Source organism: Rhineura floridana, chromosome 6, assembly GCF_030035675.1.
Source record: "Rhineura floridana isolate rRhiFlo1 chromosome 6, rRhiFlo1.hap2, whole genome shotgun sequence".
Lineage (NCBI taxonomy): Eukaryota > Metazoa > Chordata > Lepidosauria > Squamata > Rhineuridae > Rhineura > Rhineura floridana.
The window spans coordinates 49843327-50131684 of NC_084485.1; the positions used below are offsets into that span (position 1 = coordinate 49843327).

The window sequence follows — 288358 nt, forward strand, 5'->3', positions numbered from 1 at the left end:
CTCTCAGGTAAGTGTGTTATTCACTAGTCTTAGAATCCCTCACTTTACTCATAAATGGCTTCAAGATAAATTTATCTTTTATTGCTTGAATGGCCCTAATTCTTAGAACCAATACACACACACATGGTCTTAAATGTGTTGAACATACAGATTTGTGACTCTTCTATCAATAGGTGACAAACCAGGATTAATCCAGGTTCTGAGAAATATTGTTAGCATTTTGATTGTAGAAATAAAAACCTAATAGAACAGGTTAAAAGTGATGATTGTGCCACACCTTAGGAGATTGCATAAAAGCCTGAGCATTTTTTGGAAATAGGCTAAGGACTAAAACTTTATACCTACACATAATCTCAGTATATAAAATTACATAACTGCATCAATACCAAATATATTTTCCAATAAATATATATCCAATAGCCATTGCACATGAAAGTCCCCAATCTCTGACTGTACAACAAAGTCAAATCTTGTGACAAGCTTTGAATATGTCTACATGCTACATCAAGGTCTTTTTTTTTTAATATACTGTGGTAGGAAAAGTGTAATGAGACTTCTGAGAGGACCAAATACTGACTCCATGTAGGAAACAGGCAAATCAGAATCTTTCACCTTCTATTTGAGTTGAGCTTCAGAGGCTTCTGCTGAAATTGCATTTGTTAAAAGGTTTTTAATCTGCATCTACTAGGTTTATTTTTAGAGTTTATATTAGTGCTTTGAATTTAAATAAAGATCTAATAGGGCAATTAAAATGAAAATAATGTGTTTGGGCATAATTTTCTTCAAAGTGGCATGTTTAGAAATTAAAGTTACTTTCAACAGATTTTAACACTTTTGCATCTTTTTCAGTCAGGATGTGTATCTTCTCATGGCAGTGCTTCCATTGTGGGGATATCACCTCTTCGGAGACCTGAAACTTAGAAATCTAGCCATTGACTGGAAAAAAAAAAGTGGTTTCTGCCACAGTGAACATACTGTTTACTCACAAGAATGCTACGTGAATAGGGTAGTAAGAATACCATTGTTCCAACTGTATAGTGCTTGTAACATTCCTAGAAACAAGCACTACATATATCATCCTTCTTAAAAATTAAATTATGGGATGGGGGGACTCCCCTGCTCCTCAATATATGGCACATATATTGGCCATATATTACATTATTATACTGAAACCAGGATTTTTTCACAAGTGCTAAAAAGCAGCTGGGACGTGATTTAAGAATCTGCATAAGCTGCAACTTCGATTTAAATGGAAACCAGAAATGCCCACTTTCGAGAATGTGCCTTAAGCCTCACTTCAGTTTATAAAAGAGCATCATACTGAGGCTAATATTAAATAGTAGCAGAAAACCTTTTGTTATGTGTTTCTGCTTCTTTAACTGGATGTAGTCAAATATCATAAAAAGTTGCTTACAGGAGAAAATTACATTTTCCATCTCTTGCAAAATTAAGTGACAATTTTAAGTATGTTTTTTTAAAAAATAGAAAACCATGAAATCACAGGACTCAAAACATTGTTTTGGAAAAGCATATCAAAGTACTCACAGCTATTATATATATTATGGATTACATAAAGTAGAGAATGCCATCTCATGATTAGAAATAAAAGGTTGAAAATGTGAAAATATATGGCTTAAATCCAAACACGTTGTTCTTAAATTAAGCCATTCTAACCTGATAAGTGGGCTTTATTTTCTACCATAAACATTCCACAATATCTAATCTTTTAGATGCATTTCAATTAGTTTGGAAAACTTAAAGTAGTTTTGTACAGAAAACCAGAATAAAATCCTGGCATTTAGATAACTTTCATAAGGGTGCTAGAACTGCCACTAGGGAGTGTTTGGACCTATTGCAAGTAATCCTATTTATGCAATGTTTGCTTTGGCCATCCGCCTGGGCTTGTCCAGGCCCTACAGGAGATGCATAATCAGTGTATCAAAGTAGGTAAAATGTATATACACACACAAATTCACTGCCTATCTAACAGATGTCCCTACCCACTGTGACAACAAACGTGATGTATTCATAATCGAGCCTGATGTTCTCCAGCCATAGCATTATTCTTTCCTCCCACAATCCCCCCCAATATACATGTTGGGGTTCATCCCCCACTCCCACCTCCGAGCATCCTTATTTATTTATTTATTTATTTATTTTATTAAGCTTATATACCGCCCGACTAGCAACAGCTCTCTGGGCGGTGAACATTAAAAATACAATAAAAATAACACAATACAGTAAATCACAATACAAAACTGTACAAAAAACTGTACAGTCTAAAATCAAAATATAATAATTTAGAATTAACAGGAATTAAAATGCCTCAGAGGAGAGAAAGGTTTTAACCTGGCGCCGAAAAGATGATAGTGTCGGCGCCAGGCGCACCTCCTCGGGGAGACCATTCCATAGTTCAGGGGCCACCACTGAGAAGGCCCTAGATCTTGTCACCACTCTCCGGGCTTCCCTATGAGTCAGAACCCGGAGGAGGGCCTTCGTAGTAGACCGTAGTGTACGGGCCGGTTCATATCGGGAGAGGTGTTCCGACAGATATCGTGGTCCCGCGCCGTATAAGGCTTTATAGGTAAGTACCAACACTTGCCCTCATATACCAATGTTGTATATTATAATAAAATTGAGGCCTATTGATTTCCAATCCATGTGTCAGCTCTCATTCTCCCCTTTCTCCTAAGTTGGGCACAATGCCCTTTTAACCCACATGCCACATTCCAAAGTTTAGTAACACCAAATACATTTAGTAATCACAATTTTGCATTCACACAAATAATCAAAGCAATGAAAAATTACTTATCAATGTAACTCTGACTTCCGGGAAGGGTGACTTCGCTTGTGCCTGCTTTTGGGACGGGCTCCCGCCTCAAAAGAAGCTTATTCAGATATAAATCAGTCAGAACATTTTTTTTTTGACTGATGAAATTTCTCCCAGGCAGGGAGAAACGTAGAGATCAACCTCAAAAGCCTGTTTTTGTTGGGAGGACTGGATTTCATTAATTTATGAGATAAGGTCCAGCCAACAATGCCGGACGGACTTTCTAACAAGCTCTATCTGCTTAAGCGATACGTTTATCTTTTCTTTAAAGAGAGAACGGACTAACAGGCAAGCACCCTTCTTTCTATTATTTTTTTTTACTTGGTTTAAATTGTTACAGCAAAAGGAGATTTGTCAGATTGATCGGCTTTGGACAACTTCTGGGTGAGATATAACTCTTTTTTGTTATTCACGAAATTAACAGCTTATCTTTGTTTCTGTCGCAAAAAGCTGTCCTGCAAGTGCATTCTAAAGATAATAAACAGAAGAGGGATTTCTATTCCTGATTTCTACTCCGAGGAATATTATATTGTCTGGGACTATTCTCTTTTTGGTCTATTTTATTTTGACGAATCTGCTTCTTCACGACGCCACTAACTGTTTTGATGCTGGGAACTAAATTTGTTTTGCATTCTTGAACATAGAGAGATAAGGCAGGTTGCTCTGTTTATACTGTGATGTCATCAAGCCTGGAATATTAACCCAATTGTTGCTGAAATAAGAAGTGGTTCTTCTTTATTTTTGTTTTGCTTTGTTTTCGCGGTTTTAAAAATGGCAATCAAGAAAGTGGCTGAGAATCTGGAAGTAACTATGTTTCAGAAAATAATGGATGAGATTGAGATAACGAAACAAACCCTGCGACAGGGTAGTAAGGAGCTGAAAATTGAACTGAGCAAAATGACGCAGGAGCTTAAAGAAATAGGGGATCCTGTGAGAGAGGAGAATGAGATAAGAGATGAGAAAAGAAAATATAAAGGGAAGATACAAGCCCTGGAGATTGGAACAAATGTGGAATTGGAAAAAGATCTGGAGTTTATGGATTTTAGAAATAAAATCTACTGTTTGGAATTTAACGTTATCTCTGAAGAAATTAATGAAGATATTAGAGATAAAGTTATCAATGGCTTGGATAATCTTCTGGACTGGAATGATGTGATGGAGCTTGATATAGAGAAAATCTATGGAATTAACTGCAGCCATGTGACAATGGAAAAACTCTCAAGAGATGAGCCAGTGCATTTTGTAAAAAAGAAGAACACAGATATGACTTTACAACAGTATTTCAGCAACTTATTCAGAATGGATGGCAAGAAAATATTTGGGATAGAGGAAATTCCCATCAGACTCTTATTATATGACTATGGTTACAACAGCAAGATTATTAGGGAATACTGATAATGGAAGATTGGACACTGAAATTACTGGACTTAACAGCACTATTGAACATGGAAGATGGAACTAATAGGGATAATGGAATAATGGCTATTGAAATTATTGGACCTAACAGATTCTGATGAGATGGATTAATCGAAATGTTTATTTGGACTATGGTTATGACAATAAGATTATTATAATTATTAACGAGATGGATTAATTGACATGTTTATTTGGAGAAAAATTGATAGATATATTTCTTAAAGAATTGAAACCTCTCTTTGACTTTTTGTGGAAAGAATAAAGTAATGTTTATGAAATTTGATGATTAATTAAGATAACTACTGGAGGAAAGTGATTTTATAATATGATTTAAGAGACAGGATTGTTATATATTGTAGACCTATAACTGATTTGATATGTGACAAATGGGAAGTCAACATTTTATTTTTTTTGTTTAATCATTTTTGTTTTGTTTTGTTTTTTGTCTTTGAATGTTTTATGATTTTGTTTTCTATGTTTTATGAAAATTTGAATAAAAATTATTGTTAAAAAAAAAGAAACTTGCATACTACTTTATCAGCAGAAGTGATCTGATAAAGGATATCATCTCATGTTCTCTCTGACACCAACATGTTAACAGTTTGAACCTACAGATCAAATGAGAGACCAGTGAGCTATACTCATGTGGAAATGTAATTCTTTTTCTCACTCTCACTGTAAATTCACGTGTAACTGAGTGTATCAGGGAATATTTCTCCAATCTAACATACATGTGCATGCCTGTTACTAAAACCTGAACTGACATTTTGATTCAACCTTGAAACATGTTTTTAGTTAACTGAACAGTCTGTTTTATTCAGATACATTTTTGTTTTAAAAAGCAGCACAATGAGAGTACAGAAGCAGCCAGAAAGGTAAGTCAGCAGTTCAACTGAAACCTTTTTTTGGAAATGTTGAAGTTGCTATTGAAACATGTATTTTTTAAGTCTGGCAGACAAACAAGGAGACAACTTATTTGATCAATTTCTATGTGAATGTTTCAAGCTGTACTTAGAACTTAACTGTGCAAAATATCAGGCATTACTGTTCCCTAATTAAAAGTAGAATATGTCAAGGGCTTTTGAGAGTGCCCCACGTTCCAATATACATTTACATTTCTTTGCCACTGTACTTTTTAGGAAGTATATTCGACCTTTAAACTCTAGACAGACACTGTGAAAGGGATAACTCCTCAATGTTTTGAAGTGAGCCTTTGGCAACATCAGCTTAGGTGATGGCAAAGAAAGAACATCTATGGGTTGGCAAATATATGCTGGGTACACCTTGTCAACAGATGTCCCATGTAGTGACTTGTTACACAGCTGGAGAAGCAGAACACAGTTTTGGCTGCTCTACTATATTCATCATTGCCTGAAACCATCCTGAGCAGGCACTGAATCTCTTTGGTTTTTAGATCTCAGTCTCCTGATTAAAAGGAATTGTGGCAGGCAGTATATGCTGTGATAAAACCATCTTGCGGTGGTTTAAATCTGATCTCTTCAATGACAAAGAATCAAAGAGGCATTAATAATAATAAGTAAGGAAATATCTGCATAATCAGGCTTCATTATTAGTAGTCCCAAAATGCCTGGAGACTTTCATATCATCTCCTCTCCTCTGTGCATCCCTGACATAAGATTCAGGTTCAAATCTATCTCTCCCACATTCAGTGGCTTCCATGCTTTGAGGACAGTTTCACCAGATCAACATGGAATGGTAACAAAGGTTAGACAGACACTGATGGTACATGTGAGAAAAGTGCTCTCTCTTGAAGACAAAGTGCATGATGTAGAATACAGGAAATCTTAAATATCTGAGCCAAGTTCAGCACATTGCTTGTCTGATATGTGATTTGCTAATGATTCTATGATGTCAAGTAGGAGAGGCTGACTGAGGGACCGAAGATTTGGCAGCTTTGAAACCTGCAAGGAGGAAAAAGAGAAAATTACCACTGTAGCTCCATCAATGTGTGAAACACAAAATAATAAAATCCAAATTTCTTTATTTTGCAGGCACTGTTATAATAGTATAAGCTATATTGTGAAGTTTTTAAAAAGAATCAGAATTGCACAATCCATTTAAAAAGCAATACAATGCTTTTGGAATAATAAAAAACTCTGATGTCCCAATTCCAAAGGAACCTTGTGATAAACATCCACAGTGATTCAAGGAATATCTAGTTAATATTTGAAGCAAAAAATACAATAGCTGTTTAAAATTATGGCTAAGGGCACATGAACAAGTTTTGCAATGCCTGCCTTCAGCTCGTTGAACCCCAATTGTGAAAGGAAATTGTTTTTTGCTAGGTTCAATCTAAGAACCATATTTTAAGACAATACATTCAATTTCCTAAACAACGTACATCTAAGAACACTGCATTGTGTACCAATACTTCTAAAACACATTCAAGGTTTATGTTTTCAAAAGTCACAAAATTCTGTCTTGGGACCATGCTAGAGGGTTAGACTGACGCCCTCCGTGCTGTCCTTCTATCTGCAAGTGAAGATTTTTCTGTTCCCAGAGGCTTTTGGGAACTGACTACAAGGGCTACTAAACAGGGTGCTGTTTTACTGATCTGTATTTTTTTGCTTTTTAAAATCCCTGTGTTTTGAATGGTTTTAATATTATAGCTACTTTGTTGTTATATGCCTTCAAGTCGATTATGACTTATGGCGACCCTAAGAATCAGTGACCTCCAATAGCATCTGTTATAAACCACTCTGTTCAGATCTTGTAAGTTCAGGTCTGTGGCTTCCTTTATCAAATTGATCCATCTCTTCTTTGGTCTTCCTCTTTTTCTACTTCCTTCTGGTTTTCCCCAGTATTGTGTTTTCTAGTGAATCACGTCTTCTCATTATGTGTCCAAAGTATGATAACCTCAGTTTCATCATTTTAGCTTCTAGTGAGAGTTCTGGTTTAATTTATTCTAACACCCAATTATTTGTCTTTTTCGTGGTACATGGTATGCACAAAGCTCTCCTCCAACACCACATTTCAAATGAGTTGATAGTTTAATTACATTTTAATTATAACTTCTGTATGTTATGCGTAATCGACTTGAAGGCACATAACAACAACAACAAAGCTACCTTGAGTCCCAGGTCTGGGAAAAAGGAAGGTAATAATATTTAAAAAGATTCTATTAAAAAAGCAATCATACATCCCTGTATTTTAAACCTTGATATCCCTTACCCCCACCTTTAAGAAGCCCTTAATTTGTCATTTGCAACCAGTTTCATTGCAGGAAAAAGATACTAGACACGGAGCAAGTATTTTAATTCTTAATTACTCTTTTTATTCCCATGTTATTATCTTGTGGTTTCTTTTTGTAAAATGTAATTTCTGTATGGTATTTATATAAACTTGGCTGGTCTATGACCGAAATAAATTTTCATTCATTCATTCAACCAGTTTCAAAAGAGCACTGGCACTTGCAATAGAAGAGAACATTAAAATCGTCTGAAACCCTGACTCAATTTTAAAATGACTCCTTTTAAATTCTGAGCAACAGCCATACTTTTCCTACTGAATCAGAAAGAAGCCCAAATGTCCTTATATGCATCAAAAACATGCTTCCTTTTTATTATGCGTCATTGCCTAATGTTTCTTAGTAAAAGAGTGCGTGAGAAGGTGTAAAGTAGCAACACATTCTGCAGTTCTAGCTGCAAACACAAGAAATTTATAATAGTCTCTTGACCATTACGTTTTTCACTAAGGCTACAATACATTGGCTTACTCATATATAAAATTTCTATTTCAGGAATCTATGATACCCTTAAAACACGTATTTTACTGTATAGGTCCCTGAAAAGGGGACAGTTGCATTATCAAGGGATAAAGGAGAATGGTGCTGTTAACACAGTGGAAATCTGCCATACACCGAGGATGAAAAAGGTATTGCGATGCTCTGGCAGGTTCGGTCTCCAACACATAGAAATATCAGAACATAAACTCCAGGGGAAAAAACAAACATTATTTAATACCTATTAAATTTTGAACAAGTTTTCCTAAAGATCCATAAAGTTTCATAAAAATCAACATTCTGTTTCTTTAGCTACACAAAATTGCTCTAAGATGGAAACATGCTTTATTTGTCACACAAGCAGGTTTAGTGGAGGTGAACCCCCCCCCAAAATGGACCATTGGTCTCACCTGAAGGGTGATTTTCATAGGAGGACTGCCATCAAGCGGGTAACATAGCTCCACCTATCGTCCAAAGGCAAGAATGTTTTGAAGTCAGGACTAGGGGCATCAGGCCCCTCCCACTCTCCAGTTCATTCTTGCCTTTCGTCCGTGCAAGTTGGAGTATAAGATAGCATAGATAAGTTTTGTGTATCTCTGTTATTTAATTTAGTGTGTGTGGGACTGATTTTCCTTTTTCTGTCTTTGTTTTTTATTGTCCTGGGGAATTTCTTTGGGGGGTTGCTCTTCGCCCTTGTTTCCTCAGTCCCTGCCTGAACGGCGACTTACTGGGAAACTAGGGGCATCAGGCCCCTCCCACTCTCCCGTTCATTCGCAGTGAGTCCAAAGAGAGATATCTAAAAATGCAGGGAAAAAGGCCAACGGGCCTACCAGCAAGAACACAACACAATAGCAATATTCATAATAATATGACTCTAACATAGCGATATAACAGTAATAGCAGTCTTGACTTCACTAGTAAATCTAAATATAATAGCGTAACAGGAATATATAAAAAACCCCAGAAAAATATCTAGGTATCCTCCAACTGGGAGGGTCGTGATGGCAGTCCTCCTATGAAAATCACCCTTCAGGTGAGACCAATGGTCCATTTTCCACAGGAGGACTGCCATCAAGCGGGATGTACCAAAGCAGCCCATAACAGGGAGGGACCACCCACATCCTAATCATCATTAAGAACCTGTTGCAAAACTCACCTGCCAAAAGAGGCATCGGCAGAGGCATAACGATCTATTTTGTAATGCCTTATAAACGAATGTGGGGTAGACCAAACAGCAGCTCTGCAAATATCAGCAACAGGAGCGTTGGTAGCAAAAGCAGCCGTAGTGGCCGCTGATCTAGTGGAATGAGCTGTTATTTTAGATGGAACAGGAAGCTTAAGGGACTCATAATCTAAGGTAATACATGCGCGCAACCAGTGGGATAAGGTGGAATTAGCTACTTTATGCCCCATAGAACGTGGATGAAAGGATACAACAAAGACTCAGTTCGTCGTATATCCTGGGTCCGAGACAGGTAGGTCTTGAGAGCCCTCCGAACATCCAACAAATGCCAAGCCTTCTCTAGAGGATGGGTAGGATTCGGACAAAAGGAAGGAAGAACAATGTCCTGGTTGCAATGGAAAACTGAATTGACCTTGGGACGGAAGGAAGGATCAGTCTTCAGCACAACAGAGTCCTTGTGAAAAACACAGAGATGGCGGGCAGAAGACAATGCGCCCAGTTCCGAAACTCGTCTCGCAGAGGTGATCGCGATCAGGAACAGGACCTTGAATGACGATGTAAAGGCACAGTCCTAAGGGGTTCGAATGGAGGGCGTTGTAAAGCCTGCAGAACCTTCGACAAACTCCATGAGGGAAAGCGGTGGAATACAGCCGGTGAGCGTAGAGCGGTTCCCCTCAGAAAACGTTTGATGAATGGATGCGAGGCAATAGTAGCACCAGTGGAGGACACTGAGAGAATGGACGACAGAGTGGACGCATGTCGACGTAAGGTGTTGGGTCTAAGCCCCATCATGAGGCCCCTATGAAGGAATTGCAGCACCCGTGTATTGTGGCCTGGGAAGGATCGAGGTTCTGGGACTGACACCACCTGGAGAATGCCACCCTAGTATGTTGATATATACGAGTGGTAGATGGTCGTCTCGAGGCCAACATAATGTCAATAACAGTGTCAGACAGGCCAGCAGACCTCAAATGTCCCCATTCAAAAGCCACGCTGTTAGGTTGAGCCAATTGGGGTCCTGATGCCATATTGGGCCCTGGGATAAGAGGTCTGGCCTGACTGGGAGCGTCCAAGGGTCCGTCACTGACATGGCAAGGAGATCCGAGAACCACGGTCGATGGGGCCAAAATGGTGCTATCAGAACCAGCTTGGCCCTCTCGCGTCGTGCCTTCCTCAAGTTTCTGGCTAACAGTGGTATTGGAGGGAAGGCGTACAATAGGCCATCCGGCCACGGTAGCGACAGAGCATCCACCGCTTCTGCTGTCGTGTCCAGGTATCGTGCGAAGTACCTGGGTAGCTGGCAATTGCGACTGGAGGCAAACAGATTGACTGAGAAGACGCCAAACCGATGCTGGAGAAGATGGAAAATGGTCAGATGAAGTTTCCATTCTCCCGGAAAAACCTGTTGTCTGCTGAGCCAGTCTGCTGTCACATTCCAAATTCCTCTGAGATGTTCTGCTTTCAAGGATTGTAGATGTTGTTCTGCCCAGTCGAATATGAGGTAAGCTAGGTTCTGCAGAGAACGGGACCTGGTTCCCCCTTGTCTGTTTAAATGAGATTTCGCACACGTGTTGTCCGTTCGAATGAGAACATGGTCCAAGGGGAACAGAGACTGAAAATGGAGCAGAGCTAAGTGGACAGCCTTCAGTTCCAGCCAATTGATGCTCTGAGTCTGCTCTGCTTCAGTCCAAACCCCCTGAACGAACTGGGAGTTGCAGTGGGCTCCCCAGCTGAGGAGACTGGCATCTGTGGTGATAACAGTCCTGCGGGGTTCTCTGAACGGAGTGCCCTGGGTGAGATGTTGGACCCTCGTCCACCAGCGGAATGAAAGACACAGTGCGGGGTTCAAGGGGATTGTTTGATGATTGGACCTGGCAATGTCCTGCTGAAATGGTAACAAAGCCCACTGAAGTTGGCGAGTATGAGCTCCAGCCCATGGCACAATATGGATGGTGGACACCAACATTCCGAGAGCCCTTGCTAGAAGCATGACGTCTGCGGTTGCGTGGTGCATCAGAGACCGTGTGATGTCTATGATACCAGTTATGCGGTCTGGAGACAGGAACACCGTCGCCTGCAGGGTGTCTAACATCGCCCCTAGATCTTGTAGGCGTTGGGTTGGTTGGAGATGGCTTTTGTCAAAATTGACTAGCCAGCCATAGGTCTGCAAGACATGGAGCGTGAGCTTCAGATGGCGATGAGCCAGCTCCCTGGAACTCACCCGTATTAAAAGATCATCCACGTAGGAGTAGATATGCACCCCTTGAAGCCGGAGGTAAGCCACTAGGATGAGTAGCACCTTGGTAAATACTCTCAGGGCAGACGAGAGACCGAACGGCATCGCTCAATATTGAAAATGCTGGGGGCTGAAGGCAAACCGAAGGAATTTTCTGTGGGCTATGCAAATAGGCACATGGAGATACGCTTCCTTTAGGTCAATAGAAGCCAGGAAGTCTCCTTCGTGAAGGCTTTCTGTAATGGAGTGGAGGGATTCCATTTTGAATCTGCGATACTTTACGAAACGGTTGATGAACTTGAGGTCCAACACCGCCCTCCATGACAGATCTCGTCTGGGCACAGTAAATAGGAGGGAGTACACCCCTTCCGACCTCTCTGCTGTAGGGACTGGCTCTATTGCTGCTGTGTCCAAGAGGTGATGTATGGCTGTCTGCATGATGCAGTGCCTGGATGGTGCCTTGGGACAAGAAGAGGGATGAAATCTGTCCAGAGGGATTGCCCAAAACTCTAGTGTATAGCCATAACAAAAAAGATCTCTGATCCAGGCGACCAGAGTCAGACGCAGCCAATGGTCTCCAAACAGAAGCAGTCTGCCTCCGACCGGTATTGCGTCAGTACTGTCTGTGCTGGCGAGACCCTCCCCGATATGAGGACGTTGAGGTACCTCTGTGTCCCTGGTACTGACCTCTGCCTGGGAAACGTCTGTTCCAGGCTCCCCTGGAGGAACGGAAATCATTGGTTTGGAAATCGCGGCCTCGTCCCCCGGGCTGCGCTCCTCGAAAGGGCTGGAATGTGCGGTATGAGGTGAAACGTCTGAAGGGCCTGCGATCAACGTTCCTGACAGTGGCCAAGACAGGCTTCCGAGCATCCTTGGGGTCAACAAGTACTGCCTTTAGGGCTTCGTCGCCAAAGAGTAATGAGCCGGAATAAGGTGCCCTTGATAAGTTAACCCTGGCTGTAGAGTCCGCTTGCCAGTGACGAAGCCAGAGGGTCCACCGAGCGACTACCTGAGCTGCCATAGCTCTTGCTCCCAGCTGATTTGCGTCCAAGGTGGCATCAGCCACAAACGCTGCCGTCTTGCATAATTTCACCAGTGACCTCCTTGGAGAGACAGGATCGGGATTAGGATCATCTAAGAGGTCATCCAACCACATCATCGCTGCCCTGGAAAAGATGGAGGCTGATGCCGAGGCTCGCATGGAGAAAGCGGAGGCCTCATGGTTTTTGCGTAAGGCAAAGTCCAGCCTCCGCTCAGTGGCGTCCTTTAAATGTGAGTCCCCTTCCCTCGGCAAAAGGGATCTAGAGACTAGACTGGAAATTGGCTCGTCTATGCCGGGGACGGCCAGTCTACTTGTAAAATCCGGAGCCAATGAGTAAAGCTTGTCTGCAAGGGCATTAAAACGGTGTGTTTGTAATGGGTGAGACCATTCGTCCTTGGCCAGTTTGGCAATAGGATCTGGCACAGGAAGCTAGTGCTCTGCTAGTGTGGGGGATTTCAGGACCCTGGCCCCTTTAATAGCGGGAATGGTAGCTGCAGGTTGTGTAGATTGGAGACCAAGGGTGTTCAATAATCTGCGAGCAAGGGGCTGATAATCGGAGGCATCAAACAGGCGATAAGATGTATCCTCCTCTTGTTCCGACTGATCACTCCACTCGTCTCCTTCAGCTTGCATAGCAAATGATGGATCCTCCCCACAAGAAACGTCATCAACAAACCTGCCCCTGGCAATGTCAAAAGGGTTTGGAGAGCATGAAGGATCTGCCTCATTGCGTGCATAGTGGCTCATATCATCGGGTTGTCTGCAAATACTCCGCTGAGGCATGGCAGTGACCTGTGACTGTGACTGTGTTTGAGAGAAGAACGACAGCATGTCTTGTAGTTGCGATATGAACTCCTGAGACAGCTGCAGCCCCGGTGTGGGAGATGGTTGCACTTGTAGAGGCAAAGATATGGGCGGTTCAGCAGGCTGAGAAGATGAATGAGTCCTAGGTAGTAATATGAATGTATTCCGCCAGGCCTTGAAGACCTGGCTTTTCAGACAGGCCTTCGGGACTTCCGGGGAGGGTTAATCTTTTTGACTAATTGCCTGCTACTCTGAACTGTCACTGTTTTACTGTTTTATTGTTGTACTGTATTTATTATGATGTATTTTAATTCAGTTGTACGTCGCCTAGAGTGGCCATTGGCCAGATAGGCGACTTATAAATTAAAATTATTATTATTATTATTATTATTATTATTATTATATGGGAGGAGGATTGCTGGCTGGTCAGGAAACCCTGCAAAGTCCTCCTCAGAGGATGCGGCCGGAGTATTAAAGAGATTTGTTAATGGTTCTTGGCCCACCTCCTCAGAAACTGGGACAGAGACGTAGCGTGCCCGCTTGGTTGTGCTGTGGCTGGATATATGCTTGGTTTTGGCAACTGCTTTGGTGTGCTTGTGCTTGGTTGCCTTAGATTGTTGAGGCTTGGTTGCCTGAGCTGTCACTGGCTGTTCTGCCATCATATATTTTCGAGGGGGTTCAGTACACGGCCACGGATGGGGCAGAATGTACAGACCCAACAGGCTCAGTACACGGCCACGGATGGGGCAGAATGCACTGGCTCAGATGGCTAAGTATACGCCCGCGGATGGGGGAGAATATACATTTCCAAACAGCCTTAGTACACGGCCACGGATGGGGCAGAATGTATAATTTTGAACAGCCTTGGTACACGGCCACGGACGGGGCAGAATGTACAGTTCCAAACAGCCTTGGTACACGGCCACGGATGGGGCAGAATAATTAGCGATAATTAGGAAAGGTATTGAAAATAAAACAGCCGATATCATAATGCCATTGTATAAATCTATGGTGCGGCCGCATTTGGAATACTGTGTACATTTCTGGTTGCCTTATCTCAAAAAGGATATTATAGAGTTGGAAAAGGTTCAGAAGAGGGCAACCAGAATGATCAAGGGGATGGAGCGACTCCCTTACGAGGAAAGGTTGCAGCATTTGGGGCTTTTTAGTTTAGAGAAAAGGCGGGTCAGAGGAGACATGATAGAAGTGTATAAAATTATGCATGGCATTGAGAAAGTGGATAGAGAAAAGTTCTTCTCCCTCTCTCATAATACTAGAACTCGTGGACATTCAAAGAAGCTGAATGTTGGAAGATTCAGGACAGACAAAAGGAAGTACTTCTTTACTCAACGCATAGTTAAACTATGGAATTTGCTCCCACAAGATGCAGTAATGGCCACCAGCTTGGACGGCTTTAAAAGAAGATTAGACAAATTCATGGAGGACAGGGCTATCAATGGCTACTAGCCATGATGGCTGTGCTCTGCCACCCTAGTCAGAGGCAGCATGCTTCTGAAAACCAGTTGCCGGAAGCCTCAGGAGGGGAGAGTGTTCTTGCACTCGGGTCCTGCTTGCGGGCTTCCCCCAGGCACCTGGTTGGCCACTGTGAGAACAGGATGCTGGACTAGATGGGCCACTGGCCTGATCCAGCAGGCTCTTCTTATGTTCTTATGTTAATGTACAGTTCCAAACAGGCTTGGTACACGGCCACGGATGGGGCAGAATGTACAGTTCCAAACAGCTTCAGTAGTCAGCCTCAGTCAGCAGTTTGAGTTGAGAGACCTGTGTTCTACTCTGCAGCACACACACAGAAACTGACAAAAAAAGGCCTTGAAAAGAATCCTCTATTATTGTACTCTGCAGCACACACACAGAAACTGACAAAAAAGGCCTTGAAAAGAATCCTTTACTGTTGTAAGGGTTAAACAGAAAGGGCGGGAAAAGGGGGAACGAATAAAATGGCACCCGCTAAAAGAGCGGGAAAATAAGCCAATCAGAAAAGCGTAGGGACGAGGAAGAAGCAATGGCAGTCACTGAAGAACACCAGTGAGCTGAAACAGGGCCGACCGAAAACGCTGCTGCAGCAGAGCAGCGTCAAAATAAGCTCTACAGCCGTAGGGCTGAAGGACGCAATCGCAGCTTTAAGGGCCAGCCGTGAAAATCACTGCCGAGGAGGCAGAATGGCCTGCGAAATCCCTACAGTCGTTGAGACAGTCGCAGCTAGCGGGGGGGGGGGCAATTGGCAAAGAAAGCTGCAAAACGGGAAGGAGCCGCAGCCGCAGGCTCCTGTCGCAGCAAGATTTAAAATGCCACGGAACGAGCCAGGGAGGGAGGGAGACGGAGCAGCCCAACTAAATAAAGGGCCACTGGAAAGGCAAAAAGAGCCGCAGCTGCAGGCTCCTGGGGAGGAAAGACCAAGGGAGCCGCTGCGAAAGTAGGCGGCAATCTATAAAATACACGAGACAGTGGAGGCGCAGAGCAGGAAGCTGCAGCCGCAAGCTCCTGGATTAAGGCTGCGTCCGCCGCCTGAGGAAGGGAGAGCCGCAGCCGCGGTCTCCCAGTAAGTCGCCGTTCAGGCAGGGACTGAGGAAATAAGGGCGAAGAGCAACCCCCCAAAGAAATTCCCCAGGACAATAAAAAACAAAGTCAGAAAAAGAACAATCAGTCCCACACACACTAAATTAAATAACAGAGATACACAAAACTTATCTATGCTATCTTATACTCCAACTTGCACGGATGAAAGGCAAGAATGAACTGGAGAGTGGGAGGGGCCTGATGCCCCTAGTCTTGACTTCAAAACATTCTTGCCTTTGGACGATAGGTGGAGCTATGTTACCCGCTTGATGGCAGTCCTCCTGTGGAAAATCTCCCATTCATTGCTCATGAAGTTCTCGTCTCTTTGTGACTAAATAAAGTATGTTTCTGAAAGTCATTTTATGAGATTCTTCAGAAGTAAATAAAAAAAGCAGACTTAAAATTATGGCTTTAAAACAGATGAGAATTTTAAAAATATTTGCACTCATTTATAACAATTTTATAACTCTGTAAAAATGTAAACAAAGAAAATTGCCAAGATTCCAAAAGCTATAGGTTTTGTTTGTTTTGTTTTAAAAGAAGAATTCACAGAGGGTCTAAGCCACAGTGCAATCTTGGATACTTCCTGGCTTTGCAACTGAAATGACAGATGTACACACAGAGCAAACTGAATGCTGTCTGCCCCCCGCCACCTGTTTCAAACAGGTTGCCTGTCCACTGAAAGTGGGCCAACTATATTTCTGCATTCATCTTTAATTTAAAGAAAGAAGACGGACTTTTTAAAAATATAAAACTGGCCTGGGGTTGGAAAGGCAGTTCCTTAATGACATCACAGACACTAGGCAACCAGCACAATGCATAACAGCTTCTACTACAGTTCTGCAGACTGCCCCAGCTCAGCTAAACCCGGGGAAGGAAAGTACGTTTGGAATGAACACAGCAAATGCACTTATCACCACTGCTCTTAATTTTTTTAAAATTACATTTATATCCCAACCTTCCTCCCAAAAGGAGCCCAGGGCAGTCATGTCCTTCTTCACCCTTACTGGGCTCATAAAATGGGCTTGAGATAAAACTATGGAATTTTTGTTTTTTTTCACTGAGCAAGTGACCCTTCTATGCCATATCACAATCCCCTACATTTCAAGAGCAGTTTGCCATGAAGGGTGTGTGTGTGTGTGTGTGTGTGTGTTGGGCATGGGGGGACAAAGATGGGCAAGTGGCAAGGCTGCTGCTTGTGAAACACATCTAAAGCTTTCATGGATTCTCAGAATAGTTTCAAAGCTCTTTGAATCTTGGCCAATGTTATTTATTTAACAAAATGTATATACTGGTTGATTGTAACCTCTAAGGCAGAGGTTACCAGACTGTGGTCCGTGAGCTTAATTCAGGTGGTCGGCATGTCCACATTAAGTAATACAATATAAGAAAGGAAAGCAACAATAAAAATACAATTTTAAAAATCATACAGTGCCTAGTATTGCAATTGCTACAACAGGCAGAAAAACCATTAAGTGGTCTTACATGCTACATGACCAAATGCAACACACAGAAACAAGGTACACAGAACAGGCAATGTTTTAAGAAAGACAATAAGGGGCAATGAGGAAACTGCACAAGACAGACACAGATTTATAAAAAATGTATGTCAACAACTGTGTATCTGTCAATACTAAAGGCAGGTTATAAAAGCATAGCACAGTCCAAAGGGAGGAACAAGAATGAAATGGAGGACTACCTTAAGCTGTTTTCAACCATGGCAGTGAAAGGGGACAGCAGATGCCCAGAACCCCAGAAAACATCCAACCAACCTTGGTGAACTGGTGAACAATGATATACAGGCAGTGTCTCTTCATGTCCAGAGCCTGGGTCTTGTCAGCTGCCTCTAAAATCTGAAACAAAGTTTCTGTACTTTTACTATGTAAAAAACAACAACAGAGTAAGATGGCCTTCTTGGGTTTGAGGTAGAAAACTGCATAGAACTGAATACTGATTATGTACCCTCTATTTTTAAATCTTATGGCCAGTGTCAGAAAATTATTGGGGCAATTCCTAGCCTCATGGCATGACATCAACTCTAGTCTGTTGTAGAAATATATTAAGGATTTAGCCATTTTGTCAGGCCTCTTCAAAACATGGTTTGGCACTATAATAATGCCAATCATGCTTCCCTTTGTTCCTCCCCTTGCGTGCTAAGATGAGAAGCTTCCAATTATCGTCTGCTGTTTCACCTGAATGTGGCAAACTATGGTTTGCAATCCTAATTTGTGGGATTTAGATGAAACAAATTATGGTCCGCCACAAATCACAATTGGAGTTTCAAATCCTGGCATGTGAAGAGAAGGGAAGTGATCTGGATGTTTCTGCCTGTTCATTCTTTATCTGTTTTTTAGAAGTACACCTAAGAATGTAGTGAATGGTTCAAACGTAACACTACACAATGGTCAGGCATTCTGGATTTTTCCAAAAATTTATTTCAATAATTTATATGCTGCTTAATTAAAATACTCTGTAGCAGTCCACAGTAAGCTTAACAAATACAATGGAAATAATCAGTTAAAAACTATGAAGTTAGAAATGAGTCTTGAGCTCATGTGCTTCCCCTTCTCCCCTTTTGTACAAGAGGGAAAGAGCCTGAAAGCATTCACTTTCAGGTTAGATTAATTCTGGAACTCTGGAAAGTGGTTTATTAACTCTGAAAAGTTGTTTATTCTATGATTAGTTCAAGTAAATCTGGTTCTCAAACCATGGTTTGATTCTGATTTATTTCAACTTACTAGGTAGAATAAATCAGTCTTCTGACTTTAGACGCAATTGTAAAATGTGGTTTACCTAAAATAAGAAGTTATCAATCACTTCTCCTTGCATATGAGCATGAGGCATGCCATGATTCATTCTGGTACAGCTAAACAACAGTTTAGCATGAGGTCTAAACTGGGCCAATATAACAAAACAGTCAAAACGTATCATAATAAGGTGCACTTGCTAAGCAGCTAGGATTATCTTCAGTTCTCTGTTGACATTTTAGTCAGTAGCAATTGCAGGGATGCCCTGCAAAATGATCCTCAGGTTGGCCAAAATGCTATGCCTTCCTTGCTTGTACAAACCACATTTGCAATAATTTACATGCTTGTAGGATCATCATATTATAAATGTCATGCTTAGAGTAAATCAATTGAAATCAACTGGATTTTAGTTATATCTAAATAGATTTCAGTAGGTCAACTGTAAGCACAAGTAAATCTGGATCTAACCCATAGCACATTGCACAATTTCCTACATAGACGTGATTTGCCTTCCTCATAGGAAATTAGTAAAGACATCTAGTCGGCAAGTTAGCCTCAGAAACAGTATTGGAAACAGTTTGTCAGCAAACAATTATTATTTTGCTTATTTTCCAAACAATGAAAAATAGGTATGAATAATAATTCTTTTTGATTTAGATTTTAGAGCAAGCCAGGTGAACTTAATGATTTCACTTGCATGCACAGTTTTCTATAAGAAGTAGTGCATTTAACTTTCTTAAGGTGGTGGTCATAATGTTTCTTTGGGAATGTGAATTACTCTTACAAACCTTCCAGGCAAAAAATTATGGATCTCTTAACTGACAAGTTGCTACAGAAATAAATGTACATTAGGGACTATTTACAATTGGTTTGTAACTGACTAGGTTGTAACAATTACCTGAAGGACATTTTCCACAGTAACGTTCATTTCCAGGTTCTGCTTACAATATGCTTGGAGCCGGTTATTGTAGAATCCATAATAATAAGGGGCAGCAAAGAGGTAGCTAAAAAGAGCCAGTTAAAGAGAATTCACATTTTAAGTTGCAACGAACAGAGGTACCATAAACCTAAATGGAATGGCAATAAGGATGAACACAGACTTGACCTCTGTCTGCTGCATTCTCATGTGATTGTTAAAATTGCTGCTGGCTGCCTCCTTGAACATTGTCTTTGGCTCTGGGCCATGCATAGCACTGCCACATCACCTATGCTATATATGCAGCAGCTGTTTCCAGATTTTCTGTGAACTCAAACATTATGGAGACAGAATAAGCAAAAAACAGAATTAAAAAAACCCAGAATTGATATCCCTGAAGAGGATCAGCTTTTATTGTAAACTACCAACAATCTGGATTCCCAAACAGAAAATCTGTTTTTCCAAGGACCTGGGCCAAGAACAGAGCAAAGGAAAATCAGAAACTATACAAAAGGTCAGGGGAAGGTACCTTGGGAAAGCTGTCCCCCTCTCCCCACATTGTTTCTGCTAAAATATGCTAGTCCTTTCCCAAAAATCCTTTCCCCCAAGTCAAGACTCATTAAAGCCTTAGCCTTGATGTACAATATATTAGTTGACAAATAATTACTGCACCTAAGTATTGTTTTGTATATTTATAGTTGAGAAAAATAGTATCAAAGGAAGAATCAAATCCAACATGTAAAATTAGATAAAGGATACAGAGAATCTTCAGGAGGCATGTTCACTTCACCATAATAAATATATCTTAGCATAGACTCAAAGGCTTGTTTACTTGGAACCATCTCTCCAATTGAAATATTAACTTGCCCATCTTCTGGCATAAAAGAACGAAACATAGCTTCAAAGTAACTGGAAAAAATACAAGTGTTGTGATGTAAGAAAAAACAGGGTCAGACAAAATAGCTCCAGAATCTTTTATCCAGCAAGTAAAAAGTGGACTGGCGGGGAGGGGAGGAGGAGGAACTGGAGCATTTTCAAATGCTTCTTTTACAAATTAACTTTCCTAAAAGTCAACTTATCAAAACGTAGCATTTAAGCAATCATGTTCAGAAACATATCCCATGTCATGTCTTGAACAATAATTAGCGAGCACTAACATTTCTTTATTTATTTAATAGTCTATTTCCCTAATTACATGAATTGTAATAAAAAAATAACTTTGTATCTATGAAGCGGACTCTGCTCTACAAAGGCTTATATCATAGTACAATTTTTCAGGAAATTCAATTCTATCCCTTGTGGCTTGACTTGAAATTATGGATTTTTATCACATTACAATATGCTGATTATCTTACCAGTGCCAGGATGATTGTGTTATTGCGAACACTGCCTTGTCAATTACCATTCTATCTATTTTGCTTTTACATAATTATCACTGTTCTTTTTGCATTTAGTCTCCCTCCAACTTCACTCTTCTCAATTCCCACTCCCTCAACTATGCGTGTATGTAAGGCGGCCAATTTAGAATTACACTTCAAGCACCTAATGAAGTGGATTCTGGGCCAAAAAAGCTTTCGCCATAATAAATGTGTTTATCTTTTAAGGTGTCACAAGACTCTTCATTGTTGTTTCTGCTGCAACAAGACTAAGTTGGCTATACCAGGAAAAGTTTACTTTGTATTTCTCATGTTCCAATAATTTCTATAACCTCTTTTATCAACATGTTCCATCAAAAGGTGGTAATGTAAGTGTGGTAATGGCACAGATGTTTCTTTTATTTGCCACTGATACTTCAGTCAAATTTACAATCAGTTATCTAGGTTTTCCAAAGTGGTAGCCATCTCAGCCTGTTGCAGCAAAAGCAAGTAAGTAAGTAAGTAAGTAAAATTTAATTTTTGTGTCCCCTATCTGGCCGAAGCCACTCTAGGCGACGTACACATTGAAATTTGATAAAATACAATATAATACAATATAAATACAGAGTAAAATACAATGCAGTCAACAATAACCATTCTAAATAGCAGCAGTATAGAACAATATAGGGCAATCAATAATAATTTTAAAATCATGAAAAAATTAGCCCACCCCGGAGATCCCAAAGGCCTGTCCAAAGAGCCAGGTTTTTAAGGCTCGGCGGAATGTATCCAGGGAAGGGGCATGGCGAAGATCAAACGGGAGGGAGTTCCAGAGAGTGGGGGCCGCCACTGAGAATGCCCTCTCTCTAGTCCCCACCAACCTAGCTGTTTTCGTTGGTGGGACTGAGAGAAGGCCTTGCGTGGCTGATCTAGTCGGGCGGCTTAATTGGTGGTACTGGAGGTGCTCCTTCAGGTAGACTGGGGCGAGACCGTATAGGGATTTAAAGGTTAACACCAACACCTTGAATTGGGCCCGGAAGACACCTGGAAGCCAATGTAGATGAAATAACACTGGCGTGATGTGTTCACGGCGGCGGCTGTTTGTAAGTAAACGAGCTGCCGCATTCTGCACCAGTTGTAGTTTCCGGACCGTTTTCAAGGGTAACCCCACGTAGAGCACATTACAGTAGTCTAATCGAGAGGTGACCACGGCATGTACCACCAGTGGGAGCTGGTGAATAGGGAGGTAGGGTTGCAGCCTCCGTATGAGGTGGCACCTTAAAGACTATAGAAAGGTATCTTTTTTCTTAGGGACTGTTTGACATTACTCCTGATTGTGAGACCAGGATCAGATTTTGGGCTCTTATACTTTCCCCCTCAACCCCTTTGCTGCATATAAAAGCAAGCATCGAATCTAGGAGGAGCCTCTATTATTTTAACATGGATCTCCCATGATCCTGGATATTAAATTCATTTTGCATCATGTCTTCAGTATCCAGAATACATCAAGAGAGATCTTCATTCAAATAGCAGACAGGTCCCTCCATTCAGGTCTTCACTTCTATATGCAATAAAAGAAATGGGGAGAGCAGGGAGGAAGCACACCAACCAAAGCCCCATGTTTGATATCACCGTGGAAAGAAATGAAAGGAGGAAATAAAGCCCCAACAGCCAGAAGTAGAATTCTGTACCAGAGAATGACTGATCTGAGCAGACATACCTGGAGCGGGCTGCAAGAATAGCTTTATGAGCTGGCCTTGGGTGACCATCTAAGAGAAGAATTATATCACAGAATTCTAGTCCAGCTCCTTCCAGATAGGCCTTCATATCCTGAATCAATGAGGTTCCTGAACAAGAAGATACAGAGAACAAATGTAACACACTGGTATGGATCATTATATAGTTCACATGAACATCAATCACAGCGGTATCTTGGTTTTATGTTTGGGGGAGGAAGGAAGTTTGTCAATAAGCGAACTATCAGATTATCTCTCTTAAAGAAAATGCTTCTAATCCAAATAATTATGAACTGCTTTCTATGAAACATCTCAAAAAGTGATTTCACAATACAACTGAAAATGTATATAAAGCAATTACATATAGAAAAACAATTTCAAATGTAATACAGATACTGACTGAGATAAAAATCTCCATGTGGAAAGCCTGCTGAAAGTGGAAAGTTTTCAACAGGTGATGAAAAAACAATTGAGATGGTGCCTGTCCAATACACAATGGGAGAGAATATAAATGGTAGGTGCCACCACACTAAAGGCCTGATTTTGATATTATGCAGAAAGGGCCTCCTGATAACATGGTATCTCCAGGATGCCCTCTCTTGCAGACCACAGTGATCAGTTGGGTATAAAAGGGATGAGACACTCTTTTAAGGTATCCTGGTCCCCAAAACGTATAAGGCTTTGTACATCAGCACTTTGAACTTGGCTTGGTAGCAGTGTAATAGGATGGCAATATTCTGCCCCAGGGAGCAGTCAAGCTGTCATATTTTGTTCTAGTTGCAGCTTTTAAGTCAGCCTCCACAAAGAATGCATTGCAGTAATCCAATTTGGAGGTTACCAGTGCATGGAAAACAGTGCTCATGCTATCCCAGAAACAGCCATAGCTGTCTTGCCAGCTGAAGCTGGTAGAAGGCACTCCTAGCCACCAAGGTCACCTGGGCCTCTAGTGACAGAAATGGACTGAAAAACACTCTCAACGCTATAAACCTGGTCCTTCAAGGGAGTACAACCCCATCCAAAGCTGACCAATTATCCGGATACAGGAATTGACAAGTTATTTGGACTCGGGAACCACTCACCCACAGTGCCTCCATCTTGCCAGGATTCAAACTCAGTTTGTTGGCCCTTATCAAGCCTACTACTCAGTCCAGGGACTAGTGCAGGGCTTGCACGGCATCTTCAGATTCAGATATTACAGACAAATAGAGCTAAGTATTATCAGTGTACTAATGACACCTCACCCCAAACCTCCTAATGACCAGTCCCAATAGCTTCATGATGATAGCATCTTGTAGCACTCCACAACCCAACTGCCAGGGGGGGTTAAGAGATAATCACCCAAAATGAATTGTTCACCATCAGTAATCTAAGAGATTTGCACAGTTTGAAAATAGAATTTGCAATCAGAAAAATGCTACCTGAGTGTTTCACTCTGTCCTATCCTATATTTTGGTCAAAGGATTCTCCCTGGCAAGCCACTGAATTTACTATTAAAGAGGACAGCCTACCAGCATTATGCAATGAAAGGCCATGGGACTAACTATGCATGCTGATCCACATACTGATGGATAAGTCAGTTCACAATCTGTATAATAGTTATACTATCATTCAATCCACCTATTAAGAACAAAAATATAGTCTCTTCATGGCCCTCTAGTGGAATGTAACCCCCTGGCAGACCAAATTTCTCTTCCCCTTCCTGTAATTTTCTCCCCCCACCCCAAAAAAGCTAAACAGTGGCATTATGCTTCTGATTTTAGATACTTTTTATTTAAAAACAACTTTTTTTCTGGATTTTATTCTATATCCTTCTCTAGACTCTTAAAAGAATTAAAGCCGTCATGCAATCAGAACTAAATGGGAGCAACAATCGGAAAGAGTCATGTTTGGGATTTGGGTCCTTATGAGACCCTCATGCATGTGTCTCAAGCAATCTTTCATTCAGGAAGATATATTACCAATATCAAGAGGCTGATCGGAATGTGTTCGAAGAGGAGGTTGCTGCTTTCTTCGTACTATCTCCACTATCAAAGATGAAGAAAGGTGTTCAAATTCTTTCATCATTATTACTTGATTAAAGTGTGATTCCTTGACAACAAAATTCAGGCAGTGTTCCTAAAGGAAACAAAAAACGGCTTGTCATCAGAGGAAGCACCACTACTTCAAGAAAATTAGAAGTCTGGAATATTTCTCTGCCAGCCTCTTCTCCCTTCAGAAGATCCTAGAATGGAATTAAAACTACCACTGTGAAAACTACCACTGTGAAAACTACCTACAATAATACAGTTTAGATAGGCCAGTTTTGGATATCCTGATGAACATCAGCTTTTAACAATTACTACACTGACAGTTTCCTCAGAAGACACACAGAGAAGCCTGCTCCCTGCACCAGGGCTTTGGGTGCCTCTCTACAAGCCTGATGCAAAAGCATGATCTATTGGACTGTTAATGCTTTGAACTCCTCCTTCTTAAGCTCAGGTGGTGAATGTGTGTAAATAAACCATATACCATAAAGACACCACAGTCTCTGTTGACATTCTTTCCAAGGAAATTAAACCTTGGATAAGCGCAGAAACCCCTGGAAGTCTCATACCGCTTGGAAATTGGGGTGGCATGCAACTCTTGTCATTGGCTGTATATTTAGGGGAACACTTTAACTTGCAAAGAGTTTTGGTTGCTGCATTAGGTTGCTATTTTATCCATCATAGTCACAGGTGTTTGAACTGCTAGGCCAGATCCAATACCACTTAGTCCTACTGCCCCCCATCCCCAATGCTCTCATTCCCAACAGTAACCTTCCCTAAACACATACTGCTCAACATAACTGTTGTATAGCTGTTTTCTGCACTTTGTAAACGGTTTAGTAGTTTATTTACCATTAAGTGGTATATAAATTAACAACAACCACCACCTCCTAGCACCTATACGGCTGGAGCAAGCTAAAACACTTTTGGGGATAGGATTAACTCTGATGGCTTCTAATGGACAGAAGTAGTTTAATTCAGCCAAAGGAATCACATCTGAAAATTGTGAGCATGGGGTTAGCACAAGGGGAAACACTATGGGATTCCCCCCTCCTCTCCCGCACCATCCCCAAATCTGCTCTGGTGTGTTTGGGGAACTAGAAGTTCAAATGATGAAACTGAGGTTATCATACTTTGGACACATCATGAGAAGACATGATTCACTAGAAAAGACAATAATGCTGGGGAAAACAGAAGGGAGTAGAAAAAGAGGAAGACCAAAAAGAGATGGATTGATTCCATAAAGGAAGCCACAGACCTGAACTTACAAGATCTGAACAGGGTGGTTTATAACAGATGCTATTGGAGGTCGTTGATTCATAGGGTCGCCATAAGTCATAATTGACTTGAAGGCACATAACAACAGTTCAGATTTAAGGGAGGGAGGAGAGGGAGAGGGTGTTCCGTTGCATAAGGATATATTCTTATGCTGATGGACAAATTTGCTTAGTGCTACACTGAATACAGCCCGTGCAGTCAGAGTTTTCAGCGATACTTAAGCAGCAATCTATTTTACATATAATAGATGAGTACCTAGACAAGAATTGGACCATTGGTCTCATCTGAAGGGTGATTTTCATATGAGGACGGCCATCACTGCGGGTGTTAGCTCCACCTATCGTGCGAAGGCAAGAATGTTTTTTGAAGTCAAGACTAGGGGCGTCAGGCCCCTCCCACTCTCCAGTTCATTTGCAGCGAGTCTATAGAAAAATATCTAAAAATAGAAAAACGGGGCCGACAGGCCTGCCAACAGGAAAACAACATGCATAGTAACATGACTCTAACATAGCGATATAACAGAACTAGCAGTCTTGACTTCACTAGTAACTTTAAATGCAATAGCGAAACAGTAATATATAACGGTTCAATAAAATATTTATACATCCTCCAACTGGGAGGGCCATGATGGCCGTCCTCATATGAAAATCACCCTTCAGGTGAGACCAATGGTCCATTTTCCATATGAGGCCGGCCATCACTGCGGGATGTACCAAAGCAGCCCATAATAGGGAGGGATCACCCACATGCTAATTATCATTAAGAACCTGTTGCAACACTCGTCTGCCAAAAGAAGCATTGGCAGAGGCATAACGATCTATTTTATAATGCCTTATAAACGAGTGTGGAGTAGACCAAACAGCTGCTCTGCAAATATCAGCAACAGGGGCGTTGGTAGCAAAGGCAGCAGAAGTAGCCGCTGACCTGGTGGAATGAGCCGTGATACTATCAGGAACTGGGAGCTGAAGAGCTTCATAAGCTAAAGCAACACAGGCTCGCAACCAGCGGGATAATGTAGAATTAGTTACTTTACGCCCCATAGACCTTGGATTAAAGGATACAAATAGAGACTCCGTTCGTCGAATCTCCTGGGTCCTAGCCAGGTAGGTCTTGAGAGCCCTCCGAACATCCAACAAATGCCAAGCCTTCTCTAGAGGATGAGTAGGGTTTGGGCAAAATGAAGGGAGTACAATGTCCTGATTGCAATGGAAAACTGAATTGACCTTGGGACGGAAGGAAGGGTCAGTTTTCAGCACAACAGAGTCCTTGTGAAAAACACAGAGATGGCAAGCATAAGACAATGTGCCCAGTTCCGAAACTCATCTGGCAGAAGTGATGGCGACCAGGAACAAGACCTTGAAAGACAGTAGACATAAAGGCACAGTCCTAAGGGGTTCAAACAGAGGGCGTTGTAAAGCTTGTAGGACCTTGGACAGACTCCATGAAGGAAAACGATGTACTACAGCTGGTGAACGTAAAGCAGTGCCTCTGAGGAAGCGTTTAATGAACGGATGTGAGGAAATAGGGGCACCAGTGGAGGAGACTGAAAGGATGGACGACAAAGTGGACGCATGTCGACGTAGAGTGTTGGGTCTGAGTCCCATCATAAAACCGCTATGGAGATATTGCAGCACCTGATGCACAGTGGCCTGGGATGGGTCGCAGTGGTGAGACTGGCACCACTTGGAGAAAGCCACCCAAGTATGTTGATAAATACGGGTGGTAGATGGTCGTCTCGAGGCTAAGATAATATCAATAACAGCGTCAGACAGTCCAGCCGACCTCAAATGTCCCCGTTCAAAAGCCACGCTGTTAGATTGAGCCAAGTGGGGTCCTGATGCCATACTGGACCCTGGGATAGAAGATCTGGCCTGACTGGAAGTGTCCAAGGATCCATCACCGACACTGCAAGAAGATCCGAGAACCACGGTCGGCGTGGCCAATATGGTGCTATCAGAACCAACTGTGCCCTCTCGCTCCGCGCCTTCCGCAATGTTTTGGCTAACAGCGGTATAGGAGGGAAGGCGTACAAAAGACCGTCTGGCCACAGTATGGACAGAGCATCCACTGCTTCCGCTGCTGTGTCCAGGTATCTGGGAAAGTATCTGGGAAGCTGGTAATTGCGACTGGAAGCAAACAGGTCGATCGAGAAGACACCGAACCGATGCTGGAGACGCTGGAATATGGTCGGATGAAGTTTCCATTCTCCCGGAATGACCTGTTGTCTGCTGAGCCAGTCTGCTGTCACATTCCAAATCCCTCTGAGATGCTCCGCTTTTAGGGATTGTAGATGTTGTTCTGCCCAGACGAAGATGAGGAAAGCTAGGTCCTGCAGAGGACGGGACCTGGTGCCCCCTTGTCTGTTCAAATGTGATTTTACACACGTGTTGTCTGTTCGAATGAGGACATGGTCCAAAGGGAACAGAGACTGAAAATGAAGCAGAACTAAGTGGACCGCCTTGAGCTCCAGCCAATTGATGTTCTGAGCCTGCTCTGCTGTGGACCAACCCCCCTGAACATACTGGGAGTTGCAGTGTGCTCCCCAGCCGATGAGACTGGCATCCGTGGTGACAACAGTCCTGCAAGGTTCTCTGAACAGAGTGCCTCTGGAAAGATGTTGGACCCTCGTCCACCAGCGGAATGAAAGGCGCAGTGCGGGGCTCAGAGGAACTGTGCGATGATTGGAGTTGGCAATGTCCTGTTGAAAGGGCAACAAAGCCCACTGAAGGTGGCGAGAGTGGGCTCGAGCCCATGGCACAATGTGGATGGTAGAGATGAACATTCCGAGCGCCCTGGCTGGAAGCATGACGTCTGCGGTAGTTTGTCGCATCAAGGACCTCGCAATGTTTGTGATGGCAGTTATGCGATCTGGAGACAGAAACACCATCGCCTGCAGGGTGTCCAACATTGCCCCTACATGTAGTAGGCATTGGGTTGGTTGAAGATGGCTTTTGTCGAAGTTGACAAGCCAGCCGTAGGCCTGCAAAACATTGAGGGTGAGCGTTAAATGACGATGAGCCAGCTTCTCAGAGCTTGCCCGTATTAAAATATCGTCCAGATATGGGTAGAGATAGACCCCTTGAATCCGGAGGTAAGCCACTAAGGTGAGAAACACTTTTGTAAATACTCGCGGAGCAGAGGAGAGGCCGAACGGCATCGCTCTATATTGAAAATGCTGGGGGCCAAAAGCAAACCGAAGAAACTTTCTGTGGGCTATGCAAATGGGCACATGGAGATACGCTTCCTTTAGGTCGATAGAAACCAGGAAGTCTCCTTCTTGCAGGCTTTCAGTGATGGAGTGGAGGGATTCCATTTTGAATCTGCGGTATGTTACAAAACGGTTGATGAACTTGAGGTCCAATACCGCCCTCCATGAGAAATCTCGTTTGGGCACAGCAAATAGGAGGGAGTACACCCCTTCCGACCTCTCTGTTGTAGGGACTGGCTCTATCGCCGCTATGTCCAAGAGGTGTTGTATAGCTGTCTGCATGATAATGTGCCTGGTCGGCGCCCTGGGGCAAGGGGATGGCTGGAATTTGTCTGGTGGAGTCGCCCAAAACTCTACTGCATAGCCTGAACAAAAAAGGTCCCTGATCCAGGCGACCTTAGTTAGACGCAGCCACTGGTCTCCAAACATAAGTAGTCTGCCACCAACAGGAAGTGCATTAATACTGTTTGCGCTGGCGAGACCCTCCCCTATATGAGGACGATGAGGTACCTCTGCGCCCTTGGTACTGACCTCTGCCCTGGAAACGTCGGTTCCAGGTTCCCCTGAATGAATTGGAGTCATAGGATCGGGAGCCGCGGCCTTGTCCTCCTGGCAGTGTTCCTCGAAAGGGCTGGTTAGTGCGGAAGGAGGGAAATCGCCTGAAAGGCCTATGATCGATGTTCTTGACAGTGGCCAACACTGGTTTGTGAGCGTCTTTGGGGTCAACCAGCACTGCCTTTAGAGCTTCCTCGCCGAAGAGCAAAGAGCCGGAGTAAGGAGCCCTAGAAAGATTCACTCTGGCCATAGAGTCAGCTTGCCAGTGGCGCAGCCAGAGGGTCTGTCAAGCGACTATCTGAGCCGTCATGGCTCATGCCCCCAGTTGAGTGGCATCCAAAGTGGCATCAGCTACAAATGCCGCCGTCTTGCGCAACTTTATCAATGACCTTCTGAGAGAAACAGGATCAGGGGTACGGTCCTCTAGAAGATCATCTATCCACATCATTGCTGCCCTGGAGAAGATGGAAGCTGATGCAGAGGCTCGCATGGAGAAAGCGGTGGCCTCATGATTTTTGCGGAGACCGAAGTCTAATCTTCGCTCAGTAGCATCCTTTAGTTGGGATTCTCCTTCCCTAGGCAAAAGAGATCACGAAACTAGGCTAGCGATTGGCTCGTCTATGCCAGGGACGGCCAGCTTGTTGGCAAAGTCAGGAGCTAGGGAGTAAAGTTTGTCAGCCAGGTTCTTGAAGCGGCGAGTTTGGAATGGATGAGACCATTCTTCGGTGGCCAGTTTAGCAATGGGATCCGGCACCGGGATGTAATGCTCAGTTGGTGCAGGGGATTTGAGAACCCTGGCCCCTTTAAGAGCTGGAGCAGTAGCCGTTGAGGGCGCAGCTTGGAGACCAAGGGTGTTAACGACCCTGTGAGCTAGGGGCTGATAATCTGCGGTATTAAACAAGCGATACGATGTATCCTCCTCGTGTTCCAAATAGTCGCTCCATTCATCTCCTTCAGCCTGATCAGCAAAGGTTGAGCCCTCCCCATACGAAGCGTCCTCAATACATCTGCCTCTAGCTACATCAAAGGGATTTGGGGAGCAGGAAGGATTTGCCTCATGACATACATGTGGGTCCACAGTGCGTTGAGGTATGGCGGGGACTTGTGGTGGTGACTGCATTTGAAAGAAAATCATGAGACAGCTGCAGCCCCGTTGAAACAGATGGTTGTGCCTGAGTAGATGGCTCAGTGGGCTGAGTCGGAGGGTAAGCCCTGGGCGGCAACACGGGAGGAGGATGGCTAAGTGTTGGCTGAGTAGGAAAACCAGCAAAGTCCTCCTCGTCAGAAGACGCAGCGGGGGAATGAAAGATATTCGTTAGCTGTTCCTGGGCTGCTGCGGTGGGATTCGGAACAGAGGCATAGTGTGGACGCTTGGGCTTGCTGTGGCTGGAAAGATGTTTAGTCTTAGCCAGTGCTTTGGCATGCTTAGGTTTAGTTGCCTTAGCTGGTTGTGGCTTGGCTGTCTGAGACATGTCTGGTTGTTCCGACATCTTATATTCACTATGGGTGCAGTACACGGCCACAGTGGGGGCAGTATGTAGAGACCCGAACAGGCACAGTACACGACCACAGAGGGGGTAGAATGCACTGGCAGATGGCTAAGTACACGGCCACAGAGGGGGCAGAATGTACGATGGTAACAGCGTCAATGTAATGCAGACTAGACTTCAGGCTTGGTACACGGCCACAGAGGGGGCAGAATGTATGAAAGTAACAGCGTCAATATAATGCAGACTAGACTTCAGGCTTGGTACACGGCCACAGAGGGGGCAGGATGTACAGTATAGACCGCCCTGGTACACGGCCACGGAGGGGGCAGAATGTACAGTTCAAATAAGTTGTTTTTAGTGCAGTAGGAACCGGCTGGGCGATGGCCACGAGTTGAGGTACGATCAGAGGCTGCAGAGGGCCAGTGTTGCAATAGGCAGCAGTATGAGTTAGTGAGAGGGGAACTCTTGTAGGGCTAACTAGTCCTATCTGAAAACTCACATACAAGCAAGCCTGCTCAAGGTAAGAAGCCCCCTTTATTTAGTTCAGGACAGATGAAACAAAAAGGGCGGGGAAAAACGGGACAAACAAAATGGCGCCCGTAAAGGGGACGGAAAAAAGAACACTAAAAATGGCGGAGGGAGAGGCAGTAATGGTGGGCGCTGAGACAACAGCTAACTGACCGAAAAAAATAATAATAAAATAAAATAAACTGCCTAACACAGTGTCAAGAAACGTGCGATGGCTGTTCTGAAGGGCGCAATCGCGGCTCGTAATAGCGAGCACCGTAGCAGCTAAGGGAGCTGTAGTGTCAGCAGCTGCCACCGCCGACTACGGAGGCTTTCGCGGTGAGAACTTAAGGCCACTAGTCTGGCACCGTAGCAGCTAAGGGGGCTGTAGCATCTAAGGGAGCTGTGGCTCCATGCCTTTTCCCTGCCCGGCTATAGCGATCTAGCTCGCTGTCTAGCCTCGATCGCTCTTCTCAGAGCTCTTTGGAGGCAGGGCAGTCCAAACAAAGGAGCACTGAATTAGAAAGAGCCGCAGCCGCAGGCTCTGGAGCTGCCGTGAAAAAGGCGAGAGGCGGCTCGAGGAAGAGAGCTGCAGCCGCAAACTCTCGGGTTAAATCTGCGGCCGCCTGCAAAGGAAGGAGAGCCGCAGCCGCGGTCTCCCGGCAGCGGGAAGGGAGCAACCCCAAACAGCCAGGGACAAAACAAGCGAGTCATGAACTCGGAAAGGCACGAAAGAAGTGGCGAGTAAAGCAGGGAGCTGCAGCCGCAAGCTCCCGCCAGAGAAGAGAGAGAACCGCAGCCGTGGTCTCTACAAGAGCCGTTGGGCTCAGAAGCTGGGAAAAAGAACGGGCAGGGCCAGGAAGGATCCCCTCAAAATTTCCCAGGAAGCACGAGAGAAACGATTAAATACCAGACAGAGGGAAGGGAGAACATGGAATACACATAAAACAACCTCCACCCCTGTCAGACAAACACAGAAAAGACACACAAAACTTAGCTAAAAACTACGCTATCTGCAATATCAAACTTGTTCGCTACGAAGGCAAGAATGAACTGGAGAGTAGGAGGGGCCTGACGCCCCTAGTCTTGACTTCAAAAAACATTGTTGCCTTCGCACGATAGGTGGAGCTAACACCCGCAGTGATGGCCAGCCTCATATGGAAAATAAACAGATTAGTGTCATGGCCCCTTCGGAGGACTCGTCAGACAAGGACGACTCAGGAGTAACAGCCACAGACCCAGAAGGGGAAACAGAGGAAACTCCTGAAAATGCAGCTTCTACTCCCCCTCAGCTGGAGAGCGTCCAAGATACAGCTGAAGCTCTTCAGCCCAAATCAGGCAGTGACTAGGAGACTCCCCTCCCACCTGCAGAGCGGAGGTGACAGAAAGTCAGGCAGCAGAGGGGCCGCCTGTCTGTTTAAGGCCGGCACGCTTGCAGAAGCCAGAGGGGTGAGTGTTCCCACCTGTCTGCAGAGGTGTTCTTTAAAAGACAGACCCTGGCTTCAGCGTGTTGCTGACTACAACGTCGGGCATGACCTCCACTTGAAACGTAGTTCGCAGACTCCAGACCCTTCGGACTGAACCCCTGGCTTTCTGAACCTAGCTTCCCCACCTCGATGACGCTTACGGACACTGCTACTGGTACAGTTGCTAGAAGCATTCCTTTCTCCAGCCAGCTCCTGTTATCTGCTGGCCTTGGCAGATTTATGACCTAGCTAGCTGCCAGCTGCTTAGTTACAGCCCAGCTTCCAGCCCCAAAGCTGACAATTAGGTTGGTTCTACCTGGACTAGGGTTTTTCAATGAACTTTTATTCATTATCTTGTACAAACCCACCTTTAGCTGATCCAGCTGAAGTTTGTTTGCATTTTCACATACAACAAGTACATTTTGCAGATCTACTGAGGCCTCAATGTACTGGACACACAGCTGTTCCAATCGTGAGAGTTTGAAATTAAGGGCCAATTTGTAGACATCCATGATTAGCAGTACATCCTGGACATGCCCTGTACAACACAAAAATCAATTCATTCCATATACTGAAGAAAAAGCAAAAGGTGTCACAGCAAGCAGAGAAGTTAGTTAAGGCCCCACTCCCAATACTAAGAATGTTCCAATGAGGCTCTCCTAGCTGAGTATTAAAATGCCCTTGAAGCACTACATAAAGTAACGCAATGTAGACAAGTGACATGTTGTACTATATGGTGGACCTCTTAACCCAGAGGCTGCCAACCTTATTGGACCAGAGGGTACATTTTGAATTTTGAGAGACTATTGGTGGCACTAGTCACAAAATGGCTGCCATGGGGACATGGCATAACACCAAATTAGACAGTAATCATGGTGAAGCTTTTCCCATAATTGTATTTCCATAGTAGAAAAGGCTTGACCTGTTGAATTTCAGCCCGCCATACAGCTGTTAAAGGCGCAAGAACCCTGTTTTTCCCCAATGTCAACCCTAAACCAAAGTCTATCCTGTACCCACTTACCTGGAAATAAGCCTCATTAAACACAAAGAGACTTACTTCTGAGTAGATACGTATATGGTTCCTATACATTGAATTCTTAATGAGTCCTTGGTCTTTAGCTCTTGCAAAGCAGGAGACATGCCAAAGCCTCTCTGCAAAATTTTCACATTTGCTTTTTGGGGGTAGGGGGATTCTTTAACATTCACCCACACTTATAGTGTAGTAGTATTTTCAGAAAACAACTTCTAGGCACTACCTGATCGCAGGCGAACCCACAACAGGAAAATGCATTCTGGCTGCTAGGGAAAAAGGAAGTGCTCCTATCTAGGCCTTTCCATTGGTGCCACAGTGCCTGTAGGTGACAAGCTGATGATCCCTGTCTTAACCTGTGGCTCTCCAGAAGTTGTTGGCCTTCAACTCCCATCAGCCCTACCCAGCATGGCTAATAGTCAGAGACAACAGGAGCTGTAGCCTAGAAACATATGGAGGGCCAAAGATTATCCACTCCTATGCTAAATGCTAAAAACTAAAGCCCCTTGTAGTCATGAGGTGATTATTTTTAAAAGCAGGGCTGCACACCTGGAGAAGTAAGCAGAGAGAACAACAACGTTATAACCTCTAAAAACCTTGGGGCCAGATAATCTTTAGGACTGCCTTACCTTATACCTGCCACTTAGTCATGCTGTTCTTTGGGAAAGACATTCTTAGTAATGCCATATGTAAGAAGTTTGCCTTAGGCTTTCAAAAAACAGGGCTTTTGGTGTTGCAGCGCCTGCCTTTGTAATGCTCTCAGTAAACAGCAGGCAGGTGCTTCCTGTATTGGCATTTGGGTGCCTGCTTAACACACATTTGTTTACCTGGGCTTCCCTGAGGGGTGAGCCACTTGTTGAGTTATTAATCTAGTTCACTGATGTGTTATTTGTAATTTGTTTTTATTGGTGATGTTATGTTATTCACTGCAGTATAGAAATATTTGCAAATAAAAATAAAGATCAGGGTGCTGCTAGGCTAGTTCTCTTCTGAAAGGGTTTCCTTCCCCCCTCCTTCCCCTAGTCATTTGTTCCTCCCACTGGAGTTCCCTCATCCCCTGAGTACAAATGCAAAAAGTGCTTAGTGCACACCAATCTTAAGCAGGAAAAACAATGCTAAGGGCTCCTGGACAAAGTGCAGTGACTATGCAATGCTAAAAGCAATGGTGAAAGCAGTAGTTCTATCTATTCTGTCCAAATGTTTTAAAACAAACTTAATTGCTGAAAATGTGCTGCTAATTCATATCAGCCAGAGTCTGCTGCTAGAAGTGGCTACCTTGTGGTTTTTGGAGGAATCCTGTACACTTGCTACAAAGGCTTTCTATGACATTAGAGCAGAACACCTCTTAGTGAACAAGTGAGCAACTATAACAGCCATTTGCTCAGGATCCCTAAAGCAATATCCATTTTGCTTAATGTTCCAAGAATGTTGGGGACAATATCATGCAAAAACAATCTGGCCACAGTTAACATAAAACAATTAAGTCTTTTGAGTTAAGATTTTCATTGTGATCATCATCATATATTCAAAGCAAGTTTTGGAGTAAAAAATGTTGGGGACAAAAGTGAGCTTAATATGCTGGTATATTACTCGGAGTACAGGGATATATTAATTGGATTGCATTGGGCTTTAGAATTATAAGCATCTGGGATGTTAGACCTAAGTTTTAGTTGTTTTTGGCTGTTCTGTGTTAACAGGAAAACCAAACAGATAAACGACAATGTGTTTATGGATTGGAAATACATAGCTGTTATGTGAAAAAACTCTGAAAGAGACATGAAATATACACCTCCTCCTAGGAGGCAATTCCGCTATCCTACCTCTGCGTGGGTATTTGATCTTGTCAGTGTAGAGGAACTGCATGAGGACCTCAAAGGGCTGGGCTTCAGCTTCCCGGATAGTCACCTCCAGCAGTGGCTGTAAGCGGCATGGCTTGACATTGTTGCCTGCTGTCTCCTTCTGGGGTGTCCCTTGTCCTTCTTCATCAGTCTCTTGCTTAGATTTCTAATAGCACAATGGGGAAAAGTCAAGTCTGCACCACATGGGCAATCCTACAGCCTAACACTTTCCAAAATCTATTCATACATCCAATCATGTACAGATAATACTAAGCAAATAAATTTTTGTTTTCACCTAGTATTATTACTAAAAACTTAGAACATGTGTAGCCAATGTGGTGACCTCCAGATGTTGTTAGGCTAGAACTTCTATCAGCCCCAGCCAGTATGGTCAATGGGCAGGGATAATGGGAGTTGTAGTCCAACACACATCTAGAGGTCATCATGCTGGCTACTCCTTCCCTAGAACATCCCATTTCTAGAACTAAAGAAATAATGCCAAAGTAAGTGCTTATCCAAGTTAATTAAATCCAGTCACAGCCTCACTTTTTCAATTAACCAAGACACCTGGATAAGCGTCCAATCATCTGACACTTTTTTCAACAGATGTAGCTATGCCATGTGAATGAAACTGCAAATCTGGAAGTCATGAGATTAACCACAGAACCAATTCTTCAAAAATGTTTCTCAAAATGCATGTCATGACAAATGACGGCTATAACAGCAACTGTCCCACAAGGAAACCTTTTCTCAGTAAACCATACCTGCTTCAGTCTCTCTCTTGCCTGTGTAATTTTCTTCCTGAGCCACTTACACCGAGCTGTGACAATAGCTGTATGCCCTCGAACCCTTTCTTCCTTCTGTTAAAACAGTGGAGAGAAAGAATTGCATTCTTTGACCATTATAGGATCTGACAGACAGCTTTTCTTGAAAATACCAGTGTTACCTACCAAAAATAGTAACCTCTCACTGGCTGTTACTATGGCAAGTTAAAACATTTTAAAATTCAGTGATGAGATCACTGCATATGTACAATTGCCAGTATAAAGTTAACAACCTTAATATTTTCCACCATTAATATTACACCATCCATGTTTATGTTATGCAAACTTAACACATGTTCTTGACAGCAAGTTTAGAATCCTGAAACTAGATGTATGAATGCCCAAATGCTTTGTATTTTCAATGTTTGTTGCAAGCCGCTTTGGGCACAGGTCACTGTGAAAACATGGCATATAAATGCACTCGATCAATCAAGAGCAGAGATGGCAAATGATAATGGGCAATATCTAAATCATACAAAGAATGCAGTGGAACTTTTCCCTATCAATGGTGCTCCTAACATCTCCTAATATAAAGCTGCAAATGATAAGAACAGGGGTGGGCAGGCTTCAAGCTTGCAGAATCTATTTTGTTTTACAAGCACCCCAAAAATCACAAACTAAAGCCTGGTGCAAAAGACAAACATCTAGAATTAATTCCGAGACCAGGAATTGGTTTTGAGTATCAAAACTAAACACAGCTTATTCCTTCCACAGAAACAATCAACTCCTGGTTACCCCAAGTTTTCTTCATTTCAGCAGTATAATGTAGGGAATGTGTGGGAGGGGAAGAGTCATTTTATGGCTACTATTGTTAAATAATTGGGAGTCAGAAATCCTTGCAGATGTACTGCAAATCACCTAGAGATCTATCAGAAGATCCAGGTCTACGTTCTTCCCATACCCAATTAAAAATAATTCCAATCATGTTGTTTGGTCTATAACACAAATAAGAATATAAGCCAACTAAATAGCCAGTTGGTAAGTTCTATTTCTCTACACTTCCATCAAAGCTGGCAAGCCTTTTGCAGTAGTATATAATAAAAAGTATTTGATATAACAACTATATTTCTTTAGCCAGGAATGACACAACTTCTATTTAACATTTTAATTAGAACTTGCTCACCTCTCCAAGAACAAACTCCAGATCACTGAATTGCCTGTTTTCCCACAGTCTTCCATAGTCATCATGTAAAGTGCATTTGGGATAACAAGAAAACTGAAAATGAGAGTTGAACTTCTGTTAAGAGTCTGAAAGGTTCGAATTCCCATGAAGCTCACCGGGTGACCTTGGGCTAGTCACTGCCTCTCAGCCTCAGAGGAAGGCAATGGTAAACCCCTTCTGAATACCGCTTACCATGAAAACTCTATTCATAGGGTCGCCCATAAGTCGGAATCGACTTGAAGGCAGTCCATTTCATTTTCATGTTGCAGAACTGCAATTATTAAAGTTGCCATTGGATCCAACACATTGCTCCACTATATAGCAGTCAGCTATAGAAGGACTCACTGTGCTATACAACATTTGAACAGGAGTAGTTCAATTCACAGGCCGATTCACAGGAGCTAATAATGATGTAGATGGCTCTTTGAAATATAACCAAGTAGAGGCAATGCTACATGGAAAGGTGTGTGAAATATATGCAGTATTAGTGATTCTCAACACAAACTACACACAAAAAAAGAAATATATGAATAGCTAAAATAAATAGGTATTTTACATAAAGAGGTTGTTGCACTGAGCCAGAACAGCTATGTTTAAGCAGCCACCCACATCATTCTTATACTTGTGAATCGGGTCTCAGCTAGCTAGGGAGAGGATGACACACTTCCATGACACACTTGGGATTCTATGATGAGATACCCAGGCTCAGGTAGAAAGATAAATGTACTGGCAGCAAAAGTCAGACATGCTAGCCAGGTGCAGCAGGGATAAATATGAAACTCGTGTTTCACAGATAACAAAGATGCTTAAATGTAAGATCTATTCAAATTGGTGCAAACAGGGCAAACATACTGGGTTCAAAATAGGTTTTTTCAGACCTGCCTAAGGGTTTTCATATGGATATGAATGGTGACAGATGTGGCATGCTTCAAGATGACAGTTCTTTGAACAAAATTGTTTGAAATGTTTACGAAATGGTTGAACTTATATTGATTAAGGTTTCCCTCCATAATTTAGCAGGAAGTGAAGCATAAAAACTTTTAAAAGAAATTGCTCTTTGCTGTTAAACTTGATTAACGTTAAAGTAACCATTTATTATGGATTGTATCCAACTAAGTTTTACTCAGAGCAGACCCACTGAAATTAATGGACCTACATTAGTCATGTTCATTATTTTCAATGAGTCTACTCGTGAGTTGAAATGGGATTGGACACAACCCCATCATCTTAAATGAATTGAACCCCAATGCTTTTAGCATGTTACCTGGAATCTATACATTTCTCCACTCCTAATGTTGTTATCCACTGTCCCACCAAAGATGTACATTGCATCACAGATGACTGCTGCAGCATGAAAAAGTCTTCCAGTCGGCAGCTACAAAGTTAAGAGGGAAAAACATGCACAGATATTGTATCCATCAAACATATAGAACAGGGATGGGGAACCTTTTTCAGCCCAAGGGCCGCAATCCTTTAGCAGCAGCCTTCTGGAGGCTGCACACCAGTGGTGGATGGAGCAATGGGTGCAACTCCTACCTTTGTACCATAGGCTACACTGCAGCCATGCAGACGTCAGAGGTTTCTACACATACGCCTTTCCACCCAGACAGTTCAAGAATACATTCCAGCTAGGCAAAAGCATTCAAGAAGGGTGCAGAGGAGGGCCAGTGAGGGGTGTAGCCAGGGGAGAATTCCAAGGGCTGGGAAAAGGCCTGGAAGGAAGCATTCAGCCCCTGGGCCTGAGATTTTTCACCGAATATAAAATAATGGTGATATCTAGCATCACCTTCTTTCACCCAATTCTTGCTACTCTGTGAGCAACTCTTTGTCAAGGAGAGTTGCTTCTCTCCCTTCATTTCTACAAGAAGTGTTTTCTTGAAAACTGTCTTTCTTGGCACCACTGAGCAGACAGTCACACGACTTTAGAATTCCTCTCATAATCCTTCTTTATTGCATTGTTAAAGACTAAATCTCGTCCCCTCTTTTCATCACCAGCCATTACTAATTTAATCATGTTGATTTTTCAAAAGTCTAGTTTTTCTGGCATAAGGAAGAAACCTATTTACCAGATAGAGATGGAGGATTCCTAGATAGGCATGACGACTCCTACTGGACTGACAGGCAGGGTCTTTCAAGCCTTTCACCTCTTCTCCAGAGGGAGGAGTTGTCCTGTCCTACAGACAGACCCTGTCTTTGGTCTGTGAAGGTTGCGTCTTTCTGTCTCTGTTCTCTTCAGATTCTTGTGGCTATTCTAGTTGTAATGCCTCCTCTCCCCGTTTGTTTGTGTCATTCCTCCTTCCGTGAACTTTTGTCTTTGTTGGTTCTCTTCAGGTCTTTCCCCTTGCCTCACACCAGTTCCTGCCTTTTCTTAACTGTATCTCTTTCTCCCCTGTGGCCTTCTTAGTCCCCCCCCCTCTCCACAGCCTATCCCATTGGGGTGTTAAGTATTTTCACTAATTGACACTACCATGGGCTCTGGGGAAAAATAGTTTTCCTGAGTGGTTGCCACTGCAACCCAGAGGCAGCAGAGTTTGGCACATCCCAATTCCCGATACAGAAGGAGGACCACCGTTTGTGCCATAGCGTTATCCCGGCACAACTTTGCCAGACAGCTGCAGGGTTGTCACTCACACTTCTCTCCAGCCCCATGCAGGTTAGTGGTTACCCAGTGTCTCCCCTCCTCCATTTCTGGCTTATCAGTGTGGGAATTCAACTGATATTCTGCAGGGGAGGGGGTTCTGTGGTGCCTGCTGGTTATGTTCAGCGCCTTTTGGACAGGCTTCCATACTTTTACTCAGTACCCAGTGCACTGCATTGTTCTGCTCATGGCTTCTCCCATTGCTTCCCTGTTGCCTGCCAAGGCTCTAGTCAAGCAGGGGAGCTATCTGAACGATCCAGAATGAACATAGGAGATAGCTCACTCTTGCCAAGTGTTGCTGGGGTGGGGAGAAGAAGGGCTCTTTTTGCCAGCTGGCCAGGGCATTTTTCCTTTTCAAACTGAGTTCTGCTTCTAGACATGCTTTGTGCTCTGAGAAATACAGGGGAAAGCGATGGGCACTCTGCCCCTCAGGTGGCCTCTTCTATCACTCAGCCATTATACAGTCAGTCCTCCATTGGTGAACTTGGAACTGCACACACCACAGTAGTTCAAGGGGTGAACTTGTGAAGGCAGAGATGGTTTCGGTTGCTCCCTTTTGGCCCAGATGCCTGTGGTTTCCGGACCTGATAAACATGTCAGTGGGGACCCTTTGTGGCTCCCACCACAGCAAAACAGGTGATATTTGAAATTTTAAAAACACAGACTTGATCTAAGCCTTACACCTTTTTTACCTCACTGTCTGGACTTGGTTGGATAACTTCCCAGGTCTGAGAATCGACATCATAGCAATGAAGTTCATTAGGCAATGTGTTGTCTGCAGCACCACCAAACACATAGAGATGGCGATCAAAGGCAACCATAGTGTGGCCGTATCTCCGTTGTGGAGGAGGAGGAGACCCCCGTAGTAAATGCTCAGTAGGAATTCTTGTCCAACTGATACAGAAAACAAAAGGTAGTTATAAAATGAGCACTTACCTAGGAATAAGCTCTACAGAACACACAGAGGATTTTATATCTGAGTAAACATGCACACAGCTTCAGAATCTCCAGGAATTTTACATTTCTAACTTAGAAGCTTTTGGGTGTGGATTATAGTGACACACAGCATATATACTGAACACAGTGTCTAAGAATTCAAGCAAGTGCTCCACACAGGCTTTAGATTCATGGAGCTCTTCTTTTCTGATCCATCTGATAACAGATATAGACAGCCAACTGACAACTGGCTATAGCCTCTATCTCCTCTCTTTACATTTTTATTAGTATTTTCATAATTTTCTCCATAGAACAAACTTTTTTCCCTACAACTGACAATTATTTTTGTGCACAAATTATAGAAATCACATTAAATATCTCAAATCTATTTTACAAAATTGTTTTTTATTTAGCAACAATGTAGTTCTGGCTGGTTATTTTGATACACACATTTTTTCCTTGAATTCAAACTGAAAAAGATTATTGGTGATCTTTGCTCCACTCTGGCCAGAAAAGACAAACATCTTCTCTTTGCAAACAGCTACAGGAAAATTGCAACATGAAGGAGGAATCTCACCAGTTTGTTTAATCTGAAAAGCAGCAACACAAAATAAATCAACAATATTTCATTTTGAATTTATGCGGAACTGTGCATGGTAAAGTCACTGTCAATATAAAGTGTAGACTACTTACATCCTTCTCACTCAAAATATATATAAACACTATGGTCTTAAAAAACCATTTCATTCGTAGCTTGTCCAAAATGTATCAAAATTTCAAATCGTATTAGTATCTTGCAGCACAATCTTATACATAATCACTCAGAAATATGACTGAGTTCAATGAGGCGTATTCCCACATAAGTGAGTACAGCATTTCTTAAGGTACTATCCATCAGAAAATATATAGCTGGAATCCAAAGAACTGTACACAACTAGTTCTGTACGTTGGCTCTTCAATATCTATGTCACATGATAAACTGGCTTTGAAACTTTGGAGGCTTCAAAAAGTAGTTTGTGATTTGGCATGCTATTCAATGAAGAAAAAATCCAATTGGATACGCCCAAGCCCTTGAACATGCCTAAATAATTCTTTGGACCCTGGAGTCTATGTGCAAACACTGCTGAAATAATAGTATCTAAACAGAAGCAGCCTAAGATCTTGTCAATAACAGTTTTAGCATTCAGTGTTGTGGGTGATAAGCTTTATTGTAAAATGAAGCACATGTCAAGAATATGGTTGGCAAATTCAACTATTATTTTCTTATTACTACATCAAAACATGTGAAATTGAATCAATATTTCACCTAAACTACTGGTGAAATAGTAAAGATATAAACTGAGAAGGATAGCAACATAGCTGTTGATGTCTGGCTATATGAAAAGTTAAGAGTTTAGGTCCCCTGAACTACTCAGGAGCAGAATTCAAAATCTTGAAAAAGTTTTCAGCTTTAAAATGTTCAGCTTTAATGAGTTTCTTATCTTTACAGTTGTGAAGAAATGTATGCAGGCTATATCTATGGATGGCTCAAACTCTTTGAATACATTTCCCCTTCTATCAAATCTACAAAGTGTCTCACTCTTTATTTTCCCAAATTGGGAATGATCCAGACAGGCTTACGTGTCCATAGCTCTCTAGCAAGGGCCCTTGCTCAGTGCCAAGACACCTTTATTTCTCCCAGAGGAGGCAGGAGAAGTGAAAGCTTTTTCATGGCGTGCTACAAAGCTCTGAACATGGCAAACTCCTTCTTCCCAAATTATCTCACAAGTACAGAGAATGTGGAAGAGAAGGATCTGTGCCAAACCCAAGCTAATCCATAATTTATGGACCCTTGGATCCAATAAAATATGTGTGTGGGACCTTTGGCTCTCCAAATGTTGCTGAACTACAATTCCCATCAGCCCCAACAAGCATGGCCAAAGACTAGGGATGACAGGATTTGTAGTTCAGCAATGTCTGGAGGGCCAAAGGTTCCCTACATCTGCAGTAAAGAATGTGTGGCAAACAAAGCCATCGGGTTTTTTTTGGAAATTTTTACATTTTTAATCTTACCCTCTTTTTTTTGGTGAATAATTTTTCCAGTGCATTGAAGCTGGAGACAGGGAATATTCTTTCAATGAGTTAACCATTTTTGAGACAGATATTGTGTCCCATGGGGCACACACATTTCTCCTGTCCCACTTTTACATATGGTCAAACAGATATGGCAGATTTGTGAAACAATACAAATACCTATTTAACAGAGGTGAAAGTGAGGTGAGTGCACATATGATAAGGAACCATTTCACTCACCAGAAAGGCTTTTCTCTGTGGGCACCAGGGCACCGCCAAGTGGGTACTGTCTTCCTTTGCTAGAGCTTGAGGCAGGAAAAAGTTAACACTTCAACAGACAGTCACCACAGCCTCTCCCATGGAGTGCTAGGTCGCTGTCTGGTCAAGCTTAAAAATATAATTTTATAACACAAATAGAAACACTAACAACATTAAATCAACCATAACTAACATGAAACTAAGAAGTTGCACACTGCTTGCTAGGTCTGTTCACTGACCCTTTAGTCTCCACCCATTTTCTTTATAATGTTTACACCATTTGCATCCCAGGGTGGGCTGGGGGTCTCCTGGTGCCCACAGAAAAACACCTTTCTGGTGAGTAAAATGGTTCCTTCTCCAGTGGACACCAGGACACCCCCAAGTGGGATGTTCCAGAGCTGACCTATTGTATGGGCGGGTACAACTCTTCAATGAATTTTTAGCACTTGCTGGATAACTTGCCTACTGAAGGCTGCTTCTGCAGATGCATAAATGTCTATCTTATAATGTCTAGTGAAAGTATTTGGGTTTGCCCAGGTGGCTGCCTGACAAATCTCTTGTAGAGGTGCATTTGTCGAATATGCTGCAGTAGCAGCTGCTGCTCTCGTTGAGTGTGCCACAATACCTGGTGTCAATGAGATGTGTAGCGAACTATACACTAAGGCAATGCAACCCTTAATCCATCTTGCAAGAGTAGAAGATGACACCTTTTTACCCAGAGTAGTTGAGTGGTAAGAAACGAATAACGAATCTATCTGCCTTATTGATCTTGACCTATTCATATTAACCTTAAGGGCTCTCTGCACATCTAAGGAATGCCAAGCACACTCTAGAACATGTTGTGGTGATGGGCAAAATGTTGGCAATACTAACTTCTGCTGATTGTGAAAGACTGTATTAACCTTTGGAATGAAAGCAGAATCTGTTCGGAGTATGACTGTGGAAAATACAGAGATGTTCTGCTACTGAGAGTGCTCTCAGTTCGGACACCCGTCTAGCTGATGTTATTGTCACCAGGAATAGCACCTTGAAAGACATTATTCGCAGAGTGGAAGTTTTCAGTGGTTCAAATGGAGGTTTCTGGAGAGCTGACAACACCTTGTAAAGGTCCCACATAAGAAACTGATGGTGAACAGGCACCGAAGTCAGAGAAGCCCCTCTTAAGAACTGTTTCAGATATGGATGCATACCCAGTGACTCAGATGAAGACTTACAAAGCACTGTTGCCAATGCTGACGCTTGTCTCCGCAAGGTGCTGGGTTTCAACCCATGCTTACATCCATCATTTAAATCGGGGTACCGTAGAGGCACCTGTAGCACCAAATCCAGACAAAGAGGCAGAGACCATGGGGGCTCGTCAGATAGGTTGACTAGAATGACATTGGCCTTCTCTAGCCTTCCTTTCTTCAGCCCTTGAGCCAACAATGGGAATGGGGAAAAGATGTAAAGTGTTCCTGTTGGCCAAGGAGAGTTCAGGGCATCTACACTTTCCGCTACCAAAGACGGGTATCAAGTGTAGTACCTCCTCAGTTGATGATTGACATCTGATCAAAAAGGTCCACATCTATCCTTCCAAACCTTTTGCGGATCTGTTTGAATACCTCTTTGTGAAGTTGCCACTCTCCCGGCAACAGACATCCTGTCTGCTTAACCAGTCCGCTTGTACATTGTCCACTCCCCTTAGGTATTCTGCTGTCAACAAGTGCAGGCCCCGCTCTGCCCAGGATAGCAATCATGATGCATCCAGATGAAGCATCCGTGATTTTGTCCCTCCTTGACAGTTTATTAATGCTTTCACAGAATTGTTGTATTCCTCAACATCACATGCTTGAGATGGAATAATGGCACAAAATGCTGTAGCACCAGTTGTGCTGCCCAAAGCTCCAATAAGTTGATACCTTGTTTTGCTTCCTGTGGAGACCACGATCCCTGTAGAATCTGGCCTCTGCAGTGAGCACCCCACCTCAGTAGACTTGCATCTGTTGTAACAATATCTCGTGGTGGGTCCTTTAGTGGGACACCTCTGCGTAAGTTGCAATCCTTTGTCCACCACCGTACAGCTGCCCTCAGTTGTGCTGTTATTGGACCTGGAAGTGCATGGAATGTGCTATCTGCCACTGGTAAGGTAACAATGTCCACTGTAGAGGCCAAACATGAAATCTGGCCCATGATGTAACTAGCATCCCCAAAAGCTTTGCTAAGACCATTAGATCCTCTGTGGCTCTCCTCAGCAATGGTTGAACAGCCAACTTTATTTTCTCCACTCTCTCTTCCGAAAGAGATATTGGTTCCCATTCTGTGTCTATCATTGCACCCAGATGCTGCAAATGTTGCTCTGGAAACAAATGGCTCTTCGCTACGTTCACCAGGAACCCATGATCCTTGAGAGCTGCTAGGGTGACGTGAATATCCTGATAAGCTGACTGTATTGTCTGTGACTAAATCAAAATGTTGTTTAAGTATGGGTGCAGATGCACCTCTTGACAGAGACAAGCCACAAGGGTCACCATTATCTTTGTGAAGATCCTTGGAGCTGATGCCAATCCAAAAGGCCAAGCCTGTACTGATAGTGTTGATTGCCGTAAGTGAAGCGGAGGTACTTGCAATGCTGTGGATGGATTGGCACATGGAGATACACCTCGGTTAGATCTATGGAGGCTAAGAAGTCTTGTGGCTGAAGCACTTCCTGTATTGAAACCAATGTTTCCATGCAAAATTTTCAGTATCTTACGATTCTGTTCAGGAATTTTAGGTCAAGCACAGCTCTCCAGGTGTTCCCTTTCTTCAGCACGATAAAGAGCAGAGAATAAACACCACAAAATCTCTGGTCCTGCTGAACTGGTTCTATGGCCATTATCTGCGAGAGATGGTCTATTGCCTCCTGTACTAGTCTGCACTTCTCTGGATCCGACAAAATTGATGATGGGATAAATCTGCTTGGAGGCGTAGCCTGAAACTCTATTTGATACCAGTGCCGCACCGCATTCTTGACCTAGCAGTCTGATGTTGTGGCCTCCCACCGCAATAGGAAATGAGTCAGAATGGTCTTTGTTGTCTTCCACCCTGTTGGAAGCTGCACCTGCATTTTGCGCTCCTGCTTGCTGTTGGTTGTGCAACTGGAATATAGGACGGACCCAAGCTTGTCTGTTGTAACGATAATCTCGCCCTCTTCCTGCAAATCTAGATGGACAAAATGCCTGATATGGTCGATAGCGCCAAAAGGAATGCCAGTAATCCTTTCTTTGGCTTGTTACTGGCATTACCTTTTTCTTTTGTTTTGTTTCTACTAATACATCCTTCAAAACATCCTCACCAAACAATTTCTTGTCTGCATTCGGTTCTATAGCCAGCACCAGATGGAAAGTAGCATCTGTCTCCCAATAGTGAAGCCACAAGATGAGCCTAGCCACCACTGTGGCTGCCATAGCCCTGGCTGTGAACTGAGTTGCATCCCTTGTAGGATCCGTTCTCGAGACCTTCAGAATGGTTTTCCTAAGTCTCTCTGGCTCCTGATTTGGATTGTCCAAAACATTTCTAACCACAATAATGCTGCCATTAAAAACACAGATGCTGCACTAGAAGCATGTATAATTAATGCTGTCGCCTCATGTACTTTTTTAAGTGCCATGTCCAACTTTCGCTCTGTAAGATCCTTCAGCTGAGCATCCCCATCCCTTGAAAGGAAATTTCTAGAAACTAAAGCAGAGATTGAGGCATCAATGGCTGGGGTTCTCAGCTGCTCCATGAACTCTGGCTCAAATAAGTATAATTTATAAATATATGACACTGATCTTTTAGACTGAACTGGTGAATCCCATTCAGATTTCACTATTTTCCTGAGAAGTGATGGCACTTTAACCACCTTGTCACTAGGCTTTGTTTCTGGAAGAACAGTTGCTCCCCTTGAAGTGAAAGGTTCCTGTTCCACAGCTTAATCCTTTAAATCTAAAGCTAGCCTTGCATAACAAAGGCATATAGTAAGTGCTATGGAACAGTCTGGTGGACTGCTGCTCATCTACCTGTGAACCATCACTCCGTTCATCTGTATCCTTTTAATCTTTTAATTTTCTTAATCTTTCTACTTTTAATATGTATCCTTCTTAATTTGTGTTGTATTTCGTTTTTGTTGTGCTTTCTGTTGTTTGTTTGTACATGTTTTTGTGATTTTTTACTATGATGTATTGTATTTTACCTTGTTTGTTCACCGCTCTGAGAGCTATTCTGCTAAGGGCGGTATATAAATTGAAATAATAAATAAATAAAATAAATCCTCCTTCAGAGTAATAACTGAATCATCATGCACAAACTGTTGCATAGCAGCGGTTGGCCTGTCAGGTCTGTGTGCTGCAAACCCCCATGTTCTACCTCTGCCCACATCATATGGATCTGGTGAGTCATTTGCATGTTCTCTCTGTAGCCCCTGTTGCTCATCATCGGGCATACTTGCTTGACCCATCTGAGCACTGCACTAGAGCATATTGGGTGGCAACTGACTATCCCCTGTTGCTTGACATGATTGTGTGAACTGTGGTATTTGTACAGGAGCTACTTGAAAAGACTGGTGAAAAGCAGCTAGTTCTGCTAAAATGTCATCCATCAGAGCTCTTCTAATATGATTTAATTCAGCAGGGCTTAAATCAAAATATTCCACCTGCTGAAGTTCTTGATTGGAACAGGAGGTGGCAGCAGAGACCACATTAATTGACTGTGCTGAATTCGTATTGTGTTGCTGATGCTTATTTGTATTTAGTAAGACTCTATGCTTTTTGACCAGAGGTGGCAGTATTACACAAAGGCACCGTGGCTAAACGGAAAGTTGGACTTACCGTGAAGTGTCCTTCTGGTCAGCAGAGAGTGGAGCAGACAGGAATGGGTTAACTCTCCTGGAGGCAGGGTCAGCACTGTAACACAAATGTTTAGCTGGTGGCCAGCCGCAAGGGGAGGAACCTTCTCCTGTTCTCCAGTTTGTGACACAGCTGTAAAAAACCAAGTACTGAGCAGCCGGCCACTCCACCTACATGAACTTGAAACTTGAACAGGGGATAGAACAAGAAGAAGCGTTAACAAATCAGCACACAGTGCCAGGAAGGGATGAAGGGAGCCCTTACTGCTCTATGCAGGGGGTGAGTGACCGGCAGTCGCCAGAGGGTTTCCGGAAGGGTGCCCTCCCCACCCCACGGCCTAGGTTTTGCTGCAGGGTGGGGCTGTCTGCTCCACTCTCCGCTGACCAGAAGGACACTTCATGGCAAGTGCAACTTTCCGTTCTCGGTCAGCGGAGGAGCGGAGCAGACAGGAATGGGATGTACCTGAGCAGTGACCCCCTCAAACATCCTTGGGTGGGAGCGAACCTAGGCCACCACCCTGTGAAGAACCCTTCTGCCGAAGGCAGCTTTGACAGCAGCAAATTTATCCACCTTGTAGTGTTAGATGAAGGTGGATGTGTGAGCCCAGGTGGTGGCTTTGCAGATTCCCTCCAGTGGGGCATCCTTGTGGAGCACCGCCATGATGGCAGCCCCTCTAACTGAGTGTGCAGTGATCCCTGGAGGAAGAGCTCTCCCTTTTGCCTGATGGGCCTTAACTATGCAATCCCTCACCCGGCGGCTAATGGTGGACGTGAACACCTTTAATCCCTGCGCCCCTTGTTTAAAAGACACAAACATGGCCTCAGACCTCCTGAACGGTTCTGTACTGTCCAGGTAGAACCGAAGTGCCCGCCTGACATAGAGATTGTGCTACTTCTCCCTGCAATGAACCAGGTTGGGGCAGAAGTTGGGGAGAAAAATGTCCTGTCCCCTGTGTAAAGAGGAATTGACCTGGGGTAGAAAAACTGGGATCAGGACAAAGAACCACCTTGTCTGGGTGAAAAATGCACAGCTCCTCCTGGATGGAGAGGGCCCCCAGTTCCCACACCCTCCTAGCTGAGATTATTGCCACAAGAAAAACTGTCTTAAGGGTGAGGTCCTTGATTGTGACGGTTGAATTGATTGAATGTGACGGTTCAAATGGATGTTGTGAGAGAGCTCCAAGGACTAACGAAAGAGCCCAGGAGGGAAACCTGTGCTGCATTGGAGGTGACAGCAGGGTTGCCCCTCGGAGAAAGCATTTGACTCAAGGGTGAGAGGAAATGGAATGGCTCTCCAATGCTGGAAACACACTGCCTAGGGCCACCACCTGTCTCTTGAGCGTATTGGGGGCTAGCCCCTGGTCCAGACCGTCTTGCAGGAAGTTGAGAATGGTGTGAATGTGGCATTCCGCAATAGGTAACTGTTTGCGTGTACACCACCTGTTGAATGCCTTCCATGTGAGGTCATAAATTCTCTGGGTGGATTGTTTGCGAGATGCCAGAATGGTGGAAACAACCCTCTCAGACAGCCCCTCTTCACTTAGCCACTGTTGCTTAGCCTCCAAGCGTGAAGCCAGAGCCACTCTGGGTCTGGGTGAAGGATGAGTCCTTGTGAGAGATCTGGTCTGGAGGGAAAACACCACGGCAGACTGGAGCTGAGGTCCATTATGTCGGAAAACCACGGTCTCCGTGGCCAGTGTGGAGCCACCACTATCACCTGGGCCTGGAGAACTCTGATTCTGCACAGCAGCCTGGACAGAAGAGGTAGAGCCGGGAAGGTGTAGATGAGTCCCTGAGGCCAGGGGGCTGCCAGGGTGTCTATGTCCTGGGCGCGTGGATCCCAGCCTTGTGCCATGAACTGGTCCAGCTGGGCATTCACCGATGAGGCAAACAGGTCCATGACCGGGAGCCCCCACTTCCGAGTGATCTCTAGGAATGCATCCCGGTGAAGGGCCCACTCTCCCTGGTGGACTTGTTCCCGGCTCAGTCAGTCAGCTTGTGTGTTCAGGGTCCCCTTTACATGTATGGCCAAAATGGAAGTCAGGTGCCTTTCTGTCCACTGGAACAGCAGGTTGGTCTTCCTCTGAAGAGGGCCTGATTTTGTGCCTCCGTGTTTGCAGACATGTGATTTGGCTGTGACGTAGCCGGTGCGTACTAGCACATGAGTCTGATAAATAAGAGGTAGGAACTCCTGCAGTGTTAGTCAGAGTGCTCTGAGCTCCCACCAGTTGATTGACTGGCACCACTCCTGCACTGACCACTTCTCCTGTGCGATGTTGGAGCAACAGGTCACTCTCCAGCCATATAGGCTCACGTCTGTGGTGGCTATTGAGACTGTTGGAGCTCTGAGGGAGAGGCCGTTCTCCAGATGAGCCCCCCCCCCACTGGAAGGACTCCTGCACATGCCTCAGGAGGGTGATGAGCCAGTTCTGGCACAAGGTGATCTGGTCCTGATATGGAAGCAGCAGCCACTGCAGGGCTCTAGAGTGGAAGCGTGTCCATGGCACTGAGTCTATGGCCGCTATCATGGAGCCCTGCAGCTGAGCCAGTTCCATCAGAGAAGCCGAGCTGCCTTGCAGGCATGGGCGCAGCTGGTGCAGGAGCTTGTCCGTGCGATCGGTGGGCAGGAACAGCTTGCTTTGAGCAGTGTCGATGACCACTCCCAGATGTTGAAGGTGCTGGGTGGGTATCAGATGGCTCTTGTCCCTGTTGATGATGAAGCTGTGGTTCTCCAGACACTGGATGGTAGTCTGGAGATCCCGCTGCACCACTGTCGCTGAAGAGGCCCTCACTACTTGGACTCCCTGAGTACGAAGATGTGCCACTACTGCTACCATTATTTTGGTGAATACCTGCGGGGCCAAGGAGAGGTCGAAGAGCATGGCTGTGTATTGAAACTGGTGGTGGCCGTGCGCAAAGCAGAGGAAGTGTCTGTGCTGCTGGAGAATGGGGACATGCAGGTACTCCTCTGTGAGATCTATAGATCCCAGGAAGTTCCCAGGTTGAATGGCTTCCGCAATAGACCTGAGCATCTCCATCTTGAATTTCTTTGTCCGCAGGGAGCGGTTCAGAAAATTTAAATTCAAGATGTCGTGTTAACTGCCATTGAGTTTGGGGACTGTCAAGATTCCTGAGGACCGCTGATGCTCTGGCACAGGTTCTATGGTGCCTATCTCGAGGAGGTGAGAAATGGCATCCAGGGTTCTCTGCAGCTTCTCCAGCTGACGAGATGGAGGAGCTGTCCATCTGTCCTATGGGATGGTGGCAAACTCTAGGGAGTAGCCAGACTGGATGATGCTCAGTATCCATTTGTCTGAGGTGGAGGCTGCCCAGGCATGTGCATAAAAAATTGAAGTCTGTCCCCCACCTGGGCTGTCCTGGCATCATGGATGGCTTTGCTTGATGCTGGGCTTGGGGTTTTGACAACGTTTGTTGCCTCCTCCACCACTGGAGGGTGTGGAACAGGAGCGCTGGCAGGAGGGATTCCAGGAAGAGTTCCAGGACCCCAGAAGTGACATGTAGTCCTGTAGATAGCTGGATAGCCCTTGGGATGAAAGGAATGTGAAGCCTTCTTATGGGATTTGTCATCCTTCCAAGGAGCGGAAGGAAGAGCCTTCTTTTTATCCTTGGTCTCCACTAGGTGGTGCTCTAGAAACTTGCCCAAAAGGTGCCCACCTGAGTAGGACAGAGCTGCAAGACTGGCTTTGGAATGACGGTCCACTTCCCAGTTTCAGCCATATATTGCGTCTTATTACCACTCCATATCCAAAAGCTCTTGCTGAGTACTGTAGGCCGTCTAAGGAGGAATCTGCTAGGAATTCAGCTGTTTTAGCCAATTTGTGCAGCCCCTCCCTGACGTGTCTAGCATCAGGAGGCACCGCTTTAGCCCACTTTACCGCAGCCCATGCGAGGAAGGAGTTGGCTGCCGAAGCTCTCATGGCGTTATAAGATAGCCTCACTGAATCTGTCACTTTGGTCTGAAAGAGTATCTGCTCCTTCTCTGGGAATAGCTTCTTGGACAGAGCATGTGGAACTTTGGATTTGGCTGGATGAACCCATTCTTCCTTAACAATGTCCTGGAAGAACTTTGGAAAGGGAATGACCACCTTCTGATCCCCTGACCTGGAGAAGATGTCTGAAGATCCCTATTCCCCTTCCTTTAGTTTCCCCCCCCCCCGAGCAGTTTCCTTAGGAGGGTCTACCTGAAGGCAGGCCATAGCCGTAGAAATCAAAATAGGATAGGAGACAGGAGAATACAGCCTCTTATGCACCGGGGATATCATAGGGGAATCCTCCCGAGAGTTCCCCTTCTTCCTTTTCTGAGTCTGATGCAGCAGATGATGGGGGGCACCTTCCGCCCAGGAGCCTGAGCTGAGGGAAAGATGGTCAGGTGGGAACCCAGAGCTGGAGCATCTTTCGCATTTATCCTTATGTGGTTTAGGCTTCTGTAAGGGGCCCCTTCTTTTATTCTTCCCCTTTTTCTAACTGGGCTGGCCTCCCAGGAGGAGGAGGAGGAGGAAAATGATTAGAAATCATAGCAGCGTGCCCTGGAGTGGTTGGAGCCTTTTTTCCCTATGTGCACGGGTCCAACACTTGGCTAAGGAAGTCCCTGCCTCCATCATGGCCTTGTTAAGCCAGGCCAGCATGGCCGAAGAGGTAGAGGGCTTATCTAGATGGTGAGATTTGGCTTTTTTCCCTGCAGGAGGCACATATGCATCTTCCCCTCCCCCCGGCTGATAAGAAGGGAGGTGAGGAAACGAAACTATTTCACATGGAGAGTCTAGCATGCTTCCCGCCACTAAGGCGAGGGTGACTAATGGATTGCTTAATTGAGATGTAGTCCCCCCCCCCACTCAGGGACATCTTCCTCTGCAGAGGCATGAGAAGGGCTGTCTCTTCCCTCAGGCATAGTTAAAATCCCAGCTGAAGAGGGAAAAAGGTCAGGGCTGGAGCTCCCCCCCCCATTAGAAAAAGAAAGCTTAGCGGCTTTACCTGAGAACAATGCGGCAAGGAGGCCAACCATGCTTAGTGGAGGCCCGTTGCCCCAGGGGTTTTTTGAATCAACAAAATGCCTTGGATAGCAAAAGACCAATCTCTGCTCCTCCAAGGTCTTAAAATGCTCCTGAAAGCTTCCCTCTCCTTGGGACATGAAAGAGCATTCGATAAGGACCAGCAGGGGGAGGCGCAAGACAGATCCTAGCCTCCGCGGCTTCCAGGAGTTGGATAAGGGACAGCAGGAGGAGGCATGAGACAGATCCCAGCCTCCACAGTTAACAGGCTCTGCAGGTAGAAGTCTGTATGCTTCAACTGCAGTTGAGGATGATAAGCTCTCTGAGAAGAGCAAAGAAAATAGCTAAACTGTTCCTGAATCCCTTATGGGGACCCAGGAGGAATAGGCTGACTCTGTTGCTCGCTGAAGGTAGAGTAAAAAACTGGAGAACGGGAGGAGGTTCCTCCCCTTTGGCTGGCCACCAGCTAAACTTTTGTGTTATAGTGCTGACCCTGCCTCCAGGAGAGTTAACCCATTCCTGTCAGCTCCCCTCCTCTGCTGACTGAGAACTGTTGCACAAATTCAGGCTGCTGTAAATTAAATCCCGTAAATTTCTCTTCCTCCTCATCTGAATCTGAGCAAAAACGGACTGAGGGATCTGGAGCCCTTTCCTCCTCTGAGAGCATTTCCTCATTTACTTCCAGCCACTGCTGGCTTAGCTCTCCCACATAAGCTGCCCTTCTGCACTGTAATGATGTTGGTAAGGCTGCATCGTTGTCACTCCGTTTTCCTCAGTGTGAGATCCTTCCCTGCTTGCTCTGCTACCGCATTGCCTACAGGGGTCACTTTACTCTTGGTTTTAGCCACGTTTCCCCCCGATTGCTCTGCTACAGCATTAATTAACAGAGTTAACAGCACTTTGCTGCAGATTACTGGCCACTCTCTGTGCTACCACAAGAGTGAATGGGCCATGCGCTGACTGTGAGGCTGCTTGTTGTTGCTTAAAATAGCAGCTGCCTCTGTGTGCACTGCTGCAGCTTGTCTTTTTAATCGTCAGTTTGTCTAAGTGGGCTGTAGGTGCTACCGCACCAACTGCTCCTGCTGCTTTGTGCCCTGATTTTACTGTTTTAGAGTGCTCTGTGGAGACCTTGTTATGATCCTTATGCATTTCGCCATTAGCAGGAGAGGTTTGTTTGGTTCAGGTTTGTTTTTGTTTTTTAAACGGAATATACTGCTCTTTAAAAATGGAGGAATCAACCCAGCAAATTCATTACCTAAAAATCCTCAGCAAATCACCAAGATAATTAATTTAGGGGTTCAAATATTTAGAATAATTGTACTATAACTTAATTAATCAACAGACCAACGGTCAGTCAACAGTTGCTCAGCCACTCACACCAATTCATTAAAAAAACTGTCTGAAACCTTCTATACACATTCACACACAATTAATTTTCAACACTGAATAATAACGTAAAACTTAAATAAGGATATACGCTTGCCAGACTGAACAGCAAGGTGAAAATCAGCACTGCTCAAGCGAGGCAGGGAAAACGAACTAGCATGCCATGGGAGGGGCTGTGGTGACAGTCCGTTGGAGTGTTAACTCCTTCCTGCCTGAAATGCTAGCAAAGGAAGACAGTACCCACTTGGGGGTGTCCTGGTACCCACTGGAGAAACAATGATCTCTTTTTAAAACAATCTATCATCTTTTTCCAACCTAAATGAGTGAAGGGCTACAATCATATATACACTTACCTGGGGTTAAGTCCCACTGAATGTAACGATACTTACTGCTGAGTCAACCTGCACAGGACCATGCTGCATGACTTTCGTAATATATCATGTTGGTAAGAAACCTCTTTCTGAACTTTTAAAAATGTTATCCAAGGTTCCTCATCTCATCATAAAATTTGTTAACCTTCACTATCACCAAGGAACTACATTTTGACAAGACTAAGTTTTTATAGATTAGATAAGTATAAACTATATCACCTACTATGTTACATTTCCCCCCAATGTTCAATCCACTTACCTCTTCCCAACAAGTCAAATCCCTGTCTTGCAAACTAATAGTCCACATGTCATTTAATCTGTATTGGGGAAGAAAAATCAAATTTAAAATACTATTTTAAGAAAATTGATAATAACCAGGCTTGAACATCCTTCCAATCCCTTCATTTATGCAAAAAGACTCCTTTTCAATTTGGAGATTGACCAAAGGCCAAACTAGAAACTACAGATACATGCATGCATGCAACAAACCTCTCAGGTTTTGTTTTCCTACCCACAAAAAGTAGCCCTTGGAAGGGGGCAATGTGAAGTAGAGAAGCAGTATGGAAATCAGCCACTCCCTTCCTGCTGCTCCAAATCACCTGTCCCATCCAGAGCTGGAACTACGAGGCTAAGATGTGGGTGCAATGAAATCTCGTTTTATTAAAGTAATGGATACATCAAAGGTATTGCGCTTCATAGAAAAACCTGCACTAACTCACTAAAATCCCTAACTACACTCTAGACATGCTCTGTGGCGTATGAAGGAAGTTGACACAGCAGCTCCCCACTGTAAGCGGTAAGCTTAAGTAGGGAACACTTTCGATCGTCATCTCTGACTCCTTCGCAAGTCCTGTCTCTGCCCTGTCTGTTTCTCGCAGCGGCGGGAGCAAGGTGACGGGGGGCGTGTCTCTAATGGCTCATCGGAAGACACCTGCTCCTGAGTAACGGATTCGAGGTCAGGGGGCTGCATCATGCTGGTGGCATCCTGGGAACTGTTTGGTAAGGGAGGAGTTGGCACTTTTGCTGGAGCTTCCCCCAAGAGGTCCTCAGCAGCAACTGGGGGTGGCGCGCTCTCCTCCTCAGAGATCACGCCTTCCGTGGGAACTGACTGGAATTCAGGCTTGCTTCTCCCCCTGCAAGGTCTCGCGCAGACTCAACAACTCCCAAGTCTTCTGTGTCTCCTGGCAGCGGAGGCGCCTGAAACTCATGCCTCCCCCCTTCCTGTCCCTTGTGGGAGAGCTGAGGCTCAACATCACCCCACAAGGAGCTCCCCAGTACAGAGCTCCAAACACATGATCCTGGAGCCTACTCCAAGAAACCAGCTGAGTAAAGTCATCACACCTGTCTTCCACACTAGCAAGTCAAGCTGAAGGTGAAACACAAGCAGCTTGTTTGAGATAAATACCTTCAGATGGACTGGAACTTCACATTCCCCTGAGAGTTTTTCCAGTAGAATTAGAGAATCTATGTCCCTTTAGAACTTCAATGAACTTCTTCCCGGTCTTGATGGGAGAGGATTAATTGGGTAATCAAGTACTAGAAGGCAGTGAAGTGCTTAAAGGCCCTTCCAGACATCCTTTTTACTATGCATTCATGGTGATTTGTGCTCATGAAGCCTTCAGAGCAGTCATTCACAATCCCACTTTCAATACTATTTGCACCTGCAAATTGGGTGGTCTGGGGTACTTCACTTCTGAACAGTGCCTATCCTGCAACTTTTTGCTGAACTCCTGTAACTTTTCAGATCACAAATGTTTTGTAGGGTTAATTTAAAACCCCACTTTTGTTGTCCTATTGCCCACTTGGACAGTAATAATGTGGAAGCAATAGCGAAGTATCATAGAACTAATAAAGCAAAATAAATCTACTACTAATGCATTATTATTGTGTAAAGAATATGTTGCAAAATACATCCACAATAAAATGCTATTTTGGAGGAGCCATATATGTATTTGGAAAGGCATTTGGAACAAAGTATATTACTTCCTGTTAGTTCTCTTCTCACGAGGCTCTAAAGGATAGGAAATACCATTTTCCGACACTGAACACATTCAGAACTGCTTTAAACATGTTATTTTATGTTTCTTCACATCAATTTCAGTTGCTCAATAAGCTACAAAGATGTCAGACTGGGTCTTATTAACTGTGAATTTCTGGATGCCATCATAGTTCGACACAAACCTTAAAATACCAATGAGGAAAAAGGTAGGACCCAGCACAGATGTCCTGAGAGAGAGTTTTTATTACAGCTCAGAAAGACAAAGAACTTGTCTCATATTTAGAAATACTGAAACTTGAATTACTGTGTGCAAACAATTAGGGAAAAGACCAGAAAAATGGTACCTACCGTGCATTCCCATCATATCCTGCAAAAATCCAGAGTTTGTCACTATAGACTGTTGCCCCATGAGCTGACCGGGCAACAGGCAATCTGAAACAAAAACAGACCAATCATCTTACTTGACAGTGTGACAACACATTATCATCATTATCATCATCTATTACCCACCCTTCACCCAAAGACCCCAGGGCAGGTTACAACAATTTTAAAATATGACATTAAAACAATTTAAAAAACAACCTAAAAATACATGTCCCAGATGTCAAAAGAAAGGGTAAATGGACCATTGGTCACATCTGAAGTGTGATTTTCACAGGAGGCCTACCATCAAGTGGGTATCATAGCTCCAACTATCGTCCGAAGGCAAGAATGTTCTGAAGTCAAGACTACGGGCATTAGGCCCCTCCCACTCTCCAGTTCATTCGCAACGAGTCCAGAGAGAGATATCTAAAGGTGCATGAAAAAAGGCCAAGAGGCCTACCAGCAAGGACATAATAGCAATTGCATAACAATACGATTCTAACATTACAATATAACATAATTAGAAGTCTTGACTTCACTAGTAAACCTAAACCTAATAGCCTAACAGAAATATATAGAAACAGGAGAAAAATATGTAGGTATCCCTCAACTGGGAGGGTCATGATGGCAGGCCTCCTGTGAAAATCACCCTTCAGGTGAGACCAATGGTCCATTTTCCACAGGAGTCCTACCATCAAGCGGGATGTACCAAAGCAGCCCATATCAGGGAGGGACCACCCACATCCTAATCCTTATTAAGAACCTGTTGCAACACCCGCCTGCCAAAAGAGGCATCAGCAGAGGCATACCGATCTATTTTGTAATGCCGTATAAACGAATGTGGGGTAGACCAAACAGCAGCTCTGCAAATATCAGCAAGAGGAGCATTGGTAGCAAAAGCAGCCATAGCGGCTGCTGATCTAGTGGAATGAGCTGTTCTTTTAGAGGGAATAGGAAGCTTAAGGGACTCATAAGCTAAGGTAATACATGCACGCAACCAGCGGGATAAGGTGGAATTAGCTACTTTATTCCCCATAGAATGTGGATGAAAGGATACAAACAAAGACTCAGTTCATTGTATATCCTGGGTCCGAGACAAGTAGGTCTTGAGAGCCCTCTGAATATCCAACAAATGCCAAGCCTTCTCCAGAGAATGGATGGGATTCGGACAAAATGAAGGAAGAACAATGTCCTGGTTGCAATGAAAAATTGAATTGACCTTGGGACGGAAGGATCTGTCTTTAGTACAACAGAGTCCTTGTGAAAAACACAGAGATGGCAGGCGGAAGACAATGCGCCCAATTCCGAGACTAGTCTCGCAGAGGTGATCGCGATCAGGAACAGGACCTTGAACGACAACAGACGTAATGACACAGTCCTGAGGGGTTCGAATGGAGGGCGTTGCAGAGCCTGCAGGACCTTCGACAAACTCCATGAAGGGAAGCGGTGGGATACAGCCGGCGAATGTAGAGCGGCTCCCCTCAGAAAACGTTTGATGAGAGGGGGTGAGGCAATACAAGCACCAGTGGAGGAAACTGAGAGAATATAATGTCAATAACAGCTTCAGATAGGCCTACAGACCGCAGATGTCCCCGTTCAAAAGCCACGCTGTTAGCTTGAGCCAATTGGGGTCTTGATGCCTGACTGGGAGTGTCCACGGGTCCGTCACTGACATGGCAAGGAGATCCGAGAACCACGGTCGACGGGGCCAATATGGGGCTATCAGAACCAGCTTGGCCCTCTCGCGTCGCGCCTTCTTCAAGGTTCTGGCTAGAAGTGGTATTGGAGGGAAGGTGTACAATAGGCCATCCGGCCACGGTAGCGACAGAGCATCCACCGCTTCCGCTGTTGTGTCCAGGTATCGTGCGAAGTACCTGGGTAACTGGTAATTGAGACTGGAGGCAAACAGATCCACTGAGAAAACGCCGAACCGACGTTGTAGAAGATGAAATATGGTTGGATGAAGTTTTCATTCTCCTGGGAAGACCTGTTGTCTGCTGAGCCAGTCGGCTGTTACATTCCTCTGAGATGTTCCGCTTTCAAGGATTTTAGACGTTTTTCTGCCCAGTCGAATATTAGGTAAGCTAGGTCTGCGCTCAGTGGCATCCATCAAATGAGAGTCCCCTTCCCTCGGGAGGAGAGATCGAGAAACTAGACTAGAAATTGGCTCGTCTATGCTGGAGACAGTCAGCCGATTTGTAAATTCCGGAGCCAAGGTATAAAGCTTGTCAGCAAGGGCAGTAAAGCGGTGTGTTTGTAACGGATGAGACCATTCATCCTTGGCCAGCTTAGTGGTAGGATCTGGCACAAGGAGGTAGTGTTCCACTGATTTGGGGGATTTCAGGACCCTGGCCCCTTAATAGTGGGAGTGGCAGCAGCAGGCTGTGGAGATTGGAGACCCAGGGTGTTCAAGACTCTGCGAGCCAGGGGGTAATAATCGGCTGCATCAAACAGGCAATAGGATGCATCCTCCTCTTGTTCCGACTGATCACTCCACTCGTCACCTTTGGCTTGCAGAGAATATGAGGTTTCCTCCACACCAGGAACCTCATCAACAAACCTACCCCTGGCAATGTCAAAAGGATTTGGAGAGCATGATGGATTTGCCTCATTGCATACATAATGGCCCAAAGTGTCGGATTGTCTGTGAACACTCCGCTGAGGAAGGGCAGTGACCTATGGCTGTGCTTGAGAAAGGAATGATAGCATGTCTTGTAGCTGTGATATAAACTCCTGAGACAGCTGCAGCCCCGGTGTGGGGGATGGTTGTGCTTGTAGAGGCAAAGTTATGGGCGGCTCAGCAGGCTGAGAGGATGAATGAGCCCTAGGTGGTAATATGGGGGGAGGGCAGCTGGCTGCTGGCTAGTCAGGAAACCCTTCGAAGTCCTTCTTAGAGGATGCGGCCGGAGAATGAAAAAGAGTCGTTAACTGTTCCTGGCCCGCCTCCTCAGAAACCAGAACAGAGACGTAATGTGCCTGCTTGGTCGTGCTGTGGCTGGATAGATGCTTAGTTTTAGCAACCGCTTTGACGTGCTTGTGCTTGGCTGACTGAGATTGTTTAGGCTTGGTCGCCTGAGCTGCCACTGGCTGTTCTGCCATCATATATTTTCAAAGGGGGGTTCAGTACACGGCCACGGATGGGGCAGAATGTACAGACCCAAAGGCTTTAGCACACGCCCACGGATTGGGGAGAATGTACAGTTCCAAACAGCCTCAGTACACGGCCACGGATGGGGCAGAATATACCGACTCAAAGGTTTTAGTATACGCCCACGGATGGGGGAGAATATACTGTTCCAAACAGCCTTAGTACACGGCCACGAATGGGGCAGAATGTACAATTCCAAACAGCCTTGGTACACGGCCATGGATGGGGCAGAATGTACAGTTCTAAACAGCCTCAATAACCAGCCTCAGTAACCAGCTTGAGTGTACGTTGAAACAAGAATGCTGAGGAACCTGTGCAGGATTATAGGTTGTTCTACCCTGTAGCACACACACAGTAACTGACTAAAAGGCCTTGAACAGGATCCTTTGCTATTGTAATGGCTAAACAGAAAGGGCGGGCAAAAGGGGAATGAACAAAATGGTGCCCGCTAAAAGAGCAGGAAAAATTAGCCAATCAGAAAAGCGTTTGAACGAAGAAGAAGCAATGGTGGTCACCTAAGAACACCAGTGACCTCAAACAGGGCTAACCGGGAACGCTGCCGAAGCAGAGCGGCCTCAAAATGCTCCCTACAGCCGCAGGGCTGAGGAAAGCAATCGCGGATTTAAGGGCCAGCCAGGAAACTCACTGTCGAGGAGGCAGGAAGGTCTGCGTGATTCCTACAGTCGCAGGGACACAGTCGCAGCTAGTGGGGGGGGGGCGGATCAGCCCATCGACAAACTAACACTGCAAAAAGAGAAGGAGCCGCAGCCACAGGCTCCTGAAGGCAGTCACGGCTAGGTTTAAAGCGCCGCGGAACGCGCCAGAGGGGGAGGGCGGAGCAGCCCAACTAAAATAAGGGCTGCCGGAGAAACCATAGGAGCCACAGCCGCAGGCTCCTGGTGAGAAACTAAGGGAGTCGCCACGAAAACAGGCGGCAAGGTTTTGAAAATGTAGGAAGAAATGGTGGTGCAGAGCAGGAAGCTGTAGCCACAAGCTCCTGAATTACAAGCTGTGTCCGCCGCCTGAGGGAGGGAGAACTGCAGCCGCGGTCTCCCAGTAAAAGAAGGACAGCGGCAAGCGCCGTCCAGCTAGGGACTGGGAGAACAAGGGCAAAGACCAACCCCCCTCAAAAAACCCAGCAAAATAAAAAACGAATACAGAGAAAAAACAATCAGTACCACACACTCTAAAGCAAAAGACAGAGGGAAGGAAACAACAAGGAAATACACACAGAAATCTCCACACTCTGTCACACAGATATCACACAAAACTTATCTAGAAGCTACGCTATTGACTACTTTCCAACTTGCACGGACGAAGGCAAGAATGAACTGGAGAGTGGGAGGGGCCTGATGCCCCTAGTCTTGACTTCAGAACATTCTTGCCTTCGGACGATAGGTGGAGCTATGATACCCACTTGATGGTAGGACTCCTGTGGAAAAAAGGTGAGTCTTCAGCATTTGTCTAAAACTGTACAGCAAAGTTGCCACACACACCTTAGTGAGAAGGAAGTTCCACAACTTAGGGTATCCAGAGGATGCCCTCTCTTGGGCCACCACCACCCCAAACTTCTGAGGGTGGTGGAGCTACCAAGAGCTCCCTCTGTTGATCTCAACACCTGAGAGGATCTGTAGAGAAGGAGGCAGTCTTTCAGATATTTGGGATCCAAATCATTTGGGGCTTTGAACACAAGTGTGAGCACCTTAAATTAGGCCATGAAACGAACTGGCAAACATCTATAATATATAAGGAAGGGGATGAGTGAAAGGTAACTTCTTGTCCCCTCCTCACACCCTGGCAACCTGCCGAAAAGACCTTGCTGAATGGATTAGGTTGCCACACAAAGGGATTGGGGGGGGAGGGTATTGCTAAATATGGGGCAGTGGCATAATTTATGAGTGGAATTTAATGAGTTCAAAAAAGTGCAAATATTCCTACTGCTTATACTGGCTGACCTAGCACTCATGTTTTTAAAAGCCAAGGACAGGAAATGGCAAAAGAGAATATAGTATTATTAGTATTATGCCTATATTTCTATAAAGAAACCATCTTTATAGTCATTACAATCATATTCACAATTAGTATGTATTGTTTAGGTTTCTATTAACTGATAGTTTTTAACTGATAATGTATTGATGAATTTTAGGTCTTACTTATTGTGCTTGTTTTAACTAGTTTTAATGTAAGTCGCTTTGGGTCAATTATGTGAGAAAAGCAACTAAAATTTATTATTATTATTACTACTACTACTACTACTACTACTAATAATAATAATAATACCACCAGATAACAATTGTTGTATGATTCATCTCTTTTTAAAAAGTTTTACTCTAACAAACAGGCTTTTACCTTCCTTCAATCTTCCACTCAGTCCACTGACCAGTTGCAAGCTTATATTCAAAAAGATCATTTTTGTTCTTCAAATTAGAATTGGAATAGATGTCGCCGGTATATCCACCTAGATGATAACATTATTACAGTAAAAGAGATATCAGGCACTATTTCAGAGTGAAAATACGGTTCTCCGATACATAGCAACAAGGAACAATTAAGAAAGGCAAACCACCTGGAGTTCAGATTGCTCTATAGCTATTAATAGAAAATGCAGCCCACAATACATGGGATTCCGAAATTTATTTATTTATTAATTGTGCTTTTACACCGCCCTTTAGCAATAAGGTCTCAGGGCGGTGTACAACAATAAAAACAGGTTAAAATACAAGTGAGTATAAATAAAATGCACTATAAAACATATGCGAAAACAAGAGTGCAACAAAAAAATTAAAATTAACATTTGAAATTTAAAATTTAAATTTAAAAAGCCTGGGCAAAGAGGTAGGTCTTTACCTGGCGCCGAAAAGATAACAAAGAAGGTGCCAGGCGTATCTCGTCAGGGAGGTCGTTCCATAATTTGGGGGCCACTACTGAGAAGGCCCTAGTTCTAGTTATTGCTCTCCGGGCCTCGCTATGCGTTGGAACCCGGAGAAGGGCCTTCGACGTCAAGCACAGCGAGCGGGTAGATACATAGCGGGAGAGGCGTTCCACCAGGTATTGCGGTCCGATGCCGTTAAGGGCTTTATAGGTAAGAACCAACACTTTGAATCTGGCCCGGAAACATATTGGTAGCCAGTGCAGTTGGGCCAGAATAGGTGTTATATGGTCAAATTTCTTTGTCCCAGTAAGAACTCTGGCCGCAGCATTCTGCACCAGCTGAAGTTTCTGAACCGTCTTCAAAGGTAGCCCTACGTAGAGTGCATTACAGTAATCCAATCTAGAGGTTACCAGAGCATGGATAACTGTGGCGAGGTTCTCCCTGTCCAGGTAGGGTCGTAGTTGGGTCACCAGCCGAAGCTGGTAGAACGCATTCCGTGCCACCGAGGCTACCTGAGCCTCCAGTGACAGGAGCGGATCTAATAAGACCCCCAAACTACGGACCTGCTCCTTTAGGGGGAGTGTAACCCCGTCTAGGGCAGGTCGGTCATCAACCATCTGGGCAGAGAGCCCCTCCACCAACAGCATCTCAGTCTTGTCAGGATTGAGTCTCAGTTTGTTAGCTCTCATCCAGTCCATTATCGCAGCCAGGCAGCGGTTTAGTACATCAACAGCCTCACCTGAAGAAGATGAAAAGGAGAAGTAGAGTTGCGTATCATCAGCATATTGCTGGAAACGCACTCCAAATCTCCTTATGACCTCACCCAGCGGCTTCATATAGATATTAAAGAGCATGGAAAATGAAAAATATCCCTAGCTAATTCCAGGAAAAGTAAATCATAGATGTTTGGAAGAACTTTTATTTGCCAAGGTGCACGTACCATGCACTCCTGGAGAAATTTCTTGTACAATCTGAAGGAAACCAGAGCATTTTCATGTATGTGCAAACAGGATGTTGGGTAAGAACTAGATGCCAAGGCAGTTAAAGAGAAAGCAATGGATTCATCCTTACCTTCACCTCATAACAGGTGACCATTAAGGCACTGTTGGAGCTGGGAAAAGATACTGGAAGCTGACATGATGAGGTGAAGGGCTGACAAGTAACCTGTGGAAGCTGGAAGTCCTCTGGGCCCCTCCAGACATCCTTTTTAGTGTGTATTCATAACCAGCCGTAGTCAGTGGAGCTGTGCAGGCATGCCTGGCTTCCCAACACTTAGCGTTGCTGCTGCTTACTGAGAGGGTATAGGTGCAGGGAACTCAGTGTGGTGCAGGCAGAGACAATTTGACACTGTTGCCACTCCATTCTTTTCTTGTTACTCTCACCTCCTCCTCTCAGTAAGCAGCAGCTCCAACAGTGCCTGAATGGCCACCTGTTACGCATGGCATTGGAAAGCCAGGCACATAATATTTCCTTCCCTGCCCACACTGCCTCACCCACCACTGCTATTCATGACCATTTGTGCTCATGATGGTACTGAGGCAGTTATATGTGATCTGGGTTTCAATACCGTTTGCACCTGCAGAGGCTTTGGGGCAAACATTCTGCTTCATTTCCAATCAGTGCATATCCCATAACTTCCTGCTGAAATCCTGTAACTTTTTATAGCACAAATGTTTGGAGAGGGGATTTGTCCCACTTTTGCAAGAATGTCCCTGCAGATGGCAATAATATGATGAACAGCAGGGAAGCATCATAGAACTAATAAACCAGAATGATGTGTGGGCTATTATTGCATCAATGAAATGTTGCAGATTATACCTGGAGAGGTCCTATGCTGTTTTGCCACATGAGATGAAACAGGGAAAAGAGGCGATAACCAAGCTCTGGGGTAGGCTCAACTGATACTTCTAGCTGATTTTTTACAAGGTATTTGGCATGTTTATCTGACTGAACATTAAGTTGAGGCTTTTAAAAAAAAACCAGTTTTGGTCTACTGAAACCTTGTTTTGGGTGTGGATGCCTTAAGGCAGCCTTTCCCAACCAGTGTGCCTCCAGATGTTGTTGGACCACAACTCCTATCAGCCTCAGCCAGCATTGCCAATGGTCAGGAAAGATGGGAATTGTAGTCCAGTAACATCTGGAGGCACACTGGTTGGGAAAGGCTGCCTTAAGGACTTTCACTGAGCCCAGTTGAACATCCCACTGCAGAGCTAATTCGGAAGGGGGAGAAGTGGTTTCACAACTGTCACAAGAGCCACTTGGATAGTTAAGTGTGCAGCCAGCTTTCACTAAAAACTAGAGATAGAAGGCCCAGGGAGGAAAAGATGGAAAAATTGGGGGAAATGTTTTTTCCCCAGTTTTTTTGAAGATTTTCCAGAAAAACTCAGAAATTTTTTCCGAGCCTTCACCTCTGCTGGATACAAGAAGAATGGGTTGCTCCTGATCTTGATTCTCTGAGGAAAACTGTACATGATTCAAGAAGGGTGCAATGCACAGCAGGCTTACCATTCAGTTTGAATGCACCCTAAATTCATACTCAAGTCTGAATTAATTTAGTGTGCCAAACATCTTTGGTTCTTACATTAATGGATTATTATATAGATGGCTTTAACAAGTGACACTTTCCCACCCACCCCCATTGCCAACTGGCGCTTTTTAACAACAAAACATTCTTTGTATTTCTCCATTGCTCAGTCTGGGAATGGTTAACACATTAATAGAAGATAATGTCTGTAGCTTCCATAGCTGAATATAACACTGATCTTTAACCACTTTCATAGATTTTAGTATACTGAATACATAAATTACTTATCAAAAAATTAAACAGCTATTCCTATGGATACCCACATTGATGCTACCAATTTGAATTAAGCTGTGTTCTCCCTCTACCAAGTTGTCAAAATTTGCAGATATCTGCTTTAGGTATGATGCCATAAGCACTTTTATGATTGCACTTGTCATTTCTTGCACTGGTGTTTATTGTGGACCTCGTTCACAAATCCAGCAAAACCTCATACCTTTATTTACTTAGACTTACTTACAGAAACGGATGTAGCTTCCTAATAACTTACCAAAGACAAACATACTGCTCCCATAGACTACAGCGGAATGGTGATACCTGGGTGCTGGAGGGGTCCCTGTGGTAAAAGCTCTGTGCAGTGCAACACAAAGCAGGCCATAATAATAGACAAAAGCAATAGTTCTCATTAATTTGGTAATATTTTATTTGCAAGGCTATTTAAATATTCATATTCTGATATATATATTAAGTGCATTTTCTATTACTCTATTGGCTCTAATCTGATTATCTAATTTGTCAATACTGCACTACATCAGAAGCACATAATCTATACATTTTGAGTATTTCGTTAGAACATATTTCACAGTACTAGAACTGTACTAGTACAGTGTTATAATACATTTTGTTTCACTACATGAAAATATATTTATTGAGAAGTAAATACTGATTTTAAATAAATGTCCAAGGAAACATGCTTTGCATTATAGCCTAATTTTATGAACAGAGGACCATGGCCTTGAACAAGTTTCAAAATTGTCCTTCTTTCCCTATCAACAAAGCTTCAACCTAATTTGATTACAAACCCACAGTAGACAGTTATCAAGTACACAAGAATCATTAAAAAAAGAGACAGCATGCCAAAAATATCTAATTTTGTCAGCCATTTAGAAGGTCTAATCCATTAGGCTTTAAAGTGGCTGACAAAATAATATATGAAATGCTTACAATAAATATAGTTGTACCTGCACCAAGAGCAGTCCTTCACATCAAATCTCAACAGGTCATTCAACATGGTTTTTCTTCAGAATAAGGGAAAGAAAATATATACAGTCAAATTCAGACACATGAAATATATTAAGAATCTCTACAGCTTTAATCAATGCAGATCTACACATTATTTGGCTTCTGGTCCCCAACTTTACTAAACAGCCAATAGTACAAAAGAGATGTTTTGAAATCCACATAAATGATTGCAAAACCAGTAACTCACATTGGCCTGGTTCACACATAATGCTAAGTCTTGTTTTGTTTAGCCAAAGTGTTGTTTGTCTGGACATTTGAGCAAGCCCAGACACTAACCACAATTTGTTTTCTGGCAACAAGTGACAATATGAAATCATTGCTTGTTGGTGGCTTACAAACCATGACTTGCTTTAACTATGGCCTGGTATTATGGCAAAATACAAAAATATTGATTAACAATGGTTTGTTTGCCCACTCAGTCCCAGACAGACGAATTCCTTTGTTCACAAACCATATTTCCTAGTTACCTCTGAAGTCTTAACCATCTCCTTATTACAGTGACAAGAGGGACAGCTGCTCACAAGAGATAATGAAGAAATTCAGGATTTTATTGTTGCAGTGATTTGTAAGCATTGTCCCCAATCCTTGGGCATTCCATAATCAAGGTGCCAACCCAGAAAAGGCCCTTTCTCAGCTTGTTGCATAGCACATCTCTACTGGCCTCCACCAATGATCTTAACACATGGACAAGTCAGTATGAGAGAACACGTTCCTTTAAATACCTAGATTCCAAATTATATAGGGCTTTATGAGTCATTACTGATAGCTTGAATTTGGCTCAATAGCAAATTGGCAGTCAGTGTAATTCTGTCAAAACTGGTGCACTGTAATACTAGTAGGCTGAACCACTTAACAGCCTAACCACTGCATTTTATACAAGCTGTAGCTTCCAAATAGTCTTCAAGGGCAGCCTCACACAAAACTCATTACAGTAATCCAACTGGGAAGTTATGTTATTTTTTAAGTGCAGCTTTTTTTACTTTTTAAAACTTACAAATTGCCTTGCTAACAGTTCCTGTTCTAGAAGAGGAGAAATTAACTGTACAATATTATTTTATACCCATATCGTGAGTAAAGATGGCAAATATTATGCCCATATTGCTGGGGGTCAGATGGGCTGAGAGAAAGCAGATTATGACTAATGTAGTCCAATGTAATTTTCTCCATAAAAATTGGGAATGATGTGGGAGAGGAGACAATCCTCAGTCTTTATTGTTATGAATAAAACACTGTAAACATAGCCTACTGCTAATATTCTCACATTGTAGATTTGAACAGTGGGAGAAGAGGTGCAGTTTACAACAATGCTGTCCAGTGTTATTATCCCCATATTACCTCCATGGGGATGCTCTCATCACTAACAGAGATTTGTAGATATCATATATCAGGAAACAAAAGATGGAGATTTTGTTTGTTTTTTGTTGCCTCAATGGAGTTTCAGTCAGAACCTCTTCATATTTAAGCAAAAAGCAAAACTTCAGGTTGATATCTATTCATCATAATTTGTGACAACTATTTTTTAAAAAATCAAACAAGTATCTCCACAGCAGCCTTACACTGCTTATATTAATAGATTTTCTCAAGCCACAGCTTGCTGTTAGATATGCACAGGCCAGAATTCAAAAAGCAGGGCAACAAAGTAGCTTTATGGGCTTTTTTTTCTCAAATAGCTTATGAGGAAGAAAAATTCGGCCTTCCCTCAGGGATCACTTGGGAATACTTTAATCAATAATCAGTATGCTTATGAAGCTAAATGGCTTTCTTTATTTTCATATATTAAGCTGCAGTAGCAAAGCTCCAAAGGAAATGGGATAATAGTACACTGAGACAGCAAATTAGGAAAAAAGCAGAAGTTGTGGCTAAGAGAAAGATTTCACATCTGGCAGGAATATTTAAACTGGAATTAACTAGAGTCATGAAAGTGTGTACATGGCATTCAAAAGGTACTCTTCACATGCGCTGGAAACCCCTCCTCTCATTAATATGGTAATGAAAATGCTTGCTTGCCATGGGTATATAACTGTGTGTAACTATGTCATAGGGAGAGAGACTTTCTTACTCTATTCTGATGTACATCAGTATTTTCAATAAATTGTAATTGCAATAAACTTGTCCAATTGACTGCTTCTCTTAAATTTTATTGTGAAGAGAATTTCCTTCCACATCTACATGCCTCATGATAAACTGCTTAGGAAACTGAAGAGTGCGGTCGCCTCCAGATCCCTGTCAGAATGCTGCAGGAGGGATTCAAGTGCATACCAGAAATGTAGGTTTGCAAGTTTAAAGTAGATTAAAGGGCTCCATCACCCTAGCACAAGAAATCCCCTTTTAAAAAAGAATCTTTTTGCTGTTTGGAAAGTGACAGGGAAATGAGAATTGTGGGATGAATGAATGAAGAACAGGAAGATGTATAAACACCCCATAAACAAATCAGCATGTATGGAGGACAAGGGCTCATTGAAATAACTGTGCCACATACAAATCAGAATGAATCCTCAATAAAGACCAGATATAATCTAACTTCCACGTAAGCTTTGTACAAGCGAATCATGATGAATCAGTTCAAAAAAAAGAAAAAAAAATCCCACAGGACAAATGCAAGCACCTTCAATGAGACTCTACAGCTCTTTGCATCCCAGTCACATTCCTTCAGCACACCCCCAGCTTACAAGACATTCAAGAATGATCTAGCGAATTTCTATTGTTGTTGTTGTTATGTGCCTTCAAGCTGATTACGACTTATGGCGACCGTATCAATCAGCGACCTCCAATAATGTCTATTATAAACCACCCTGTTCAGATCTTCTAAGTTCAGGTCTGTGACTTCCTTTATGGAATCAATCCATCTCTTGTTTGGTCTTCCTCTTTTTCTTCTCCCTTCTGTTTTTCCCAGCATTGTTGTCTTTTCTAGTGAATCATGTCTTCTCATGATGTGTCCAAATATGATAACCTCAGTTTCATCATTTTAGCTTCTAAGGATGGTTCTGGTTTAATTTGTTCGAACACCCATTTAGTTGTCTTTTTCGCAGTCCTCCTCCAACGGCACATTTCCCCTCCTCCTCTCCTCTTGATTTTTCTCATCTGCTTTTTTCACTGTTCAACTTTCACATCAGATCGGGAATACCATGGTCTGAATGATCCTGCTTTAGTATTCCGTGATACATCTTTGCATTTGAGGACCTAGTTCTCTCATAGCTGCCCTCCCCAGTCCTAGCCTTCTTGTAATTTCTTGACTATTGTCTCCATTTTGGTTAATGACTGTGCCAAGGTATTGATCATCCTTGACAAGTTCAATGTCCTCATTGTCAACGTTAAAGTTACATAAATCTTCTGTTGTCATTACTTTAGTCTTCTTGACGTTCAGCTGTAGTCTTGCTTTTGTCATTGCTCAGCTGCTACATCTGTTCATGTGGTAAGTTCAGAGAAGTAAATATATATATATTTCAAATACATTCCTTTTAAAGGACTCTCTTTCTCCTTTGCTATCTATTATTTATTGTTCATTTATTTCCTTGTACCTATATCCTACCATTCCTCCCAATGGGAGCACAGGCTGGCTAACAAGAATCTTAGGTACAATCACAAACAATTAAATAATCCATACAATAACATCATCATATAAAACACAGCAGTCAGGAAAGTTATCAGTTACATCCCATATACCTGAACAAATACAAGACTTTTCTCATTGGGCCTGAATCTGGGCAGTATGGAGGACAGCCTGACCCCATTCAAGAGGAAGCCCCATAACCTATTGCATCTGCAATCAAAACAGCAAAGAACTTACTTCTGAGTGACATTTAAAAGCAACAACTGAAACAGCTCACCTTTGTTGCCGCCTATTTTTTCTTTATCTATTAACATTTGATTTGCATTTTTCTATACCTATTAACATTTCTCAGGCAACGCTTTCTTCATCACTGCACGCATTTCAGCTTTAAGGTTGCTACTCTGTCTCTGCCTAGCAGGCTCCTGCACATATTAGTAGCTGCATGACAGGCAGAATTTCCACAAAGAAGCTTTTCTGCCCCGACGATTCAGTGATGAGGTTGGGCGCGTAAAGAGCTTCAGTCGTTTTGGAAACTATCGCACTGTTAACAGGCACAACAAGAATTCTGGTAGGGGACACAGGGAAAGAGGTAGCAACATGACCTCGGCCTGCGAAAAGACAGCCTGGGAACAATTGCTCAGAAAAAGCTATTTCCCACAGCGGGTATCAATAGGAGCAACGCGATTATCAGGACTCACCCATTATCGCCACCAAACACGTAGATAGCATCTCGATAGGCAACGACGGTGTGCTTACTGCGGCTGGGAGGGGGGAAAAAGAAAAGAAAGCGGCCTTATTTAACTCCTCCCCTCGTGGGACCCACAAGTCTCCTCCGACAATCCGTCCGCCGTCACCCCTCTGGGGCTTCCCCTCCGAAACCCCACCTGAGCCCCCTCACCGAGCCCCGACGAACTCATCGCAGGGCGGGAGGCGGCGCCACCGGTGTACCGTCTCGAAGGGCCCGAAGTTCAAAGTCAGGTATTCGACGCTGTCGGAACAACTGTGGTCGAAATCCACACTGGGCGCCACTTTAGAGCGGCCGCCCGAATTGGCCACAGCCGCCATGACCCAGGCTTGAGATGAGGCGGGGGAAATACGGCCGGTAGCCGCCAGAATCAAACATTAACTACATTTCCCAGCATTCCCGCCCCGCCTCCTAGGAACTGACGCGACTGGGATCACTTTTTTGCCCTGAAATCAAACTACAATTCCCAGCATGCCAGGCGAGTTCTGAGGAAGGAAACCCTAACACGAAACGAAATTGCTTAGTACGTCGTTTGAAAATGTCTTTTGTCTCTTTGCAATCTACTTCGGATTTCATAGATGCCCCAAAATAGGCACAGCAAAGGCTCCACCACAAACGCAAGCTGTTCAGATATTTGGATCACACAGCAGCAGTCCTACTGGGCCAGATACGTGGGTCATTCAACCCAGCATGCCAGACAAGATCTGGATAGAGTACTGTATTTGATTCATATTGGCATAAGAGTACTCTGCTGGAGATGTCAGGAAGAAAAGTAACAGAGTGAAACTATAGAATTTGCTACCACACGATATTTTGATGGCCACCACCTTGCATGGCTTTAAAAAGGGATTAGCCAGATTCATGGAGAATAGGGCTTTCAGTGGCTATATGCTTCCAGTAGTGGAGGTGGTACACCACCAGTTAATGGGAAACTCAAGCAAGGACAATGCTGCTGCACTCAGGTCCTGCTTGTGGCTTCCCATAAACTTCTGTTTGGCTGGACCAGGTGGGCCTTTGGTCTAATCCAGGAAGCAAACAAAAAGGGAAAGAATTAAGCATCTTAACATAAGAAGAGCCTGCTGGATCAGACCAGTGGCCCATCTAGTTCAGCTCCTGTTCTCACAGTGGCCAGCTAGGATGCCTATAGGAAGCTTGCAAGCAGGACCTGAGCACAACAGCACTCTCACTCTCCTAGTTTCCAGGAACTGGTACTGTATTCAGAAGCATGCTGCCTGCAACAGTGGAGATAGAACATAGCCTTATTCTCCATGTATTTGTCTAATCCTCTTTTAAAGCTATCCAAGTTGGGAGTGAATTCCAAAGTTTTGTTATCTGCTGTGTGAAGAAGTACTTTCTTTTGTCTGTCCTGATTCTTCCAATATTCAGCTTCATTAGATACCCCCGAGTTCTGGCGTTATGAAAAGGACAAAAACTTTTCTTTATCCACTTACTCTATACCATGCATAATTTTATACACTTCTGTCATGTCACCTCTTTCACTGAACCAAAAACCCAAATGTTGTAACCTTGGGTGGTTTTCAGCGAAATAATTGCATGAGTGGAAGGATTTCCACTTGCGTGACAGGACTCCCCCCCCTTCCTTCCATGCACATGCTGCACTATATTCCCAAATCTGTTTAAGGGTTGGGGGGAACCCCAGAACAGATTAGGGGGCACATGAAGGGAGAGGAAAATGTTCTGTTGTACAAGGAGAAGTCTTTGTGCTGATGGAACCTTTGCATTACCACTAGGTTGAATACAGCCTCTTTCTGCATAGGGGAATCGCTTCAGCCCCTTGAACATTTTGGTTGCCCTTTTTGAGGTGTGTTGATCAGACCTTTATACAGCATTCCAAGTCTGGTCACACCACGTAGTTGTATAACAGCATTATATCAGCAGTTTTATTTTCAATTCCTTTCCTAATGATTCCTAGTATGGAGTTTGCCTTTTTCACAGCCTCCGCCTGCCACACAGAGTTGACTTCATCAAGCTATCTACTATGACTACAAGGTCTTGTTCCTGGTCAGTCAGCACCAGTTCAGACCCAATGAGTGTACATGTGAAATTAAGGCTTTTTGGCCAGGTGTGCATAACTTTACACTTGTTTACACTGAATAGTATTTACCTTTTTACTGCCCATTCACACAGTTTGGAGAAATCCTTTTGGAGCTCTTTGCAATCCCTTTTTGTTTTAACCATCTTAACCAAACAGCAAATGTTCCTCTGTTCTATAAACCCCAAGGAACAAGTCTGATTTCCAAACTTTTACTAGAAGGATGGAATGCTGAGCCCTTAATATACGTATAGAGGAGCACCAGTCTTATATGAACTTTTTATCTAGGATTCCAGGCAATGCTCAGCTGATGGACTTTACCATGCTTGCCTAGGTCTAGTCAAACAAAAACATCATGAGAGGCACTGAGAGCTGTGAAAATGCAAGGTATTAAGTTCTTGTGAAAAGAGAGGAGATACAACTTAAGAGAATATGAAGAATGTATGCACCCTGTTGCTTTTTCACATGCCAGAATACACACAACCAGAGAATGTACGTAACTAGTTATATAATTTGTGGAACTTTCAAGAGCACCAGTTAAGACTATGCAAAATCTTGACAATGCAGCACATTCAAGGCTAGAATTTAGAGTCAAAGATTGGCAAGAACTTGTCCTACCTAAGAGCAGTAGAGCAATAGTTCATCAGTCGTTTCCAACAGAGGTCAGGCAGATGACCTAGAAATGCTTAGAGTATGATACAGAGATGGGGTTCAGTGTTCATCAGATACTGTGGGCAATGTGTACCCACAAATAGACTTAATTTTTAGGCATTAGTGCCAAGACATTTTTTAATTCTTTTACGCATCAAGCTAGTTAATCATGTTAAGCTAGGGTTGATGAACTGGTGGCCTTCCAGATGTTGCTAGGCCCCCAACTCTAGCTCCTATCATCGTGAACCATTGGCCTTACAGTCTGGGGCTGATGGGAGCTGTAATCTAACAATATCTGAAGGCCCATAGGGTTCCCATTTTTGTATTAAACCATTTTATGGAATTTAATTCCCTATTTGTGCATTGTATGAAGACATTGTATACTTCCAATCATTATTTGAGAGCTCTTAGGTAGCTTTGATTGCATTAGAACAGTCTTTTCCAACTTTTGGGTCCCCAGATGTTGGTGGCCTACAGTTCCAATCATACCTGACCATTGGGCATGTTGGCTGGGGCTGGTGGGAGTTGTAGTTCAGCAACATCTGGGGATACAAAGGTTGGGAAAGGCTGCATTAGAAATATCCCTGTTACGACTAAAGCACCTCAGGAACTAAGAATGCAGTCCTATGTACTTGGGAGTAAGATCCGTTGAACTAAAAAATACTTCTGAGTAAACATGCACAGAATTCTACTTAAATTGTTGTAATTGTGGTACTTTACTTGCTATATTGATAAGGTGGTACATACAAGCATAGACATTGCCCAGACAAGAAACCAAGTTAACAAAATTATAATCCTTGCCATAAAAGTATGTATACAGTATATCCAAGATTAGTCTAGAAGTCTAGAAGCAGCAGTTCCTGCATCATTTAAGTGAACGTATGTATGCACATGTACACAGGATGGCTTTTGCATGTAGAATAAATCAAGGCTTTTACATTTATAGAATTTATTACGTTTTATAAACACAGAATCAAGACACAAACAATATTTATGGATATCTATAGCTCAGATTCTAGAACTGCCTTTGACCTAATCCCTGTTCAATTTATATTAGAGTTCCTTAGCAAGATAAATACATATAAAATGACAAAAGTTGCTTGCATTTTCCTTCATCAAAGAGTCTGGCATAGATGTACGAGTCAGGCATTCATTTTAAGTAGCAAAAAAACCATGAGGTACTCTAAGTCCATTCTTTAGTGTGCAAAGATAGTTTAAGATTACAATAAGAATTACTGAAAAAAGGACAATGAATATATATGAGACAAAAACTGTTTCTAGTATCCTAAATAATAGTTTAATATGCTATCCTGAGCTATTAACTCCTGAGTTTACACTTTAGCTTTATGTACTTCAAACACAGGATGTTATTTTTACAGTTCTCTTAATGTAAAACACATTTTATAGACAAACTATAAAAAAGTAAACAGAAGAGTAAACCACTGAAGTATAAAAGTTTAATGCTTGGTCTTTAAAGTTGGTTGTATCACAGATGGTTTTCAGCTAACTGGCCTTTTTTCAAGTTGCCTACTTTGAGCACAAAAAAGCTGTTAAGGCATCTATTTTTAACAGTTCACCCAAATATTTTTGGTAAGATAATATAAACAGATTAGTTTTAAAAGTCAGAAATATCACCACTATTTGAGTGCCCTATTCAAAACAATAATTGGTGTTGACATTTCAGGCAAGCCACTGTTCCCATAAATTCAGCTTCAATTTAAAAATGGTTTATAAACTATGTAAAGTCTTGTTCTTGGTTATCTCCAGTCTAGCTACATGGACTGTTGTTACAGAGATAAACGGTAGGAATATTCCTTACTGTGTGTAACATATATAGTTTTTTCATTAGGAAAAGACATTTAAAGTGGGTACCTTCACAAGAACACTGGCTATATATATATATGACCTTGAAGACAAATCACTCAAGAGTCTAATCTATAGGTTTCTGTTGGCACAAAAAATAGTCCTAAATTTGTGGAGTGCTAGAAACTGCACTCCGCTTTATGTCACCCGGCAGAGAGGTGTCTCATTGTTCAAACCAGTGCTGTCACTTCAGCTACATGCCAAGCATATGCATGAAGATACATATGCAGTTAACTGCTATTTCACAGCCCTCTGGAAGAACTTTGGAGCAGTGTGAGGAGCAGGATCCAAGTTATTTTTAAAAAATCTTTACGCAATAAACATTTAATAATTATGTTGTACAATAATAGATGAAAATGGTATTGAGTGACAGTAGGAAAATAAAGTTGGTTTCTTATAGTATACCGAGTATTAGACATCCTTGGTTTATATTTACATTTTTTTAAAAAATGTTTATTTTTAATCCTGTAACTCAGGTAATAGCCTTCAAGAACCAAACAAATGCAGAACATAGCTTCAAAGAGATTTCTCCTTACCGGCAGATTGTGGAAACAAAGTATCATTATCCAGGGTTATCACTTTCACACACTTCAAGTCAAGCACATGTCTAATATTTATTAACTGAGGTGGAAAGAAATGCATCCTGCATATAGTATCTCAATTAGGTGTAATAATACAAAATGAACACCTATCTTCACTCTTTTGTATTGTTTTTGAACTGTTTTTAATGGTATGTTTGTAAATCGCCTATATGTAAAAGGTGATGAATAAATGAATTATTATTTATCTGGTCCAAGTGTGCCCACATATTCCAATTAATTTAGAGAGAAAAACTACAGTTAACATTGGTCCCTCAGTTAATGGTATCTTTCTCACACACATCGTGCAAAATTAAGTTTGGCCCTAACATTTTTCTATTCTTTTTTACCTTGCTGTATCACTACTGTTGTTTTCTCCTTGGTACCATCCTGTAATAATGCAGTTGAAGTCTCAAGTCAGGGTTTGCCAGCTACTAAACAAAACCATCCTAAAATGTCTACCTTCCTTTGTGCTAGAATGGTTCATGATATTTTATCCACTAACATGAATAAAGCAAGGTAAATGCAGAGCAGTTTTCAGACCTGGCAACCACCACTCTGCTTCATCAAACAGTTTCTAATCCAAGCTGACTGCAGTTGTGTAATACACACATGAAATGTCTCCATTGTATTTTTGCAAAGTTGGTGGATCATAAAGCCTTTAAGATTGTGTTACTGATTTTGGAAGACTCATGGAACCTTTAACATAAATACCAGTGAAACCAGCTATGTAATACCTCTTTATTTCCCCCTTCCTAAGACAAAGAAAGAAAGGAGCGCCTCAACTTAGTTTAGGAGATAGGCACACCATGCACCAGTCAGATTCATCAATGGAAGCTCTGTTAAACATCTGTGGATGACCTAGTTCAAAAGTCCCATTAACTCATAGTTAAAAACTGTTACCGAAAAGTTCTTGCTCTGCTCCCCCTCTCCCTCTGCTGCTGTCATCCAGCCAGAGTCTCGATTGTTGTGATGTCCAAACCCAGACTCATAGTTTTTCTTCAAACTGTGAGAGGCAACCAGTTTGTTCTTGACTTACTGCGCATGGTTTAAGGAAAACAAGGTGACTGAGGTTCAGGTTGTTTCTTAGCAGTGTGACAGCATTAGTAGTGAGGGAAGAACAGAGCAAGAACTTTTCAGCAGCATGGCATGCTGCACATTCACATTCAAGCATAGCTTGTTTTTAAGTATAGTTTTATGTAACATGCAAACGAGGCCACTATACTGAAATGCCTTGAACAATTTACTTTCTATGTGAAGCCAACACAGAAAAATTAATTTAGGATTTAATAATTAAGAAAAAAGATTTCCGCTTTAAAGCACATTATGCAAGGAAGAGAAGTATCATAAAAATTCAGTAGTCTCTCAGTCTCAACCTACCTAATGGGAGCAAATTAAATATGAAAATACACAATTCAATGCAGACGATGACAACTGGAGAAAGATACTCCCTTAGTGGCAATGATTTGTTTTTCATGTGTAGCATTTAAAGAATGACCAAAAGATGCAATTTTGTTACCTGAATCTTTAAGAAAGAAAGATACCAATGGATGTTTGAACAGTTTTATTTTAATGTTTCCCCAAAAGGGAGAAAAAGGCAAAGAGGTGTTGTGAGATGTATCACTGTACTTGCAGATTAGTCAGTAAATGTTAATTTTACTGCCCTATAAAAATACACATACTAATTTGTGGACTACAGCTTAGCCATTTTGGATAATTCATGTGTTTGAAGGAAGCAAAAAGTATTTGAGAAAGGCGTTAATGGAGGAAATAGACAAGTTAAATACAATCAAGTTTTTGTATAAAAAAGTTTGGTTACAAAACCAAAGTCATCAGTAACCACAGGAACTGAGTTTTTAATTTAGCAAGTCTACTCAATATGGGTGCATGATATCTTTAGTAAAGAATTATGAAAGTAAGAGAGCCCAAATGGAAGTCATTCACCCTCCATCTATGAATGGTAAACAATTAATTTTATTTTTCAGGTTTTAAACCAAACTCTTGTATTGTAAGTGGACTCCATTTTATTCAAGTGTCTATAAAAAGATGTCCTATGGTAAGATCAAGATAATTTACCCTGTGTAACAGAAGTGCAAAGTGGGACAAAACTTCCCAATTTCAATACACATCCGAACAAGCTATTGACAGCCATGCCGTCTTCCTCATTCCGTTAAGCTGTGCTGTGAAAAGTTAGAGAAGTGGAGAAGAAAAAGTTGGCTTTAGATCACCTTACTTTAATGATCTCTTGCAAAGCTGATCTGAAGAATAGTGTTCCCCTTGTGCGAAACCAGTGTGCAAAATTCTATGCACACCTGCCTTCAACAATCCTTCTCTTAACCCACATCATGATAAGATAAGGAACAGTACTTCAAAGTAAAGATAATCACATCTGGTGAATAATGGAAGGTGTTTCATGTTTAAGTCACAAAACATGAAATAAACCAGAAAGATATTATCCAGATATGTTTACAATTATCTGGTTTTATAAGCCAATGGTCTGAAGAACTCTTCTCTCGTTCTCATTTAGATGGTCGGAGAACATGGCATAGCAAGGTTGCTGTGCAAACTGACATAAGAAATCTGTAAGATAAGCCTAGAAGGAAGACAAGAGTTTATTCATTCACTTCAACAGGATAGTGTACAGTTACTTATCCAAGAAAAGATTCTATGATATGAAATAATATATTAATGCAAGACAGTGATCACAATGTAAGATACTTAAGACCTTCAAATGAAGATCTTAAGTACCTACAGAGAAATTAACCCCTGCAATTCTGCACTACTATTGGATGCACAATGCACATTTAAGAAACAGTTCTCTCTAGCGACATAATTACGTTCCCCTTCATTTCATGTTTCCTGGTTGCAAGACAAAAATCCCCATCATTTTAAATATACATAGATCTTACATACCACTTCTATTACTTAGTTATATTTCTATTAGGGCTTATCTATGAGGGACTTTGGGAGGAATCTAACCCTAACAAGTCAAAGAACACCATACTGATCCAAAACCTATTATATGGGTGACAGCTGATAGCAAGTAATTTCCTTCCAACACTTCTAATTTTATGCTAAAGCATCAGCCACAAAGACAGGAACCTCCTATACCAGAAAATGCTTACAGTTCATATTTACTTGGGAAGAAGTCCACTGAAGTCAGTGAGACATACTCCCAAGCCTGCAAGGGACCACAGCCTTAAGTTTCAGACACGAGTGCACCAAAATTTTCATTAGACCAGTCAAAGAGAACATATTTATGTTAACAAATTTATATTCCAATTAATCAAAAGAATTACCTAAGTGGTGAACAACGTATAAAATATGTCTATAAAAACTACTCAAATCATGAAAATATTCTGTGGCTGTTCACACAGCCAGTTTTAAAACTGCTGGCTGCTGATCTGTTTCTGAGCACACTTGAAGGTCCTGGTGCTTCCCTTTAAAGCTGTATATGGCTTGGGACCTAGGCATGTGAAATACCATCTTCTCCCATATGAACTTCCCAGGGAATCTTTGAAGATCCTTTTTTAGGTTTCTCACCTTCAGAGGAGAGGTGGGTGATGACAGGGGACCTTTTTAGCTGCTGTGCCCTTTTGTGGGAACAGTCTTCCCAGGGAGGCTTAGCTGGTGCCTACTCTGATGTCCTTTTTGGTTCCAGACCTTTTCATTTTTCCAGGCTGTTTAAAATATTATTCTATCACTGTTTTACCTTTATTGTTTCTATTCTTTTACTGTGCTTGTTTTCTGTTTTGGTTTGATTTTAGTAATTCTTGTAAATAAATAAATGATTGATACAAGGTTCTGAGAACTACATTTCAACCCTCAAGAGGGGTTTGATTAAAATTATAACTGAAATTAGAGTTAGATAAAACCTGCACACGTCAATTTCCTTAATCTTCTTATAAATTAAACTCAGCATCCTAGCTCTCTTGCTGTTCAGTTTCGTCTTTTAGAAAAAGTTTTTTATCTCCTCTCTGAACACATTCCCTCCACTCACAGTAACAACTCTATGGGACTAAGAACCAGTTTTCTTTTTTAAAAAATAATCTGTGCTGGGATATTGTAACAGCAAAGCAATGCAACGTGTCCTCTCGACCCTTGCCCTTCTTGGCTTATTAAAACTTGCCGAGGGGGTTTGACCGAGTGGATCCAGAGTGTGGTCAACTCATCATTGCAGGAGGGAGTGGTTCCGGGCGCCTTGAAGGAGGTGGTGATCTGACCACTCCTGAAAAAGCCCACCCTGGACCCATTGGTTTGTGACAACTACCGACTGGTTGCAAATACTCCCGTTTTAGGGAAGGTGATTGAGAGGGTTGTGGCGCAGCAACTGCAAGTACTCTTGGATGAAACAGATTATCTTGACCCATCCCAGTCTGGGTTCAGGCCTGAATGAATGAATGCATGGATGGATGTTTATTACGGTACATAGACCAGCAAGAAAAAAATACAAGATAAAAAATTCATAAAAAATAGAATATAAAATTTAACAATTAAAACAACTGAAACAATTAAGCCAAGGATATTGCTGGAGATAAATTCATGTTGAGATCAGTTCTATGTTAGTACTCTATGATCAGGCCTGGTTATGGGACTGAATCGGCCTTGGTCGCCCTGATGGATGAACTTTATCGGGAGGAGGACAGGGGGAGTGCGACCCTGTTATTCTTACTTGATCTCTCAACGGCTTTTGATACCATTGACCATGGTATCCTTCTGGGCTGACTTGGTGAGCTGGGTATTGGAGGCACTGTTTTACAGTGGTTCCGATCCTATCTCCAGGGTCGCTCTCAGAGAATAGCATTGGGTGACTGTCTTTCAGCCCCCTGGAAGTTGTCTGTGGGGTGCCGCAGGGTACCATCTTGTCCCCCATGCTGTTTAACAGCTATATGAAGCCCTTGGGAGCAGTCATCAGGAGATTTGGAGTGAGGTGTCAGCAGTATGCTGACGACACCCAGCTCTATTTCTCAGTAACATCTGAATCAGGAGAGGCCGTGCAAGCCCTGGACTGGTGCTTGGACTCGGTGGTGGGCTGGATGAGGGCCAATAAACTGAGTCTGAATCCTAGCAAGATGGAAGCGCTGTGGGTTGGTGGTTCCCGAGTTCGGATATTTGGTCAGTTGCCTGCTTTGGATGGGGTTGTACTCCCTCTGAAAGAGCAGGTCCGTAGTCTGGGGGTGCTCCTGGATCCATCTGTGTCACTAGAGGCCCAGGTGAGCTCTGTGGCTAGGAGTGCCTTTTACCAGCTTCGGCTGGTAAGACAGCTGTGACTGTTTCTGGACCGGGATAGCCTGACCATTGTTGTCCACGCACTGGTAACCTCTAGGCTGGATTACTATAATGTGCTCTATGTGGGGCTGCCCTTGAGGTTGGTCCGGAAGCTGCAGCTAGTGCAAACTTTCAGCGGCGAGACTGCTCACTGGGGCAAGGTATTGCCAACATGTCACCCCGTTGCTGAAAGAACTGCACTGGCTGCCCATTTGCTACCGGGCCAAGTTCAAGGTTTTGGTGTACAAAGCCCTATATGGCTCGGGACCAGGATACCTGAAAGACCGTCTTACCCCTTATATAACCAGCCGATCACTGCGCTCTGCAGGTGAGGGCCTCCTGCAGATACCATCTTATCAGGAGGTTCTTTCTGTACAATATAGGAAACAGACCTTTAGTGTGGCGGCACCTACCCTGTGGAATTCCCTCCCCTTAAATCTTTTCGGCGCCTTTTGAAGACTTTCCTCTTCCAACAAGCCTTTTAAGTTGAGGCCTATCCCAGTCTGCGTCTGTGTTAGAATTGCTTTTAATATGTCTTTTAATATCTTTAACCCTTTTTTAAAAAGATGTTTTTAAAGGTTTTTTTAAATGTTTTTAACGTTGTTTTGTTTTAATGTATTTTAAGGTCTTTTTATGATGTTTTAAAGTGTTTTTAGTGTTTCTGTTTGCCACCCTGGGCTCCTGCTGGAAGGAAGGGCAGGGAATAAATAGAATGATAAACAAACAAACAAACAAAGCAATTTTGGAAGGAGGTGGGGGAAGCAGTAAGAAGCTTTTCAGCTATTTTTCTCCTCAAAATCACAACTCCAGATGCTTCCTGCTGCAGGATTTGAAAATCTTTGCTCTTTTAAGAATAGCAGCAGAGCACTGTTACACCCCCACATTTGGGACTGCTATTTGGCATCAAGGAAAAATCTAGTTTTTTCTCTCTGTGCCATTTTATTTATTCATCACCATGTGATGGATATTCTGAATTTTTTTTCAAGCTTGTGCATGGTGCTATTAATTATTGCAACAAAACTCTGAAAATTTAATTGCAGGTCTTATGCTGTTGTAAGGGTATGATAAACAGACAAGGTGAATAAATATTTAATAGTACTATTCTAGATATTAGAGCAAGCATTTAAAATATTAGTAAGCAGCAATGGAAGTTAGATTGCAAAGCATACACTCTCTCAATTTACCTGTAGGTCTATCTGATACAAAGGATCCTTCAGTGCATCTGGATCATCCTCATCATCATCCTCGTAATAATCTTCATCTGTGAAACAACCAAATTCATAGTGATATGTCAGCCATCATATTGGGCAAAAAAAAGATGCACAGTCAAAGAAATCTAAGGCATGGGTGTCTTTTTTTGTGTGTATTCATTTCACGCTGAAATGAACTGCCACACTTTTATTTAAGTGCTGAAGACATTTGGAAAAAGAATGTCTTCTACAAGTCGCATTTTCAAACTACAGTGAAAGTGTTTAGTTTGTTTCTTCTATTTATATAAGTGTACCCATTTCCTATTTTTCACTAACACATAGCTGTCTCAAAACAAGATTTACTTGGCTTTATCAACTCTACTACCTCACAACTAAAGCTACACTTTCATTCCTGAAATACTTCTAGAATGAGTGAGAAAACTAGTCTCTGAAAGGAGCTTTATGAAGCTCCTTAAACTGGCTTGTCTTTATGGAAAGTGTAACAAACCAAGGCAGCCTAATTTATAGATACATAGTTCTTAGAACATGTAAGTGGAATTCCTTAATGAAGTCCATATACTTTGTTAATGAAGGAAGACGATTAATAGATGAGGGTTTCTCATCTCTTTCCCCAAATCTAATTTTCAATCTGTTCCTAAGGCTTGGGGTGACATCTAATTGTGATGTCCTACTTATGCAACAGACTTCCACTTGCACAAATGAGACTTGCTGTTCTTCCCCTCACCACTGGAGCCCTCTGCTTGGGGACCCTCTGGAGCAGACTGGAGGAGTGGTGCAAGGGGAATTCCACTGGATCTAGTTCTCACTCCTAGCTCTCACAAACAGTATATGAGGGAATAAACCTGTATCTGGACTAGGGATGTAAGAAGGCATCATTTTCCATTCCACTATGTACTCATCACATACAGCAATATTTCTGTTCCACTGCAGCTTGTCTCCACAAAAAACTACATTATTTGTCTCACTGTCCATTGCAGAGAAATTACTTAGGTAAATTATGTTGTCATTAAGTTATTCCTCCCTATTTCAATGCAAAGGAAATGCAAATGGGGGGGATGTAGTCAGTTACATATCACTTGCAGACTGAAAACAACAACTGCTAATATTGATCCTATTCACTGGATTGATTTCTGTTCTACCATGGAACCAATAAGTGAACATCAGCAATTTCCATTCCTGTTTCCATTTTCATTTGAATTTTTGACATCCCTAGTCCAGCTTATACCACTTGAGACTGCAAATGAGGGCTCTCATTACTGAATTAGCCTCTGTACAAAAACTATAATGTCAAGGAGAAGAGTACTAGCCAAGCCTTCTCCCTGACACACTACTTTTCTACATGTAGAATTTTTTTGTGTGGACAAACATGGCAGCCCTCATTTGCAGTCTGATGTAATAAAAATTATTTATTCTTTATGTTTTTACTAATTTTACTCAACACTCCTCCGACATTTCTTAGCCTAGTAACGATCTGTAAAATATTTCTATTACCTAAGTGCTGGAGGAGATGTGATTGACTTGGCACATACCACCACATGCAATGGTCATATGAGCAAGTGCAAACTTTTTGTACTTTAATTTTTTGAGAAATTAGGCGAATAACTAAACAGAATATTGACCAAACACCACAATTAGCTATTTAAAACCTTTTCATAGATTCAAACAGGGATATACAATGTAAAACTCTTGTGGGTCACCTGCTCATGGCATGGTAGTTATAATCTCGAAACACTGGAAAGACTAAAGTGGGGCCTCACTCCATTATTGGTACCAGAAAGTCTGGTACATAGCTTTTATGGAAAAGCTTACTTCCAAACTTAGACAAACAAGGGGAGCCTCTAAGAAAACTTTGTTGATTCTTGGTACCCATTCACAGCTTACGTCAGTCACGCAGATCATGGCTGGGCCCCACCAACCTATTATGCTGCTGGCTGGAATGCTTAAACTATAACAATTTCTCCCAGAGGGAAATAATACACCTAATAATAGGTCCAAAATATTATTCCCCTCCCCCCCATTATTTCTATCTTAAATATGTATTGCCAATTGGAGATAAATGTCAATATATTATATACTTTTGGTTTGCACGCCATTGCGGAGGGGGAAGGGGGTTTGAGTAAAGGGCTGATATTAGGATTATGGGCTGATATTAGGATTATGTTGGTAAGATAACTCAGTACAATACATCCATTTGATGAATGGATTTATTCACATGATTCCATGCTCTTAATACAGAAATGTATTATTTTTTGTTTGCTACAATACCTGTAAATCAATTATAAATTGTATGCTAAAAATTTCAATAAAAAGCATTAAAATACTTTTACTAAAGGGTTAGGTTTTCCCCTTCTCGCTCAAATTATCTTCAGAATTTTAGAAATGCTCTGCTCACCATACTTGTTTGTGGCAAGAATATCTGACAGCAGCTGTCCTGTTAATCCGTCTTCTTCTTCCTCATCATCTTCTTGATCTTCCCACATATCATTGGATTCCTCTGTTAATTAAGAGAGAGGAGTTTGGACATGAGGACTGAGATTTTGTGTTTTGCTTTGCTGTAATACTCACCACCTGGACATAATTGTTTTAACTGGGAGGCATACTGAACATTTCAATTTGGCAGAGCTGTAGATTTCTGAGCAAGCAGGATATTACTAAGGAAGCTACAAAGTTTGCCCCCCAAAAGGAAAGGAAACAAATTGAAAATGGCAAGATTGACAATGGAATGTTCTATATAGGTACTTAAAATGCATGCGTTTACACCCCAATTCTAAGCATATATACCTAGAAATAAGCACCACTGATTTTAACTGTATTTATTGCCAAGTGAATTTGTTTTATGATCCAGGTAGTAATTTGCTTACATCTAATTGAAAACATTTATTTCATGAAATATTTAATATTTCTGAGGAAAATTACATAGAACATGAGCAACAAAAAGGGTAGAACTGGGGCACATAAATAGGGCAGAGCTCTCATTTGTGAAATAAGAAGAGGAGTTCCCTAAACACCTGAACTCTCACCAAGTTTAGTGCCTAGCAAAAATTGCTCATCTGACATTCCACATAACTTGAGGGCTAAAAAAAGTAAACATTCTCATTTGAAAAATAATTAAGCCACCAAATTTTGTGCTAGAAATAAAAAGTATACTGTTATATGTATGTGTATGTGTGCACGCATACACACACTGAATTTATGCAGGCATAGCTGAAATTTTAGTCTACTTTTATATCCCAACTTTTTCTCCAAGAAGCTCAGCACAGCATACTTTGCTCCCTATCCCTCCACTTTATTATCACAACCATCTTGTGAGGTAGATCAGGTTGAGAGACTAGCCCAAGTGTGAGATTCATGTCAGAGTGGAAATTTGAATCTGGTCTTCACACCACACCACACCACATTGGCTGGCATCAAAAGATAACCACAATAAAAACCAAAAGTCACAGCAGTGTTGTACCTTGACTCCAATCTGCAGCAGTTTGTCGAGAGGCACTTGCTTCCATTGCATTAGAAAGTTCATTTATTATCAACTTTAAGATTTTAACTAACAATGGAATGTTTGTCCAGCGTTCAGGATCTGGCAGGAACAAAAAGTGTATATATATATCTATACTGCTAAGAATTCAGGAAACTCAGTTCAATTAAGTATACCCTCACAATTGCTTGAAGAGGCATTCCAAATTTGCTAAACTCTGCAGTATATTTTTTAAAGTTAGTCACAGAACACAGTAGTAGTCAACTCTTTTCAGCACTAAACATCCACTAACATCCCTTCAACACTGTTTTCTAAACTCATGACGGAGTATGTAGCATGTTGAGCAGCAACACTGGCAGCATTTGAGACAACTGGGTGGGTATATACAGACTCTCTGTACATTCATTATCATTGTATTCTATTATTAAAAAGACACTTTTCTCCTATATACAATTGCTATTTGTAAATTGGCATTTGTTTACTGTATCTGACCAAGATGCATTCAATATATTCAACTATTATCAATACATTCAACGACTTTTGTAACTCTTATTTTTGTGCAAGTTTTTCACTGTACATTAATCTCAACAAGACCAAGAAAAAAAATATGTATATGTCACAACAACCAAAGCTTTTGATTCTCTGCCAGTGTCGTGCAAGTTCCACTAGTTTTGATGGGACTTGTAACCTGTTTTAAACAACTTCCTACTCCTCTTACCTCTGGCTAATTTAGTCTTGAAAGAGCATTTTAATACTTACTTTTGGCTGCTTTTGATCGTGTGCGTATTCCTTCTTCCATATTAAATATTTCTTCCCCTTTTACCCTGATATCCTGCAGTCGCTTGTCGTCTGTATTAATACCATACTGGAGAAGTTTACACAGGGCTACAGAGCTGAAAAATTTAAAAGTTATGTATAATATCCATTCCTACTGTCATCCTATTTACAAGATGTGCCAACACAGAGCATAGGGGCAAAGCTTGCCCCAACAGCATCCATATGGATCTGTAGCATCCCTGACACATAGCTCTTAATATTTCGTTTACAGTGATCAAGTGCAATTTCCTCAAAATCTCTAGTATCTAGTTTTGGAGGATAGTTTGTTAACTTACTATGTCTTTGAAATCTACTGTATATTTTGGAAAGTTATTTGCTGTACATATGGACACCTCTTAAGATATCATAACCAAATTTTGCATGAAGGTTTCTCAGATCATTGATCAGGTTTCTGATATCAGATTTTTGTTTATGTTTGCATACACTTAGATGCCATTTTGAATCAAGATGGTGGGCTGAACCTTTCAAAACTGCAGTGGTTTTTTTTGTTTCTTGCTGGGTATGAAGCTGCTCTTATTATTTTACACTGTTTCCAAGTAAATATATTCCATCTCCCACAAAAATACAATATCCAGAGGTGACAACTATTAACTCAAGTGTCAGCTCAGCTGTATAGGTACAGCTTTTGGTGGCCAAACAGATCTAAATTCTAGGGAGTGCAGCTATAGACAAGCAATCAAATACAACTGGGAAATGATAAACAGGCTCTCCAGCTAGGGTGGGGGACATACAAACACTTGAGAGGGATGGAGTTATTCCCCCACCAATAGTAAATTTTGGAAATTTTCCACTCTCCTGTTTCATTACTTTGTTGTTTTATTTTATTTTAATTTATTTGCAAAAATATCACAGCAAGCAATCAAATCCTCCCTCTCCTTCAGCCAGTCCTTATTTAGCAGACCTTACACCACTTGAAATAGCTCCTCTGGACGATGCTGTGCATATGTAATCATGGCAGAAAAGTATTATTTTTTTGTCACTATCACAGCACAGGCCTTAATATGGGCTCTATCCTCTCACAAAATATTCCTAGTATTACAGTAGATTTCACACCACTGCTCAGCAACCGGTTCTCTCACTGTGAGAATCAAGCAAAAGGTGGAAGGCCAGTGTCTCAAGCCCACCCCCAGTGACATGCCAGGAAGTTTGCTGCCACAAATGTCACTTTCCCCACACTTTGTTTGCCTCTAGATTGGCTATGGGGGTGGGGGACAGGGTCAACTTACAATAGGGGATTGAATCTGGCCCTGGATTCTTCAGTGTTTGACCTTTACTTTACCATCACAAATCAAGCAAACTGACTGATTCATGTTGAAAAATGAATTAACACTTAATAGGCAAGAGCGTCTGGTAGGTTCAGACAATAATCTAAAACCACAGTTCACATAATTGTGAAGAAGCCTGTGTAAGTTTTGAGCTCAGGCACATCACCTCCTCCTCCTGTGCATGTGAAAGAGGATGCTTCTTCTTTCACTTCAGAACAAACTATAGTTTCCCACTATTTACAAACTTGGGGTACAGTGGCTTGTTCAAACAGGGTATTAAAACAAAACTAGGATAAAACAACTGTTTCACTACAATGGCACAGGATTCTTTTAAAATGAAAGGAATAAGCATGCTCAGGTCTTGAGGGCATACATGTGATCAAGGGATACCTTACCTGACCTTGCCCTCATACTGTCCATAAAACAAATGCTGTCGACTCATCCACTCTGACATTACAAACTCTAGAGCTGGCTTGCCTGTTGGCCCCGGTAGACTACAAAGAAATTCTAATAGCGGTTCAAGCTGTGAATGAACCAGGTGAGCAAATACCATGATCAAAGACTGCAAGGGAGACAAAGAGAGATATTTTTATGTTTATATCTTTGGAGTTTCAGTGGTTTTACCAATGCTTGAAAATGAATTTAACAACAGGATCATTAAAAAAACCTGTCAATTAACAAAAATTTATAGTGCAAGATCAGTCACTGAACTTAAACACATAAAAAAGCCAAAGGGGAAGCTATAAAGCACTTAGTCTCCATGTACACTGCTAAGAAACCAAGCCATTTTTCATGGTGCATCTCAAATATAATTTTAGCAGCTCTCCAGTTATATTGCAACAACTAACACAGATATGATATTGTCAATTGTTCCAAGATCATTTGCAGTATTAGAGGACAAATTGTTTTGTATGCTAATATTCTTGGAAATCATAGGAATAAACTATATGAATTCAATCCAAAGTGCTCACTCACAACTGGAATACCATCTTGCCAGGAATTAGTGAATGTATCCATCACCAAATTGGGTTTACTCTGAGCCGGGCCAGTTTCATATATAAAACTATAGTTAAATCCAGGATGGGGTTAAGGTCAGGATACTCATTTTATCAACTTACTTTTCAGCCTCCTTACCTGCATTACAGTGAGGGTTTCTGCTTGCTGCATTTTACTAAGAATTGCTCTCAGAATCTGGTCCAGATTCTCTCCCAATTCACTCCCTGCTTTAGAAATCAACGTTGAAACTAATCTGCCTACAAAGGCAGCTGTGAATTCTGAAGTGCGTGGATCAAGAAGCTGGCTCACCACCTGCATCACATACCAAAGTCCATTGTGGCCTTGCTCATCGTGCCACTGTGCAATTTGCTCCAGAGCTACTGAAATATATGCACGTAGACACTCACCACCATTCTGAAAGAACAACACATAAGAATGTACCCTTTCAACTTACCAAGAGTTTCAGACATTTAACAAACAGCATCATAAGCATAAAGGGAAAAAATTAATTGGAAAGTGATCGTATCGTATGGGTCAACAAGTAAGATGTGGAAGATCTTTTCATTGCTCCCATCTTTTTACACAAAGTCTCCAGTACAGGGATTGGAGACAAGCATGAGTGTGTTCAAATCATTTTTATTTGTCAAATATTGCATTTGTTATGACAATGTTTTGATCTCATGCTCTAGACCAGTGTTTCCCAAACTTTTTTTATTTTTTTGTTGCTAGACTACAACTCCCATCAGCCCCAGCCAGCATGGCCAATGATCAGGAATTATGGGAACTGTAGTCCAGCAACAACAAAAAATAAAAACAGTTTGGGAAACACTGCTCTAGACATCCAGAGAATGGTATGAAGACACAAGATGCAGTTCGGTTAGCTACGTGGATGGGGGACAAAACCGAGAACCATACGTGAATGATTCCAAGGATACAGATGTGATCTATAGCCAACCACCTACTAAGGACTCAACTGGAGAAATTTTACTTATTAAACATGACAACTTCCCTACGATGCAGGCACGGTTGTACCGGTGCCAAGACAGACATGACTGAAAGGATTCCACAATTAATTAACGTGATTTTATATGCTTTATGAGTTATTATATTAGATTTTAATAGAAGCTTCCTCTCTCTGGAAATTAAGGTAATTGAAGCTTGCCCCAAGTACTAGAAATGGACCATTGGTCTCACCTGAAGGGTGATTTTCATAGGAGAATGCCATCATGCTGGATTATAGCTCGTCCTATCGTCCGAAGGCAAGAATGTTTCTGAAGTCAAGACTAGGGCGTCAGGCCCCTCCCACTCTCCAGTTCATTCGCAGCGAGTCCAAAGAGATATATCTAAACATGCAGGAAAAAAGGCCAACGGGCCTAGCAGCAAGAACATAACATAATAATAGTAACATTCATAATATCTGACTCTAACCTAGCGAAAACAGTAATAGAAGTCTTGACTTCACTAGAGAATTAAAATTTAATATAATATAATATAATATAATGACGAACTGTAATATATAAGCCATCCCAAAAATTATGTAGTTATCCTCCAACTGGGAGGGTCATGATGGCATTCTCCTATGAAAATCACCCTTCAGGTGAGACCAATGGTCCATTTTCCATAGGAGGAATGCCATCATGCTGGATGTACCAAAGCAGCCCATAACGGGGAGGGACCACCCACATACTAGTCGTCATTAAGAACCTGTTGCAACACTCGTCTGCCAAATGAGGCATCGGCAGAGGCATAACGATCTATTTTATAATGCCTTATGAACGAGTGTGGAGTAGACCAAACAGCAGCTCTACAAATATCGGCAACAGGAGCGTTAGTAGCAAAAGCAGCTGAAGTGGCTGCTGATCTAGTGGAATGAGCTGTTATACTAGGCGGAACTGGAATCTTAAGGGACTCATAGGCTAAGGTAATACATGCATGCAACCAGCGGGATAAGGTGGAATTAGCTACTTTATGCCCCATAGACCTTGGATGAAAGGATACAAACAAAGACTCAGTCTGTCGTATATCCTGGGTCCTGGACAGGTAGGTCTTGAGAGCCCTCCGAACATCCAACGAATGCCAAGCCTTCTCGAGCGGATGAGTAGGATTCGGACAAAATGAAGGTAGAACAATGTCCTGGTTGCAATGGAAAACTGAATTGACCTTGGGACGGAATGAAGGATCAGTTTTCAGCACAACAGAATCCTTGTGAAAGACACAGAGGTGGCGAGCAGAAGACAATGCGCCCAGTTCCGAGACTCTTTTCGCCGATGTAATCGCAATCAGGAACAGGACCTTGAAAGACAACAGACGTAAAGGCACAGTCCTGAGTGGCTCAAACGGAGGACGTTGTAAGGCCTGTAGAACCTTTGACAAACTCCATGATGGAAAACGGTGAACTACAGCCGGCGAGCGTAGAGCAGTGCCTCTAAGGAAGCGTTTGATAAACGGATGTGAGGCAATAGGGGCGTCAGTGGAAGATACTGAAAGAATGGACGACAGGGTGGACGCATGTCGACGTAATGTGTTGGGTCTAAGTCCCAACATGAGGCCCCTATGAAGATATTGCAGCACTTGTTGTACTGTAGCCTTGGAAGGATCGATGTGTTGAGACTGACACCACCTGGAGAACGCTACCCAAGTATGCTGATATATACGAGTGGTGGATGGTCTTCTCGAGGCCAAAATAATGTCAATAACAGCGTCTGACAGGCCGGCCGATCTCAAATGTCCCCGTTCAAATGCCACGCTGTTAGGTTGAGCCACTTGGGGTCCTGATGCCATACTGGGCCTTGTGATAAGAGATCTGGCCTGACTGGGAGTGGCCAGGGATCCGTCACCGACAGTGCCAGGAGATCCAAGAACCACGGTCGACGGGGCCAATATGGTGCTATCAGAACCAGCTGTGCCCTCTCGCGACGTACCTTCCGCAAGGTTTTGGCTAATAGTGGTATTGGAGGGAAGGCGTATAATAGTCCCTCCGGCCACAGCAATGACAGAGCATCCACCGCTTCCGCTGTCGTGTCCAGGTATCGAGCGAAGTACCTGGGTAGCTGGCAATTGCGACTGGAAGCAAAGAGGTCGACTGAGAAGGGGCCGAATCGACGCTGGAGAAGATGGAACACAGTCGGATGAAGTTTCCATTCTCCCGGAAAGACTTGTTGTCTGCTGAGCCAGTCTGCTGTGAAATTCCAAATTCCTCTGAGGTGTTCTGCTTTGAGGGATTGCAGATGTTGTTCTGCCCAGTCGAATATGATGGAAGCTAGGCTCTGTAGAGGTCTGGACCTGGTGCCTCCCTGTCTGTTTAAATGAGATTTGGCACACGTGTTGTCCGTTTGAATGAGGACATGGTCCAAGTGGAAGAGAGACTGAAAATGAAGCAGAGCTAAGTGGACAGCCTTTAGTTCCAGCCAGTTGATGTTTTGAGTTTGTTCTGCTGTGTTCCAAACTCCCTGAACGAACTGGGAGTTGCAGTGGGCTCCCCAACCCAGGAGACTGGCATCGGTGGTAATGACAGTCCGGTGGGGTTCTCTGAATGGAGTGCCTTGGGTGAGATGTTGTACCCTTGTCCACCAGCGGAAAGACAAGCGCAGTGTGGGACTCAGGGGGATTGCTCGATGGTTTGAGTTGGCAATGTCGTGTTGGAATGGCAACAGGGCCCACTGTAGCTGGCGCGTATGTGCCCGAGCCCATGGCACAATATGGATGGTGGATACCAACATTCCGAGAGCCCTGGCTAGAAGCATGACATCTGCAGAAGATTTGTGCATCAGAGACCTTGCGATGTCTGTGATAGCGGTGATGCGATCTGGGGACAGGAATACAGTCGCTTGCAGTGTGTCTAACATTGCCCCTAGATGCTGCAGGCGTTGGGTTGGTTGTAGATGGCTTTTGTCGAAGTTGACTAGCCAGCCGTGGGCCTGTAAGATATGGAGCGTGAGTGTTAGATGACGATGAGTAAGCTCCCTAGACCTTGCGCGTATTAGGAGATCGTCCAGATAGGGGTAGATATGGACCCCTTGAAGCCTGAGGTAAGCCACTAGGGTAAGTAGCACCTTGGTAAATACTCTCAGGGCAGACGAGAGTCCGAACGGCATTGCTCGATATTGGAAGTGCTGGGAGCCAAAGGCAAAACGAAGGAATTTCCTGTGGGCTGTGCAAATAGGGACATGGAGATACGCTTCCTTTAGGTCGATAGAGACAAGGAAGTCACCTTCTTGCAGGCTGTCTGTAATGTAGTGGAGGGATTCCATTTTGAACCTGCAATACTTTACGAAACGGTTAATGAACTTGAGGTTCAAAACCGCCCTCCATGAGAGATTGCGTTTGGGCACAGCAAATAGGAGGGAGTACACCCCTTCCGACCTCTCTGCATTGGGGACTGGCTCTATCGCCTCTATGTCCAAAAGGTGCTGTATCGCAGTCTGCATGATGCAGCGCCTGTCTAGTGCCCTGGGACAAGGGGAAGGATGAAAATTGTTTGGAGGTATTGCCCAAAACTCAATTGCATATCCATAACAAAAGAGGTCTCTGATCCATGGGACCTGAGTCAGAGGTAGCCAAAGTTCGGCAAATAGAATCAATCTGCCCCCAACTGGTATTGCCTTAGTATTGTCTGCGTTGGCGAGACCCTCCCCTGTATGAGGACGTTGAGTAGCCTCTGTGGCCCTGGTACTGACATCTACTGGGGAAACGCCTATTCCAGCCTCCTCTGGTGGAGTGGAAGTCAAATGCTGGGAAGTCGCGGCCTCGTCCCCCGGGCCGGGTTCCCCGAAAGGGCTGAGACGTGCGATATGAAGCGAAACGCCTAAAGGGTCCGCGCTCGACGTTTTTGACGGTGGCCAAGACAGGCTTTCGAGTGTCCTTAGGGTCAACAAGCACTGCCCTTAATGCCTCTTCCCCGAAAACTAATGAGCCTGCATAAGGTGCTTGTGAAAGATTAACTCTGGCAGTAGAGTCAGCCTGCCAGTGACGAAGCCAGAGGGTCCGTCTGGCAACGATCTGAGCCGCCAGGGCGCGTGCTGCTAGTTGATTCGCGTCCAAGGTGGCGTCGGCCACGAAAGCAGCTGTTTTACGCAGTTTTAGTAGCGATCTGCGCAGGGAGGCAGGATCTGGATTGTGGTCCTCGATGAGGTCGTCTAACCACATCATCGCTGCCCTGGTGAAAATAGAGGCAGATGTGGATGCACGCATGGAAAAGGCGATGGCCTCATGGGTCTTGCGTAAAGCAAAGTCCAGTCTCCGTTCAGTGGCATCCTTTAGATGAGAGTCCCCTTCCCTCGGCAAGAGGGACCTGGAAACTAAACTGGAAATAGGCTCGTCGATGTTAGGGACAGCCAGTCTGGTAGAAAAGTCCGGGGCCAAAGGATAAAGTCTGTCCGCAATGTTATTAAATCGGCGTGCCTGTAAGGGGTGGGACCATTCGTCCTTGGCCAGTTTAGCGATGGGGTCTGGGACAGGGAGGAAGTTTTCACCTGGCGTAGGGGATTTCAAGACCGTGGCCCCTTTTAAAGCGGGAGTGGAAGCTGCAGTTGGAGTGGATTGAAGACCAAGGGCGTTCAAGACTCTGCGTGCCAGGGGCTGGTAATCTGAAGAGTCGAAGAGGCGATAGGAGGTTTCTGGCTCTGGTTCCGAATGGTCACTCCACTCGTCCGCTTGGTCTTGCAGCGCGAATGCGGACTCTGCATCAAAAGAGGCGTCATCAACGAACCTGCCCCTGGTAACGTCAAATGGGTCTGGAGAACCTGATGGGTTTGTCTCACTGTGTACACTTTGAACCCCGCTGTGTTGAGGGATAGCGGGAGGTTGTGAAGATGATTGACTCTGAGTAAAAAAGGACAGCATGCCCTGAAGTTGTGAAATGAACTCGTGGGAAAGCTGTAGTCCCGGAGATGTAGATGGTTGCTCTTGGATAGGCGGAACTGTAGACAGCCCCACAGGTAGTGAAGAAGAGCAAGCTCTGGGTTGGCTGGACGTTGGCTGTACAGGAAATCCAGGAAAGTCCTCCTCATCAGAGGAAGCCGCAGGAGAATGAAAGAGAGTAGTTAACTGTGCATGATTTGAGTCCTCTGGCACTGGAACAGAGACATAACGGGGCCGCTTGATTGTGCTGTGGCTAAGATGTTTGGTTTTGGCAACCGCTTTAGAGTGCTTATGTTTGACCGCCTTAGGAGGTTTAGGCTTGGTCATCTGGTTTGTCACAGGCTGTTGTATCGGCTTGGTTGCCTGGGTTGTCTCTGGCTGTTCTGCCATCATATAGATAATAAGGGTAGCTGTACACGGCACACGACTGGGGCAGAATGCACAGACCCGGGCAGGCACAGTACACGGCACACGACTGGGGCAGAATGCACGGGCAGATGGCAAAGTACACTGCCACGATGGGGCAGAATGTACGCTATGAACAGTCTTAGAACATGCACAGTACACGGCACACGACTGGGGCAGAATGCACTGGCTGATGGTAGGTACACTGTCACGATGGGGCAGAATGTACACTTGGAGGAAAGGTGATATTGCACAACTTGCACAGTATAGTCCAAATAGCTTTGTATATTTTCAACAGTCTTGCGCACTAACAGGTGGCCTGGTGCACTGTTATGGCAGTATTAGTAAATTTGATGAAAAGTCACATGTGCACAGTAGTTGCAGTGATTGTAGAAAGCCACAGTAACCCAGTGGTTGCCAGGGTCAGCCTCAGAGATGGGGTTGGTAAAGGAACTTATGTAGAGGTAAAAATCCTATCTGCAGCACATAAACAGGGAGCAGATCACACAGAGGGAGCTGACAAGAACCTGGGCTCTGCAAACCCCAACCCGTGAAGGAAAAAATCCCCTTTTGTAATACTAGTGGGTTCTCAAAAGGAACGGGAAAAAACGGCCACTAAAATGGCGCCCGTAAAAAGAGCGGGAAAATTCGAACAAAAATGATGGATACTTTGCCCAGCAACAACAGTTGTATGAAGAAATGAGCAAGGTGGGAAAAATTTTTAACTGTAAAAATGGAACCGCCCACGGTAGAAATACAGCCGCGGGACTAAGAAGGTAATCGCGGCTGAAAAAATTAGCCTGGAAAAAGACTTCGTGAAGGAGGCAGGACAGCTAGCGGACTTCCCGAAGCCGAAGAGAATCGGCCAACAGGCAAGCCGCAGCCGCGGGCTGAAGGGACTGACTCCGCGAGTAACCAAGCGCCGCGGATGATCGAGAGAGTCAAGGCAGCCCAAACAAGAGAAGCCGCTAAAAAGGGGAAGGCAAAGAGCCGCAGACACCGGCTTCTGACAGGCGAATGAAGCGCCGCCTGTAAAAATGAACGACGAAGGGAGCCGCAGCCACAGGCTCCCGATCGTCAAGGCACAAGGGGAAATGGCAAAAAGGACCGGAGAAAATAAAGTACGAAAGAAGCCGCAGCCGCAGGCTCCTAATCGTCAGGGCACAAAAGGAGGATCGGTAGAACAAAAAAGAAAAGGGGGGGCGGAGGCTGCCGCCGCAGCTCCTGGCCCCGCTGAGGAAAGAGACCGCAGCCGCGGTCTCTGTAGTTTGGGAGTAAAAAACACACCCCCGGGAAAACGAGAAATTGACAAGGAAATTGACACACAACACACAAACCGTGGTAAGGGATGAGACAAAGGGAAGGAACGAGACGAAACAACGTACACAAAACTCCACCCTCTATCACACAAAGACAAAAAACTTATCTAGTCACTAGCTAAAGATCTTGCAGGGACGAAAGGCAAGAATGAACTGGAGAGTGGGAGGGGCCTGACGCCCTAGTCTTGACTTCAGAAACATTCTTGCCTTTGGACGATAGGACGAGCTATAATCCAGCATGATGGCATTCCTCCTATGGAAAATCCAAACTCTCTTTGGGCCCAACAAACACACAACCTCTTTCCAAACATTCTTCCTTGAATGTTTTTTCCCTTTGGTTTGTTGTTTCTCTCTGATCTATTCCTTTAACATGAAAGCCATCTTAATATTCTAATAGTAGGCTGTCCGATGACAGCTTGTGTCATTTTACAATTAAAAAACACTAAAAAGTTAGTCTCAAGGTCCTATCAAACCTATTTTTCCTCATAATCCTATTATGCACTGCAGCAGACAAAAATCACCAAAAGAAAAAGAGAGGAGCAGGTAGTACTCACTAACTCCATTATTTGGGGGACTTAAGCAAGTCAATTTCAAGTTAATATGACCTAAAATCATAATAAAAAGAGGTACATTTGTGCTTTTAAATAACAGAGCCAGTTGCCATTTTTTGTCCATAAACCTAAACAAGTTACTCAGTATGAAGTAGCTGGTTTGAACAGAGATGCTTATGGACAATATATGATCAAACAAACCTTCCCTTTCCCCCAAAATGATTACCTGCATGGTAGCATGGTCATCTGTGTGTAGGCTACACTGAGCCACAGCAGGAAAAGCTTGGCAGATTAAGAGCTGTGATAGCGGAGGTTTAGTATTTCTCACAACAGTTGTTAATATGTCTATCGAAGTCTGAAAAAAGAAAAATCCAAAGATAGATGGTGATGTGTTGTGTGTGGAATAAGGAGGCACAGAACAAGGAAAGGATGAATTCAGCCCACATTTACTAAAACAAGTGTGGAGAACACCCACCCCACCACACACTTCCTCTTTGGGGGCAAGTTATTCCTGTGTTAGACAGGTAGACATTGGCATTCCAACATCTCAATGTGTCATGTTTTTCAGTTGACAGAACCAGTTCATAAATGATAGACAAGAAACAGATCAGTTAGCAAGAATTATTTTTGTCATTCTCAAAAAATTCTTGCAGAGATTCTTCAAGATGGTCACTTCAACAGTAGTCAGGAAAGTGGTAGTTCTGGGCTGATCTAAATTAAGTTAGTTGAGCTTAGGTCCTGTTAAAATCCATGGATTAAGTTAGTCATGACTAGTTCCTATTGAAATCAATCATATTAAATTCAACTAACTTAATCTGGGCCCAGTACTGTGTGAACAATCCTCTCAACCAGGTTGAAGGTTCAGTTTTAGCCAAGAAACAGTTACTGAAATAAGGCTAGCCTAAAATATCAAATACTAGGTATATGCACTTTTCGCAAAACATATATACCCTCCTCTTCCACAATGATTAATGTATTTTTCACCAATAGCAGAGAAATGTTTTTTCCATTTTTAGAAACAAAACTAGGAGGCTATGTAGAGCATTTCCCTTTTTGAGAAGGTACCCTCAATACTTGCCGCACAAAGCCCTGCTGGAATCTTATCAGCAGGAGCCTGCATGATACTGACAAGAGTTGGGATTAACCTCATCTGCATTGCATCTTGGCAGGCTTCAATTTGTGCTAATTCCTTGAAGATATCTTGGGCAAGAGAGGCAACAACAGGATCTAAAACAAGAAAAACACCAATTACAGAGGAATACAAAATTAGTTTAAATTGTACTATTAAAACAGACCATTGGTCTCACCTGAAGGGTGGTTTTTCCAGGTATCATGCCATCATGTGGGTTTATAGCACCATCTAGTGTCTGAAGGCAAGAATGTATTGAAGTCAAGACCTGGGCTGCTCCAGCCCCTCCCACTCCAGTTCATTTGTGACAAGACCAAAGTGAGATATCTGACCAGCCGTAACAAATCGCAGAGGCACAACAGCAAGAAAAATAAAGGCAACTGCCCAACTAAGGAACAGCCACCTCGTGCAAGCTCTTGACACATTCACATATTATAAACTTATTAAATTTATACCCTTATCCATAAAACATGTATGAAAAAATGATACAGTGCAATACACCCAGGCAGCCTCCAACAGGGAGGGCTGTGATGGCATGATACCTGGGGAAAACCACCCTTCAGAAGAGACCAATGGTCCATTTTTCCCAGGTAGCATGCCATCACATGGGATGTACCAAAGCAGCCCCAACAGGGAGGTACCACCTGTTGCCTATATATGAGAAACAGCCTGTTGCAGGACACACCTCCCGAAAAAAGCATCAGTAGATACAAATCAATCTAGCTTATAATGCCTGATAAATGAGTCTGGGGTAGAACATACCGCCACTCGGCAAATATCTTCATGAGGTGCATTTGTTGCGAACACAGCTCTGGTAGCTGCAGACCTGGTAGAATGCACTGTGATATTGTGAGGCACTAGAAGCTTGAGTGACCCATAGGCCAGGCAATGCAGGCGTGTTATCAACTTTTTTTTCCTAGTGTCCTTGGGTGAAAGGATATGAACCAGGAATTCATTAGCCTTATGTCCTTGGTACGAAACAGGTAAATCTTGAGGATCCGCGAATGCCTAAAGAGTGCCAAGTGGATGAACGGGATTAGAACAAAACGATGGAAGAACAATGTTCTGGTTGCAGTGGAACACTGCAGCTTACTTTGGGGTTGAAAAGGAGGATCAAGGTGTCACACAAATGGGTCCTTATGAAATATGCGGAGATGGCGGGCCGATGACAATGCACCCAACTCTGACACTCTTCTCGCCAAAGTGACAGCTACCCCAAAAAATAACTGAGGGGTTCAAGGAGGGCGCTGCAGTGCTTGCAGTACCTTCTGTAAACTCCAGGAAGGAAAATTGTGATGTACTGCCGAAGAAAGGGGGCAGCTACCTATAAAAAATGTTTAATCAGCGGACGCGAGCCCATGGAAACACTCGAAGGGTAACCAAACAAATTGAAGATATAGTGGAAGCCTGGCGAAGCAAGGTGTTTTATTTATTTTATTTATTATTTAATTTGTACCCTGCCCTTCTCCTCCCAGCAGGAGCCCAGGGAGGCAAACAAAGTGCTAAAAACACTTTAAAACATCATAAAAACAGATCTTAAAATACATTAAAACAAAACAGTGTTAAAAACATTTTTTTAAAAAGATGGGATTGGCAGTGTTGGCTGCCAATCTCATCTTCAGACCTCTATGAAGACTTGTTGGACCGTGGCTTGCGAAGGTTGAAGAGCCCTGGAGACACACCAGTCAGAAAAGTCGGACCATGCACTCTGGTAGATGCGATCTGTTGATGGCCTTCTAGATGCCAGAATGGTATCCATACCCTTCTGTGATAGACCTGTGCAGATCAGCTGTGTCCGCTCAAACGCCAAGCTGTCAGACTCAACCAGTTGGGATCCGGGTGCCAGATCAGTCCATGCAAAAGAAAATCTGATCTCAATGGATCTGATCTCGATGGCAGCCTCCAAGGATCTGCTATTAATAGGGCAAGAATCAGTCGGCGACGTCAGTACAGTTGATCCTGTTAGCGCCGAAGCTTCCACAGTGTTCTGCCCACGAGGGAAGTGGATAGGAGACCATCCAGCCAAGGGGTCAGAAGGGCCTCTACAGACTCCGCCCTCAAGAAGTATCAGGGAAGCCGTGACTTGAAGCAAACAGTTCCACTGTCAGGTTACCGAAACAAAGCTGGAGGAGATGAAACACTGCTGGATATAATTTCCACTCCCCTGGAATCACTTGTTGCCTGCTGAGCCAATCTGCAGTGAACTTCAGAGCCCTGCTGAAGTAATCTGCCTTCAAGGACAGCAGGTGTCTCTCGGCCCAATATAATGATAGTGTGATAGCATGGCCTCCACCCGAAGGGAAAGAGCCCTAATACCCCCTTGCTAGTTTTAATGTGGTTTCACACAGGTATTGTTGGGACTGGAAGATGAAAGGGGCCAGATGGACTGCTCTCAACTCGTTACACAAGCTAAACTGTGAAGTAAGCCTTACCAAAACTAAATGTTTTGATAAACGTAATATGGAATGTTAAACTGTTATTAGTCACCCAGGGAACTGCTGATGACGGTCAGGACTTGAGTGAGCAATCCCCACCTTCCAGGAGAACTGCACCTCAGGACATATATGGCTATGTAAGTAACCGTGAGTTTAGACTATGTGATTAATCTTGAGGCTAGTTACGCAAACAGCTAGTGAACAGAGTCCAGTTCGCTGAACAGCGAAATGAGCCTTAATGTATCATACTTTGGACACATAATGAGAAGACATGATTCACTAGAAAAGACAATAATGCTGGGGAAAACAGCAGGGAGTAGAAAAAGAGGAAGGCCAAGCAAGAGATGGATTGATTCCATAAAGGAAGCCACAGACCTGAACTTACAAGATCTGAACAGGGTGGTTCATGACAGATGCTCTTGGAGGTCGCTGATTCATAGGGTCGCCATAAGTCGTAGTCGACTTGAAGGCACATAACAACAACAACAAGGCTACACGGAATTTGTAATAGTCAACATCGCCCAGGGACCTGCTGGTGAAGACTCCACCTAGCCACCAGGTTGTTATTCTGCTAAGCAACGTTTACCCATGATGGTAACTAAGGGATCCTTAGAGCCTTCAAGGAAGTCCCTGGATAAATCCAAAAATTTTCTCAGACAGTTAGGAAGATTGCAACTGTTCAGAGTAGCAAGCTGGAGCTTTGCATTTCCACCCCCCAAAATAGATAGGGCAGAAACCTCATGTAATAGACAAACTGTATCACTCATTACTTCACCACCACCACCGGGATGAATAAAAAGTCCCTCTCCATATGGAAGTCACCTGATAAATTGAGAGGTTTACACCACCAGTTCTGAAGGGCTAGCAAAACTCTACACAGTCAGTTATGAAGGGCTGCAAAGGTTCACGCAGACAGTTATGAAGGGCTGAGACCTTGAACTGAAGCTCATGCAATTCATATATTTGAGGCCCCTATAGGAGTCACCAGGTTATGAAGGCTGCAAAATTTACACCAACAGCCATGAAGGACAACAACTGTTCAAAAGGACAGAGCAGAGCTTTGAGCTGTAGCTCGAAATGCAGTTCATATCTCTCCAGTACACTGAGGCCCCTTAGAGGAGCCACCACGTTATTCCACTGTTGCCCCTGGAAACGGCCTGCTATCTGTTCAGGCCTAAGAAAAAAAGGGGAATCAAGTATTGCTTCCAATGAAAAAGATCGGACATAATTACTGCCAAGGACTATGCCATCTCTCTGCCCAACGCTTCTGAAGAAACAGATGGGCCCCTTTTCCCAGTCACTAGACAGAATGACAGGAATTCCTTGGCAGAGGACTACACCGTTTTTCTCCCCAAGGGATCTGGGTAGCAAACTAGGCCCTTTCCCCAGGGTTCTGAGTGAAAGGCTAAGCCCTTCCCACAGTCACTGGATAGACTGAGAAAGTGTTGCCCATTACTTTCCACAAGCAGCATCAACACCAACACTGCTGCTCAGGTGCAATTTCTGAGGAGGAATACTTGGAAGGCCCATTTTTAGCTGCTATACTTATCTTAGGGCCACCTTGCTTACCTTAGGGTCAATGAACACCTGGTAAAGCCCAAATTGCATTCAAGATTCCTCCCAGCAGAATTCCTTCTGATGCACGCTGTGTAAAAAATGGAACAGATGGCTGCTGAAATGGCTACTGCTGCCTATCACTGCACTGTGCCTAAATAGTGACATTCATAAAACCAACACAGGGTGATCCGACCACTATTATGTGCACACAGTAGAGGGAAGTGGACCCAGGCAATATATCAACATCCGCACAGGTAGAGGGATGTGGTGGATCAGCGAGGGCAAAAATGACCCAACCCAGAAGTGGGGAGAGGTCTGATCTCTAATGAGCTCTAAATGAAGCCAAGGGCAAAAAATAACCACCCACAGTAGAGGGCAGCGGTAATTAACAAGGCCAAAAGTAACCACACACTGTAGAGGGGAACAGTGTGACCTATAATGTACTCTAAATGCAGCCAATTCCTGATTAATCAACGCACGCACAGGTAGCGGGGTGCAGTAGATAGTGAGGCCAAAACTGACCAAACATAGGGGGAGTGGTCTGCCTCTAATGAGTTCCAAATGCTGCCAAGGGCAAACAATTGCACCGGTAGAGGGGAGTGTTGACGTACGAGGCCAAAACTAACCCCAAACCACCGGGGGGAGTGGAGCGAACTCTAAAGAGCAAAAATAATCACACACAGAGGAGGGGGTGGTTAGAGCTCTAAATGCAGCCAGGAAATCCAGCCAAGGGGTAAACCAACTGCACACAGTAAATAAGAGCAGTTCAACTCTGAATGTAGCCCAGAGATGCAGCCAAGGGCCAGAATATCCAAGCACCATCAACTACGGCCCAAGCAAACTACTTGTAGCAGAGGGGCAAGTCATTTGAGGTAGTGACATCAACTGGCAAGTGGGAGCTGAAGCATCAACTGGCAAGTGGGAGCTGAAGGGGTAGTGGAAGCTGAGGAGGGCCCCAGCATGACAGTGCCAGGTGCCTGAGTCCTAACCTCTGAGATGAACTCACTGGCAGTGGAGGCAATAAGAAGGACCTCCAATCAATCTGCTCTACAGTAATAGCGACCAAGGTAGAGGGCGCTTCTAGTGAGCTTGGAGGAGACACATGCCATGTCTGCCTGGCAGCCAGCTAAGTAGGGGAAGCCTGGTGCTTGGAGGTCCTGTACTTGAGGCCTTGAACCTCATAACGGATTGAAAAGTGAGGGAAAGACAATGCTGCTCCACATCCAAAAACTGATCGACATGGTATACACTCACCTGTCACCTGGCCTGCCGCTGGTGCTGGAGCCGCCATGTAATACACGCACGTGAGCGAGGAGTGCGGTATCTTTAGTCAAATACAAGCACTGGGAGAGGGGAGCACCGGTACATGCCCACAGACGAGGGGAGCAGTACAGCCCCAAGTGCACTTCAGTCTAGAGTGCATTTCTAGCGTTGAGCATGATGATGTAGGGGCTCAGAATACGCACATAGTAGGAGGGTGCATTACAGCTCCAATGCCCTTTGAAATTCTTGGTTGTCTCTCTCTCTCTCTTTTTAATAAAGTAAGGTTAGTATAGCTATATATGCCTTATATATCTCCCTGTATATATATAATTACCTTTACCACATATAAATGCGCCTATAAGGGGGGGGCAGAAGAAACAGAGGGCTAAAAAACCCCTAACTAAAAAGAGAGGGGAAAAACAAACTGGCGGGTGCACCAAAAGTCGGGAAAAGGTAAAAGAAATGGCAGACGCAAATGTCAATGGCGGCTGTTAGCAGCGCCACCTCCCCAACCGTCAACTGGTGCTGCCGCCACGAGCACCAAGACGAAGAGGGCGAGAGGGGAAAGAGCTGCCACCACAAGCTCCAGGTGGGGTGCGCTTGCAGGTGCCACCGTCCCAACTGTCTACCGGAGCCATAGCGTGAACTCCAAAACCAAAAACCAGGTAGGAGACAGGAAGGGCTTAGCAATCCAGAGGTGCGTGGGGGGAAATACCAAACCCCATAAACACAGCAATGGAGGGGGGAAGAAGAGCAGAGAGGTGGGGGGAAAGACTAGGAAAAAAACAGCCCCCTACACCAAACACACTCTCTCAACACCCTCTTCACACACATACACTTCCGTACAAAAATCTTACTACAAGCAGGTAGACTTGCTCACTACACGTAGACAGAACTGCCTCGGACAAAGGCAAGAATGAACTGGAGTAGGAGGGGCTGGAGCAGCCCAGGTCTTGACTTCAATACAATCTTGCCTTCGGACGCTAGATGGTGCTGTAACCCACGTGATGGCATGCTACCTGGGGAAAATGAGCAAATGCAGCATATTCATTTTAAATCTCCCCAGACTGAAGATAATGCTCTTCTAGGATATCTGGCAGAATATTCCTTTCCACCTAAACAAGACAGTGTTTTAAATAATAAAAGTCTGAAGTAATAGCTCTGATGTCTGACTTCAGCAATTCATGTAGGGAGAAAATGCACTTTCATATTAAGAACCGTGAAATTCCTAAACTACACTCTTACAAGATTCTTCTATGTCTTTTGTACAATCAGAACAGGCCCACATACATCATGTCAAAATACTCTCTGAGCTGTGTCCAACGCTGCACACACAGAGTTCTGCTTGCACAATAGGACTTCCCCTTCCTTTCTTCTCCTCTCCTTCCAACCCTCTGTTGTGCAAGCAGAACAGTAGTGTTGGAGATGACCCTTAGTTTTTTATTTGAATCATCTGTAGTCCTGATGTCATAATATTTGGTTAGAATAATACAGGGCTAAACAGTGGGGAAATATCTGTTCTCGTAATCTTATAATCAAGAGTTTTGTCTGGGCACATACCATTACTATATTTGAGAAGGATGGCAATGGTGAAGGGGCAGATCTTGTTCTCTACACTTGCTGTAAAGGCTGGATCTACTGTGCAGACAATGCAAAGTGTTTCCATCACGAGATTGAGGACCTCGGAACTAAATTGAGCTGCTAAGTGTATTAGTCCATCGAGGATACTGGGAAGAAAAGGCTGTAAGACATGGGTGCTTTCAGAGATCTTCAGCTGGTCACAGTAGCTATGGGGGAAAACCCAGAAATTTCAACAGTCAGTAATATAGTAATAGTGTGCGTTATTTTTCTTAGGCGGCAATCCTATCTGCACATATCTAGGCATAAGTCCCATTGAATTAAATAGGGTTTATTTCTGACTAGGCATATATAGAATTGTCACAATCACAGTAGGGATTCAGGATTCAATATTTTACCAACAGCAAGAAATTCTGAATATCAAACATTTCCTATATTAACCCACAATCAACTAAAATAGCTCCTATTTCTTGACCTACTTACCCCCAAATAGCCCTTACTGCAGAAATTCTCACAGAAGGGGGTTGAGTTTCATGAAGACCACTGACTGTGGCTTGTAGGAACTGTTGGATGAGCTCTGGAGACATTGCAACTGTGAAGCGACTGGCAGCCCAAAGAGCACGACCAAGGAGAAAAGGAGACACTGGAAGAAAAAGTGTTAGTGTTATTGCATTCCTCACTCAGAATTACCATTAAACAGAGGAGTCCAGTATATTATTGAGAAAAGCTATATATATATTGGACACATAAAATGCCTTATTATTTGAGTATTTGCATGCACAGACTACTCTCTTGAAAGTATCCAGGGCATGTTCAAGCAAATAATTGAGTGTACCTGAAAATCTCTTCCTTCTGTGCACAACATACAGGGGGTGGGATGATATGTCATTGTGGCTCTTTTTTTGAAGACTGAAGCACAGAAGAGATGCATAATGCTTTCAGAGCTATGAATTCTGGAGGAATAGCAACAGTGTCTATTTGAAGAGATGCAGGAGAACAGGGTGGGGAGATAAAGGGGAGGCGGAAGACACTGCCTTTGACACTGTGAAGCTTCCACTAATTGCCATCATTTTAAACAAGGATAGAACAGTCTGATCTACTACTTTAACATCAACAGAATCTTTCCCATATAGTTCTGTGCATAGCAGAATACAATTCCAAAACTCCACACAGTGGAGATCCCACATAGAAGAGAAACCTCACAAATGCTGAGGGTGTGGCACAAGTTTCAGTCAGAGAGGAATCATTATTACACACAACCCATATAGCAGAGGAGCCGTATAAAAGCTCAGTGTGTGAGAAGACTCACAGTACTGATTCCCAACTTTTAGAACATAAGTGCAACACACTGGTAATTGTACACTTAAAGGTTCTGTACGTAAAGGTTCTTTTTCCTGTTTCAAGTGGTGGAAGCATATTCATGTTTATTTCAACTTTCTACCTTTTCAGAAAAAGATTAGATGAATAAAGCTGGAGACATCACAGGCACCTAGTTGTGAAGATAGACAAAAATGTGACACTGGTCATCCAAAATATTTATAAAGTATTGTACCAATCTGGTACAACACCAGTTCAGATATATATGGAGCGAGAAATGCCATATGTCCAAGCTGGATTTAGAAAGGGAAGAGGAACAAGAGATAACATTGCAAATATACATTGGATAATGGAAAGGAGCAAGGAATTTCAAAATCACCTGGTGCTTTATAGATTACAGCAAAGCCTTTGATTGTGTAGATCACGAAAAACTATGGAATGCTTTAAAAGAAATGGGGGTGCCAAAGCATCTGATTGTTCTGATGCGCAACCTATACTCTGGACAAGAGGCTACTGTAAGGACAGAATATGGAGAAACCGATTGGTTCCCCATCAGAAAGGGTGTGAAAGAGGGATGTATTTTGTCACCCAATTTGTTTAATCTATACACAGAACATATCATACGGAAAGGACTGGACCAAGATGAAGGAGGTGTGAAAACTCGACGGAGGAGTATCAATTTAAGATATGCAGACAATACTATACTACTAGCAGAAACCAGTAATGATTTGAAACAAATGCTGATGAAAGTTCAAGAGGACACAAAAGTAGGACTATAGCTGAACGTCAAGAAGACTAAAGTAATGACAACAGAAGATTTATGTAACTTTAAAGTTGACAATGAGGACATTGAACTTGTCAAGGATTATCAATACCTCGGCACAGTCCTTAACAAAAATGGAGACAATAGTCAAGAAATCACAAGAAGGCTAGGACTGGGGAGGGCAGCTGTGAGAGAACTAGAAAAGCTCCTCAAATGCAAAGATGTATCACGGAACACTAAACTCAGGATCATTCAGAGCATGGTATTCCCGATCTCTATGTATATGGATGTGAAAGTTGGACAGTGAAAAAAGTGGGTAACAGAAAAATCAACTCATTTGAAATGTGGTATCAGCGGACAGCTTTGTGGATGCCATGGACTGCGAAAAAGACAAATAATTGGGTGTTAGAACAAATTAAACCAGAACTATCACTAGAAGCTAAAATGATGAAACTGAGGTTATCACACTTCGGACACATAATGAGAAGACCTGATTAACTAGAAAAGACAATAATGCTGGGGAAAACAGCAGGGAGTAGAAAAAGAGGAAGGGCAAACAAGAGATGGATTGATTCCATAAAGGAAGCCACAAGCCTGAACTTACAAGATCTGAACAGGGTGGTTTATAACAGATGCTACTGGAGGTCGCTGATTGATAGGGTCGCCATAAGTCGTAATTGACTTGAAGGCACATAACAACATCAACCAGTCTGCAGTCTAATAGCTGATGCTTGTTTGGAAAAAAAAACCTTTTTCCTGAATACATCCTTGCAATACCCTCCCTAGGGAGAGAAGTATAGCTCCTCCCTTGTCAACCTTTAAAGAGATCCTTAAATACTTTTTTATTCTGATCTGCATTTGGATAATTTTATGGACCTTATTTTAGCACATATTTATTTGATGCATTATTTTAATGTTAATGTTTTAGGCTAGTTTATCTTTTTTTAAGTCTAGAAATCTAGAAAATAAATTTTCCAATTCATTTACCAAACTAATAGAAAGGGGCTTGAATTTCTGGTTCTTTATTTTCTAGGAACCAATCAGTAAATCAAATGATGAAGTACCTGACAGGTTGAGGTCTGCAAGTACAACATTTGTTAGAAATCCATGCATGTCAAAGTGTATTCTACCATTCTTCACACTGTCTGTGATAAGTGATTTGACAGAACCTAAAGCCAGCATGCAAGCTTCATGTATCTTCCACCTGCAATAAATAAATAAGTGACTTAGGTTTTCCAACATTCATTTTTCTAATATTTGGGGGGGGGGGGTTAAAGAGAAAAAAGGACCATTAGTCTCACCTGAAAGGTGGTTTTCCCAGGTATCATGCCATCAGGTGTGTTATAGCTCCACCTAGTGTCCCAAGACAGGGATGCACAGGAGTCAAGACTTTAGCTGCTCCTTCCGGTCCTCAATCCAGTCCATTTAAGATAATGTCGAAGGAGGACATCTCTTACATTTTGTCTGCAAGGACATCTTAATCATAGTCGCAGGGTGAACATACAGCACAACAAGAAAACACAGAAAAAAACAACTGCACACACAATAGGAGCAGCAAAATATCAATAATACATGCAGTAAAATCTTGACTATTTTGCAACATCATAAATTCAACAAGAAAAAAGCAACCTTAGCAATAGGTGTACAGATAAAATCTGAAAAATGAACATATAGGCAGCCCATCTAGCAGGAAGGGCCCTGATAGCACGATACCTGGGAAAACCACTTGTTAGGTGAAACCAAAGGTCCATTTTCCCCAGCCAAAGCAGTCCCAGTAGCGAGGGTCCACTCAGGCTACCTAAATATGAGATACGTGTTACAAAGTGCACCTCCCAGGAGAAGCATCTGTAGAAGCATAACAATATAACTTGTAACGCAAATAAACAAGTTAGGATTAGACCAAACATTGACCTAACAAACGACCACAAGTGGAACGTTAGTGGCCAGGGCAGCCAAGGTTGTCCTTGCAGACAAAATGTAAGAGATGGCCGAAACCTGCTGACACAGAGTGTTAGGCTTTAGCCCCATCTTCAAGCCTGGAAGAACGTACCCCTAAGAACACCACTTGGAAGGAGTGAACCATGAACTTTGGTAGAACCAGATCCTGGAGGACAGGATTGTAGCAATGACTGCCTTGGAAGAAACCCCCCAAGTGGAAGCCACTGTTGAAACATCCAGATGCCAGAAGGTTGCCTGGGACAGAAGACCTGGCCTCACTGGCAACCTCCTCAAAACCATCATGGACAGGCTGAGGAGAACTGAAGACCATGGTCAGCGTGGTCAGTACAGTATGGGAAATTCAGTTGAGCACATTCCTGATGTAGTTACTGGAGAGTCCATCCCACCAGGAATAAAGGAGACCAGGTGTAGAGCAGACTGCTTGGCCAAGGAGCCAGAAAAGCAGTGACTACCTCCCGCTTCCTTCTTGAGATAACTCGTGAGGAAGTGGGGAAAGCTGAGTGTTGTGAATCAAATGAACAGATCTGCAGTCAGAGGACTGAACCTACTAGCAACTGGGGGAAGTCCTCAGTATGGAGTCTCCACTCCCACAGCACCACTTGTTGCCTGCTAAGCTGGACCACTTCCAAGTCCATGTCGCCACTGAGATGCTCCACCCTGAAGGAGCATAGGTGACGCCCAGCCCAGGGGATTAGAAAAGTTGTTCCTTCTTGAAGACTCATCGACAGAGCACCCCTCAAGCGGGAAGAACCAAGAAAAATCAGACAGATGTCTGTGCCATATGTTAAGCTTGAGGCCCAGAGAAATGATTCTTCTCACCAGTGTAACTTTCTTGGAGAACACTGTGCAACCAAACTGCATTAAATACATTTGCAGAAGTGTGAAGGGCATGTTAGGATGGGACCAATAACACCAAGATGGTAGCAATCACGTCACACAAAAACCCAGCATTCTCAGAAGCACCAGTGAATTGCCAGATGTCAACCTCAACCAGACCGGGTCTAGAAGGTTCATTGGTCCCTGGGACATTTGATCAAGCTAGACTAGGATGCAAAAGAGAACCTTAAAATAGCATGGCTAGATGCACTGGAAGATGCCATGGTGGAGTAAAGTCCAACTTACTCTTTCCAACAAACATGTCCAACTGGGCCAGGATGTTCAACTAGCACTAAATCATATGGTCACCTGGTAAATTTCAAATTCCTATTTGAAGAGGAAACCAGTTGCATGATTAAACAGCTTGAAGCTAGAGTGCACCACCTGCAGAAGTAGGATTGAAATTAAAAGAAGTGAGTTGCAGAAAACGTTGAAAGTTGACTTGATGAATTCCAAAATGAAAGAAACATCTCAGTGACCATTGCCCTCAGAAACCAATCAGAATTCCTTGTGGAGCTTCTGGCAGAAGAATATTACACCGTCCATGGAATCCACAGGTTTAGGGAGTTGCTTGATAGCCTTTGCTGTAACTTTACTGTTGTCTTAAGGCTACCCTGTAGTTACACAGAGAGGGAGCCAGCAGCTTGGCTATGTCCAAGAGGATCAGGCAGATACATGGAGAACAAGGCCAGCAGTGGTCACTAGCCACGAAGAACATGATCTGACTGCATAAACTGGGGCAATATGCTTCAAAACCCTACCCACCAGAAACTGCGGGAGCTTGCTTCTGCACTCATGTTTTGCCTCTGAGCCTCTCCTGGACATATGGGGCTGCTGGAGAGTTAGCCACAGGAAATAAACACCCAGGGACATATTCTGACTAGTACCTGCTCAGTAGCCAGAATGCCAGGATAGCAGCATCTGCTCAGAGTAATGCCCAATAACATTTTCTGGCTAAGTAGCTGCTTAACAACAAGAATGCTGGGGTACAGATTTCAGTGCAGTATCTCATAATCAGAAGAGAAGGATGAACTCCAAGGAATGTAAGTAACCAACCCCCCTGAATGCTTTGAAGCAGCCAGAAAGGGAAGCTGCTCCAGCTAGGTAAAACTTTGCCCATTTCTAGGCAGTCACAGACCAGTGCCATGGAAAGAGCACCTGCAGAGAGCCAGTAATCTTAAACTTAACTGCTGTTTAAATGAACAGAAGATAATAAGAGAAGGCCAGAGAAGGCCTGGAAGCCTGCCTCTTAAAAAAGGCATTTTCTATTGAAACCATCCTCAAAATCATCCAGAAGACTACCTGTCAAAACAAAAAGAGTAAAATGAGAATAGCCTTACATTTAAAACTTCTTCTTCTTCTTTTACCACTGAAATGCTTAATTGCAGGTAGGGAAGCAGAATATCATCTCAGTATATATATGCCAATGTGTGTAACCTTGAGTCAAGTTACACAAACTGAATAGCAAAGAAAGCCTTACCAAAGGCTAAGTTGTTCTGATAAATTTAATATGGAATTTTAAACTGTTCTAAGTCGCCCAGGGACCTGCAGGTAAAGGTCAGGAGTTGACTGAACAACCACCACCTTCCAGGAGAACAGCACCTCAGCACATATATGCCAGTGTCTGTAACTGTGAGTCTAGTTACACAAATTGAAACAGCGAAGTAAGCCTCACCAAAGGCTAAATTGTTTTAACAATTTTAACATGGAATTTTAAACTGTTGTAAGTCGCCCAGGAACCTACCGGTGAAGGTCAGGACTTAACAGAGCAACCACCACCTTCCTGGAGAATCACACTGATGCCATATAAATAGATAGGGCAGAAAACTTCATGTAATTTGAAAAATATATATTCAGCTTAATGTATGTCATCTAGCTAAGTTACGTTTACCCAGCAGGACAACAGAAAGATCCTCCTCCTCCTCCTTTCCTTCAAAGGAAGTCAATGGATAAATCCAAATATTTACTCGGACAGTTATGAAGGGCTGCAACTGTTCAGAGGAGCAAACTGGAGCTTGATGCCCTACAAATAGATAGGGCAGAAAACTTCATGCAAATTACCAAAGCTATACTCAGCTTAGTTTACTTATTTTGCTTAGTTACATTTCCCCAGCAGGATAAACAGTAAGATCCTCCTCTGTAAGGAAGTCACTGGATAAATCAAAAAAATTACACAGTTATGAAGGGCTGCAACTGTTCAGAGGAGCAAACTGGAGCTTTGAGCTGAAGCTCATGAGGCAATTCATAAGCCTTTACTACACTGAGGCCCCTAGAGCAGCCACCAGGTTATTCTACTGTTGCCCCTGGAAATGGCCTGCTGCTATTCAGGCCTTGGGAGAAAGGGAATCAGGTCTCTTAAAATAATTGAACCTGCTGTTCTAGTGCCTCCAATAAAAAGGCGGGAAAACTCCTTAGCAGAGGACTATGCTGTATCTGCCCAAGGGTTCTGAGTGGAAAAGCTAAACTTTTTCCATAGTCACTGGGCAGACTAGGACCAAGTGGAAACAGAGCTACCATAAAAATGGCGGGAAAACTCCTCAGCAGAGGACTACATCATATCTCTGCCCAAGGATTCTCAGGGGAAAACTAAACCCTTTCCACAGTCACTGGACAGACTAGGACCTGAAGTGCAGCGGAGAATGATAAAGCGCTACCAATTTCTCTTAACCACAAGCAGTGTCAGACTCCACACCAACTATTGCTGCTTCTGATGCAATTTCTGAGGAGGAATACTTGGAAAGCCCAAGTTTGGCTGCCTTGCTTACCTTAGGGCCTGAGGTGACCAAGGTATCACACATAGGAAGAAATGTGTACACAGAAGATGGTTAACCAGGCACACAGTAGAGGGTGCAATATCCACCAGTCAACACATGCACTGGAAGAGGGGTGCAGTGATGTTGGGGGCCAAGCCACACGCACAAGGTAAAGGGGCATGGTGAAGCCCAAATTACAGGTCAACATTCCTTCCAGTGGAATTCCTTCTGACACGGGGTGTGAGGCTAGTGACTGCAGAGGTTATGGCTGCTGCATATCACTGCACTGTGCCTCAGTAGTGATATCCAGAGTCGCAGCAGTAGATGTCCCAGCCATGGTAATACGCACACAGTAGAGGGGAGTGGTACTAGGCATTATTTGAATAAAGATCAAACAACACATGCCCAGGCTGAGAGGTGCAGAGGATAAGTAATCAATACATGCACATGTAGAGAGGTATGGTAAATTAATGGAGGCCAGGAATAACATGCACATAGTGCAGGGGGGTGGTTTGACCTCAAAATGCAGCCAATAACGTGTTGTTGTTTTTTAACTTCACCCTTGTCTGAGCTAGGAAGAGAAAACGAAGAGAGGAGAACCAAAGTCTAGAAGCTGATTAGCGACCAACTGACAAGAAAAAAGGGAGGAGAAAGCGATGGGGGGCAGAGAAAAAAGCTCCTGAAACCACATAGAGATGGCTGCTAGGGAGGAATAGGCTGGAGCCACGAGGGCAGGGAGTGAGCAGGAGCCAGCCAGAAGGGATGAAGCCAGAGCTGGAGGCAGCGGCAAGGAGGGAGGGAATCATGCCATGAGCTCCGAGGGGCGAAGAAACAGACCCGCAACAACAAGGTCCATGAGAAGGAGTGAGGAGGTGGCAGCCAACAAGCACCTCCCTGAGAGGCCTGGGGAAAGAAACCAGGGAGGCCACAGGGAAAGCCACCCATGGGCCAGAGGAAGGAGGCCACAGTAGCAAGGCTTGGGGAAGGGAACCAGGGAGGCCACAAGGAAGGCCACCACAAAGGGCCAGGAGGAGGAGGCCGCAATAGCAAGCCTCAAATTTCTTTTTAAAAAACCACAAACGCAAACAGGCAGAGTAAAACAAAGACAGAACAACAACAAGGAAACAGACTCACAACTAGAGTGACTAAAGGTGAATAAGAGCTAAGACTGAGAGATCTGACCTCAGACAAAGGCAGGAATGGACTGGGTTGAGGACTGGAAGGACCAGCTCAAGTCTTGACTCCCTTTCATTCCTGCCTTCGGACACTAGGCAGCACTATAACCCACCTGATGGCATGCTACCTGGGGAAAATTGTATTAAAAAACTGCAACAGAGACTTCAGTCTGTTCCAGAATACTGAGTACCTGTATACCATACCAAATTTCATGAAGGACCCTCTCCACAGCAAACATGATAGATTTAATGGTAGCCTGACTCCTTGGTAATTATAGCCTTTGCATATGTTCATTTGCATCATGGTCCTTCCTAAACTCCATGTTCCAGTTCTGAGAAGCATGCTTGTAATTCCAGCACATGGCAAGTAGGAGAAGTTAAGCAATACAGTTAAACTGTGGAGCATGGTGCGTCTACTCCTAAATGAGATGCATATGTACATGTGTGTGTTTTATGTCTGATGAGAAAGGGACCCTCGCTACTGCCATTGCCATCAGCAGACACCATGATGCCCTAACAAATGATAAGCAGTTGTTTACAAAGCAACAATATTGATTTTATGGAATCTCTGACAGCATTTGACCGCGTTAAAAAAAAGACAGTCAAATGAAAATATTTGACTGGTCTATGGACCAGCATTTCAACCTTAGTTGTAAGATCATTATATTTTGCACTGATCATTTTAGTAACAAGTTTTGTCACCAACCTTCACAGCTTAGTAAGATATATCACTTAATAAAAATTGTTCTTGTAGAATGAAGATTTCTGATGACGTTAACAAGTGACAGACTTGGGCAACACTATTATGAGCCCTTTTAGCACCCATACTATCATTTGCCTGGATATCCTCCAATTGGATAAACACTGCCACATGCCTACAATGCCCTCTGCAGTGCATGAAAGACAAGTTGGCTAGTCTGTACAATATTTTTAAAACGTAACCAATATGCAAGTGATTGTAATATCCTAGAGCAGCCTTTCCCAACTAGTGGGCCACCAGATGTTGGACCACAATTCCCATTTTTCCTGACCATTGGCAATGCTGGCTGAGGCTGATGAGAGTTGTGGTATAACAACATCTGGTGGCCCACTAGTTGGGAAAGGCTGTCCTACAGCTTAAGCAAAAAGATACATAGAAAGAAGACAAGAATTTATTCCAGACCAATGAACCAAGCTTTATTAGTTTATTCACTAGTGTCTCCAGGACACTTGGGAGATGCTATCAAGTAGGCAAAATCTACAGAAGTACCTCTAGACTTTATTTCTAACTTGATCATTCAGTAACAGACTGAAAGTGATTTGTTTTTATTGCTCGCAAAATATTCTGAGATAGTACTACTGAATGAATAATAAGCTGCCATCTGCAGTCTTACCAATGCTCAGCACCATTATTTTTAGCTTGTTCAGCTTCCTGCAAGTGTCTTGTAGCTGCTGCAGCCAATGCTGTCGCACTTTCATTCTGGAAATCAGCCGCAACAGCCTAAACAGAATATGACAATAGCTGACATTTTGTAGATGAGACAAAGGGGACTTCGTATCATTATACCTTGCTGAAAACCAAGCTAGAAGCTTAAGTACATGGACTCAGAGCACAGAGAATCTGGACAAGATAGAAGTGCCCTCAGCTCTTCATTCTGTGCTTCAGTCAGATTGACTCTTCACAGATGCTTAGTGAAGTAGCCAAAGGAAACGAAATGATGGAATATAGATCAAGCATAACAAGCACTGTCTCCCAGCCCCACTGAAATCCTGTTTCTTGAGGGACAAAATCCATGTTTCCAGAATACATTGAGGCCTAATTGGATAATTCAGATAATTCCAGAGATATATGGCTGCCACCACTGTGGCACATTCGGGCCACATTCACACCATATATTTATTTCATTATTATTCCATTTTAAATAGTCATGGCTTCCCTCAAAGAAAGCTGGGAAGTGTAGATTGTGAAGGAGCTGACAGCTGTTCTGAGACTCCTATCCTCAACAAAGAGCTACAATTGCCAGAGTGGTTTAACAGTCAGTCCCTCTTCCTAGAGAACTCTGGGAATTGTAACTCTGTAAAGGGGAATAGGGTTCCCCTAACAGCTCTCAGCACCCTTCACAAACTACCCTTCCCAGGATTCTTTGGGGGTAGCAATGACGTTTAAAGTAGAATAACAGTGGAGTAAAAGCATGGTGTGAATGTGGCCAATGTGTTTCTGTGCCACAATTCATTGGCTGTCAAGTTCAGGGCAATACCAATCAAGATGCATCGTGTCTACTGTTTTTCTTAAACAGGCATTACCAGGCAGATAAACATTCTGAAAGCAGCCACATCTCCTCCATAACATCCAACTAACCCTTAAGCCTCTGGCTTGCTTCCAAAAACCATATGCTAAGAAAATAAATAAACAAAAAGTTATATAGTTCTACAACACCTCCTTGTCAAACCCTCCATTAATTGCTCTGTGAGCTACTCTATTCAAGCTGAACTCTTTACCTCTGGAACTGAAGTGACGCTAAACAAAATACTCAAGTTCCAACCATAAGGATATAAATATATATACAACAGCTGTAAGCTGCATGTGAAATATCATCCCTTTTTATCATTACTGTAAAAACACTGCATGTTATTTCTTACCAGCAATAAGTCTTGTGCAGCAATTCTAACTGTGTAAGAAAATGTATCATCATCTTCATCCTCAACAAATTGTTGTGGGTTTGCAGTCCAGACTTTTATCTGAAATCGTAATAGTCCAGTAACTTACAGAAAACCATTAGCCCATTCATGACTATGCATAACCTTTTTTTTTACATAACTAAGCTAACTGCCACATGCAGAAAGATTCCAATCTTATACTTCTCAGAGCAGATTCACTCTGTGAAAAATGTTTTAATAGGGTTGCTAAAGACAGAATGCCCTTTCTGACGCCTAAACGAAGTTCAAAAACACTAGGAGTGATTTTTTTTCAGAGGAACACATACACTGCAGTTTCACAATCAAAAAGTCTATTAACAAATCCCTCAAATTGCTCTGAATCTGATCTGCACTCCCATCTGGATTACTGTTAGAAAAAACACGAGTGAGCTAATGAAAATATTCCTCCTGGCCAGTGGAATCCATCTTGCCTCTCTTTTCCACCTCCTCCTGAGAAAGGCAGGCACGGTTGGTAGCTTAAAGTGTCCCATGCTGGTGAGAAGGTAAATCCTTATTGCTAGTATGCTTTTCCCTCTCTCTCTTGCCCTTCCCTGCAACCACCCTGACTCTTCTGCTTTTGGGTAGTGCAGAGCCAAGAAGCATTGGGATGGGAGAGAGACAGACTTGGGACTTCCACCTCTCCATTTAACATGTCCCACAATAATTATTGGTTATTCTCCATTCACAAAAGTAAATGTACAGTATATAAAATACAACTTTAAGAAACCAAGTCTGCTACTCTTTTGAAAAACATGCAACTAAAAAATGCAGTATGCCACGTATGTCAGAATTACACTATGGACAAAATTCTGGTGGTATTTTGCTATTTTATTTTATATGTGATTATAGTTCAAGTGCATATGACTTTCACCATGGGTCCTTTATAATTCCATACTTTTTTCTTCTTTCCTTGTACCCAGTGTCCATACATCTTATGAACCACAGTATCTGCTCAATTCTTCAGGATGCATGGAGTGAGAGTGTTACTGTTAATCTTTGGGAGTGCATTGGTAGAATTTATTCTCTCACTCCCAACATTTTTTCAAGAACAATTAATGCAGTAACTGAAAGGCTATATTAACAGTAATTGAGATGATGTGGATTCTAATAATCACTGCACTTTAAACCAGAGGCGAGGGCCACATTAACCCAGTGGATATTTGCCGGGGCATATTCAAAAAGTGGGTAGGGCCAGATAGTACACAATTGCACACCCTTCACACACATTTTCCCTCTTCCCTCCCCACTAACTTTCACTTGAATTCCTCTCTATGCACTGAGAAAGAGACTCTTATTTCTTAGTGCACAGAGAGGAAATGTTCCGAGCTACAGTTCATGGATTACTAGTTAAGAGTGGGGCACTGAATTTGTGTTCTGGGGAGCCTCTTAGTACACAGATACATGACAGAATTGAGATGTGGGTGGCCATTTTTAGGTGAGCATGTGTGGGGGTCATAGTGCACAGGGACGGTTAATCCTTCTCTCCCCCCAAAATGATCCTGCTGCTGCATATTTGAAAAACAACTTCTTTAAGTTATTTTTCATGCCAACATTGTGGCAGGGAGCATTTTTGGCATGGTAACCTATAGAAAATTAAGAGGGTTAACACTTCCCTCTCTAGCTGTGACCACTCTACACAGCAATTAAGCATAGACAAGCCTAGTTGGGACCAAACGAAGATTTATTTCAAGCCTTAGTAGGACACTGGGGTGTGGAGGGCACACTGTGGGCCAGATGGAGAGATCCCACACAGTGGGTCCACATCCCTGCTTTAATCATCCCTCTGAGAGCAGCCAGTATTGACAAATCTTTCTGCTTATAAGATTGTGATAAGAATATTATGATAAGAAACTCTTCTCAAGAGCAGATCAATTCAGCATATGGTATCGTCTGTCCTATCAGATCACTGGAGACTATTATAAAGGAACTATCATAAAGGAATCAGCATGGATACTGTATCTTCCATCACTAATTTCTAGCCAGCTTTAAAGCATATATAAGATGTGGATATTTTTTTTTCTACGTAAAAGTGCACAGAAAATATGTTTACCTGCTCTTCTGTGATCTGCATATAGAGAATGATGTAATATATTAGCTCTGGCAAAGCTTTCTTCACTGTGCTTTTAAATTTGTGATTTTCCAACAGAGCATGAACAAACTCAAATATGCTGAATACTAGGTTTTCAAAGCCCAAAACTTCACCTAATTTGAAAAAAAAGTTATGATTGTTAAAGTTTTCATAACACAGAAAAAGTAAGACTTTATAAACAGCTTTCAAATAATTAATTCAACTGACTGCCTGACAGCTGTACTATTATTTTTAGTTTCAATTTCACAAACACGTGATCAACAGCACAGCTTTTGTTGCTATTTTAATTACTACATTTAGATTACAAAGGGATATAAGTATATAACAAGCTATTAAAAATTGTTGGCTTCACTCAAGCTACTCATTCCTTAATTTTTTCAAGAGCATCCCCACTGGGATTAAAACAATATTTAATCTTGTAATATTCTCATAAAGTACATTCGAAGAATGACTTATTTCTTCTAAACAGCCATGTGAGGCTAGTTTCTTACACCTTACTTGAATTTTTAATCACACCTTTAGCAATGAGTTTCTTACCATCAGAATCCACTGGGTCCTCTACTTCTTCTGTGTAATTTACTTCTGTTCTCACATAAGTATAAGTTAGTAAAGGAAAAATAAATTCAGTTGACATACCAGATCACGGGGCCTTTCATTTAGGCTCAAATCCTTTTCAATGAAATGACTGAATTTCAACCAGAATAAATGAGGACCAATACCCATTGAACAGCTAATCAATGTTGATAATTCTCAAAAATAGACAAATCGGCTGCATAGCATAGTCATCTTAGGGCCAAACTACAAGTTACGACCGGGATACATGCATGTTCTTTCTTAATTCCTTTCAAATAGCAGCTATGGGGACCCCCGTTCTGGATCAGACCCACCGATCAGGGGGAGGGCATTAATTTTTCTATGAGCAGTGTTTTTCCCAATGAAAGATGCCCCCTCAGAGCTGCTATGTCCTGGTTCCCAAAATATTCAAACATATTTCCACCTTCCCACATCAATATGCTCTGTAAGCAGAATAAAAGTCACTGCATTATGCTGACATTACAAAATGTGTTAAATATGTGAGGGTCCTTTTAGTGTAACCACCACATCAATGAATTCTATATCAGTAGTGGCAATAGCATCATTTTTTAAAATTATTTATTTAGAAGTTTTGAAAAAACATATATATATTCATCAACAATCTAAACGATACTTTACCCCATTCCCCGATACATAAATCTTTCCTCTTCCCACCCTACCATACACCTTTTATTCTCCATTGAAATACGCAGTTATAGAGTCCAAGGAATATGTTAACTTAGCCATAGTGTTTTAAAGGGAGTTGGAATTTGACCTGTTCTTTCATCTTTCGGAGAGAAGAGTATGAAGGGCCACAAGTCCTCTTCGAAAGCCTCTTTGTTTTTCCTCTTTCCTTTTGCTAATCTTAATTTGATAGTCAATTTTTCCCACACCTTTCGATGCCATCTTTCCAATGTGAGACCTTCCAGAGTTTTCCAGACTTGTGCAATCACCATTTTGGCAGCTACCAACAAGAAGCCAATCAATTTTTTGTAAATTCTGATTTCCCTCTCTAAAAAGGTTTAATAAAGCCAGTTCTGCTGTAAAGATTTTTTTTCTACAGTTATTCTTTGAATTTCTGTATGTATGAGACCAAACCTTGGCTCCTTTATCACATTCCCACCACAGATGCATAAACGAGCCATGTTCCCCACATTCATGCCAGCAGGAGGGGTCCCCTGAGTTATTAATTTGTGCTAAATGTGCAGGAGTCATGTACCATTTTTGAACAATTTTTAAAACCGTTTCCCTGAAAGATGAGGCCACTGATTTAAATGGGAATTTAAATTTCCCATATTTCTTTAAGTATTTGGTTACTGCCCATATCCTTTCCCAATAAAAACTTATATAAGGAGACTAGACCTTTTTCAGTATTGCCTGCGTTCAAGGTTAATTTTTCTCCTTGAGTTAGTCTTTTGTTCCCTGAGTTATAATGTAATTTTTCCTTATAAATGTACTGATTTGGTACCATGCCAACCAAGAAATGCCCATATTCCTCAACTTCCTGTGCCAGGTATCTCGAGGTATGGGATTGTTATTCACATAAACATCCTTTAATCTAAAAATATCATTTTTAATTACCTCTTTGTCATCTATTACTCTTTCTTTCTTATAGAAATCTGGATGATTACAGAGAAGAACCAAGGGGGAGAGACCTGGTAAAAACTGCTCCTTTCTATATTTCCGTATCTCCAATATCGGTGTCATTGTTGTATGTTCTAATTTTATACTTTTCTTCTTCTTTTTAATATATGGTAGCCCTATAGGGTTGTTATGACATAACAGATATCTTTCAATTTGGACCAATCTCTTTCTGTTTTAAGATCTAAAAATGAAATCATATGCCTAATCTGATAGGCCTCGTAATATAAAGTAAATTAGGGATTCCTCCTTAGTTCCTTCTGTACCTAAGATTTTTGGTGGTTCTTCATTTTTTTGAAGCACATATAAATTGTCCTAATTTCCTTTGCCAAAATATTATCTTACTGTTTCTTATTTGAATGAGTAAAATATAAAACAAATATGTGAATTTTGAAAGCAACATAATCTTTACTAGTGTTATTCTGCTGGAAAGGGCCAAATTCAATTTACTCCATACTGAAATATCATTTTGTATACACTTCCATATAGGAACATAATTTATTACATATTATTTTTTAAAGTTTTTGGATACCTGTACCCCTAAATATCTAAAGGATGTTTGTACTTGCGGAACTCCCAGCTTTTGAAAGAAATGTAGCTGGTGGTTTGGTGGTATATTGATACAAAGGAGATCTGATTTTTTAAAATTTATTGTTAATCCTGTTACCTCGCCAAGCATTTGTAATTCTTTTTAAATATGCGGTAAGGCTTCTATAAGATTTGTTACCATGAGTATGATATCTTCCGCATATAAACTTATTAAGTGTTCTTCCTTCTCCACCTGAACTCCACGAATCTCCCTATTAGTTCTCAGCCTGTTGGCTAAAAATTCCATCACTAAGGTAAATAATAGAGGGGACAATGGGCACTCTTGTTTAGTACCTGCTTTAACCTGTATCTGTCTTGATTTGGTACCATTAAATTTTATTATAGTTGTTTATTTATTTATTTATTTTGTATCCCGCCCTTCCTCCCAGCAGGAGCCCAGGGCGGCAAACAAAGCACCAAAAAACGTTAAAACATCATAAAAACAGATCTTAAAATACATTAAAACAAAACAGCATTAAAAACATTTAAAAAAACAACCTTAAAAAGAGTTAAAAACATTATTAAAAAACATATTAAACAATTCTGACACAGATGCAGACTGGGATAGGTCTCAACTTAAAAGCCTTGTTGAAAGAGGAAAGTCTTCAAAAGATGCTGAAATGATAGCAGAGATGGCGCCTGCCTAATATTCAAAGGGAGGGAATTCCACAGGGTAGGTGCTGCCACACTAAAGGTGATTGTGTATATATGGTTTCCATAACTTATGGTAAATGTAGGGCCAAATTTAAAATTCTCTAATGGTTTTAATAAAAAAATCCAGTTTATGCTATCAAAGGCCTTATAAATGTCTAAAGCCAATAAAGCCAATGGGGAATCATTTATTTTACTCAATTTCATTATACTAAACAAACTTCTCACTGGATCTACTATGTATCTACCCGGAATAAATCCATATTGGTCTGGATGAACTAATTTGGAGATGACCAGTTTTAAACAATTTGCCATGACAGATGCAAAGATCTTGTAATCCATATTTAAAAGTGATATTGGCCTATGAGTCTGGGGAGGCTGGTGTTTTGCCTGGTTTCAATAACAAGGTTATATGTGAAGTAGTCCATGTGGGCGACATACAAACGCCTGTCAGAATTGTATTAAATAGCCTTGTAAGATGTGGGATCAATGTATCTTTATTTAGTTTATAGAAATTTTCCATAAACCCATCAGGGCCAGGAGCTTTCTTTACTTTGAGCACCTTAATTGTAGTATTAACTTCTTCCGAAATTGGCACATCGGGACTTTCTCTCTCTGAAAGAGATAGTGTAGGCATGAGAGTCCTCAATTCCTTTAGTTGCTGTAAGTCTAAATCTTTGTTCTTGTACAAATTTTCATAGAACTTAGTTAATTCCTCTCCAATTAGTTTATCATTTGTGACTAATTGGCTCTGAGTTCCCACTTTTAATGCTCTAATCATATTTTTGGTCCTTCTTTGTTTGGCCCTGTTTGCTAATAATCTGGATCCTTTTCCATCATATTCATATTTTTGCTTACAGTACAGTACAACATATTGACCATTGTATTATCTATGTCTGCCACGTTAATCTCTGTCCTTTTGCACTCCATCTGTCGTCTTACTTGTTGTGAGCCTGTCCTTTTAGAGTTGTTATTTATTTATTTTTTATCACATTTATACCCCACCTTTCTTTTCATGATAGAAACCCAAGGCAGCTTACATATGGTTCCCAGGCGGTCTCCCATCCAGGCACTGACCAGACCTGACCCTGCTTAGCTTCAGAAGGGTGCTGGCCTCATGTGCCTTCAGACCATCGCCTGGTTAGAGTTTGTAATTTTTTTTCCAGTTGACCTTTCTGTTGATTTTTATTTTTCTTCAAAGAACTCCACTTTTGTATGCATATCCCCCTTATTACTGATTTCATAGCCTCCCACCTGCTCTCCTCCCTGATTTTTTCTGCTGCGTTCTCTTTAAAATCCTTCCTGTATCTTAATTTGGGTTTGAGGGGAGAGCAGGTTGGGATTTAGTCTCCACTGTGGCACATGTGACCTGCGTATAAAACTAGCAAGATCTACATTTACTGGGATGTGTTCGGTTACTTTAATTATACCTATTTCAGCTCTCTTCACCCTTGTTAATAAAGCATCAGAGACAATGATGGAGTCTAATCTGGAGAATGTTCCATGAGGCCTTGAGTAGAAAGAATGACTATGGTCTGCAGGATTAATTGTTGCCCACACTTCACTAAGCCCTTTTTGGTGAAGCTGCTTAAAGATCTTGCATATCCGTTTTTGTTGTTGTTGTCCCTCTACTTCTCCTATCTCTCTTCCTTTTCTACACACACTATCCATTTTTTTGTTAGGGTCAAACCCTTGCATATCCAAATTGGTGTCCCCTCCCAGAATGACAGGTGCTTTTGTAAATTTATTCAATTTCCCCAACAACATTTGGAAAAATTCAAGTTGTTTTTTGTTGGGGGTGTAAAATGAGACCAGATTAATTGTGTTTTGAGAGTCTAAGATTCCTTCTACAAATACATACCTCCCCTTCACATCTATAACTTTTCTACTGGGCATAAAGTTCAGTGATTCATGAATGAGCAATGCTACCCCTCTTGCTTTACCAGATCACTTAGCCAAAAATTTGTTTCCATTGTTTATTGTTTAGAATCCCATCTGTTAATTTAGCGTTGTGAGTCTCCTGTAACATATTTTTGGTTGTATGTCCCTTATCATTTCCTGCAACCTAGTGCGTTTAATCAAGGTCCCCAGTCCTTTTACGTTCGGTGAAGTCACTCTCAACAGATTTGTTTGTTTGTTCCATTCCTCCACCTGTTCTATTATTCCTTTCACACTTTATATTCCTTACTGTTCTTCTCTTCCCCCCACTCCTCCCCTTTTCACTCCCCAATTTCTTTCCCCAATTCTCCTGATTACAAACCCAACACTAAATATACCTATTACCTAAAACTTCGTCTTACCCCTTAACCGGAGGTGTGGCTACTCTTGCGGTTACATAACTGCGTTGAACTGCCTATTTAATTTCTTAACAAAGAAATGAAATATTATTTATTCCAGGGCATTGCTAATTATCTTACAACAAAATTTTCAAAAAACTTGAAGTGAATAGGAAAGTTAAAACTAAAAAAGGGCAATCTGATCTACTAATGCATAGATCAGTCATGCAAAACAGGAGACTCTCCCAGCCTCTATCTATAAAGTTATTTATGAAACTCAAGGCCCCTCCTTTCCTCTTTTACTGCCCCCCCTTTATACTTTCCTATTAACACTTGCAACAACGTATTTTCACAGTTTACTAATTACGTGCATGACGGATGGAATTTCTATACTGCTGGTTCTTCCTTAATGCTTCCTGTTAGGCAGATCTCTGAGGTTGTGTTGCAGGGTGAAGTTATTGTTGCGAAAAGGAGCTTCTCCCAGTCGTCCTGCTGTTCTCTATGTGGTTTCTTCCTCCTTACCACTTCCCATTCGTCTTCTTCACCAGCTCTCTGTCATTAAGTTCTTCTTCTTCCCCTCTTCCAAATCCTTCTGGAAGGTCCAGGTATAGAATTTTTAGAAGTCTGGTGACTTCTGTTGCTGTTGTAGCTGTATATGTAGTCCCCTTGTATGGGACAATCAAATAAAATGGGAAACCTCAATAGTACTTTAAACCGGCTTTTTGCAGCACCAATGTATATGGGCCTCAATTTCCTCTGTCTCTGCAGAGTTTCTGGTGCTAAATCCTGTAGTGTCAATATCACTGTATCTTTAAACTTTTGTTCACCTAGATCTCTCAGATGATGAAGCAGCTCTTCTTTTTTGGAGTATTTAGAAAAACAAACGATTATGTCTCTTGATCTTTCTTTCCTTTTAGGATCCAACACTCTATCTGCCCCCCTTTAGGATGCACACCTTAATGTGGTGAGGGGGGTTGAGAGTGTTGAAGAAGCTGACAGCAATGCCGTCAGGAGTCTAGACCAAGAGGCTAGACTCCTAGCAGGGGCACCCATGGCGGAATGGTCAAAGCTGAAACACCAGACTAAGATGCATCCAAACTCAGAGGAAGGCAACGGTAAACCACCTCTGAATACCTCTTACTACGAAAACCCTATGAACAGAGTATCCAAAATGCAACACGAGATAGTGATGGAAGATGAGACCCCCAGGTCAGAAGGCACTCACCGAGCTACTGGGGAAGAACAAAGGACAAGTACGAGTAGCGCTGTGACTAATGATGCAGCTGGGTCAAAGCCGAAAGGAAGCCCAGAGGCTGATGCACACAGATGCGAAAGGAGAGTCCGGAGTTGTACGACGCACACAATAGGAACATGGAATGTGAGAAGCATAAACCAGGGAAAGTTAGAAATTGTCAAGCAAGAAATGGAGCGTATCAACATTACAATACTTGGTGTGAGTGAAATAAAATGGACTGGAGTGGGATATTTTCAATTGGCCAACTACAAAATATTTTATGCAGGAAATGAGAAAACAAGAAGAAACGGAGTTGCTTTAATAGTGAGAAGTGATGTAGCAAAAGCGATTAAGAGCTACAACGCAAGGTCTGAGCGAGTTATATCAATGAGATTAAATGGGAAACCTATTAACATAACCATCATCCAAGTCTATGCTCCAACATCAAACGCAGAAGAAGAAGAATTGGAGAGATTTTACGCAGAAGTACAGGAGGAAATTGATCACACACCAAAACAAGATATGATGATAATCATGGGGGACTGGAATGCAAAAGTAGGGAACAGTGAACTAGGAATTGTGGGGAAATGGGGCTTAGGTGACAGAAATGAAGCAGGAGAAAGACTTATTGAATTCTGTGAAGCCAATGATTTGTTTCTTGACAACATATTTTTTGAGCAACCAAAAAGACGACTGTACACGTGGACATCACCAGATGGTCAATATAGAAATCAAATTGATTATATAATTGGAAATAGAAGATGGAGAAGTTCCATACTTTCTGCAAAAACAAGAGCAGACTGCGGTACAGATCATGAACTGATCGTATCGAAAATCAGAGTAAAGCTAAAGAAGAACAACAAAGCACTCATAATGCCAAAATAGAATTTAAATAACATCCCAGAAGAATATAAAGATCAAATAAGGAACAGGTTTGAGGCTTTAAACTTAGTTGACAGAGAAACAGAAGAACTATGGACTGGAGTCAGAGACATGATCAGGGAAGAATGCAAAAAGACAATACCTCTTGTTAAAAAGAGACTGACGAAACTCTTAACATGGTTAAAGAGAGAAGGAAAGCAAAAGCAAAAGGAGATAGAAACACGGTCAGAACCCTAAATGCAATAATACAACGACTAGTACGTAGGGACAAAGAAAACTATTACAATACTTATTGTAAAGAAATAAAACAGGACAACAAAAAAGGTAGAACATGAGTGCTATGCCAAATGATTAGAGAAATTAAAGGAAAATGTAAACCAAGAATAGGGATGTTGACTAATCAACAGGGGAACACACTGACTGACCAAGGTAAAATAAAAGGAAGATGGAAGCAATACACTGAAGAACTATATAAAAGAAATGCAAAGATGACAGATTAATTCACGGAGCAACCATATGATGAAGAAACAGAAATTTTAGAATGTGAGGTGAAAGCTGCTCTTAAAATTCTTGGAAGAAACAAATCACCAGGAATAGATGGCATACCAATAGAGTTGCTACAAGTCACTGAGACTGAATCTGTCCAAGGTTTGACAAAAATTTGTCAACAAATATGGAAAATAAAACAATGGCCCACAGACTGATGGTGTTCAATATACATCCCAATTCCAAAGAAAGGGGATCCCAGGGAATGCAGTAATTATCGAACTACTGCCATAGTATCTCATGCAAGTAAAGTAAGTAAAGTAAGGCCCTTACCATAAGCCGGATTTAGAAAGGGAAGAGGCACCAGAGATCATATAGCAAACATACATTGGATAATGGAATGGAGCAAGAAATTTCAGAAGAAAATCACCCTGTGCTTTATAGATTACACAAAGCCTTTGACTGTGTAGATCATGAAAAACTATGGAATGCTTTAAAAGAAATGGGGGTGCCACAGCATCTGATTGTCCTGATGTGCAACCTCTGGACAAGAGGCTACTGTAAAGACAGAATATGGAAAAACCGATTGGTTCCCCATCGGAAAGGGTGTGAGTGTATTTTATCACCCTATTTATTTAATTTATATGCAGAACATATCATACGGAAGCGGGATTGGACCAAGATGAAGGAGGTGTGAGAATTGGAGGGAGAAATATGAATAATTCAAGATATGCAGAGGATACCATACTACTAGCAGAAACCAGTAATGATTTGAAATGAATGCTGATGAAAGTTAAAGAGGAAAGCACAAAAGCAGGACTACAGCTGAAAGTCAAAAAGACTAAAGCAATGACAACAGAAGATTTATGTAACTTTAAAGTTGACAATGAGGACATTGTACTTGTCAAGGATTATCAATACCTTGGCACAGTCATTAATCAAAATGGAGACAATAGTCAAGAAATCAGAAGAAGGCTAGGACTGGGGAGGGCAGCTGTGAGAGAACTAGAAAAGGTCCTCAAATGTAAAGATGTATCATTGAACACTAAAGTCAGGATTATTCAGACCATGGTATTCCCGATCTCTATGTATGGATGTGAAAGTTGGACAGTGAAAAAAGTGGATAAGAGAAAAATCAACTCATTTGAAATGTGGTGTTGGAGGAGAGCTTTGCGGATACAATGGACCGCAAGAAAGACAAATAATTGGGTGTTAGAACAAATTAAACCAGAACTGTCACTAGAAGCTAAAATGATGAAACTGAGGTTATCGTACCTTGGACACATCATGAGAAGACAGGATTCACTAGAAAAGACAATAATGCTGGGAAAAAGAGAAGGGAATAGAAAAATAGGAGGACCAAACAAGGGATGGACTGATTCCATAAAGGAAGCCACAGACCTGAACTTACAAGATCTGAACAGGGTGGTTTATAACAGATGCTATTGGAGGTCGCTGATTCATAAGGTCGCCATAAGTCAAAATCGACTTGAAGGCACACAACAACTATATTAGTAATTAACACTTTGCATCACAAACTTTGATCTATGTACTACACATCTGAGCAGGCAAGAACATTTTTTTCTTGGAATACCTATGCCTGAAGAATTTGTAGTTTTCAAACTTATTTTTTTAAAAAATTACAACTAGTTAGTTCAATTAAATATATTGCTGCATTTGATCGATGATCCCTCAGGAGATTTAGGGGTGTCAAGACACACAAAGCTTAGTCTCCAGATTCTTGGACCACCTCAGATTTGAGCAGTTCACATCATGATGTGAACTGCTCAAATCTGTGATGGTCCAAGAATGGTATCTGACAAATTAACCCACCCTGTATTACACATATGTTGATGCTTACATTACTATCTATTATGTTCAACAAAAATTATATACAGCTTCATTGTAATAAAACCCCAATGCAGTTTACATAAAACATTAAAATTATCAATAAAAACAATATTTAAAAACATTAAAAAACTAAAACCAACAATAAACTAAGCACAGATTAGCAGACATGTAACTTCTACATGTCTGGATATTTTATTTAATAAAAAGTATATACCACTTAACTACATATATTGTATTAATTAACTATACAGACTTGGGAAGGCACTGTGTGCACATATGGGCTTTTTAAGCATCATCAATTGGCAGCAACTTTGGCAGTCGTAAGTCAGAGAGATCAGTGCCAGAAGAGAAAATTGGCAAACCCTGTAGGTGCTTTGAATATTTACATAGAGACATGCACAAACCCAAACACAACCCTTTTTGGATCCTAGTCACAGTCATAAATATATTCCATAGAACTATTTTTTTCAGCCTCAATATTAACTTGCTTGCTAGTGAAATATTTGTCGCATGTTAGAATATACAACACCATTGGCTTTTATTTTTTTCCTCCCTTGCTACTTCTTTGTAGGAAATTTGCTCTTAGTCCAAAATGCACAAAAAAGGATATAAGGCTGCACTTTCTGTAAGTGTATTCCAAACAATAGGAAGGATCTGTTGCATGGAGGAAATCATGTGTCTTGGGTAGTTCTTCACTAAGGCAGTCACTGCCTGCAGGAGGGAAAAAAGGATCCTTACAATCATTATTTACAAAATTAATCATTGTCCCTTTAAGAATCACCATATTCACATTTCTCCTTCTAAAGATTAGATATGCACATCCATAGACTTAGACACAGTACAGTTTGTAGACTCATTTATGTTGACAGAGGTAGCACCAGACAGTTCATGTGAGGTATTCAAAGCCTTGTTCATCTTCAAGAACTCTACTGGAAACATATTATGAGCTTATATAAAAGCTCTAATTCATGCGTTCTGACAAACTTGAAGGATAAACAAAGGGCTGCACACAGTCCCTTAGCCTTATATGTCCTGATCTCATTCTAGAAAAATTGACTATATAAATATATATATAAAATATTGTGGAATAATACCTATTTTTTATCCCCAACAGAGGTATTTTACCCCTATGTAAGGGCTTCTGAAAGAAGATCATTCTCTATAAGTCTCTTGAGTTGTATTTGGTTACACCAAATTAATGGCATCTGCTATTAACTGCTATAATGTCACATATTGAGAAGATAAGAATAATGCTTAAGAATTCCATTTTGTTGCCCACTACAACATCAAGACATTTAACATAAAGCTGTGTGCTAACATGAAGATGTATCTTATATGCTTACCTTTAAAACTTCCATTTTAAGTCCACTATCTGATGTAGGGCCATCAGGCAGTTGCAGAGCCTGAACAAAGGCTTCAGTGAATTGCTGCACCACAGGGAAAATAAGAACTTTCGCTGCTCCCTATCAGAATACAAAGTATCATTAGGTTTTCAGTTATAGCAACTTGTAAACTGCTTGTCATAAAAAAAATAGTTGCAGGAATCGGTAACTATGAATTCAGATCCACTCTCACACCTGTTCCTTAAAAGTAACTAGCTGGTTTCAATTCCTGCAGACTTCAGAGTCACACATAACCTCACCTCTACCCGAGTCTAGTTTACTTGTCACTTAGCTTCATCAATTCCAGCTACCCACTGGTAAAGCAGAACAAACTTTCAAAAGTTTAACAAGTCAGCAGCACTCCAATATAATGCTAACTAACTCAGAAGTAGATCTTGTTCCTGCGAACTGTTTGCACCTAAAAGAAACTGGATGACTGACAGTACTCAACAAAATACTAGTTAAAATTGACCTCCAGTCCTATTCATTTCCCTGATCCTGCATAGTTCTCATTCCAAGGTAAAACCATCACTGACACAACAACCAACAGCTTCTATGGTTGAAATGAAACTTGATCCATTTTCTTTCACTGCCTCCAAAGCAGTCAGGACTAAAACTGAGTACTGGCAGAACAATGATGTCACCCACAAACAGGGATGCAACACTAACTTATTCCTCCTTATAATCACTTCCCAACAATAGTCAGGAAGTGGCTCAGCTTGCCCTTGGCCTGCTTCCCACTCTTCTCAGTGTTCTACAGTTGGCTTTATAAGCCCTCAATGTTTGTTTATTCTCCTCTCCCCTATGCATTACCCCTCCAATCCAATCAATCAGTTGGACTGCATATTTCAGCCAGTCTCACCAGAATCTAACTGCCTGCTGCTCTCAAGTTGGGCTCTGAAAATGGGCCAGCTCAGCAGCTGCCATTCTTGCAGGATGCTGGAGGAGTCCCCTTGCCACATACTATAACCCAGTGAAAAGTTTCTTGACAGCGACATTAAACAGCAATAGAACTTACCAATGTCTCGGCTTAAGTCTTCCTCCAGACGCAGAGCAAACACATTTTCCACCTACAGAAACCCATATTCATACAATGGAGCCCAATGAGATGCAGGGAATAGATCAGAGGGTTTGGGCATAAGAAGTTCAGATCCTCTTTCAGTCATGATGCTTACAGGAGTTTTTGATCATGTCACTTTTTAACCTATCATATCTCACAAATTATATCCCCCCCACACCTGTGTAAAGTATAATGGAAAGAATGTTATACTACTACAATCAACACAACTCTTAAACAAGAAATAAACAATCTACCTTTTCCAATTCTTCCATGTTACAGATCATATGGGCACAAGTGGTGAAGATTTCTACAGCACGTGACCTTGTACGAATACCATAAATCTAACAGAAGAGAAGCAATTTGTCAAAATATGAAAACGACTGGCGTTTATCAGTGTGTTATTAGCAGTTGCCACCCATAATGCTAGTTATTCCTGCTTAAGTAAAAACTCGTTTGTTTTCCAATTTTCCTCTGTGCAGACAACCTAGATTAACACCATATTTCCCCCTATTAGAGGTATTTTAAGACAGGGGAAATGTATATTTTCAAACTAGTTTTTGAAAGCACATTCTTACCCCTAGCTGAAATGTTCTGACATTTAATTTGCTGTCAAGTATGCTCTGCTATATCAGGTTCTACTGAAGAATTGAGTTCTTAACCAAATTAAGAACCACACTAATTTGGGGCAGGGGGATAATAAATTTGTCTTGCACCATCATATAATTAGAGACTGGGTTGTTTTGGGGATGCTGGGAGAAAATACTTGAATCACAGGAAAGACAAAACAGGTCTCAGAAGTAGTATTGGCTTAAGCGGCAAATAAGTTGAAGGAGCCATTATATAAAACAGTTTGCGAACCTTTTAAATACTTTTATAAACAGTCATTTTAATGATTGTTTTGTATTGCTTTTAAATGTTTTTATGTTGCTCTACCCCACCCTTATGTTTTGCGAGAGGTCAGTATATAAATACTTTTATGAAATTATAAATAATAAACCTGCAACTGTTTTTCTACAAATAGTTTTCTATGCAGTCACACATGGAATTGCTGCTGTGCAGACTACAGATGATCCTAGTGACCTCTGAACAGCTCCTTTCCAAGGGTAAGTATACAAGATGTGTGACTGTGCAGAATACTACTCAAAGAACAAACGTTTCATGTAGGCAACCCTTTTTACAACATTACACAATTATGCTATAAGAAAGATCCCAGAGGGTTTTTTTTCTATTTTCATTAATGTCGCTCACAGTGCATTTGTCTTTTACCACTAGTTCTTTTCTATGACCTCATACCATTTTATTTGCTCCCTGTTCCCAAGTGTCCACATATCTGAGCTACAGTATCCTGCACTGTCTCTCTGGGGGCCTCTGGAGGTGGTGCGGGGGCAGCTAATGATGTATTTATACACTAGACCTGGAAATATGGAACCAATGCCCAAAGCTGTCTGTTCTTCCTATACTATATAGAAGTTGCCACCAGCTTCCTGTAGTATGGCTAGAATCATGCCTAGGTGATTCTTCTCTCCACATTCTCACATTTCAACTTTTCTACAGAACCTCCAAGTACAATCTAGAAGTATGTGTTACCTATAGACATTGCAAGAGCATAGCAGATCTAAACATATTGATACTTAGTAGGAAGCAGGGTTGTGGAGTCAGAGTCGTGGAGTCGGAGTTGGGAGCAATTTTGGGTGGAGTCGGAGTCGGTAGAAATGTACTGACTCCGACTTCAAAATAAATTTTGATTGACAAATTTTTTAAAATATAAATTCAAAATGTCAAACAAGCTTCCCATGAAGTCCGCTGTAGTTGAACATTTCACCATAACTCAAGATGGAAAACATTTTGTGTGTCAGTGTATGACACAGGACCCAGATGAAGACAAATGGTGTGATGCCAAGATCAGTGCATATTCAGGCAGCAATAAAAATGCTCCTATGAGAGCTTCCAATTTAAAAAGGCATTTACAGCCCTTTCCAGGGCTGCGGAGTTGGAAGCAATTTTGGGTGGAGTCGGGAGTTGGACAGTAGAAAAATAGAGGAGTTGGAGTCGAAGGTTTGGCATACCAACTCCACAGCCCTGGTAGGAAGGTTCCTCTAATGAATAATTTCTTATTCCTACCAGATGGAAGTCACCTATTTTCACCCATACCTCTGCCATTGTAAAAATCTTGTACATCTCAGGAAGAATAACAGGAGCTACAAGGGGCATCTGTGTGTCTGTCACCTCCCGAGTAAACTCTAGGAAACAGCAAAGTAACAATATATTTACATAAAGTTTACTTTTCAGAGATTATTCAGGGGTAACATGTCACTTTCATATTGTTCTACACCAGCCACAGCTTTACATCCTCAGTGAGAACTAGGTCTTTATCCAGTACAGGTCATTCAGAATTAAGCATGAACTCTCCTTCTCAGGATTAAGTGCAGGTGCTTTGAACTTATCCACTTAACATTTAAGTGCAGGTGCTCTGAAATTATCCATTTAACTAATTCTCAGATTATACAGTTAAGGCTCAGGCCTGGCAGTTCTACAGATTGGTAAATTCAGTATGAAAATTCCCAGATCCAGAATGGTGGAGTCCATGAACACAGCCATCATTGATTGCCTTTTGCCTTGGATTCTTGCTAGCATACACAGCTTCTCTTGATTTGCTAAAAAAACAACACTAAAGTATCTAACATATTTATCTCATGCGACTCAGATACAAGAACTCAATGTAATTTCAGGCAGCACAGGGGACTACAAGATTCAATTTGAAGCATCTCTTACAAAAATACTGTCAGTCTGACTCTATATTATAGTTTTCTGAACAAGCAGGCAGGCCCAGCCCAGCAGGGGTAAGAATTTCCAACAGTTCTGGATTTTTCTCCATTTTAAATTAGCATTTTTGAACACAAGGGTTATATACCCACTGTCTAACAGCCTGGTGACTGTATGCAAAGAGAGTGACAAATACTCCAGGAACAAAGTTCCTTTTAATGAAGGCGTTTTTAAAGGTGAACCTGACCAGCTTTGCTTTGCTATGGATAAACTTTCAAGCCCTGCCTTTGCTTTAAGGTGAAACTGACCACTCTGTGTCTTTGCTTTGCTGTGGATAAACTTTCAAGTCTGTGCCTTTGCTTTGCTAGGGTGAAACTGACAAGCCTGTGTCTTTGTTTTGCATTAAAGAGATCTCTTGCTTTGTCCCAGGGTTGGGAGGGAAGGATCCAATACATTCAGAGAAGGGGTGGAGGGGTGGGTGGGTGCTGGGTAGGCACCCTTTAAAGCCCCTGTTGAACCTGCCCCCACCAAGTATGAGCAGATGTATCTATCCCTATTCTTTTCATGTTATTCCTACCTCTAGTATCAAAGTTTCTGTTAAAGAAGTAATGTCCAGGAACACATCTACTTTATTAATTGAGGTTTTACTGTATTTGCTGATATTTACTGGAATCACCACCCTCATCCACTGTCGCACCTAAATTCTTCTATCATTAAGCCGCTTCCAGAAACTTGTACAAGGGGGAAGTTGGGGAGAGCGGCTAAAACTTTTTCAATATTATAGGCCTCAGTTTTAACTATGTAATTTATAAGGCAAATGAAAGAGTACAGAACATCAAGTTTCCTATCTTTAAAAAAAAAACCTATTAAAATGGCTTGGAAGCCCCAAGTCAAGTTGGTAGAACTACCCAGCTAAGATCCCACAATACACACATACCTGTAAGCACTCGCATAGCTCCATGCACTGCATTCAGATCTCCGCTGACAAGCATTTCCATCAACAGATTGAAAAGCTCAGGCCAAGCTTCAGGCCAATCCCAGTGAGCTATTGCTGAAACTGCATAGGCAACACTTGAGCGTACTTTACTAATTGATTCTCGCAACCCACTGGGAAGCAGTTCCCTAATGGCAGCTTTTGCCTGTGGAAAACATGGTGGAGGAACTTAGCAAGATACAACAGTCATTTGCACAAGGCAGTAGAATGTGCACATACTGTGCTATCTTTAATCACATACCAGTAAATATCTAGCAAAGATGTGTCCTATACAAAAAGTAATCTATGCATTTAAGTACCTTTAACATGGAGATCAAGGAAACACTTCTCTAAACTTGGACAACATATAATTGAGTATTTACAGTAAATATTACCCTTTCTGTAGTCTCAGGAGGTCTAAACTTGTCTGACTGGGAACACCAATGAGTTTCCACATATTGTTTCAAGATCACAGAAGCCAGCTGTGAAGAAAAACAAGGAAGATGAAAAACAAGAAAGGTGGAACGGAACTGTAGGCTTCATTTTAAGTGTCTTTTTAAAAAATCTCTTAGGTTGCCCACAAAACGGACAAAACTCTCAAAGTCAGACAATCATGCTAGTTCAGAAGCAGCCTGCTTCTTTGATACCAGTACCACAGAACATATATATACACATTTGCAAAGATGGCTAGGATTTCATTGTGTTCCTCACTTCAGGATTAAAGCAATGCAAATGTACATAGTCAAAGTGATAAAGGCACATTTCCAATAGATACAAAAAACACTTTTTAGAAGAACCTCACCCTGTCTTACATACCATGTACTCAGACAAGAGGGGCCATGCCACCATGGGAAGGTCTGCTGATAGCAATATTCCAGTGAAGTCACACACCTTTGGATTGGCATGATCCACCCGAAGTTAAGCACTACTAATTTCTATGAGAGATTTAAGCATGTGTTTAAGTCTCTCTCAACTTATTTTAAAGGGACTTAAATGTGCTTACCTTTAAAATGTTAAACACTGGACATGCTTATTCATGTCAGCTTGTCTATTTTAATCCCAAGAAAGGATCATAATTATGCCAGGAAATGTCCAGAATGTCAGTAATAGGTTATTATTTTGTATTAAGTATGTTCTGCTTCTATCTCAGCATAGCTAATGATCCCTTCCTGGGCAAGGTGCTCAGGAAGATTATTGCTATACAACTCCAGGATCTCTTAGATTAGAATGATCTTCTGGATCTATTTAATTTAAAATATTTCTATCTTGCCTTTCCTTGTGCAGTTCAAGGTAGCATTAGGCCTGGCTTTGGCAATGAAACTCTCTTGGTCACTCTGATGGATGACCTATACCAGGAGAAGGTTAATGTGCCCCTGCTATTTCTCTTGAACTTCTTGGCAGCTTTCAATACCACTGATGACTGTATTCTTCTGGATTAGCTTTGTGGGTTGAGGACTGGGGCGCTGTTTTACACTGGTTCCACTCCTACTTGGGCAGTTGATTCTAGAAAGTGTTGCTGGGGGATGCTTATGCAGCTCTGTGGCATTAACCACTGTGGAAGAGGCAGGGAGGAGAGAAGAGTTGTAGTGCAGGAAAGCATACATCCTCTGTACTAAATTAGTTGCTCACCCTGTTGTAAGAACCACAGGAAACTATTCAGAAAACAACTCCTTTCATCACATTATTTGGGAAATACTGACCTGACGAATGGCCAGCGCTCCTTGGGGATCTACAGTCAATTCCGCCAAGTGTACACCAAATTCTGAAATTAAAAGAGAAAGAATAAGCAACTAGTAATGCAGTATCATCAGTTTCATAATAATGAAGAAACCACACTGGGACTTGATTCACATGCAACTCTTTATTGCTTGAGTCCACTTCCTACAGTTCCTGCCCTACTTACGGCTTCTCTCTACCAACCATTTCATTGAAAAAAAACCCTGATGGACGAATCCTAAGGACAAAAGTATATTTTCAACCAAACAGGTGACAGAGAAAGGTAAAAGAAAATAGAGTAGAAAGGATTAAATCCAGAAATCTGAGCCATTTAAAGAAAATAATCATTTGCCATCACTTTGCCACCAATACAGAAATACAGATGAAAAGAAATACATCTCCAATGAGACAGGTTCTATAGCAACATGCCAGAGAGCTCAAGCTGCACATTAAGTCCTTCAAGACAAGGAGAAATACAATGCACAAGAATAGCAATAGCAAAATCAGCATTTCATAACCATTCTTTAAACATATTAGGTACCAGACATTTCAGCTAAAAAATTTACAAAACAAGAAGTTCATTAATTGGAGTTATTATTGGATTATGTTTTTAAATATTTGAAACGACAGTTATGTTTTTGAATTGATCGCTATTGATGTCGTCATCTGCATTTTTGTAAGTCACTTTGAGCATATTTGTATGGAAAAGTGGCATATAAATTCAAGTAATAAATAAATAGTAATAATTACTTGGATAAATGGAAGCTTTGAAATTATAATCCTACACATATCTACTTGGAACATACTTCATAACAGGACTTCCGGGAAGGGTGACTTCGCTTGTGCCTGCTTTTGGGACGGGCTCCCGCCTCAAAAGAAGCTTATTCATATATAATCAGTCAGAACATTTTTTTTTTGACTGATGAAATTTCTCCCGGGCAGGGAGAAACGTAGAGATCAACCTCAAAAGCCTGTTTTTGTTGGGAGGACTGGATTTCATTAATTTATGAGATAAGGTCCAGCCAACAATGCCGGACGGACTTCCTAACAAGCTCTATCTGTTTAAGCGATACGTTTATCTTTTCTTTAAAGAGAGAACGGACTAACAGGCAAGCACCCTTCTTTCTATTATTTTTTTTACTTGGTTTAAATTGTTGCAGCAAAAGGAGATTTGTCAGATTGATCGGCTTTGGACAACTTCTGGGTGAGATATAGCTCTTCTCTGTTATTCACGAAATTAACAGCTTATCTCTGTTTCTGTCATACTGTCAAGAGTTCCTTGGTTTCGTAGCAATCTCTACCATCAGCCTTCCCCCTGTGGTGTCACCCAGCTCTTCCTGTACTCTGCCACTCCTCTTCCATCCTCCCCTCAGCAGTGCTCTACTGTGCTTCCTCAGGCTCTACAGCAGTGGTTCCCAAACATTTTCCCCCTCAGGCATTTGAAAATTGCTGGTGCTGTTGGTGGACCACATAATAATATGTTTTAGCAGTTGTAATGTTCTGTGCTAGATGCTGTATGATTTTTTAAATTGTATTAGATTGCCATTTGAATTCTATGGAATGCAAATTGGAATACAATGTAAGAAATAAAAGAAGCAATGAAAATTCAATTAAAACTAACATGAATATGTAATGTGGACAAGCCGTGGACCACCTGAATGAAGCCCGTGGACCACTAGTTGTCCGTGGACCACCATTTGAGAATTCCTGTTTTACAGTACTGCTTTCAAGAATTCTCAGCAACTCTGTCCACTTTCTGCAGATTATCACCTCCTCCTTCCGTCAATCACTACACAAGTCTCCCCTTGCAAGTAATGTGTGAAAGATGGAGAGACAGTAAGACGTGTGTGTGAGAGAGAGGGGGGGAGATTTAGTCACGTGTGAGTGAGACAGAAGTGAGATGGAGAGACAGGAAGTATGTGTGAAGAAGACGTAGTCATATGTATGAGTGAGACAGAAATGAGCCACCCACCCACTCACCCATGATCGCCAGAGAAGCTTGCTCCAGCTAGGGCCATTAGTATCAGAGGAGGTCAGCTGGGCAGGTTTAAAGAGGAAGACTTTTCTTCCTCTTGTCAGGATTTTCCCTCTCCCTAGCTGTTTGACAGGGAGATGCTGATTTGTAGCAAAGTTGTTACATATTTTCTGCTCCCTATCCCATGTGCTCATTATTTTGCCAAAATATGTGGTATCTTCAGAGACCTAATTTGTATGCAGAACATTCAAGCAAGACAACCCTTTCCTTTCTTTGTAAGTGGACCTTAATCACTTTTCTACAAACCAGGAAAATGGTTCTCCTGCCATTGATGTGAACCCTAACTTTCTCCCACTCCACTCTCAACAGCAGAGAAAAATGGGGTGACAGGCAGGCAGTCACGGTTACCCACTTTTTGCTCTGGCTCCACCCACTTTTTGGCACCAGCACTGGACAGATTTCCCCAGAAGGAATGTGGCCGTTAACAGGAAAAAAAGTTCCCCACCACTGCTTTAAACAGAAACAAAAGGCGGTATATAGCACGATACATGTACTGTTATAGATCAAAAATATGTGGAGCAACTGTCTCTTGAAAATACCTACTGATCAATGAGTTAAACCACATTTTATTTCAGAACTATAGAGGCTTGTGGACTATTCTCCTTTGAATCCCACAAAATACTGCCATCATTTCTAAATACGCTGATATTAACTAGTACCAAAAATAGGAACAGGTGGGCTACATAAAGAAATGAAACACACGCTTACAAGGTTTACAAAGTTTTATTTATTTATTTTTAAACTTTATATCCTGCCCTTTCTCCAAAGGAGCCCTGTGCAGCAAACATATCAATACAAAAACAGTACAATTAAAATCTAAGAACAGTTAAACAACCTCCTAAAAACAATTAAAAACTCCTAAAAGCAATCACCTACACTTAAACTAATAATTTCAGGATGGCCAGGGACAGATCTTTCAGACATCAAATGCCTGGGTAAACAGGAATATTTTCAAATTTCTCCTAAAATTTAATAATGAGGGAGACTGACACACCTCACTAGGATAGGCATTCCACAAACAGAAAACTACCACCAAGAAGGCCCTGTTATGGGTCACCACCAACCAGACAAATCCCCAGTTGCGCCACCACCAACAGGGCCTTGCTTGCTAATCGTAGGGCCCAGGATGGTTGATATCTGAGAAGGCATTGTTTTAAGCACTTGGGTCCCAAGCTTTTTAGGGCTTTGTATACTAACATTAATACATGAATTGGGTCCACTAGCTCACTGGCAGCCAGTACAGTACTCTACAGACATGATCTTATCGAGCTGCCGCATCTGTCAACCTAACAATTGCATTCTGCACTAGCTTCTCCCTCTGGACTGTCTTCAAGGACAACCTGTCAAGCCCTAGCTCCCTCAGGGGAATCAAGGAAGGGGGCTGGATGAGATGCAGATCCCTCAGCTAGAGCAAGAGGAAGAATCAGCGGGTGTAGACACTTTCGAGGACCGTGGGGGAGGGGGTGTGGTTGACTCTGTGCCAGTTCCCAAGGACAGTTCTTCTGCCGAGAAAGACTTCACGCCACCTCCAGATGCCTCAACAAAGCCATTGGAGGATGTCCTGGTACGCGCGCCAACTCCAACCCCCAAGCTCTCCTCCTGAAACTTCAAACACATCCCCAACTCCTGAAGCCGAGCTGGCACCTATCAAGCCTGTATTGTCAGATGAGCCAGCAGAGACGTGCCCCCTTTCGCCCAGTGCGAGACGTTGCGAGAAGCGCCTCGGCCAGAGGGAGGGTCTTCAAAGGAGTCAGAGATTATGGGCAAAGACCGTTCCTACTTAAGGTAGCACCCCCCTGATCTGGGTGCTGAGTTAACTTCCTTCACATGCTGCAGAGTATGCTTAAGTAACTTAGCTAGAGATCGAAGTGAGTTAGCACAGCAAGTCTATGAACCGGGCTGCCTTTGATGTTTCAATTACCCTAATAAAACAAGAATTAATTCCATCCTCATCTCTGCCTCGTGATTCACACTCTGGGCAGGACACAACCCCACATACAGCACATTACAATAACAGTCCAGGGCAGAGGTCACCAGAGCATGGACAACTGAGGCCAAGCTATTCCAAACCGGGAACAGCTGTAGTTAAGCTGGTCATAAGAACTCCTAGCCATAGAAGCCACCTAAAACTCCAGTGACTAGTTGGAACCCAGGAGCACTCCCCTCAGACTAAGAACTTGTTCCTTCACAGGGAGTGCAACCCCTCCGAGAACAGGCTGTACACCTAATTCTCAGACATGGGAACTACCCACAGCACTTATGCCTTATCAGGATTCAGTCTCAGTTTTATTGCCATATCCTGCATTATACTTGTCTTGTCAATCATGTGAACTCCTCAAATATTGTGTTTATGCTAAAATGGTCACATATCCACTATAAGTTGAAGAATGATACAAAATATCTTTAAGGTTAATAAAATACATAATGAAATATTTATGTTACAGACAAGCATCTTGAACCTGAACAAGTAACTGAAAAGTCCTTCAGAAACAGAGATAAGTACAACTATTTCTCCTTTTTCTTTTTAGTGCATTGTCCTAAAGAAGCATTATATCCTTCATATATTTTTTTATAAAAAGAGGTCTAAAAAGGATGTCCAGAGAAACTACAATTTGTACAATTTGAAACCTAAATGTGATTTGTAGGCAAATATGGCACCTGCTCAATATAGCTTGGAGACCAAGTACATAATTTGAATAATAAAAATTATAATAATTATAATTATTATTTATTAAATTTATATCCCACCCTTCCTTCCAAAGGAGCCCAGGCCAGTAAACACACAAGCAATAAAACAATCTAAACTTCTAAAAACGCAAACTTACTGGAGAAGAAATGTTATTCTGCGTATTTGTGCTTTAATGTCAGTCCTAAATCTCAGGGGAGGGTCGTTAGTTTGCTTGTTTGATTTTCTTTGGATGTTTTGCTTTATTGAAAATTCAATAAAACACTAAATTTTTAAAAATCTGAAAATAACATCTAAAAACATTCTGAAAGGCTTATTCTATTTTTTGTATTGATCAATATCAAATGATACCATATATGCCAGGTGTGTGTGGCAACGAGTGATCACTTGGAACTGATAAGAAAACCTGTCAATGGAAGGATGCTGATCAGCTTTAAATCTATGTTCCTTAGCTAGATTCCTTGGCCAACAACATGATCTGTCTAGCCTTCTCTTCCTTTCCATTTTAGGAAAGCCTGTGGAATGTCTGTTTACCCATGAAAAGGCAAATACTGACCCATGTAGATCCATTTGAGACTTAGGTATTTGAGGGACCATTTAAGCAGTTCTGCTCAATCCTACCATTAATGCACAAACACAGGCCTGCATAGCAATTGCAGCCCCAGCAACATTCTCTAGAGTTCAAAATATTCAGTTTATAGACCAGTGCCACCTCTAGCTAAGGTCCACCAAAGCCCATCAAAAGTGAGTGTAGAAATAGGAAGATCTCGCATCACTACATCTGCACTGCTCCTCCTCTCTATGGATCCAAAGGAATGTGGATGAACTGATGCCAGCTTCTCCAGTCTGCTGCAGCCAAGAAGCCATGCTGCACAGCCTGCCAGAATCTAAGACTACTTCAGCATGTGAACTGCAAGTGAAAGCCTTATACTCTGTTGTTCAGTAAGTTTAGTAAATATACTCATTCATATTTGTAAATGTTCCCCCCCCCCAAAAAAAACCCTTTATTGACAAATTTGTAAATGCTGTTAAAATAATAATTGCTATTGCCCACTCTGTGACTTTGGGGATAAGGAGGAACCAGAACATTGGTTCCAACATTCTGGAATTACTTATTATAAGTCTGGTTGCTCAGGAAAGTCCAATCATGTAAAACCTATAAGCAAATAGCCTTTAACGAAATAGGATTCTAAACTCCCCCATTTTCTCCACAATAACTCACTTAAAGTGTCAGAACAAGTGCAACAATTTTCATCCTGAGCAAAGGGAAGTAGATCAGACTGTTCTAATTCTCATTCAGTGTAAAGGAATGAGCTGTATCGAATTAACTGAGGAGTTTTTTAACTTTGTGCCTCTCAGAACTAAAAGGCGAGCTTCCCACACTTAACACAGCAAGCCCATGTTTGATGTTTTTTGCAGCAAACATGTGAAGTGTGTATATCATGTATGTGGCTTGAAATACCTGAGGACAACATGCATCTGGTAGAATCAGAAGTTTCGAACACATGCACGCAGGTATATAAAGACAAGTGTATGACACCCCTTTCTCATGTTGGCTGTGGGAAACACTGGACCAATTAGATTTGTCTTATAAAGTGTGAACCTAGGTGAAAGAGTTCTGTAAAAGAGTGGCTTTTGAGAATAGTCTATTACTTGAAGTTACATGGTATAATAGTGACTTAATGTGTCAAAGACAGAAAAGGTACCTTTTCCCCCTCACAAGGAGCAGCTGTCTTCACAGAAACAGCCTGGGACCCATACAGGAGTCAGATATTTATGTATAGTTTAGTGAGTTGGAAACAATTAATTTCCCAAGCATTTTCTATTTAACTCACACAATAATTGCAAACTAACCTCAGAAGTGTTAATTGTTGGCCAGACCGAGACTGTTGTATGTTTTGCAAACATATTTTTGTTTCCTTGAACTGCTGCCGGCATAACTAAATAACTTTTGAAGGAGATTTAAGTCTTTGTGGATGTGAGCTAATTCTGAACTAGAGAATGACCATGCCAGAACCTTGCTCTAAACTCATCATTTTGACTACTTACAATAGAACTGAACTGACAGCTAGGAGAATTTATCAAAAAATGGTACTTTCTTGCCAGCTAAACCCATATTTATAGTCTTCTCATGGGTCTTTCTCCTTCATTTAATTAAAGAAGAACAATGTATAAAGTATAAGACTGTTAAGGAATAATATAAAGCAGGGGTGGGGAACTGCTGGCCAGATCCTTATCTCCCCCATCCCCCACATGACCACCCTGATGTAATAATTTTAGATGACTGATGTGACGTCCTTCCCCAGCACCACCAGTGAAGCTCTCACTTGTGGCTACCAGCAGACAGGAACGTCAGGTTTTCTTCTTACCCTTTACAGCTCTAGCACAGATTTCAACAAATCCCCCTGCTACCCCACACTCTATATCTCTTATAACCTTTAGACTGTACCTAGTCTCTGCCTGGCTATCTCGATACCTTGTGTCTATGGGTATAGGTAATTTCCAACCCCCCCTGCAGCCTCTTGCACTGAAGCATACAGCCCTGGGTTTCTCTGTGGGACTGGATACACTTTCCTCCGATCTGCCACTGCCACCATTCGATACAACTGTTCAGCCTTGGTTACTTGCTATCCCCCCTGGTATGTGTTTCCCAGCTGAAGGAATCAGGCTTATGTTTAACCAAGAAATATATTTATTAAGAATTAGAAATAACAAAACTACCTTTAGAATGTTTCACAAGCATATGAACATAAGAACATAAGAACATAAGAAGAGCCTGCTGGATCAGGCCAGTGGCCCATCTAGTCCAGCATCCTGTTCTCACAGTGGCCAACCAGGTGCCTGGGGGAAGCCCGCAAGCAGGACCCGAGTGCAAGAACACTCTCCCCTCCTGAGGCTTCCGGCAACTGGTTTTCAGAAGCATGCTGCCTCTGACTAGGGTGGCAGAGCACAGCCATCATGGCTAGTAGCCATTGATAGCCCTGTCCTCCATGAATTTGTCTAATCTTCTTTTAAAGCCATCCAAGCTGGTGGCCATTACTGCATCTTGTGGGAGCAAATTCCATAGTTTAACTATACGCTGAGTAAAGAAGTACTTCCTTTTGTCTGTCCTGAATCTTCCAACATTCAGCTTCTTTGAATGTCCACGAGTTCTAGTATTATGAGAGAGGGAGAAGAACTTTTCTCTATCCACTTTCTCAATGCCATGCATAATTTTATACACTTCTATCATATCTCCTCTGACCCGCCTTTTCTCTAAACTAAAAAGCCCCAAATGCTGCAACCTTTCCTCGTAAGGGAGTCGCTCCATCCCCTTGATCATTCTGGTTGCCCTCTTCTGAACCTTTTCCAACTCTAGAATATCCTTTTTGAGATGAGGCGACCAGAACTGTACACAGTATTCCAAATGCGGCCGCACCATAGATTTATACAACGGCATTATGATATCGGCTGTTTTATTTTCAATACCTTTCCTAATTATCCCTAGCATGGAATTTGCCTTTTTCACAGCTGCCGCACACTGGGTCGACATTTTCATCGTGCTGTCCACTACAACCCCGAGGTCTCTCTCCTGGTCGGTCACCGCCAGTTCAGACCCCATGAGCGTATATGTGAAATTCAGATTTTTTGCTCCAATATACATAATTTTACACTTGTTTATACTGAATTGCATTTGCCATTTTTCCGCCCATTCACTCAGTTTGGAGAGGTCTTTTTGGAGCTCTTCGCAATCCCTTTTTGTTTTAACAATCCTGAACAATTTAGTGTCGTCAGCAAACTTGGCCACTTCACTGCTCACTCCTAATTCTAGGTCATTAATGAACAAGTTGAAAAGTACAGGTCCCAATACCGATCCTTGAGGGACTCCATTTTCTACAGCCCTCCATTGGGAGAACTGTCCGTTTATTCCTACTCTCTGCTTTCTGCTTCTTAACCAATTCCTTATCCACAAGAGGACCTCTCCTCTTATTCCATGACTGCTAAGCTTCCTCAGAAGCCTTTGGTGAGGTACCTTGTCAAACGCTTTTTGAAAGTCTAAGTACACTATGTCCACTGGATCACCTCTATCTATATGCTTGTTGACACTCTCAAAGAATTCTAATAGGTTACTGAGACAGGACTTTCCCTTGCAGAAGCCATGCTTCTTTATCTATATTCTGTTCTGTACTTTACTTCTTACTAATTGCCTCAGAACTCCAACTCACTCTCAACAACACCAAACACCATCTAAACACCCCCTCAATTCACCTTACAATTCACCTCTCAAACACCTCTCCACCCTACTTCACCACCTAAACACCCCCTCAATTCAACTGTCATTCTTCCATTTATACTCCCAGCCATTCAAACGCTCAGCCAATCATCCAGCATTCTACTGCTCATGTACTCCCCCCTCCTCTTTCACTCCACTTACCATATGTCTTCTATATAACCAGCACTTACCATATTTACAATATAAGCAGGAACATCACAACTGACACCTGTCAACATTCAAAGGAGGTTGCTGTAACCACCGATCAGCTGTCTGATGGTTACTGCAACCACCTTGAAGATGTGCTTTTAATACCAATCAGGTAATTGGCACTAGGAGTGCACTTCAAGGAGGCTTCCTGTAACCACCAATCAGCTGATTGTTGGTTACAGGGAGTGCTTTTGCAGTGTCTGGGAGGCATACTCCTTAGAAACTGAGCATTTTCCCCTCTGCAGAGAAAGCAGTTTGTATTCAAAACACTTCCTTTAGCATTCTGAATACAAATTGCTCTCTGTGCAGCTGTTCCCAGCTGCTTGTCAGGGCTTCAGCTGTGCAGGGTTCTTTTCAAGCCTTGACAATCAATTTATTGACTGTGCTTGCAGAAAACCCCAAGCTGTACTTTGAAGCCTCAACTATCAGGTGACAGTTGGGGCTTCAAAGTACCTTGCTGAGGGCTTTGCCTTTTTGGCCCAGCTGGGACCTTATGTGTCCCACACTTTACTAAATACCTGGTGGAGCGCCTCTCCCAATATGAAACTACCCGTACACTGCGCTCAACATCTAAGGCTCTCCTCCGAGTTCCATCTCATCAAGAAGCTCGGAGGGTGGTGACTAGAAATAGGGCCTTTTCAGTTGTGGCTCCCGAACTATGGAATGGTCTCTCTGATGAGGTGCGCCTGGCGCCAATGCTGCTATCTTTTCGGCGCCAGGTGAAAACCTTTTTATACTCCCAGGCATTTTAAAGTGTATTTTACAGTATTTTAGCATTATTTTGTATTTTGACGTTGTTTGGTTCTTGTATTGTTTGTCTGTTTTTGGTTTTTGATTCATTGTACTTATTGTATTTATATATTGTACTTGTTTTTATTTTATGTACACCGCCCAGAGAGCCTTTGGGCTTAGGGCGGTATATAAATTAAATTAAATTAAATAAATAAATAAACTAAAGGTGTAGAGAAGGTAGGTGTGGCTTGACCAAAGTGGCCTGGCAGGCCAAATAGGGAGGTCTACAGGCTGAAGGTTCCCCACCCTTGACATGAAGAATGCAATGAAAAATTCAAAAGGTGCCCATCTTTCTTGCTTGCTCTTGAATTTTCATGGGACATGGTTCCTATGGTAAGAGCAAGACCATCCTAATCAAAAGAAGACCATCCTAATCAAAAGCTACTTTTGTTCAGAAATATTCAGATGGATACATTTTCTCAAACTACTTGTAGAACCAAAGCCAATACTAGTAGTAAAAAATTGCAAAACTGGCCTTTGTCCAAGTACAGGTTCCATCAGCTAGGCTCAGTGAACACACCACATGCTCACGACTGAATCTTGATCCCCGAGGGTTCTCCCTTCGCAGAAGAATACTGTTTTGGGCTATACTGGAAGAGATCCAGAAAACCTCAAGTGAGAATTGGAAAGCAATTTTCCCTTTCAAGTTCCAAGATAGTGGAATCATTATATGACCACTAATTGCTTGTAACCATAAATTAGGAATACTCTGAGCTCAGGGAGGCTGTGGAGGTTCTGAAGCACTATTGGGTGTCAGTTTTTGATTGGTAGTGGGCAAGCAAGCTGAAACTGAATCCAGACAAAAAAGAAACATTGTTGGATGAGGAGGCTGGTAACTTGGAGGCAAATATAAAGGATAGGATTGCACTCCTCTAAACATCAGGTTCTTAAACTTGGAGACTCCTGGATCCAGCTCTGCACGTAGACAGCCAGGTAGCGATAGTGGTTAGAAAAACTTTTTACCATTTCAGCTGGTGCATCATCAGTTGGTGCTTTCCTATAGATCAGATCTGGCCTCTGTCATTCATGCTCTAGTAAAATCCAGATTAGATTACATTGATGCTGCATAGGCTGCCTCTGAAGACAACTCAGAAACTTCAATTGGCAGCTACATTTTGAACAAACGTGTTAACTAGGGATCACAGATTGAATAATCTCTGTCCGATATTAGCCCATCTTCACTGGTTACCAATTTGTCTTTGGGCTCAATTCAAAGTGTTTTTTTAAAAAAACTTTTAAAGCCTTAAACAGCGTAGAAACAGGTATCAAGAACCATTATAAGAACCCAGCCAAACATGAAAGTCAAGTTTGGAATCCCATTTCTATGTCCCTCTACCATCAGAAGTGAGGCAAGCGAATCAGATGGGCAGGATCTCCTTTATTGTGACACAAATATCACTGAACACCCTCCCAAAAGAGGTACTTTTTGCTCTGATGATAGTAAACATACATCTTACAAAAGATTTTCTGGATGCTGCATTTTAATAACAGGGTGTTGATGCTGCCATTTAAATGACTTTATTGACTGCTAATATTTTAAAATGGTGTTCACTTTTTAAAATTTAAATATGTACTCCTGTGTCGATTATACTTTGTTAGCTGTTTTGAATATTTCCCCTGAAACAGAAAAACAGACACAAATATTTTGGAGAAAATAAGGTATTTCTTTACAATAAAGTTCAAACTATGCTATCACTATTCTATAATGAACCAAAGCTGTATCACTACTGAGAAGCAATACTGCATCCAAATTATGTTTTAAATGAAACCAAATACTTTAACAACCACGTAACAGCAGGTATGACATCCTTAATACCTTCTTGTTGCTGACATTCTCGTATTGGATGCTTTACTGGATGGGTCTTGATCTAATCCAGCAAGACCTTGTTATAAAAGGTGTATATTGAGGATAATCTAGCACAGATTTGTCATGCCAATAGATTCTGAGCATGCACTCTTGCTTTACCCCAGGAGTGACTAACCTGTGACCCTCCACATGTTGTTGGACTCCCACTTCCATGAGCTCCAACCAATATGGTCAATGGTTGGGGTGATGGAAGTTGCAGTCCAACAACATTTGAAGGACTGTAAGTTAGCCACCCTTGCTTTATATATTTAAAACACCTTGGTGGTTTGAGTAGGCCAAGAAAGACTGAAGGCAGCCCAGGCAGTTCTAAAGTTCTCCTTACTGCAATATTGGGGATAATTCCACTAACCCTTCCTTAATTTAGAGCACTAGCGTAATGCTAAAAAGCTAGGAGTCCAACAAAGGATTACTGAGAATGTATGCCAAGTGCTTTTACTACTCAAATTGTGTTACACAAATATTAAGTAAAAGGTCAACAGTATCAGTTTTCTGAAACATATTTTTTTACATTTTTGGTAGAGAGGCATTAGAACCACTTCTGTATTTCAAACCAAAAAGGTGGATCTGTCACTTATTTCTCTTTTGTTATTTCTGCTCTACATAGGAATTCTTGCCACGCCAGATGTAACAGTGTTGTAGAAAGAAGACAGGAAACTCTCATTTTTTTCTGTTTAAACAGGAACGAAATTCTATGCTCGCTTATCTAGAAGTAAGCCCTATTGAACACAGTGGGACATTCTTCTGAGTAAATATGCATAGGACTGTGCTGTGGGTCAGAGATACAAATAGGTCCAAAAGCTGATTTCCCTTTCTGCAACTCCCCTAACAACGCTCAAACTAAGTTTTCAACTTGCATTGTGACCACTTTCTGAAAAGTAACAATTTTAGATTCTATGCAGAGAATGCAAACTGTCTCTTCAACTGTATGTGGATGTTGTCACAGCAACACGATTGTCCCTTTTAATAATGCTCCATCTTATAGTCTGTATTGCTTTGCTCTCACAAACACATGCATCGGGAGCTTTCTATTTCAGTTTCTAGCATGTTTCATTCTGAGGGCTTCATAAACAACTTAATAAAACACCCCTTAGCAATTTACCCTGTACACATAATATATACTCTATGCACATATAAAGCATTGTCATGAAAAGGTAGACATAAGAAGAGCTTGCAGGACAATGGGGATAGCTCTCCACATGCTCTTACAGATAAATTAAGCATTCTGTAAAATGCGGTGCTATCATATGCTATCCCAACTGAAGCTTCCAAATACTCTTCATGAACAACCTTAAGTAGAATGCCCCACACTAGTCTAATCTCAAGGTTACTACTTAAGGCAGTGAACAATTTTCACTAAATCTCACATTAAAATGACCTTTTAAAGAGTATCCCTGGCTGTGACCTGGGTATAAAAATGTCCCAGTTTTCAATCCTGAGTGACTGGGGAAGCTGAATTCATCTGTAATGGCTATCTCCACCCCATTGCAAGACCCGCCTTAACTATCATTAGGATCACAACTATTATAATTTAATTCAGAGCCCTTTGGACAGGAAAGAGCTTACTTGAATAATTGCTAGGGCAAGCTACTGTTAATTTTGCCTGTGTTTCTGGTTTTGGTATAACACAATTCTGCAGGTTCTGTCAAATAATACTTCTTTTAGTATACAATACATAAAAACAGATAATTTATTCAGAAGCAGCAGGATGAAAATGTGACAATTATGAAGGAAGGGTGTAAGGTAAGACAGATCAGAGTGCTCAGTGGTGATCCCTTGCCCCATACTATGCCATTACATGATCACATCACAGGCTTACTGCTAAAAATGGAAGTGTGACATCTTCCCAAGCTCACTTGAAGCTGCCACTCCTGGAATGAGCAAGCTTCATTTGTTCTGTAACAGGAGCACTGACCTCAGATCTTCTAAGCAGCAATCAGCTCATCTTGGCTACTACCAGCTCCATATAAATGTTCCCTGCAGCTAGGAGCACACAGGCTTTGGGCACTTGGGATCTATCAGAAATGTGTTAGGATTCATAGGATTTGTAGGTGGGGCTATGTGTGTGTGCACATGAGCGCCTATATTCTGAAAAGACCAACAGTGCCCTTTCAAGTGTTTGCAGTCGTGCACCTCTGCCAATTTGCTTGTGGTGAGCCTTGAATAGGCAAACATTCTGGGTTTTATCTTCAGTCATACATTCTCAGATTAATCTCTTTTTTCCAGTGAGCCAGCTAATCTGAACTGGCTTGTCTTTATGTAATATAAAAGCAGTGTTGAAGGGGACTCTAGTTTCAAAATAAATTTCTGATCAGCTATCACTGACATTGGAGATGGAGCATAATCTCACAATTGGCCAAACAACCATTTGCCTTCATTCAGAATGTGGTTTCATTTGGCTCAAGTTTCCATCAATGGAAGAAGCATCAACTCAGTATTTTGTCTCTTGAAACCATCCAACCAGATGACCAAAGATGTTTTCTCTATGAACCTCTCTTCTGCTAGGGGTTCTGCATATGCTTGGAAACCCATGACTCTTCAAGAAATTAACATGTAGCTAGCTAAATTAAGATTGACTTATCTCATTTTAAGTCTATGTGTGGGGTCTTTGACTTCTCTTTCTTTCCCTCCCCCACCTTTCACTTTGCCAAATAAAATTCTGTATAGTTTGACATTTGGCTTCATTGGTTTTAAAAGGCAATTCTGTGGAATTTCTCATAAAAATCTTCCCCACAAGCTAAACAATATGGTTAAGTTACCCCTTTGTGTTTTAAGGATTGTTCACAAAATTTGATGTCCTCTGGGCTTTGGGAAAGTAAATCCAAAGCTTCCTGTTTAATATTTCTACATCTCAGCTTAAGGGTAGAGATTTTTGATGTTTGGACTTAGAAATCCCTCCAAAAAGTCAGACAGCCTAGAGTTTTCTTCAGGCTAGTATCCTATTGTGACAGCCTATCAAGTTTATTTTTTAAAGTGGAACACAATCCTTACATAATTGTAGGGAAAGTCCCCCCATAACCATGTGTGTTGTAAGTTTGACTCAATCCAACATTCCTATCAGTGCTATCAGCACTTAAAAATATGTTAAGCAAAGGGATGTGCTTACATGACAGATACAGATAAAGCAACATAAGTTACAAAGAAAACATGTAAAATGTTGTTCTTATCTTAAATTCTAAATCTTTAAGACTTACTCCTATGTCAAGAACTCTCAAGTTGTTCTTGAATAACCCTTCTCAAAAAGCTATGCACTTCCTTTGTTCTATTCCAATGATTATGGACATTTTCAAAATGTCATCTCTGTCTTCTTTGTAAGATTTAAGATTTCTGCTCTCTCCATCAATACCTCAACAAAAATTTGTAGTTTACTCAACAGACGTTTCCACATAAGCTGAGCCAGAGACACAAGTTCATCAACTGATAGAAACCACCTTTGGAGAGGCATCAGAGGATTTTAACAGGATTTCTGAAGGAAATCCCTTTGATGTGGCATAGCCATACTGCTTAAAAGAGAAAATGTAGTTCAAATACACAGAAATATTGGTACTTCCCCTTCAAACAATAACAGCTTTCAAACAACAAGTACAGCTTCACAGAAGTGCTATATTGTTCATGACCTGCTTCTGGAAGCAGGCACAACTATCTCTTTTTTCTACAGCAGCTATCTCTTTTTTCTACAGCTCTAGTTGCCTGCATGACAATAATCCAGCAGCAGTCCTGTCTGCCTACTCATCATGTTGCAATCCCAGGAATTTTCTCCTCGTTAGTCATTTATGTTACTGTTGTGGAAGTGGAGGAGAGGGAACAGGGCTAAATTTCACAAATACTGATTTAATATTTGAATTTGCTAAAGAAAAATAATTTTGGAATATCAATTAATTAATTAATTGATTGATTAATTACATTTATATACCGCCCCATAGCCAAAGCTCTCTGGGAGGTTTACAGGAATGGAATATTCCTAATTTATAAGCATGTTATAGGACAGATAAAACTAAAGCAGATTCTTTCTGTTTTGGAATTTCAGCAGGGGAATTTCATTCCCTTAGCAGAGGGTTGGGGAGCCTGGTGCCCTCCAGATATTGTTAAACTACAACTCCCATTGCCCTTGACCACTGACTATACTGGCTGAGAATGATGGGAACTGGATCCAACAACATTGTAGCACGTATATAGCCACATAGAGACAGAACTTTTGTTCCACAGGTGATGAAGCTAAAGCTCGTTATAACTCTATGCACAAGCATATTTTAACAAGTCAGAATACTGACTTCTGATCTTATACTAACACTCTCCATTAAACAAAACCATTTTATTATGCTTAAGGAACTGCTGAGTCAATCCTACACTCCTAAATCTATGAAGTTTAAATGTATCTTAGAGCACATTTTAAAAGTCTAACTTGGAAATTAGGCAGTCCCAGAACTTCCAAACTTTGCAATCCAGATATATGCAGGATGCTTCAGCCACTGTTGATCTCCATCAATCCACATGGCAGACCATGATCAATGTGGGGTTATTTATGAACTGGGCAACTGACATTGCTAGCTTACCACACTGAGCGTAAAAATGGTCCAAAGGAGAAGTGAGGGGGGTGGGGACAGATTTCCATCCCTCAGCTTATGGCAGTATACATTTATGTTGGTGTTGAGTAGGAAGGAAAAAAAATTGGAAACATTTCTGTGTAAGACTAAAGATCCATATCTCTGTGTTTGATACTACTGTACTTAATGACAACTACCCTCAGCACAGCTTTTTCTCATTAATTCATATTAGATAAAAACCACACATACAACCCAGCTGTATGGAGTCCTTTACGGCAATCAGTTTACTGCAGGGATCCCACTCAGTTCAATGGTACCCTTTAACTTCTTAAAAATGTAGCCTGGAAACCCTTAAGACTGCTTAGCAGAATAATGTCAGCAGGTCACCAAAGTGAAGCATCATCCATCTCCATAATTCACCCTACCTCAAACCATCAGGAACTGTCAAGCCCAATAACCCCCATCCTTTACAGACCAAAGACCCACCGCTAGCCCAAACATGCGTTTGGGGACCCACTTTTTAAGTTCACACTGTATACAGAGGTAGTATCGCTGCTGTGATACACCTTAGGTCAGGCTATGACCCTCCAGAAGGCCAATGGTCTTGTGCCCTGCATGATGGGTGCAAAAAGAGAAACGCAGCCACTGTAAACAACTCTTGAGGGAAAAGAAGAACGATCTGAAAAGGAAGTCTGATATCTCCAAGACTGAAGAAAAGAAGAGAAATCCTGAAGTGAACGGAGCACTGAAGTGAACGGTGGCAACATTAGCAGGGTGCGAGTTTTCCCGCCCCCCGATTTTTTCAAGAAGCACGAATTCTCTTCTAGACCCAAAAAGGGACTAAACCACCCAGAATTGAGACACGAGGCACGGTTCCGTCCTGCCTGCCTCTCTACCCATCGCGCCTGGCTGGAGAGACTCCGGAGGCCGAAGCCCGCATTGGATGAGAAGAGAGACGCAGGAATCCAGGCAGCACACTCACCCTCGGTCACCTCCAACACCTTCACCTGTTCCTCAGCAGCGGCGCGCACCCCCTGCACCGGGCACAGGATCCCGTTCAGGGTCTCCACCAGCGCCTCCTTCAGCCCCTGAGCCACGGGCCCAGGCCCCCCGCCTACCGCCGCCGCCATCCTCCTGTGCCCTCCAGGCAGCGCCGCGCTGAGCAGGAGGAAAGATACGGAAGAACCTCCGTGGAAGAACGCGCGTGCGAGGAAAGGGAAGGCGGCACCAGGCGGGCTGAGGGCCGCGGCAGCCGCCACCGCGCGCCAAATACGCACGCAATGACGTGAAGTGACACAGAGAGCGGCGTCTGCGAGAATCCAGCGAGAAGCGGTTCCCGAAGAGCGCCCCCTGCGGCCCAGATAGGAACCTGCGGGTGAACATTACGGGAAAGTAAGCCGCCTTTGCTAGTTCTTTCACAAAAGCAGAGGAAGTTTGTCCTCTTTCTACGGGCTCTATGGCGACAAATAGCAGATGCCAGGTCTGGTATTGCAGTTCGCCAGTCTTGCAGAAGCAGGTCATTTGTCCACCCGAAGTCCGATGCTGCGCATGTTCACTCAGAAGTAATTGCCAAGGATTGCAACGGGAGTTATTCCTAAGTAATGTGTATGCATAGGATGGCAGCCCGAGCCATAACCTCTCTAATCTGTTTGAATTTTATTGTCTACACTTTATACAGTTTTGTTGTATTGATGCAAGTCGCCTTGAGCCCCTGAGGTGTTAGCAATGAATAAATAAAGGAGTTTAGGACGCCCCCAGAGAGCGGCAGATTGGGGGGGAGTGGAGAGGAGAGCGGCAAACAGGACCTGGGTTACCTGGACGAGTTCGAGCATATCGGGGCTAATGCTGGCTGTTCTAGCATCCTTTAAAAAACAGTCGGGAGACGATTGGCTGACCATGTACATAGTTACAGATGCTGATTTTACATTATTTTTACTTTAAAAACAACCATTTTCTGTAACAAAGTGGTGCATATTCTGTAGGGTTTACCATCAGGGCAGCAGACGAAAATCCCATTTTATTTCTGTAGTAGTGATGGTGCTATGATTTAAGTGAGTTTAAAATGAGAAACTGCAGGTGCCCAGAGTTTTGCTTTGTTTTGAATCAAGAGTTGACAAACGGTTTTGCTGTTGGTTTGCTCTAACCTATCAGGAATAGGGGTCGTTAAGCATAGACTGGTAGTTGGGGGGGGGGTTTGAAGAGAAATATTAACTGTGTGCTTCACAGCAGAAGTAACATATATGTCTCTATCTTAATGGAGGTGGGAAGGCACAAGATCCTTCATCCAGAGTCTTAAAATTACTGAGCTGACCACTAGCTATAACCACATAAGGGCCAGGAGCCACCTGTTGTGCAGGCCTCCATTAATGAGAAGCGCTACTGACAAGAACATCATCACTTGGTCTTTAATGGGCAGGTTGGGGGCGAAGTGAGTTAGCAAGTTCAGAAAACCATGAGTGTGTTTATTCAAGAGAGTAAACGTGTTAGGTTGCCAACTTTTGACATAAAAAATACTGATACCTGGGCAGAGGCTTGGATCCAGCCATTTTTAACTGCCCTGCTATGAGTGGAGCTCGATATTTATTAAATTTGTTAGTTGCTTTGCTACACACATTTGCACACTCAATGTGACTTAATGAAAAAAAGTAAAATATTAAAAATACAAAGTTTTTTTAAAAAAACTGTACATTAGGCAGTGGAGCAACCCTTCTTAGGAATGCTACACAACAGAAGCCCTCCAAAAGCCTTTCAAAGTTAAGAACCAAATACCTGGGACAAGTGTTTTTGCCGGACGCCTAAAAATGGATAATGATGGTACCAGATGTACCTCCCTAGGAAAAACATTCCAATGGGGCCACCACTGAGAAGGCCTGTTCTCATGTTGCCAGCTGTCCACATGTTGCCAGCTGTCCACATGTTGCCAACTCTCCTTTGGAGGGGGCACACAAAGAAGGGTCTCTGATGTCAAGTGCATGGTCCAGGTTGGTGCCCATTATTGTTGGGTAGATCTGGGGTCAGAGCCCAGTCATTAATTACCTGCCCTTCACCCAAAGGTCCCAGAGCAGGTTACAACAGGTTAAAATATATTAAAAACAGTTAAAAACTACCTAAAATCACGACTTCTGGCTGAGATGGCACCCTGAGCAGTCGTGACTTTGTTTGCTCCTGGGCCCATCTTACTTTCATCTGAAAATATCCTGCACTGGAAGTTCTTTTTTTTCCTTTGCCCTCCTTAGCTCTCTTTATGGAGTTTATTTTGCTAGGTTTGGATGAGTTTGGTACAGAGGGAGGCAACTTATCTGTACATGTGACCTTATGCCTGGCAAGGAGAACAAGAAGATGGTAGGGCAACTGAGGCCTTTGCCTAATCTGCCTGCTCCTTCTTCTGAGAGCTCGGAAGAGATGACAATTTTGCTAAAGGCAATCATTTTTTATGTAACTGCAGCGAAAATCTCCACCTTTGCTTTGCAAGCCTTGGTTGATCAAATTCAGCAGCAAATGGACTCTAGAGTCTCACATTTCAGATGTAGGGAATTGTGAGGAAGAGACTGCATCCATTCAGAAATCCCTACAAACTGTGAATTTCACTGAAAGCTATGTGACCTGAAGAGGAAATCTCTGCTGATGACATATTCTGTGGGGAGGGAGTTCCACAGCCTAGGGGCTGTCAAAGAGAATGTCCTCTTCCGGGCCGCCACACACACACCCCAACCTTTTGAGGGTGGCGGAACTACCAAAAGGGTAGTTCCTCTGCTGATCTCAGCACCCAAGAGGATCTGTAGAGACGGAGGTGGTCTTTCAGATATTTGGAGCCTAAAGGTGCAATCCAATACACATTTACCTGGGAGTAAGCCCCACTGAACCCAATGGAACTTACTTTTGAGACATGTATTGGACTGCAGCCTAGGTTGTTTAGTGTCCTCCCATGGGAATCAGACTCAGTCACTGGTGTGCTTTTCTCAGTTATGCTTAATGTAAAATTTAACACTAGAGCGGTTCCTAGATCAGTGTACAGGTAACATGAGTCTTTGCAATATTACAAGATATTACTAAGCATGGCTAATCAAGCAAAAACGTTGCAGCAACCTGGCATGCCCCCTGGGACCACATAAATACAGGCAGGCCCCACTTATATGGCAGGTTCCATTCCGGACTGCCGCTGTAAAGCAGAAATCGCTGTAAAGTGGAACCCATTGAGTATAATGGGGCGCGTCACGCAAAAATGCCGCAAAAGCACAAAACTGGCTTTAAAATGGGGAATTTACCACCGCCGCATTAGCGGAACAGCGGAAAGTGAAGCGCCAGTAGGCAGGGCCCTACTGTAAGGGCAAAGTGGGCTCACTACTTGTGCAGGAACTGTCTCAGATCGGGACTGGACAAGCAAGCAGGTACTCCGTCGCATGGGTGGGGGAGCGACCTCAGTCTCTTCTTGCCTGTGCAAACTCTGGTGTGTCACTGGCATCGGAGAAGGAGATACATCAGCCAGTTCTTCCCCAGTCTCCTCCTGTTCATCCCTCTCTTGATGTAGAGCCGGGGGTGGCTCAGGAGGAATGACAGATCCTGAAGGCGTGGTGGGAGGACAACAGTTCCCATAGTCCCAAACAATAGCCTCCCATAACTACTTTTTGGAAGCAGCTCTGGAAGTATGAGCAGAAAATTCATTTCCCTGCCCAGTTCAAGGTGCTCACATGAGTGTTTAAAGCCCTAAATATCATGGTCCCCACAGAGAATTCCTAGCAAAGTGAGCAGGAGGAGGAGGAGGACTAGGATCCAAGGGAGAGCCCTAGTGAGGCCCCTCAGTAGTCTTGTCAGCCAACAGCCCCACCTCTGAGCTGTCACTGGTTGCTGCTAAGGTAGGGCCAGGGGGTGAGCCTCCTCCCACCATGCCTCCGAGTCCTCTGGTTTAAGCTATAGTTGACCAGTCAACAGGGGAATGCAATGCTGCTCATTCTCTTTGATCTCTCAGTGGCTTTTGATGCTATTGACCATGGTATCCTTCTGGAGTGTCTCAGGGAGGTGGAGGTTGGCACTGTGCTTTGGTTTCCGCTTTGGTCAAGCTGGAATGGGCCACCAGAGAGGATTCTGGGAACCCATGATTACCTAGGACTCCCCACGGGGGTAGATCAGCAGCTAGGTGTCAAGCAGGCAATTTGCAACTTTGGCAGGGGGATGTAACTGATCCCTAGCTATTATTCCTTATCATCTTCCTGGGATTAGAAGTCAGGAAGAAAGGGTGTGTAGATCAGAACTCCTGAGTGAGGCCGGATAAGTCCCTTATCTTCAAAGGCTTCAAAGGAGTAGACCCTGCAGAGGTGGGAGATGACTGTTTGCTTTCCCCCCTCTTTGGTGACTGTTAAACTCCATAAAAAAGGAAGGATAAATTTCCAGAGAGAGTTCCCTCTTTCCATCTACCTGGACTCACTGACATACGACAGAGAAAGCCGTTTGGGAACCCGGCTGTTCTACTGGAGGAATAGGGTCTACTCTATTGTAAGTATAGGATCTTAGCTTGGAAAGACTTTTGTTGTATTCTTTTGTCTGAATTGAACCTCTCCCCTTTTGTCATGCCAATGTGCATCGTGTAACCCATATGTGGGGGATTATCTTTAAGGAAACAAACCGCTGCTCTCTTTTGTAAATACCAACTCATTTACGTTTAAATAAATTCTCTTTTATAAGTGTTGTGTGTTGGCTTGGAACTGAGGATTCTAAATCTAGTCCTTTGACTGCTGAATGCTACTGTTACTGTTAGTTAACGAGGGTTATGTTGTTTCACGCTCGATTGCTGCCAGCCTCGTCTGCCACGCTTGGCTGCACAGTCTCGCTGTAAGTGCATTGTAGCTCCACAGGAATAACATGCTTTCTGCCCATTCACTGTGTCTTTGAAGTTCTGCTTCTTGCTTCTTTCTTGCTCCGTCTTTGCTGATTCTTCTCTTCTCTGCCATTCCTGAAGAAGTTTAGACGTAATATATTCCTCATTAAGACCGGCTTCAGGCATCGCTTCGATCGACGTCACAAGGGAATCCCAGGATTTATCAAGAGACGACAATATGATAAACACCCTTTGAAGCCTAGAATGTGCCATGTTTCTCTCCTCTAATTCCGCGAACAGCCATCTGAATTCCATTAGATGCTCAGACATGGAACAGCCTTCTTCCAGTCTCATCTGATATAACTTCCGGGCCAGAAATATTTTAGATCCCGCTGTCTGTCTCACATGGATCCCATTTAATACAGACCACATTCGCTTAGCAGTCGGCTCATGCTGCACATATAGCAATTGAGAGTCTGACAACGACAGTATTATAAACGCTCTTGCCTTATCATCTTTGCATAGCCATTCATTCTGCGGAGCCACCGGTGGGGCTGCATCAATCACCTCCCAGAGGTCCTCTTTAGTCAAGAATGCTTTCATCCGTAGTTTCCAGCTACTGTAATTCTTCTCTGTAAGCCGCTCCAGAGGTAACCCTGCTGACATTGCCACAGCCATACTCAGCAGCACGCTTCTGCTCACCTCTCCAACACTCGGCCACAGTCTTTACACGTCTTCTCGAACCTGCAACCTCTGCGTTACGCTGGGTAGCCTGGGCCCATAACCCCTGTTGTTCTGTGTGATGCAGCAAACCCAGTTGGCACAAGAGATTGCTAAGAGTATCCCAGTTAAAGGATTTCAGGTCCGGTAGAGATTCAGACGCGTTGAAAGGTTTAAGAGTCTTTATTCCAAAAGACATTCAGTTACAAGAATCACAAGCTCCAATACAACCCCCACACTTTGCTTTCGGTTTGCCCAGCGCTTATATCTCATTCCGTGCCCTCGCTCAGCAACATCTGCAGTTTGGCCTTGGCACGAACACATTGCTGGCTTAACCCCACAATTGCCTGTTTTACTGTCCTTGTGGAAATACATTGCTTCTGAGCACACAACAGGTTAATCCCTTGGAATTCACATTGGGCTCTGAGATCCCTTCCCTCAGAGAAAGGAACCAAGCCAGAAGGGTGGTGGCAGTTACTACTGAAGTAATTACTCCCGAAAGAGGGAGAGTTTGCCTGGGAAGCAGCAGCCCAGAGGGGTGGGACTCTTCTCAGAAGCAAAGAGCCCCCCTTGGAGAACTACGGACAAGGGACCCCAGGGGGACAAGTCTTTGACACCGCTCATACTGCTAATAATGTTGCATCTGTCAGAATTGCTTAATATGTTTTTTAATAATGTGTTTAACCCTTTTTTAAAGTTGTTTTTTAAAAATGTTTTTAACGCTGTTATGTTTTAATGTATTTTAAGATCTGTTTTTATGATATTTTAAAGTGTTTTTAGCGCTTTGTTTGTTGCCCTGGGCTCCTGCTGGGAGGAAGGCCAGGATACAAATTAAATAATAAATAAATAAATAAGTCTTTCGTAAGAGAAGCTGGCAGTACTGGCTTTTTAAAAAAGGTAATATTGTGAATTGAAATGAGATGTTAATTGGTCTGAAGAAAGAATACATGTCTGAAAATCCAAATAAAGATTGAACAGCCTAAAAAAAATGGCAACTACTACCCTGAGACCATAACCATTGTTTTCAAAGTACACCTAGGGTGAGTTATGTCAACTCAAAAGCCTAAAACAGTTGGTATCCTTGCATTCACTGAAAAGCTTTTGATCCAGCAGATGCCTCTGCTAACGGATGATGAGGGGAGGTTGGAGAACCTTTCAGTTTGAAAGGTGGTGTAAGAGGCCACAGCGGAGAAGAACAGATTGGCAAAAATCACTTTCTGTCATCATCTGTTAACTGCAGTGTCCACTGGATCAGAAGCTCCTCTGTGAACAGGAACCAACTGAATTTCACACAAGGTATGTAGAATTAGAACAAGCACATCTAGAACAGTATTTATCTGTTTCTTGATTTAATCTTTTTCTACACAATCCTAGAGTAGGTTTCTTCATAGAGGAGCCAAGTACTTTTTATTAGGCCTCCTCCCCACACACCAAAAATCCCCAAGTGTTGATCAAGTTGCTCTTTGTTCATAAAAACACTTTAAAATTACACTAGGATTATTTGGGTATTATCTTCAGAGAAAGTGTTTCCTTAAGGCAGCTTTCCCCACTCAGGGGCTGTGCTGACATTATTAGACTTCATCTCTCATCAATCCCAGCCAGCATGGCCAATGAGTCAAGCATTCTGAGAACTGTAGTCCAACATCATATAGAGAGCACCAGTTTGGGGAAGGCTACTTTAACATGTTTTATTCTCAAATAAGTGGAGATTTAAAAGTGTTGTTGTTCAGTGTAGTCAGCCCATTGCAGTTGGGATAATATTTTATAAGGATAGTTTCCATTATTATTCTGGAGCCACTACAAGGGCTGTAGGTTGATGCAAGTAACGTGTATAACTCAGTAGTTTCTATGGCTTATTCACTAGTTGTCTAGTTTAGTGGAACTCTTTATGAACTAAACTCCAGAGAAAATGGAAATTTCATTTACCATGAATTTCTATTTGTATATAGGGATGGAGGACATTCCTGGTTAGGGATGACTCCTCCTACTGGCCAGGACAGCTTCTTGGTCTACTCTCCACGGGGAGGAGTTGTCCCCCTCTCCAGACCAAACAGAGCCGAAACATCTAGAACCCCATATCATCAACCGTGCAGACTTCCTCAGAGTGGAAGCCTGTACAAGGTAATAGCTAGAGAAAAGTGACAGACCTAAATAGAACCAGACTACTGGGGGAAAGATCACACAGGAAGGAAGACACACAATACTAAACAACGTGTAGAAAATGTAAGGTGCTGGCAGAAGCCCTAACTCCCCTGCCCATCGCTCCAGAAGGTTGCAGCAGAGGAATAAGAGGTGGGTGGAATGTCCTCCAGCCCTATCTACAAATAGAAATTCACGGTAAGTAATATTTCCATTTTTGCTAGATAGAGCTGGAGGACATTCCTTGCTAGGGATATGACAGAGCAGTATACTAGTACACAGGGTGGGATTCCTTTGGCTAGGGAGACAATACCTTTTGGAGCACCTTCCTACCAAATGCAGTGTCCGCTGATGAAAATGAGTCTATTTTGTAGTGCCTGATGGAGGTGTGTGGAGAAGCCCATGTAGCCGCCCTACAGACATCCACTATCGGGAAACCCCCCTTAAACACTGCTGAGGCCGCTGCCCCCCAAATTGAGTGTGCTGTGGTACCCAGTGGAGGTTCCTTACCCAGCACCTCATATGCATATGTCTTAGCCAGTGCGAGATAGAGGAGGTGGGCACCTTACACCCCTTCAATTTCCCAGAGAAAGACACGAAGAGGACCTCTGACCTCCTGAACTCTAATGTATAGTCTAGGTTGAATCGAAGTGCCCTACTCACATCTAGTGAATGCCATCTACGTTCCTGAGCACAGGAAGGAGTGCGACAAAAAGAAGGTAGAACCACTTCCTGGGACCGATGGAAAACTGAGTTGACTTAAGGAAGAACAACTGGGTCTGGTCGGAGGACCACCTTGTCCTGATGGAACACGCATATTTGAGGATCCAAAGATAATGCCCCCAACTCGGAAACCCTGCGTCCCGAAGTAATGGATACCAGAAAAACAGTTTTGAAGGTCAACAGGTTCAGGGGGTAGGTAGCCATTGGTTCGAATGGTGGACCTGTTAACGCCATCAATACCCAGTTAAGGTTCCAGTTTGGAAACCTGTGGATCGTCTGTGGAGAAACAAGTGTCACCGCTTTAAAAAAACACTTGAGAAATGGATTAGAGGAGGACAGTAGACCTCCCCCCAGGCTGAATGAAATGCTACTAAGCGCTGCTGCTTGTCTCTTGATGGTAGCTGCACTCAGACCCTTATCTAGACCTGACTGGAAAAACCCTAGGGGACCCTTGACATCTTGAGACAAAGGTTCAACCATGTTCACAGAGCACCAGGACAAGAAAACCTTCCACATAGATGAGTATACCCTGTTCGTGGACTGCCTACATGAGGCCAGCAGTGTGTCTAGCACTTTCCCCTTAAATCCCATGAGACTCAACCAGAACCGCTCAGCCTCCAAGCTGTTAGCCGGAACAGCTCTGGTCGAGGGTGGCAGAGTGGACCTTGAATCAGAAGATCTGTTTGAATTGGCAACTGCCATGGTGTCTCGACTGACATGTTCAGTAGGTCCAGAAACCAAGGACGTCATGGCCAATACGGTGCCACAAGAATCATTTCCGCCCTCAGTGTCCAAACCCACTGGACTGTGCGTTGTATCAACCCGAATGGGGGGAAAGCATACAGAAGACCCTGAGGCCACTTCATCACGAGGGCGTTTGTACCCCAAACCTAGTGACATGCTGTTCTTGTGAAGAACCTGTCTAGCTGTGTGTTTCGGGGGTTGGCAAAGAGATCCACTACTGGTTCTCCCCACTGATACACCACCTGTTGAAAAACTGCTGGGTTCAGCTGCCATTCCGCCCCCTTGATTGCTGTCCTGCTGAGCCAGTCAGCTACAAAGTTGTTTGTGCCCGCCAGGTGTTCGGCCTTCAGGGAGGCAAGATGCCGCTCCACCCATTTGAACAGACTCTCCACCTCAATCATCAGGCCCTTCGATTGTGTGCCCCCTTGTTTGTTGACATAAGCTTTTGCAGATGAGTTGTCTGTGCATGTGAGATGTTTCCCCTTGATCTCTGATGCAAAGGCCGTCAGGCCCAGCCTGATGGCCTGCAACTCCACTAAATTTTACTGAGCTCTGTTTCCACTGCTGACCATGTACCCTGTGCTACATTGTGATCCAGGTGAGCCCCCCATCCATATAAACTCGCATCTGAGGTCATAATTATGCTTGGGGGATCTTCCAGGCTGACCTCTTGGATCAACCTCTGGGGCTCCAACCACCACCTGAGCTCTCACAGCCGGAGGAATGATGACCGAGCGTCTGCGTCGTAGTAGGATTGCATCCTGGTGGGGTAGAAGGAGCTGTTGTAGTGTTCTTGAGTGGAATTGAGCCCATGGGACTACGTCATATGCCGAGACCATGGACCGTAGGAGTCAAGCTAGACTTATCAGGTCCATTTCGGGGGATGAAATTACTTCCAGAAGTAACTGGTGTATTCTTGTCATCCTTTCTTCGGTGATCCTCATACGAAAAAGGTGCATGTTCAGTACCACCCCTAAGTGAGAGATTGTTTGGGATGGGGTCGGCATGCTCTTTCCCGAGTTTACCACAAAACCCAGCCCCTGAAGCCATGTTAATGTGAGATGGGTGTCTATCCGGGACTGGTCCATAGATGGTGCTCTCACCAGGATGTTGTCCAGACAGGGATGTACACATATCCCCATTGTTCTGAGATGAGCCACCATGGCTACCAGCACCTTGGTGAAGACCCTCGGTGCTGAGGAAAGGCCAAAGGGCAATGCCCGGTACTGGAAGTGTCTGTTGTCGTATGAGAACCGGAGAAAGCTCCTGTGCTGCCAGCAAATTGGGATATGCAGATACGCCTTGGAGAGGTCCACGGAGGTCAGGCAATCCCCCTGTCTTAGGGCTGCAGTTATGGACCGAAGGGTTTCCATTTTGAAATGTTTCCTGGCCACCCACCTGTTGATCCATTTTAGATCTAATATAGCCCTTGTATCACCATTCTTTTTGTCTACTAAGAAAAAAATAGAATAGACCCCTAATTTCCTCTCCGAGGGAACTACTGGCTCTATCGCCTGAATGCTCAGCAAGTGCTGAATAGCTTCCAGGTAGCATTGGTGTTTCTCTGGTTTTCGAGACCTTGGGTGGCCAGAAACCGGTTGTGTGTAACGTGAACAAACTCCCATGGACACCGTGTCCAGCACCCAGTTATCCAAAGTGATCTCTCCACCGGGGTGTGTGAACTCTAGCAGTCTTGCTCTTACCCCACGAGAGACCTCTGGACACCGCCAGTCAGGAGGAGGGACCCTTTTCAGCACTCTTCTGGGGCCTCCCTGAGGAGGACGCACCTCCCGATTTTGTGGAGACGTGTCCACCTCTATCTTGTCTACCCCAGCGAAACCTGTCAGAAGACTGGCCTCTAAATCTGGAGGGCTGTCTTGGGGAATGAAAAAACTGGTTCTGTCTGTTCTTCCGTTCCTCTTTTTTTAGCCATGGGGAGTGCTTTCTTTTTGTCTCTCGTTTCCACCAGGTGAGCCTCCAGGGGTTCACCAAATAACTTGGAATCTGAGAAGGGTAGTACAGTGAGGCAAATCTGTGACCCTGCATCCACTGCCCACTGCCTGAGCCAAATATTGCGTTGTGCCATGGTAGATACTGCCATAGACAGTGCCACAAATTGTAAAGTGTCCATGGATGCATCATCAGACAGAGCTGAAGCATACGCCATTTTCTTTAAACCATCCTTACGAATTTTGGGACATTGTCCCTTGGGCCCAACTTTTCTGCCCACATTAAGACTGCTCTGGAAAAAACTGAGGAACTGGCTGTGGCCCTAAAGCCAACTGCATCTGCTTCAAAACTCTTGCGAAGGGCCCCTTTGACCCGCTTGTCGCATTGGTCCTTAGGCCCCCCTCCCCTTCTGCTGGAATCACTGCTGAGGATGCGAGGGCGGCAATAGGTGGGTCCACTGTGGGAAAACGCAGCCATGCCATGACTTTTTCAGCAAAGACATAATGCTTCTTTGCCCACTTACCAGGCAGCTTTGATTTGCATGGTGACGACCATTCTGCATCCCACACGTCATCAAATGCTTGAGGAAAAGGAACAGTAGCCTGCTTCATGTCGATCACAGGGAAAGCCTTTTTAGCACCTGCCGAAGCTGACTGAGTGGGTGCTTTGCTTCCCGCCTCGGTCTCTGGCAACTGCAGCATTCTGCGCATCTTCAAGAGGAGGGGGCGAAGAGCCTAGGTTGCATCTGGATCACCTCTAGGTCCTCCCCTGACAGCTCCCCCTCTTCCCTGTCTGGCTCAGGCAGATCTTTGCAGTCAGACAGTGCCACCTGTTGGTCAGTGACTTGACTGGGCGACTGTGCCTGCCCCTGCCGTGCCTGAGCCATCGAGGGTGTGGGGCCTGCGTGGGTCTGGGCAGATGAGTGCCTCATGACCCCCCCAGTTCACTGCATCCAGGAAGATCCTTGTCCCCTATTGGCGCTGCCTTAGCTCGCCCACTGCGTGTTATGGCAGGGGGGGGAGGTGTGCCCCCCCGACTGGTGACTGGTTAGAAAGGGAAGAGGATCTTGAATGGCTGTGTCGCGATGGCAAACTGCCATGTCTGTCTTCCCTGCTAGAGTCGCTGGAGGGCGATATGCACCTCCACTTTCCCTTACGGGAGCACCTCCTCGAGTGTCTGTGCCTCTTACTAAGGGTGTGTTGGAGAGAACCACTGATTTCAGAAGCGATAAGCTCCTTAACTAGGGTTGCCAGGTTCAGGGCCTGAGTCTGGAAGCCGGGTCTGGCAACCAAGAGGTCTTCTGTATCTTTAAAAGTTGTGCAGGCGGAAGGCATAATTCCACCTTGTGGTTTTTCCCATTACCATGTTGCAAGAACACCTGCACTTGGCTGACTTTCTCTTCTCCTAAAGATACAAGATCAGTCTCAGGCCCTGAGCCTGGCAACCCTATCCTTAACCCAAATCATGAACTTGGGAAACAGAGAGGGGGGGGACTTCCATACCTTCATTTAGACAGTTCACCCCCTACCTGCTGTCCCCGCTCAGGGATGGAGAAAGCTTGGGCTGTGCACTCGTTGAATCTTGTTCCTGTGGCTCCTGTAGGTCCATTGCCTCCCCCACGTGGCAGAGTTCTCAGTGGGAAGGCAAGAAAGAGACAGGTGAAGCCATAAGATGGCGCCCTTGGCTGTCCTGCACTTAGAGAAAAGCGCGCGGGGGGGGGGAAACTGCTGCAATGGCAAGCTGCCTTAGCGGGCGCCGCTCAACCGCCTGCTGGGTAGTGCTCACTGAAGCGATGTGCCCCCTGGCTATGTACCACTTAGTGAGTGCCGTGCTCCTTATTCTTCCCAGGGAGGTGGGAGGAGCCTGAAGCCACGATCCCATTAGGTACGTGCATTGCATAAACGCGGCTCCACAGAGCAAGGAGACAGTCTCCCATCCAGGCAGCTGCCGCTGTTGCTGAGACGCTGCTGCTAGCCACGCTCTGCTCGTGTCCAAAACTCCAGTCCAACTCTGGAAAACCCACCTTGGTTTGACTAACCCTCCCAGACCCACGGAGTGAAGGTGGGGGAGGGGGAGAGAACAAACGAGAAGGATGAGAGTCGAGCTAGAAGTGGTAATGAGGTAAGGACAGGAGAGCTGTAATAAGAGTGATAGGTAAAAAGAAAAAACACTAAAAGACTGAAGAAAAGGAAGCTCTGAAAGTAGAGAAGAGAAAAACGCCAGACCTTCACTGACCGCAGGCAGGGCCGGTCTGGAGAGGGGGACGACTCCTCCCCCTGGAGAGGAGACCTAGAAGCTTGGAGACCCTGCCTGTCACGGCCAGAAGGAGGAGTCATCCCTAACCAGAAATGTCCTCCAGCTCTATCTAGCAAACAGGAGCATATGCCCATCACAAATTATTCCTAAAGTTAAAATAGGAAGGCTGGACTTTGCTATTGTAAACAGGAATTACAACTCCTATCCATTATTAATGTTTATTGTTCAGTCTCTCAAAGATGTTTTATACTTTTAAATGTACTGGTAATTTTTTTAAAGGGGAGAACAACTAGCCGGTGTTTCTAAATCCTGCTAGTAAGTTACATTTTAGGACAAAATTTATGTTCTAATTTAACATTAATCCTGAACTTGGCCAGACTTGTTATAAGCAGCAACTATATATGCACCTGCCATTCTCCACAGAGGCAAATACATTAAAGTTGCTAATAAGACTGTGTCCTCTCTACTACTGGTTAAGAGTTCCAAGCTTGTCACCCATGAATCAGGGGACAACATCATCTGGCTGTGACGCTTGCTGTCATAAAACATAATGAAGAAAGAAGTGGACAAATATGAGGCAGTAATAGAGAAAAGGACATTAATCCAATACACAGAAAGAATAAACAGATGAACTTGAGTCCTGCAGTGTTATAAAAAGGTTAATATAACTTAGTAACATTGAAATCAGTTCTATAAATTGATCTGCCTTCCAAAAAATATCATTACTGGAAAACCCGTTTTGGATGCCTAGATACTAGAGAGTTTACATTGCTGTAAAAATATATCTACATTTAATAAATTGAGGCAAAAGTACATTTCACATTACACTATTCATTCAGTTAATTCTAGTTAATCATGCTTCTTTTTCTCTACCCTGTTGCACCAGTAAGAAATGAAGCACTACTATGAATCTACATATTAGATGCTACTTTGCATATTAATTGAGCACCGTGTATTAATTTCTTAGGCCTCGTTCAGATTTATTTAAGACAATTATATACCACTCAATCATGTTTCTAAGCAGTGTACTAAAAATGAGCCATACATAAAATAATAAAATCATCCTAAACTCAAACGGAACCTTAAAATTTCTACTGGAACAAGAAAGTCTTAATCATGCATCTGAAGTTAAAAAGGGAGGGTGCCTATCTAATCTCAGCTGGGAGAGTTCCACAAGCTTAGGACCGCTACACTGAATGCACGCTTACACACAACCAAAACCATTCTATTTAGTCTTGGTCACTAGTGACACTAACTTGGGTTAAAATATAACTGGGCATCCTCCTAAATTTAGTTTGGGAACACTGATAACTGGGTTCTTAAAGTAATGTCAAAACCAGAGGGAAGGGCAAATAGAAGAGGGTACACATGCAATACCACAGCCAATTCCCAATTCCTATATGGAATTTTAATTTTGTCCGAAAAAGGGCTCAGACGTACATTTTATCTTAACCCTCAATGCACAGTGTTCGGCCTTGCTTTTTTGAAATGCCATATTAGCTTCCTCAGCTTTGCTCTAATAGCAGAGGAAATACCTTGAGGCAAGACCAGACACAAGATGGATCAGATTTAACAGACTGAGGGCAGATCATAGGATTATTTTTTAACTGTTCTTAAAATGCTTTTAAAAAAAATTATTTTGTCAATGTGTTTGCTGCCCTGGGCTCCTTTGGGAGAAAGGGTGGGATATAAATTCAATAAATAACTTAAATAAATAAACATATACTTCTGTGGTGTAGTGAGTGTTGGACTACAACCTGGGAGACCAGGGTTCGAATCCCCACACAGCCATGAAGCTCACTGGGTGACCTTGGGCCAGTCATTGCCTCTCAGCCTCAGAGGAAGGCAATGGTAAACCCCTCTGAATACCGCTCACCACGAAAACCCTATTCATAGGGTCGCCATAAGTCAGGGCTTGAAGGCAGTACATTTACATTTACATTTCTTCCGCAACAGCAGAAATTCTTCTACCGCTCTTATCTATGCAGTCATGCTTTCAAAACTCAGAATATGGCTTCAAACCCTGATTCACAGTAAATTTAGGTCAATGGTACTTGTGTGTAAAGTATGTGTATACAAAATCACTAATAATGTTTAAGGCCAGCACAGGGAAGAAAGGGGAAAGTTGCACCAAAGATGAGAGACAAAGGATAAGGGTACACCCTATCCAATGGCCCACTTCCCTATGATTTAGAGGTGGCTAGAGCACCCTTTAGTCCCAAACACGAGGGCTGGAAAATATTAGAATGTATGGAGCAGAAGAGATATAAAAAATCCATTAAAAAAAAGTAACCTCTAAACATCTTTTTATTTTTGCCCAACAGTTCAGATAAGGCTCTGAAAATGCTAGGCCTTGTTGCAAGTTGTCTTAGGTTTCATTTTTTAATAGGGATTCTATTTGGTTATTGATTTGTCAGCTCTATCACATCCAGATTACTTACAAAAGGGAATGAAATTAATTAGCTGATCTTTCTACCGCTAAATGTGAGTTTTGCTAAAATCAGAAAGTGAAAAATGCGGATTTTTAGAGGTAATTCCCTTTCATTAATGCGCTGAACAAACTAACACACCTGAACATACTATAGAGCCTCCACGTTAGATTGGTATCACGGATAGTTAATTAAAATCCCATGAGTTTTATCCAACACAGCAGTATACAAATGTTGTATCAGCACAAGGATTTTTGCTTGCATAATCAAACATTCTCCCCCTCTCCTCCCCATGTGCCCTCTAAATCTGTTCTAGGGGTTCCCCAATCCTCTGGAACAAAGTTGGGAGTGCGTGGGGGAGGGAAGCCCCATTGGGCAAGCAGAAATCCCTATGCTGACAGGACCCATTAATTGGATATTGCCGTGTTTTATATATTAAAGTGACACAACTATTCTGTTTACATCTTAAAAGACTGAACAGACTTACAAAGGCTTGCATTTTTGTGAGCTTGAGTTTTCATGTGATCTCCTGTACGGTTAAGATGCAATCCCATCTAGGCAGTGTAAATAAATGTATGCTTCCATTTTACTTTACATGCGTTCCACTCATGTTCTATCTTGATCATCCCATCTTCATCATCTATATTCCTTTGTACTATAGGCTTTTGCTTAAATATTTAGTCATCCTAGCCACAACAGACAATAATTTGTGTGCTTAACTCCTTAACTATCTTTCCACATCTCAAACAATGCTCGCACCCAGTGGTGGCTGAAAACAATTTAGCTTTTCTTTCATCTTCTTCCACATAAGAACTGTTCAAGCAAGGCAGCTGCCTCACCTTACATCCAAACATGGCAACATAAGAAGGTGCCTTATACTGAATCAGACCATTAGTCCCTCTAGCTCAGGTACTGAATGACAGTGGCTCTCCAGGGTTTCAAACAGTGGTCTCTCCCAGGCCTACTTGGCAATGCTAGGGATGTAAAAAGGCATCAATTTCCATTCCACGGTAGTTTGCCATCAAAAACTATGTTATTCATCTTGCTGTCCGGTGTGGTATAATTTTCCATAATTACATAATTATATAATTAATTACATTATTATTACATTATTCCACACCATCCATTTCAATGCAAAGGAAGCACAACGCAAATGAGTGGGGAATCATGAGCTAGATATCATCTGCAGACTGAAAACAACAATAGCAAATACCAATCATATTTGATGGATTGATTTCCATTGCAGACATGGGGCAAGAAAGGAAGCATCTGCAATATCTATTCCAGTTTACGTCAGAATTCTCTGACATCCCAGGAGATGCTGAGAACTAGGCCTGGGACATTTTGCATGCAAAACGCGTGCTCTGGACTGAGCCAGGACTCTTCCATCTTGAAGTATTGTTTATGTCATCCGAGAGAGCTTTTTAAAATACATCTACAAAAGTTACTAAGTCATAACAATTTGTATTAGCCTACTTGTCCACACATTTGTGACCGCCCAAAAAAAGATTTGTGAAGTTTCCCTGCCTAGTTGCCACATGTGACCAGGAAGTGGTTTTTTACAGGGCAGATCTAGGCTCTCTGGAATTAAGGAGAGAAAGTAGTCTGAAAATGCAGTGGCATGGATGCTTTTAAATATATAATATATGAAAATATGAATAATAAAACTGATCAGGGTGGGAAGTGGCTGCAATTCAACATCTTTGAAGACACCAGCATTGAATTTTGTAACATAACCAAGGGTTTATTCCACAATATAAACTGCAACATTTGATACAAGCTACCAAAAAAGAAGAAAAAGCCAAAATACAGCTGTGGCCATTACTTTACACTGCTTTCCTGTCTCCTACATCACTAGTCCATCAGTGATACTAGAACCTAAACATTTGCTTTCTGTACATTAACCAATGCTAAAAGCACCAACACGCTGTTGAGAAATATAATTCCAGTCACTGAAACCAGACACAGAAGTTATTGCTCAGATAAATAAACCTAGTCTACAAAAATCAAAGGAGGGGGAAATCTAAAGTTTTCAAAAATGTTTAAAAGAGTAGAGAGAAATTTCTTCAAAAAGAGGAATTATGGGAGTGCAGTGTTTGCACCTAAACAGAGTTGATTAAATGTGCTGGTAAATCTCAAAGAGGTAATTTAATGCTATACATGAAAAGGTGCATGTTTTGATGCCTTCCAAATTGGCAAAAACCCTTGTATGAACAGTCAGCATTTCAAACTTCAATAACCACAAACAGCTTAAAGGATAAAAATACAAAAGTGTCAAATTGTTTTAAGTTCTGAAAAATGATCCCATGAGGATAGAAGTAGCACCATTTGCAACTTGGCTCTAAAACCAGCCCAGTGGCTTTATGGAGAAAAAAAAACTTCTGCTGTAGAGTCCTGAATGTTCATCAGGAACTTTACTTTCAATATGCAGAGTCCTTTCCAGTACAGCTCACACATATGTAGTCTTCTTTTTCTGCCATTTCTGGAGAAACACCCACACACACTTGATGGAACCACTGGTTGCAGCAGCCATCACACTGGACCCAGTCCACCTAGACACAAAAAGCAAAAAAAAAAGTCATCAGACAACAACTTGGCACATTACTTTTATATCTGTTTGCTGTAGCTACATGTCTAGCAGTCTACCTGTACTACATCCCATTCTGGGCACTACACTTTAAAACAATTTGGGTTAACTCGGAAGAGGGCAAAGACTAGTTCTAATGCACTTAAGACAACGGAAAGCAGAAGGATGAATAAATATCTTGACAGTAAGGGCAGTTTGATTATAGAGCCAGTTACCTAAGCAGGGTGGTTAGCTCTTTTTCACTGGGCGTCCTCAAGCAGAGGCTGGACAGCCATCTTTGGAGAATTCAGTGAGCAGAGGGTTGGACTAGATAGCCTGTAACACCCCCTCCATCTCTATGATTCTACCAAACCATGCAATTCTACATCCTCTACAGGTATCTCCTTCAACTTACCTCATCACCTTCAGGCTGCAGGCAATTGACAGCTGGACAGATAGCATCCTCATCTTCAGATTCTTCTTGTTCAGAGAAGGACATATCTGAAAGAAGCAACTGGCTTTCACCAGAGCGCTGTATGTCAAACAGCCTGCTTCTTTCCAGCTTGTTATTACTCAACTCCCTCAAATGAGTCAATTTCAGTTTTTTCTTGTTGGGAGTTATTTTTCTGACTCGTGTTCTCATCTCACTGCAGAATTCTCCTCTCTCAAAGCGTCTCTTCAGTTTTCTTTCCAAAGAGCAAATTCCATCTCTCTTCCCTCGACAACAATCAGTCTACAAGAAACATACATTAAGACTTATAAAGTACCACATAGCTAGTTTCTTATACTTCTGTCTGATAAGCAGTGACCATCCACATAATTAATGACAGGCACTTTTTAAGCATAATACTTCAACCTAGGACAATTATGAAAATAACATGAGCATTACACTGCTCATGCAACTTTGGAGTAATATGGTAAAAAAAATTAAGGTGTGGTGTAGTGGTTAAGGTGTTGGACTACAACCTGGGAGACCAGGGTTCGAATCCCCACATAGCCATGAAGCTCACTGGGTGACCTTGGGCCGGTCACTGCCTCTCAGCCTCAGAGGGAGGCAATGGTAAAACCACCTCTGAAAACCGCTTACCACGAAAACCCTATTCATAGGGTCGCCATAAGCAGGGATCGACTTGAAGGCAGTCCATTTCCATTTCCAAAGTACCCATGAATGAGATTTGTTGAAGAGCAAGTTTTACTATTTTTTCAAAAATGATAAAAGGGTGAAAGGAGTTTTTTTTAAAAAAGTGGGAAGGAAGGAATCTTGAGAACACCTAGGTTAGCTGTTAGGTGCCATAGTATGTGAGCTCTCCCTAACCACTGTTTGAGCCCATGTGATTCACAAAAGTCTGGGCATTAGAGCTGCTGGAGCTCTATCTTAATTTTGGCAATTTATTTATTTATTTGTTTGTTTGTTTGTTTGTTTGTTTGTTTGTTTTGTATCCCGCCCTTCCTCCCAGCAGAAATCTCATGTGATGCGATGTAATTCTAACCAACATTCTAACTGTACATTGTGTTATTGGTAGAAAGAGGTATGGAGAGACAACTGAGTTGGATTTCTAGTGTGCCTTCTACATCATCTCCTGGTGGCTGATGTTGGGGCAGGGGAAGAAGGAATAAAATTTATACTCAGGAGAATGCCTCTACAGGTGCACGTGTACTACTGATGAGAAGGGGAAAGCTGCATTTATATTAAAGCACCTAAATCAAAGTTTACAAAACAAGCAAAATAAAGCTAACTATGTCCAAGCATTCTCTCCTTTTCTGAGACTGACCCAAGTCCCAAATACTTGCCTTTTCACCTATTAATCCCACTGGTGACCTCTGTTCAGTCTTTGCAACAGGGCTTTGTTTTGTAAATAAGATCTCATACAGCTCTTGTATTTCAGGTAGTGAAACCTGTAGTAGCTGGGCTTCCATCATCAGTTCATTCAGCTCTGCATTTATGGCTACAGTGACAAACACAAGAATTTTTAATTCTCCAGTGGTGAAGGTACGTAGCTTTAAAAATTCTCTTTTCAACGCACATTAACACAAAGGAAATTATTTTACAAGCTCTCTACCTACACGATCCTACACAAAGGAGATCTCATAATTTTATGTTTAGGATTTCACACTGATCAACGCTAATATGTAGAGCATGCTTACCATGAAGGGGGATGCAATTTTGTCCTGTAGAAAAAGGAGAGTGTAAATGCATGGGTCTGTTATTCCAATCATGAGGCAAAGAGAAAGATGTAGCACCAATTGTCTGTGAAACCTAATTAAAGAGAAGCAATTAAACAACACCTTCTTCAATTAACATTTTGTGAACTTGAATGATCATAGTATTAAAATGTAATTTTATATTAACTATTGATTAAAATGACCTGCCTCCTATCTTAGTTTTAGAAAGTTCTTGCCTACCCTTCACCATAAAGTCCCAGTGTGGTTTACAACAATTTAAAATACAATATTAAAACAGTCTAAAACAAACCACAGGCCCAAGAATAGGATTCACTGTAACACATTTTTTTTAAAAAAATACCTGAATACAAATTTTAAAAGGGAACAGGGCACTGTACACATAAGCAAAACAGATTAGCAACAGCAAGCTTGATGGGAGAGCTAGGAAAGGACAGACTATCACCTTAAGTTCTATACCAGGTAATTTGATAGGAAGTATTATTAAAGCTAGAATTTTTAAGCATACAGAAGAACAAACCATTCTAAGAAACAGAATGGCTTTGCAAAAGGCAGTCCTGCCTCAAACCTGGGGGCGGGGGGGGGGGGGAGAGAGATTATGTGTCAATAAGCAAACAGATAAAGGTTATATATGTATGACTTCTAAAAATCTTTTAACAAAGTCTCTAAACAAAGGCTTCTGTGTAAACTCAGCAATCATGGAACAAGAATGGGTCCTCTTTTGGTAACTAATTAAGGAACAGGAAGCAGGAGGGAGGAATAGTTTCATCAACAGAGTGATGCACATAAGGAAGATCAGTACTGGGGCAAGTACTATGTAATTTATTCATAGCTGATCTTGATTTAGGGATGAGGTAGCCAAGTTTGCAGTTAATAACAAATTACTGAGAATCGTGAAAACCCAAAAAGAATGTGAGTAGCTCCAAAACGAGCTCACCAAACACAGTAAATGGCCAACAAAAAGTAGCAAACAGAAAGCCATTTAAGTGATGTAATATACAATATGGCAAAACATTCTAACCAAATATTCACTGATGGAGTCTAATCTGGCAGCAATTTGGGAAAACAATCTTGGGATGAAAGAAACAACTAACTGAAAATGTGGACTCTGTGTGCAGCAGTGAAAAAAGCAAATTCCATACTATGATTGCCTCAACTCAAAAAAAGTAACATAAAGCTGCAAAAATGATATAAAAGGAAAACCAATACTGTCAGGGCTGAATAATCTCCCCTAATGGGTTTAGGGCTTTCTAGTATAGAAAAACATGATTAAAGGGGACATGATAGATTTTTATAAAATACATGGTACGAGAGAGAGGAAGTACTTTTTTTACTCTCTCCTATAACATTAGAACTTGGAGTAACACAATTAAATTCCTTGGCAGCAGATTCTGACAGACAAAATAAGTACTACCTCACACAATGCACAATTACTTAATGGAATTCCCTATGAGATATGGTGATGACCACTAGCTTAGTTGGCTTTAAAAAGGATTAGACAACTAATGGAAGAGTGGTCTATCAATGGCTCTTAAGTGATGTTGTTGTTGTTATGTGCCTTCAAGTCGATTACGACTTATGGCGACCCTATGAATCAGCGACCTCCAAGAGCATCTGTCATGAACCACCTTGCTCAGATCTTGTAAGTTCAGGTCTGTGGCTTCCTTTATGGAATCAATCCATCTCTTGTGTTGGTAGCTAAAAGGATCCTCCACATTCAGAGGCAGCATGCCACCAAGTAACAGTTGCTGGGGAAGGGGGGGACAGTAGTGGTTATTGGCTTCTTGCAGGTTTCCCAAAGGCATCTGGTTAGCCACTGCAGTGATGGAGTCCTCATTTTAATTCTGATCCCACTGCATTCTGTCGAACAGGAATGCTATTCTGTTTTGTCTTTGGCTGTTTCCACTAACTTCCACTTTTCTCCTATCTGACTAAAGTGTATGTATATGTGAGAGAGAAATCACAAATGAGATCAGTGAAAGGAACAAGGTGGAAGGACATTTAACCTGTAAACCTAGGTGATTAAGGAGATTTGCTAGCCTTCTTTTAATCTCTCTGTAATATTAACCCATTAAATGCTGACAGACAGGTTTGTGATTTTGTTCCTAGCAGAGAGGCTAGGCTTGGCTCAGTCCAGTCTCTCCCCATTTGACGCTTGTATTATTCCAGTGGAGGGGAGAGTGGCAGATAGAGAGAGAAAACAAGAAAAGAGAGACAGAGAGAGAGAAAAACCTAAATAAATTATTACTGTGCTGTGAGTAAAACAGTAGCATTTTATTAAATTTTTTTAAAATCTAGGGTCAAGAGAAAGCTGCTGAAGTCCAGAGCAAATGTGGTGGTTCTGCAAAAGTGGAAAATATGCAAACTTGCAAAATCCAATTTTAAATCTGACTTCAGCAGAATTCTCACCCGTCTCTAGGCCACTGGAGAAATAGGATACTACACTAGACCTCTGATCTGATTCAGGTAGGTTTGTCTCATATTGTTATGCAAGATGTGCCTGTCCTTTACAAGCAAAAGGCTCTGTCACAAAGCGTTAGGCTTATTAAGATTGAGATGAAGGGGGGGGGGTCATTCTCCATGAACCCTACATAACTATTTCATTTGAGAAAGTCAATGGCTGGGTGAACATTTACAGCATTTCAAAGTGATAGCAGTAAATGACTGCCTTCTTTCCAGTTTGGCTTTGTGATATCACTTAGCCAAATCTAATTAGACTGAAGGGGATACCCTCCAAGTTAAAACACAAATTACTTTGGTCCCAGCCTAACTAAACTACAAGTAGCCTAAAGGTCCATAATGATGCAGGGAAAAATAGCAGATATAAGACTAACAGAGCCCTACTGTTAACATCTGAGCAGACCATGCAAGAAGGAATTTATTTTTTAAGATACATTTTAGGACAGGGACATAAAGTAGCTGAAATCCATGACAGGAGTGCATCAAGGAAGGGAAATCAGAAATCCTGGCCCTATATACTGATAAGCCCTTAGCTAATAAATGTGTGCAAACCAAGTCCTGGAAATTAATGAGTAATTCATTAATAATTTACCACAGTAGTGTTGGCTCAGAATTTAGATAAATGTGTAAACTGGAAGTTGCTCAACTCATCCTGGTGAGCTCATATAACTCATATCAGGAATAATCTGGAGTCTTACCTTACTAGTTTCTTGCAACTGGCCTGCCATGGTTTGCCATCTGCTGTACAGTATCCCTGAGCCCACTTTGTCTTGTATAAGTTTTATATTCCCTGAGGATAACATCTGCTGTGCTCTATGTTGCCAGTTCACGGTTCTCTCTATCATATACCGTAAAGCATCTCCCTCAGGCAGTCTCACACGAATACGCTGCAAGGAGGCCAGTAAAGGTAGAATCTTTTCTAAAGGTGGCTTTTCAGATTTATGGCAGTGAGGACAGAGCCACACCCAAGGTTCCTGCAAAGTGTTGGGCACTGAAACACAGCTGGTATGGAAGACCCCTCTGCATAGTTCACATTGTATCATTGGTGCTGCTGGCTCACTCTGGCAGAGGCAAACTATGATCTCTGCATCATGTTCATTAGAGAATATTTTTTTTTCATTTGCTGCTCTCAAAGATTGCAGTGCTTCCATCTCCTTCAAACGGGCATCACCAAGTGTGGCCATCTAGAAGAAAATGACATGAAACATCATTCAAATTCCTCAGAGTGAAGTTTTTTAACTGAAATACTCAACTGTAACTTTCTCCAAACCTTGCAACATAGCTTTAGATGCTAAAGAGTCAAACCAGATGCTTTTGTCTTCTTAAAACCCATTTTAAGGGTACATTGTCATCCTCTTCATCAAATGTTAAGGTATGCTCTCACATATAGAATGTGAGGCTTAACATTTATTAACAGAAACTTCATTCCAAACCAATGTGTACATCATTTTCTCAATCTTCAAGAAGTCTGATTTTTAAAATGTACTGAAACATGATCCTTTTATTTGGAACAGAACACAAACAGCAATACTAGACAAAAAATATTGCTATGCACCTCCATACTAAAGGGAACAGAAGAAAGTGAAGCAGCATAAAAGAACAAGCCAAGAGAAAAGGCTTAATTTTATGAACACCTATTTCCGAACCCATTCTTAAACGTATACATACCGCTGCAGCAGTTTCCTTACTCTCAGATAAAGCTCTTTCTAAATCACTTAAACTCTCTAATTTGGTGCTCTTCTTTTTTCCATTTGGAACAGGCTCTTTTAATTTCTTCATTTTTCTTTTAAATCCTAATGTTCCAATATCACATCTTGGACACAACACCTGGTGAAGAGTGAGAACAACCATTATTCATTCTGGAGTAAAATAGTATATCCTTGTTTTACATTCACAGTAGAGAGTAGCTGTGTTAGTCTGTTGCAGCAAAAACAATAAAGATGCATCTGATTCAATAGGTTCTCACATATTTAGCAAGATCTCACAAACATGCAGGCTCCTGGAGTGGAGCTCACAGCCATTTTACTCCTCCCCAGTTCTTTTTACTGCTGTGCCACACTGAGCTAAACCAAGACTTGGCTTAGTATTTCATCCAAACTGGGACTCAAGGTCACTAACTACAAACTATAGCCAAGAACAAACCGGGGGGGGGGGAAGAGCGGTATTTCATAACAGAGGTACCTCAACACTACTCAGCAGTGACTTCTTATGAGAAACAGCCTGGAAACAGAAGACTGCATGTCAGCCTTTTAAATCTGATAACCATCAGTTACCTGAATCTTGAGGGTTGCCAATTCTACATTTTCTTCTTTTATAATTTCATTTCCCATATCATAGTTACTTGGGAAACTGGTTATTGCACATAGGCATGTATAACATCATCCTGATGGACCTTTCTGGTACAGAAAAACCACTTTTTGGGAGAGAGATGGAGAAGCTGCAAAGATTGTATTTAGCAGGAGAGACATCCCTGACAAATATCTAGGTGGTTTTACAGAACAGCAGCATAACACAAAATCTAACAATAAAAGCCTTATCAATAAAACAACAGTAAAATATAAGTATCATTTACAGTGACCAAATATGCCAGGTGGGTGAAAAGATATGTTTTTAATTGCTAGTGGAAGCACCCAATAGTTGGCGCCCACCTGATTTCTAGGAGGAAATCATGCTACCATGCAGAAAGCCTTTCTCCACACCCAATGGTATAGGGCCTCTTCCACAGATCGTAGTGACAAAGGTGGACTATACGGACATAAGCTGTTTAGGGCCTTATAAACCAGTACTAAAACCTTAAAACGTGGCTCAGAAGCTGACAAGCAATGAGAGCAGCGCTTTCAGAACAGGTGTTAATATGCACACAGTATGAAGTTCCACTTAACAACCTAGCTGCTCCATTCTGCACCAGCTGCAGCTTCCAAACTAGCCTTAAGAGCAGCCCTTCATAAAGAGCATTACAGTTATCCAGTCTTGAGGCTAGCAATGTATGGATCACTATGGCCAGACTATTTCTGTACAGGGACAGTTGTAGCTGAGGTACTTGCCAAAGCCAGTATCAGTTGCTTCTCGCCACCAAGGTCACCTGAAGTTCCAACAATTATGGATCCAATTATGGGCTCTAACAACAATTATGGATGCAATTATGGGCTCCTACTGGGAGAAAAGACGGCACATAAATAAATAAATAAATCCAGGAGTGGATCCACTCCAGCCTACAAACAGCAATTCACGGTAAGTAAAATTTCCATGGGTGGGCTTCCTCTGCATGCTACGTGGGAACAACCCTTTGTAACACCCTCCTTCCAAATGCAGCATTGCAAGAAGATACCACATCCACCTAGCAATAGAAAAAGTGAAAACTTTATTGCCAGCTGAAGGCTGGGTTCTATCCAAGTAGAACCACGGGTCACGATGAACGTCCAAGATGTACCCACTTTCTTTCCTGCAAACAGGAAGGACTGGGACTGTCCTGCCCAAACTCAAAGAACTCAGACTCAGACATGGCTGTGGTTTTTTCTTTTAATGTAAGAGACAGTTTCAATTCAGTGCACTTCATGAATCTACCTATGGCTTACTCAGATCTCAGCATCTCTCTAGGTCTAACTAGGCACAACTTTATGGAACTAAGACGTTGACTCAGCAACTACTCCCCCCTCACTCAACTTAAGTAAGGCTGGGCAGGCACCCTGCTTGCGTGTGCCAACTGCCATTGTTGGGAGCATGCGCAGGCAAAGGTTCCGCCTCAACTGTGTCTGCTGATTCTCCCGCCACATTTGCCTCCTGGCATGAGGTGAAGGCAGAGCCTCTGTCACCATCCCACCTTCCCCCTCTGAGGGAGGAGGGCTGCCTGCTGGCGACGAGGGTGCAGGGAGAGGGGAAGCATCAGGCTGGGAAACAACCGGCTGATCAAGTTGACTCTCCACAGGGGTATCTGGAGCTGCTGGGGTTGAATTGTCAAAGTCCAGAGCTGAAGCACCTTCTGAGTCCAACTCCCTGCTCGGCCCTTCACCGGCTTGAACATCCTTCTCCTCCTCCACTTCATTGTCATCCATCCACCCCCCTCCAGCAGGGGTCACGACAGGGACAGAATGAAGGCAACACCATGCCCTGGTAATGGTGAAACAATGAGTTGACCTTTGGAATAAAGGAGGGATCAGACAGCAGCACAACCTTATCTGAACGAAAAACGTACAGCTGAGGATTAGCAGACAGGGCAGCCAGCTCTGAAATATGCCTGACCGAGGTGATAGCTACCAGAAACACCATCTTGAGAATCAGCAACTTAAAGAGAGCAAATCACCGTGGGTTCAAAATGCAGGTCCATCAAAGCATTAAGAACCCAGTTTAGGTCCCCATTAGGAAACCTATGAACCACCTGTGGCAACTTAAACCTCACACCCTTAAATGAATCGGTGTGTGAAGAAAGCACCGGATCCCCCCATGACTGGCCAAAACAGTGCAGAGCACTGCTGCTTGGCATTTGATGGTGGTGCAGCTCAAGCCCTTTTTCATCCCTATCTGGAGGAAACCAAGGAGGACTTTAATGTTCGGAGAGGTGGGGTCCATTCGTGCCGTGGTGCACCAAGACTGAAGCACATGTCACGTAGCCGAGTACACCCTGTTAGTGGATGCCCAGCAGGATAGCAGGGTGTCAAGAACGCCCCCAGAAAAACCCAGCTGCCTTAGCCAGGCCCTTTCAGCCTCCAGGCTAACAGCTGGAAGAGGTGTGGCCGTTGGTGAACCACTGGGTTCTGCTAAAGCAGGTACTCCCTCACTGGAATACTCAAAGGCTCCTGCACAGACAGGTTGAGTAGATCCGGAAACCACAGGTGCTGAGGCCAACAAGGTGTTATCAGAATCACCTCTGGCCAATTCAGGAAACTAAGAGATGAAAGCCACCACTGCACTGGCAAACAGATACCTTGCATCACCTTGCTTCCCAAGTAGACTCCCCATCCATACACACTGGCATCGGTCGTAAGTACCAAATGCTGAGGATTCTCCAGGCTCACACCATCAAGCAGATGCTGTGGGAACAGCCACTTTAGCTCCCTGTGCAGCCTGTCTGGAAGAATCATCTCAAATTTTGCCCATACTATGATTCTTTCCTGGTCAATACCCTCAGACCGGAGGGCAGGCAGAATGGAAGGGCCCCGATACTGGAAGTGGGTTTTGTCATATGAGAATCGCAAGTTATTTGTGATGACTTGGCCAAATTGGAATGTGCAGATACACCTCGGAGAGGCTGATGAAGGTAATCCAATCCCCCTTCTTCAGCGCCATGACAATTGACCAAAGTTTCCATCTTGAACCTCTTTTTGGCCATGTTTTTGTGGAGCCACTTGGTCCAAAATGACCTTGATGTTACCATTTTTCTTGGGCACCAGGAAAAAAAAGGAATAAACTCCACACCTCTCCTACGAGGAAGGCATTGGTTCAATCGCATAAATGGCCAAGAGATGGTTGATAGCCTTCCTGTAACTCTGGTATTTGTAAGATTTTTAGGACCTTAGAGTTGAAAGAAACCTGTCGTATGCAGTCCGGGAGAACTCCAGCGCATAACTGGCTGCAACAGTGTCCGGTACCCACCTGTCCAAGGTGATGCTGATCAACTCATCCACAAAATGCAGAAGCCTGGTCCCATCCAGTTGAGGCAGGCTTCTTGGCACCCTTGGAGAACCATGAGGAAGAGAATGGTCCCCTCAGCCTGTGTGGAGGAAGACTGTCCCCTACCAGATCTACCCCAGTAGGATTTGAATTAAGAATACCCCTTATGAAAGGAACTAATTTGGTGCCCTTTCCAGTCATCCTTTTTAACAGAAGGAAGTGCCTTTTTCTTGTACTTCGTCGCCACCAAAAGCTTCTCCAGGTAGTCACCAAAAAGCTGAGAACCAGCAAAAGGCAGACCAATCAGCCTCTGCTGAGAAGCCTGATCAACCTCCCTCTGCCTAAGCCAGATGTTCCTCCTAGCCACCGTAGGGGCTGCCATTGACCTGGCAAAAAACTGAAGTGCAACCAGTGAGATGTCCACCAATAAGGCCGAAGCATGAGAGATCTTTTTCAGAGAATCTTTGAGGGACTCAGGAGCATCATCCATCACTCCCAACTTCTCAGGCCACAAGAAAATTGCCCTGGCAAAAATGGATGTAGCAGCAGCCCTGAAGGTCACTGCATCCACCTCAAAACTATGCCGAAGGGTCCCCTCAACACGGTTGTCGCCAGGGTCCCTCAGACCACCCTCCCCTTCAGAGGGAATGGCAGCATTAAATGCCAAAGCTGCCACAGGCTGATCCACAGTCGGGAATCTAAGGTGCTGCATCACCTTATCAGGAAGGATATAATGCCACCTGGTAATCTTGGGTACATTCTTGGACCTGTTTGGGTGTGCCCATTCCGCATCCCAAACCTCTTCAAAGGACTGGTGAAGAGGCACTGTGGCCGGCTTTGCAGCAGCAGAAGGAAAAGCCCTACTGGTCTCCGGGACAGGAGTGGGTTTGGCCCCATCATACACAGGCTCCTCTTCTAAAAGCTACAACTCCCTGCGTGCCTTTGCAATGGGTGGCAAAAAAAATCAGAGGGAATAGTCTCTGCTGGAGTGACCACCTCAAGCTCCTAATCAGAGAGAGCCCCCTCTGCCCCATCTCTCTTCTTTTGAGAGAACTTTGATCCCGAGGGATCCTCTTTCCCTGGCCCAGAGTCCAACTCTGCCCCCCAACAGAAGAGACACCAGTCACCTGCTCCTTCCCAGTCTGGACCTGCAGGGCACTGGGTGTCTTCCCAGGAGGACGAGAACCAGAAGAGGAAGACCTGGATGAAGAGGAGGAAGGCCTCCTAGAATTTTTGTGCTTTCTACGTCTCTTGTGCTTCAAGACGAAGAGCACCCCCTTTCAATAATCACCTGGAGTGGATGAGAATGTGAAGGAATGGCTTCCCTGAGTTCCTGAGAAATGCATGACAGAAATGGGGGGGGGGAAACCTGGGAAACTTCCCTGCAGGCAGGAGCAGCCCTTGCTGGCCATAGAAACACCCGCCAGGTCTTGAGAAGGCAAGGGGAACCTGGAAGCAGTAGTCAAAATCTCATTTGAATCAGACATTTCCCTCTTTGTGCAGAAAAGCCAAAAGATGCCATTGCCCCCACACTAACCTCAGTGAGTGTGAAAGGACCAACAAAGGCAGTAAGAGCAAATCAGAGTTAAGGTGTCCCCAAAGAACCTCTACTGGGAACAGGGGAAAATGGAAAGGACAGCCAAAAGGTTTAAGAGAAAATCTGGAGTAAGAAGAACTCAAACAACCCCTACAGGAGATAGGGGCGAATGAAAGCTGGCAGCCACAGGAAAGATGAAGGATAGGGGCCATGGGAATGAGAAAGCCAGTCTACCCGAGCGGGCCAACCACCGCACAGAGCAGAGGTAAGGCACTCCTGCCTCTTAGCCTCTTGACAGGAAGAAGCCCGACAGAAACCATCTTCTCCCCCAGAGCCTGCAGGCAGACCCGCCTCTTAGCCTCTTGATGTGAACTGCCTGCTGCTGCCTTTGACTCCAAGCCCCCTGAGGGAAGGGACAGAATGGGCCCAACAAGATCCACCCCTCTTGGGGCAACTGCATGCTGCAAGACTACCTCCCAAGGGCCCACAAAGGCCTACTGAAAACAGCACCAGTGACCCTTTAAAACAATTATTTCCCCCAAGGAAGGGGTGTGTGGAAAGTATAAAGGATGGCCCAATTTGAAAAGCCCCTTTTAAAAAGTACAAATTAGGATGAAAAAACAAAACAAAATTGTATTCCCACCAAAAAGATAAAATCCAAATGGTGCTCCCACCAAAACTTCAGTAAGAGTTAGAGTGAGGAAGCCACAGGGCTGGAAGCCGGGGAGCTCTCTAAGACCCAGTGCAGCCCTCCCTTGCCCTGCAAAGGGTCCCAGTGGCAACAGGAAAAGGAAAAAAGGAGAACCGCCCCCCTTGGTGCCCATACCCCCTCCCCAAACCCTTAAAATAAAAAATGAGAGGGGGAAAAAGAGGCAAACCCCCCGGAGGATACAGGTACCCCAAGGAGAAGAACAAAAAACTCACACTACATGCTGACAAACAGGAGAGGAGGATTCATGGCAGAAAGCAATTCCTAAAACTACACAGTAGGAAAGGCTGCAGAGCAGGCCAAACCCACATCCTGTCTCACCAACAGACAGGGTCAGTCTGGTGAGAGGGATGACTCCTCCCCCCAGAGAGGAGGCAGAAGATTGGAATAGACCCTGCCTGTCACTCCCAGAGGGAGGATCATCCCTGTCAACAGAGTGTCCTCTACTCCAGTCTGGCAAATGGGCTATTCATGACTAGGCAGTAGTGGCCCTAAAACTACCGCCTGGACCAATTCAGGTCTGAGAGATGGAACAAGGGACGACTTATCTTCTGATGATCCATCCTCCTGATAACACCATAATTCCCTCTGCCCACAGTCACTGTGATAGTGGTGCCACCTTTATCCGCCATACCCAGACAGTTCCTGACTCACTATACACCCACTCACTAAATACTCACTCAGACTAACATACCAATACCTTGATCAACATACACCATACCACTCACAAACACCTACATTCACTCATACCCTCCCACAGTTCTCAATCTCAACTGCCCCTTGGGTACAAGTACAAACAGGCAGCCTAACACACCAGTAAGGTAACAAAGCAATTATTCCAGGCATCCACCAACCCCAGTAATAAACATCAAAACATTCATTCCCACATTCACTCCCCATTTACCTGGGTTGCAGTCTATGGCTAACAACTAGGCTTTCACCCTATCAACCTCACATCCCAGCTCCTAGCTAAGATAACGGTCACACACCAACTCTCTCTGCAGGCTGTCCCACACTCTCACTCTGGGCCTGGGGTAGCCCACCATGCATCCCAACACTCACATACAAAAACAGACAGTAAGTGGAGCGGCACCTTTACTTTCACAGCCTCCCAAAGGGGTGGCACACATGCACACACTTTGGTGCTACGTCCACCATCACCCAAGGACAGTGTCCCTCTAATAGTCTTGCCTCCAAACAGTGATCCAATGAGCCAAGGCTTGCTTGAAACTGCTAGTAGCAGCTTTCCAAGCAGTCAGGTCTCCTGCACTAGGTCTACTTGAGAGGTAGGTGCCACAAACAGGGGAGCAAGCAAAGTCAACGTCACTAACTCTGTTCAAGGCAGCTGCTGCCCTTTGTTTCCTTCCTGTTGCAACTGTTCCATCTAACATTTGAGCTTTGCATAGAAATGTCACAAACTACTTCTTGTATTACATGGTTTTTTGCTGCCACACTATTTACATTTTTTGTCTGTGTAGATTTGGGGTGCACACAGGTGCATATTGCCTAGTATCAGTAAGAAAACTAATGGGCAAGTAGGGGGTTGCTTTTTCATCACAATTCCTCTTTCTTGTGTGATTTGCCTGCTTAAAGAAGCAACATGCTTTTGAATGATTGATCACCCGCATGTTCCATCCTGGAACCACTGTCCTCCCTGTCAGCTGCATCTGTCCACTGCGATGCCATGTTGCCCTGATTTGCTGGGATCCCTCTAGGTAGGAAAGAAAAATGGGGAAAATGGCAAAAAATGGCACTGAAGCAGCAGCAGCAGCAGCCTGTAAACATAGTGGCAGCAAGCATTTGCTAACTTCACCAAAAGAGCAACACACAATAGTCCCTTTGGAAGCAAGTTTGCCTTTAAATACAATGTGAATTACATGTTCACAGGCAAACATCAGGCACAGCCCTAACATTTACTACTACTTGCTTAATTTCTATGGGGTGCATATATTTTGCAAACACACAAATTCTGAACTCAAAAGCAAATGTGAATATACTTTAAATTGCTTACCTCAAGAAGAGAGTAAGATGAGTTCTCACTCAAAAAAGTATTGCTTGCACATTCTTTCCATGTTTGAACCTCAGCAACTAATGACTCTAGTCTTGGCAGATATTCAAGATGTACTGGAATAGAGCGACTTCTAGACACAAGTTCCACAAGTGTATCTAACACAGGCACACGTCCACCAACCTAACAGCGCAGAAATGTTAAAAAAACTCATTTATTAAAAGACAGTATGCTACGAAGTTAAAAATATATAAGATGAACCAGACATTTTGTGCCAGACAGAAATAGGTATTTCTGGGTTTTTATAATGTGTACTGTAACAATTATTTTTTCTAGCTGCAAAATCAACCAAATATAAATGTGATTTTTTTCTTTTTTTGTTATTGAATGCTTCTAGATTACTGCAAGAGTTGCATTATAAATCTGTTAACAGAGATACAATAACTGGATTATTCTGTTTTATGTCTCCCTAAGGCAAACATGGGGAGCTTATGGCTGGACTACAACTCTGGCCATCCTGGCTGGGCCTGATGGGAGATGGAGTCCAAAAAACATCTGAAGGTTCACTGGTTCCCCATCCCTGCCCAAGGGAGCGTCAATTATACAACTGCTACACTTACATTTTTGCCAGCAGTTGAGCACCACACGGCCCACATAAAGAAATGAAGTTACAGCAAAATCAAACTATAAGCATCATGGACAATCAGTAGTTATAACTTTCTTACCTGCAGGCCCTCCACTTCCTGTAGCCAATCTTTGGCCTTTTTTACAGCATCTTTCAGAGCTATGCCATTTGGAAGATAAGCAGGAATTTCCTCCATCTCCTTGACTGCTGTTTCAAGACTAATTAGTGATTGTCGTGGTCTTAAAATAAACACATACAACCAAAATGTGCTTTATTGTTACTAAAAAAAAACTAGTGAAATTTCTATCTGCTCAATAGCATATGGCACAGATCATCAATATGGTATATAATCAGATAAGAATACAATTTCCATACATATATTCAGTTTACATTATATATTACAATTATCTACTATTTAGAAGTAAGCAAAGATTTCCACAATTAACTTCTCTAAGTGAGCAAACCTATGTCTGGGATATACTGCTTTGCAGTGTACATAGGAGTTCACATGAATTAATGCTCTTCTATACAAATAAAAATAGAATTCAAGTCTAGTCATCTTCCTGACACTAGTTTTTTTATGTGTGTGCACGTGTAAATATACAGAGAAGCACTGTGTTGAGTCTCCATCTGCACTATGAAGTGGTACAGGCCAGACACAAGTTTATCCCTGTAATGAGAACTAGGCCCAAGACACTGTTGCAGGACTCCTGCCTTCTAAATTCTGATGTTTCTGAAAAATCAGCCACTGGATTAAATCGGCAGCAGCAAATCCTCTAAGCTGCTGGTTGACACTCTTATAGCATCCAAGATTAAAACAGAAGCAACAGCTCTAGTATAGCAATAGCATACCACTTTCCTCAAGAAGGCTTATAGCGGCAAGGAATGATACTGGCAGGGTGGGGCTTGGAATGGTCCCATATATGGCATCTCAAAAGTCTTGTTGGCTTGCAGGCTTTTCTGCTGCACAGCGAGTGAGTTTTTTTCGCAACCATTTTTCAGCAAAAAGATACTGCTTTAGTTACCAAATATTATACTTAAATATATCCAGTGAGCATGTGTAGTGTATGTAATGTGTGCATATCTCTTGTAACTCTGCTAGCCTGCAGTACTTAGCATACTGTAATTTATTTTTTATTTATTTCTTAACTCCAGTGAATGCCACCTGGTACCATTTATTCAATGAAAGTAACCAATGTTTATAGGATTTCACATGTAGAGAAGTACAGCTAAGAAATATAGGTAAGATTCAACTATGCTCATGCTGAATTAGCAAGAATTAGACAGCATGAATGAGAATTCATTCTCAACTGCAGCCATCTTTTAAGTGCATATAACTACATCTGCCCACATTTCATCCCTACCTACCCTTAATCTAAAAGCATACAAATGCTCTGTTGGATCAGACCAAAGGCCTATTTAGTCCACTATCCTGTGTCCCACAATGGCCAACCAGATGCCTGCAGGAAGGACATAAGGGCAACAGCCCTCTCCCACTGACATTTTCCAGCTGCTGGCAGTCAGAGGCATGCTGCCTCTGATCTTGGAAGTAGTATACAGCCATCATTACTAGTAGCAATTTACAGCTTTATCATCCATGAATTGGTCTATTCCCTTTTAAAGCTATCTAAATTGGTGGCCATCACCATGTCTTGCGACAGCAGATTCTAACTATGTGTTAAATGAGGAAGTACTTCCTTTTGTCTGTCCTGAATCTCTCATCATTCAGTTTCATTGGATGACTCTGAGTTCTAATATTATGAGGGAGAAAAACTTCTCTATCAACTTTATCCATACCATGTTTAATTTTATAAATCTCTACCATGTCTCTTCTTACTTGCCTTTTTTCTTCCTAAAGAGCCTCACATTTTGTAACCTTTCCTTGCAAGGGAGTTGTTCCCCCTTGATCATTTTGGTTGCCCCCCCCCGCCCCATTGTCGATAATTAGGATACATACACACCATATGTTTAAAGCACATGACTTCCCTCCAAAAAATCCTGGAAACTATAATTTACTTTTCACAGCTACAATTCCCAGCACCCTTAACAAATGACAGTTCCCAGGATTCTTAGGGGCACATCATGTGCTTTAAATGTGTGGTGTGTATGCAGCCTCTGTAAGCCCGAGGGGCAGGTTCTTGCCTATAAAATCATGTAACACAACATACACGCTTGTGATGCCATGTTGCTATATGCTATATAAAAACTTAAAATACTAATACTAAAACCTTGCTTTAAAAATTAGCTTCATAAAAAAATGAAAATTGAAGTTACTGAACAATGTTGGCTTCATTCTCCAGCACTTGAGAGCACAGCTTTTTCTCAAAGGCAGACACAGAAAAGCTGAATATCAGAAGAGCTTTCTTTTCAGACATCAAACCTGCTGGCCTTGCCTTCAACTGGAAGATGTTAACCACTTCCTACCTGCTTGCCCTTTTTCAGCTCTGCAATACACAGTGATATAGATTCATCTTTCCTCATTTTTGTGCAAGCTGGAGGGGGGGGAGGAGAATAAATACTTGAAAGCAATGAGTAGTAATTGCAACAGTTCTGAAAGAGGAAGATTCAGTTTCTACCTGGCTTTTATCAGGGTTCTAGCCTTGTCATCCCAATGTTCAGATATTGTTAAGAGCTCTTGCAACTTAGCCATTGCCTTCTCAACTGCAGGATGAGGAGCAAGTCCAACACCAGAGTCTATAAGTCTTCTCATATCATCCAGAGTAAGAGAATTTTGGTCCAAGCAAACCTGCTGTACATCTTCCAGCCAACGGGCTTGCTCTAGGCGAAGCCGTAATTCACTTAGCTGGGGAAGATCAACATCAAAGTCAAAACTGACATCCAACAGTTCCTGTATTTCTGAAGCACTGGGAATTTCTTCAGAAAGGAGTTTTTGGCTATACTTCTGGAAGTCTTCCACACGATTAAGAAGATCCTGAAATATAAGACAGCAAAATATGTCAAAGTTTAAAACTCACACACCAGAATTTTAAATAATCTATTCTGTCACTTTAACCTAAGTAGCAGCCAACCTAGCAGGCTCTTCAGAATGCCAGGCGAATTTATCTCCAGGTAGTCCAAATTAATCATTTTTTCCCTCAGGTTTTAGGACTTCTGAATACATCTCATTTTAACAGCTAATCAACTTTGACAAGACTTGTTAAATAAATGCTGACAAAATTTTCTAATGTATTTCAGAATTTTGTACAAACTGGGCAACTCAACTTTTAGATTTGGATTTTGGTCAGGTACAGCTCCAATCTGAATTCATATGCCTTCTGTTCACAGGAAGTGGCAACACTCTGGATAAGGTGTATACCCAGAAAGGGAAGGAAATAACTAATCCATATCTGTCAATTTACATTCATTTAAAGCTATATTCAAATGTATACACCAAAACATGAGATAAGATGTCTGGTTTGCACATAATGCTAAGACATAGTGTATGTGATTGCCAAGCAGCTTAACTATAGTTTGTTTACTCCCAACAAACCATTATCTGAAGCCATGGTTTGTTGGTCTTACAAACATGTTTTAATTATGGCTTGGTGTTATGCCCCCTTCTTTAACATGTTCTGTTTGGCCATCACCAAGCTATAAAAGGCACAAGGCAAAAGCAGCTAGAAAGCTAAACAATCTTTGGAGAAACAAGGCACCGTTTGTTTGATAGTCTGTGGGACAACTTTTGGTTTATTAAATAAATCCTGACTTAAGATTGTGTGCAAACCAAGCCACAGTTTATTCCTTAATCCTCTGAAATGGGCATGATGGCCATGTCTGTATAGCAGGTTGCAATTGCAAATTCCCAGTACACTGAATTAGCACAACTGCACAAATGGCATATCCTTCCAACTGTGCTAAGAACATCCAAATCCTTCTCTCTCTCTCTCTCTCTCTCTCACACACACACACACACACACACAGAGACTCTCATATTTGTTGATATAGGGAATGAACAAAAGTTTTGACTGTAAAGCAAGAAGAGCTTATAATTAGCTAGGCCTTTATACAATAACCTGGATAGCATATAATTAATTTATATCCACATATATCTTTTGTGTTGCAACAACAGTGGAGAGGATTGCTCCAAATGCATACAGTTTGAAATACACTAAAGCAGACCCCTACAATCCCTGAAGATTCAAGTCCTATATATACTTTGTTGGCTAAGCCTGCATTGAATCAGCTTCAGCCCTCCATTTTTCAGTAGTATGGCAAAGTGTGAGTTTTTCTCATTGCTAAATATTACGCTAAACCAGAGGCCTTTTTACTTACCTGAAATCCATTCACTCGGTATGCCAAGCATTACATATTAGCAACACAGCCCCAAAACTGCACAACCATATATATTTATATGAAAGCTTTGTACATGTAATGTCACGTCAGTCCCCTACTTAGCTCTGCAGTTTATATTTACTGTCCAGAATGTTTACCATGCAGTGCTTTATTCATTACTGGTTCATAACTTGCTTTATTTACACAAAATATTTATTTGATTGTGTGCTGTAGATTTTGTTTCTTGCTTATTTATGTCTAGGTTGTAATTATTTTTGTTAACATTCATATTTATGCTCTCTTAAATTTTTTAAACAATTTATGTGAATTTTTTTCAAAGTTTTTATAAAAAACTCACCTTCAACCTGCAACTGGCCTAGTAACATACAAACCCCTTCTATGAAGGGCTTAGGCTGCTATCCTAGTCATGCTGCTAGAGATTAAGGCTGCAATCCAATACATGTCTACTCAGAAGTAAGCTCTATTGAGTTTAATGGGACTTACTTCCATGTAAGTGTGCATCGGATTGCAGCCTAGGTTCCACTGAATGCAGTGGTTTTTCTTCTAAGTAAACATGTTCAAGATTGCTCTGTTAGTCTCACTTTTCATGCTTAAAGGTATTCTACACAATAAATGAGCAATTTACAGCAACAAACAGAACTATAATGACATTCGTTTCTTAATTTTGGAATGTTTAGAAATTTAAGTTTGTTTTCTTAGTGTTTATCTGGAGCAGCCTTTCCCAACCTGTGTGCCTCCAGTTATTGTTGGACCACAACTCCCATCAGCCTCAGCCAGCATTGCCAATGGCTGAGGATGATGGGAGTTGTGGTCCAACAACATCTGGAGGCACACCAGTTGGGAAAGGCTGATCTGGAGAGAGAGAAAAACAACCTCCTCTCCATCTCCAAGAGCACTAACTTACCTTCAGCAATGTTGTTTGGCTGATGACACATGGCAAAGCATAGAGCTGCCTAACAAATAAGCGAAGTTCATTCACAGTCAGCTGATTTTGAGATTTTCCTCCTCCAGACCGATATCTGCAAATACAGACATAATACATGCTTTAAAAGTTTAAATTATCTGCATAATTTCACGTAATATTAATTTATACGACAGATTACTATTCCCCCCCCCCAATAAAATTCCCAGAGCACCTAAAATTATGTGGCAACTGATACTTTTTACCTGTTATTTAAACTTCATATAAGCCAGGGTTAGGGAACAGGATCTGGAGCTCCCCTAGCCCATGAGTCATTTTGACAGGTGGGTGGAGTTGCCCACCTGTCAATTATCTGATGTCACCATGCCATCAAGTGAACCAATGGGGCTTGCTATCAGTGACCACCAGTGAATGAATGAATCTTTATTTTTACCCCACCCTTTTCCCAAAACTGGAACTCAGGGCGGCTTACAAATAAAAACTACACATAGGTAAAAAAACATACAAAAATATACAATTAAAATAGAATTAAACTATTCGTGACATTAAAACCATGAAACGTACACTTAAGATACTAAGACAATTTAAAACATTAAGAATAGGACCATAGAACAATACAACAGACCTTATGAGGCCCTATCTCAAACATCTTCTAGTCCAAAAGCCTATCGGAATAAAAAAGTCTTTGCCTGCCGACGGAAGGATAGCAAGGAAGGGGCCATTCGTGCCTCCCTAGGAAGAGAGTTCCAGAACCTGGGGGCAGCCACGAGAAGGCCCTATCTTGCGTCCCCACCAATTGCACTTGTGAAGGTGTTGGGACTGAGAGAAGGGCCTCTCCTGAGGATCTCAACGCCCAGGCAGGCTCATATGGGGAGATACGGTGTGACAAATAGCCTGGACCTAGGCCGTATAGAGCTTTATAGGTCAAAACCAGCACTTTGAATTGTGACTGGAAACAAACTGGCAGCCAGTGGAGCTGTCGTAACAAGGGGGTTGTATGGTCCCTGTAACCAGCCCCAGTTAGCACTCTGGCTGCAGCTCTTTGTACCAGTTTAAGTTTCCGAACAGTCTTCAAAGGCAGCCCCACGTAGAGCGTGTTACAGTAACCTAAACGGGATGTAACTAAGTGGATCGGCATTAACAGCAAGCCCCTCTTTGGACAAGGATCAGTTGCACAATGGTGTTCCCAAATGGGAACTCCAGAGCGCAGCAAATCCCAGCAGGTATTGCTGTAAGCACCAATCAGCTGGTGAGTGCTGATGGCAAGCCCTGTTTGCCAAGAACACTTTAATGGGTTCTAACGTCCTGTGCAACTGCATCTTTACCTGCCCCACACCCAGCATCACATTTGTTGTCAGGTGTGGGCCAGGTGGGTGCAGCTGGGGGGGGAAACGGACCGTTGGTTTCACTTGAAAGGTGGTTTTCCCAGGTATCATACCATCAGGTGGGTAGTAGTGCTGCATAGTGTCCAAAGGCAGGAATGCATGAGAGTCAAGACTTCAGCTGCTCCTTCCAGCTTGACACCATTGCATTCCAGAAGAACTGTGCCACCGGATCCAGACATCTCTCCTCAGACTGAACACTCTCAGCCAGACATTAATATAACGAGGCAGACAATAATAAAAGGAGCAGCAAACATAAGTAATACACAACTTGACTCCGTATAGGATATATGCGCAAACAGTGAACAACTGTAATTCCAGCAAGCCTTAGCAGTAAATATAATATAATTTAAAATAAACTGTATTTATTTGAAGCACATGGAAGGGTTATTAAACAATGGACAAAATTAACACCAGAAAAAGCAAGGCAGACCCCCTCAACAGGGCCCTTTCAGGTGAGACCAACAGTCTGTTTTCCCCAGTTAGCATACCATCAGGTGGGATGTACCAAAGCAGTACATCAGGTGGGCCCAGGCTGCCTAAGATGAAGATAATACGTGTTGTAGAACTTGCCTACCAAATGAGGCATCTGTCGTAGCATAATGATCTACCTTATAGTGTCTAATAAAGGAATTTGGTGTGGACCACACAGCCGCCTTACAGGTATCTACAATGGGTACGTTGGTTGCAAAGTGGCCGCCGACCTCGTAGAATGGACTGTGATGTTCTGAGGCACTGGTATCTGATGAGATTCATAGGCCAGGGTAATGCAAGCCCGCAGCCAACAAGAGAAGGTTGAGCTGGTAACCTTCTTCCCCAACATCCTCAGATGAAACAAGATGAAAAGAGACTCAGATAGACAAATGTCCTGGTCAGGTAGACCTTCAGGGCCTGACGTACGTCCAGGGAGTGCCAGGCCTTCTCCAGGGGATGAGTCAGCTGAGGGCAAAAGGAAGACAAGACGATATCCTGACTACAGTGAAAGACAGAAGAAACCTTAGGTCGAAAAGTAGGATCTGGACACAACTTCATAGGGTCCTTGGGGAAGATGCAGACAATGGACAAGGCTGCCAGATCCGATACCCTCTTCGCCGAAGTAACTGCTACGAGAAACAGGACTTTGTACAAGAGCAAACGTAATGATGCAGACTTGAAAGGCTCAAAAGGAAGACGTTGCAATGCCTAAAGGACGTTTGGAAGGCTCCAAGAGGGAAATTGATTAACTACATGTGGTGACAGGAGAGAAGCCCCTCTCAGGAAACACTTGACCAAGGGGTGTGTCCCAAGAGAAAGCTGGTCCGATCATGTGGACAGTATGGATGAGATTACTGAGGCATGCCTGCGTAGATTATTAGGCTTCAGTCCCATCGAGAAACCCACATGGAGAAAATCAAGTAGGTGATTAACCTTAGCCCTGGAGGGACGGATTTGCTGTTTAAAACACCATGACATGCAGCGACGGCTGTTCACATTGCTTGATATATGCAGCCTGTGGAAGGCCTTCTAGAGGCCAAAATGGTAGCTACAAAGTCCTTAGAGAACACCAAACATCTCAAGACGGCTCAACACCCAGGCTGTCAGACTCAGCCAGCCAGGGTCCGGATGGCGAACTAAACCCTGAGATAGCAGGTCTGGCAATGATGGTAGATACCACGGTTCCTGAGTCAAGAGAGCCAGCAGATCTGAAAAACATGGCCTGCGTGGCCAGTAAGGGGCCAGGAGAACAATTTGAGCACGTTGACGAACCTACCTGATCATGTGTCCCTGTAGCAGAACCGGAGGGAAGGCATAGAGTATTCCTTTTCGCCAAGGAGTTGACAATGCATCAATTGCTTTGGCGCCCTGTTGATGATATTGGGCGAAGAACCTTGGAAGTTGGCTGAGACAAGGCGAAGAGATCGGCAGAGAACAGACGTAATCAACAGTCCAGTTGATGGAATACCCTGGGATGCAGTTTCCACTCTCAAGGAAGAACCTGTTGTCTGCTGAGCCAGTCTGCTGCTATATAGAGATCGCTGCTGAGATGCTCCCCTCTCAAGGAATGTAGGTGATGTTCAGCCCAGTTGAAGATGAAAGTCAATTCTGCCTGGAGGGCCCTCAACCGTGTACTCCCCTGAAGCCTTCAAGCTGACGTTGTCGGTACGAATGAGAACATCAATCAGATGGAGCCTTGAATGAAAGTGGAGGAGGGCCAGACGCACTGCTCACACTCCAGCAAATTTATGTTGAGGCGTTGCCCAGAAGCTGTCCACTGGCCTTGAACAAAGAGGGCATTGCAATGGACACCCCACCCCAGGAGATTGGCATCAGTTGTAATCAAAATCCTCTCTGAAGGGAGTTCCTTTCTGCAGATTTCTGGCCACTGGCCACCAACAAAACAACACCCTCAGATGAGGTGAGAGATGTACCCTCCTGTGTCTGGAATTGGTGATGTCCAGCTGAAAAGGTAGCAAAGCCCACTGGTGTGGTCAGGTATGGTGGAGAGCCCAAGGGAGAACGTGAAAGAAATGAGGAGTCCCAGGGCCTTGGTTAGAATCATCACATCCTCCATCCTTCTGGTCATCAGATGGCAAGCGATGTGAATGGTGGCAGCTATTCTCTCTAGGAACAGAAACACCGTCACACAAGAAATGTCCAAAATGGCTCCCAGGTGCTGAAGATGCTGTGTTGGAATCAAGTGGTTCCTCTCCAAGTTCACAAGGAAGCCGTGGTCCCTTAAGACGTCAAGGATGAGACGTAGGTGGATGGATGCCTGAGACATGGAGTGTGCCCTCACCAGGAGATCCAGGTAGGGGTAGGGGTGGATCCCCTGGAGCCGAAGATACGCCACCAGAGCAACTATCACCTTCGTGAACACCCTTGGAGCTAATGAGAGACCAAACGGAAGGGCCTGATACTGGGAGTGAGCCCAGTTGTAGGCGAACCTCAGGAATTTTCTGTGGTTGGGCAGGCATGCAGGTAAGCTTCCTTCAGATTGATAGAAGCCAAAAAGTCCCCCTCCTGAAGCACCTCCACAACTGATGCCAGGAACTCTATCTTGAAGGGTTGATGCCTGACAAAGATGTTGAGAAATTTGAGATCCAGGATTGCCCTCCATGAATGATCTTTTTTGGGCACTCCAAAGAGAACGGAGTAGACACCTGAGTAAAATTCAACGAGATCCACCGGCTCCATTGCGCCTATTGACAGCAAGTGTCTTATTGTCTCTGTCATCACTGCCCGCCTCTTGGGAGAGGTGGAGAAGGAGGTCGGTAGGAACCTTTGAGGAGAAACTCCTAGAACTCTATCAAGTAACCTTGAATCACAGTATCTCACACACATGCATCCATTGCTACATGTCTCCAGGCTCTGGCAAAATGTAGAAGTATGCCACCTATTGGGATGACGTCAGTATTGGTGCTGCTGATGGCCTCCATGGCCAGCGGATGGAGTACGCCTCTGGCATCCAGAGAACTGATTCTGGCTGCGGCCAAAGAAAATCGCGGCCCCTACCTGTGGGCCACAAAGTCTAGAAGGACTGCTGGTATGGGTAAGATGATGATCTACGGGCAGCTCTGTGATTTAGTAGTGGCTAACACGGGCTTCCTCTTATCCTTGGGGTCAATGAGCACCGCCTTGAGGGCCTCATCTCCAAACAAGAGGGATCCAGAGTAGGAGGTCGTGGCAAGGTTGATACAAGCAGTGTTGTCAGCATCCCAGTGGCATAGCCAAAGGGTGTGGTGAGCTACCACCCATGGACATAGTCCTAGTGGCAAATTGCATTGTGTCAAGTGATGCATCTGCCACAAATGCTGTGGCCTTGTGTAGCTTGACCAGGGTCCTGCGCAATTTAGCCTGGTCAGGCTCTGGATTGTCGAGTAATTCATCAAGCCACATCATGGAGGCTCTGGTGATTAGGGAGGCCATGCAGGAAGCTCAAATTGCATATGCCAAAGCTTCATGGGTTCTTCAAAGAGTGAAGTCCAGTCTCCACTCAGAGGAGTCTTTGAATTGTGAATCACCTTCCTTGGAAAGAAGAGATCTGGAAACAAGAGCAAAGATAGGCCCATCCACTTAAGGAACTTTCAAAAAATCCATGAAGTCAGGGTCTAGTGAATAAAATTTGTTAGCGAACGTTGTCACATGACGTGCCTGAAGAGGATGACTGCATTCTTCCTTTGCCATTTTATTAAGTGGGTCGGGCTCTGGGAAGGAATGAACTAAAAACGTGGGAGCTTTCAGTACTTCTGCCCCCTTGACTGGAGCCGATGAGGGTTCAGCTACTGGCCCATCAAGTCCCAAAGTATTTAAGGATTTGTGGAATAAGGCAAGATAGTCCATAGAGTCAAACAGATGATGCGAGCTCTCCTCTTCTCCATTCGATTCCCCGCTCCATTCCGCTTCCTCCCCCTCTGGGGTGATGAAGTGATGAAGTGGATAGCCTCAGCCTCAACGGCATGTCGGACCCTGCCTCTGGAGAAGTCAAAGGGGTTATGAGACAAGGCCTGTTGTTGTTCCAGACAAACCTCAGACAAGGGTGAGAGTCATGCCCGATGTGTAGGGGCAGGCCCTTGAATCTCAGAGGAGATGGAACCAAGCACCACATCTCTGAAATAGGAGAGAAATGTCTGGTTCAAAAGCTGTTGTGCCCCAGGCGCAAGAGGAGTTAGCTCAGGGAGAGGACTCAGATGAGGATGAGGTCCCTGGGAGCATTGAAGGAAGGAGGAGCGCAGTCAGCCCGCAGACTCCTTCGGCCAGCCCCCCCATCGAGGCAGTTCCCGCTCCACCTGCGAGCCCCCCGCCTGAGCCGTTGGGAAGCAACCCTTGCATGCACCGACCATGCCCCCGCAGGAATCCCCGCCTGGCACTTCAAACGCTTCTCTGCCAACCAGCTTCCCACTCCCTGAAGCCGAGCTGTCACTTAGTGAAGCCCTGCTGTTCGATGTGCCGTCGGAGGCTCACCCCCCCTCACCCCGCACAAGACGGCGTGAGAAAAGGGACCTTGAGAGGGTGGAACTTTGGAGGAGCCGTCATCTACGAGCGAAGACCTTCCCTACTTAAGCAGGTGCCCTCCCAGGCTCTAGTGCTGATTCAACTCTCCCCAAACGCTGCAGAGACTGATTAGGTAGTTTAGCTAGGGAAAGTAGTGAGCTAGAGTAGACAGGTTTATGAAGTGCACTGCTTTGGATGCAAGCATCACCCTAATAAAACGAGAATTAAACCAAGTCTTGCCTCCATCTCGGGCTCCGGGCAGGACAAAAGCAGACATTGCAAGGGGGTCAAATATGCCAGAGGATCCAAGGGCAACTAAGGCTGTGGTGGAGCTGTAGATGGTCCAGGCTAGTCAGGTGTGGGGGTCGAGAGTTGTGAAAGGAGAACTCCCTGGTGAGGGGGAACCACTGGAGGCTATTCTGGGAAGCCTTCAAGTTCTTCCTCTGAAGACTCAGCAGGTAACTGGAAAGCCGCTTCCAGTCTCTGTTGGCTGTCAATAGAAGTGGCACATGAAGACAAAAGACTGATATATCAAGCTTGTCTGTTAGCCGTCTGTTGAGTAGAAAGAAGTGACTTCTTGGTATATTTGGAGGGAGCGGGCTTGGAAAGCCTATGTTTAGATGACTTGGCTGTAGGCACAGCCCAAGTTGTTTGTGGCTGCGAAGGGACTAGCGGCTGCACATCACTGATGAGTTGTGGTTCTGTAATTGATTCTCTAGGTGCAGCAGAAGGCAGCTCAGCCATAGTAAACACGCACACAGTAGAGGGAAGCAGTATCAGTCAAGATGTAAATAGTCCAATGAAGAGGTCCAATCATGTCACACACGCACGCGTTGCAGGGTGCATTGGAAAAGTAATCAACACACACACAGGTAGAGGGGTGTGGTGGACTGAGGGAGGCCAATAGAACATGCCCATGGTAGAGGGGAGCGGTATGACTTCAAAGCAGCAAACTCCTTCCTGTTTCTTCTTTCTTTCCTTATTTTGTTTTATTTTTGTAATATATGAACTCGTTACTTCTTCCCTCCTTATTACTTCTTCCCTGTTGCCTCTGTTTCTTTGCTTGTCCCTTTAAATTCCCGATTACTTCTTTCCTTTCCACTCTATTGCCTCCTTTTCTGTGCTTGTCCCTTGTTTAAGGAGAAGAGTAAACAGGAGGAGACCAGGGACAGATAGGCGCTAAGTGAGACCAGGGACAGATAGGCACTGGTGACTGAGAAGAAAAAAGGTGGGAAAAGACAGCAAAAATGGTGAACAGAGGAAAAGAGCGGGAAAACTGTTGGGCTGTGACCCATGGGCATTACTGTCTCTAGTTGTTTTCCATAAAGCCTGCAAGTTTGGAGAAGTAACTGTTATCTCTTGGCCTGAGAGTGAGCAGACATTCAAGGCCAGCGGTTGTCATGGTAACGTGAGATAGCAACTGGGAAAGTTCTAACAGATTCTGTAAGTTGTGTCTTCTGAATATTGCCTCTGAACTGTGAGGCTGGTCTCTGTGTATTGCCTCTGAACTGAGAGGTTCTCTTCTGTATTTACCTTTGGAGAGAAATGTACCAGAAGGGGGGTGACTGAAGAAACTCTACATGTATTTACTCTTAAGCCTTAAGCCATAATGTCTTAATAAAATACTCTTAACATGCTCTAATGCTTTGAAGAAGTTTCTTGCTCAACTTAACTCCAATGTAATGTATGCTGTTTCCCGCAACAACGCACACACGTCAACAGGGGTTATGGGCCCAGATCCACAGCGCATTACACAGGAGTAAGTTGCTGGTCTGAACGGCAGACGGAGTTCCAGAGAGGGCAGCTTGATTGATTGAACCAGACGGAGGTGAGCAACATGGCTGTAAACCTGTCTGGGGGAGGCTTGCCGATGGAACGGCTTAATGAAAAGAATTATGGCAGCTGGAAGCCGAGGATGCGGGCTTTGCTGATAACAGAGGATTTATGGGACATTATAGATGAACCACCCCCGGCGGTATTGACCGCGGCCTGGAAGCGTCGAGACCAGAGGGCGCAGGCGTTTATAATCTTGGCTCTATCGGATTCTCAACTGATGTGTGTGAGAGATGAGCCGTCGGCTAAACAGATGTGGGACACGTTGCAGGATTTGTCCCAGGAATGGCAGCGGAGGCAGGAGGCGCAGAGAGCCAAGCTGATGGAGGCTGTCAGAAGCAAGGAGGAGAAAAATGCCGAACCGGAGGAGGCAGCCGAAAGCAAACAGGATTACAAGCATCAAAGGCTGAATTCTTGTTATGCCTGTGGGGCTCGTGGGCATCTCCGAAAAGACTGTGCAATCAAGCGAAACTCCAGGGACGGAGGCTTGAAGCAGGGAAATGTGAACTTTGTTTGTAAACAGAAGTCTCAAGATTTAGCACCTGTTAACTGGATTCTTGACAGCGGAGCAAGCCATATATTAATTAAAGACAGAAGTTTGTTTTATGCTTTAGAAGAAGTGCAAGATTTTGTGCAACTTGCAGATGGATCACACAAACGGGTGGAAGCCTGAGGACTGGTGAGATTTGATAAACTTGGAATACTTTCAGAATGTTTGTTTGTTCCAGAATTAGCTCATAACATTTTATCAGTTCAAAAACTGATGAATTCTGGGTATTGTGTAACATTTGATAGAGGAAAATGTTTTCTGCAGAGAAGTGGCAATGTTGTCTGTCAGGGTTTTATGACACAAGGGATGTTTAGAATGACCGTGGGTGTGAAGTGTGCTGATGCCTTGAGTTTAATGGGGCGGAAAGAAAATGACGGTCAGGGCTGTAAACAGACTGCTGTTGTGACACCGTCGGCATTAACCATTCAAATGAAGCACGTGGAATGTGCGGAACCAACCTCATTTAATGAAATTAGGCTGATGCCTGAGGCAGAGAAAAATAAGTGGCAACAGGCCATGCAGGAAGAATTGAAAGCCATGGAACAGAATGGCACGTGGACATTAGTAAATTTACCTATGGGAAAAAAGGCCATAGGTTGCAGATGGGTGTTTAAGAAGAAGAAAGCAAGTACCGGGGAAGTACAGAGGTACAGGGCACGTTTGGTTGCCAAGGGATTCACCCAGCAGCATGGGACAGATTATGATGCTGTTTTCGCCCCGGTTGTGAAACATGAGTCCATTTGTGTGCTGCTGAAGCTGGCAGCGATGCAGAACATGAGTGTAAATCACTACGATATAGGGACGCCATTCCTACATGGTGATTTAAGAGAGGAGATATATATGGAACTGCCTCCGGGTTCTGTGTCAAAGGAAGGGTTCGTGTGTAAACTGCATAAATCAATATATGGACTGCGGCAAAGTGCACGCTGCTGGAATGAGAAATTGGACAGAGTGTTGCATGGAATGGGATTCCAAAGATGCAAGGCAGATCCATGTGTGTATATAAAGAGACAGGGGATGAAAACCACGTTCTGTGCAGTTTACGTTGATGACATCATGTATTTTTATCATGAGCAGCAAGAGGAATGAGAATTTAATGAGCAACTGGGCAGGCAGGTGGACACAAAGAATTTGGGGCCTGTCACACACTATTTAGGCACGGATATTGTGCGTGCAGAAGACGGAAGCATAACATTGAGTCAGGAAAGTAAAATAAATCAGATCATAGAAGAATGCAACATGACAGAATGCAATGTTGTGAAGACTCCAATGGTTGTGGCTTTCCAACAGAATGTGCAGGAGACGCCCTGTACAGAACCAGAGAAGTACAGGCGCATAATAGGGAAATTGCAATATTTGGTGAAGGTGTCTCGCCCAGACATATGTAATGCAGTCAGTATTTTAAGCTGGAAGGTAGAGCATCCTTCAGAGGCTGACTGGCAAGGGATTAAAAGGATAGTGCATTATCTGAAAGGCACGAAGACAAAGAGTCTGGTTTTGTCAGGAGCAAAGACAGGAGGTCTTGAATGTTTTGTGGATGCAGATCATGCAGGGGAACTGAGCAGTCGTAAGTCAACCTCTGGCATAGTTGTGATGTGGCACGGGTCATGCATTGACTGGAGCAGCAAGAAGCAAAATGTGGTGGCAACCTCAAGTGCAGAAGCAGAGTATGTGGCTCTATCACAGGCCTGTAATGAGCTACAATGGTTCGCAATGCTCATGCAGGAGATAGGCATTGATATGCAATTTCCGATTACTGTATATGAAGACAATCAGACCTGCATTAAGATAGCCACATCAGAAGCTCATACCAAAAGAACAAAACATATTAGTGTCAGATACTTTCACGTAAGGGATTGTGTGCAGCAGGGGTTTGTTAACCTAACATTTTGTGACACTAAAAACATGGTGGCTGAGATAATGACCAAGCCTTTGTGTGAGGAGAAATTTGGCAAACTGGTGACAAGGCTTGGAATGAGTCAAAGTTTGATTGAATAAAGTTCTAGCTAAATGTACAGAGATGTTCTGAAATGTACTGCAATGTACTGAGATGTAATTTGGAGCTGTATTGCAAGATGTATTGTTGAAATGTATTACCTTTGTATTGCTGAAATGGAAAAGTTATAGATGCAATGGAAAGTATTTGCAGTCTTAATGGAAAAAAAGGGGGATATGTTGGGCTGTGACCCATGGGCATTACTGTCTCTAGTTGTTTTCCATAAAGCCTGCAAGTTTGGAGAAGTAACTGTTATCTCTTGGCCTGAGAGTGAGCAGACATTGAAGGCCAGCGGTTGTCATGGTAACGTGAGATAGCAACTGGGAAAGTTCTAACAGATTCTGTAAGTTGTGTCTTCTGAATATTGCCTCTGAACTGTGAGGCTGGTCTTCTGTGTATTGCCTCTGAACTGAGAGGTTCTCCTCTGTATTTACCTTTGGAGAGAAATGTACCAAAAGGGGGGTGACTGAAGAAACTCTACATGTATTTACTCTTAAGCCTTAAGCCATAATGTCTTAATAAAAGACTCTTAACATGCTCTAATGCTTTGAAGAAGTTTCTTGCTCAACTTAACTCCAACGTAATGTATGCTGTTTCACGCAACAACACACACACGTCAACAAAAACAGCATCACAAAATGGCAGCTCTATAACGCCTATGAGGCTTGGCAAGGGCAAAAAATGGAAGGAACCACATAATGGCAGCTCTGTAACGCCTATGAGGGAGAGGACATGCAAGAAATGGTGCAAGGCAATAGCTGCAAGCTTCTAAAGGCAGTCTGGGAAGGGAGATAAGAAGCTGCCACTTGCCAGCTCAGAGGGTGGCAAATGGTGCGGAACCACTGCTGTGAGCTCTGGAAGGCAGGCAGGGTGGGTGAGGAGCCGGAGATCAGAAAGCCGCCACGAGCTCATATGGAACAGCGGAAGGGTGGCAAACAGGAGATGGAGGCGCAGCTGCGAGCTCCAAAAGCAGGCGGGAGCCACTGCTGTGAAAGGGCAGCGGGCAGGAGATGGAGCTGCAGCCCCGAACCCCAAAGCAGGTGGGAACCACCAGTGCGAAAGGGCGGCAGGCAGGAGATGGAGCCGCAACCATGAGCTCCAAAGCAGGCAGGTAGAAAGAGGACAGAGCCGCAGCCACAAGCTCCAATAGAAGGGGAAGGGCAAGGCCAACAACAGTTGGAGCCGCTGTAGCGAGCTCTGAGAAACGGGGCGGGGGGGGATAAGACGGAAAGGTAGTGGAATCAAGCCTCTCCTGGATACAGTCTACCAAAAGCTCGGCCTCTGTAATAGGCCACAGCCGCCCAAGGAGCAACCCCAGAAAATGGAACAAAAAGAGAAGCCTTTACCAGAGAAAAAAGGTTTGTTTTTTAAAAAAAATAAAATAGAGAAGACTAGAAAAGACCACGTTAAGGAGGAGAAATGAGAAGAGCAATGACAAAGCAACAACAAAGAACAGACTCGCTGACAGGGAGCTAAGAAGGATCCCCGTAGGACAAAGGCAGGAATGGAATGTGGTCAAACTGGAAGGAGCAGCCAAAGTCTTGACTCTCGTGCATTCCCGCCTTTGGACAGTAGGCAGCACTACTACCCACCTGATGATATGATACCTGGGGAAAACAGTCTCACAGGTCAAATTAGGACTCTTGCCAAGCCTAATTTAGACTGTGGGCTGAAGGTTTGCACTCAAACCAGATATTAGCCATGTTAAGGAGTCGCACACAGGACTGGCTCCAGGTTTTTGTAGACCATGGGCACCAGGCCCCTTCCCTGAATCCTTTTCGACTGTTATGCCAGTGTCGTGTAAAGGTGTTGGACTATGACCTGGGAGACCAGAGTTCAAATCCCCACTCAGCCATGAAGCTCACTGGGTGATCTTGGGCCAGTCACTGTCTTTCAGCCTAACCTACCTCACAGGATTATTGTGAGGATAAAATGAGGAGGGGAGAACCATGTACACCACCTTGAGCTTCTTGGAGGAAAGGTGGGATACAAATGTAAGACATAATAGATAAATAAATAAGGAGAACAGAGCTAGGTAGAGCCAAAATAAATCCTCAGATGGCCCTATCCATCAAGAAATTGTAGATGGTGCCCAAAGCCGCTGCAATGCCACATTGAACTGTGTTTCTTTTAGTCCTCCAAGAGAAAAATGAGGTCAACACACGTTTCGGACAAGGCAAATTTTAAAAGGTGCTGAAGAAAATGGTATAGTTTTGTATACAAATGCACTCCAAGATGTGAACATAAGGAGAGATCTGGTGGAGAAGACCAAAGGTCTACCAAGTCCAGATCCCCGTTTTCCTCTGTGGCCAACCAAACATCTGTGGGAAGCCTACAAGGACATGATGGAAAAAGTCCTCTGCTGTTGTTTTCCCATAGGAACTTGTATTCAGAAGCATGCGGCCTTGGATCATGGACACAGCAAATAGCCATCATGACCAGTAGCCGCTGATAGCCTTATCGTCCACAAATTTATCTAATCCTCTTTTAAAAGCTGTTTAAGTAGTGGCAATGATCAGACCTCTTCCTGTTCTGAGCGGGATCCATGAGACAGAGACGCAGGTGCAATTAAATCATGTTTTATTAAAGTAATGGATACATCAAAAGCAGTGCGCTTCATAGAAACCCCTAAGCTATCTCACTAGAATTCCCTAACTGCACTCTAGGCATGGTCTGTAACGTTGAAAGAAAGTTGACTCAGCAGCTCCAACCCGGAAGTGGTAGGCTTAAATAGGCAGGGTCTTGGAGCGTACTCTCTGGCTCCTGCGCAATTCTTGCCTTTGGCCTGTCCGTTTCTCCCTGCGTCGAGAGCGTGGTGAAGGGGTGTGTGCTTCCAACACCTCGTCTGAAGGAACCTGCTCCTTAGCCAGAGATTCAAGGTCAGGTGGCAGCGAAGTGTTGGACTTATCCCGTGAGCCACTAGGTAAAGGGGGAGTTAACGCCCGCTCCGGCTCATCGTCCAGCTGCTCCTCTGACATGTCTGGGGGCAGCACGCTCTCCCCAGCTGGGACAGCGCCGTCCGTGGGAACTGGCCTGAAATCCTCCTTACTCCCTTGCTCAAGGTCTTGTGGAGTCTCAACAACTCCTGGGTCATCCTCGCCCTCTGACAGCTGAGAAGCCTGAAACTCATATCCCCCCCTCTCCAGGCCCTCGCAAGAGGGTTGGGGCTCGACAGATCTTGTGCTACAAATTCAAATGTTTAGCTATATACTGTGTGAAGTACTTCCTTTTGTCTGTCTTGAATCTCCTATGATTTACTTTCATTGAATGGCCCTCTGTTCTTGTATCATGAGAGGGAGGAAAGCTTCTGTCCACTTTCTCCACACCATGCACAATTCTAAAAACCTCTATCATGTCCCATTTACTCACCTTTTTTCTAAAGTATAAAGCTCCAAACATTGAAATCTTTTTCAACAGGGGAAATTCTCCAGTCCTTGATCATTTTTGTTGCCCTTTTCCAGCTCTTTTTTGAGAAGCATCTACCAGAACCATACCCAGTATTTTAAGTGTGGCTGTATTAAGTCATAGTGATATCAGCATTTTATTTTAAAATGCTAGCATGAAATTGGCCCTTTTCACAGCTACTGCATACACTAGGTTGGATTTTTTATTAAGCTGTCCACCATGACCTCAAGATCCCTTCCCTAGGCAGTCATCACCAGCTGAGACCCCATCAATGTACAAGTTTGGTGTTGGATTTTATAATTATGCTATTGCTGAATTGTTTTCATTTAGTTTTATTGAATTTTTGTATGTTATATTTTCATTTTGTCTTATCTTGTCGCGTCTGTCACCAAGATAATATTTTTTATTAGGCAACCCATAAACTAAATAAATAAATAGCATTTGTGTCCCAATGTGCATTACTTTACACTTACTTGCACTGAACTGCATTTGTCATTTTAATGCCCATTCATCCAGTTTGGAGAGATCCCCTTTATTTGTACTACCTTGAATAATTTGGTGTCATCACTGGCCATCTTACTGCCCACTGTGCTCACTCAAATTTTCTATTAGTATGCCTAACATGCTTTTGAATTTAACAATCCATTGTCAGAGCCAAGAGTCAGTTCTTATCTCTTTAATAAGAAGCATCTTTGTCTTCTGAGAAAGTCCTCTCCCTAAAGATGATGCAGGAGTCTCTGTAGCAATTTCCTATTTCTTGGTGAGAGGGGCTCCTGATACACTCTGCTCCCTCTAATTGGCCTATGTAGCTTGCTGAAAATAGCAGAGTGAACACACTTGTGTTTAGTGTTTTTGCTGCCACCAGCTTTTCCTCCCATTGGGAAACTGAAGACTGCTCCAGTCCAGTGTCTTCCTCTCTCTTTTTCTTTCCTCAGTATCATGTCTTTGCAGGTACCCCCAATCATGGTAATTACTGATGCTGAGCACAAATATGCACTTTTATATTCACATTTTACTCCAATACAAATTAAGATAATTTAGCACATTTTCAGGACTTTATGTTGTACTTTTGTATTCAGCATTCTTTAGAAGCAAATCAGTTTCAACACTCACAATAAACTGAAAGGCCACCACCTCTGAAGAACACATAGTAAACATACCTAGTTTGCCTCTTGCCATTAAGAAGCTGCTGTGCAACTGAGGCACATTTCTCTGCATCCTGAGTAACTAAACGGAGGTGTCGCAGCAAATCATTGTCTGGAAACTTCCTCATTTCGGATTCTTCAATTAAAGCTTTGAAACTCATGAGACCTTTGGGAAAACAACAAATTTTGGTAATTAGAATAATGAAGTACCCTATTTTAGGCTTGCACCTTTTTACTACAAACTGTTGTACATTCATATGAGATTGTTCAGCTTAAACCTATGCAGACCAAGGTTGCAATCATATGTACATTTAGTGGGGAGTAAGTTCCACTGAAATCAGTGGAATTCCTGGAAACACATGATTATAAACAGCCTGACAATATCAAACTGATTACAAACTTTTATAATATGTAGTTATAGTACAAAACATAGGGTAAAGATACATACTTTTTTTATTATTAACTTTTGCTTCCAAAGCTTCATTGACATTAGAAGCCCATTCATTGTAGGATTCTGCCCGCAGCTTAAGTGCATTCATCATTGGATAGAGTTCATCTAATGTATAGCGATATCTGGAAATAGTACAGAATTCCAACAATTTAGAATTTCAAATTCTAAGTGAAATATTCTGGCATGTACAAAACTGCTACAATACAGTGGACTTAAACCAAATGTTAACAGAAATTGTGTAGCCACTACCAAAGGTAGCAGCCCCACTTCTCCTTCCCCTCCTCTGTAACAGCGAGAAAACTAAAATGCAGGATATGATGTTACTGTGTTGCAAGTTTCCCCACCCTTGCAGCCAGAATTCAATGAAATGGTTGGTAGTGGGTAAACCTGTTATGCAATCATGTCATGTTCACATATTTTAGTTTACTACTTGTTAGCGAAGGGGAAGGAGAGAAACAAGATGTGGGGTTGCTGCTTTTGGTGGCAGCCATGAAGTAGCTAATGTCTACTTTTAACATCAGTATTTACAGTAATCTTACTACTATGGCAGCGTTGTTTTAGTGCACAAGTGAGGTTCTCGATCAAACACATGTATCACACCATTTATCTTATCTTGCCTGTGGTGTTCAAAAAGCAGCAGCAGATTAATTACAGGTATGCCAAGACACTCTCCTCACAGTGTGAACAGCTCCTTACCTTACTTCACACAACTATGTGACTGTTCACCTTTTACCCTTATCTCTGTAGTTTCTCCTGCCTGTACATTTATCTGTGCAACACAAAGCACTTCCTGTGTGTTGCTACTAGACCCAAATCCTTACCCGCTCGCATTTATCTTGGCCCTGGACCGTTTTCCCATATCTTCTGGTTCTATGGCCTGTTTCCTCACCCCTGCTTCAGTCTCTGTCTTGCTTTTGCTTGTTTGGAATTTTTATTCTGACTCAACTATTTACTACATTAAGAGTTTTCCTGATACCTTTGACTTGCACCTAGAAACTTCTATACAGGGCCCTACACCTGCCATGGTTTATTATGAAGTCTTGGGTACCCTGCTCCTCTCCATTCATGCCAAGAGGAAACAAAACATGATCCCTAGCTTAGCATTGCGCCTGAACTACTCACAACAGACTATAAACTGTAGCTTATGTCAGTTCTTGGCTTACTAATCATGGTTTGTTGGGAGCTAAACAAGCCATGATGCCTGGCCTGGAAACAAAATGCTAAGCCAGAAATCATGTTTTGTTTCCTCCATGTGCTAGCAGGGAGGAGAAAACAGCTAAGAAAGGTGCATTCGTGTAAGCTGTTAACAGTAGTTTACTGTGAAGTGCAAACTGGGCTATAATATGGTGCAGCTCAGTTGTGAAATAGCCACGGCTGCAAACATTCTGATCAACAGAGTGGAAAAGAAAGGCTGTGATAAAGAATTATTTGTTCAAGAAGGGATAACAAGTAAATCAAAATGTATATAACCCTAAAGTGTGATAGCAGCAGCAGCAGGTCTGTACACAACCATCGCTACATAACATTGTCCCCAAAATAACCTACATAGTGGCAAAACAGAGAAGACAGTGGCATGAAAACACTTTCTGATAGTTTACCTGCTTTTCAGAGATATAGTATTTAAAGCCATGAGGAATGGGAAAACCTAGTAAAATCACTCCAGAGAAAAAGTATGTATAGTCTTTAAGTCACAGAATTGTACATCTGGAAGGGACCAAATACAATGTTTTTGCAACCCAACAGTTTTTGCTAAACAAATGTATTAAAGTATCCATTACCTAGACACTGAGGAGGAGCCAGGGCCAAAAAATACACTACCTGCCCCCAATGAAACTGAGCATCCAGAGAAGGGACCTACAACTTCCCCTGAAAAGGCTAGGCTGCTGCCGCTTCCCTCCATCCTAGTTACAATTCTGCTCTGCTGCTATGTTTATTTTTAAAAAAATAATGTACTGGATGAGATAAGAAACCAAACAAAACTAATTAAGTTTCTAAAACACATTATCTTATCACACACAATATTTAACAAGAGAAAAGCAGAAAAAATAGAGATACACTTATTTTAAGAGAAACATTTCTATTCCTCAAAACTGAACCACTGCAAACAAAATCTTACCCCATTTTATATTTATAAGTGGGACATGTGCAGAGGTCCTCTACATGATACAAGCATGCCAGTTCATCAGGATTACAAGAACAGTAAACTGCAGACATATAGCAAGTAGTTTTACACTTTATGCACTGTCGCTCATCATCAGGCAATATTTCCAAATTAATTCTCTCTGAATCAGTAACTCCCTGTAATAAACCAAACAGTCACTTCATAGGATAGTAAAAGCAGAACAATCCATGTATGCATGTAGGTTTCGCTAATAATGTAAGGACCATCCAGAGAAAGGCATGATTATATTTCCATAGAAATATATTTTGAGAATGTAAATGGTACACTTATGAGTAGAATCATAGATGGAATAGTAGAGTTGGAAGGGGCCTGCAAGGCCATCGAGTCCAACCCCCTGCTCAATGCAGGAATCCAAATCAAAGCATTCCCGACAGATGGCTGTAAATTGCACCTATCTTACAGATGAAGATTATCAACAGCTAGTTGCTTTTTCGAATTAAGGACCTAAGACTCTGAAATAAATAGCAAAGCTAAGAAGTTAATTACCTCACCAAAATTAGTAAACAAGCTGTAAATCTTAAAAAAATACTGTTAACTGGTATTGATGGCCAGACATCTTTACAGCTTTTCTTCATGTGAACTATTTATGAGGCAAATACTATACAAGGAGTAGAAGTAGTAGTATATATGTCCTCTCACTAGTGGGGAATACAGAAGATAGGAAGCTGCCTTATGCCAAGTCAGACTGTTGGTCCATCTAGTTCAATACTGTTGACACCGACTAGCAGCAGCATTCCAGGGTTTGAGACTACGGACATACCCAGCCCTACCTGGAGGTGCTGAGAACTGAACCTGGAAAGTTCACTGAGCCATGTCCCTTTCGCATACACATATATAACTATTCTTCAATTAGAAGCTTTAAAACAATTCTACTGCTTATCACTTAACTTCACAAAACATACCAGTTTATACACAGTCTCCCGTAAAGCCTTTTCATCTTCAATCATAACAGCCATGTCTTTTTCAACAGTAGAGGCTACCACCACATCAAGAGTCTCTGCTTTGGCAGCCATTCGACATATCATCTCATCATGAGAAAACACACAATAGCGGTTTAATAAGCGATAGTGCTCCACACACTGACGTCCCAATGGCAACTAAAAGAAAAAATACAGAAAATGAGTTTTCTTAATGTTCTTGTGGGAGGGGAAGCAGTATAAAGTAACAGGTTCTTGCAAATGACTAATTTAAAAAAAGTTATGTTAATGTAGTCCCCTTGACCACAACCCTCAAAAGGTAACCACAACCCATTCTAGGACACAATACAAATACTTATTTGAAATTACTTACTGCAGAAAGCAATTCAACTAGATGAAGACTGTACAATGCTATGTACAGATCTGAACCATCTATCATCATAGCTAGAAACCTAGCAGCATAATTCCATTTGAAACCATTGCAGGAACAATGTTTATAACAGACTTTGCTTCTTAAGGTTAGATGATGAGAAAGTATTCAAAAAATACAGTTTCTTTAAAACCTGATTTCATATTCTAAAAATAAAAATCCAACCCAAAATATCTACACTGATCCTATGCACCATTCATAAAAGTGTTTTGATGGTTAAACAAAACAACACTCCATATAGTAAAACCGACCATTCAAATTTCAGAATATGCTTTCCAATAAAGGCCATATGTAAAATGTACCCAGTCAACGGTGCAGAAATTAACAGCTTCAGCAAAGTTGAAACCTTGATTAAACCCACTATGATAGGCTCTTGGAAATGTAATCACAAATTCACCAGCACACTGGTTGGTACGGTAAATCTAGAACAAAGCAAGGAAAACAAGACAATGACAAAGTGTATGATATAAATTAAGAATTTAAGGAACCTTGAGAAGAGCCATACTAGTGAAACCAAGGGTCCCACTAGTTCAGCATTCTGGTTCCAACACTGCTCAACCCAGGAATCCAGGAAACCCACAAGCATAGCATAAAGGCAAAAACAACAGCCATCCCATTCTTTGTCCCCACCATCTGGTATCCAGAAGTATATTGCTTCTGGACATTTACCTATCAAAGCTATTTGGTACTGATAGACACATCCTCTGTTTGACTAATTGTTTTTTAACGTTATCTATGATGATGGCCATCATCATCAGGAAGCAGTCATAGCTGTCTACAAAGTGGGGCAGCTGTTGGGACCCATGGATGCTGAGGTGCTCCCTAATCCAGGCAACCGATTAGCCTCTGGCCCTGATGCGCTCTCTGTCACATTATGCTGGCAAACACAACAGAGCTGAGATCAAGTATCCTGATCTTGCAGTAGGAGGGAGTTTCTGCCCAGAAACAATCTTGCACCCAAGCAGCAACCTGTTTCCTAGTGACAGCATGCTGCTTGTGCTACATAATGTGATGTTCTGTCCAGCCACCAAAGTTCCCAGTTCACCTTCTTTGCTAATCATGTAAAACAGAGAAGGCAGAATAAGGTTTGTGGATACTAGAACAGAATTCACTTCACAATAACGTGCTCTCACTGGGGGTAGGGAGAAGGAGAAAGCCAGGTCTTAGATGTAAAATATCATTCAGTGAATAGGTCTTGACCTATAAGAGTTTACTTTCTATATTGCGTGAGGTTCCCTGAGGCTTCTACCTTCCTTTAAAAAAGGGGGAGGGAAGCTTGCTATATTCACCAGCTGTTTAAACTGGTGTTACCCTACCAAAGCCTATGATCATGCAGGAGTCTAAATAATCAGTGATTTTCATTTTAACAGAAGTTAAAGTTTCTCCTTGGAGTATAGAAATTCAATGGTTACATTGCCTTTGACAACAGTGAAGTGTGTCAAGATCCTATTGTGAAAATTTCAACTAAAGATTTAAAATTAAGATTCCACAGCACTTTTGCAGAATGCAAAACAGGCTAAACATTCAGCCACATTTTCAAGAAAATTCCCAATGCAACCAATTAGTTTGGGGAATGTAGTCCAAACAAACACCAGTAGGACTCCCAAGTACAGTTTGTATATTATATTCATTAATAGGCAAAAAACCTTGCGGTTTCATCATCATCATCATTTATTACGGTCATAGACCAGATACTACAAAAATACAAGATACAATATCACCATAAAAAATGATCTCCAAGTAAGTACTCCAAGCAATTTTCCTCACTTCTACCAGGTATGAGATCAAGGATGGGCTTAATTATCTGATTTCTAAGATCATGATAGTAAGGACAGCGTAACAGCACATGGGCAATTGTTTCGACCTCATCGCCACTGCAAGGACATTTCCTATCACAGTATGGAATTTTGTTAAATCTACCATCTAAAAGCATTGATGGTAGGGTGTTCATTCTTGCGAGGGTAAATGCCCTGCGGTAACTGGGAATAGTGAGATGGGACAAATATGGCATTGGAATTAGTGGTCTTAAGTTATGCCTATGTTTTCTAACTTGCATTAAATGGTGTTGGTAGTCTATATCTTTAATTCTTTGTAAAATGTTCATCTTAGCTTTTAAGTAGCCCATTTCTTGAATCACAGAGATAGAAAAACCCAGATTCAAAATTTTATCCGTTATCAGCTTCTCCCAGGGGGATTGAAAATTATCTCCCAAGATATGTGGAGAAAGCCCAATGGGGTCAAATTTCAATTTCAACCAGGTGGTGATTCTCAGCGCCCAAATCTTAGATTCTATAGTTGGTAGACCTGCCTCGAGTCTGAGAATAAAACTAGGGATACAACTAGGGACCGCGAAGATAGTTCTCAAAAAGGAGTTTTGTATCGATTCCAAAGCAGAAAAGTTCTCATAAGTACTAACTTGTGCCCCATAGAGTAATTGTGGGATTACTTTTGCAGTAAATACTTTGATTACTGGAATAAAAAGTTGGCCGCCTTTGTTGAAAAAATATGATAGAAGAGCTTTCAGCGTTTTTTTTGCATTCCAAACCATTACCTTTATCTGCATTTGCCATGATCCAGTCGATTGGAATGTTAAACCTAAGTACCTAACAATATTTACTTGTTCGATTGAGTGTCCGTTAATTTGCCAGCGATGTTTCGGTCTTTTTTCTGAAAATATTAAAACCTTCGTTTTCTCATAATTGATTGATAACAACTCCTTCAAACAGAATGCGGCCAAAGTTGCTAAAAGGCGTCTGAGACCAATTGGGGTTCTTGCCAATAAAACTATGTCGTCGGCATACAGAAGTATGGATCTAGGATTGCCAGCTAGCATCGGGGCATGGGAGGAGATGGTAGCCAAGCAATCTACTATTCCATTAATATATATGTTAAATAGTAGTGGAGCTAAAACACATCCCTGTTTAACCCCTTTAAACGTGGGGATGGGATTTGATAAATGGCCCTTGTTGTTACACCTAACCCGCAGGGATGTGTCCACATATAATCCCCGTATCAATAGTAGCAACCTTTTGTCAATATCCATAGCGCTTAGTTTCTCCCAAAGTCTCTCTCGGGAGATAGAGTCAAACGCTGATTTTAAATCAATGAAAGCTGTATACATCATAGTATCTGGCTTGGCCGAGTATTTAGTTATTAGATGGTAAAGAACCAGGGCCTGATCAATAGTTGAGCATCCGGTCCTAAAACCTGCTTGTTCTTGGGCGAATAAATTCTTTTGCTCCACCCAGACGTTCAATTTATCATACAGATGGGTCGCATAAAGTTTACTAATTATATTCAGTAGACTTACTGGTCTATAATTGGCTGGGTCAGTATGAGAACCTTTTTTATATAACGGAATGATTATTGCAAGGCCCCACTCTTTAGGGATTTGCATTGAGTTGTTAATATAAGTAAAAAGGGCAGCTAGCAGAGGGGCCCACCATTCTGGATTTGATTTAAACACTTCCGCTGGAATGTTGTCACTACCAGGGGCTTTCCTCAGCTTAAGTTTGGCAATTAAGTCAAGGACCTCTGATATAGAAACCGGAGCCCATTCAGGAATTTCATTTTCCATATAATGTATTATAGTACCATTATCAATGTTCTTTTGATATAATCTGGCAAAATAATTTCCCCAGATAGCTGGAGCAATATGGCAATCTAGGTTGAGTGAAGGCTTTGGCCAGTTATACGATACAAGTCTCCAGAATAAAGTAGGATTTTTTAACTTGGAAGCATGTAATAAGCGTAGCCAAATTTTATTCAATTCTATTTTCTTTTTCCTTTTAAGCAGATCCTTATATTGCTTCCTTGCCGTACAATAAATTGATAGATGTTCAAATGATCTATTTACTTTATAAGCTTTGTATGTTGATATTAACTGTTTTTTATTGTCATGGCATTCTTGGTCAAACCATGATTTTGAATTTTTGGGGGCACTTTTCCTGTTACGGTTGAAAATTACTAGAAGAGATTTTTGAAGACAAACTAGTAGTTGTTGGAAGTAGGGAAATGGATCCTCAGTATAAGCTGCTGCAATAATTAAATCTTTTATCACTAAGATATCGGGGGAGTTTAACCGTACATTTATTTCTTTTTCTACTTTAGGTATCCATCTCACCCTTCCCGGTCGAATGTCTACCTCTGTTTTAGTAAAGGTCTGATATCCTAGTAATAAGGGTATTACGCTGCAGTTTAGTACAATGTTTAAAGGACGGTGGTCGCTCTCCGGGCGATCCTCCACCTTGAAACTATCCACTAATTGAAACAGCTCCTGTGATACAAAGGCTAGGTCGATTTGAGATGCTCCTCTTGATGAAACATCTCAAATCGACCTAGCCTTTGTATCACAGGTTTAAGAATGTACCTATAGCCCACAGATATTTCTATCAAACTTTAAAAAGCAGGGAAATTGGGCAGCTATAGTGAATGCACCAGGGGAGCAGGAAACCTGACCTCCTCTCTGAGATATTGGGTTGCCCTACAAATTTGTCAAAAAGCAAACACAATTTGGGTTGTTCTTTCACAGTCCAATGCACTTCCTGTGTAGCTTGGAAGAATTTGGTAACATGTGCCTCTGAGCATATGGTGAGTGGTTGCCATCTCCAAAGATGGAGAATTACATTTTTGTATGTTTGTTGGTGTTCTTACTTTGCTTCTTTCCTGTGTTACTATTGTTTCTACAGAGAATCTAATCTAGAAAATTTTATTGTCCTCATTATTCACCCTAGAAATCTGTGTCAAATTTATTTTTATTAATTTCAAAGCCTTTTTATTGGTCAATGTCATGTGATGGTGAAGACAGCCTTTTGTGTTTTATATTGGAGGTTATGTTCTATTTCTATTTTGGGTGCATTAACAGTTGAATCTGAAACTGCAGTTTAATGTAAAATCAGACTGATTACAATATGTTGCTACTTAAGCAATGATTCTAGCTGTTGGAAAAAACAAACTTTGCCTGCCCAAGATGCTTGTTTTCAGCCTGCTACATTTAAACCACTTCATTTAAGGCACAGTGGGCACGGTCAATTAAAAACATAGAGCACACCTAGCATTTTGCTAGAATATATTTCACCTCCCACTGTTTTATCTTGTGCAAACTGAGACACTCCTCATGTCTACTGAAGACTATTCTGCAAAATAGTCAGTGCCATTATTCCACAATAGTTTTTGTAGTGTTGCAAAGTGTTGCTGTACTTCACATATTCCCAGAAATAGAAACAAAAGAAAATGATTTCCTATAGGAAACTTCACTAAAATTGCAAAGTAAATCAGACATATTTAAAGTGACCATCTGAACTATATCAACTGTCTTAATAATGTTGCTTCCTCCCTGCTAAAACAAGATCAGCACAGCATGTCTTCTTTTTATTATTTGGGTTGATTGCAGGTGTTGCCACCACTCACCATATGCTCAGGGGCACATGTCACCAAATTCTTCCAAGCTACACAGGAAGTGCATTGGACTGTGAAAGAACAACCCAAATTGTGTTTGCTTTTTGCCAAATTTGTAGGGCAGTACAATATCTTAGAGAGGAGGTCAGATCTCCTGCTCTCTGGTGCATTCACTATAGCTGCCCAATTTCCCTGCTTTTTAAAGTTTGATAGAAATATCTGTGGACTATAGGTACATTCTTAAACCGCAAGGTTTTTTGCCTATTAGTGAATTTCTATGCTTTTTAATCCGGGAGGTAAGAAATGGGATCCTGTGCAAGTGTGCTGAGAATTGATTGATCATTTGCATGCTTATTGAGTTTAGTGGGATTTACTCCCCTGCAATCATGCTTAGGTTAGGTGAAACTGACCACAGGGGATGGGTAGGAGAGGAGGCAGAGGAGGGAGGGCAGAGGGAAGGAGGGGGGTGGAAGCAGGCAGAAGGGGAGGGGAGGAGAAGGGCAGGTTTGATCATTTGCATGTTTATTGAGTTCAGTGGGATTTACTCCCATGCAGTCATGCTTAGGATAGGTAAAACTGACTGGGGAGGGGGAGGGAGAGAAGGAATAGGCAGGGAAGGAGGAAGAAGGAAGAGGGGAGGGGAGGAGGAAGGGAGAGGAAAGGGGAAGGAGGGGAAAGGCAGGTCTTGATTATTTGCATGCTTACTGAGTTAAATGAGATTTATTCCTATGCAATCATGTTTAGGATAGGAAAAACTGACCATGTGGGTGGAGGAAGGGAAGGGGAGAGGAGAGGGAAGGAGAAAGGGAGGGGAGAGGAGAGCAGAAGGAGGGGACTGGAGGGAGGAGGGGATTGGAGGGGGAGAGGCAAAGGAAGGGGGAGGGCAGTTTGATCATATGCATGCTTTTTGAATTCAGTGTTATTTACACCCATGCAATCATGCTTAAGATAGGTAAAATTGACCATGGTGAGGAGGAGGGGCACTGGGCAGAGGGGAAGCCCCTTTCCTTTCCCAAAGGAAAACATTGTGAATAGTATCACTGCTTTTCAGGGTTTCCCCCAACTTTTTATTCTACAGCAGGCACATGAAGCCTCCCACCCAAATTTAAACCAAAGCTATCCCTGGCAACATTCACACAATACTGTTCTTTCATTTTAGGCAGTCATGGCTTCTCCCAAAGAATCCTGGGAAGTGTAGTTAGTGAAGGATGCTGAGAGTTGCTAGGAGACACCCTGTTCCCCTCACAGAGCTTCAGTCAGAGTGGCTGACTGTTAAACCAGTCTGGCCACTGGAGCTCTGCCAGTGGAATAGGAGTCTCCTCTCAGCACCTTTCACAAACTACACTTCCCAAGATTCTTTGGGGGAAGCCATGACTGTCTCAAGTAGAATCAAAGTCTGGTGTGGGTGTGGCCCCGATTAGGCAAGCCAAGCAACTGTGAGTCTGGCTTTTAGAACACTGACAGTTGGTTCTTACTGAGCATGACCGACATTATCACTGAGTTCAAGCCAAAATTTCTTAAAATAGTTAAAAATCAGCCAGGCATTTTTTTTAACTTTTAAACTGCAGAGGATGAAGTTCAGAGTATGGGACAAAGTCAGTATCAGGATTACAGGTACTCTGTGAAGATGGCTGATTTTTTAATGAATTTCAACAGATTATGAGAACTCACCGCAAAAAGTCCAAAAGGGCTCTGGGGCTTTTCTCTCTCTTTTTAGAATTTGAACTCTCAATTCTCTCTGACTGTTTTATGTAACACCATGAAAATTTACAGGGTTGTTAAGCACGCGTTTCTGAGTTCAGGACTATAAGTTTTGTAAGGTTTTGTTTTCAAATGAGCTTATGGGAAGTGTCAGAATGGGAAGGGGGAGTATTTTCAATTTAACATTGCGGAATGTGAAAAATCCATGCTAGCTATAGTATACAGCCACTCTTGTGGCTGTATAATACTCGTACTGACAGGAGGAATTGTTCCTTGGCCATAGTCCATACCAGAATATGAGCAGACAATGCAAAAACCCACCACAAAAAAAACTATTTTAACTTCTGAACAGTAAAGTTTGGCTTACTTATTTTCAGGATGGAAACCCAAGGAACTCAAAGGCATACTAGCGAGGTATGCTGAATGGACTAACAAACACCTAACTGCCATTCAGGCACTCTCTGTGATTCGTTAGCAAACTACATACAAACACCCAGAGACAAGTAAACTGAACATTAACTACTAATAAATAATTTAAACAGACAAATAGATAAGGATATAACTCAGCCAGACTGAAGAGCAAGGCGAAAATCAATACTGCTCAAGCGAGGCAGGAAAACGAACTAGCACTCCATGGGAGGGGCCGCAGTAACGGTCTGTTTGGAGTGTTAACTCTTTCCTGCCTCAAGCACTAGCAAGGAAGACAATACCACTTGGGGGTGTCCTGGTGCCCACTGGAAAAACCTCTTTTCAGTTTAGAATAAGGACAACGTGAAGATGCAATGCCCTATTTGGAATACAGAAAGCAGATTGTAGCTAATTTTGATTTGCTTTCTTTAACCGAAGGAATGTCTTTATGGATGTCCATGGACTAACTAAAATCAAGGTACTATGACCATGCCCTATGCCTTATCCTTTCTAACATTTTAAAATCCTTTCACACCTTATGTTATAAAAATACAAGAGATTGATTTAGTACCTTGACTTTATTCTTTTGCATTTATTGATTGGTCAGGGAATATATTCTCGAGGTCTGTTGTTTCCATGGACTAATACATAAGTGAAATGTCACATTAGAATACAAAACACACTTGGATCATACACAGATGATCCTAATTATAAGACAGTTAGCAGGAGCCCTGTCTGCCACCAACATTACTATCTGTAATGCACCGGCAGAATAGCAGCCTTCTGGAGGAGTCTGAAGGCTTGGCTAACTAGCCCCACCTGTGAAAAATAACTTTGATGCAGCTGTGGCTGGTTTCTGGGGGGAAGCCTATTTATTTGGAGGCTGCTGTTTGTGGGGTGGCCCTAATGAGACGTTCCAAAGAGCGATCACTCTTTCAGGGTGAGATAGTAGAGAGAATAGTAGAGTTGGAAGGGGCCTATAAGGCCATCAAGTCCAACCCCCTGCTCAATGCAGGAATCCAAACCAAAGCATTCCCGACTGATGGCTGTCCAGCTGCCTCTTGAAGGCCTCCCGTGTTGGAGAGCCCACTACCTCTCTACCTAATTGGTTCCATTGTCATATGGCTCTAACAGTTAGGACATTTTTCCTGATGTTCAGTCGAAATCTGGCTTCCTGCAACTTGAGCCCATTATTCCCTGTCCTGCACTCTGGGACGATCGAGAAGAGATCCCGGCCCTCCTCTGTGTGACAACCTTTCATGTACTTGAAGAGTGCTATCATATCTCCCCTCAGGCTTCTCTTCTCCAGGATAAACATACCCAGTTCTTTCAGTCTCTCCTCATAGGACTTTGTTTCCTGTCCTTTGATCATCCTTGTTGCCCTCCCCTGAACCTGTTCCAGTTTGTCTGCATCCTTCTTGAAGTGCAGAGACCAGAACTGGACGCAGTACTCAAGATGAGGCTTAATCAGTGCTGAACAGAGGGGAACTAATACTTCACGCGATTTGGAAACTATACTTCTGTTAATGCAGCATAAAACAAGAAGGTTATGAGGGCAAGGTTATTCTCCCATGGGTAATTGGTTGTGGATGGGCTTGCTCCTAGGGTGAAAGATTGGAGCAGCTAGGGGGCACGGTAAATTAAGTGGGAGATGAAATGCTGCAGAGGCAATATCTGTGGTGAGAGCATGAACGCAGCTCACAAATGTGATTGGTGGGTATTTGGCAATTTTGCTATTTTGTATTGTTTTGATTGCTTTATTGTTCTTTTATTGTATCTTACTTTTATACTAATATGTTGTTTACTCCTTTGGGGGCCTTTGCGCCAGAAGGCGGTATGTAACAAATGGTAACATCTCATATTTTTGGCACCAGGGCAAGACTTTCTTCTACTCCCAGGCATTTGATTGTTGTTGTTGTTGTTTTCCAGCGGCTTGTGAGTTCACTGTTTTAATGGTAATTAAATGGTAAGTTTCAATAGCAGGGAACAAGTGTATAATCACTTTTAGGAACATAGGAAGCTGCCTTATACCAAGTCAGACCATTGGTCCATCTATCCACACAGACATTTTATTGTGTGCAATCTTTATATTTTACTTCTTTGTATTTGTTGTACGTCACCTTGAAACCTTTGTGGCATAAAGAGAGAAAGACAACTAATACTAATTGTAACTTTTTACATTTAGATTTTCCATTCTGGTGTTACTTTTCCACCTTTACTCCTTTATGGGAATAGCCCCAAAGCAGCCCCACTGAGGAAAAATTGTTGTATCAGAATTGGTCTTACAATCACAGGATTGCCACCTAGTGATTACGATTTGCACAAAAAGGACCTATGGGTAACAGAAGAATTTGCAGTCTCCACTATGGCCTTAGGCTCATTTATTTTGCAGAAATAGGAGCTCAGAAAAGCAGAAATTGGTTTCTCTCATTTTCAAGTAAGTTGCTGATAAGCAGTGACAGTACTGTCCTTTGTATCCCCTAATGTGATGCCCTTTGTATCACACACTTATACGCCAGTATAAAAACACCACAACTTTTGGTGTTTGCAAAAATAATTAAATGACATCAGATAATACAAAATAATGGCTTAAGGTGTAAACCTTGCACTAGAAAGGATAAGGGTGAAAACAGAAGCTCAATGACTTACAGGGACACCATGAGACATTAGTGTATTGGGATTCATAATTGTAACCAGCTGGTGTAAAAGGTCTGGCTGAGATTCAAATAGCTCAGGAGCCAGCTTCTTCATTACATCTTCCAGTTGCTCAGCTGCATATCCTGGGGCTCCATACCATGTTTTAGGCTCCCCCCTGCGAACATTAAAAAAGAAAATAAAACAATGGTATCAGGAAATATGGAAATTAGCGCTTATGGAAAAACTAACACAGTTTAAAAGCAATGAGACAAGGAACGGAAGCAGATAAGTTCTATGAACAATGGTACAGCTTTATTGTATTTGTTAGTCAAAGTGATGGGGCTTGCAAGCCTCCAGCCTTGCTTGGACAGATCTGGCAATCCACATTGGGATAATCTCTGAAAAATAATACAGGACAACTAATTTAATTCATACTTACTTCCCTAGAGCATTATATGTATAACTACTCTTATAGATAACTGAGCTATTTTCTCTCACTGTTGTATAAGTTACATCCGTTTTGTATTCTGTTCTATCCAAAACCAATAAAAACATTATTATTATTATTATTATTATTATTTTAAAGTAGAATAAATAATCATTTGTATGCTTTAGGCTCATAATTATGTATAACAAGTAGGTAGACAAGCTAGATATGCAAAAATACAAACACAAATATTAATGTTGAAGGAAAACATTACAATTTAATCTGGCAACCTATATATGGCAGGTTACATACATATATATATGCTTGGTTCACTATAAACTCACCAGTGCAGATAGTTGATGGAATAGCTCCAGTGATCCTCAATATGCCAGCAAAATGAGGAAAAACACATCCCTACATACAGCCAGGGCAACTTCATCCCACATATATCTGCCGTTATGTGAGCAAGTACAGATTGTTCCATCACAGGCATATTATTCAAATTCCATCCACTATCAAGATACTCCTAAAAACAAAGCAAAAGGGAGAGTCCACAGATATAAGATAAACCAAGTTAAAAAGGCAGCAGAGGTTTCTATTTGATAAGAACATTTTCTAGTTTGACAGCTATATAAAATGCCACAGAAATGGGTAGTCCTACAACTATTGATGTAACATGAGCCTGTCCAGCAAAATAAATGTAGGTATTTTCTTATTAAATATTTTTTGTACTCATGTCCTTATACACAAGTATTACAGATCACATGGGTTACTTCCACATTGGAAATAGGATGTCTTAGCATTGCTAAGCCCAATGTAAGGGAGGAAAATTTCTCCTTCTCAGCACTGAAAAGCAGCAGAACTTCTCGCTGCTTTCAAAAACTCCATAGTTCCATCAAGTCAGAGAAGGAAGGGGGATTGTATGGAGTCTCTGAATGCTTTACAAAAGAGCAATATATTTCACTGTTTTGCAAACATCTCCAGCTTTGGGCAACACTCTTCCCTCAACTTGGAGCTTAAGGAAACAAAATTAAATAACATTTATCACAGTAGCTCTGTCCCAGTGTAACAAAGAAGTGAAGACAGGGAAACCAAGGCTTTAAACATAATGGGGAAAGGGATGTGACTGTAGCGCTAAGATGATCTACAGTGGCACCAGGGTTGCACTGCTCTTCTGATGGTTTTTAAATACAGCTGGAATAAATGTGCTCCAAAAAGGAATGGAAGAAAAACAAGAGAAAGACAAAAGAACAATGATTTGATTATAGGTTACTGGGTCACCTGGATGATCTGCAAAAAGTATGTGAATAAAAGATAATGATTGTGGATAAAACACCTAGTTTAGAAGCAGCTATGGTTGAATAACCATAGAAACTCTGAGCAGCTAGGTAACTGATCTCAAATCATTCCCTTCTGGGATGATATTCTTGGCCCAACTATTTTGCCAGTTACTCTGGTGCTTCAGCTGGCAGAGTATGTTATTGTGGTTGCTTAGCACCTCATTCACTTCTTATGGCAACATGTTTTCCTTACTCCTCTCATAGAATCAACAAGATAGTTATTTGGGGGCTGAAAAATACAACAGTGATCATCTAACTCACAAGGAGAGAAACGGTCAAAAGACAAAAGCCAGCCCTATTTGCTCATTTCTTAGTTTGAATCCATGACGTTTATACATGTTCTAAATAGCCCACATTCCAAATATTGGTCAAGATCAAATCTTACCTCTTCTTCTGGTCTTAATTTAATTTTCCCACCTCTCACAGGAAACCCACTGCCAAACTCCTTTGAAGCAATATCAGCACCATATTCCACTGTGACATCTTCTTCAATTGTGCTAACAAGACGCCAAAATTCTTTCTCAACCAGTTCTGTAGGAACCATCTGAACAGCAGGCAGATAAAAATTACTCACCAACAAATAAATCATTCAAAACAAAAAATACAACGTCAAGATATAAAGAAGCCAGATGGAATCATGAGGTGGTGGTGGATTAGAGTTACTATCCCCAACACAGAGAAGGAAGAATCCCATCCCCAATCAAAAAAATAAAATTACAGTAGGTGTACTGCAAATATAGCAACTGGGACAGACCACAGTAAAACGAGACAAAGAAAGAGAGCTATAGAAGTACTAACAGCACTCATCAGTGGTGAAAGCCAAGGAAAACTCCACTTCCCTATTTTCCCTGGACCAGCTGGAGTACCAGACAGAAACCTAGGGGTCCTTGCATGAATAGATATGCCAATGGGAAGAGGGAGCTGAGCCAGTGGATGTTCCAGGCATCTCAGGGCTCAAATAGTTAATACATTTTAAGTAAGGAAAATCATATTTCTAGGGCCACAATTTCCACAGTCTCTAAGGGGAATCAGTAAGAATTAGATATATAATTAAGCATCACTGGTTATTTCAGCATTCTTTGTGGTCAGCTGTTGCTTTCTATTACTACAATACATGCTATTCTAGGAGATGGATAAGTACTAAAAATAAAACATTTACATTGGCACTGTTAGATGGTGCTTCATAACTCCTTTTAACTATTTCATTAAATCACATGCTAGAGAAAATGTTACAAAGGTGACAAAATGAGTTTGTCAGTTGATAACTAATACATCTACTGCCCAAAGGACTTGGCTGATAGACAATATGGAAGTGTCCTAATAAATAATAAGTACCGAGTAGGATATAAGCTCTTTCTGGAGCCAGCCAGACATCTGCACATTAAAAATGTAGATTACGCTTAATTCCTTTAAAATGCCAGGGTGGAAGCGGGGAGGCAAGAATAGTTCCACACCTTAACTTATTCCACCACCACCCACTCACTGGTTCTCTCCAGAGGTTTCTCTCCTAGGAGGAGTTCATTCTGCTATCTCAGGCTTCATTATATTAAAAAAACAGGAATGGAAGCAGCTGCCATTCTGTGTTTTAAATGGACCTTTGGTCTCACCTGAAGGGTGATTTTCATAGGAGGACTGCCATCAAGCGGGTTATAGCTCCACCTATCGTCCGAAGGCAAGAATGTTTTTGAAGTCAAGACTAGGGGCCCCTCCCACTCTCCAGTTCATTCGCAGTGAGTCCAAAGAGAGATATCTAAAAATGCAGGAGAAAAGGCCAACGGGCCTACCAGCAAAGACATAACACAATAGCAATAATCATAATAATATGACTCTAACATAGCGATATAACATTAATAGCAGTCTTGACTTCACTAGTAAATCTAATATAATAGTGTAACAGGAGTATATGAAAAAAACCCCAAAATATCTAGGTATCCAGGTATCCTCCAACTGGGAGGGTCGTGATGGCAGTCCTCCTATGAAAATCACCCTTCAGGTGAGACCAATGGTCCATTTTCCATAAGAGGACTGCCATCAAGCGGGATGTACCAAAGCAGCCCATAACAGGGAGGGACCACCCACATCCTAATCATCATTAAGAACCTGTTGCAGCACTCGTCTGCCAAAAGAGGCATCGACAGAGGCATAACGATCTATTTTGTAATGCCTTATAAACGAGTGTGGGGTAGACCAAACAGCAGCTCTGCAAATATCAGCAACAGGAGCGTTGGTAGCAAAAGCAGCCGTAGTGGCCGCTGACCTAGTGGAATGAGCTGTTATACTAGCTGGAACTGGAAGCTTAAGGGACTCATAGGCTAAGGTAATACATGCACGCAACCAGTGGGATAAGGTGGAATTAGCTACTTTATGCCCCACAGAACGTGGATGAAAGGATACAAACAAAGACTCAGTTCATCGTATATCCTGGGTCCTAGACAGGTAGGTCTTGAGAGCCCTCCGAACAAGTCTTCTCTAGAGGATGGGTAGGATTCGGACAAAATGAAGGAAGAACAATGTCCTGGTTGCAATGGAAAACTGAATTGACCTTGGGACAGAAGGAAGGATCAGTTTTCAGCACAAAAGAGTCCTTGTGAAAGACACAGAGATGGCGGGCAGAAGACAATGTGCCCAGTTCCGAAACTCGTCTCACAGAGGTGATCGCGATCAGGAACAGGACCTTGAATGACAACAGACGTAAAGGCACAGTCCTAAGGGGCTCGAACGGAGGGCATTGTAAAGCCTGTAGGACCTTCGACAAACTCCATGAGGGAAAACGGTGGAATACAGCCAGTGAGCGTAACGCGGTTCTCCTCAGAAAACATTTGATGAATGGGTGCGAGGCAATAGGAGCACCAGCGGAGGACACTGAGAGAATGGACGACAGAGTGGATGCATGTCGACGTAAGGTGTTGGGTCTAAGTCCCATCAGGAGGCCCCTATGAAGGAATTGCAGCACCTGTTGTATTGTGGCCTGGGAAGGATCGAGGTGCTGGGACTGACACCACCTGGAAAATGCCACCCAAGTATGTTGATATATACAGGTGGTTGATGGTCGTCTCGAGGCCAAGATAATGTCAATAACAGCATCAGACAGGCCAGAAGACCTTAAATGTCCCCGTTCAAAAGCCACGCTGTTAGCTTGAGCCAATTGGGGTCCTGATGCAATATTGGGCCCTGGGATAAGAGGTCTGGCCTGACCGGGAGCGTCCGAGGGTCCGTCACTGACATGGCAAGGAGATCCGAGAACCACGGTCGACGGGGCCAATATGGAGCTATCAGAACCAGTTTGGCCCTCTCACGTCGCGCCTTTCTCAAGGTTCTGGCTAACAGTGGTATTGGAGGGAAGGCGTACAATAGGCCATCCGGCCACGGTAGCGATAGGGCATCCACCGCTTCCGCTGTCGTGTCCAGGTATCGAGCGAAGTACCTGGGTAGCTGGCAATTGCGACTGGAGGCAAACAGATCGACTGAGAAGACGCCGAACCGACACTGGAGAAGATGGAAAATGGTCGGATGAAGTTTCCATTCTCCCGGAAAGACCTGTTGTCTGCTGAGCCAGTCTGCTGTCACATTCCAAATTCCTCTGAGATGTTCTGCTTTTAAGGATTGTAGATGTTGCTCTGCCCAGTCAAATATGAGGGAAGCTAGGTTCTGCAGAGGACGGGACCTGGTCCCCCCTTGCCTGTTTAAATGAGATTTGGCACACGTGTTGTCCGTTCGAATGAGAACATGGTCCAAGGGGAACAGAGACTGAAAATGGAGCAGAGCTAAGTGGACAGCCTTCAGTTCTAGCCAATTGATGCTCTGAGTCTGCTCTGCTGTGGTCCAAACCCCCTGAACGAACTGGGAGTTGCAGTGGGCTCCCCAGCCGAGGAGACTGGCATCTGTGGTGATAACAGTCCTGCGGGGTTCTCTGAACGGAGTGCCCTGGGTGAGATGTTGGACCCTCGTCCACCAGCGGAATGAAAGACGCAGTGCGGGGCTCAGGGGAATTGCTCGATGATTTGACCTGGCAATGTCCTGCTGAAACGGCAACAAAGCCCACTGGAGTTGGCGAGTATGAGCTCGAGCCCATGGCACAATATGGTGGACACCAACATTCCGAGAGCCGTAGCTAGAAGCATGACGTCTGCGGTTGCGTGGCGCATCAGAGACCGTGCGATGTCTGTGATAGCAGTTATGCGGTCTGGAGACAGTAACACCGTCGCCTGCAGGATGTCCAACATCGCCCCTAGATGTTGTAGGCGTTGGGTTGGTTGGAGATGGCTTTTGTCGAAATTGACTAGCCAGCCGTAGGCCTGCAAGACATGGAGCGTGAGCGTTAGATGGCGATGAGCCAGCTCCCTGGAACTCGCCCGTATTAAAAGATCGTCCAAGTAGGGGTAGATATGGACCCCTTGAAGCCGGAGGTAAGCCACTAGTATGAGTAGCACATTGGTAAATACGGCATCGCTCGATATTGAAAATGCTGGGGGCCGAAAGCAAACTGAAGGAATTTTCTGTGGGCTATGCAAATAGGCACATGGAGACTTCCGGGAAGGGTGACTTCGCTTGTGCCTGCTTTTGAGACGGGCTCCCGCCTCAAAAGAAGCTTATTCAGATATAAATCAGTCAGAACATTTTTTTTTGACTGATGAAATTTCTCCCGGGCAGGGAGAAACTTAGAGATCAACCTCAAAAGCCTGTTTTTGTTGGGAGGACTGGATTTCATTAATTTATGAGAAAAGGTCCAGCCAGCAATGCCGGACGGACTTCCGAACAAGCTCTATCTGATTAATGCGATACGTTTATCTTTTCTTCAAAGAGAAAACGGACTAACAGGCAAGCACCCTTCTTTCTATTATTTTTTTTACTTGGTTTAAATTGTTGCAGCAAAAAGAGATTTGTCAAATGAATCAGCTTTAAAGAACTTCTGGGTGAGCTATAACTCTTCTCTATTATTCACGAAATTAACAGCTTATCTCTGTTTCTATTGCAAAAAGCTGTCCTGGAAGTGCATTCTAAAGATATAAACAGAAGAGGGATTTCTATTCCGAGGAACATTATATTGTCTGGGACTATTCTCTTTTTGGTCTATTTTATTTTGACGAATCTGCTTCTTCACGACGCCACTAGCTGTTTTGATGCTGGGAACTAAATTTGTTTTGTGTTCTTGAACATAGAGAGATAAGGCAGGCTGCTCTGTTTATACTGTGATGTCATCAAGCCTGGAATATTAACCCAATTGTTGCTGAAATAAGAAGTGGTTCTTCTTTATTTTTGTTTTGTTTTGTTTTCGTGGTTTTAAAAATGGCAATCAAGAAAGTGGCTGAGAATCTGGAAGTAATTATGTTTCAGAAAATAATGGATGAGATTGAGATAACGAAACAAACCCTGCGACAGGGCAGTAAGGAGCTGAAAACTGAACTGAGCAAAATGACGCAGGAGCTTAAAGAAATAGGGGATCCTGTGAGAGAGGAGAATGAGATCAGAGATGAGAAAAGAAAAAATAAAGGGAAGATACAAGCCCTGGAGATTGGAACAAATGTGGAATTGGAAAAAGATCTGGAGTTTATGGATATTAGAAATAAAATCTACTGTTTGGAATTTAACGTTATCTCTGAAGAAATTAATGAAGATATTAGAGATAAAGTTATCAATGGCTTGGATAATCTTCTGGACTGGAATGACGTGATGGAGCTTGATATAGAGAAAATCTATGGAATTAACTGCAGCCATGTGACAATGGAAAAACTCTCAAGAGATGAGCCAGTGCATTTTGTAAAAAAGAAGAACACAGATATGACTTTACAACAATATTTCAGCAACTTATTCAGAATTGATGGCAAGAAAATATTTGGGATAGAGGAAATTCCCATCAGACTCTTATTATATGACTATGGCTATGACAGCAAGATTATTATGGAATACTGATAATGGAAGATTGGACACTGAAATTACTGGACTTAACAGGACTATTGAAGATGGAAGATGGAATTAATATGGATAATGGAATAATGGCTATTGAAATTATTGGACCTAACAGATTTTGATGAGATGGATTAATCGATATGTTTATTTGGACTATGGTTATGACAATAAGATTATTATTATTATTAACGAGATGGATTAATCGACAGGTTTATTTGGAGAAAAATTGATAGATATATCAAGAATTGAAACCTCTCTTTGACTTTTTGTGGAAAGAATAAAGTAATGTTTATGAGATTTGATGATTAATTAAGATAACTACTGGAGGAAAGTGATTTTATAATATAATTTAAGAGACAGGATTGTTATATATTGTAGACCTACAACTGATTTGATCTGCGACAAATGGGAAGTCAACATTTTATTTTTTTGTTTAATCATTTTTGTTTTGTTTTGTTTTTTGTCTTTGAATGTTTTATGATTTTGTTTTGTATGTTTTATGAAAATTTGAATAAAAATTATTGTAAAAAAAAAAAAAGCAAATAGGCACATGGAGATACGCTTCCTTTAGGTCGATAGAAGCCAGGAAGTCTCCTTCTTGAAGGCTTTCTGTAATGGAGTGGAGGGATTCCATTTTGAACCTGCGATACTTTACGAAACGGTTGATGAACTTGAGGTCCATCACCGCCCTCCATGACAGATCTCGTTTGGGCACAGCAAACAGGAGGGAGTACACCCCTTCCGACCTCTCTGTTGTAGGGACTGGCTCTATCGCTGCTGTGTCCAAGAGGTGATGTATGGCTGTCTGCATGATGCAGTGCCTGGATGGTGCCCTGGGACAAGGGGAGGGATGAAATCTGTCCGGAGGGATTGCCGAAAACTCTAGTGCATAGCCATAACGAAAAAGATCTCTGATCCAGGCGACCTGAGTCAGACACAGCCAATGGTCTCCAAACAGAAGCAGTCTGCCCCCAACTGGTATCGCATCACTACTGTCTGTGCTGGCGAGACCCTCCCTGATATGAGGACGTTGAGGTACCTCTGCGCCCCTGGTACTGACCTCTGCCTGGGAAACATCTGTTCCAGACTCCCCTGGAGGGACGGAAATCATAGGTTTGGAAATCGCAGCCTCGTCCCCAGGCCGCGTTCCTCGAAAGGGCTGGGATGTGCGGTATGAGGTGAAACGTCTGAAAGGCCTGCGATCAACGTTCCTGACAGTGGCCAAGACAGGCTTTCGAGCATCCTTGGGGTCAACAAGCACTGCCTTTAGGGCTTCCTCGCCAAAGAGTAATGAGCCGGAATAAGGTGCCCTTGATAAATTAACCCTGGCTGTAGAGTCCGCTTGCCAGTGACGAAACCAGAGGGTCCACCGAGCGGCTACCTGAGCTGCCATAGCTCTTGCTCCCAGCTGATTTGCGTCCAAGGTGGCATCAGCCACAAAAGCCGCTGTCTTGCGCAATTTCATCAGTGACCTCCTCAGAGAGACAGGATCGGGATTAGGATCATCTAAGAGGTCATCCAACCACATCATCGCTGCCCTGGAAAAGATGGAAGCTGATGCAGAGGCTCGCATGGAGAAAGCGGTGGCCTCATGATTCTTGCGTAAGGCAAAGTCCAGCCTCCGCTCAGTGGCGTCCTTTAAATGTGAATCTCCTTCCCTCGGCAAAAGGGATCTAGAAACTAGACTGGAGATCGGCTTGTCTATGCCAGGGACGGCCAGTCTGCTTGTAAAGTCCGGAGCCAAAGAGTAAAGTCTGTCCGCAAGGGCGTTAAAACGGCGTGTTTGTAATGGATGAGACCATTTGTCCTTGGCCAGTTTAGCAATAGGATCTGGCACAGGAAGGTAGTGCTCTGCTGGTGTGGGGGATTTCAAGACCCTGGCCCCTTTAATAGCGGGAGTGGCAGCTGCAGGTTGTGTAGATTGGAGACCAAGGGTGTTCAATACTCTGCGAGCAAGGGGCTGATAATCTAAGGCATCAAACAGGCGATAAGATGTATTCTCCTCATGTTCCGAATGATCACTCCACTCGTCTCCTTCGGCTTGCACAGCAAATGGTGACTCCTCCCCACAAGAAACGTCATCAAAAAACCTGCCCCTGGCAATGTCAAAAGGATTTGGAGAGCATGATGGATCTGCCTCATTGCGTACATAGTGGTCCACACTGCGCTGAGGAATGGCGGGGACTTGTGACGGTGACTGTGTTTCAGTGAAGAACGACAGCATGTCTTGTAGTTGTGATATGAACTCATGAGACAGCTGCAGCCCCGGTGAAGTAGATGGTTGCACTTGTAGAGGCGACATTATGGACAGCTCAGCAGGCTGTGAAGATGAATAAGCCCTAGGTGGTAATATGGGAGGAGGGTGGCTGGCTGCTGGTTGGTCAGGAAACCCAGCAAAGTCCTCCTCGGAGGAGGATGCAGTCGGAGAGTGAAAGAGATTCGTTAACTGTTCCTGGCCCGCCCCCTCAGAAACCGGAACAGAGACGTAGCGTGGCTGCTTGGTTGTGCTGTGGCTGGATAGATGTTTAGTTTTGGCAACCGCTTTGGTGTGCTTATGCTTGGCCGCCTTAGATTGTTTCGGCTTGGTTGCCTGAGTTGTCGCTGGCTGTTCCACCATCATATATTTTCTAGGGGGTTCAGTACACGGCCACGGATGGGGCAGAATGTACAGACCCGAACAGGCTCAGTACACGGCCACGGATGGGGCAGAATGCACCGGCTCAGATGGCTAAGTACACGGCCACGGATGGGGCAGAATGTACCATTTCAACAGCGTTGGTACACGGCCACGGATGGGGCAGAATGTACAGTATCAACAGCCTTGGTACACGGCCACGGATGGGGCGGAATGTACAGATCGAATAGCCTTGGTACACGGCCACGGATGGGGCAGAATGTACAGTTCCAGACAGCCTGAGTATACGCAGAATGTACAATTTCAAACAGCCTTGGTACACGGCCACCGATGGGGCAGAATGCACAGTTCCAAACAGGCTTTGCACACGGCCACGGATGGGGCAGAATGCACAGTTCCAACTAGGCTGGATACATGAAACAGCTTCAATAGTCAGCTTCAGGCAGCAGTTTGTGTTGAAGAACTTATAGCAGGATTATAGAGGTTCTGCTCTGCAGCATACACACAGAAACTGACAGAAAAGGCAGAAACTGACAGAAAAGGCCTAGAACAGAATTGTTTACTATGGAAAGGACCAAACAGAAAGGGCGGGAAACGAGGGGGAGGAACAAAATGGCGCCCGCGAAAAGAGCGGGAAAATTGGCCAATCAGAAAGGCTTGGGGCGATGAAGAAGCAATGGCAGTCACAGGGGAGCACCAGCGAGCTCAAAAAACGGCCTCAAAAAACGCTCTGGAGCCGCGGGGCTGAGAAGCGCAGTCACGGCTTAGAGAGCGAGCCAGATCTCTACAGCCGCGGGACAGACTCAGCAAGTGAGGGGAATAAGGAGCCGCAGCCGCAGGCTCCGAAGGCAGTCGTGGCGAGATTTAAAATGCCACAGAACGAGCCGGGGGAGGCGGGGCAGCCCAACCAGAAAGGGACACTGAAAGTAGAAAGAGACGCAGCCACAGGCTCTGGAGAAAAAACTAAGGGAGCTGCCGCGAAAATAGGCGGCGAGTTGAAAAAAGAGTGGCGGCGCAAGGCAGAGAGCTGCAGCCGCAAGCTCCTAGATTAAGTCTGCGTCCGCCGGCTGGGGAAGGGAGAACCACAGCCGCTGTCTCCCAGAATCACCGTTCGGCTAGGCAGGGAGCTGCAGCCGCAAGCTCCTGGAGTAAGTCTGCATACGCCGACTGAGGAAGGGAGAACCGCAGCCGCGGTCTCCCAGAATCGCCATTTGGCTAGGCAGGGAGCTGCAGCCGCAAGCTCCCATAACAAGGCTGCGTCCGCTGCCTTAGGAAGGGAGAACCGCAGCCGCGGTCTCCCAGTAAATAGCTAGGGACTAAGCGAAAAAAATAGACAAAAAGGGGACCCCCCTTAAGTACAAAGACAAACAAAGTACAGTCAGTCCCACAGACTCTAAAGTAAAAGACAGAGGGAAGGAAATAACGTGGAATACACACACAAAACCTCCACACCCTGTCACACAAATACACAAAAACTTATCTAGACGCAAGCTATATATCCAACTTGCACGGACGAAGGCAAGAATGAACTGGAGAGTGGGAGGGGCCTGACGCCCCTAGTCTTGACTTCAAAAACATTCTTGCCTTCAGACGATAGGTGGAGCTATAACCCGCTTGATGGCAGTCCTTCTATGGAAAATAATACCACCACCATCCACTTTATAGGTATGAGATAAAAACCATTAGCATTTAGTTTCCCATCCCCATTTCAAACTCATAACTAAGGAGTTCTCAATTTTTTTTCTAGATAACACCACAAGAGTATATTTTAATTAACCCAAATAATGAAACCCAAGAAATAAATTCATTAGAAGTGTAAACATACATGAACTGGCATATTAAAATAATCTGACTTGAAGGCATCTGCCATTTCTCCAAATGTGCGAAGTGTGTAGTCTCGTGCTGCCTGTTCAAAACCAAATGCTTCTTGTGGTTTATTACACTCCTGTGTAATTAAAATATAGCATTGATTTAACAGAGAAACAAATACCATACATAAAGCAAACACTTCTCAAACATATGACAAGATAGACTAGCATGGCTCCAATTTTACAATATGTTGGAAGAGACTGCTGGTTACAGCGCACAGATGGAAACGAAGAACCGCAGGTACAGATGGTACTAAAGTGGGACCTGCTTTTATACTCTCTCCAAAAGCCCCACCACCTTCTTCTCCAAATGAGTACAAGTTGTTGGGGAGAATGATCATTTGGGGACGCAGGGCTGCCTGTGGGAATTTATCATCAATCCTTGATCATGGGGTTAAGTCATTCACAGCTAATGACCCAAGCTGAAGGTCCCCATGGAACATGTATAAAAAAACCAAGACTAATTAGATGATGTGCCAATCATGAGCAACATGGTGGCAGTGGACAGACTGACACCCACAGAGGTGAAACAGATCACTTATAAAGCCAAGTGTGAGGAAACACCAAATGAGGTGTGTGCATGCTCAGTTCTCTCCTTCTAGTATATAAGGGGAGGATGTAGCTGGGTAAGGGAGAGACCAAGAGTTAACTGACTTTGGAAGAGAACAGTAGGAGGGCACTGTAACATACCAGGGGTGGTATCCCACCAACTCATTCCATCAGCACAAGGATTTCTGCTTGTGCAACAGAACTTTCCCCACTCTCCTCCCACAGCATGCCCCCTAAATCTGTTCTGGGGTTTTCCCAACCCTCTGGAGCTGATCTGGAGAGAGCACAAGGTTCACACGGGAACAGGAGGGAGGATGTTCCACTGCACAAATGGAAATTGTTGCAGAATGAGTTAGTAGCATACCGCCCCAGACCCTTAAATTAACTTTGAAGAGGGAACTGCTTACAAGGTGAGTGGGAAAGCTGCTGAAAATAAGACTGCTGTTAACTCCATAAATACAAGACAGCATTGTGAGGGATTCTATGACTAGAAAGGGGCAGACAAACACAGTACTTGATACATGTGGGTGTCCTATGATGAGAAGAATCTTGAACTTACTCCTGGAGGAGTAAAATCTTGAACTTACTCCTGCAGGAATAAAAGACTCACCTGAACCCCTCATTAAATAACAGGGGTTCTGGGGCTCTGACGGTACGTTGAGCCTAAACAAAACTCTTATACTGAAGAGAAGGCAATGCGTAATCGCACACTAGGGTAGGGGGAGGATGAGAGGGAGAAAATGTAGTGACCTCCAAGGTAGGACAGTGAAGAAAAATAGGCATTTTTTAAATATATATTGATATACTTTGGGTGCTGAATTTTATATTTGTGAGGCCTAGGGAAAGAAATTCATCTGTATTTTCTTATTACCTGAGCTAGGCATTGGGGGCATCTCCAATCCCCTTTGGGAACATCATGAAGAGGTGGTATTAAGCAAAAGGTATGATAACTGTCATCACAGCCATCACATAGGAGCAGACGATCCTCGTCATTACCACTACCACATAAGAGACACACATACAAATCCACCTGTAAAACAAAATTGCCAAAGTGAGGGGGAGGGTATTAGTCCCAACATTATCTTATTTATTGTTGTGCACGATTCATGGTAAGAAACCCCCTGATGGATAGATATGATGTAAACATGCAATATTTATGCAGAAACACACTTTAGTTTTGTTTTGATATAAATACATATAAATGAGTATCAAGCTATGAGAACTGCAATCCAAATGCCCTCTGTACTGATGTGGAGCTCTACAAACCTCCCACTGAATGTGCAACCAGAAGCGCTGCTGGCGGGATTCCAGCTGGCAGCACCCCATAGAAAGCCTCAAAACAGGGTATTCCAGAGCAGAGGCTGAACCGGCATAGGACTTCATTGCTGTCACATAATGCCATTGTCCCCAGTCCAATTGTCCCAACTACTTTGCCAATTCCAGGCTGGTGCGATTTGTTTGCATCCCCACCTTCCACCCTGGATAGTGTGAATGGCAGGGCTGTGGATATGATGGTGACCTTGCCACTCCATTAAACTCCACTGCTGCCCAGTCAGGCTTTGGATGAAAAAACTAAAAGTAAAGAATATCTGGTACGCCACCATAAAAAAAATTATCCCACCCTTCTTAGGAGCAAAAGATACATATAGGATCTACTCAGCAACAGTTGTAAAGATTCCAGCATCTCATCTTTTTAAAAAAAGAAGCTTTCACATTAAACAGCAAAATGGAACCTGTGATACAAAATGCAAAAGAAATTTGAAATGGGTCTACTGGACAGCTGAGTGCCAAGACTGAGATCTCAGTCTAAACGAATGATGTAATAGTGGAACCTCAGTTGGACCAGCATTTTACAAAAAACTGTTACACATAATGCATTTCCTAGATTAACCAAGAATAAAAAAGTGTGTCACTGTATTTCACAATATGAAATCCAAAAAATTATTTTTCCACTGCCTAACAACTTCAAGCTCATTGTTTGCTGCAATCAGCATAGAGCCACACACACACAAAAAAGTACTCACTGCATTAAAGCTTTTCTTAGAACGTCCCTTTGGTTTTTCTCTATCTGTTTCCCAAATGGGTTGCTTTTTTTCAACAGCTTCCCGTTTTACTATACCATGAGAATCTTTATCTGATTCAGCAAAATACAAAATACATTTAGAAAATATTACTCTAAAGTGTTTGAGACAAAATAGGAATACATTGAAAAGAATTTAAAACACTTAAAAGAAATCTAGAATTATTTAACTACCCGCTTAAAGAAATCTTAGGTGATTAAATTGTGTAAGTTTTAACCGATCAATTAAATCCACAAGTAAGTAAAAACAAAAGTACTAAATAAATATTGGGTTGGGGTTTTTTTACCATATATGCATGTGCTACAGCAGACAAACTTAGAATAGGCGTTCATCATCCTATGTGAAAGAGTATTTACATGTTTTTCCGAAGTCACATTTTAAACAAAATTTCTCTCATTATAATAAAGGAGCATAAGCTTCATAAAATTCAAAGTTATATTCTAAAATAAACATTTTTTAAAACTGCCTCTATTTTGCAAATACAATATCCAAATGAATACTGGATAGTTTTACACTGTTATGCCAAGTTACAATTTGGATCATAGGGAAGATTCTGTTTTAAAAGTACAATAGACTTAAAGGCAAACATCTGCGACTTTTCCCCCATTGATATACTTACCACTGTCTGGCTCTGGTTTTGCAGGGGTGCTTCCCATTCTCCGTCTCAAGTTGTGAGTTTTGGTTTCCGCAGTTTCTTCCAAATCAATTTTAATATTAGTAGCCTGTTGGGGGTGGTGGTTAGGCTTAATATTTATTTTAACATTTTGTTTGGTACACAATTACCTGTCATGATCTAATTCTATGCAACAATTGACTGTTCCTGAAATAGCTAGTTGTTTATATGTGCTCACAGGTATAGTCTGCCCCCTGCAGTGTAACAACTTATTTATCACAATAGTAATATTACCCAAAGTGAAAGGAAGGGGTGGTTTTGGCTGCTTCCTCAACAGCTGGCATTTGATGTTCCATTATGGCTGCACAGTAATGACAATGCTGGAGAATGTTTGCCTGGAGTATCCCCACACTCCAATTTAGTATTTTATTCCTAAACTAAAAGAATAAGGAACTCCCATTCAGAGACTTTTTGTTCCCTGCTAGAAGTAGGCAGGGGTTTCATGCGCTGATACTGCTCATGCACAGCTCTGGGTGTACACCTAAGTCAAGGTGAAGGTAATCACACAATTTAGGCTAATGCTACATCTTAGAATATTTAGATTTATCTGTTTTAAAACATGCGTGCTGGCATACTATGAAAATTACAAGAAAACAATTCAGACAAGTGGTAAGTGGGGGGGGGGTCCAGAGAGCTAGTAAGTCTCAGATGCTACACTTGATCTAAGGTATCTGAACTAAAGTCTGTACTAGAGGAGACTAAACTAGAGGAATTCAAAAAAAAGTTACACTGCTTAAGACCTCTGGTTTTTAAGGGTGACTTAAATTGTGTGCGAACTAATGATTTCTGGCAAATCACTATTTCTCACCTTTCCTTTACTCTGTAAAGTGGAAATTATATTATTCTACTGAGTTGTTGTGTAGATGACTGCAAGAGATTTTAAACCACTGCACATATCAGAAATGCTGTATAAATTATTAAGATTTAAGATTTCAACAGCTTCAGATAATAAGTGAAACCAGACCCTGGTTTCGAATCTTTGTTAAATGGGAACCCTGATTAGCCTTATCCACAGTTGATGTTAGTGCCAATATACTGAAACCTAAGGCTGGAAGTATCAATCTCACAAGGGAAAGAGGTGTGATCCTACAGCCCACTCATAATCTCTTAAACACAATTAAGAGTATGTCTACATCAGCCCCTAAATAAAACTACACATGATCGTCAGAAGTAGAGGCAGTCTTCCACCTGAAAGTTCATGTGAAAATATTATAACTGCTTTAATTTCTGACAAGGGAAGGAATTCCTTATTAAAGTGCTTTTGTGGTTTGAATTATGGTCTTTTTAGAAATCAGTACATGAGAAGTCAAATCCTACCTCTGATCTCATGCGTTTTGCTCGACGTGCAGGTGGACAAGTTTCAGATGGCTGAACAGACTGTCTTTGAGGAATATCATGGGGCTTATATTCCTTGTCCTTCGTGCTACTGGTAATATCTGGCTTCTGAAGACACTAAAAAAGCAAGCAAAAGTAAATTTTTCCTCTTTATTTCCTAACATATCCTTCACATAAATACAAGTATTTTTAGTAGCTGAAATAACATGCCCATATTCACTACAGATGGATTTGGATAACCAGTCTCCACTTTCTATAATGATTTAAGAATGGCAAAATTATTTGAAAAGAAAAGAAAAACAGCTAATCTGTCATAGTTTTTTGTGTTCTATGTGGCATTCCAGCAGTAACTGCAGAGGTAAATCTAGATCCAGACAATCTGGCAATAATGACAACAAATGGAAGCAGTTATAAGAAAAACAGATTGTGGCCGTTTACATCCAAGGTACTCTCCAAGGGGCCTGAAAAATTGTTCTTGACAATTTAAGCATTTCTGTGGGTTGCTATTGATAATGATATTTGAGTTTTTCTGGGCAGTGGGAAGAAGGAAATACCAAATCTGCTATGAATACATTGAAGTATTAGATGTTTATCTCTCTCTTCATTCCTAGAGGAGTGCACATGGTTCCTTCCCCCCAACAATTTATTGTCACAACAATCCTGTGAGATAAGGTTAGGGGGGAAAGTGACTGGCTCAAGGCCCCTCAGGAGTTTCATGGCTGTGCATGAATTTGAACTTAAGTTTTCTCAGTCCTTGTCCAACTGCTACACTCCAAACACTAGTTCTCAGTTAGCCACAGATCATTAAATGTTTTGCTGAAGATGCAAAGAGCACAAGTACTTATCAAGAAGTTATCAAGTATTAATGTTTTGCTATTAGGAAAAAAAGGAAAATATTCATATTATAAATGTGATCAATCTCTTCCACCAAATATAACTAAAACATTAAGGTTATCTTTGGAGGTCCCATTCTGGGTCAGATGGGTGGCTATTGGGGAGAGGGCCTTTTGGTTGTTGTACCTTGCCTTTGGAAAACTTTCCCCAAAGAGGCTCAAATGGCATGTATTCTCATCTCTTCTTGGCCCAGGCAAATATCTTTTTTATTTTCCCATGACTTTGCAAACTTGCCCTCAAAATCTTCTCCAACGGTTGGATAAGATTTGAGGAGTGCTCGGGGTGGGTGGGTTGCAGAGTGGAGGACAGAATGATGCAGTCTCACTGCATGTCCTAAAGTCTACTTGCATAACTTTGATACTCTCTATTTAAAATCTATTTTATCAAATTTGTTACCCTTCCTGGGAGCTTAATACTGAAAGGTGTGGCAGATCTTTAAACAGATTAACAAAATAGAAAGGATTTGAAAAAAGACTGTGCTACAACTCTTCTAAATGCAGCAAATATGGGCAATTTACAGATAAGAACTATGAAAAAAGTCTAGCTCTGACAATTAAAAACTATTAACCTTTTGTCAAAAAAATGTACAGAGATTCTAAAACAGTAAACAGAAAAAGATGAAACCTTTCCATTGTACAATCACAAGTAGCAATTTACATTCTTGAAACAGAACAAAAGAATAAAGTAAACAATTACATGAAGAACTTCATTAGCCGCACAACGTGTGTCATGTCTTTTAGCCTGTGGGCAGGAACTATCTTGTTTTAATTGACTCTATATATGACCCTCTGGGAGCCAGGGTACAAATGCTCTAAATAAAGTAACATGTTTACAATTATGAAGAAGTTTTTAAGCACAGGTTGGATGGCCACCTATCTGAAATGTTAAAGTAATGGTTTCCTGCGCTGGCAAAGGGCTAGTCTAGATTGGTTGTATTCAATATAGTGCTAAAGTGAATGTTCCATCAGCATAAGGATTAATCCTTACACAACAGAATGTTCTCTCCCTCTCCTGCCCCCATGTGCACCCCATATCTGTTCTGTGGGTTCCCCCAATCCTCTGGAACAGATTTTGGGACAGCATGAGGCACACACCGAGGGGGAAGAGAGGGGAAAGTCCAGTTGTGCTAGCACTATTTCATCCAATACTGCCTGATGACCTCTGATGTTCCTCCCAACTTTACGATTCATCCACCATTTGGGTCCAACAAAGAGTAAACGTTTTTCAATTCCCCTGCCTCCCATTTTTTTTAACCCATTAGGTCCAAGAATATATCTGTTTAGAAAAACATTTTAGTTTATTAAGATCTCTTCTGGTAAGTTCTCAACAGGAGAAAAGCCAAAAGCCAATTTTTTTTAGAAGTTAGGATGGGGGAACTGCAGGCCATCAGACAATATATCTCAATAAGCCAGTTTGTTTATGTACCACTGATTCTTCATAGGATCCAGAAGAATATCCCTGCTTCTAGTGGAGCTAGGTAGCTGACAGAAAGCTATTTTTTCCGTGAAACCTTCTGTCTAGAAGTTATATATCAGCAGATACTCAATACACATATATAAATTTCATTTTGTTGGCATTTATTTGTACCTGCCAAGTCTGGCACTATTCCAATAGTAATGTCTGACTTTTTTGAGAATAAGGGAGAAAATAGATGTGATGCAAGAAAGCCAATTACCCACTTTTTAAAAAATACTTTGATAAAATCACTATGGGGAGGAGTGCCTCAAAGCAATGGTGCTGGAGGAGTGGGCTGATTCCTTCTCCTTCCTACACGTTTTTCCTAGTCTAAACCCCCTGCGCAGCTATTATTAGTTCTGCTGGGGAAAAGATTCAGCCAAGGTAAAGGTACCTGTATTTTTCCTCAGCAGGAATAACAGCAGTTTTGCCGGGGGGGGGGGCGAGGCAACACATAACGTTGCTTTTCCGATATTAAAAAAAGAAAAACAAATGATGTCACATGTGTTTTGGCACTAGGATGCCATTGTGCTAAACCTATAGACACAAGTTCTCTATAGATTGTACAGAGACACCATGAGAAATAATTCTCAAGCTTTTGATCATTACCTTTCTGCCAGTGATGCTTCTAAATATGTTTCCCAGCAACTCATACCGCTGTACTTATTACCAAGTGTTGTCTGCAGCAAAATGTGGTGCAGAGGTAAAACCACAGGGTGGTGGCATGGGGCTGTCCAGGCAAGGGAAAAGCCATGGTCTGGATTCATTCCAAGGATCTCTCTCTGCTTAACCCTGACCATCATGCCTTTTAATTAACCAGAACTAGGATCAATTATCAATCTCCTAACAAAACCACTTCACGAAAAAGGAGGTATGGTGTTTGACTTTTCTCTACAGAAAAAGAATCCAAAAGCTCGAGAAGAGCCTGAGCCGCAGGCCGTCGCCATTTCGGACTGGTGTACCGCCCCTTGAAATAGTTGTAAGTTCAGGCGACACAGAATGCCTTTCCTGGATATTTTTTTTAATATAATGTTATTTGCTATTTAATTTATTTTTTTGTACAATGTATTGCTTATTGATGTATTGCTTTATTGATGTATTTTTATATTTGTGTTTACTTTTTCTGTAAGCTGCCTTGAGGGCCTTTTGGCCAAAAGGCGGGGTATAAATAAACATTAACGTAACGTAACCAATAAACCAAAATTCCAAAGCAGGTTGTAAACCCTCATCAAAGCGCTAATTGTTCTCCTGAGCAAGATTAGAATTCAAACAAAAATCTATGAAGATATAAGTAGAGGGCAGGGAATCATAATAATCATGATTGATAAGAAATTATTCTGCATCCAACAACAACAATTGTCTGCAGTACAGAAGGTTTATATATGGAAATAAAAGAAATCTTCGTACCAGGAGAATAATCCAATATGTGTGTACAGAACTATTAGTGAAAGGCATACTGAAATCCTGCAAGCAAATGAGACCAAAAACACATCGTTTCATGCAATGCCTTGATGCAGTTCACAGAATATAGAAATATTTTGCAAAGGAGGATGGAGAGGAAGCACCTAAAACAGCTTAGAACAGAGACAGGGAAGAATTGTCTTTTCTTAAAAAATGTTGAACATACCTTTTCCAGAACTGCATCATCCACTAAACACATCAGTTTGGAACAAATGTCAGGTGCCTATTGCAAGAGAGAGCTTGGAGAGTTATAATTTAAAGAACTGTGACCTTGTGAAGTGAGGTCACAAGTAGCCATTTGAAAATAATTTCCTTTAAAGTGGCCCTTTTTAAAAAAAACTGCAAGTTTCATTTTGGAAATATCAAGAAACCTTAACCAGGACAAGATTTTCAATAATAGTACATGGTCACTGAGGAGCCCTGTTTTAAGATTAAATTTAAGTATCTTCTTCTTTATGATCCTATTACAGTAACTATGAAAACATGATTACATGAGGCCAAAGTAGCAGCTCTTCACAAGAAGCCACTATGACTATTTAGCCTTTAGAGCAAAACACATCAGACTATTGAGAAGACCTGTAATGATTTACTGGTTTGTACTAGACAGACAATAGGAATGTACACACAAAGGTGACTGATGATAGTAGTAAGATCACTTTTCACTAAGGCATAAAAATCAAGTATTTTTATTCAAAAACGTTTGTTCTTATATATTAGCATTTTGATAAATGTAAAGCAAAAAAATCAGGGCTTTAAAAATACATGTAAATATGCTTAATTGAGAAAATATGAATTTTATTTTTACACCCTAAACATACCATTATGGTTATTTGGTACAAACAAAAGCATCTATTTGTTAAGAGTTAATTCATACAACGCTTTTAGTCCATCAGCAGCTATGGTTTCAGTTGGCCTATTACAGCTACATCATCCCACAGTAAGGAGGTTCTCTGCATGCCATCAAAACATCTTGTTAAACCACACATTAACATGGATGCAAACACAGCTATTGTAACCTTATGACACAAAGACCACTGAGTTTAAAAGACCCATCATATTGCAACATAGGATAAACAATAGCTTTCTACATGAACTTTCTATATGAACACATGCCTATATTAGAGACATGACTAGAGTTCAGGTTTGACTGCCGCATCAATTACCCCCATACATCCATAGCCTTCACTGTGTACTACAGCTAACTCAGTGAATAAGCACCATAGCGCCACACAGACCTACAGGTAATGCAAACATAGCAATTTAACTGAGATAAAAAACCCTTGTGCTAAAATGAGAAGCTTTTTTGCAACTTCAGATTTTAATTAAAAAGCCTACTTGCCCTTCTGAATTTGTAATTTACAATACAATTGCTAAAGATAACCCAGAACACAATCATTATTCCAACTTCTGTTTCCTTTTCTTTAAAAAAATATATTTTAAATTCAGGGTACAACAGCACACATAAAAAATGTAGATATAAAAGAATCATATAAAGGGAAAGAAGTAAAGTAAGAAGAGAGAGTAGACAGACAATATATACAGACAAAGATCCAACTTCTCTCACTTTTCAAAGTAGAAATGCTGTTTATCATACCAAACTAGTCCTTAAAAGTAAACTTACAAAGCCTAATATATGTATTCTTTGGAACTATCTTTTAACTCCAAATGCATTCCTCAATTATTTAGATAGAAATTTCCAGAGAAATTGCCTGTAAATATTTAAAACCTCTGTATTTGTTGAAAAATAAATTTCTTTAACTGTGATTCTCACTTTATTTTTAAAAAGAGTTTGATTGGGTCTGCATCACCCTGCATCATGAAGCTCATCCCATTCTGTTAATTTATTTATCTGATATATTTCTACCGTTTTTAGGGCTTGCAACAAAAATGTTAACACAAACCAACTGATAACAGCATCAGATAAAATACAGATTAAAAAATAGTACCAAACAAGAAGTCAGTAAAAAAATAAAAAGCTTGACAAAATTAAAAAATACTAGGACTCACTTATAGATCATAAGAGCAGGAACTAAGCAGAGTTCTAAGGCAGGTGTGGGGAACCTTTGGCCCTCCAGATGTTGCTGAACTACAACTCCCATTGGCCACGTTTACTGGGGCTGATGAGAGTTGTAGTTCAGCAACATCTGAAGAGCCAAAGTTCCCCACTTCTGTTCTAGGGGGAAGGAATTCTACAAGTGTGGGGTCACCACTAAATAGGCCAAGTGCTTGAGACCTGACAACCTGAGTGGTGGACCCGACAGCAGCATCTTGGAGGCCAATCTTAACGTCAAGGCAGGTTCATATGGGTCTATATGGTCAAATAACCTGGTCCCAAGCTAGACAGTACTTTAAAAGTCAGTACCAACACTTAGCCCAGAAATGACCAAGTTAACCAAGACAACCAATGCAAAATTGGTATGATATAATCAAGCAACCTAGTGCCCACAAACAGGTGTTTCCAGACTATCTTCAAAGGCAACTCTAAATAGTAGTCTAATCTGGATGTAACCAGTGCACATGTAACTGGCTCCTGGCCATAAAAGAGCTATTACTCTTAAGAGAACATCTGCTTTGCGTGCAGAAGATCTCGGGTTCAGTCCCCAGCATCTCCATGTAGGGCTGGGAATGTCCCATTTGAAACCCTGGAGTGCCACTACCAGCAGCGTAGGCAATACTGTACTAGATGGACCAATGGTTCTTATGTTCCTGTATATGGTCTAAACTCATAAACTGGCCTTTGATAAAAGGAAGCCTATACTTTCCAGATATATTTCTACCTTGTTAGTAAAGCAGCACAATTTTGGGCCCTAACTGGAGCCTAATCTACCCAGGGCCAGCACTAGAGGGCAGCCAGGTCGGGCCCTGGCCGAGGACCCCTGAAGGGCGCCTCCTTAGGGTGGGAGGGTAGTGCTCCCATTCAGTGGCACCATCGACTCCTGACCCTGCCACAGATCACAGAGAGGGAGCTTCAGGCACCCCCCCCCATACAGACCACGCAGGCTTTAATAAGCCCAACATGCACACACCACCTTCTTCTCCTGTTGCTGTGAATTTATGCATGCCTGCCATCAACCAAGATGGCGGCAGAGGCTTCCCTAAGTGCACATGGCATTCACATGAGGCAACGGGAGAGGTAGGTGGGTCATGCAGGCGGGCACTGCGGGTCTAGCACAGGCGCCCAAGGACCCAGTCATGCCTGGTGCCAGCCCTGAATCTACCTATCTTTTCAGATATATTAGCTTATTAGATACCAACTACACAACTAACTACACTTTAATCACTTTTGGGACCAAGAAAGTAAAGTGATTACTCCCATTCAATGGAAGCAAGGAAGGAACCCAAGCAGGCTCAAAGTGCATGTAGCTCAGGTGATTAGCACACTGAAATGAAAACTGTAGAAAGTGCTGCAAGGAGCCCTCAAGGACAGCAGCAGTTTCAGATATGGTTCAAAACCCAACTATCTTAAGATTTTAAGGAAGAAGCAAAGTGATCCAAACCACTTCCTTTCTTCTAGGCAAGAACAGCCATTATAAATGCCAACGTCTTAATAAAGGGGATAAAAATACGAAAAACAGAAAATATACAACAGGCTGTGTCTTTGGGTTCAGTGAAATCTTCAAAAATTAAATAAACTTTTTCATGACTCTGCTGTATTAAGTTTTCTTTTGGGATTCCTAAAGCATTCACCCTCGAAAATAAAAAATAAAAAGCAAAGTTGAAAAATTTGAGAACTCTTTCATACAGTGGAAAAAGAGTCCATTTGTTAAAAGTTCACAATCTCTGCAAAGTAATCAGAACTCACCAGTAGACTAGCTCCACTCTGGAATAAGTTGTATGGATAAAGAATGCGTTCATAATGAGCACGAATATGTGAACCCACAGCTTTGCCAGGAGCAAACCCCATCTTGGTGGCTATTTTAGTCCATTTTCTGTCTTTACAGACCAAGTCAAATCCACCTTCTTCTGCAACTAGCTGAAAAAGAAAAGGCCTGCACATAAAAATCTATGCACTTAGAAGGTCATTTCTGACAAACATCATTCAGAAAAAGAAACTGTTTTGCTTCAATGCACAGGTGATATTTTATAAATAAATGTCACACATTCAGATAAAGATATCACTTTAACACAATGATTTAGCATGCCAGACAAAAGCAAACATTTAATTAATCAATACAACTACCTATGCCCTATTTGTCTAGATGCTAAATTCTAAAATATTTATCAACTCAAAGGCCTTCAGGACTAAACAAGTCTACAATAACGTGCTTACTAGTGAAAAGAAACATGACTTCAGCCTAAAAACATGAAACTTACCCTACTGGACTGCCTTCAAGTCGATTCCAACTTATGGCAACCCTAACTTACCCTATTAAGCTGGAACAAATCCAAGATCTTCCTTTCCACATGCGGAATTTTCAGCATGCATCCTTGAAGTTCCCAGAACTTTGCAATCTGGTCCAGAAAATTCAGTTTTACCCGGGTTTGAGCCTGTTCAAACACAGTGTGGATTTATTACACAGCTTAGCTTAGTTATCATTTTTAAGTACCAATTTAATAGTCTCCTATCCATTTTGATTATTCAACAAAGAAACTGAAAATGAAGATGATCACTGGCTCTTCATGCTAAGAAACACGCATTCTCTGGTGCTGCAAGCAGCAGCATGGAGGAAGCATCTGCTGTACTTTTGAGCAACCATTACACCACCCAAATGAGACTGTTCTGCACAAATACAGATGACATTATTTGTTTAAACTACTCCTGCTTCTTTAAAATGACAAAAATAATAATCATCTGAAATTTGGGGTAGAATGTGATTCCAAACAAAGTGAAAAGGAGCTTGTAGAATGACAGAACAAGTTTAAACAGTTTTGAAAACTGTCAGCACACCCTCAAACAGCAGTTTGGGCCCACCATCTTGAAAATGCATCAACAGGAATTTATTTTATTTATTAAATTTATATCCCACCCTTCCTCTCAAAGGGAGCCCAGGGCGGCAAGCAGAAGATAAAGCACTAAAAACATCTTTAAAACATCTTCTGAGGCACCTCCACATCTTGACCATTGGAAAAGAGTAAGTGGGACTCAAGGTCACATAAAATATGTCATGGGCCAAGATAGTTAGAGAAAAGTAGCAAAGATGCGATATAAAGTTGATTTCTCCTAAAGTCTCTCCCCAATGAACCACCAGTGTGGTTTTCCAGTGCATGTGAAGGACTCCTTCTCCACATATCTACAACATTTCAAACTTTCCACTTCTCCATATGCTATTTCTGGTCTCACACACAATGTGGATACTATTTTAGGATACTATCTCATTCATTGAGGTCAGCCGAGGTGGCCCTCTTGGTGTGCTGTACTTTAGAGAAGTGCATTTGGCAATAACCAGGAAGAGGGCCTTCTCTGTAGCAACACCTTCCCTATGGAACCATCTCCCTCTTCAGCTAAGACATGCACCAACAACAACCATTATGTTTCAGCACTTCATGAAGACACACTTGGGCTCCCAGGCATTTGCTGGTGTTTGATTCCAGAGTATGTTATCACGTTTTAATTTGTTTTGTGGATGGGTTTTTACTGACTTAAATTGTTTAATTTGTTTATACCTTTGTACATTGCCTTGGGATGCTGCATGAAAGGCAGTATAAAAATACCTAAACAAAATAATAAATAAATACATCAATACTCTGGGAAACTAAATATTGATCAGAAAAATATGGGGTCTTAAAGATTTTGTAAAAAAGTCAAAATGTATGAGAAACCAGACTGAGTGCCAGCAGTTGAGGCTTTCCAATTGGAATTATGCCTTAATCAGTTCCTCACACAACCACTCAGCTGTTGAGGGAGAACCATAGAACTCCTCCATCTAGACGAATAGGCCACAGCAGAATGGAGGCTAAGCACCACATTCCAAGAACAGGTGCAAACTCACATCCAGCAGATGCCGAACCACCTGACTGGTCATGCCTTCCCTTTCCGCACCAGAAAAAAATGCAGGGGCACACACAGACACAAATTCTGGAGGAGCACAGATCTCACTGTGCAGGGATTGCATGGGGGAAGTGCAGACTTTTTAGCCAGAGAACATACTATCATAGCAACCCATAGCAACTAGAAAGGTGAACACATAAAGAAATCTGGGCTCTGATGGCAAGATGCATTTGTCAAGATCTGCTCAATGGAACAACCAGTTGACCATCATACTTCTGTGTTGTGAAGAAAAGAAACATTTTAGAATATCCATGGGCTTACACTTGTCCATCACTAATTTTAAGACTTTGTATTCCAGGATATAGTTCAAGTTTATTTATTCAGTTCAGCCGCTCTAATTATAATTTGAATTTCCTGTTTATATACACGAAATCTAAAAAGCAGGGCTGTGGAGTCAGTACGCCAGACCTTCAACTCCGACTCTGACTCCTCTATTTTTCTACTGTCCGACTCCGACTTCTTCATAAATGGCAAATGTATATTAACTAGTAATAACACATCTACTGTAGTAAAATGGTAGCACAAGGCATTTCATCACCACCACGTGAAGCCAGAGCTTGGAAAAGTTACTTTTTTGAACTACAACTCCTACGAGCCCAATCCCTGGGGCTGATGGGAGTTGTAGTTTAAAAAAGTAACTTTTCCAAGCTCTGGATTCACGTGGTGGTGATGAAATGCCTTGTGCTACCATTTTACTACAGTAAATTTGTTATTACTAGTTAATATACATTTGCCATTTATGAAGGAGTCGGAGTCAGAATCGGTACATTTCTACCGACTCCAGCTCCACCCAAAATTGCTCCCAACTCCGACTCTGACTCCACGACTCTGACTCCAAAGCCCTGCTAAAAAGTATGTCTGGAAAATAGACTTTTAATTTAAAAACACTGCATATTTCTCAACACAAGTTTAGGTACCCACTGCAAAATAATCTACATTAGTTTAATTCATTACCTCCAACTCATTCAGCCTTTGGATTCGTGGAGTAAAATGAAGTTTATCAACATCACATGCAAATGGAGGCTGCCAGTCCTAGGAGAGGGGGAGAAGTCAACGGAGAGAAGAGAATTGTTTTAATATGTTGACAGACCAAATTGAAACACAATTAAAAAGATCTCATTCACTGTATTTTCAGATGTAGAAAAATCTAACAGAAAAATATAGTTCACTTAGTTACTAGCATTAAAACAAAGAGTGTGACCTATCGTAAATAAACATGTCAACTAATTGATGCTTGCAACATTTTATATTCACACTGAGCAAATACCACTTGAGTATCATTACTTTAATTATTTCTTAATGCTGAGTATCCGCAACAAGAACAAAGACATTGTTCATTGTTCTGCTACATGTAAAGCACTCTACCACAGAAGATAATGAGAATGCCCCTACATGTGTGGGGCTATGTTACAGCCTTTGGTTTAGGTCTAAGAATTTCCTAGTTCCCATTAGGTAGCCTCTGAGACCTATATACATTCACTAGATTTCTTCACATATTTATAGCTTGACCTCTACTTCACTTTTTCTCTCTTGAAGTTCAATATAGCACAAAAACCTGCAACATTAGAAGCTTGGCTGCTCAAACTTATCACCCAACCTACACTTGAGTTACAAGTCAGGAACTAAAAAGTTGAAGGCCAGAATACGGTGGGTGGAAATCCTTGAAAGGGGGGAACTGTACCCCCTGGCCTGAAATGGCAAAAAAATTACAAACCTTATGAAATATATCTCTTTCAGAATGAGAAGAGCCATGCTGGATCTCGCCAAAAGTCCTTCTAGTCCAGCACTCTGTTCTCACAATAGCCAACCAGATGCCCACATGCAGAACCTGAGCATAACAGCACTCTTTCCACCTGCAATTCCCAGCAACTGATATTCAAAGGCATACAGCCTTTTTCACAGCTGCCACACCTGTGGCTTGATATCTTCTTCAAGCTACCCACTATGACACCAAGGTCTCATTCCTGGCCAGTCAATATCAGTTCAGACCCCATGAGTATATATGTGAAATTTAGATATTTTGTACATCATTTTACACTTGTTTACACTGAATTGCATTTGCCATTTTACTTTCTATTCATCCAGTGTAGAGAGATCCTTTTAGAGCTCTTCACAATCCCCTCTTGTTTAACCACCTTGAACCATTTCGTATCATCAGCAAACTTGACTACCTTACTGCTCATCCCTAACTCTATTTATGAACAAGTTTAAAAGCGCAGGTCCCAATACTGCTCCTTGGGAGACTCACTTTCTACATTGCTCCATTGGGAGAACTGATCATTTATTCCTACTGTTTGAAATGTTTTAAAAATAAGAGTATCAAAGTTATCACTTAAGATGCAAGTTTCAAAAGATTTAGTAATATGACAAAATATTGCATATTTTAAGCAATAATGTTCAATGACAACCTTAAAAAAGAAAGGTAGATTATCATTACAAAATATTGCTGTTTCTTATGACACATTATGACTCTATATATTGTTGTTCTTAGAAAATATTAAAAAGCTTTGCTAAAGATTAAGGCTGTTTGGCTTCCCTATTAAATACCTTCCGTGGTACTATAGAGGATATATTTCACTGAAAATCAAATCTGTTATAAAGATTTGGAAAATGGTTTACACTAAAATTAAGTCCACATATCTCAGGTTTGTCATAGCGATGAAAATTATTTAATGTGTTCTTTCAGTCTATGGCAACAATATGATTACATGCAGTATAATCACTTAATAAGAAATTATTCAAATACAAGAGATGTACTTTTTATTAGGAGGTTACCATCTGCTTCTTCTAATAAAAATTTCCCACTCCGCTACCTATACCTATATTGGGGTGTGGGGTGTGCTTTGTGGTCTGGGGTAGATGCCCCTGCCACCATCTTTGTTAGGTAGGTGTATGCGTGCAGTACACTTGCATGCTGGCATAGCCACACGGAGGGATAGAGCAGCCAGGGACTATCCCCCTCTAGAATGTACCACTGGTCTCACCTTAAAGGTAGTTTTCCCAGATATCATGCCGTCAGATGGGCTGTAGTGCCGCCTAGTGTCCAAAGGCAGGAATGCACAAGAGTCAAAACTTGAGCTGCTTCTTCTGGTCCTCACTCCAGTGCATGCCTGCCTTTGTCCAAGGCACTTCTCTCCAATCTGAGAAAGAAAAGTGACCAAGGGCAAGGTGAACAGGAACAGGCAGTGAAAGAAGAACAGAAGGCCAGCCACAACTGCAGCCACAAACATCAAAAGCTAGGAGCCACCGCCACAGATAATGGGAAGGCCCGTCAGCACCTACACAGTGAGCTCTGAGTCAGTGGGGAGTAGGAAACCAGAGCCACTGACAGGGAGCCACAGTTGCAGATCCCCTGCCAAAAAACATTGAGGAAAAACTCTGGGGCCACAGAGCCATGAGCCCTACAGAGAAGGAGAGAAGCCCCACAAAAGAAGAAGGGGCTGTGGGATAAAAAAAACTCCACAGCCGCAGCCACAAACCCTGGAGAAAGCATGAAGGGGCAGCAAGAGGTAAAGGGGCAGCAAGAGGTAAAGGGGCTAAGGGAAAGAAAGAAAAACTCCACTGGAGGAAAGGGAGATGAGGCAAAAAAACCTCCAGGGCCACAGCCACAAGCCCCACTGGAGGAAAGGGAATAAAAAACTCCTACCAAGACACACAGAAACAGTCACACATACACAAGCCTCACTTAAACAAAACACAAGACTCACTCACAGACCTCCACACAACTGACAAACTGACACTCACAGAGAACAAGGAATTAGCAGGGCTTAGGCTGGAGAGAAGTGCCTTAGATGAAGGCAGGAATGCACAGGAGTAGGAACTGGAAGGAGCAGCTCAAGTCTTGACTCCTGTGCATTCCTGCCTTCAGACACTAGGTGGCGCTACAGCCCACCTGATGGCATGCTACTTGGGGAAAATGCTGATTAATATTACTACTTTTTAAACTTGAATATAAGTGATAATTTTAAAAAAGGTTAAACCCCACAAAACCACAGGGAAGGGCAATTTAAATAAACATGACATACAATGTAACATCGCCCCTAGGCAGGTTCTCTGCAAGATTTCAGCAGGACAGGTAGAGGGGTTATGAATAAGAGCTGTATTTGAAGCTTTTAAAAACAACCATTTTGTTTTCTGCTCTGTTCTTTCTGTGTCCCTGGCAAAAGCACTCTGACTGGAAGTAAACAGAGAGCTCTGGATTGGTACAGTCATTCCCTGACTGTAAGCTATAATTGTCACAAAACTTCATCACCTTGTCTGTCTCCCCCATCTGTGGAGACCTTGGGGGAAGTTACAAAAATTTACCAAGCTAGTAAAAAAAAAAAGGCACATTAGCTCTGAAACAAACTCACTTTGCCTCAGATTTTGACAGTCCAAATCTCTCCAAGACAGTGATCCTTGCCTCGGACTCATTGTCAGACGTCAAATATGTGTAATTATTCTTTTAATAAAATTAAGACATTTATACTGTAGAATTGCATAAACATACCAAACAGCACTGTTGTACCACTTTTATGCAATATATTTCATGATTGTAAAATAGTAACATCTAAGTAATAGGTATTGCATATATTTCAAGTTTCTCTCACAAATTTCCATTTTTCCGGGGGGGGGGGGAAGTTAGCCTGTTTTGTCATCCAGAAGGACAAGACAGCAGAAATGGAAGTTTAGATGGAGAATTATACAACTGCCGCATTAATATACAAAAGACAGCCTAGACTGGGAATCAGTCTTTTTTAACATAAAGTAGGTTTACCAGACACAGGTAGATCTCTTTACATTCAAGATGGCTACATCACTGATAGACAATTATAGCACATTTATTTCAATCTCTGTACAACTGCAACTGCTATCCAAGACAGAGAATAGAATCCATATTCACTAATAGGCAAAAATCCTTGCGGTTTAAGAATGTACCTATAGCCCACAGATATTTCTATCAAACTTTAAAAAGCAGGGAAATTGGGCAGCTATAGTGAATGCACCAGGGGAGCAGGAGACCTGACCTCCTCTCTGAGATATTGGGTTGCCCTACAAAGTTGTCAAAATGCAAACACAATTTGGGTTGGTCTTTCACAGTCCAATCCACTTGCTATGTAGCTTGGAAGAATTTGGTAACATGTGCCTCTGAGCATATGGTGAGTGGTGGCAACACTTGCCATCTCCAAAGATGGAGAATTATATTTTTGTATGTTTGTTGGTGTTCTTACTTTGCTTCTTTCCTGTGTTACTAATGTTTCTTCAGGGAATCTAAACCAGAAATTTCCCCCCTCCTTATTCATCCTAGAAATCTGTGTCAAATGTATTTTTATTAATTTCAAAGCCTTTTTATTGGTCATTGTCATGTGATGGTGAAGACAGCCTTTTTTGTTTCAAACTGGAGGTTATGTTCTATTTCTATTTTGGGTGCATTAACAGTTGAATCTGAAACTGCAGTTTGATGTAAAATCAGACTGATTAAAATATGTTGCTACTTCAGCTATGACTCTAGCTGTTGGAAAAAAGAGGATGCTTGTTTTCAGCCTATGTTTAAACCACTTTATTTAAGGCAAGGTGTTTACGATCAATTAAAAATATAGAGCACACCTAGAATTTTGCTAGAATATATTTCACCTCCCACTGTTTTATCTTGTGCAAATTGAGATACTTCTGAGGTCCACTGGAGACTATTTTGCAAACGTCAGTGCCATTATTCCACAATTATATTTTTTAGTGTAAATTTTGCAAAGTGTTGCTGTACTTCACATATTCATAGAAACAAATGCAAAAGAAAATGATTTCCTATAGGAAACTTCACTAAAATTGCGAAGTAAATCAGACATATTTAAAGTGACCATCTGAACTATATCAACTGTCTTAATAATGTTGCTTCCTCCCGGCTAAAACAAGATCAGCACAGGACATATCTTCTTTCTATTATTTGGGTTGATTACAGGTGTTGCCACCACTCACCATATGCTCAGAGGCATGTTACCAAATTCTTCCAAGCTACACAAGCAAGTGGATTGGACTGTGAAAGACCAACCCAAATTGTGCTTGCATTATGACAACTTTGTAGGGCAGTACAATATCTCAGAGAGGAGTTCAGGTCTCCTGCTCCCCTGGTGCATTCACTATAGCTGCCCAATTTCCCTGCTTTTTAAAGTTTGATAGAAATGTCTGTGGGCTATAGGTACATTCTTAAACCGCAAGGATTTTTGCCTATTAGTGAATTTCCCTGCTTTTTAATCTGGGAGGTAAGAAATGGGATCCTGTGCAAGTTTGCTGAGAATGGATTGATCATTTGCATGCTTATTGAGTTAAGTGGGATTTACACACACACACATGGCAATCATGCTTAGGATAGGTGAAACTGAGCACAGGGGATGGGGAAGGGAGGAGGGGGAGGAGGGAGGGGTGGAAAGGCAGAGGAGAGGACTGGGATGGGAGCAGGCAGGAGGGGGAGGGGAGAAGGACAGATGCAGTCATTTGCATGTTTATTGAGTTCAGTGGGATTTACTCCTGTGCAATCATGCTTAGGATAGGTAAAACTGACCCGGGGGGGGAGGGACGGAGGGCTAGAGTGGGCAGGGGAGGTGGAAGAAGGAAGAGGGGAGGGGAGGAGGCAGGAAGAGGGGAGGGGAGGAGGCAGGGAGAGGAGAGGGGAAGGAGGGAAAAGGCAGGTCTGATCATTTGTATGATTATTGAGTTGAATTGGATTTACTCCTATGCAATCATGATTAGGATAGATAAAACTGACCAGGCTGGGCCTGGCAACCAAGACATCTTCTGTATCTTTCAAAGTTGGGCAGTGGGAAGGGAGAATTCTACCTTGTGGTTTTTCCCATTACAATGCTGCAAGAACACCTGCACTTGGCTGACTTTCTCTTCTAAAGATACAGGATCAGCCTCAGGCCCTGAACCTGGCAACCCTACCTCCCACCCAAATTTAAAACAAATCTGTCCCTGGCCACATCCACACCAGGCCTCTATTACACTTTGGACAATCATTATTTATTTATCTATTTATTTAGTGTATTTATATACCGCCCCATAGCCGAGCTCTCTGGGCGGTTTACAATAACTAAAAACATTAAAAACAAATATACAAATTTAAAAACACATCTTTTAAAAACAATTTAAAACAATTTATCATGGCGTCTCTCAAAACCATGGCTCAAAGCCAATCATGGCTTCTCTCAAAGAATCCTGGGAAGTGTAGTTAGTGAAGGGTGCTGAGAGTTGCTAGGAGACGCCCTGTTCCTCTCACAGACCTCCAATCAGAGTGGCTGACTGTTAAACCATTCTCTCAGGGGAATAGGAGTCTCAGCACCCTTCACAAACTACACTTCCCAGGATTCTTTGAGGAAAGCCATGACTGTCTCAAATGAAATCAAGTCTGGTGTGGATGTGGCCCTCTGATTAGCCAAGCCAAACAGCTGTGAGGCTTTTAGAACACTGACAGTTGGTCCTTACTAAGCATGCCCCGCGTTATAATAGGCTTCCAGCCAAAATTTCTTAAATTAATTAAAAATCAACCAGGCATTTTTTTTACTTTTAAAGTGCAGAAGATGAAGGTCAGAGTATGGGGCAAGGTCAGTATTAGGATTACAGGTACTCTGTGAACATGGCTGATTTTTAATGAATTTCAACAGATTATGAGAACTCTGGAAGAAGGAAGTCCAAAAGGGCTCTGAGGTTTTTTTCTCTCTTTTTAGACTTTGACCTCTCGATTCTCTCTGACTGTTTTGTGTATTGCCATGTAAATTGGCAGGGTTGTTAAGCAAGCGTTTCTGAGTTCAGAATTATAAGTTTTGTAAGGTTTTGTTTTGAAATGAGCTTATGGGAAGCATCAGAATGACATGCGGGGGGTATTTTCCATTTAACATTGCGGAATGTGAAAAATCCCCGCTGGCTATAGTATACAGCCACTCTTGTGGCTGTATAATTAGCTTCTGTCCAAACAGATTCAAGAATTAATCTAGTCCCACACTAGTGAAAGTGAATCCAACATCTACCATTAAAGTCTAAAGTAGACATTCTCAGCAAAAATGTGCTTCCAATCCCCTTTGCTGAGATTATGAGGAACATGGGAAGAGGGCAATGATCAGGAAGCAGAAATCTCTCCAGAGCCTGCCAATTTCCCCTACAAATGCATCCTGCAATGTAATTATTCTCCCCCTCCTCCCCCAGCCAAGTCCTGAAACCAGAAATGAGTCCAGCTAAGAGGAAAAAGTCGTAACTAGAGTACCTGTAAGAGAGAACTGGCAACAAGGAAGAGGTTAAGAACCCCTCAACAACCCACTAGTCATCCCTTGCAAATACCCCCAGGCCACATATTACCCTAGAAAGGGAAATTCTGGGAATCCAGTATTTCTCTCATAATATCAAGTTTGGCCTTATGAGTCACTTCACACATGAATTTTTTTTCTATATAGGGGAGATGGGTTCCGCATGGCCTGGTTCACACATGACATTAAACCATAGTTAAAAATATGGTTTAATGAGAATACTTAGCACACTGGTGTCCACAGCTTAAAAGTTCTCACTGCACTCCTCCTCCACTCCTGCTGCCAGAAACAAGTCAAAGTCTGACTTGGCATGATATCCAAACCAGGGTTTATGGTTCCCTCCAAACAAACCACAAGTGGTAACCAATGTTTGTTCTTGAGTTGTTGTTCATTGTTTGTTTGGAGAAAACATACCACAACCCCAGGTTTGGCATCAGAACAAACCAGAGCCACTTGTTCTGCAGTGGCGCAGCAGCAGTAGGAGAGATGGGGAGCAGCAGACTGAGGTCTATGTAAAGTAGCCCTGATACAAGACCAATCTAGTAGTCTATGCCTGAATTGTATATTTCTGAAATCTCCTCCTAATTTCATGCTCACTGCCCTTAGCTTTGGCACAGGTGAGGGGAAACGAGCTTGCCAGTTTCTAAATGATCAAGTGGTTGCTTCTTACTGGCTGTTTTGTCAGCCAATCCTGGTCCTGGTGTTTGGCCAGGGGGTGGGGTGCAGACCAGAGAGGAGACTCTCTGGAATGTGCCAAGGCTTTAAAGCTCTGCATGCGCCACCCAGACATCTCCAATGTACATGGCAACTTCCAGGAAAAGAGGGTCTCCTTTTGGTGAGACAGGTAATGGTCCACATTATCCACAGGCACTCTTCTCAATCTGAACCTGTAATGCACCTGGTTAGGGCATTCACACTACTGTGCCTTGAGGGGGTAACATTTCTTTCTCAGTGTCATATGTTCCAGGTGTTAATAACAATATAGCCAGTGCCCTTTCTCAATTTCAAGAGGAAAGATTACAAACGTTGGTACCAGAGGTGGGGCAGATTCCAGATCTATTCCCAGAGATGCTGTGGGCTCTTGGAAGCAAACCATAAACTAGTGAATACTGGTCTTTATTGCCCCATCCATGCTATGTTCATAGTTGACCATGATGGATACCTTCATAAGTTTTGCCTCTACCCAGAGTTCTCCAAGGCCTAGGCCCACAATGGAAAAGATGGTCCTGAGGTACCTTACATCCCGGAGCAGAGCCTTTTGTTAAATATCATGACCATAGCCTTTTTTCAGTAAGGCCCAGAGCTACCCAGACCCCATAGTTCTTTTAGAGCCCACCAAGCCATAGACAGTTGGACGACAACTATTGCGTCACCACACTGTTGTTGCCCAGTTACATATGAAAGTCTCTTCCAGGTGATCCAATGAGCCCAGAACTATATGCTGGTTGCCATTTGAGTCTACACTCTTCAGGACAGCCTTCTTGCTGGCCTCCTTTGAGCCACTGAGGACAAATGAATTGGCAGTGGCATCTGGGCAGGACTATTCTCTGGGTGGGCCTTAGCCTTAACTGACATCACCTGGAACAAGGTCAGTTTTTACTTGCATATTAGGTGTTCAAAAATGGACCAGCTGGTATGGGGCACCTCCATATACCTTAAGGAAACCTCAGTGGAAGGACCCTGTACTAAAAAGGATCTCCATGCTTGTCTTTCTGTCAAACCAACCATCTTCAGCCAGCTGTTTCTCTATTCCTATGGCAGTACGATCAGTCAGCATCTGTTTGCAGGAGAATTCAGATGCTGCACTGCCAACATTGGGCTGGACCCAGCCAAGTTTGCTCCCCATTCCTTCCGCATTGGAGCTGCTACTATAGCAGTGGAGTAGTGCCTCTCTGCCGAGTAGTTTCAATCTATTGGATGTTGGGAAGTGGCTTATAAGGCATATATCTGTCCTCACAGGATCGAGACCAGGGTTTCTCACTCTTTCTCTAACCCTCAGGTCGAAAGTTGGATTGGATTTGAGGACATAATTGTCTTCTGGGCCAGATGACATGCAATTTTCTCATAATGGAATTAACATCTTTGTTTGGAAGAAAAGCTCCACATTTCCTGGTTCGGCATTCGTGATCTGACATGGGATGGCCTAATTCCACTGGTGCAAGAGAAGGTTTCAGTGCTTGGCCCACCTCCTTGTCATTCAACTGGCAAATGCAAGGGCCTCAATCTCACCATGGCAGCCATGTCAGACATCTCCTGGATATGGGAGACCTTCCCTGGAACCCAGATACAGTAGTCATCAATGCTGCAATCCTGGGTATAGAATGGGGCCCAGGATCCAGCCAAGGTAGACAGTACACAGAGGAAGGTAAATAAGGTCCTATGCCACTTGCTGCCCTCAAAACAAGGCAGAGTCATACAGCATCCAGACATTCTATATCACCTGACTGACCAATGGCATAGATCTGTCCCAGGAGGGATGGACACTTGGATGCTGGACATTCAGGCTACTCTGTCCAACTGGTTGCGGTCATAAGTTGGTTGGCATGGGACAGATGACTAAGCCTCCTGCTTCTTGTAGCAGGAAAAGAATATTGGGCAGTATCCACAGTCATCTAGGGGGACCTCCATAAGGGGTCTTGGGTGGTGCCCACCCTGAAGGCCATGGCCCCAACTGGGGGCTGAGGCTGCCCGTCACCCACCCAGGGTGCAGGTGGGGCCTAGTCAGAATGGTCCACGACAGGATGGGGCCCTTAAGCCCATCAACACCCTTGTTGTTCCTCCAGTCAGTGGGCTGGGGATGGGAGTGTCTGGCTGCCCGATCACCGGATCCTAGACCTACAGCATGCCAACCCAGTTTATGACTGTAACCAAAAGAGCAAAAAAAGTTGTGGCCTTTATCTCCTCATAAAGCAAGCTCTTTGATTCTGTAAACAGCAGGTACTATTTTTCTCCACAGCTACACACACTGTTCACATATTGAATCTCATGTATCTCCCACACAACTTACCACACTGAAGATTTAGCAAACCTCACATCATCCCTTCTCCTGACTTGGATTATTTTAAAATATATTGCCAACTTTTCCAATATTGATTTATATAGTTTCTAGCCTTTAGCAAAGCCATGAAACTAATACAAAATTTGCTTCCGTCCATTTCATTAATGAAAAAGGATCAATGGTAAACAATTTATTGTTTTCCTTCACAGTATTAAGTTTTGCTGTACAAACATCTCAGACAGAGGGACTGTTGTACAGTGATGAAATTATTTTTCCCATGTGTCTTCCCAAGATAAGAAAACATTAGAACACATTGTCCATTTGGTATAAAATGATGTGCCAACTTGAAGATAATAATTGTAATTACTGGTAGGAATATCTAAAAGATACATGAAATTAGAAGACTGGCATACTCTAGAATCGCTTTAGTAGCACTGAAAAGGGTCAAGGAAGTTCTGAAGACTTGCTTCATCTCTGTAACGGCTCATCTACATGGTTTAGTGTGTATTTGGTGCTACTCACAGCTCCTTTAAATTTGCACAGTTCACATGACATTACCAGCAAACAGAAGCTATCATGCAGTTTCCCCCCTGTAAATCCGTACTAACCCAATCCTCTGACAATACGAAAAGGAAAAAAGTCTTCACTCCGTATCTCTAGTGCTTGCAGATGCTTTGCTCTGATGCTTTTAGGTGGGTGTGTCAAACGTTCCCCTCGCCATGCCCACTCACTCCTCCTCCCTTTGTTCATTTTATTTCCCGTAGGTTGACAAGCAACTTCCAACTACTCTCCCCTGTTCTGCTAGCCTTTTTTATGTTGCCGCAAATGGTGCCTTATTTTTCTTGTGTGCAAAAGCATAATGCTGCTCAAATATTTGTATTTCAGCTCTTGTACCAGTGAAAGCACAAATAATCACACTTCATTTTTTTTTTTAATGAAACTTACTGGAGAACAAACTGAGCATGCTCGGTTGCCAAGTAACCAGAGGGAGTGGAAATGTTAAATTAGAGAGCATGGTCATTAGGAAGCTGCATGATTGATCCTTTCCCTCAGTGTGAACAGAAAACTCTTGTGTTTGCAGGTGGCATTGAGCCTTTACTGTGGACACTGCAAATAGAAAACGGAGGTGAAAACAGCATCTTCAGTACGAAGTTATGCTCCCACGTGGATAAGCCCTAAATCATCTACCTGTATAAATCCAGCCTTCAAATATTAAATGTATCAATTTATTTTTACTGTTCCACAGATAACCTAAAAAAGGTTGATCATACAAAACATACAGCAGATTTAATGCCGTATTATAAGTACTATCTGATCCACTGCTTCATATTCAGCTCTCCACCCTTAGTTTTTAAATGGGTGTATGTACACCAAGCTTCTTAATTTGTGCAGTACACTGACTCCAGGCTATGCTCACAGCCTTAGGTGTATTCACTTGTCTCTGTCTGGTTCATCACACATTAGGCAAGCCTCAGCATGCCATAGTTCACACAAATAGTCATGTTGGTTTCTACATGTTTCTACAAGGATGCAATAGAACAAATAATTCTTTTATCATCATAGGTAATGATGCATCTGTTTTGCACCAGAAATCACTGAGTCTATGACTTTTAGCAGGACTTGAAAGTAGCCTTACCAGTTCAAGCTTCTCATGGGAATGAAGCAATATTAGACTGCATTAATATAAATCAGACATTTAAGGTATAGTCTCTGTAAATTCACTTCTAAGTCTCTGACAAAGGAAGAAGAGAGGGCTGATGTTCTACAAAGTTTCACTGAACAAGTAAGGGCCAGCTCAACTGGCACAAACCTTGAGTATGTGTACTTCCCCCTCCCCTTCACACACAAAGGGAAGTATTGTTGTTTGTTGATGTTTTTGAACTTGGAAAATGGTAGTTTGTTCAAGCCATTATTTCTTAACAAGCTAGGATATCAAAATCTGAATCTGATCAAAGTCTTGTGCCAACTCATTCAAGTAATAACAACTAACTTCAGTGCCATCACCAAGAAGGTTATGTCAAACGCTGAAAAGTTTAAATTTAAGCCAATTTAATTGTTTCTTCAATAAGACTAAAATTATTTAAATCTATATATATATTTCAAGAAGCGTTTTAAGTTGAGACCTATCCCGGTCTGCGTCTGTGTTAGAATTGCTTGTTAATATGTTTTTTACTAATGTTTTTAACCCTTTTTTAAAGATGTTTTTAAAGCTTTTTTTTAATGTTTTTAATTTTGTTTTGTTTTAATGTATTTTAAGGTCTGTTTTTATGATGTGTTAAAGTGTTTTAGCGCTTCTGTTTGCCGCCCTGGGCCCCTGCTAGGAGGAAGAGCGGGATATAAATCAAATAATAAATAAATAAATAAATAAATAAATAAATAAATAAATAAATACATACATACATACATACATACATACATACATACATACATACATACATACATACATACATACATGTTTTGTTAAGTTCTGGTTGGGCTATTAAGAATAGATTTCTTAGTCCAGAAAGGACTTGTTCAACTGCATTGTCATCACTGACAGGTTGTAGTGCTGGTGCTGCTGGAAAGGAGTATTCCAGGACCTGGAAATACTCTTACCTGCTTTCTGGATATCAACACTGGATATCAATTTCTGGGGGCCTTTTGGCCAAAATGTGGTATATAAATAAACTATAAACTAAACTAAACTAAACCACCATCACAACTGGGAATAAGCTTTGCCATTTAGAACATTTCTCACTTTTTTCCAGTGAATATGCATTCGAAGGGCTGTGAGGAACTTCCATCTACCTTCTGCGTAGAGCTCCATAGAAACCATCACCCATGCCACTTACCTTTACAACACCTCTGTAATAAGTAGGCATTTAGTAAGTGGCATTTTGGATTGGTCATGTATGGTGTAGTATTGGCTTTTCCATTATTATTCTTAACTACATTTAATTTTTCCTATGTCATTTTCTTTTAATTTAGCCTCTTTTATCCCCCAAACCATTTGACTACCGTTAGACTGAGAGCCTCAAGGAAACCAGTAATCAATTAGGAAAACCTATTTTAAGCTGCTCTGAACCTGTGGGGTTCAAAGTACGATAGAGTAAAATATAAACCAAATAAATAGATTCAGATGAGTCCAGTAAGACAATCATCCATGCCAAATCATGTTTGGAAGCAATGGGGATGTGCTGCAAGATTATCCAACCCTTCTCCTTTCCTATTTCCCTCTAACTACAGTATCCTATGGCACATAGGTTTAGGCAAACCTACTAAGACATGTAATTTTATTATGTACATTTGTTTTTAAAATATGTTAATCTTGATATGTTGATAATTTTATTCTATCTACTGCTTTTAAAGTCTGTTTTATTGATATTTTAATATTTGATATCATTTTATGTAAACTGCTTAGAATTTTTTATTAAGCAGCATATAAATCTTGTTCAATAAATAAAATAAATCCAAATATAGCAAACTATACTTAGCATTAACCAGAACTGCCTCCAAACTATTGTTTAAAAAACCACTTTAAACTGGTTTGAATTCATGGTTTAGAGCAGAGGCCCTCCAGATTTTGCTGAACTACAACTCCCAACAGGGCTAGCAAGCATGGCCAATGGCCAAAAATGATGAAAGCTGTAGTTCAGCAACATCTGGAGGGCTGAAGATTTACCACGCCTGGTTTAAGGGATAGTGCTGACCACAATTTGCACAATTTAGTGTCACAGCAAACTACAGACATAAGAAACAAGAAAACAGGGAGAGAATCATTATAAGAAACCTGAGAAGTATGCAAACTCAGAGCACATTCTTGATGGTTTGAACAATCAAAACGTGATGTCTAAACTCAGCCACTACGAAGATAAGACATGGGAAGGGAGGGGACATGGCCTGAGAAGGCTCTGAGAGCCTCTTTCTATGTAAAGAGAATGTTTCACTGACCTCTGGATGTGACAGTGGGTTTAATTCCCAGGGTAGAAATATGTGGAACAGATAACAGGAAGGACATAAGCACAGACCTAATGAAGGGCCAATAAAAGAACTTTCTAAACAAATTGACTAGTTTTACCCTCCTTTCTGGACTAAAATTAATATTAAGATCTGCTACTCCTAAGTACAGTATACAAGACTTCACTGTCCATATACATATATGAGGCAATGGTTGTTTGTTTCAGAGGTTTCCTCTAGAAAAACAGATGTATAGTGTCACAAATCATTTAACTAATCAAGCATTTTGGAGGATAAATTGTAGTTCTAATGAACTTAAGTCATTAATATAAAGCGCAGTAACTAGTTTATATATGCTTACAAAGCATAGGGCTGGATCTAGATATGCCCTTCTGCAAATGGAAGAGCTTTCATGGACGTTCACAGAGTTCACAGAAGGGAGTAATCCAGTAGAAGCTCCCACTGAAGAAAAGCGAATGGCCATTTTCACCAATTTTTCCATTCTCTGAAGTTCCAGAGGGTTCCCAACTCTCAGGAGCAGCTTTTCAAAAGGAAAGAGGAGTTGGCAAAAATTGCTTCCCCTCCTCCATTCCACCAGCACAGTATTCCATTTCTGAACTCTGCTGAGGAGAACTCTGGATCCAACCCATAACATTTCATTTTAGCATTAAATGTTCAGGGTAAGTCCAAAGCAAGTATATTCCAATGCTACACACACAACAAATGGGAACTGGATTACTTAACTGTAAGTGTAGAATTAAATAATGTTATGGTAGAGAAGATACAGTTCCGTGTACCTCTTATCTAGAAAGGAATCTTTTCTGTCTTTTGGTTTATATACTATTCATTAAAATAAAAAGAGCAGTTCTGCCTTGTTTTAAAGAGGATATTAGTTCAGAGGCCCATATTACAGCTTTGATGCTAGTAGCACTGAGTGAAATGGTTATTTATTTTGTTCAAGATAACGGTAGATGCTCATACTGGAACACAGGATTTTTCAAGTCTGTAGATTCAATCCAGTACATAAGTATCTGTAACAATTACTCTGCTCTTATGGAGAGCTACATGCATCTAAACCCTTTGAAATCAGTCGTCTTAGGCATGCCTAACTTCACATAAAACAAGGCTGTGTGCTGGACTGCAGCCGATATTAAGGGCTATATTCAACGTAGCACAAAAGCAAATGTTCTGTCAACACAAGGATTTATCCTTCCACAATGGAAGGGTCTCCCTTTCTCCTTCCCCCATGCACCCCCTAAATCTGTTCTGGGGTTTTCCCCAATCCTCTTGAGTAGATTTGGGGATGGTGTAAGGCATGCATGGAGGGAGCAGAGGGAAGGAAAGTTCCACTGCATGAGTGGAAATCGTTCCACTCACACAATTTAGTTGAATACCACCCTAAGAATTTTAAGACCAATGCAAAAAAAAGTATTCAGTTAAAAAGCAGATGGGAACGAGGATCTAGGGTTTTATTTAAACATCAAATGCACCAATATGAGTCACTGAGTGATATTATTTGGCTATATTAATTTCCATGGGCATTTTGTCTTGTACATCATAGGGATGTAGACTGCCTCATTATACAACTCTCAGAAAAGTCCCTTCTTTTTAATGTATCTGTCCACTTATATAACCAACAAAAGTTGGAGTGATAAGTTTTTGAAAAACCACTCACAAAACATGGTGGCAGAGTGTGCCTCTTTAAAAATGGCAGCAGACTGCATCTTGAGTTAGAACAAAGCACTAGTGTTAGTGGTTGGAGTGGAGGGATTATTATTACAAACACATACATACACTTCCCATTGCTCCTTCCCTATTTTAAAAAAACTTGAACAAGGCAGCAGGTACAAAAGGGATGACACTTTATGGAGCTGGAAGCAAGAAAGCTAGAAACAATGATTGGGTAGCATGCAAGCCCAGACAAAATTAACAGATGTCTTGTGTCTTCAGGTTCCTTCAATGCTAACAGGCAAACACCCAGCAATTAATCCTTTAAATCAGAGATGGCTAACTTGCATCCTCAAGGGTCATGTTATATTCCATATACTAGTCCATGAACCAGAAGTATTTTGTGCAATCTAACCCATTCAGGTATGACCAGGCCCTATCGTAAAGGTAGTATCACCTACCAGGAAGGGTTTCAGGAGTACGGAACACAAGTACTCAAACGTTAAAAAATCACTTGGGGAGGGGGGGAGGGGGGCTTCTGGAAAGATCTCCTCAAAGGGCAGGCTAGTAGTGATTATTTACCTTTCCAAAATATACCTAAGCATGCAGAAATTTATATGAAATACATGTCTCATAGCTTATTTTCCTCACAAGTAAAACCAAGAGGGTTATTTTACCATGCCTTGATTGGTAAGACCACTAGGGGCCAAACAATCAAGTTGACCATCCTAGCACTAAAAATATATTTTACAAAACACACCCACATTATGTGTGTCCTATTCAAAGATGATAAAACCACAAGCGATCGCAAACAATCCACTCAAAATGATTTTACAAACACAGGGATTTAAAATGGTTATCATACAAACAGATGTTTCACAATCTTACATGCAGTTTTATCTCATTCCACAGCAGATTTTAAAATATATCCACACATACAATTAGAACATAAAGAGAAAGCTGTAGAAACTGAAGAGAAACTTTAAACAATCATATAACTATATTAAATTGAATTATTTTTAAATAAGAAGGCTGCCCTATTTAGTGTATATGCAAGTGCCATTCACCAATCACTGTTTCCACCAAATCTTATTGAAATAAATGGAACTGAACAGGAACAAAGGTTGGCAGATTTCAACCAGTAGAATAAGCAGAGTTCCTGCATACTACTTTCTTCAGTTAGGGGTTAATCTTCAGTTAGGTTTTCCAGTTAAAGTCATATTAAAATGTATCTGAATGCACAGAATGGCTAGAATTCAAGTTTCACTGCAGAACTCTTAAGTTCATCAAAATGTCTTCTTTATAGTCAGCTCCAAATTAACATTTCAAGTATTTTAACTATAATGTGTTTGAATCCACATTTATCAATAGGGCTCCCTAAATGAACAGTGATTTCTGTTATAAGTGAAAGTAGTGTATATCCCCTTGTAACATGCAAATCTTTGTTTCTTCAAATCCTTCCTCATTCACATAGTTTACCTTTTTTTGAGAACGTACAAATCATGGTAACAAAGCTGCAGCAAATTATACTGAGAAGCAATTTTTTAAAAATAACTGAATTGAGTTACTGGCTCAAAATTACCCTTTCTGCAATCTTCTGTAGTGACTGTTTACACTTCAAATGATGAAGACTTATCACCCTTCCCACTATGTACCGCACTCTAAAATGGTGGCCATGTCTGCCTAGGATTCTGAAAGAAAATCTCTTTCAAAACTCCATGGCTTATGTTTATATGTGCCCAACTTTAAAATATGAGTACCTGTACTGTATTAAAATTAACCCAGATGGATTGGCCACAAAAGTGGCCACAAAAAAGCTTTTATGGATACAGAAAACAGGGAAATAAGGAAATCTACAGTCAGCTCAACCACAATGCCAACATGGAGGGCAACACCCAAGCAGCTGCCTCACTTAGGTCTTTACACAGTGACTGGTATATAGTATTTCTGTTGAAAGTAGCATCCAGTACCCAAGAATTTGCCAATGTTTAAACTTTGTTAGATAAACCACATGAAAGAAACACTTATTTACCTTCAAAATATCCTACTCTATGAAAAGGTAAAGCTGTGACAATGGCTGCCTCTTTCTAGTTATAAAAAATAATATTCAGCTACTTTTGTTGCATAAGTCTTTAAACAATTAAAAAAAAATCTTTCTTCACTAGTTGCCTCTGCAAAGCAACTCGCCTTTCCCCAATTTAAATGTGGGCTTGCAAGGCAGTTTTTGAGCCTTAATAAAGTTCCTCCCCTGCCCCCTTCAAAATTTTAAAGCTGCTCTCATATGCCTAAGTAGATCTTGCTCATGTGCAGAAACAAAAGCCTAAACTGCTCTTTAGAGGCCATGCCACTGGCTACCCTAGGACAAGTCATCTCAAGAAGGCACTTGAGAACAACTTCTCTGTTTGATTTGGAAGCCTAGCAGCTTAGAAACGTGCCTCATTGTGTGAGTTGTGCGTGCGTTTCTTGCTTTCCAAACCGCTAGGCAGACACACAGCCAAGCAACTTTATTTAGGCCGTGGAGGAGGCATGGGGCGACGAGGGAGTAGAGTTCTCCGAGTCGAAAGTGAGCTAGGGGGCCAAACTGAGAACGATGGGGGGGTGTAGAGAGAGAAGCTCACTGGCAGCCATATTAAAGAGTGGGTCTCCCTCGAGGAGCCAAGCCTCGAAGTCTGTTTGGTTGAAAAAGATACACAAGAAGGCCATTCTACACTCCATCCCGCGGCCCATGACCCCATTTCTATGGGAAAACGCTATTCTGGGCCCCCAAACAAGTCAATAGTGCGACAATGATGCCTTTTAGGATTGCGGGCTCCTCAGGGGCAGGAGCAAGGAACGAGCTGTCCAGGGCCTCAGAAGCCCACAGCGCCCCCCCTTATTAGGGAAGGCATCTGGCCATTAGATGGGTAAAAAGGGTCCCTCCCCTCTCTATGGGAAGGGGCAATCTTTCCCCTATAAAGACTTGCGGAGGGCGAAGGCGGGAGGGCCCCCGAGATGCGGCGAAGACTAGGGAGGGGGAATTGGAGATGTAAAAGTTTCTGAGTGGGATATGTACAAGGACGCCTGCCCCCCGTGTCGAGGGGTCTCGGGGACAGGCGAGGTATTGGGACCTCGAGAGAAGGGGGGCGGAAGGCTTGCTGGGAGAGGATGCTGTTGCCCCCAGACTCTTTACACGTAGGCCGTTCCCCATCCCGGATCGGGTCGTGGGGAGGGGGACGGAGGTGGAGGAGGCGGCGAATAGGTCGTCGCTGTCCCGCAGGTCGTCGCCAAGGCTCACTCACCGGCGGCGGCCGCACCTTGCAGATCCCAGTCTGCTCGGCGATGGGCCGGATCTTGTGGATAAAGGCGAAGGGGTCAGCGAATTCCTCCCAGCTGGGCTCGAAGACGGGACACTCGGGCGGTGGCAGGAACTCGGCCATGGTCAGCCTGGGTCGCCGGCAGGACGGGCAGCTCCGAGTAAAGCAGCCGTTCCGAACAATCCCCCAACAGCCAAAGCGTCGCTGAGCTCCGCTAGAACGGCCCGTGTGCCTCCGCGAGAGCAAGGGTGGGAGGAGGGAGGAAAAGAGTCCGCGGTGGAGGCCGGGCCCTATGGAACGTGCCGCCCTCTCTCCTTTCTCTCTTAGAGACGCCCGTTCACTCCCTCACGCCACATGGGATGTCAGCCTTTTTCTCCACCGCACCCTTTTGTCGGGGGGGAACTCGTGGACGCCAACTCTTGTCCGAAAGAGCTTGAACAAAACACGCATGCATACATGGTCTTATTTGAAAAAGGGCCTTTTCTGGGACGACCCACTGTAGAATATAGGGCCTGTATGTATGCCTAAAAAGTTATGGGGCTTGACCAAGAAAGTGATAGTCCTAAGCATTACAACCGTGGCTGCCGCTGGATTGGTTCAATTGTGCTTCTTTCCCCGAACGGAATGTGACTATTTTGGAAAGAGAGAGGTGCTCGCGCTTCAGGGCTAGGCCTTCAGGCTCCGTGGTAGAGTTTTGGTTGGATCATTCAATCAGGTCATTCTGTTTGTGCTAAAGTTTGCCTCAAACAGTTGATATGACAAACAGGAAACATATGGTATCAGGCCCGAAAAGTCTGGCCAGTCTAGGGACAAAATGGGATTCTGAAAAGTGGAACAACATTTGCTTAAGAGATCTGAGTTCGCTGAAGGTCTGAGTGTTCCTTGGTCTGGGGTACCCATTATTTTGTAGTATACACAAAACATTAACTCCATTTTGTTTCTCTAACAAAATAAGTCCTTAACAGCCTCCTCCTTTATTAAATGTAATATATGCCACTTGTCACATTCCACGTAGATATCTCTGTATTTAATGTTAGTGTTTTTGTATAATTAGTAACAGTGACAAAGTGGCTGAACTAGACTGTTTCCCCTGGCAACACAGTGTTTAAAATATTTGTTCAAACGTTTTCTTAGCACCTTCTGATAAAAGAAGAGAACAGACTGTCCACTTGTAATGGAAAAAATGTCAATTTTTATGTGATAACACTAAATATGTAAAGATTAACATTCGGATTTTAAGCCTATTTTCACATTTCCTTTCTTCAAGCTTGGTGGCTTGAACTGAACTAGGCTTACTTTTGCCAGCCCCAGTCACTTTTTAAAATGTGTGTGTGTAGCATTTGTTGTAACAATTTTTGTTTCACTTAAGGTGGTGGGATGGAAAAATCACATTTTATTTTATTAGGATGTTGTATTCTCACACTGATACTACCAAATAATTAGCAATCAAATATGAAACACACATAATTTTGAAGTACTAATTTTGAAGTACTTTTAATGTTTAAATATGCTTTGGTTTAGTGCTCGATGAAGATATCAGCCCAGTGAAAAAGGCAAATTCCATGCTAGGGATCATTAGGAAATGTATTGAAAATAAAACTGCTGATATCATAATGCTGCTGTATAAATCTGTGGTGCAGCTGCATTTGGAATACTGTACAGTTCTCTTCGCCTCACCTCAAAAAGGATATTGTAGAGTTGGAAAAGGTTCAGAAAAGTACAACCAGAATTATTGAGAGGATGGAGCGACTCCTCTGTGAGGAAAGGGTGAAGCTTTTGTGGCTTAGTTTATAGAACAGACAAGTCAGAGGCAACACAACAGAGGTGTAAAAATTATGCATGATGTGGAAAAAGTGGATAGATAAAAGTTTTTCTCCCTCTCATAACCCTAGAACTCGTGGACATTCAATGAAGCTGAATGTTGGAAGATTCAGAACAGACAAAAGAAGGTACTTCTTCATGCAGTGGATAGTTAAACTATGGAATTCGCTCCCACAAGAGGCAGCAATGGCCACCAATTTGGATGGCTTTAAAAGAAGATTAGACATAGTCATGTAGGATAAGGCTATCCATGGCTACTGGCCATTATGGCTGTGCTCTGCCACCATAGTCATGCACAATATGCTTCTGCAAACCAGTTGCTGGAAGCTGCAGGAGGGGAGAGTGCTCTTACATTCAGGTCCTGCTTGTAGGCTTCCCACAGGCAACTGGTTGGCCACTGTGAGAACAGGAAGTTGGACTAGGTGGGGCACTGGCCTGATCCAGCAGGCTTTTCTTATGTTACTGTTGAAATACTTAAATATGCCTAACTATGCTTAATGTGTTTAAATATGCATCAGTAGGCAGTAGAAAGGAGGGGGGGAGGGATCTAGGCATTCATTTTCCTGGACTTTGCCTTCTTTTTTCTTTTTTTTGCTAAGTGGACATACAACTTTAACAGATCCTCATGTGTATTCAGATACAGTAGCTGATTCTGCAAGAGGATGATACGCATGCAAAGAGAGGGCTGGGATTAGGGATTTAGCCATAAATTGTGAATATTTCTTTTTGAAAAATATATAAAAGTGTCTCAGCAAGGTATAGTGCATGAAACAAATAATATTCTGAAAATTGAAATAGAGTTTGTGTGCTTTCTTTTCATATTTGTACAGTTTCATAGGGAAAAAACTTGGTTTCTTTATGTGTAAACCATTCCTAATTCAAAATGGAGTTTGATGTTCATGGGGTAATTAGCATGTTTTCTCTCACACTAGTTTGATTTATTTTCTTAATTGCCCTTGCATTTCTAATATTACTTTCCTTCTTTTGAAATTAAGCCATGTACCAGCCTGGTTATATCGTATGAGTGCATATGGGTAAAGCACAATGACTTCAATGGTTTATTTCATTTTGTAACTCACCATAATCCCATTATTTCTTAACCTCAGTTCCACAAGTAATGACCAACCTAAAATGGATTTGTATTGATTCACTAGAAAAGACAGTAATGCTGGGGAAAACAGAAGGGGGTAGAAAAAGAGGAAGGCCAAACAAGAGATGGATTGATTCCATAAAGCAAGCCACAGACCTGAACTTACAAGATCTGAACAGGGTGGTTCATGACAGATGCTATTGGAGGTCACTGATTAATCGGGTCTCCATAAATCGTAATCGACTTGAAGGCACATAACAACAATTGATTCCAAAAGAATGTTTAAAGCTGCAATTCTAACCCTGCCTACTTGGGAGTAAACTCCATTGCAGTCAATAGGACTTAAATCTGAGTAGACATGGTTAGGTTTGCACTGTGGGTGGTGGGACTCCAGCGGAAAGGATACCATTACTGTGGAAAAGCCATTGAAGATAATTTATTATGTGCTCTCCATATTAAGTCAGGCACAGATTATATTATCAATCCTCATGGTCAAGATCACAGGATATAAATGAAGAGTACCTTTCAGTATGTATTTTTATGTATTTCATTTTAGTACCATGTATTTTGTTATAAAGCTGCAATTCTCAATTCATTTCCTTCAGAGTAATACTACTGTCTTATATTTAGAACTAATGAATAAACTGCAGAGTGCAGTTTACAAATATATTTATCCCCAAGTGTGTGCTTAAGTGTATGTTTTAAGAACCCAACCACAAGAACTAATATATAGCAATTTAGTGGGTCCTGAACAAAAAGATGTAAGATTGTTCCAAACTCCATTTATAATTAAGCAGAGAAGAAGTACCATAAGATTGGCACAAGCTCCCCCTGTAGTACTGTTGTGTAAAACTTCGGGATTTGTCTTTGTTCCGGGTGCCTGAAACGTGATTGTTGCAATGACAGATTCCCTCCCGTTCGCCAGCAACAGGGGATCAACTACTAGAGGCCTCTAACCTAATGAGCTCCACGCAGAGAACGGCCAACCACATGGGTCTCTACTCTCTAATCCACCTTCTTTGCCTTTATGATCTATGTTTACATGTGCGGAAGGATCCTTCACAGCTGACAGCCACCTCAGTACCGGTACTTCTTTTTTTAAAGAGCCTCTCTATTCTCTGGGATAGGCCAAGGGCTTGGGGGGACGTCAGAGGGGGAGGGAGGCCGAGCTGTTTCATTGTCTGTGCCTGGCTCTGTGCAGTGAGGAAGCTTTCCCTTTCCAGTGTAAAGCACTGCACCGGGGGGGGGGAGGCGAACTGTGAAGCTGCTATTCGTGTAGCTTTCTAGCCTTCATATATAAGACTTAAGAGGCCCCTTGGTTCAGAGGGGACTAGCTCTGAGCAGATCACGGGAGTCTCCAGGACAATGGGAACTGATTATTGGATGGGAGGCGGGGGGCGGGCTGCTCGGCGCAACCATTGTGCGTGTGTGCAGCCCCGTCTTAGACGAGTTTACTTAGAAGTAAGCCCCAATGAGTGCAAGAGGATTTACTCTCTAGCGTAAGCGTGCCTAGGGCTGTAGTCTTAACGTCTAGGTTATTGTGCTATAGTTAGACAGTACAACGTTCCTAGGGGGAGGAATTCAACCGGGAAGGGGCAGTTGTTAACAGTGTTCTGCCCACTATACTTTTCTGCTTGCTATGGGTTCCCGTACCTCGAAAAGGTAACTTTAGGTGCCCTTCCCTGTGCTCCTGCTGCGTCTCCACGCACAATTTCCCAGTGAAGTACAAGCTCACCTCCCTTCCTCAAGGGGATTATACCTTCACCATAACAAGAATGGCCCCTTCACTCCCTCCCCCCGGCTTAAAATCCTTCAACCCCATGAGAACCCCCCTTCCCCCCCAAAGCAGATACCGAACTCCTTTCTGAGGGAAAAAATATTGGAACTATTCCAAAAGTTTTGCACAAAAGAGGGTCCTCATTTTCTTCCCCACTGACGAGTTACAGAAGGGTTTCTCTCCCGAACCTATCCCGCGCCAGATGAGTTCCGGGGAATGGATGCTTTCTCGTCTTAATAGAAAGCAGATCCAATAATCTTCTCAATACTCCCCCCCCAAAAATATAGGGACCCCCATTGTAATCGGGTTTCATCCTCGGAGTCCATAACAGTCATGCCTTTATCTTGCAGTATCGCACAAAGCCCTTGGGGTTTGTATCCCACAGTATTTTGCACGGCATGGGGGCTGGGAAGGATCCTTCCATGTCGATTCAAGCCATCCTGCAGCAGCTGTTCTACCTCCCCTCCGGCCCGGTAACTTAAAAGCCTGCGCTCTTTGCCCATAGCATTACCCGCTAGCTATCGCCCTAGTGTAGAGTATTTAAGGCTCCTCTAATCCTAACCCCCCTCCCCGATTTCATTACTGGGAAAGGGTGGGGGACGTGGGGTTTGGGGGATACTGGGGTTAAAGAGAGAGGAGGAGACATTCTCAATATGCTACCACGAATGTCTGCAGAAATGTTTGGAGGGGGAAGTCTATGAGTTGTTACTACAGGTCATTGGCAATCCACTCCACCCACCATTATATTTAGCGCGGGGGGAACAAACATCCCCCTGTCCCCCTCCCCGCGGATACCCTTGCATGCCACTTGGGCGAGGGCTGCCTGATGGCTGGAGCCCTAAATGCAGGTTAGCAAATAGGAACCCGTTGGCTCCTACTCTGGCCGCTGCTCCATTCGATGACGACTAGCAGGACAAAGGGAAGACCAGACCTCGCTGGTGTCAGATTATCAAAGGGAGGCACAACCCACCCAGGATGGAGCCAGGCCCCCTCCCCCATCCGCATCTGGCAGGGGTCTGGTTTATGGGGAGAGGGAAGAAAAGTCACTTCAATTGGTGAATAAACACATCCGGTATTGCTAAAGTGTATTGGGGGGGAGCGGGGAGAATGAGACGACCCTCGGGTGTCGACCCAAGAAAGAGGGTTGGGGCCCAAGAGCCATGGTAGAATGCAACTTCCCCACCCCCATTGGAGGTAGGTTCCCATTTGGGAATTCTCTAGGACCCAGGGGAGGAGCAGGCGCTGCACGTAGCACACGTGTATTCGTTCCCGTATTTCTGGGCCAGCCTGCTCCTCCCCCACCCGAAGCTTGTAGCCGTCACTCCTCTTTCTCCACGGCCCTGATCCCGCCCCCTCTATTATCCCGACTTCTCCATCACCCCGCACTCTTCTCTTCCCAAGTACGCAGTAGGCAAGTTCACTAGCATAGTAACAGCTTAAAGGGAATCTTTCCGTCTACCTACATGGAATCGGGTCTCTTTCCTGCTTCATTTTTCTGAATTAAAAGGTAACGTCGTTTCCCCACTGTGGGCGCCTATTCCAAAGCGCATTTTAGTTAGTCCTTAAAACGGCCCGGTAGTCAAGTTCACAAAGTAGTTAATCAGTTACGGAAAGCAGGCGTTGTCCGACCTATTGGTGCATGTGCTATCTATTGCTGAAGTACAACACAGCTGTAATCAGTTAGTCATTGTGAGTACAGAATGAAGGAGTGGCTTTTATTCTGGATTAATTAAAACTTAGTACAAGGGTATGTGCCTTTTAAAAAAAAACTACCGTGGAGCACAATCCATTGTGTGTTTACTGAGAAGGCCTATTATGTCTAATGGAGCTTACTCTCAGGTAACAGTGCAATCCTGACCAGCACAATATACTCAAAAGTAAATCTTACTGACTTCAGTGGGACTTACTACCAGATAAGGGTGCATAGAGTTACAGTCTTGAACAAATAGAAGAGCACAAATTCACAGAAGCTTACATTAATTACTATGGTTTGAAGGATTTCATCTGACCAGGATAAAGTATGTGGTCCATATGTAAGCTCAAATAAATATGCCTTTGTGTTTTTTTTTAACTCCTTAAAATCATCTCAGTAGATTTTAATACTGGACATTTGCTAGGTACCCAATGCTTGGTACTACAGTATTCAATATTTAATGGTATTTGATATTTGGTATCCAATATTTATTTTCTGTTAAAGTATTTTAGGCTCCTTTTTAGGACTAGGCCTCACAAGGCAGCTTGCATCCTATAAATACAGAATCACAATTTTTAACAAAAACAAAACCACCACAGAACATCTAAAAACAATATAAAAGCAGCATAAAAGGCAACACCTAACCCAACACCTAATGGACCAGATGTTGCCTTTCAGCCAGGGCTTCTCATTCTGTTCCCTGAAGTATATTCTCCATCAATCTATATCTTTAGACCAGGGTAGGGAACAGAGGCAAAAGTGGGAAGAGCAATAGGTGTGACTCTCACCTTTGTACACCAGGCTAAATTCCAGCCACACACAACTCAGAGGCTTCTATGCATCAATTTCTCCAATCAGGCAAACGAGGAATTATCACAGTTGAAGAACACCTTCCAGCCAGACAAAAGCATTCCATGAGGGCATGGACCAGGCAGGGCCAGTGAGGAGTGTGGCCGGGGGAGAATCCTGAGTGCCAGACAGTGGCCTGGGATTGAGGTTTCCCACCCCGCCTTAGACAAAAACATAAATGGCCACTTCAGGGATTAGAGCCTACAGACAAGACTGTCCCCGCCTCTTCCTACTGTTGTGTTCATTATACCCAAATATGTTAACAGATAGTCCATGCAACAAGTTGTGTGTGGGTTTTTTTAATAAGCCCATCCTTGTGTGCAGAATGAGAACTCTGTTGCATGCTTGGAATTTATTTCAATACATTTCTACCCCACTTTTCTTCCATAATGGGAATTAAGGCAGTGTCATGGGGTTCCCAAGCAGTATCCCACCCAGACCAGAGTTAGATCTAACCAGACCTAGCTCTGCTGAGGATCAACAAAGTGGCTGCATCATATGGCTTCAGATCCAACTCTGGAAGCATGTTGGTTTAATAATTTCAGAGTAATTTCAGAATAAAATTTATGAAGTATTCCCCTTGTATTTTTTGTACTTCTGCAAATCTTGAGATGATCCCAAGCACATGGATACCTCACTCTTGTGTATGGATGTTGCGATTTTGGCTACCACATAAAGATCCATCCTGGGATAATGAGTTCACTATTAGAAATATAATGTGTACAGTTTGAAACCAAAATAATAATGAAAATAATCCAATGATAATTTCTTTCCAAAGGCTTTGCAGATTTGATATTAGCAACTGCCAGGCAATAACTATGCACAGGAAAACATTTGCAGTGTACAATAAAACTAGAACTGATTTCTGGCAAACTAGCCAACGAATCTGCTGCTGTTATTCTTGTGTTCCACTAGATGGCAACCTATAAAACAGGACATTTTGCATCCAATGGTCAAAAGTTAGGAGGAATGTTAGGCAGTAGGAGTTTGCTCTCTCTCTCTCTCTCTCTCTCTCTCTCTCTCTCTCTCTCTCTCTCTCTCTCTCTCTCTCTCTCTCTCTCTCTCTCTCTCTCTCTCTCTCTCTCTCTCAGCTTCAGATTGGGGAAGAAAGGACTTGCAACGGCAGTCAGGAACAAAACTCAGCTCCTTGAGTTAGAGGAAGCCCCACCTGACAAAACCTCAAGGCAAGTTGAGCAGCAGAGTGAGTCTGGCAGCAGGGCAAGGAGGCCAAGGCACACCACTCTGCCTGTCAGTTCCTTAACCTAAAGAAAACCTAAGTTCTATAGGTACTATAGGTATAGGTATAGCAACTCAATAAACTACAAAAACAATTATGCAGGTAGGCAGCCAGCAGGGGTATGAGGCTTTGAGTGTTTTGCACTGTGTGTCACATGTATAACTATCTGCCTGTTGGACAGAAGTTGTGAGTGTGCCCTCAGTGCAATGAGCTCCTGGGTCTCCAGGAACAAGGTTGTTTTTTTTTTTTGAGGCCAAGGTGGCTGGCTTGGAAAGGTGAGAGAGGCAGAGATGTTGGTGTATGCAGCCTTCAGGGAATTATAGCTGTGTCCCCCACTCCCAGGATGATAGCTCCCCTGCTGTCATGGAGAATGAGAGTCTCAGGGAGGGAGATCATTATTCTGAGGGAAATGATCCCTTAGACGGTATCCATTCCTTGGGGGACAGGCAGCTATCCTATATCACCAAGGATATTTTTTTGGGGGGGGAGGATCCTGGTGATTCAATCATTAGGAACACAGATAGTGGGCTTGCAGATGGCAGGATGATTTGTCTGCCTGGTGTGAAGGTTGCAGATGTTGCCCATCATCTAGATAGCCTGGTAAATAGTGCTAGAAAGGAGTCAGTGGTTGTGGTGCATATTGACCCCAATGACATGGGGAAGTGTAGTCATGAGGTCCTGGAAGCAACATTAAAAGTCAGGGCCTCCAAGGTAGCTTTCTCTGAAATTCTACCTGTTCCATACACAGGACCGGCTAGGCAGCACTTTGTAGTTTCAATGCGTGGATGAGATGATGCTGTTGGGAGGAGGCATTTGTATCTTTTCATCACTGGGAAACATTTTGGGATAAGCCAGGATTGTACAAAAGGGACAGTCTCCTCTTAAACAGAGATGGAACCAGACTACTAGAGCTTAAAATCAAAAAGGTGGCAGGCCAGCTTTTAAACTGATTGCAGGGAGGAAGCTGACAGGACCCAAGGAGGATCCTGTTTGAAACAAATCTTTCCACACACACCCCTGAGATAAAGATGGGGGGAAATGTTGAAATTTAAATGGGAGATGTGTAGAACTAGGAATTGTGAGTATAGAGGCACAGGATAGTTATTCAGAGAGGCCAAAGCACAGGCAAAAGCCACTTGAAAAGAGACAGTGTATACAAGTGTTTTATATGCTGATGCCAGAAATCTCTGAGCCACAATGGAGACCTGGAGTGCTGGGTCTTAGAGGACAGCATTGATATAGTGGGTGTAATGGAAACCTGGTACAATGGAGAAGTAACCAGTGGAACACAGTTATCTCTGGATATAAACTCTATAGGAAGAACAGGAAGGACGTACTGGAGGTGTTGTCACTCTGTATGTCAAAGGGGGCATTGAGTCCAACAAACTAGAAAACCCAAAAGGTGCAGGTTTCTTCATAGAATTGTTGTGGATGATGACACTTGCCCCCAAGAGTAATTTAGTACTGGGGACCTGCTATCACCCTCCTGATCAAAATTCTCAGGAAGATCTTGAGATGAAGAATTAAATCAAGGAATAATTCAAAAGAGGAAATGTAGTATTGGGTGACATCAGCTATGCCCACATAGACTGGCAACATATGTGTTCTAGTCATGAAAAAGAGGCAAAATTTCTAGATACCTTAAATTACTGCACCCCAGAGTAGCTGGTCATGAAACCGACCAGAGGTGCAGTGACTCTGGACTTAATCTTAAATGATGCCCAGAACCTGGTGAGAGATGCAAGTGTTGTTCAGCCCATGAGAGTAGTGACCATAGTGCTATTAAATTAAACATATATGTAAAAGGCCTATTGCCGAGAAAATCCAGCACCACTACTTTTGACTTCAAAAGAGGAAGCTTCACCAAAATGAGGCAGTAAAAAAAGAAGATGAAAAGCAAAGTTAAGAGGGTCAAATCACTCCAAAATGCTTGGGAGTTGCTTAATAACACAATATAAGAAGCCCAGGTGAGGTATATACTGTAGATCAGAAAAGGTACCACCAGGGCTAAGGAGATAGAAGAGTGTAAAATTATGCATGGCATGGAGAATATGGATAGCTAAAAGTTTTTCTCCCTCTCTCATAACACTAGAACTTGTGGACAAGTTGCTGAATGTTGGAGATTCACAACAGGCAAAAGAAAGCACTTCTTTACACAGCACATCGTTCACATAGTTAATTTACTCCAACAAGAGGTAGTGATGGCTGTGATGTTCCTCTATTAGTGTATATATGGTAAGTGCTGTTTGTATAGGAGATACATGGTAAGTGGAATGAAAGAGGAGGGGGGAGTGAATGGGCAGTAGAATGCTGGATGATTGGCTGAATGTTTAAAATGGCTGACAGTATAAATGGAAGGATGTCAGGTAAATCTGGGTGGATGTGAGGTGGAGTGTGGACGTTGTGGGTTGTTTTGGTGGGTTTTTGAGAGGAGATTGTGTGGAGAGTTGGTGGATGTGAGGAGAGGGTGGAGTTCGGATTAATACTAAGACCAGTACCTCAGGAATAGATGAAACCATATGCTTAAGTGCCTTTATAAAGAAATCTTGTTATCTCTGTTATTTAATAAATATATTTGGTTTACCAAAGGCCTGATCCTTGGCTGGGGTTTCACAGACCAGAAGGGAGGGTAAGGTAAATACCAAGGCTGAAGAGTGACAAATGGTGGCAGCGGGGAAGGGAAGAATAACACCACAAGTATTCAGAGCAAACCAGGAGTATCTGCATTGATACAAAGGGATTGGGACAGCTTAAGCACGCAGTCACAGAGGTAACCTGATAGAGAAACTCAGGCAGCGTCTCTGGGAATACGGGTTATAGGACGTGACTGGTGGTGCTGCCTAGCAGGGGGATCTGGTGAGGTCTATGCTAGAGCGGGGAGAGAAACCATAAAAACGACGATCCGGACTGGTGGAGTCCCTGGTGGTGCCTAGTGACAGGCAGTAACCACGAGCAGGTAGGAACCTGACAGGGAGAGCCAGGGAAGGACCGTCACATGTGGTAGCACAGCGGTGGGATACGAACACAGGAGAATATGTCACAGGTGTTGGCTGTAGCAGTGAGATACGAATACTAGAGAATCCCTAACAGTGGTGTGGCAAACAGAAGTAACAAAACAAGATTACTTGTGAGAGTGACTGGCAAAGAGTGTGTGGCAAAGAATGAGTGACCATGGCTGAATATATAAAAATGAAAAGAGAGGAGTGTGATGTTCCTATATTAATGTATATATGGTAAGTGTTGTTGTTTAGAAGATACATGGTAAGTGGAGTGAAAGAGGGGGAGTGAATGGGCAGTAGAATGCGAGATGATTGGCTGAGTGTTTAAAATGGCTGAACGTATAAAAGGAAGAGTGAGAGTGGAATCTGGGGGGGAGAAGAGAACTGAGTGGGTTGCTTGGTGGGGTTTAGAGAGTTGTTTGCCAGGAGGGAGGTGGAGTTCGGATTAGTATTGAGTAAAACCATATGCTTATGTGCCTTAAGAAGAAATCTTGTTAATCTTGTTAGCTTTGTTATCTGTAATAAATACTTAATTTGGTTTACCAAAGGCCTGATCCTTGGCTGGGGTTTCACAGACCAGAAGGGAGGGTAAGGTAATGACCAAGGCTGAAGGGGAACTGTAACAAATGGTGGCAGCAGTGAAGAGAATAACAATACCAGTATTCAGAGTCTCTGGGAATACTAGTATTGGGACGTTACTGGTGGTTGCCTAGCAGGGGGATCTGTTGAGATCTGTGCTAGAGCGGAGAGAGAAACCATAAGAGAGAGCGGTCTGGACTGGTGGAGTCCCTGGTGGTGCCTAGTGACAGGCAGTAGCCATGCGCAGGTAGGAACCTGACAGGGAGAGCCAGGGAAGGACGCCTCACACGTGGTGGCAGTAGCGGTGGGATACGAACAACAGAGAATCCAGATACGAACAAAGGAGACTACGTCACAGGTGTTGGCTGTAGCAGTGAGATACGAATACTAGAGAATCCCTACCAGTGGTGTGGCAAACAGAAATAACAAAACAAGATTACTTGTGAGAGTGACTGGCAAAGAGTGTGTGGCAAAGAGTGAGTGAACTCAAACACCATGGCTGAATATATAAAAATGAAAAGAGAGGAGCTGGTGGAGAAGTGTGTAACATTCAATTTACCTCACGAGGGTAAAGGGGTAGATGAATTGAGGGTAGCACTTACAGGATTTGCAACTGCCCAGCAAAAACAACCTGTCAGAGAAGAGACCCCAGAAGGATATTTAAGCAATCCCGCTTATATAGAGTACTTGAGAGAGAAGTTGAGGATGGAAACTGAGAGAATGAGGATGGAGGCTGAGGAAAAAGACAAGCAGCGGGTCTTTGAGTCTGAGGAAAAAGTTAAACGGCGGGAGTTGGAAGTTGAGAGAATGAGATTGGGGTTTGAGGAGAGGGAGAAGCAACGAGCAGTGGATGCTGAATTACAAGTAGAAAAGTTAAAATTTGATAGAGAGAAATTTCACTCTGAGGAGACAAGGAAAGACAGAGATGGAGCAAAAATAAAAATTACTCCAAAGGACTTTGCTGTCTATGAGCCTGGTCAAGATCCTCAAATTTACCTCAGCACCTTTGAAAAAGCAGCTCAGTTGTGGGGGCTACCTGAAGATAAATACATGCAGTATTTATCAAACCTGATTAAAGGGGAATTGGCTGAGGTATACCAATATTTCCCCTCAGACAGGCCCGTCACCTATGCTGAATTCAAAGAAGCAGTGTTTAAAAGATTCAGACTGGGGCCTGATTATTTTAGAAAGCTTTTCAGAAATTGCCAGATACAGACAGGGAGGTCTTTTGTGGAGCTGGGGGCAAAACTGATGGACATATTTGGGAAATGGCTGACAAGTGCAAAAGCTCAGTCTGTGGAGGAGGTGAAAAACCTCATGATATTGGATCAATTATACCATCAGTTACCACCAGAAATAAGGCTCCTGGTCAAAGACCGTTCCCCTACATCGGTGCAGGAGGCCGCAGAGATGGCGGATCACTTCGCCTCCAACAGAACTGGCTGGGGGGGGGAAAACATCAAGAGATTTTAAACCCAGACCATATAACGCTGGCAGAAGGGATGTGGTGCCACAGCGAGTGAGTCCTCCAGTAAAGTCTGAAGGGCACAGGACACCCCAGAGTGGATTTGTGTACCCTAAAAGTGAGGAGAAATTATGCTACAAATGTGGTAGACCGGGGCACCTACGTTTTCAATGTGAGGTTGCCAACCCCATTAGTAATCCTGCTCAGACAAGGACAGTGAAAACAGAGCCCAAGGCTTTAGAAACAGCGAAAAAGGTTCAGTTCTGCCAGATAAACTGGACAGAAGTAACAGACCTTGATTCAAGTCTGAGAGAGGAAGTGAGTGTACAAGGGGCAAATTATTGGGCATTGCTTGATACTGGTGCCGCTCAGACATTACTGAGGCCAGATTTAATAAAATCTGAGGTAATATTACCTCAGGAAACTGTGACTATCCAAGGAGTGAGGGGTCAACCAGAACGTTTGCCTGTGGCCCTGGTGGAAATGACTTGGAGAGGCCGAGAGGGCAGATATAAAGTAGGCATTAATGCCCAGCAACAAGAACCAGTAATACTGGGAAGAGATGTAATGGGCGCCCAAGGAAAGATCTATGTAGTGACCAGACAGCAAATTGGCAGAGAAAAAGAAGCCATATTAAGGGGGGCTGAAACAAACAGGGTGGAATCTGTTAACCAGCCTCAGGTCACCATAGCAACCACTAGCAGGCCTGCTGAAGGAGACAAACTGTATCAACTGGTCTCTGATAATGATGAGGCAGATCAATTCAGGGAAGAGCTGCAAAAAGATATAAGTTTGAAGCAGATAAAGGAACAAGCTCTGACCCAACAGATTCCTTTCACTGACAAACTGAGGAATCAAGTTGTGTGTGAGAATGGGATTTTATATAGACTGTGGATGCCTGCTGAGAGAAAGGATGAATGTGAACCAGTGAAGCAATTGATAGTACCTAGCAAATACAGAACCAGATTGCTAGAGGTAGCCCACGATGTCCCATGTGCAGGACATCTGGGAATAAAAAAGACCAAGAGGAGATTGGCAGCACACTATTATTGGCCAAACATCTCCAAAGATGTAAAACAACATTGTCTATCTTGTGGTATATGCCAAAAGGTGGGGAAAAGTGGAGTAAAGACTAAGGCACCCTTAAAGCCCCTTCCTATAATTGGACAACCCTTTTATAGAGTGGGAATAGATTTGGTGGGCCCTTTTTCCAAACCCACAAGGCATGGCAAGAAATATCTAGTGGTGGTGGTGGATTCTGCCACCAGGTACCCAGACGCAGAAGCACTAAGATCCGTGGAAGCCCCTGTAGTGGCAGAGGCTTTATTAAAAATATTTATGAGGCTGGGTGTCCCTCATTATTATTATTATTTATTATTATTTATTAAATTTATATACCGCCCGACTAGCAATAGCTCTCTGGGCGGTGAACATGAAGTGCTGACGGATCAAGGCAGTGTATTCATGGGAGAAGTGATGCAATGTATGTGGAAATGTTGTGGTCTAAAACATCTAAAGACCACTACTTACCATCCCGCCACTAATGGGTTAACAGAGAGATTCAATGGCGTTTTGAAGGGCATGATCAGAAGCTGTGTTCAAGATCACCCACAAGACTGGGATGAACGGTTGGGATGCTTCTTGTTTGCATACAGAGAAGTCCCTCAGGAGTCAACAGGCTTCTCACCCTTTGAACTCATGTTCACTAGAAAAGTGAGGGGACCTTTGGAACTGTTAAAAAATTCATGGGAAGGAACCCTGGGAGAGTACAAAACATCTGTAGTAGATTTTGTATTGGAATTCCGCAATAAATTAACATCAATGATGGAGATGGTGAAAAGAATTTGAGTCAAGCACAGGAGAAGCAACGTTACTGGTATGACAGAACAGCCAGGGAACGTGTGTATGATGTGGGAGATATGGTTATGGCGTTCATACCCAGGAAACATGACAAATTACAGGCTAACTGGGAAGGACCATATACCATCAGAGAAAGGCTTGACACAGTGACGTATGTAATTACCACAGACCAATTAAACAAAAGCAAAGTGGTTCATGTAAATATGTTGAAGCCTTACCATACCAGGGATGCACAGGTGTTGCAAGTTACCTTATTCCCTGAGGGAAGTGGGCCTGAACTTCCAGATTTGGTACAGGAAAGCAAAGACAAAAGAGGGGTAGATGAAGTGGAATGGTCAGAGGAGGTGAAGGAGGAAGTAAAAGAGGAGATTCTGAGAGTTTTGAAAACCTATAGGAATCTCTTTAGCAACAAACCTGGCCGAACCAGTATAGTTATACATTCCATTGATACTGGAGATCATGCCCCAATCAGATCTGTTCTGTACCGTGTGAATGGGAAAGTTTTGAATGAGATCAAAAAGGAGGTGGAAGATATGCTGGAATTAGGAGTGATCAGGGAATCCATCAGTCCCTGGGCCTCAAGTATTGTCCTGGTTTCGAAAAAAGATGGAACGACAAGATTTTGCATTGATTATCGGCTAATCAATAAAATTACTGTCCCAGATGCGTATCCTATGCCTAGGGTAGACGCAATGTTAGAGTTATTGGGGGCAGCAACCATTATCTCTACACTAGATCTCTGTAAAGGATTTTGGCAAATGGAACTAGACGAGCAATCCAGAGCCAAAACTGCCTTCAGTACACCAGATGGGTTATATGAGTTTGTGACCTTACCCATGGGACTAAGGAACTCACCAAGTTCATTTCAGAGGCTAATCAATACTGTGTTGCGAGGCATGTCAGATTTTGCAGTGGCCTATATCGATGACGTGGCCATTTTTAGCAACTCGGTGCCTGAGCATGTCCAACACCTGACAACAGTATTGGAGGCCTTAAGAAAAGCAGGCCTCACAATAAAAGCTAAGAAATGCCAGTTTGGACTAAAGGAAGTAATCTGTTTAGGACATAAGGTGGAGAGTGGGAAAATCACCCCCTTATGGAGCAAGGTGGAGGCAATACAAGCGTGGCCGATCCCCTTAACCAAAAAGCAAGTTAGGGCATTTCTGGGTGTGGCTGGATTTTATAGGAAGTTTGTGAGAAATTTTGGGGAAATAGCAACCCCCTTGCATGAATTAACAAAGAAGAAGTGTTCTGAGCGTGTGGTATGGACGGATGAATGTCAGAAGGCTTTTGATCTACTGAAGCAAGCCTTGTGCCAAGGACCCATATTAATAGCACCAGACTATGAGAAACCATTCATCGTGGCTACAGATGCGTTGGACCTGGCACTGGGAGTCGTCTTGCTGCAGGAGAGAGAAGGCACCAGACATCCAGTGGTGTACCTGAGTCGCAAGCTGACGCCGAGGGAGAAAAACTATTCGTCGGTCCAGAAGGAGTGCCTAGCGGTTGTGTGGGGACTGAACAAGTTGCGCCCATACGTGTGGGGACGAAGATTCACAGTGACTACGGATCATCGGGCCTTGTTATGGTTGCAGACTATGAAAAACCATAACACTATGCTGCAGAGGTGGTCCTGGGCCCTACAAGACTATCAAGTGGACTTCCAGTTCATAAAAGGCAAGGACAATGTACTGGCCGATGGACTTTCCAGGCAAGTGGCTGGGACTGCAGTGACGTGACCAGACAGAGGAACAAAGAAAGACATTTTCCCCATAGAGACTTTTATTTGTTAACGCGATGTATAAATCCTGGAACAGGAATAATACTCTGCTGTTGTTTAAGGGGGGGGAAATGTGATGTTCCTATATTAATGTATATATGGTAAGTGTTGTTGTTTAGAAGATACATGGTAAGTGGAGTGAAAGAGGGGGAGTGAATGGGCAGTAGAATGCGAGATGATTGGCTGAGTGTTTAAAATGGCTGAACGTATAAAAGGAAGAGTGAGAGTGGAATCTGGGGGGGAGAAGAGAACTGAGTGGGTTGCTTGGTGGGGTTTAGAGAGTTGTTTGCCAGGAGGGAGGTGGAGTTCGGATTAGTATTGAGTAAAACCATATGCTTATGTGCCTTAAGAAGAAATCTTGTTAATCTTGTTAGCTTTGTTATCTGTAATAAATACTTAATTTGGTTTACCAAAGGCCTGATCCTTGGCTGGGGTTTCACAGACCAGAAGGGAGGGTAAGGTAATGACCAAGGCTGAAGGGGAACTGTAACAAATGGTGGCAGCGGTGAAGAGAATAACAATACCAGTATTCAGAGTCTCTGGGAATACTAGTATTGGGACGTTACTGGTGGTTGCCTAGCAGGGGGATCTGTTGAGATCTGTGCTAGAGCGGGGAGAGAAACCATAAGAGAGAGCGGTCCGGACTGGTGGAGTCCCTGGTGGTGGCTAGTGACAGGCAGTAGCCACGCGCAGGTAGGAACCTGACAGGGAGAGCCAGGGAAGGACGCATCACAAGGAGCTGGTGGAGAAGTGCATAACATTCAATTTACCTCACGAGGGTAAAGGGGTAGATGAATTGAGGGTAGCACTTATAGGATTTGCAACTGCCCAGCGAAAACAACCTGTCAGGGAAGAGACCCCAGAAGGATACTTAAGCAATCCCGCTTATATAGAGTACTTGAGAGAGAAGTTAAGATGGGAGCATGAGTTGGAAACTGAGAGATTGAGGAGGGAGGCTGATGAGAAAGATAAACAGCGAGAGTTAGAAACTGAGAAATTGAGGAGGGAGGCTGAGGAAGAAGACAAG

General features: G+C 42.6%; 4 protein-coding genes across 6 annotated transcripts; all 4 read right to left on the minus strand.

Annotated features, from left to right (window-relative positions):
- Positions 1 to 4676: 4676 nt before the first annotated feature.
- On the minus strand, positions 4677 to 72351 carry LZTR1 (leucine zipper like post translational regulator 1). Its single transcript, XM_061631776.1, has 20 exons — positions 72113 to 72351; positions 71913 to 71975; positions 67604 to 67660; positions 66913 to 66992; positions 63319 to 63427; positions 57807 to 57890; positions 55719 to 55776; positions 41991 to 42130; positions 41297 to 41498; positions 39231 to 39341; positions 37928 to 38020; positions 36745 to 36840; positions 35963 to 36146; positions 33481 to 33650; positions 24543 to 24699; positions 22569 to 22695; positions 20253 to 20402; positions 19476 to 19581; positions 17603 to 17683; positions 4677 to 6168 (listed from the first exon to the last, which is right to left on the minus strand). The coding sequence occupies exons 1-20, from the start codon at positions 72277 to 72279 to the stop codon at positions 6052 to 6054; spliced, it is 2352 nt and encodes a 783-aa protein (XP_061487760.1). The 5' UTR covers positions 72280 to 72351; the 3' UTR covers positions 4677 to 6051.
- A 3244-nt stretch (positions 72352 to 75595) lies between these two features.
- Positions 75596 to 155624, minus strand: IPO9 (importin 9). Of its 2 annotated transcripts, none has more exons than XM_061631777.1 (24): positions 155299 to 155624; positions 137918 to 137979; positions 136613 to 136699; positions 136182 to 136383; positions 134633 to 134721; positions 132736 to 132822; positions 131383 to 131502; positions 130650 to 130750; positions 120395 to 120453; positions 119819 to 119970; positions 117712 to 117810; positions 116466 to 116572; positions 109394 to 109533; positions 106733 to 106892; positions 106232 to 106458; positions 99366 to 99514; positions 98514 to 98642; positions 90292 to 90567; positions 89553 to 89719; positions 87815 to 87948; positions 87038 to 87157; positions 85976 to 86077; positions 83557 to 83633; positions 75596 to 79697 (listed from the first exon to the last, which is right to left on the minus strand). In XM_061631777.1, exons 1-24 carry the CDS (start codon positions 155444 to 155446, stop codon positions 79587 to 79589), a joined length of 3105 nt encoding a protein of 1034 aa, XP_061487761.1. In that variant the 5' UTR covers positions 155447 to 155624; the 3' UTR covers positions 75596 to 79586. The 2 variants fall into 2 exon arrangements, with proteins under 2 accessions (XP_061487761.1, XP_061487762.1); XM_061631778.1 differs by lacking the exon at positions 155299 to 155624 and adding an exon at positions 148384 to 148404.
- Positions 91468 to 93843, minus strand: LOC133387293 (uncharacterized). Its single transcript, XM_061631779.1, has 2 exons — positions 92152 to 93843; positions 91468 to 91526 (listed from the first exon to the last, which is right to left on the minus strand). Exons 1-2 carry the CDS (start codon positions 93841 to 93843, stop codon positions 91497 to 91499), a joined length of 1722 nt encoding a protein of 573 aa, XP_061487763.1. The 3' UTR covers positions 91468 to 91496.
- Positions 155625 to 172807: 17183 nt separating the features above from the next.
- KDM5B (lysine demethylase 5B) lies at positions 172808 to 270569 on the minus strand. 2 transcript variants are annotated; one of them, XM_061631780.1, is made up of 28 exons: positions 270167 to 270569; positions 250971 to 251048; positions 248393 to 248515; positions 247830 to 248000; positions 244194 to 244250; positions 240200 to 240334; positions 238829 to 238931; positions 238153 to 238262; positions 237000 to 237158; positions 235537 to 235656; positions 225555 to 225713; positions 224174 to 224355; positions 223415 to 223577; positions 213562 to 213681; positions 212815 to 213009; positions 211847 to 212028; positions 209728 to 209852; positions 209295 to 209445; positions 193980 to 194094; positions 191359 to 191714; positions 188883 to 189021; positions 188161 to 188340; positions 179965 to 180123; positions 178995 to 179480; positions 175801 to 175912; positions 175447 to 175601; positions 174071 to 174388; positions 172808 to 173641 (listed from the first exon to the last, which is right to left on the minus strand). In XM_061631780.1, the coding sequence occupies exons 1-28, from the start codon at positions 270302 to 270304 to the stop codon at positions 173510 to 173512; spliced, it is 4623 nt and encodes a 1540-aa protein (XP_061487764.1). In that variant the 5' UTR covers positions 270305 to 270569; the 3' UTR covers positions 172808 to 173509. The 2 variants fall into 2 exon arrangements, with proteins under 2 accessions (XP_061487764.1, XP_061487765.1); XM_061631781.1 differs by lacking the exon at positions 270167 to 270569 and adding an exon at positions 268471 to 268491.
- Between the last annotated feature and the right edge of the window lie 17789 nt (positions 270570 to 288358).

Coding starts and splice junctions, on each gene's coding strand:
- LZTR1 (XM_061631776.1), bottom strand. CDS start 72,279: ATGGCGGCTGTGGCCAATTCGGGCGGCCGCTCTAAAGTGGCGCCCAGT. Junction 71,976..72,112: donor GATGAGTTCGTCGGGGCTCG/GTGAGGGGGCTC, acceptor CCCCCCTCCCAG/CCGCAGTAAGCACACCGTCG. Junction 66,993..67,603: donor AAGGACTGCTCTTGGTGCAG/GTACAACTATAT, acceptor TGCACTGCACAG/AGCTTTTACCACAGGGACCC.
- LOC133387293 (XM_061631779.1), bottom strand. CDS start 93,843: ATGGGCTCGGGCACATACGCGCCAGCTACAGTGGGCCCTGTTGCCATT. Junction 91,527..92,151: donor GACAGACTGAGTCTTTGTTT/GTATCCTTTCAT, acceptor TCTTGCTGCTAG/GCCCGTTGGCCTTTTTTCCT.
- IPO9 (XM_061631777.1), bottom strand. CDS start 155,446: ATGGCGGCGGCGGTAGGCGGGGGGCCTGGGCCCGTGGCTCAGGGGCTG. Junction 130,751..131,382: donor TTAAAATGGAAGTTTTAAAG/GTAAGCATATAA, acceptor TCCCTCCTGCAG/GCAGTGACTGCCTTAGTGAA. Junction 83,634..85,975: donor TCTTGCCACAAACAAGTATG/GTGAGCAGAGCA, acceptor GTTGTTTCACAG/ATGAAGATTATTACGAGGAT.
- KDM5B (XM_061631780.1), bottom strand. CDS start 270,304: ATGGCCGAGTTCCTGCCACCGCCCGAGTGTCCCGTCTTCGAGCCCAGC. Junction 174,389..175,446: donor TGGGATTAATAGGTGAAAAG/GCAAGTATTTGG, acceptor TGTTTCTTGTAG/ACTGATTGTTGTCGAGGGAA. Junction 173,642..174,070: donor TGCAGCCTGAAGGTGATGAG/GTAAGTTGAAGG, acceptor TTTTGTGTCTAG/GTGGACTGGGTCCAGTGTGA.